At 40.7% G+C, this 231,002-nt stretch overlaps 1 protein-coding gene and 5 pseudogenes across 2 annotated transcripts; 3 read left to right on the forward strand and 3 right to left on the reverse strand.

The window, feature by feature from the left end:
• Positions 1–3,319: 3,319 nt before the first annotated feature.
• On the forward strand, positions 3,320–220,840 carry FGD4 (FYVE, RhoGEF and PH domain containing 4). 2 transcript variants are annotated; one of them, XM_053661567.1, is made up of 18 exons: positions 3,320–3,878; positions 23,764–23,886; positions 156,425–156,577; positions 166,582–166,765; positions 170,525–171,032; positions 186,401–186,490; positions 190,336–190,481; positions 190,921–191,077; positions 193,434–193,572; positions 195,811–195,869; positions 196,206–196,352; positions 201,995–202,167; positions 209,004–209,034; positions 209,247–209,339; positions 209,669–209,794; positions 212,981–213,121; positions 215,578–215,718; positions 217,127–220,840. In XM_053661567.1, the coding sequence occupies exons 1-18, from the start codon at positions 3,545–3,547 to the stop codon at positions 217,367–217,369; spliced, it is 2,988 nt and encodes a 995-aa protein (XP_053517542.1). In that variant the 5' UTR covers positions 3,320–3,544; the 3' UTR covers positions 217,370–220,840. The 2 variants fall into 2 exon arrangements, with proteins under 2 accessions (XP_053517542.1, XP_053517543.1); XM_053661568.1 differs by lacking the exon at positions 23,764–23,886 and having other exon boundaries at positions 3,321–3,878.
• On the reverse strand, positions 34,027–35,036 carry LOC119045129 (proteasome maturation protein-like; annotated as a pseudogene).
• LOC119045127 (dnaJ homolog subfamily C member 2-like) lies at positions 73,075–80,117 on the forward strand (annotated as a pseudogene).
• Positions 80,195–82,789, forward strand: LOC128626850 (60S ribosomal protein L31-like; annotated as a pseudogene).
• LOC119045126 (leucine-rich repeat-containing protein 34-like) lies at positions 87,392–88,219 on the reverse strand (annotated as a pseudogene).
• LOC119045115 (60S ribosomal protein L35a-like) lies at positions 145,241–145,827 on the reverse strand (annotated as a pseudogene).
• Positions 220,841–231,002: the final 10,162 nt, after the last annotated feature.

Genomic DNA, 231,002 nt, shown 5'->3' on the forward strand with positions numbered 1-231,002 from the left:
CTTCACCTCTCTCTAGAAAATAAGTACAAATAGAGTCTTTTAAAAAACCTGTAACATCTTCAGTTAGGTCTACATGAAATTATCTTCTGTATGCCAGCCCCCTAGTGCCACTAAATAAAGTCAGCGTCATTCATGCCTTTCAGTGACCTCTTCTTCCTAGTGACATTTATATGGATTCCTACCTAGTGATAGCATTGGAGTAAGTAATTAATACATTTATAATTTATTTACTGAGGAAGTAACACAATTTATTGTTAAAGTGAAAGAAGTTTTTCATCTTTCCCTAGTGAGATTAAAGTAAGAGTGAATTTGTTGTAAAATGTTAATTTCTATTAAATTCTAGTTTGGGAAGTGATGTTCTCCTACCAGTAGTCGAAGTAGCTTATTCATTCACTATTTTTTAAATTGCTTTTTTAGAGAGAGAGAGGGAAGCATCTATTCGTTTTTCCACCCATTTATGCACTCACTGGTTGACTCTCGTCTGTGCCCTGACTAGGGACTGACCCTGCATCCTTGATGTACTAGGATGATGCTCTAAACAACTCACCTACCCAGCCAAGGCTTAATTCATTATTTTTATTCTCAGTATTTATTTTACTTTATTTTGTTTATTAGGGACTAGATCAATCTGAGACAGGTTATGTTGGTAAAATTAAATAAAAGGTATACAACATTTTGATTAGAATTAAAAGGCATCATTATACATATCATTTTTGCTACACTGGAAAATATTAAAATAAAATTTAAGGAACATGAACCAGCTCATAGTGTCCCTGTTATGTTAGTTCTTAGGAAAGGGGTGATTCTGGGCTGCCTGCTCCTCTGTGTACAGTGGACCTGCCACTGCCCAGGGCTCCAGGTTCCTCCCCAGGCCCCTGTGCACTCCAGCTGGCACTTGGAGAAAAATAGTAGACAGTTTAGGGGCCAGGGTGCAGAACCCAAGTCTGGAGGTGGTACGTATCACCTCTGCTCACCTAACCACCAGGGAAGGTTTAAATGGGTCTCCTTGTGTGCCCAAGGAAAACGATGCAGGATTTGGTCAGCACTCAGCATTGTACTGGCCACAGAGACCTGGAGCAGAAACACTAGTGTGCTGTGTGCATCTCTGTGTTGTAGCACAGTTCCCATTTAATATAAGTTAATGAGTTGGTGGCAAACTTCCTGTGGGCTATATAAACAAATAAGATAGTGTTTTAAGATTATCTGTACAAAATTATATTCAATGCTTCGTTCTACTCTAAGATAACTTGAGATCAAATAATGTTCTGTCGACCCATTTATTGAGTGCTGCAAGTCATCATGGAATGCAAAGTCCCTTACAAATTGTTTCTATCAGGAAGTAATAAATGGCAGTAACATTGATAGGGGTAATGTCAGGTGATGTACATGTTATAAAAAAATTCCATCTGAAAATACAGCCATCTACTGATGTGAACTAATATATTATTAAGTGAATGCAAACAACTTGAACCAAGAAAGAAATAGAAATGTGTATAATGTAAGCAAAATATCCAAGTAAGGAAATAATAAACTGCTGCCCCAAATACTTGTGGTAAAATACACTTTGCCTTACAGAGTTGTGTTTACAGCAGTTCTCTGCAGAAAGCGAACACCTACTGGAAGAGTACTTGGGGAACAGGGAGGAGGGTTACTTTTAAGCCTCATGAGTAACCAGTTCTCTAAAAGAGAAGATCGCCAGCATCTCTTCTGAGAAAAATAGGTTACTGTAAGCTAGGTTGTTAGTTCAGTATTATTGATTGCAACAGCTCCCTTTTATTGAAGCAAATAAATTATATTAAAATTTTGTATTTAAATTATAATAGTTATATATATATGAGATTAAACCCCTTTCAATATTAAGTTATATTTGAAACTACTTTTTAAATCATTTCCATGTATACGGCAAAGTAGATAACAACACAGTTACACAGAAAGAGAAACTATAATTAGATGCAATGCCGTGATACAGGGACAATAAATCTGAAGGGAGTAAAAGCTCCTTTTAACTCAGTTTGACACTTTGGGTTAAATATTGGGGTGTTAGTTTCATCTCCTCAGGGGTTTATTTATTGGCCAAGGAGACTGACATTGTTGAACTGCCCTCTAAGAAGTTTCTTGAGGAGGATTGGCTTATGGGCTACCCACTTCAGGGAGCTGAAGGAGATGTCACCTGGGTAAATGACCATTTGAAGAAAGGTGGGGTAGCTTCCAAGGTGGATGTGATGTCTGGGAAACTCTTTCTGCTTGAGCTCAGGTACTTTGTGTGGACGGATGCTCTGTCCCCTCCTAGTACTGTGTTCCGGAACAAGCACAGCCTCTTCGTCACTGGAAAGAGTCATAAATTTTTAAAATGCAGGTCAGCAAAACAATGTAAAATGTATTTTCTTCCAGTTGGTATTTCACTGATATTAAAAAACATTACTTGACAAATTAGAAGAACTCCAGCTCTGGCCGGTGGCTCAGTTGGTTGGGGCGTTGCCTGGTACATCAGAGGGCTGCAGGTTTGACTCTTGTCAGGCACATACATACCTAGGTTGTGGGTTCGATTTCGATCAGGGTGCGCACGGGAGGCGACCTATCAATCCTTCTGTCTTCCTCTCTCTCTGATATCAACAGGCATATCCTCAGGCAAGGATTGAAAGAAATTAAAACGACAACAAAGGACTGTGAAGTGCATAACTAATATAGTCCTGAAAGTGCATGGTGATGGAGGGTCGGTCACTTTTCTGGAACCTGTGGGTTATTAACTGCACCTCTTCTCTTTTACTTCCACACACACGCATATTTTCAGCGCTCTCTGTCCTGGTGTTCTTGGCGAGATGATTTGATTCGTTAAGACAGGGACTGACCTTGGCGCAGAGACTGGGTAAGCATTCTAGCTCATCTGCAACGCTATGTGACCTGTTGTCGCTTCTGCATTTTGGTTGCCTTATCTGAAATGTTACCGGTACTTAACTCATTTTTTAGCTTTACAGCAGAAGTAAGATTCTTATCAAGGGCTCAGTTCACCGCTTGAGACCCAAGGTAGTAGACCTTTGATAGGTGGGTCTGTGAGGATAAGCGAGCCACTGGGGCAGAGTCTCAAGAACCTGTAATTATCTTATTACCCCCTAATCCAGTGACATTCCTAGCACTCCAGGTGTGCGGCTGCAGGTGAGCGCCGCGCGTTCCTCTCAGCCAATGAGCGAGCGCAGAGCGCCGGGGCGGGGCGGGGCGGGGCCGCCAGCGGCCAATCGGCTGCCGGGCCGCGCCCCGGGTGCCCCACTAGGCACAGCCAGTCCTTGGCACCTCTCCCGCGCGAGGAGTAGGCAGCGGCCGCGGCTGCTGGAGCCCGGACTCTCCCGGTCCCGCCCCCGGGGCCGTTTGACTCGGGGAAGGAGGGTGTGGACGCAGTCCCGGGCCGGTTGCTGCAGTAGCTGCGTCAGGTGAGTCTGGGAGCCGCAGACACCGGGTGCCCAACTGCACGGCCGGGAAGGCGGGGACGAGGAAGCACTGGCCAAGGAGCCGCCGGAGTCACCCCTCTCGAGTCGCGCCTAGCGTGGGCATGCAGGCGAGAACCCCGCGGGTCGGGCTGCCACTGAGGACCCCGCCGAGCGCTCACTCGCGTCCGGCCCAGGGCGGGAGAGAGCGCGGAGCCGCGAGCGAACCCGGCACCGTAAGCAGCAAGAGTGGCTACGACTTCAGGGCCGCAAGCGAACCCGGCACCATGAGCTGCAAGGGTGGCCACGACTTCAGGCGGGTGGCGATCCGGCGGAAGTCCAACCCCTCCTACCTGCTGCCTGGGACCCCCAGGCCCTGGAGTCGGCCGTCCTCGCACCTGCACCTGGGACGGGCCGAAACGGACACCTTCAGGATCCAGCCATCCGCGGACGCTCCAGGTAAGTGCTTTGGGAGGGAAGGGGCGAACAGAGGGTTGGCTCAAGGGAGGGACGCGCGGGGTGCCCCGTGGGTGCGACATCTCTGTAGGTGGGTCTGCGCGCAGCAAAGGGAGCAGCCGGCGAGGTTTTCCCGGAAGACTGCGCCGGGCCACCTACCCTCTTACCAGTTTTGTCCCTTCCCCCAGAGGACCTTGCTTGGGTAGGAACACGCCTAGGGCTGAGCTTACCCTGCAGGTCAGTTATTAGAGAATTCCGGAAGTAAAGACGTCACTTTAAAAATAAAAGTTTGGATGTAATACCCATTTTCTAGTTACTGTAGTTTAAGTTTCTTCGCTAAATTCTTGCTTTTCGCAAGTCCTCGTTAAGGACTAGTGAGTGGGGGAGATTGATGTTCATCCTGGTGGCAGCCTAGCTCTTGAGTGACCTAGGACTAGCAATCCTGAGTGATCGGGTTTTCCCTTTTGAAAAAAAAAAAAGCCCTTGACTCCCGCCCTGCGAAAAGATGCAAGTCACTAATAGGGAAAAATGTTCCTAATATCAAGAAATGTAATTCTTATTGGTGTTTTTGTATTGACAAATTCAGATTTTAGTAATACAGTACTTTGAGTTCTGAATTCTCAGTGAATCTTAGTATTGGAAGAAATCCTCAAGATGATTCATTCAAGCCCACATCTCCTTAGCTCTTCAAAGGCATTCCTTTCTCCCAAGGTGAACTTGAAACTGTGTAGAACACACTGGAGATATTTTTCTTGATTTGTAAAACTTTACAATCCCCTTGCTTTTTTGTGCTCCTATCATGCCATAACCAGAGATGTCTTGATGTAGATCAGTTATGAGGTAAACCTTTATTTAAACAGCAGAAATACTAATACTACTACTACTAATAAAAACCCTTTAATTCACTTTCACTCATTTTGTTCTGAGTTAGTAAAGCTGTTGTGATGGTTTGAAAGTGATCAGTAGTGGAAGTTTTAAATGTTTCTGTCTAGTCCTTGTCTGAAGCTGTAATAGTCATAGGGCAGAAAAATATGGTGATGACTTACAATTATGATGAATATATAGCCAAATAGGTAAGGCCAGAAATAGTGATGTGAGAAAAATGTAAACAAGTAACTGAATTACGGTGCTTCAGGTCTCAGTTTCCTCATCTGCAAAATGAAGACACCAGTGAAAGACTCTGAAATCTCTTCCAGATTTAGGTGATTCATTCTAAAGTAAGAGGAAGAATGTTTTCTTTCTTTGAAAGTGAAAATGCATTGCTTTGTGTTGAAGTTATTTCTGAGTTAAATTTTCAATTGTTTGAGGTACCCAATGTCTTAATCATCTTGAAGAGAAATGGAATCCATGTTTTTTACATCTTTTTACTTAAAATCACTTGCTTAGTTTTGTTAGCAGAAGATAAAAGTGCCCTCCTGGAAAATGGAGTGACTAGAGTTGTGGCAGTCTACAAATCATTTCCCCAGGGCAGATGTGTTTATAAAAGAGAGTGTACTCTATTTTTATTCAGAACATTTTTTTAATGAAATGGAGAACCTAGCAATAACTTTTCTTGGTCTGTTACATTGTCTTACTATTGTTTACAAAAACTCCCAAGTTCTTTGCTGCTAGTATTTTCAGGGTTGAAAAATATACTGTAACTTCCTGGGTACAGTTGTTTCTTTTTACCATGATATTGTATAATCTGTAGTATCTGTTGGAGAATAATCAGGTGTTTTGACAGGGAGTCTTAAACTGTTGAATGACCAAAGCTCCATTCAATTTGATGGGGTAAGAACATTTTAGAAAGTGCATCCTCCTTTGACTCAAATCTGCCACTCCAATAAGTCTCACCCAGCTATCTACCATTATATAAATAGAATCCTCTCCACATCAAAAAGTAAACAAGGTTTAAATTCCTAAGAAGTTTCAATTTATAATACCTAGGAAAGTGTTTACATATGAAAATCATGACATTCAGGGGTGTCCAGCCTTCTGGCATCTCTGAGCCACACTGGAAGAAGAAGAGTTGTCTTGGACACACAGTTAATACACTGTGATATGTAATCACAAAAAAATCTCATAATGTTTTAAGTGAATTTTACAATTTTGTGATGGGCTGGGCTGCATGTGGCCAGAGGTTGGACACCCCCGGTAGGCCCATTGCATACTCATCAAATTGTTATTTGCCCTCTTAAAGAAGGAACAAGAACTGAGAGGTTGAGAACTTAGCAGAGAATTCAGTTTAATGGTGTTGTGTTATATTCTATGATTGTGAAACCTGCTATTTTTAGAGTTCTCTGCTTTTTACTCAAAAGAAAAAAAGAAGAAAGTCCACCAACTGCATCCTCCATATGCGGTTGGATGTGAGTCTTCTCATCTAGAGGAAAGAGAGGAGTGAGGTTAAATAGCGCACAAGTTCTGGTCCCATTTTCATTACTATTGTGGGAATGGGACCAGGACTCTTAACGAATTTCTTAGTTGCCTCATCTGGACAATGGAAATAACAATACTTTATAAGACTGTTGTAACAACAAAACAAACAAGTAAGCAAAATATAACCAAATACACTGAAATAGAGAGCAGGCTGACAGTAACCAAAGCGGAGACGGGAGGGAATTTCAGGGGAAAAGGGGAAAGGTTTACAAGAACAAATATAAAGGACACATGGGCAAAAATTAAGAGTGGTGGAAATGGGAGGGAGGTGGGGAGCACTGGGGGGGGTGGGCTGGGATGGGAGTAAAAGACAGAAAACTGTACTTGAACAACAACTAAATAAATTTTAAAAATAAAATTAAAAAAATAATCAAAATAATAAAATATAAATCAAGAACTTAAAAAAAAGGATTATTGGGAGGAGTAAGTACAATTATGTAGGTAACTGTTTGGTACCAAACAAGTGTGCCAGATAGTATACTAACAAGGAATCATTTTGCATCTCTGTGTCCCATTTTCCATCTCATTTGTCCCGCTGGCACATGAGAGATGCTTTATAAATGTTCACAATAGCTACTATTATTAAGTGCATTTTGTACTATACTAAGAACTCTGTTATGTGATATACACTTGAATACATATGTATATGAATTTATTTCACAACAATCTTAATAGGTAGGTAGTATAGTATTATGCCAATTTTTCATTTGATGAAATTGAGGCACAGAAATTTTTACTAACTTGTTTGGAATCATACACTGGTACTTGATTACTCAGGATTCAAATTCTAGTGTGCCTGGCATCAAAGGCAATGCTTTTTACTGCACATCATATAAAGTACATAATTCCATTAGGGAAAAAGAAATTCAGAAGGATATTACATAGTATAGGATATTATATACTATATCCTTTAGATAGTATATAGTACAGGATTGAAATTTTCTTAGCTTGTGCTTTTTTTTTAGTTCAACTTGTTCTGTGCCTTCCTCTTTTCCTTTTCTATGGTATGAATATCTGGAGCTCTTGGGGGTAGAGGAAAACCCATTGAATATTTTTTCCTGCTATTATTCAAGGTAGTGTGTTTTCTTCATCACTCCTTAATGTTATGAGAATCCAGAAGGGTTGTATACTGAAGATGCCTTTCTGTTGAAAATACTTCATTTGTTTCTACCTCCAAAGACTCTTTTAATAACCAGGCATTTTCCTGATTTGAAGATGTTGTAAATGTGAGTTCAGGCTTGCTCAGGGAAGGTCAGTGTCATGATCTTCATGAATTACTTTAGGCTTGCTGTTGGTCTGCAGATTTACTCATCAGTTTGATTTTATGGAATGCAGGTTTTTTTTCCTAGGTTGCCATTTAATCGAGGTGTAGCTCCGTCAGAGTGGAACATTGGGGTCTTGTTTCAAGTTCAGTCCTTTCCCATTCCAAAAGCTTAAGGTCAGATCTCCCTTTCCCTTTCTAGACCCCCAGGTTGCTGGGAGGGAGTGGGCTCACAAATTAGTTTGCCAGTAGGGTTTAGATTTATAGTTTTTAATTTTTTCTTATTCTTTGGATATTTCTTTATCTTATGATTTGGGCAGAACACTCAACAGTATACCTCTTGTTACTTATTGAGCATATGGGCACTTTGTGATGGAGGACTCTTCACATTATCATGACATGCAAGCTTTTCATGAGTAGAATTTTTTTTTTTTTACAGATCTCAGGATGGCTGGATTACTCGGGTTTTCAACACATACTCCAATATCTTGAGCACTTTTAGAGCACTCATTTCACCTTTGTTGGGAGGGGGTTGAGATGGAGATTTGGATAAAAGCAATAAGAGTAATTAGCATCCATTGAATGCTGGTCCTGAATCAGGACTAGATGTGTTTTACTTACAATTCTTATTCTTATCACAACCCAGCAACATAGGTGGTATTATCATCACCACTTAGAGAAGAGTTCAGAAACTCTTATCTATAACATAGAACAATTAGCCTACATTTCAGAGGCAGGATTTGAACCAGGTCTCTCTGGCTTAAGTTCTTGTAACAATGGTTTCTAAGATGTCCCAGAGCTTTGAAAGGCAAAGTGCAATGCAATAACAATGTTAGGACCGATGTTATTTGTAACATGAATGAATACATATTATATTTCGAACAGTGATCTAAACAAGTAATTTATTAAAAATGTATTAATAAAATGGTGATGACATCGACATTGTCATTGTTTGTTAGAAGCTGCTTAAAAATGGACTTTGATATGGGAAAGTGCTTTAGAGGAACAAGAACCAGGAAGAATTCTTTTTTTAATTTGGATTTCCTTCCAAAAGCAGTTTAAAGAGTAGTTGGTTGTCTTTCAATGAATAGCCATTCATTAGGGCTCTGCCCAAGGTCACTTACTCTAGACTTCCAGGTTACTTTGATCCAGTCCTGTGGGGGCTGGTACTGGAGTTCTTTTTCACATGCACTCTGCAAAGTTGATTGAAAAAGGACTCAGACATGATGCATTTAATTTTATTGACGTGAGTGCAGTGAGATTCATTCACTAGGTTTGGACCGGAGGTCATGAATCTGTATTTTTTTAAAGTGTACCAGATAATTCTGATGACTTGCTTGGTTTCCAAATGCCATCCTACTGGCTGCTTCAGAACTATTTGGACTGCTAATTCCCAGCCACACCCAAGATATGAGTCAGAAACTCCAGGAGTAGCATTAGAGAAGCTGTATTTTTAACAGGTGTCCCAGATGATTCTGAGTGCAGCCCAGTTTTTAAACCACTGTGCATTCCCAAACATGGGTAAACTTCATCTTTGGTCCCGAGGACAGGTACCCAAGATTTGCAGGTGCAAGGCAAAGAATGACATAGGTCACCCCTCAGCTAACATATCATCTGGGCCCTCTGTACATTTTTGGCACACTTTTTGCCCGTTTCTGGTTGATTCTTAATTGCATTTTTTACATGTCTTTTCTACTTGTTCTTGTTTCTCAACCCCACCCCGTCCTTCTTGAAGTAGACGCTAATTCGTTCTGCTACACTATTTATATCCAACAGGAGTATCTGATGTGAGCTCGGTTGACCCCCTTTTACTTCCTCCTCCCTTTCTCTTCCCTTCAAATGAGTTTAAACTTTGATATTCTGGGGAGCTACTGCCCAGCAGCTTTCTTCCTTAAACCACTGGATGTACTTTCCTTGCTGTTCCTACTGCTTTATCCTTCTCTCTGCTGATTTCTGGGCTGCTTTCTGTTCCCATCACTGGATCAGTACTGTATTACTTACATAATAGCTTGTTTCCAGCCCTTATTCTTAATTTATCAGCGGCATTTGCTTCTTTTTTTAAGCTTTTTTTTTTCGGGGGGCGGGTGTCTGGATTACCTGAGCTCGCCTGATATTTCTAGTTCACTGGATCTCCAAGTTTCTTCCTCCGGCTAGCCCATTTTTCTCCTCTCTTCTCTCCAGCCTCTATTATTCCCTGCCACCTATATTCTTTAGTGGTCTCATCCACTCTCTGGGCTTCAGTAGGTCATCTATACTGTTCTGCTATTTTCAAGGACCTGTGTAAGACATGTAAATGTCAGAAGGGCACCAAAGCGAAACTTCTTTTTCTGATGCAATCAAGCCCTTAGTCCTGACATTCCTTGGAGGTATTACCAACCTTGGAGGTATTTTTAAGTTTATGCTAATTAGTACACTTAAGACGTGAAAAGTCAGTATGCAAAACCAAATAAATTGTAAGATGTCCCACCTGAGGAATACTGAGGGGTTATTGCTTATAGTTTCAAATGTAATACGGTATAAGGTATAGGAAGTTTTCAAATTATACTTAAATTTGGTTAAAAGTAATTACTGAAAACGCTCTAGAAAAAAATAAAATTTTTAAACAAAGTGATTTTCATTTCCTCTGCAGAAAGTTGATTAACATGTAACTTTTTTTCCTCCTAAAATATGCTACTTTAATGCTATTATACTGGTAACTTAACATGAAGATTGGTATTGGGAATCTAAGATGAATAATACAACAGCCATGACCTTCAGTATTTTCACTCTATGAGGAAGAATGTGATATTAATAAATCAGTGTGATTATATGTCACAAGCCCTGTGACATATAAGGCAGTGCTGGGCATGACAGCAGTGACCAGAGTGGTTGCAGTTCAAAGGATGGCACGCTTTGCTGGACTACATCCCATTTTGGGGAAGGTTGTACAGCTGATTTGGACCTTCAAGGTCACTGGTGAGTTCATGTCCGCTGGCTTATGCATCTGGTTGGAGCAGTATCCTGCTGACACAATCTGAAAATCTATACCAGGTTGAAAAATGTTCTCCCCCAAGGTCCGTTCAGAACCCTAAACCAATTAATGCCTCCTATGATCCCAGTAGAGCTACGGGTCCTTCATCCCTTCACTAAGTATTTGAAAGTTTACTGTGAACTAGGCAGTGTTAGGCCCTAGAGATCAAGGTGAAAAGAATACACTGTGATGACTTACAGTGTGGGCTCTGGAGTTGGACTGGCTGGGGTTGAATCCTTCTGCAGTCATTATCTGTGTGATTTGGGTTTCTTTTTACTCAGTTTCCTCATCTATAAAACAGAAATGTAAATATTACCCACATTGTGGGGTTGTTAGAAGAATAAAAAATTAATACTCTTTTTTAAGTGGTCATTTAAAAATTATTTATTGATTTGAATGGGGGAGGGAGATGAGGAGAAGGAGGAGGAAGAGGAGGAGGGGAGAGCCAGACAGACAGAGACAGACAGAGAGAGAGGGAAACATCAATTTGTTGCCCCACTTATTTATGCATTCCTTTGTTGATTCTTGAATGTGCTCTGACCAGGGATAGAACCCACAACCTTGATGTATTGCACCAACACTCTAATCAACTGAGCTACCCAACCAGGGCTGCTCCGGCCCTTGGAGCAATCAACTGGGGCTCGACCACCTACCTAGAACAAATGAGTTGGGGGGACAAGAGGCGCGAAGAATGGCAGCAAGACAAAAGATTCTGATCAAGCTGCAAACTTTATTTTTCCGAACTGGGTATATATATGGGGGGGAGGGAGAGGAAGGAGATTAGGTTGCTTGCTATTGGCTAGCTTGAGACAAAGAAGGGCCCACTTATTGATTACTTGGGTGCAACTGGTACTCGTGGACGCCTCATGTACCTGTAGCCGATTGGCTTTGTGGAGCGCACAGGTTCCTGTAATCAATGCAATGTTTTTAGCTAGAAGCCAGGTGTAAGGTTCCCAACACAGGGCCAAAAAATTAACATTCTTAAAAGGCTTAGAATGGTGCTTGGGAAGTTTTCAAATAATAACAAGTTTTCAGGACTTTCGTTAGGATGACCAGGACTGTCTTCACAGTCTGGATTTCTTTTGGCATTTTATGTGTATCTCTAATCCAGTGCTATCTTAATGGATTGTGATTGATTGTTTACAGTGGTACCCACTGAGCGCAAGTTGTTGCTCAACGTGCAAGCTGTCCTAGGCACCTGTCTTCCCATCCCCTTTCATAAATGCCCCCTGCTTAGCCCTCCCCCACTCCCCTCACCCCCTGCCAAAAGTGCCTTTCACCACTGGCCTCCTCAGTCTTTCCTCCTGTGCTGAGCTGCACCCACTTTGATGTCAACCTGCCCTAAAGCCTGAGTTATCACCACTCTCTTCCTCTCTTCCCAACACTGGTTCCCTGTTGACTCAAGTGGCACCTGATTATTTCCCATGACCCACAGAGCTCCTGGTCAGGACCTGGCTTTCCTATTTGTCTTCCACCCCTACAGAAAAAAATCCTTCTGCCACCTCAATTTCTTTCTTTCTTTTTAAATAGGCCACTTTTATCTCTTTTTCCAAAATCCTCATCTGAGGACATTTTTTTCATTGCTTTTTAGAGGGAGAGGAAAAGAGAGAGAGAAACATCAATGTGAGTGAGAAACATCAGTTCGTTGCCTCCCATATGCACACAGACCTGGGATCAAACCCCCAACTTAGGTGTATGCCCTGATTGGGAATCCAACCTGCATCCTTTCAGTTGCAGGACAATGCTCTAGCCAAATGAGCCACACCAGCCAGGGCCAGCCACCTTAATTTCTTCACTGATGTTCTTTCCTGTTTTTCTATTCTACCTGCCCCCCCCCCCCCAGTCCCTAACTCAACTCACCCTTTCCTCAAGGTTTACTCAGGGACTCAATAAATATTGAGTAAACAGAAGAACCCCAAAGCAGCGTGGCACATCTTGCTGCAACGTGAGAATTCTCATGTAACACTGTCAGCAAACGCAGTTGGGTTCCTTCAGTGGTCCTGAGTTTCTAATAAGTGAGAACACTCAGAGAGAGGCTAAATGACTTACTAGCTGTGCTGTACAACAGAGGGAATGTCAGGTGTAACCCTTTCTGATCAGTGGTCCCTGCTTGCAAAGTAAATGCCCCCAAATCGGTGGTTTTCATCTTTCCTTCTGTGCCTGCACCGCTCATATGCCCCTTTCCGGAATATGCAGCAATTTTGTGTGGGGGCGTGTTAGGAAGGCGTAGGAATAGTGTACTTTGTTCTGTTGGAGAATTCATGGAGTAGATGTCGCTTTTAGTTCAACTGTTTATATTATTCTGGCATTCTTTCTGATGCCCTGAAGTTTTAACTTGAGAGGTATTGGGGTTTGTAGGGTCTGGGTTGCTCCCCCACTGACAGACCCCAAGATGCTTTCTTGTATCGTTGGGAGCTGCATTATCTTACAGCTCTATCACTTTCCATTTCTGCTGTCTACGTTGTCTTTCACAGCTTTTTTTTTTTTGCCTGTTGTTTCTCACTGTTAGGACTTGGTCTTCAAGGACAAAAGCCCTAATGAAAGTCCTCCTTTCTTTTTCCTTCTGTCATCTCTAGTGGGCATGTCTTCAAACACAATCTGAGAGGCAGAAATTAGGGATGATCAGAAGCTAGATCAGAAGCTAGCTCCCAGCTCTTAGAGAAAAAGATGAGACTGTGGAATATTTGATACCTGAAATATCACTGTATTGTTTTTCATCTTTTAATGTATTTCCTCTAAATCTGAAAGGTACCCTATTTCATAATTCTCAAAAAGATGCTTCTTTCAGTTGATGGTGTTCTGAAAATTGTGAGGGGTTGAAATGTAGATTTGCCTAAATTTTAAAATATAATTGCACAATATTTACTGCCTCTGAATAATAGTAAAGTTTATGAAATACATTCCTGGATTATATAACTGAAAACATTGATGAAGAACTTCCCTGCTTCTCTATCCCAACACACACTATATGTGGCTGTCCCTTCTGTGTCTTTGGTTATTGCTTCAGCCCTCTTAATCATAATTACAATCATGAAAGTCATAATAATAATAAATAGCTGTTATGTATTGAGTACTTCTTTTGTTGGTCAGGCAGGGACCTAAGTGCTTGATGTGTATAAACTCAATTATCACAGGACTCATTATTCCCATTGTTCAGAATAAGAGTCAGAAGCCAGGACAGGATTAAATAAGTCCAAGTTCACAGGGCTGGTGGGGTGGGGGTGGGGGGGTGTCATAGGACTTAAACCAATGCTCTTAACCCCTGTACTTTTATCTCCCATAACTTTGTTATTCTTATTACCAGTTTTTATCATCTCTGAACGTAAAGATACTCATTATTGATCTATATTAATGGAGAAATATTTTCCTTTTATATTTTTATCCAGAATATTAAATACAAAAGCAACTTTATAATCTACTGTAGGTAGTGAGGAAGGGAAAGAAAAACACTTTCAAGAAGGAAGAGAAACATATTCTTAGAAAAGATTCTGGAAATGGAAACAAGTATAGCTTCCTGATCTTTGTTGGGTGACAGAATTTCTGGGGAACACCTCCTTCAAGCCCTCTGCTGCTTTCTAGGAACTCGTTTGACTACATTGTTTCATATCTCATTAGCTTGGTGATAGTCGCCCACTAAACTTTGAAGTTCTATAAAAAAAAAAAAGATCATCAAAAGGAAAATTTTACTTAAAAAAAAACCACCTAAAACAATGTTTATTTTAAAAAGAACCACTTTAATATTTCTAACTAAGAGAATTAGCTATAGCCTATTTTTATTCTTAAAAACTTAGCATAATAAAAAATTGGGTTTGAGTAGTTATATTCAAAGATGCTGTCCACTGTGCAAGAACGAGGGAACTGACTAGGGTGCTAATTAGGGCCCCTCTACAGTCCTTTTATAGAAAGTGGTAAACTCAGGCCACTGGTTATGAAAACAGTGAAAAGAAGGGAAGAGGAGGGTTCAGGAGGAAGCCAGGGGGCAGCTGCCAATGATGGCAACCTTTGTTCCCAAGTCCCTGTGGTGCCCAGTTTAAGCTCCTTTTCATTGAGAACTGATGTCCATTTCCAAATTTAGGAACTGAATGGCCAACTTGTATGTTTTTGTTAACCTGGGAGATTTGCTTTAACCATATTGTGGGCATCGGGAAGGTTAAAAAAAAAAAGAAATAGAAAATTAAGAGATACTCGCATAACCCCCACTTTGAGTGGGCAGCTGTCATAACGTCTGAAAGTGATGAGCTGGCAGGGGTGGGTGAGGTGGTTCTGTTACTTTTGACCTTGACGGTGACTCACTTCTGCAAACTTAAGGGAAATTGTGTTGGCAATGGCACGTATCGCTGATGCACTAAAAGCCCTTCTTTGAGAATATTTGTTCCCACGGATCTTTTGTTAGTTGTCCATTTCTGACCCAAGATTCCTGGGTCCCATTACAATTTATACTTTTTCATCTGGAAAAGGATTTTTATTTTTATTCCTTGTGTTGGGTCTCAAAGCCAGTTCTTTACAATGAGTTCCTACAAATGTTATAACGACTCATTCAGAAAACAGGCTTTGTTATGGACTTTTGGAAAAGTTTAATAGTTTACATTTGCTTATTTTCTTTTGTCCAAAAATATCCCCCCAAGAATAGATGAAGAAAGTAATTTCCCTTTATTATTTTTTTCTTCTAATATCTTCTCTTTGCTCATGTGTCATGTGATACCACTTTTTATTGTATACCCAAAGGGCATGACTAATAGGAAATTTCAGTCACTTGAAACCTTACTTTCATCCCTGACTGGTGTAGCTCAGTGGATTGAGTACTGGCCTATGAACAAGAGGGTTGCTGGTTCGATTCCTAGTCAGGACACATGCCTGGGTTGCTGACCAGGTCCCCAGATGAGTACGCACAAGAGACAACCACACATTTATGTTTCTCTTTCTCTTTCTCTTTCCCTTCCCCCTCTCTAAAAGTAAATAAATGAAATATTTTAAAAAAGAAACTTACTTTCAGTGTTTAAAAACTATTGAATTCATCTATTTTATGTCTTTATTTAAATGTACCTTCTCACTGAGGCCTTTCCCTGGCTACCTTATGTAAAAAAGGAAGCCCCGTTCCTATACTCCTTACCTTGTTTTATTTTTTACTGTAACACTGACCACCCTCTAACTCTGTGCTTTTAATACTATTTCCAGTCCCCCACCCAGTACACACGCTAAACCCCATGAGGGCAGGGGCTGTGCCTGCTGCATTCTGTCCTGCAAAGGAAGGGCGCAGTCAGGACTCCTAGAGTGCAGACTGCCAAGCTGAGGCTGCAGGACGCTACGCAGCTGGTCTCTGAGCCAGGAAGACGGTGACTGGGGCCAGGGGACGTGGTGCAAGTGAGCGTTGCACAGACCTCAGAAGAAGGGTGGCAGGTCTGGGACACAGCGTCTGGGACACGTGGGCTGCTGTCTTGACAAGAACAGGTGGAGGCAGAGCGTGGGATCAAGCTTATTTAAGACTAGGGAAAGGAGTTGGCACGAGGCCTTCAGTTCACCAGGTTGAAAGTTGTATATACAGAGAATCTTTCTTCATCATCTCTTGTCGTAACTTGTTGAGTCACTTTAACATGTTTAACAGGAAGATGAACCTTCATGTTAGTTAGCATCAGGAGAGCAGGGACTATACCCGTCTAGTTCCCTGCTATTTCTCCAATACCTAGAAGAGTTTCTGGCTCATTTGAGGCGTTTGTGAAATTCTAAATGCCTCATTGAGTGAATGAAATCCTAAGTTGACTGCCACATTTTCAAAGTGCATATTTTATGAAGGTCCAATGCCTAATTTGAATATACTTAAGTAAACCAGTGGTTCTCAGCCTGGGCAATTTTGACTCTCAAGGAATATTTGGCAATATCTGGAGCTACTGGGATCCAGGGAGGAGAGGTTCAGGTGCTGCTAAACCTCCTGCAGTGCGAGGGGCTGCCTGCCACAAAGTTAGCAGGCCCAGAGTGTCAACCGTGCCAGCTTGAGAAATCCCACACTAACCAAATATCTTGTTGGTGGTCATCTTAACCATCATAATTAGTGTTAAAGAAAATCTTTTGCTTTCCAACTGCTTTCATTTTAGAGAACTTTAAGACCCTTTAAGATCCATTAGTAGATGTTTGATATTTATTATTTATTTTTTAGAGAGTGGGGGGAAAGGAGGGAGAATAGGAGGGAGAGAAACATTGATATGAAAAACATCAATCAATTGGTTGCCTCTCACACATCCCCAGCTGGCGACCTGGCCCGCAACCCAGGCATGTGCCCTGACCAGGAACTGGGACAAAAGTTATCTTTCTAAAAGTTTTGCTGTATTAGTTTTTTCAGATACCTTCAAAAGGTCCCAGGGCCAACTCTAATTACCAATTAAAATACATACCCCTATGACCTTTCTGTCCACAGGTTGGCCCGCAATCCACTGAGCCACACCAACCAGGTCTGTTTCTTTTGATTTCACAATGGCAGAGATAGTCCAATGGAAATCACAGGAGAAAAAAGAAACCTGGTATAATTTAATGGCCAGAATGCCACTTCTAGTATGTTACATTATATCCTTCATCTGGTACACGAAATTAAAATTGCAAAATCCTTCAGTTGAAATATCTAAGAAATTATATACTATCTTGCTGTGTACAGTGCTGAATATTAAAACCTTTTTAAAATTATTTTTAATTGATTTTAGAGAGAGAGGGAGGGAGAAAGAGAGAGAAACATTGATTTGTTGTTCCACTTCTTTCTGCATTCACTGGTTGATTTGTATGTGCCCTGACCAGGGATAGAACCTGCAACCTTAGAGTATAGGGATAACGCTCTAACCAACTGAGCTACGGGCCAGGGCATTGAAACAATTTTTTATGACATGGATAAAGTGTAAATATTCATTACTGAAATATTGGATGGTATTGTAATTTTTTTCTACTTGTCATGTCAAAATGTTAGACAGTTCCTGTAATACCCAAAACTGACACACTCATGTAGACAGTTCTCTCCAGAGCTGCTCTTGCTTCTCCCCTAATCTGTAGCTTTTTATCTGCTGTGAGCAATGGAAACACTAAAAGCAAGAGTAAAGAATTGACTGAGTGAAGCTAACATGAGTAAAGTACAGCGTTTTCAACATCATGACCAGAGTACATGCTTTTTTCTTTTTCAACTCGGGCTGATGTTCTAATGGTTACTACCGTCATCCCAAACCCATCTTATGTACCAGAAAGTGCCGTGTTAGTAGATGTTCAGTATTTCCAAGTCATTTCTGTAAAGCAAGTGAGAATGTAATGTTTTCCAAGATGAGAAGAGATGTCCGAAGGAACATTACTGCATATTCCTACCTGCATCACTGGAGAGCAGTAACATTCTGAAAAAATAATTTCCACAATGAAAAGGAACATATACATGATATGCAGGGATGATACAGTGAAATGATGTGCAATAGTAGGATTGTGTGTCTAGAAAAGATATTTCACTTTTGATGAAAATGAAAAGACACCGGTGAAATGCAAAACATCCAAAAGAGTAAAAAGATACTTCATTTTCTTTTGAAAAAGATACAAAAGAAAAAGATATTTTGTTTTCACTGGATGTTAATGTAAGATCACTTTGCCATAGATTGACCTGGAGGGTATTATGCTAAGTAAAATAACTTAGTCAGAAAAAGACAACTGCCATATGATTTCACTAATATGTGGAATTTAAAGAACAATATAAACAAACAAACAAAAGAGAAACAGACTCATAAATACAGAGAACAGAATCGATGTTCGCCAGAGGGAAGGCGGTTGGGGGACTGGGTGAAAAAGGTGACGGGATTGAGAAGTACAGATGGGTGGTTATAAAATAGGCCTGGGGGCGTGTGGCGGACCCTGGCCAGCAGAGTCTGCCTGTTGTGGTTGATGGCGAGAATGCACAGGCAACAACAATCCTGTGGGTTTTTCCCCACAGGGAACAGCACAGCTGCTCTCTCAAGGGGAGAGAGTCTATGGATGCCTCGGTCACTCCCTCAAGAGGGAAGCACCCTGACCCTTGCCTAGACAGGCTTTTGTTGTTTTCCTTGGGTCTTGCATCAGAGAAAAATTTTTTTTACCTATTATATAAAATATTATTGTCTACATTTTAGGTACAATCAAGGAAATGAAAATAACATGCAGAGGGGAATAGTGATAAGCCGATTAGCTCTGTCCTTGGGAGAACTCATACAGGCTTTGGAAATTACCTTGAAAATAGACAATACACATTTGTTGTTTTAGACCAGGGTGATAGAGTTTTAGCAAGAGCAAACTATAACAATCTGTATGCATTTTCTAGGCTTGATTCCCATGGGAAAAATCAGTTTGAAGGTCAGGCTCCTGCCCACCACTTCTCTTCTGCAGGTTTTTTCCATACAGAGCTGAGTCACATTTGCCAGGCCAAAACAAACCAGTCCCCCACAGGGATGTAAAGTGCAGCATAGAAAATACAATCAATAATATTGTAATGATTGTGTATGGTGCCAGGTGGGTACTGGAAATATCAGGGGGTTCACTTTGTAAAGTATACGATTGCCTAACCACTATGTTGTACACCTAAAACTAATACAAACATTTTTTTTAAGTTCATTTTGCACCCTGGCCAGGTGGCTCAGTTGGTTACAACATAGTCCATACCCCAAAATGTTGCAGGTTCAATCCCTGGTCCGGACATGTACTGGAGGAAACTGATCGATGTTTTTCTCTCACATTGATCTCTCTCCCTCCTTCTCTCTCTCCTTTCCTCTCTAAAGTCAATACACATATTCTCTTGTTCATTTTTAAAAAGTTCATTTTGCAAGATTTTAGGAGCAAATGCAAACATTTAGAATATGAGATCTGCTGGTTCTATTCAAGTCAATACCACAGGTATCTGTCTAAAAGTTTTGCTGTATTAGTTTTTTCAGATATCTTCAAAAGGCCCCAGGGCCAACTCCAATTACCAATTAAAATACACACCCCATACGCCACATTTGCCCTGCAAGATGTGCACGCGTGTTTTTGTGCACATTACACACGGGATTGTTGTGCCCATGGTATGCAATCATGATACTCATGTGTAATGCACATCCTTATTTTTCCCTCAGAAATTTGGGCAAAAAATTACACATGGCACAATATGGGTATGTATGTACTGGTGTATCAAATTTGTAGCTAGCATTACTGAGTACTGAATATGTAGATGTACTTATGTACTTAGGTACTGAATATGTAAATGTACATTACTTAAGTAATGCTTTAAACTCATTACTTAATTTAACCCTTCATAATCTTACCAAATGAATACTTTCATTATCCCAATTTTATAAAGAAACTGCCTCAGGGAGGTCGTGCAGCTCACCCAGAGCTGTAAGGAATAGAGGCAGGATTTTCGCCCAGGCCAGACCGATGACAGAGCCAGCTCTCTGAACCGGTTTTAACACACTTTCAAGACATAAAGTTTCTCCTTGCAGAACAAAAATTTTCTATCATTCATTATTATATTTGGTATTTTTTATTCACTACTCTATGACTTATATTTGGTACACAGAAAAAATTCAGTCGAAACACCATTTGGTGCCTCATCACATTGTGCACATTGTGTAGATTTTTGATTTAGAATAAATTCGAACCTTGTTCACAAGTTCATCACATTCTAAATGTCACTTATCTTCAACAGTTTCAAGTAGTTCCCATTTTCCTAGCATAAAGCGCTGAGAAGGCAATTAAGGTAATTACACTCATAAAGAAACCAGAGTGGGCTCAGCTGCAGGAAAATACTAATTTACATGAACCAAGTGACCTTCCTGAGGAAGACAGTGTGATTAAAGCTTTCTTCTTTGAGAAGGCCAGAGTATTTCAAAGTAGCTAAGAAATGAATTTGGCCTAAGAATTAAAATTCTTTTTATGTGCATGAAATTTACTGGGAAGGGGGAGAACTATTTTAAATATTCTAGCTGTAAAGAGAGAGTTATTTGTATTCAAATTCTTACTGCTCACCTGAGCCTGACTTGTTAGTTACAGGATAACCACCTTTTCTGTGGCAAGGGAAGAACTAATGCAAGTTCACAGAGTCAGAACAAATTACCGAGCTTTTAAGAGTCTCCTCCATTTTAAAAATGCAGACAGGAGGTTTTAGAATGTAGTAGTAATGAAAAGAGCCAGGAAGGGATGGAGTGTATAAGGAACCCTAGAAAACGCAGAGAAAAGGCTCAGCTCATGATCCAGGTCAGATTAAATGTATTATCAGAGAGCTGATCCCTTAGTTTGACCAAAGGTTGGTTTGTTTTTTTCCTTGCACCCCACCCATGATAGAGATTTTCACAGATGAAGCTTTGTCTCCTCCTTCCCCCAAATTAACTGATGCGAATAACTTCAATAGCTACAGTCAAAGGATACTTGGTTACGAAACACAGGTACATTTTTTAAAGTTGTAGTTGAAAGCGCTTTAAAATTGAATTGTCTCTCACAAGTACCAAGGAAACTTATTTTTAAAAAATTCTATTTTAGGAAAAAAAAAGAGAAAGAAACAGAGTCATGCAAAAATGAAAGGAGGCATCTGGGTTAGCTGTAGGATGTTTAGCAGCACCCTGACCTCTCCTTCCCAGATACCAAGAGCTCTAGACGGTGCCAAGTATTCCTTGAGAGTCAAAATAGAGAGCCCTCTGCCTGCCCTGTGTGAGAGCTCTTGTTTCTAGCGGAACACACTCTCATCCTTCAGTCCTTCATTGCTTCATTCCCTTGTTCCGTGCACGTGGCTTCGTGGTTTTGGTTAGTAGCTTGTTAGTCTAGGTAGACTTTTTTTTTAGGTAAATATTTCTGATAATAGAGTGGAGATTACATGCACTTGAAACTGTCGCTTTTTGGCAAGGGCGAGGTAATGTATGAATCACCCAGCACCCAGACATATCTTGAACTGTGTGGTTCCTGCCTACTGCCATCTGCCTAAATCAAACTTCTGAATCAGTTCTTTTCTAGAGAAATTACTAGGTGATCCAAATTTATGAGTGCTTGGCTAGTAGCCGCCTGGTTTTATGGTATGTTTTACGATCAGTAAACTCCCCCGTCCCTCCCCAGTTGAGCGGAGTTCATTGAACAGTGAGCTCTGCGATCTGGCCACAGTGGCTCCCTTCAAGCAAGAGCTTTCTCCTCAGAGCTCACGTTCCTCAAAGTGTTAGCTTGTTATGACTGAGAAAGGTCTGTGAAAAACAGGTGATCAGGTGGGGAAAGTCTTATTCTGGGAAAACACTACTGGTAGTCACCAAAAAGCCGAATGAAAATTAATGATACAGCTTTCAAGTTCAGGTTTTTCGTATTGAATTGGGATAACAGTTTTGAAAAAGAAATGCTATTTAAAAGGGCTTAACACCAAACTAAAGTAATAAACTGTGTTTAAAACAGGCCAACTTAAAAAAAAAAACAGTTTTACTGAAATGTACCATATTTTGCCGTGTGTAATGTGCACCCACATTTTTGACCCAAAGTTTCAGGAAAAAAATCTTTTGTTTTAATTTCTCAATTCTATTTATTTATTTATCTATTTATTTATATTTAAAAACAAAACTGATGATCATATCCCAAGGAATTATTTTGTATATGGATATTGTTATTTTCTAGAGTTACACATTTAACGAATAAGCATAAATAAAAGAATTAAAAACATTTATATAGACACAGAATTAGTGCCACCGATGTACAATGCACATCCTTATTGTTTTTTTCTTTTTAAAAAATATTTTTTTAATTCAATTTAATTTTTTTATTGATTATGCAATTCCAGTTGTTCTATTCCCCCCTTCATTCCCCTTCACCCTACCCCCATCCCCACCATTACCTCCCCTTTAGTTTATGACCAATGTCTCAAATTCTTTAGATTCTATATTTCCACTACTATTCTTGCCCTCCCATCTATTTTCTATCTACTGTCTATGCTACTTATTTTCTGTACCTTCTCTCCCCTTCTCCTCCTCCCACTCCCCTGTTGCTAACCCTCCTTGAGATCTTCATTTCTATGTTTCCACTCCTGATCTAGCTGTCCTTTTAGTTTGCTTTCGTTTTAGGTGTGGTTGTTAATAACTGTGAGTTTGCTGTCCTTTCACTGTTCATGTTTTTTTAACTTCTTTTTCCTAGATAAGTCCCTTTAACATTTCATATAATAAGGGCTTGGTGATGATGAACTCCTTGAATTTGGTCTTATCTGAGAAGCACTTTATCTGTCCTATTCTAATTGAAAACTTTGCTGGATAGAGTAATCTTGGTTGTAGGTCTTTGGTTTTTAATGACTTGGAATACCTCTTTCCAGCCCCTTCTTGCCTGTAAGGTCTCTTTTGAGAAATCCACTGACAGTCTGAAGGGAACTCCTTTGTAGGTGACTGTCCCCTTAGCTCTTGCTGCTTCTAGGATTCTCTCCTTCATTTTAATCTTGGCTAATGTAATGATGATGTGCCTTGGTGTGTTCCTTCTTGGGTCCAACTTCTTGGGGACTCTCTGAGCTTCCTGGATTTCCTGGAAGTCTATTTCCTTTGCCAGATTGGGGAACTTCTTTATTATTTGTTCAAATACGTTTTCCACTGGTGGCTGTGCCTTTCCCCCTTCTGGTGCCCCTATAATTCGGATGTTGGAGCGTTTAAAGATGTCCTGGAGGTTCCTAAGACTCTTCTCATTTCTTTGAATTCTTGCTTCTTGACTCTTTTCTGTTTGGCCATTATTTGCTTTCTTCTGGTCCACTCCATTGATTTGAGTCCCAATTTCCTTTTCATCGCTATTGGTTTCCTGTGCAATTCCATTCATTTCAATTAGTTTCACCTTCATATGTTTGTCTAATTTGTGGCTATAATCAACCAGATCTGTGAGCATCCTGATCACCAGTGTTTTAAACTGTGCGTCTGAGAGTTTTGCTCTTTCTTCATCGCTTAGATTTATAGGCTCTGGGGCTTTGAGATCTTCTTGAGCCATTTTTGGTCTGTTCGCACCTGTTAAGTGTGAGGAGCGGAGCCTTGGACTCCAAGGTCGCTGGGTCGTGACGCTATATGTGGGGGCGTGGTCAGAGCGGGAAAATGGCGGTGCCCTTGCTGCTGCTCGCCGCTGGGGCCTGCGGGGTCCCGTCTAACCACCCACTCCCTCCCTGGTCTATCAGCGCACGAATGTGCAACCACAGTCAAATCTCAGCCCTGCTCCCTCGCTGGTTCCCCATGGTCACTCACTGGGTCGTTCCCTAGGTCCACAGGTTGCAACCCCACACCTGGGTTCTGCGCACCTGAGTCCTGCGTACCTGAGTCCGTCTGACCGAGTTTTCCTGTGGAACCCCGCTCCGCCAGCTGCTGGTTTTGCTCCGCTTACAGGTCAGGCTAAAGAATTTGTTGTTATCAGACTTCCGAAAAGTTCAATTTTCTGTGTTCTGGCTGTGTTTTCTGTTGCTAATATTTAGTTGACTCTAAACTTGGTTGTGTGAGAAAGCAAGGTATCTCCACCTATGCCTCCATCTTGGCGGAAGTCTCTAAAATACATTTTATTGATTATGCCATTACAGTTGTTCTATTTCCCCCTTCACTCCCCTCCACCCTGCACACCCCTCCCCCAGCATTCCCCCCTTCAGTTGATGTCCATGTGTCACAAGTTCTTTAGATTCTATATTTCCCATACTATTCTTGCCCTCCCCCTATGTATTTTCTACTTACTGTCTATGCTACTTATTTTCTGCACCTGCTCCCCCATTCTCCTCCCACTCCCCTGTTGCTAACCCTCCATGTGATCATTTCTATAGTTCTGCTCCTGATCTAGCTGTCCTCTTAGTTTGCTTTTGTTTTAGGTGTGGTTCTTAATAACTGTGAGTTTGCTGTCCTTTCACTGTTCATCTTTTTTATCTTCTTTTTCTTAGGTAAGGCCCTTTAACATTTCATATAATAAGGGCTTGGTGATGATGAACTCCTTAAATTTGGTCTTATCTGAGAAGCACTTTATCTGTCCTTCCATTCTAAATGAAAGCTTTGCTGGATAGAGCAATCTTGGATGTAGGTCTTTGGATTTCCTTACTTGGAATACTTCTTTCCAGCCCCTTCTTGCCTGTAAGGTCTCTTTTGAGAAATCTGCTGACAGTCTGATGGGAACTCCTTTGTAGGTGACTGTTCCCTTATCTTTCGGTGCTCTAGAATTCTCTCCTTCGTTTTAATCTTGGTTAATGTAATGATGATGTGCCTTGGTGTGTTCCTTCTTGGGTCCAACTTCTTTGGGACTCTCTGTGCCTCCTGGATTTCCTGGAAGTCTATTTCCTTTGCCAGTTTGGGGAAATTCTCCTTTATTATTTGTTCAAATAAGTTTTCCACTCGTGGCTGTTCTCTTCCCCTTCTGGTACTCCTATAATTCAGATATTGGAACGTTTAAAGATGTCCTGAAGGTTCCTAAGCCTGTCCTCATTTTTTTGAATTCTTGTTTCTTCATCCTTTTCTGTTTGGTCATTTTTTTCCTCTTCCTGGTCCACTCCTTTGATTTGAGTCCCAGTTTCCTTTCCATTACTATTGGTTTCCTGTGCATTTCCATTTATTTCAGTTAGTTTAACCTTCATATGTTTCTCTAATTTGTGACTAAAATCAACCAGTTCTTTGAGCATCCTGATCACCAGTGTTTTGAACTGTGCATCTGAAAGTTTGGCTATTTCTTCATCACTTAGATTTATCGGCTCTGGGGCTCTGAATTGTTCTTGAGCCATGTTTTGATCTCTTTGTGCCTGTTAGATATGAGGAGCAGAGCCTTAGATATTCACCAGTGGGGGGGCCACCCAGGTCACTGGTTTGTGACGCTGTATGTGGGGACAATGGCAGTTCCCTCTGCTGCTTCCTGCCACTGGGGCCTGCACAGTCTGTCTCACCACTCGCTCCTTCACTGGTTTATCTGTGCGCAAACGTGTGACCGTGGTCAGCCCTCATTGGGTCCACCCGTTACTCCACACCTGGGATCTGCCCACAGCTGCTGGTGCACCTGGGTCGCAAGCCTGGGTTGTTCCGGTGGATCTTTCCTGCCCGACCCTGCTCTGCTGCTGGCTCTGCCCTCTTACCGGTTTGGCTGAAGAGTTCATTGTTGTCAGACTTCCGTTAGTTCAATTTTCTGTGTTTTGGCTCTGTTTTTGTTGCTAAAACTTTGTTGTTTTTAAACTTGGTTGTGCGAGAGGGCACAGTGCTTCCACCTACGCCTCCATCTTGGCAGAAGTCCAATATCCACATCCTTATTTTTCTCTCAAGAATTTGGGCAAAAAGTGCATATTACGCATGGCAAAATACAGTCATTCAGATAACATAATTTACCTTTTTAGAGTGGTCAGGTTGATTTCTGAGATGGAAAAACTTTGTATTATTTCTCAAAGTTTTTTTATTGATTGATTTGAGAGAGAGAGAGATCCGTTTGTTGTTCCACTTATTTATGCATCCCTTGGTTGATTCTTGAATGTGCTCTGACTGGGGTTCGGACCATGACGCTGTAACCAGCTGAGCTACCTGGCCAGGGTTGGACTGTTTCTGTCCAGTTCCATAGAATTCCAAGTTAGGCAAAGACTTTTGTCAGAGGAATTTTCTCTCTTCAGAAGTATTTAATTTTAGCTGGGTAAGACCTGAGGCGAGGAACAGAAAATTGGTCACATTTCTTCCAAATTCAGCGTCAATTTTTTGTCAACTTTTAAGAAGATACTCTGTCTTAAATTTGTAACCATTTAAATGCTTGCTCCCAAATTGCATACCATGTATTTGAAATAGTGATTGATACTATAAATAGACATGGTTGACTTACGGGAATATCTTTCACAGAAGCTCATTAGCAAACTGAGGTAGAAGAGAAGGGTCATTAGGAGTAGGTTCTGGAGCAGACCCAACATTTGCCAGCTGAAGAGGTCTCTGTGTGTTTGGAGACTGGCCTTGAAAACACGCGAGGCTTATGAAGTATGAAAACAGTCCAAAGGTCCTTCAAAAGGTAGGAAAGCCTGCACTTGCCATACTGAGATTTGTTACAGAAAAGAAGTTGGTGTCTTGCAAAGTCTTTAGTCAAATCTGTCTGTTCAGTCCTTACAAGGAAAAAAAAAACACCTTTAAAAGCATATGCAATGTTCATCACATAGCTCTTTCAAAGTAAGTTTGTACCTGCGTAGTATTTGTAAAGCCTATATCAAGATATTTTGGCTTTATTTTGCTATTTCTGTGGTGTAAAATAGGAATTTAGGAAATTTGACTTGGGCCGTCATCATTCCCACCCTTTGACCATTGCTGAGGAATGACTAGGTTGCACACTGGTTTGCTGCGAGCACAATGGCTTTTTATGTGGGTCGGGCTGAAGGAAGCGAGTCATGACAGGATTGTTGAATCGAATCTGTTGTTCTGGACTCACAGACCCAGAGAACAGACTGGCGGTTGCCAGAGGGAAGAGGCACTGGGGGGCTGGGTGAAAGAGGTGGAGGGATTAAGAAGTACGAATTCGCAGTTACACAGAAGTTGCAGGGATGTCAAGTGCAGCACGGGGAATACATCACTGATACTGCAATAACTGTGCGTGGTGCCAGACTTATGGGGAGGGGGAGGTACTTCGTAAGTTACATAAATGTCTAACCACTATGCTATACCCCTGAAACTAATATAATATTGCATGTCAACTGTAGTTGAAAAAAAAATGTTTCTGTGGGTACTGAAAATGGCAGTTAGAAAATATAGTTGTTACATTTCATCAATAGGTCCTAATGCATTGATTATGTGGGACTGAATTTACACATCTGATATAAGCAATCATTATGAAAATGAGCCATAAGTTGGCACTGGGAGTTGGGCTACGTACTATGAGTAGTGACTCAGACACGTGTTACTTCCGAGTGTCTAAAACTTCTTGGTTAAACACAGACTCAAAATAGCTCTTGTAAGGACCTCTTTTCTATGGAACTTCCAGCTTTTTTAGAGAAGCTTAAAGACTGGAATTTAATGTAAAATGTCTCAATGGTTGCAGCTAACAAAAAAATGTGACTTTGTTTTGTGGACCAAACCAACCATGCCTATGGCTGTTCATGTGCACCCTCTGGCCTGGCCAGTGTGACACATGCTTCCACCCTCAGTGGAGATGCATCAGTACCTGTTACACTGTTACAGTACAGGGGACCTGGCTCTGAGCCAGTCTGCCTAGGGCCATCCGGTAGTGTGTGGGCTCTTGACTTCCTGCAGGAAAGATTTCGCCACATGTGTCCAGGTGACTGTGATGATACATTTATTAAAGCTGGGGACAGTGAAACAAGGAAGGGCTTCACACAAAAGCTACAGGAGGGCCTAGGCAGGGCTGCCTTAGCTCACTGGGAAGAGAAAGGGGACCTTGGGGACAGGTTTAGGGGGTTAGCCCAGGACCAGCTGCTGCTGCCCATTGCTTCCCTGGTTGAAAGTCTCATGAGACACCCTTAGAAGGTAGGAAATGCCTGTCTTTGGGGGAAGAAGCAGGGGGAAGGGAAAAGCACAGTGTGCTCCCCAGAGGGAAAGCACACACAGTGGGCCCTTTGTCTTGAGGGTTTTGTCTCTCTGGCAGGCTGGAATCTTAAAGGAGACCCCAGGGGGGGTGTTTCTGTGGAATAGTCCTCTGTTTTCCAGGTGCGCTCTTTCAGGGTCGTGGTCTCTACTGATTGGTCAGCGCCAGGGCAGGGAGTCATTAGTCACTGCAGCTGGTCCTGGCGTCACCCACCTGGTTTTGCTGCTTTTCTGGGCCTGGAGCTGGAATACATCTAAGGCCTAGATAGTATCTCTAGGAGGGTGACCTTCTGTGTCTGGCTGTAAATTGCTCAGCAAGTTTGTTCAGCTGTCTGTCTCAGTTTCCCTGTTCCATTTGCCTAGGGATTTTCGTAGCTTCTCGCTCTCCTGCCTCAATACAAACTGGGAAATGATCATTCCTGAGGGTCTAGAGTGCCAAAGACCTTCAGGGGGAAGGAGGAAGAGTCTATGGAAGAAAAGGCACCGATTGGGGCCCCGAAGGTGGGATTTAGAGGTGGGTTGTGATGGACGGTTATCCTGCCCAGAGAGAGAAGTACAGGCTGATACCCGTGAGGAGTAATTTATTTAGTGGGCTGCCAACCTTGGTCTGTGGAGATATTCTGAGTAAAGGGTTATGGGATAGCCAAGGCCTTTCCATAATCTGGGTGAGCCTCCCACCCACCCCCAAACCTCCCCGTGTGAATTGTGCAATGTAGATGAAAAGAGAATATGAAAATTTGAAAATAAAAAAAATCAACCTTAAGATAAGTCCCTTTGCCCAACCAGATTATTGATCCTTTACAACTCTTTTGTACAGTGAAATTGCTACTTTCCTATAAGTAGTCACCCATTTTTTCATCTGGGGAAGCCACTGGGTTGAAAAGAAAATCCTCGTACATCTTTTTTTTAAAAAAAATATTTTACTTATTTATTTCTCGAGAGAGGGGAAGGGAAGGAGAAAGAGTGGGAGAGAAATATCAGTGTATGGTTGCCTCGTGTGCGTCCCCTGCTGGGAGCTGGCCTGCAGCCCAGGCATGTGCCCTGACTGGGAATTGAACCTCGATACTCTGGTTCACAGGCCCGTGCTCAATCCACTGAGCTACGCCAGCCAGGGCCCTCGTACATCTTTTAAGTGCCTAAGGTGTTGACTGAGTAGAGGAAGAACTTGGTCTCTTAAACTGTGGTTCTCCTTCACTAAACTTCCATATTTTAGAATTACCATTTATATTTCTCAATGAATAGTTTCTGGGTGTGGTTGAATGATTCACATAAAGGCTATTAAAGTTATTCTTTCACCTGCCCAGGGTTAAAGTTCATTGTTCTTCCCTTATATAAGTATTAGATTTGAGATATAAGGAAACACCATTATGGTATTGACACTGTTGTGTTATATATTCAAGGAGATTGTCCATTTGAGATATGGGGGATCATCTGACATATACTAAGAGTTAAATGTGTAGTTAAAAGGCAAGTCATCCACTAACTTGCTCAGTGATAAAAGGCAAATCACTTACCCTGAATGATGTGCTTTGTTTTTTACCCGTTACGTGGAGAAGTGTGACCTGGTCAAATACTTGATAGGCAAGGCCTGGAACACACAAGCAAAGATGCTGTCCCTCCCCCTCGTCCACTGTGTCTGATTTGTTCACCCTGGAAGGTTAGTGTGGTGCCTCATGCCTAGCCAGTGATCAGATATTTGTTGGTTGGTTGAAATCCCTGTAGAAGAGAAATTTATTTTTTTCCCCCCTGTGGTGGTAGGAACAGCAGAAGGTATGTATTTTCAGGGTTTGTTTTTATGAGAGTGTGTGTTAAAAAACCAAAAGCCAACAACTGACCACTCTTTAAGAGGGAAAGAACACAGCTAAAGACAATGAACAGTTCAGCACATTTGGAGGTGAATGCCTGCCTGACCTGTCCCCACAGTTTCAGATAATCTTGGTCCCTTTTGTGCCATCAGTTGCTTATTCTTTTTGGTTAATTCATTCACTCAGAACTCATTTATTGAGCTCCTGCTGGGTGCCAGGCTCTGATTTAAGTACGAGGGTGGCTAAGATGAATTCAGGTTCGTACCATCAAGGTCATCATCAGAAGAGGTATGAATAGAAGCAGATCATCGTGCTTGCTATATGATGTTAGAGGTATTATGATGAAGGCGAGTGGAAGGGACAATGGGAATATAAGTAAGGGAGCCCACCATTCTGAGCAGAGAAGAGTCTTATGGGCTCAAAATTTAAACACAGGGTGTTTGAAGTTGAATGTGGTTTGAGTAAGGGGAAAGGAAAGGAAGTAAATGAAGGAACAGAACGGAAGGGCAGGGAGGGGTGGGATGCTGGGGACATGGGAGCAGCCTCCCACTTCCTATGGGCTGAATTAGGGGAGATGTGTGGAGAGGTGCAGAAGAAAACTGGGGACACCCAAAGCCAGAGGACGTCTCCTGAGGCACAATACTTCTAAAATAGGGGTGGAAATTAATATCTTTTGTATTAAATAGAGTTTCTTTCAGTAAGTATACTAAGCACTGTATTTATATGCAATTAAATCTTCATAATACTCTTGGGAAGCAGGCTGAGAAACAGAGGTACAGAAATCCAAGTCAGGTAATTGCTTGGGGTGACTACACTGTGTATACGTTTCTATACCTTTTTAATTAAAAAAAAATCAAGCCCACAAAAAATTTGCAAATATAGTACATACAATCTTTTTCCCCTGCTTGAGTTGATAGTAAGTTGACTACCTGATGCACCATCTTTCTGACTATTTAGTGCTTTAAAAAAAAATAACGTATGTGTTGAGATGTATTATGCGCCAGCCCACGATTTATTTGGAAGACACCTCTACAGCTGTGCTGTCTCCTGCAGAGCCCCAGTGCATGCATTGCCACCTGCAGGTGCCGCACGGCTAGGTACAGCCCCACACTGTGCATGTCGAGTGGATGAACCAGGGTAGGAAGGACACCATTAACACCCGATGCATGAACAGTCACTTTCACAGGAGTGCAATGCTGACAGGTGTGTCCTATGAGTGCGGAGCACTGTGTGAACATCATGGGCGGACACCCGGAAACAGACTATTTCTAGAGGACAGACAAGGGCAGTGACAGTGCGAGGGCAGCCCAAGCATGTTTGTCTGTGAAGTTGTCATAAGCGTACGTTCATGAGACAGTTTTTCCTCCAAGTCAGCCGGGCAACTCTTCGGCTTGATGAGCAGCCCAGCACCAAAGAATAGACAAGAGTCACACACAGCAACTATGCTGTTGACTCAGGTTTTATCGAATGCAGGTTCACTCAAAGTAGAACATCAACATACGTTAATATCCTACTCACACTCTCACAATCTAAGAGTTATAACACTGACACGGCAGTCAATGTGGGATAATGAACCCGAGTCCCAGGGTCTCAGTCTGCAGGTCTGGGAGACGGCATCGCAAGGAAGCACCTCTGGAGCTAGGTGGGCAGCAGCGCAGGTGAAGTCCTCAGTCCAGCAGAGCAGAGGCTTGGGTGGCAAGGAAGATCAGCGGGGCATGGAGTAGCACTGCGGTACGTGGAGCTCGGCTGTCTCCACAGTGGTCTGCAACCTGCCTCAGTTATACCTTGCAAGTGGTGTACTCTACCCTTTTGGGTCTTTTGATAAATATTTTGGCATCCCTGATGGCAAGTGTGGGATTTCCCCAGGAGCCTGTCTGTGGGTGGTCCCACGCTGCAGACATGGTTGCTCTGACCATATGTGCAGATATCTTAAGTATGTCTCTGCCACACATGTCTGCTCTGACCACATGGACAGATCAGTCTCTTTGCAGATGTGTCTGTTCTGACTTAGTTAGTTACCGTCTTGAACCAACGCGTCATTTTGGTTGATTTGAGTGAGTCCACTTTGTTTCATATACTTGATGCTACCTTGATTAGACCAAAGCCATTTTATTGGTCCTGCTCTCCACAGAAGCTCTCAGAGGAGAGTGTCACTGCCTGCCAGGCAGAGTGAACATTCACAGGCTTTTGGAAGAACAAGTGTTCACATCTGGGTGTGACTTCCTTCACTCCTTTGTGTTTTCCATCAATAAGCTCACACTGCTTCTGAGACAGAACTTTAACTGCTTTCTTCAGATCAGGAAGACTGTTCTTCTAACACTGCAATGTGGGGTCTAGTCTGGAAGTGACAGGACAGCTCGAGTGACAGACACATGCCTCCTCCACATTGGGTTTCTCTGTTGCACAGTTGAGCCCAGACCGTGTGCCCTGTGTGGAGGAGGACAGGCTCACCCATCGGAAACAGCACCTGCCTCCAGTGGGTGGTGGGTGAAACAGTCCCATGCTCGGCAGCCGCTATGGCTCATCCTCCCCCTCCAGGTTCTGAATGCAGACACAGAACCAGGCATAAATCTATGCAGAGTGCCGGCTTTTCTGACGTCGAAGCACATTTTACCTTTCATTGTGTTCAGATCAGCGATCTGCACTGTTCTTGGGTCTGGCTATAATACAATGCGCAGTTCAGAGACAGTCTTCTGGTTTCAAATGTGATTCTACTTGGGCTTCAAAGAAAAATCCTTAATTGCTAAAGGTTTGAGAGCGCTGAGGTTGAACTCACTGGCGTTGTCCTAGAAGAGAGCCTTGCCCTGGGCGTACAGAATGGACTCCATCCTGAACTCAGAACTACCCTGCAGTCCCAGTGGGGCCTCGCATACATGACCCGATCCCTGCTCTACCCTTTAAAGTCCTGGACAGTTGCCGCTTGCCTGACACATGGCAACATCCTGGGCACACAAAGCATCTAGACCCAGCATTGCTCTTAGTCGTTCTACTTACGTAGTATCCCACAGTCTGGAACAGATCCTAGCCTTTCCTTGACATCCCTGACCTGGACTCTTCTAAAGATGAAAGGCCAGCTGTTGTAGAAAGCCCTTCATTTGGTTGGTCTGAGGTTTCCTCAATGACGAGGTTTAGGATAGGCATCTTTGGCAGCGACATCACAAAACAGATGCTGTGTTCTTCTGATTGGATTTTATCAATTCTGAGGTGACTCATGACTTGTCTTTGTCCCAGTGCTGATACCGTTCATGTCAATCACTTGGCTCAGGTGGTTTCTACCATGCTTGTTCTACTGTAAAATTTCTTTCTTTGGCCCTGACTGGTATGGCTCAGTTGGTTGGGCGTTGTCACCCAAAGCAAAAGGTCACTGGTTCGATTTCTGGTCTGGGCACGTGTCTGGGTTGCAGCACCTTCTGGTCGGGGTTCCGTGCAATGTTTCTCTCACAAGTCGATGTTTCTCTCCCTCTCTTTCTCACTCCCTTCTTCTCTCTCTACAACTAAATACATATTTTTTCTTTTTTTGTAGTTAAGTAGTATTTTGTGAGGAAGTGCATCTCATTTCTCATTAAACTTTATCATTTATAGCAGTGTGTAGTCATCATTTACTAACAAATTATAATCTGTTACTTTCCGTTCAAGTTGGCTTCTGTTATCTTCTGACAAGTTCCCATAATTCTTTCTTTTTGTAGTTGACATCTGCTGGTTGCTTTATTTATGTTTTCACTTTAAAGACAAGACTAAAATTAAAAGCTCTGAACTTAAACACTTCAACGTGAAAGAATCTAAGAATAGCTGTACTTTCAGAGTATCTTCAGTAAAATAAATATTATTCTCATGAGTACTAATGGCTCACACTGAAACAAGGTGAAATATAAATATCTGATTTTGTACTTAATTTGAAGTGTTGCCACTGAAATCAATTGCAGATGTTTCCTCTGAAAGAGGCTCCTATGAAGACTGCAGACTCAAATACCGGAAATTGCTATTAAAAATTCAATTTATGGAATACTTAGAAAGTAGATTGAATTGAAAACCTGTTGTCAGTTTTATAATATTCATTAGCAACATTTAAAAAACATAAAAGGCTATCGTTTAAATATAAACCAGGAGTTTTCAAGTCATCTTCAGCCCTTTCAGCTGTCACATGGCCATAAACCAAAGACCCACAAACTTCAAATGACCAGACCTTTTTAGGCAACGATTTTCACGCATCAGTTCTTTCAGGTTGCGCGCATACAGCCATAGTAAACAGACAACTGTAAACAAGATGCAGGCCCTCCATGTCCATGAACAGCACATGGTATCCCAGTAAACCAAGTTTATATTTCACCATCAAACATGGTTTTTCATTAGTTCACTGTGTGACAGGTCATTAAGAATATCTTCAGCCCTGGCAGGTGTGTAGCTCAGGGGACTGAGCACGGGCTGTGAACCAAAGGGTCGCCAGCTTGATTCCCGAACCAAAGGGCACATGCCTGGGTTGCAGGCTAGGCCCCTAATAGGGGCGCGCAAGAGGCAACCATACATTGGTATTTCTCTCCCTCTCCCTCTCTTTCCCGTTGCCTCTCTCTAAAAATAAATAAATAAAACCTTAAAAAAATAAAGCTGACATCCCATCTTTAAAAAAAAACTCTTCAAATCCAGTAGTCTCATCATTACCCCTCAAATATCCAATGCGAAGTCTGAGCTTTGCAGAAATGAAAGGCGCTCACCCTGTTGCACTGCCTAGACTTCCATCTGCAATTAGTGGAGCAAACAGATTCTGGATGTTTCTCAATGTGAAAAAACTCATTTCATCTTGGTTGAGGTGGCTTTGTTTTAACCTCATCTGGTGACATGCTTATTGATTTTAGAGGAGAAAGAAAGGAGAAATAGAGGGAGAGAAACGTTGATGTGAGAAACATCAGTAGGTTGCCTCTTGCATGCTTCCCAGACCAGGGACCAAACCCACAACCTAGTCCTGTGTCTGACCGGGGATAGAACTGTGACCTTTTAGTTTATAGGATGGTGCTACGACCAACTGAGCTGCACCAGCCAGGTCAAGCTGGAGATTTTTTCTTTCTGATAAGTCAAGAGAATGACTGAGCAAAAGTTTATTTTTTGCACAAAAAAAGCTTTTCGAGGAAGATCATGACATTCAAAAGGCCCACTTGCTGAAAGTTCAGTCGCTGGAATACTGCCCTTCGGCTGAGATCTCCGTCCTCTGGAATTCATCTTCATCTCCCTCCGCAACAGCCTCTTGGCCTGTTACCGTCAGCTAGCGCGTGACCTCTAACTTTGTCTCCCCCCATAATTCTTTGAGCACTTCTGACTGGCACCACATGTTCTAAGGGCAGGGGTGTCAAACTCATTTTCACTGGGGGCCACATCAGCCTTGCAGTTGCCTTCAAAGGGCTGAAATAATTTTAGGACTGTACAAATGTAACTACTTCCTAACTGTTAAGTGGGAGCTCGGTGCTGCTGCCAGGTAGAAACAAGGTCCTGGGCCGGATAAAATAAGGTGGAGCCCTGGGTTCAGCCCAGGTCTTTGTGTTTGCCACCTGTGCTCTAGGGTCACCTTGTTCTTTCCTGCTCCAGTCCTGAATCAGCCATTTCTCCACGGAACCCAGAGAATGGTACTTAGAAACTAAGACCTGGGTGCTAGATATTACGATGGCTATTGTGGTGTTACTGTTCCCACGTCTTCTCAGCTAGGGAATACATGCACTTACATACATACATATGTACATACACACATTTACACTTGTCTGTCTACCTAAAAGTCGTGAGTTGGCCATAGCCAATCCTAATGTGATACCACCACATTCATTCCGGTTTTTGCCTTTGCCATATCGGCAGCTTCCTTTCCTAAAAGCAAGAAACCTGGCTCCTATTATCCTTAATATATTCATTACTTGGTCAGTCCTGCTGTGCATAACTAATTTCCCACTGCTGCCGCCATCACTCCCTCCATGCAGATGTCCTCACGCTGCTTGGGCTGCGATACCGGCAGTGCCAGGCTGACCCGCATGTGGACATCCTCAGACTCAGGGCGAGCGTGGTTCTAGGTTTAAACCGTGGTGGGTATGAGAGGACTAGTTTAATTTTCTTATACTGTGGGTAAAGCTTTGTGAAGGGAGAACTGATATCTTTTCTGTACTCCCTTAATCTTAAATTACTTTTTTTTTTGTTAGACTTTCCACCCCCCCATCTAATTATGTATGTTTTTTTCTGTTTTGTCCTCATCTACACAGTAGCATTTTGATTCTTGTGTCAATATTTATATTCATTATTACTGGACAGCTTGTGATGTTATTATATAAATGTTATATATGATGATATATTTTAGGCATAAACAGGTAGTGAAGCTGTTTGTATAGTAGCATAAAATGCAAAGATGTTAGAACTGGCTTAAAAATCCTACATATCTACCCATAATTCTCATTACCATGGATTACAGTGTAAATTAGAATATCACACAAATTTGTGATTCTCTGATTTTAAAATTCTATAAAGACATTACCACTGGTGTTTTAGTTTCTTTCTGGTATCTGTGTTATTGCTTAGAAAGACGTCTGGTCTTGTGTTTTTCTGGCGGCTAAGCACGAGGAACCAGTCATTGTTTACGTCGTGCTGATACAGAGATAACAGTAACCGGGTTTCTCATCTCCCCCGAACAACATTCCTTCTTCGCAAACAAGCCAGTTTGCTGCAAAATTGAGTTTCCTGAACATTCTTTCTTTTGTGCGCTTATGTATTTTGGAGGAAGCTGTGTAAATGTGGGCACTCTGAATGCCTGTTGAATGGTCCCCAAAGTTCTAATTGATTGAAAATCACATTAACTTTAATGTTCTGATAATTATTTCTTCTTCACATTTTCTATTTTTAAGTCTGTCCTGACATAACACTTCTGGGAAGTCACTGTATTCGCTACTTTTTTTTTTTTAGTGATTTGGGTAGCAGTTTCATAGGAAAGGGGTTTATATCTGTGCCTGGTGCATGGAGCTTCTTGTGGAATTCTGAGTCTTAATACGTGTCAGACACTGTTCACACCTCTTTTTGTTCTGAATCTGGAGACTGCTGTTGCACAAGTTGGGTGGGCTGATAACGTCCAAAAGCAAGTAAATACATTCAGTTGTCTAAGAATGGAATTTGGAGAATCAACAGTGGGAAGCTGCTGAGGAAGTTACTAATATGAGAGTAGGTGTATCCGTTTGTGAGGTGCAGCCACACTGCAAAACAGTACAGCTGGCTGGACTGGGTAGATTTACTGTTCTTTGGTGATTGGGATCCTGAAGCAAAAAGTAGAGTGCTTCAACCATGCACACGGTTGGTGAATCAGTTCATTGTAGTCCATTGTTGTCCTACGAAACTGTGTGACTCTTAACAGCCAAAAGCGATTTAACGCTTTATGGTAGAGTACACTAAATAGCCTGGCTGGTGTAGCTTTGTAGACTGAGCACAGGTCTGCGAACCAAAGGGTCGCTGGTTCCTTCTGCAGTTGGGGCACACGCCCAGGTTGTGGGCCAGGTCTCTGGTAGGGGTTGTGCAGGAGGCAACTGATGGATGATTCTCTCTGGCAAATCAGTGTTTCTCTCCCTCTCTTTCTCCCTCCCTTCCCCTATCTCTAAAAATAAATAAATAAATAAAAACAGAACAAATTTAGCTGTCTAAAGTGATTTGACCTTTGTGGAATAAACAAATTTAAGTATGTGTTTCAGGCTTCTTTTCTTCTGTGGCAGGTTTCTTGTCTGCAGGATTGGTCTCAGCTGCTGGGTTCTTGGAAGCTATGGCCTTTTTTCCCCCACCATGGGCTGCTTCTGCTTTGTAAGGCCAACAGCCTTCTTTCCTTCCTCCTCTGCCACAGGCTTCTTGACTGGAACCCCCTTCTCATCTGATTTGGTTTCTAGAGCTGCTGCTGCTTTACCCACCCAGAGCCAGTGGTTCTCCGTCTGGTGAGGAACAGTGTCCCGACACGTGGTCTTTGAATACGGGTGTAGCTTCAACACGGTTCTCAGGTCTTTTGGCGAATTCTTCTTCAGGACTTTTCAGTGGGTCTTCCTGTGTGGTGCTCCAGGGCTCTTTGGATCTCAGGGCTTTTCAAGATTCTGCAAGGTCTGTATGGAGCATCTTGTACGTGGAAGGATGTATAATATTACTTGTCAGCAGGGGCAGCCATACACCAAGTACCATACAAACCACATGCTAGGTTGATCAAAAAGTTTGTTACATTTTTACATTGTTATTACTAGAACCATACGATGGTTCCAGTAGTGCTTAGTTTTCTTTAACTTCATTCAAAACAATCTTGTTAGACTGTATTGTGACAGCTGTCATATCAGGGTATATGTAAAAAAACCATAAAATTGGTGACTTTTTGCAGCCACTTTAATATTGAACATGGATGAAGACAAGCAACATTTAGATAAGCAATGCTTTGTTATTTCAAGAAAGGTACAGAAGCAGATGAAATGCAAAAAAAGATTTGTGCAGTATATGGGGAAGGTGGCTATACTGATTGAATGTTTTTTGGCAAAAGTTTTTGGCCAAGTTTCATGGTGCTATTGACATGTTGGCCAAATAATTCTGTGGGGCTGTCTTACACATTGGAAGATGTTTAGCAGCACCCCTGGCCTCTACCCACTGGAAGCCAATAGTGGGAGATAGCCGACATACTAAAAATATCCAAGTCATTAAAGTTATTGGTGAAAATAAAAAATGTGTCTTTTATTTTAAGGAAAAAGACGTAACAGACTTTTTAGCCAACCCAGTACTTTAGGAAAGCACTTTCAGTGCAAATGTAGAAACAAGTGCCTACCAGGAGAAGTTTAAAATGTTCAGTTTGTTTACGTTAAGCAGAGTAATTCCAGGGATGTCTCTGAAAACTTTGTTGATACCAATGTCCTCATTATAGATGATGCATGGCCCCTTACGGTGGACAGACGATGGTTTCTCATTTTGTCCTTGCCAGCTCTCATTCACCGAGAGGCGTAGATCCCAGTGACTTTTAAAATTTTTCCCAGTGACTTTTTTTTTCCCAGTGACTTTTAAAATTTTATTTTATTTTACTTACTTATTTTTAGAGAGGAAGGGAAGGAGAGAAGGAGAGACATATCAATGTATGGTTGCCTCTCATGCGTCCCCTGCTAAGCACTGGCCTGCAACCCAGGCATGTGCCCTGACTGGGAATTGAACTGCGATACTCTGGTTCACAGGCCCTCACTCAATCCACTGAGCTACACCAGCCAGGGCTTGGCATAGATCTTTTTGCTATCACTCTAGGCCTTAAGTTTCTGAAGAAGCAAAACAGCCTCCTTGGTCTCCTGGTGGCCTTCAACTTTATCTTCAACCACCAAAGTAGGTTCTGGAACTTTGTCAATACGATAACGTTTAGACGTGAAGAGGGCTGACAAGCCCAAGGCAGCCAGGGCACAGTAGATGGCATATTGCTTCTGTGCTGTGTTCACTCTGCTGTGCCGACACCACCAGGTTCTGGTTAGTGCATACATACGGCCCTCAACCAGAAGCACCCTGGCTGGGGCCGTGAGTCCCACCACCTCCAGCTCTGGGGATTTGAGCCACAGCTCTGCAGGGCCCCACGACTCAGCGCTGGTTTGATGGCTGCTAATTCACTCAGAGCGTAGGGTTGTCTGTTGTTTTCACACAAGTTGGGGTGAACAAAGTGCACAATATCTGGTTGCATGGGAGCCTTGAGCCAAACAACAACAGACTGTTGTTTTTGCCAGGAATCCCTCTTTTCCAAGGACACTGATATCAGTAAATGTCAATGAGTCCTGGTGGGAAGAGGAGAAGGCCACGCCCCTCTCAACCCCGTGCCGACCACAGGGAAGGCGGGAGTTCTGTTTTTAATTTTTTGAGAAACCACCATACTGTTTTTTATAGTGACTGTACCACTTCACAATCACATTAAAATACACAAGGGTTCCAATTTCGCCAGACTCTCACTGGCATTTGTTTTTTGTCTTTGATAGTAACCGTTTTAATGGTTTTGAAGTAGAATCTCCTCAAAGTTTTTATTTACATTTTCTTGATCATCAGTGATATCGAGCACCTTTGCGTGTGCTCATTGGCCATTCTTATATTTTCTTGGAGGAATCTCTATTCAAGTCCTTTGCTTGTTTTTGAATTAGATGATTTGTTTTGTTGTGGTGGTGGTGGTCTTAGGATTTCTCTCTATAGCCTGGATATTACTTCCTTATCAGATTGGCAAATATTTTCTTCCTTTATGTGGGTTGCCTTTTTATTCTTTTAACAGTGTCTTTTGAGGTACAAAATTTAAAATTTTTCACACAATTTAATTTGTCTGGTTTTCGTTTGTTACCTGTGCCTTTTGTGTCTTCTCCAAGAAATCGTTCCCAAATGCGTTGTTGGGAGTCATTTGTGCCATGTTTGCTTCCAAGAGTGTTATTGTTCTAGGCCTTTCATTTAGGTTCTTGATCTATTTTGAATTAATTTATCTTTTTAAAGATTTTATTTATTTATTTTTAGAGAGAGGGGAAGGGAGTGAGAAAGAGAGGAAGAGAAACATTGGTGTGCAAGAGGCACATCAGTCAGTTGCCTCTCGCACATTCCCAAATGGGGACCGGGCCTACAAGGCAGGCTAGTGCCCTGACTGGGAATCAAACCAATGACCTTTCAGTTCGTAAGCTGGCACTCAATCTACTGAGCCACACCAGCCAGGGCAACCTTGAATTAATTTCTGTATATGGTATTAGGTAAAGGCTCAACTTCATTCTTTTGCATCTGAGTATCCAGTTTTCCCAGTACCATTCATTGAAAAGACTGTTCTTCTCCCACGGAGCCCTCTTGGCACCCTTGTCAAACATCATTTGGTCATGTACCTAAAAGTTAATTTCTGAGCTCTATAGTCTGTTCCATTGGTCTTTATGCCAATAGCATATTGTTATGATCACTGTAGCATTACAGTAATTTTTGAAATTAGTAAGTGTGAATTGGCCAGTTTTATTCTTTTTGAAGAAAAGATATCCAAAGTGGAAAGGAAGAAGTAAAATTATCTCTGTTTGCAGATGATACAAATTTCTCTGTAGAAAACCCTAAAGATTCCACACACACATATACGCACAAAACTGCTAGAACTAATGAATGAATTCAGCAAGGTAGGATACAAAGTCCACACACAAAACTCAGTTGCATTTTATATATAAACAGTGAATACACTGAAAAGGAAATTATGAAAATAATTTTATTTACAATAATGTCAAAAAGGATAAAATACTTAGGAATTAGCTTAACCAAGATAGGGAAAGACTTGCACAATGAAAGCTATCAAAGCATTGCTGAAGGATGTTTAAAAAGACATAAATAAATGGAAACACACCCATTTTCTTGGATTGGAAGAACTAAAATGTTAAAATGCCAATACTTCCCAAAGTATTGTACAGATTCAATGCAATTCCCATCAAAAGTCCAATGACTTCTTTTTGCCCAAATAGGAGAACCCCTCCTAAAAGTCATACAGAATCTCAAATAGCTGAAACAATCTGGAAAAAGAACAAAACAGATCAACTCACACTTCCAGACTCCTGTGATGTGTATTTTGGTCCACTTGATGATGTGTCTGTCCCACAGGTCCTTCGACTCTGCTGCTCTTCAGTTTTTTCCTTTCTATTTCTCAGAGTTGACAATTTCCATTATTCTGTCTTCAACTTTGGTCATTATTTCTTCTGCCTGCTCAAATCTGTTTTTGAGTCTCTCTAGTGAAATTTTCATTTTAGTTATTGAACTTGTCAGCTTCAGAATTTCTTTTTGCTATCTTTTTAAGTTTTTTATCTCTTTATTGATATTTCCATTCCGTCACATTTTATTGACTATCTCCACATATTCCTTTGGTTTTTGAACATCTTTATGAGATTTGTTTTAAAGTCTTTGTCTAGTATATCTGCCATTAGGTATGTTTTCAGAATAATTTATTTGTTTGAATGGGTTATTCTTTTCTGTTTATTTGTATATCTGTGATTTTGTTATTGAACATTGGACATTTCAATGTAATAATGTATTAACTCAGGAAATAAGATTTTACACTTTCTGAGAATTTCTGGTGTTTTATCATTTTTTTTTAGTTTTTTTCTTATTGTTGTAGGCTGTCTCCATGCTGAGGATGAGCCTGGGGTGCAAAGTTAAGGTTTCCTCAGGTTTTTTTCTGAGGCTTTTTGTGGGCATTGAATGATCACTTTCTAATTCTCCTGTATGTTCAGGAGTTATTGGATGTCCTGATCTTTAATGTCTGCCTCCTGAAATGGGAAAAAGTGAAAAATGAAGCGAGAAAGGAGGGCTCTTCACTCTTTAAATCCCCCGTAAGTCACTTCAGCTGGTGGGGGAGGATAACATGGAAGGTATAACAACAATGGCTGCCCACCTTTTTTCTGTCCCTCTGTGATCAAAAGCGGCAGTCAGCGATGAAAGCATAGCTCCTCATTATTTGGAGGACAAGGCCCTTTTTTGCCTGCCCAGTTCTCATAAGCTGTGTGCAGCTGCCCCAGGAATGTATGCACAGCTGCCTAGCAAGTGTCTGGGGTGGGGGTGGGTTATTGCTGCTGGGCTAAGAGCTGAATTTGGCCTTTTAACCAGACTCTAGAGTTTCAAAATGGTTGTTTCAGACAGATTCGGCCAGTGTAGTTGTGTAAGTGGAGATGCAGGCACCTGGTGCTTCCTACTCTGCCATTTTTCCAGAATCTTCTCCATAAACAGCCTTTTGAAGAGCACAACGTCTTCCCACTATGGCACAGACTGGGTATGGGGTACAAGGACTCATTCCTATTTGTCTCGGTTTAAAATTTGTTTTTCTTTCTCCCTCTCTGGTCAGATTATTCCAGAGTCTGGTTTTTCAGATCATATTCCTTTTTTGCCAATTGTCTGTTAGGTTTGGATGGTCACAGATGACCTCATGAAATGAATATCCCTAAATGGTATTTGAGCTTAATTTTGAAGGATTGGTAACATTTAGAATGGCAATGGTGGGATGACGGTTGTGAAGGATATATTCCAGATTTCTGGAACCTATAGAACTATATCCAATTATAATAAAATAGAAGTCTTCTTCTACAACAAACCCTTTGTTAGATATTTTAAATGGATGACCAACCCTTTGGTGTCTCTGGGCCAGAGTGGAAGAAGAAGAGTTGTCTTGGGCTACACACTAAATACACAAACCCTAGTGAAAACTGATGAGCAAAAAAACCATTTTAAGTAAATTTATGATTTTGTGCTCACCTGTATTTATAGCCATCCTGGGCTGCATGTGACCTATGGGCTGTGGGTTGGACACTCTCGTTTGCTTACAATTCAGCAGTAACTATGAGAGTTAGATGTTGTAATCTCCATTTTCTGTATAATACTGGTCTCCCTGGGACTCCCCTGTTTTTTTTTTTTTTGTTTTTTTTTTATGCCAAGGTCTAGGGTTTTTTTTTTTATGCCGGCTGGGAAATTTTCCCAACCTTGTGGCAGGCCAGAGAGACTGAGTAACAGAGAAGGTCATGCGAGAAAGAACAGTCCTTGAAATGACACAGAGAGGCCAAAAGTCAAGATGCCAGTCACACACACTGGCATCTTGACTTTTTTAGCATGGTCTTGGTTAAGTGTCTCAGTTTGACTGATAATTATACTTTCATCCTACAGACGAGCAAAATGGTGTTTAGATTTATTAACAAACTTGCCCGACTGGTTTGGAAAGGGCCTGATTTGAGGTCTTATATTTCTAATTAAAACAAATGATATTTTCTAAAAGCTGTCTTGGGTAAGAATACTTGGGATAGTTTTACAGTAATAGTGGGGAGGAATTAGCCCTAGACCGAGAAATGCCTTGGACTTGTTTAACAGACTCTAAAAGCAAGACCTGAAAGGCACAAACTGTTCCAAGTAATTTCTAACTGCATCTTGGAACAGAACTCAAGAATATTTATAGGAATACAAAAATATCCCACATCCAGCCCAGTGAAATTAAAAATGTTTGACCTCCTGCGAATGATTACTAGGCATGCAAGGAAACAGGAAAACACAGCCCTTAATGAGAAAAATTATCACTTGAAACCAACCCAGAACTAATGCAGATGTTAGAAGTATCAGAGAAGGTCATTAAACAGGCTGTAACTGTATTACATATTTAAAAAGTGTTAAATGTGGATACGGGAGATGTTTAGAAAAGGCCCAAATAGAACTAAAGACGGAAACTTACAATGTCAGATGAAAAGTGCTCCAGATGGGATAAATGGCTCATTGGAATTGCAGAAGAAAAGATTACTGAACTTTCGGGCATAATGGAAATGATCTAAAACAAATCCCTAGGGAAGTGGGAAAGTGAGAGAAAAAAATAAAAAGGGGATTCGTGAGCTGTGGACATTAAGCTGCCTGATACGGTGCACTCGTAATCCCTGAAGGATAGAAGAAAGGGGCCAGGTCAGGGGAGAAATTGAACAGCTGAAGTATTTCCAAATTGATGCAAACAGCAAATCCACCTTCCCAGGAAGCTCAGTAAACCCCTAGCATGAGAAACACTAAGAAAGTTACACAGGAGCACATCATAATCAGATTATTGAAACCCAGTGATAAAGAGAAAACCTTAAAGTCAGCCAGGGAAAACAAGATTCAATACATATAGAGGAATAAGGGTCTTTGACAGCCAGTTTTTTCTAGGAAACAATGCAAACGAGAAAACAAAGGAAGAATATCTTTATAGTGCTCAAAGAAAGACACTACAAACCTAGAATTTATAGTCACTGAAAATATCTTTCAAAAATAAAAGTAAAATGAGGAGGATGTTGGGAGATGGGAATAAAAAGCACAGACTTTCGTTTATAAAATAAGTCACAGATATGTAATGTACAGCATAGAAAATAGAATTAATAATGTTATAATAACTCTGCATGGTAACAAATGGTTACTAAATATGGTAATCACTCTATAATGTATGTGTTGAATTGCTATGTCATACACCTGAAACCAATGTAATATTGTATGTCAACCGTAATTAAAAATTTAAAGGTGAAATTAAGACATTTGAGACATTGTCAGACATATATAAGCCAACAGAATTCATCACAAAAAAAAAGTCTGGTATCAGAATTCGTTTCAGGTACCATTTCATTGGGCATAGATGATTTCATAGGCAGACCTTAGCTGGGCCAATCAGAGTATCAAACCGTGAAAATTGTATTAATATGCGAACTTGGGACCAGTATATGTAAAGGAAAGACTATTCCATGATGTGACTGCTGCCCAAGCATTTCTGGACCTGCCTCCTAGATCCAGTGTAGACCAGATTGCTTCCCCTAAATTCCCTCAGAAACCGGCTGATCCGCCCCTGCCCCCACCGTCCTCCAGCCCGGTTTGCGTTGGTTCCTGGAACAGGCTGTAGTTCTGCCCGAGGCAAGCATGACGAACATTTCTCCCGTATCTGGAGCGGGTCACGTCCCTCTACCCCTATGCGTCCTGCACAGCCCTATATAACGCCTTAGCACCTGCCGCGCAGTGGGGAGGAACATCCGTGGATGGATTCCCACTGCTGCCCAGTCCGGGCGCCTCGTCGGTAAGTCTAAGTTTCCTTTATGTACTCTTAAACATATGAGAGTTGTCAGCCTCTTCCTCAGGCCCCTCTGCTGGGAAATTTTCCCAACCTTGTGGCAGGCCAGAGCCTGAGTAACAGAGAAGGTCGTGCGAGAAAGAACAGTCCTTGAAATGACACGGAGAGGCCAGAAGCAGACGCTCCCTGGATTTCTGCTGGGCTTCCAGTTTCCTGAGACTGAGTTGCAGCCCTGCCTTCGGATTCCGTGAGATATCTTTAGCATAAACGTTCCTCTTTTTAAGCTAGCCCTACATATTTTCGGATACTTGTCACACACACACACACACACAAAATCTGTTTCAGGTTTTCATTTTCTTATTTATTTTAGCGGAAATAATAATACTGAGGTTATATCTAAACATAAGAACAGAAGTAGCAACCGTAAACCATGAAGATTCAGCATGTCTAAGCCCATCATGTTTCCTTGGTGACCATGAAGGCCTTGGATTTCTGTTGAGTCCTGGAGGGAACAGATACTATGACTTTTAAAGTCCGTTTGCTTCGTCATCATCTAATGTGCTGAGGCCGCCAGAAATTGTTGAGGAAATGGGGAAAATAGTGCCTCTCAATGGCTGCAGTTGGAGTCCAGGAAAAATTCGGGTTTTACATACATGTATTTGCTTTTCAAGTGTTCTCCACAAGATAGTCATATGTTCTGGTTGTTAGTAGATATGTTAAACAAAATTTTAGTAAATATGTTAAATAAAAATTGAGTAAAATTTTCTACTAACCAAAATGTTAGTAGAAAATTTTAAACAAAATATGTACTTCTCACAGTTGAAAGTCTTTTCAAAGAAAGGTTTATTGGGCCATCGCTGGCAAGAAAACAAAGAGCAGGACCTGGAGCGTGAGGTCTGAACCACCATCAGCAAGACCCTGCGTCCAGGCATTGGTAACCGGCTGCACACACGAAGTACAGGGGAGAAAAGTGTGCATTGTTCTGAAAGATGCACACTGGCTGTGGTTGAAGGCGGTGGGAGAAGCTGAAGTGGGGCTAGTTCTCGGTAGAGTATGGACTCTACCGAGTCCATCCCAGAACACGGAAGAAGTGTTGCTCCTTCGGACTGGTTGCCGGCACAGTTTGGAAAGTTCATGCATAAATGCGCAGCAGAGGCTCCTGAGGTTGGTTGGTGCCTGGCTGTGCTTTCTTTTAAAGAATAGTGGAGATAGCCACCTAGAAGTTAGTTCAAAGTTCCAAGGTACCCTCAGGAATGTGACCAGTCTTGATAGCTGGCCCCTAGCTACTAACAAGCTCACTGTCCTGTCTCCTCTTCTCACTCTCCAGCCCACTGTAGTTTAATCTAGAATATCTCAAAAAAACTTTTTGGTCAGGTAGCGTATTTGATTTTGCCTTTTTATCAATCACTAGTTTTTTTTATAAACTTTTAAAACATCTGTTTCTTTTTTTAAAAAAGATTTTATTTATTTATTTATTTATTTATTTATTTATTTATTTGAAGAGAAGGGAGGGAGATAAACATCAGTGTGTGGTTGCCTCTCACACATGCCCCAATGAGGACCCGGCCTACAGCCCAGGCATGTGCCCTGACTGGGAATTGAACCAGCCACATTTCTGGTGGCAGGCTGGCGCTCAGTCCACTGAGCCACACCAGCCAGGGCTAAATCTGTTTCTTTTTATCACTAATGTTTTAAAAACAGAAATAATATGATAGATTGCAGCTTCTGAGTCCATACCGAATGACGGCTTTAAAAAGGTTTCGATTTCTACTCGCCTATCTTTCTAATCTAGTAGTTTTATTTTACTTTCTTTTAATTCAACAGGATCATAAGTATGCTTTTGATTAAGTACTTTGCTGGTAAATAAATTGACTAGACTCCAGTTAAGAATCTCAGAAAATTCTTTTAATAGTTTCCCCTTTTAAGTCCACCATGTCCTTGTTTCTAACAATGTATCTTGTGATTCTCTGTACTTTTCTTCCTTTCTGGGTGAAGTGACAGAGCATTCAAGTCTTTTATGAAAAGTTTTGGTGATCTAAATACTGTTTGGAGAGCTTTGACCTACTTAGAATGATTCTTTGTGCTGGAGTCCCCAGGGTAACTGCAGCAGAATTGCCCCCTGTGAATGCATTGAAACTTCCCACTTGTCAGATCTTTTATTACACCAACACAATGAGGCAGCACACAGCCAAAAAAAGAAGTGAGGAAGGTTGCATTGTACTTGACTTCCTTGAATTAAGTTTTATTCATCTCAGCGTTTTCTACAGATTCTTTAACAATAATATTGTGAACAAGGATTTCCCAGCAATGGTTGCGGGCCATGTGTGTTCATTCTCAATATGTTTGCTGTGTTGAGAAACACATCTTTATCCACTTTGTTTTTAATAGGACATTATACTTAGAGATAAAATTTTACTTTGTTACTTAGAGGTTTTTTAAAGTCATATAGCTCTAAACTATCAGGATAACTATTTAAGCTTAACAGTATATAATTTTAAATGTTTACATTTATTAATATTCTGCTTCTGTGGTTGACAGTCAGTTACCTATGTCATTCTCTCTTCAGGGTCGAATCATTTACAGTGGACTTTTCCCTTAACCATTTTAGCTTTTTCTTTAATGTAAGTAGATATCTATCTATAAATTAGAAAAGGATCACTTAAAATAAGAAAATAAGCAGGGCATATTTTATTTGGTCATTGTCAAGAAGAATTTGAGGATATGTGATGTTCCTTAAAAGTAGACACTGTGATGGGTATAGAGGTGTTTAATGTGCCTTTGGCCTCTAGGAGGCAGCATAATCTAGTTCAAATTTCTGGATTCTGAATAAGGAAACTTGGTCCTTTCTCATCTTACCAGACTTGGCCTGCATGAAAATATTTGTCCTCTGAATCATAATGTTATGCTGGAAATGAATAAAATAACAGCTGAGAGTCACAGAACCCTACAGAATACGATTTTGTGATTGTGTTATTTCCTTTGTATTTAAAAACAGTAGTTATTGTGATCGCCACACCAGTAGTCTAATGATTGAGAAAGTAAAAGGAGTTAATTATTTTAATGGGTAGGTATTTGTCCATTTGCCAACCACAGTTCTTTTGTGCAAACACTCCACCACCATTACTGTCCTGAACGGTGAGTTTAGGTCTCTTATTTCTAGCTGGTGCCGTTGATAAATACTATGTTAAATTTGTTTAAATATAATTTGAATGAAATCATTAGCAGTGCTACAGCTCTCCTAAAGCTTTTATTAAAAACAATCTAAAATGGGTTGAAATTCAGGAAATACATTATGCCAGTTTTTTTTTTCCACTGTAATTGGATACTTTTGGATGTGGTCAAAATGTGCTCATGACGTGACAATTGCTGGCTTCAGGAGAATAGGGATGTGAAGTTTTAAGAGGAGAGTGGGGAGTTTTGAGGGGACGGCCAGTGAACAGTCATCCTGTCGTCTATTTTTCTCCCTGTTCTCCTGGCATCTGAATAATTGCTATCTGGTGACTTGGAGAGAGTGTTATAGTAAAAGAACGATGCTCCTTGATTCTTCTGGAATTGCCACTTTTAAGAGAATTTATTCTGCTCAAATCTCAAAGGTCAGTTCACAAGGCAAAGGAACTGTAGGAGGATTTATTTATAACCTTATTTATAAGATTGACATTATTGTTATTGTCATTAGTTTAACTTTGGATCTGTTTCAACCGAAACCTCTTAAAGTTCAGGTCATGTTATTTTATCCTTGAATATTCTTAATCCAGAGACATAATTATGTATCAGAGACATAATCCAGAGACACAATCAAAGTACATAATCAAAAGTTAATCTGAAAGAACTGATGGACATTAAGAAAAATTAGTGCTGCCTTGTATTCTAGAGAAGTCCAGTGGTTTTTTTTTTTTTTCTCATAAAGGGATGCAGTTCTTTAAAATGGAAATCCCTGTGAACGAATAATCTGCCATTTTTTGTATGCCTCGCCTGAGACTTCTGCCTCCCCTTTTGTTTGTGAGACACAACGGTCTTCAGGCAGCTAATGAGCTGGGCCCTGCTGGGCCCTCCCCCTCTTCCTGCTTCTTCCTCCCCCTTCCGCTCGTCTTCCTCCTCTCCACCTGCTCCTCTTCCTCCTCCTTCTCTTTCTTCCTCTTTTTAAAAGAAATATTTGTTCAAACACTTGTTGTTTTTGAATCAACAGGATGATATTTGGGACAAAATGGAAATGAGAGAACATGAACTGGTATAACCTGTTCTGAGCTCCATAATGGGCAGGCGTGTAACTGGATGAAAGAATTAAATTATTTGGAAAACTTTAGGGTTTTTTTTTAAAATATTTTATTATTTATTTATCTTTAGAGGGGAAGGGAGGGAAGGAGAGAGGGAGAGAAACATCAATGTATGGTTGCCTTTCATGCATCCCCTGCTGGGAACTGGCCTGCAGGGAACCGGCCTGCAACCCAGGCATGTGCCCTGACTGGGAATCGAACCGCGATCATGTGGTTCGCAGGCCTGTGTTCAATCCACTGAGCTACACCAGCCAGGGCTCGGAAACTTTAGGTTTTAAGAAGCAAAATAGGACTTCTATTCTCTACTTTTCATGTGTTCTATATTATATCATTAGAAAGTTACTTGTTGGTAAACATATCATTTCAACCAAGAAAAACAGGGTCATCTTCAAAAGTATTCTGTTTAGTCTTGGTTACTGTTTTTATTTTAAACTAGAAATCAGTGGTAATGAAGGAGAATCACTGTGAGACATTTTATATTTTAGCCAATGTGTCTATAGAGTCATCTTTGCCCATTAACTTAATTGGAGACTGCTACGCCTAAAATAATAATGCCTACAGATGTCATGGTCCTCTTAAGATGGGAAACTGTAGGAACTAGATTACTTCCCTTGTTACCACCATTGTCCTCATTTCGGAAAAGCCAAAAGAGTCCACCGTGAACACACTGCAGCATCTGTAGCATGTGGGGGAAATTTCCAATATCTAATTGCTGGGGTCTTTGTAAGAAAAGACAGCCTGCGCTTGTCTGGTCAAATTGATATGTATTCTTACAGCATTCCATGAACTTCAAGGCTTTCTTCAATGGACCCCGCCCTCGAAAGTTGTGACTTTTGGTGTGTTTATGTGTGAGTGCATGCATATGTGGGCTGGGTTATTTCATTACAAATGGTCATGGGTGGAAGAGATATAAGCATTGAGAAGTAGACATAGGCAGTTACAAAATAGTCACAGGGTGTAAAGTACTGCATCATAAATATAGTCAGTAATACTGTAATAACTATACGAGTAGGATGCCAGGTAGGTTCTAGACTCAGGATGATCACTTCATAAGTTATGTAAATATATGATCACTATGCCCTACACCTGAAACTAATATATTGAATGTAAACTGTAATTGAAAATACATAACAATTTTTTTTAAATGGTCAGCTTATTAGGTACCATTAAAATATTACATTGTTATTTGTGCTGAGAACAGTAAGTATGCTAATCAAATGCAAATTTCAGTAAAAATCAGAGTCCTGGGGCTGAAAGGGACCATGAAGGGTATATCTGGTACTTCTCCAGCTCTGGTCCAAAGAACAAATACTGTATATAAGCAATACCTAAGCCTCCCTTCTGGGAGGCAGAGCTTTGAATATGAATCCCTTTTCCATCACTTACTATAAGTAAAAAAAAAGTACCTTGAGACAACCACATCTCATTTTTCAATAGAGCACTGCAAGCTGGAAAACCCTTGAGTTTGGTAACAATAGATTAAGAAGGTGACCAAAAAAATAAAGTCGGAATTATCATGAAGATTCTTTTCTAAAAAAATAATTCTATTTACTTTAAAAAAAATTTTATTTATTCATCTTTAGAAGGGAAGGGAAGGAGAGAGGGAGAGAAATATCAATCTATGGTTGCCTCTCATGCATCCCCTGCTGGGAACTTGGTCTGCAACCCAGGCATGTGCCCCGATGGGGGATTGAACGGCAATCTTTTGCTTCGCAGACCCCTGCTCAATCCACTGAGCTACACCAGCACAGCTATCATGAAGATTCTTTTTTTTTTTTTTAAGATTTTATTTATGTATCTTGAGGGGAAGGGAAAGAGAGAGGTAGAGAAACATCAATGTATGGTTGCCTTTCGTGTGTCCCCTGCTGGGAACTGGCCTGCAGGGAACCAGCGTGCAACCCAGGCATATGCCCTGACTGGGAATCGAACCGCAATTGTCTGGTTCGCAGACCTGCGCTCAATCCACTGAGCTACACCAGCCAGGGCATGAAGATTCTTTAACATCTGAATTGCCATCCACTGTTATCAAGTATGCCTTGAGATCACTATATTTCATCTTATTAAAGTTCTATTTTGTATGTTTTGTAATATATTAGTACAGTGGTACATACACAGAATTGATAAATGTTAATATTCTGGCGTGCAGAGTCAAAAAGTTTTTATGGGTTACATAACTCAAAATTGGAGATGACTGGTTTAGAAAAAAGATGCTGTAAAACTAAGGCAAAGGGGCCTGCGTTGTTTGAGGATCTGTCTGGTTTCCACTAAATACTTAGTCTGTGGTTTACTTTTTAGTATATGCTGTGTGGCGTGACAATACCAGCAAAGCTGTGAAGTAGATGTTGCCATTTACAGACCGCGATCACAGTCACTGTGCTGCAGATTCAGTATTCTAGCTGAAGTCTCTTCAAAACCCAAGTCGATATTGTTCCTATCGAATAATTGGGCATTAGAAAATCTGAGATAAACAACAGAAGTAACTTTCTTTTTCCAGCTTCGTACTAGTGAAATTTTTATGAAGTTGTATTTATAGTAACCTTACCCGAGATGTCTTAATCCATACGTGACATGTATTCCTTGTTTCTGTGTCTGGGGCCCACGACTTCCTTGGCATGCTCAGAGTTAATATCGATTCTTCTAAGTTTGTGTTTGACAACTGACTATTCAGTTAAGAAACACCATTTTCTCTTGGGAAATGATTATCTCAAATTTGGAGAATGTGGGAAAAAGCAACAAAGCTATTTAAGCAATGAAAACTGGTGTCAATACAACATTTACTGACTTTTGCTGCTGTTGTTGCCCTTTTCAGATAAAGGTTATCGTGGCTCCTTCTGATTCATGTTTCTCCAGCTGGTAACAGAAGTTTCCAGTGATTTCCACAGTCGTAGGAGCTAACAAGGGGAAGAAAAATGCCACCGTGCTTAAGAGGTTTCTGCTGATGAGCTTAGCAGTAATGCTCCCATCTTACTCATCTGTTTCTCTGATTATTGTGGTGGTTTCTTGCCAGGTGGTTTATTTGTCTGCTGTGAGTTTATACGACTCACCGAGTGGAATCTGAATCCACATATTTGCACAGAGCACTGACTGGGAGATGCTATAAAACAAACAGAAACCCTCCTGGGGAAATTTCAAGAATGTCGTGCATTGCTAAAATAGAAGTAACTGCGTCTGTTGTTCCTGGGTTATGCTCTTTCCCCTGTGACTATTATCCTTCGTTTTGGCTTCTTAAAGGTCATCACTGTGACCTTTTTAGTTTGGAATTTGGCTTGTTTTTTCCTGCAGAATACCAGGTGGTTAATGATAAGTAAACACTACATCTGTGGCACAGGAAAATTGGCAGAAAAATTGCTTTTCCATTCTTTTATGGGGCAGCCTCAACAGCCGCCCCCTCATGGACGCCTTCACAGCTTGTTCACGGTTTGCCTTTTCTAGTGAGGGTCAAATGCAGTGACATATGTAAGACTCCTAAGTATTCAATAATTAATTGCTATTATTATATTATTTTCTCCTATATTTGACTCTCCCTATTGTGGTTCAAGGCCATTAACTTTTACTTATATCTTCTCTCCAAGGTTTGCTCACCTTTTAAATCAGTGCTGCTGAAACCCTGCCATGCACTAGCATTTGCTTTCTGCCTATATCTTTTTTTATCTGTGAGGAAGCCACTATATACTTTTATTTAAAACAAAACATAATTTCTATCCAAATAGGTTTCTAAAGATTTCTAAGAATAGACAAAGGGCTGGCAGCACTTTGTAAGTGTAGAAATGCTTGGGGCTATACTTAGTTGCCCCAGGGGCAACCCCTCTTCTCCATTGTTTCAAGAGAGTAGAACCTGGATGATAATAAGGGAGACCATGTGACTGCCACAGGCCAGGCGCAGCGCTTAGCTGTTTAGGAATCTTTATAGACTGTATTATCCCCATTTTACACTGGAGTCTTGTGGCTCCTGCCTGTGGCTGAGAAAGAACTTGGTTGGCTCAGGGAATGGCCCCGACTTTTCTGTCTCTTGAACACAAGGAGTTAACATGACTCTAGTCATGCGAATTCTGAGGCCACTAGGTGGCAAGACAGAGGCAAGAATTGTAGGCAGGCCTACAAAATTAGGAAGCCTGGTCAGTCCATACCAGCAGGGGAGGAGTTAGGGAGAGACCAGTCAGGGTGCCCCGGGGAAAGAATTGTGCCCTCGAGTGGATTTCTCTGTTACTTATTTTAATTCGACCTCTGGTGATGAAGTTTCTGGTGGTGGAATTTATTACTTAGCATGTGTCATCGTAAAGGCACGAATCATAAAATCTTAGCGGTCAAAAACTTTGCAAAGCTCTGCCATCAGAGAGGTAAGGCACACTCATTTTGACTGTGTAGATGCACAAATGAAAGTTCATAGATGCTGGCTTTTGCAAGATCACACAGCAAGTCACTGGCTGGTGGTGCTGTTGGATTCCAGTTCTGTGCCAATTAAGGTATTGTTTTGAGCGTAGTCCATTTATGGAAAAAAATTATAATCTGGAAGATGTTCTCAATTCTGCCTTCTGGCTATTCCTAATTCTGAATATGGGAACTGTTCAGCCACAACCAGACAACAGGTGGTAATGACCAAACTTGCCAGTCCTATTACTACAAGAAAATAATCTTTACTTCGGTCATCGCCTAACATACAAAACTCAAAAGTCATAGTGGCTTCCACACTGCGACCGTTGCAGGATTGTGAGGATGAAAGGAGAAAGCCTGTCTGTTTGCCTGGCAGATACCCTAGTACTGTACCTGGAATTAATAAACTGTTTTTCTCTCTGCACCTGCCGCCTCCCTGGTAAATGTTTTCATATCTTTGTCCCCTGTCTTGAAAACGTATTAGTTTTCTGGGCATACTAATGATCAGTTGGAATCAGAGTGCTGAGAAGTTCATCATTTTAAACCATCTTCTGTTCCTTTCATATCAATAGACTTTTAAAAAGTAATGTTACCATGGAAACGGAATACATCAATACTTTTTCACTTATTTTCAGGAGAGCAGTCAGTAACTGTGTTCAAATAAAGGCTTTCAAAATTCTGGCCTACAACTCAGTACAGTACTGGGTGTGCATGTGTCTGTGGTGCGAGGGTGTGTTTGTGCTCACGTCTGAAAGGAAACTCATCCTATGTGCTGATAGGCTGCACTATTGTCTATTGGACCCATTACATGGGATGGGATCACAGTTTGAAAAATCTTCTGCCTCAGAGAGAAAGATAATAAGAAAACATTCTTTTCACTTGATTTTCTATCTTAACTGCAGACTTTCCAGGTTGGCAACATCCAGGGCCAAACTCAAAACTAGAAGGTTATACCCCTCGAGAGGTATCGGGTTGGGTCCCAGGGAGGCACTGGCATTTTCGTCAGCTCACACCACACTTACTGGTGTCCTAGTGATGGTCAAAGGCGGTGAGAACAGAAAGAAAATGCAGCATAAGTTCTGTGAATCACAGTGGACATTTTTGCGGAAACTTTCACTCACCCCGTATGTCTTCTGTGGGTGAATTTTAACCTCATTTCTGGATTTCTTGCAGTTCTTGGGTCAGTGGGCTTGTGTTAAGTCACATCGCCTAGTGAGCCCATGTGAGGCCACTGGAGCAATTCAGGTGTGAACTGTTGGAGGCAACACACTGCTGCTCTGGCTGCTGATGGACTAGGGTAGCGATGCTGACCGGTGCCTTCTTGCTCACAACTTGGTGTGTGTGATCTCATTTGTGCTTCATTCAAAACCCCTCCACCACCAAAACCCAAACAAGCAAACAAAACCCAAGGATTCAAGAGGTTAGCTGGCTTGCTAACCTACTATGTAGCTAGTAAGTAAAAGTAAAGCCTGCACCCAGCTCTGCCTTATTACTAAAAATCTTGATTTCCAAAGTTCTTTGTAGTATGTAATGAAAAATGTCAATAGAGAGAGCACCTTTGTTGTGGATTAATTCCTAAATAGGACTTCTTTGGGAGACAAATTAGTTTAAAGAGTACAGCACAAGAAATAAATCATTGTTTAAACGACTCATTCATCTTGACTTTATACTTCGGATAGTCAAGAAGTCTCCATTGAAGGAACATTGATACAGTGTCCACAAATATGTTTTTGCTTTGTCTGTTTGTCTGTTGGTTTTGGTCTGTGCAGCACACCTGGGACCTGTGAAGTAAGGGGGCAGGTGGTACCGCCGTGGGCAGCACGGAGGTCCGACGAGGCTGTGTGAGAGTTTGAATGAGAACTCAGGCCTCTGACCGCTGCCTGTGTCTCTGCAGAAGCCTCGCTCCATGTGGGCAGTGTAATTGAATGTTTTGAGTAAAGGCCCAATGTCAAAAAATGGCAAAGGAAGAGGACCACACATTGTATTTGCTTCTAGGGTTTGGAATGTAGCCACTTTGGGACTGTTTTGTCAATGTTCTATCAAGTGATCCCATAATGGAACAGTTAGGTGAAGCTCTGCACTTTCTGGGTATTTCACAAAGCCAGTAAGTAGTCAACTCAACAAGTAGAAATGTCCTTTAAGTTGTGATTTTCCTTTCTGTCCCCAGTTTCTGTTAAAGTTTTGCTAAACACTTAATTTGCATGCCACCCAATGAAGCATGCTGTGTACGTAAACACTGGGTTAGACATAGTTTCTGAATGTGTTTCACCTCATCCAGCTGAAATTTTTGATCCTACAAAATATTAAAGAAAAAGGAGAGGGATGAGTAGTACATTTACAGTAAATAACTATTGACAGGCTGATTAACTCAGAAGAAAAAGAATGGATAAAGTTTGTTGATGGCTTCCTTTGTTCCATGTGGTATTTAAAGTGGCTTACGCATCTTATCTGAAATCTCAAAATCCCAGTGAAGATAGATACGATTACTATTATAATTTTTACAGATGAGAAAACTAAGCCACTAACAGGTTAGCTTAATATTGAGGGTCGTATTTTGATAAGTGGTAGAACAAGTATAATCTGACTTGAGATCCTGTTCTTTGAATAATAGTTATATTGGCTCCCCTTGAAACTAAGAGTTAATAGAAAATGAGTCCTAATTGTAGCTTTATCAGTAATTTATAGTCTGAATTTGTACAAGTTGCTTCATCACTTTTTGCCCCTTCCTCACCTCTAAATTGCATATAGTAATAGTTCTTCTATTTACAGCTTCCTTTTGTGAGAGGGCTTAAAGCTAGAGAGGCATAGTGGCCGCCAGGCAGGACACATTGTGGAAATGGGAGGCAAAGGGGAGAAAGTGAACACAATTGAAAATGGTAGAAAGTATATTCTTAAAATGTTTATACACAAGAACTACTTTAAACCATTGGTTTGGTAAGAAAAAGGAATAATATAATTTTGGGGGTTGGCTACAAGCACCATCTTCGTGGGAAGATATGTGTCGGGGCCAGAAGTAGAGTCTTAAGAAGGAGGCGGTCAGTGATGGGGAGGTGGAGGTAAAGGGTTACCTCGTGGGTGCTGCTGCATGGGAGGCGGGCCGGATTAGATAGCAGCAAGGATGGGATACCCTGATGTGATGTGGGAAGTTAGGATGAAACGTAACTGCAAGGCGGCACATTTGCAGATGGTCATTTGCTTAGCCAAGCATGTATTGGTGACAGGGATGAGAACTGGATGGAGAAGTTCCGTCACTGTGTAGGTTGACGTCTGTTAACATTGAGGTCTTTGGGGCAGGCATGAATGAGGCAGTCATTTGTGATGGAGAATAATGTGTGTGAAGCACTGAGTCTGGGGTCATTGTGCTTTCTGCTGTTGTCATGTTGTTTCCTCTCATTTCCACAATGACCTCATGTTGCTCAGGCTTGTCTATCTAATTATCAGAATTTATATTTGTGTGTTTAAGCTTTGAGCAGAGTATGCATTGCTTTCAGAAGTCATTTCTCTTCTTAGGAATCTAATAAGTAAGGGATAATGAGATATGCATAGCTATATCCACTTCAGGTATATTCTCCCCCCCCCCCCCCCACACACACACACAATATGTTTTGCTGGAAGCATCATGGTAGAAAGAAAGGTTAGGCACAGGACTTCAGTCAAGATGGAAATGTAGGTAAACACAGCTCGCCTCCTCACACAACCACAGCAAAAATTACATTTAGACTACAAAACAGATATCACCCAGAACTGTCAGAAAATTGAGCTGTGTGGAAGTCTGACATCCAAGGAATTTACGAAGCCACATTCATCCAGGTGAGTAGGAGAGGCAGAGATGTGGAGAGGCATGGAGACGTGGAACAGGCAATCCCATACCCATGTGTGGTGGATAAAAATTGGGAGGGATACCTTGGGAGCAAGGGATTCCAACCCTACACCAGACCACCCCGCCCAGGGTTCCAGCACCAGGAATCTAAGCCCCCATAACTTCTGGCTGTAAAAACCAGTGGTCGTTGGGATGGCAGAAGAAACTGCAGGATTCTCAGGTGTCTCTCCTGAAAGGGCCCACAATGGACTTGAGACTTACACAGACTCACTCCCTCTGGGCTTCAGCACCAGGGCAACAGCTGGAAGGGCACCAGTCACAGAAGGGGAGAAATGGAGGTGTCTGGTATCAGGGCGAGTGCCAGGGCACACCTTCCTCCTGGACAAAACTCCAGAGGGCAGGCAGTGTCATGGTCCCCTCTTGGAGCCCTCCCCCACATGGAGCCAGAGTAGCGACTCGAGTAGCCCCACCCTGATGATTACTTAAGGCTCCACCCCATCCAACTTACCAGTGTGTTTTTCTACAATAGGTCATGTTACTAAGACAGGGAGTCAAAGCAGCTCTACTACCTAATACACAGAAACAAACACAGGGAGGCTGCCAAAATGAGAAGACAAAGAAATATGGCCCAAATGAAAGAACAGAACAAAATTCTAGAAAAAGAATTAAACAAAATGGAGATAAGCAGTCTGTCAGATGCAGAGTTTAAAACATTGGTTATTACTCATTGGTTACTTCAATAGCATAAAAAAGACCCAGGCAGCTATGAAGTTTACACTAAATAAAATCAAGAAAAATTTACAGGGCAGCAACAGTGGAGTGGTTGAAGCAGAGAATCAAATCAATGATTTGGAACATGAGGAAGAAAAAAAACCATTTAATCAGAACAGCAAGAAGAAAAAAGAATTTTTAAAAGTGAGGATAGGCTAAGGAACCTCTGCAACATCTTTAAATGTACTAACATTCTAATCATAGGCGTGCCAGAAGAAGAAGTGTAAGAAATTGAAAACTTATTTGAAAAAATAATGAAACAAAACTCATTTAATTTGGTGAAGGAAATAGACATACAAGTCCAGGAAGCACAGAGAGTCCTAAACAAAGAGGACCACAGCAAGACACATCATAATTAAAATGTCAAAGGTGACAGATAAAGAGAGAATCTTATAAGCAGCGAGAGAAAAGCAGAGTTACTTACAAAGGAGTGCCCATAAGATAATCAGCTGATTTCTCAAATGAAACCTTGCAGACAAGAAGGGGCTGGAAAGAAGTATTCAAAGTGATGAAAAGGAAGGACCTGCAACCTAGATTACTCTATCCAGCAAAGCTATTATTTATAATGGAAGGGCAGATAAAGTGCTTCCCAGATAAGGTAAAGCTAAAGGAGTTCAATCATCAAGCCCTTATTATATGAAATGTTAAAGGGATTTATTTAAGAAAAAGAAGATCAAAGCTATAAACTCTAAAATGGAAATGAATTCACAACTATCAACAATTAAATAAAAAAACCAAGCAAACAAGCAGAACAGACACAGAATCATAGGTATGGAGACCATCTGGAGGGTTATCAGTTGGGAGGGGAAGAATGGGGAAAAAGGTACAGAGACTAAGAGGTACGAATTGGTAGGTACAGAATAGACTGGGGGAGGTTAAGAAGAGTATAGGAAATGGAGTAGCCAAAAAACATATATACATGACCCATGGACGTCAACTAAGGGTACAATTTCTGGAGGGAATGGCGGGTACCAGGGGGGAGTGGGGCAGAGGAGTAAAATTGGGACAACTGTATATAATAGCATAATCAATAAAATATATTTACATTTTTAAAAAAGGTTAGGCATACCCTAGTCACAGGAGGCCATTTGAACCTCATTGAATGACTCTTCCTGTGTGGATATTAAACTGCTGGTAGCCAGGTTATGACTTAAGGGACTACCTGTATTAGTTAGGATTCTCCAGAAAAACAGAACCAATAGGGTGTCTGCATGTGTGCACACACACAAGCATTTTATAAGGAATTGGCTCGTGTTTATGGAGCCTGGCAAGCCCAAATCTGCAGTGTGTGCCAGCAGGTTCAATACCCAGGAAAGACGATGGTGCAAATTGAATTCCAAAGGCAGCTTGCTGGAGAATTTTCTCTTGCTCAGGCAGGCTCACCTTTGTTTTATTCAGTCTCAACTGATTACGGAGGGCAATTTGCTTACTCAGAATTCATGGACTTAAATATATTTTAATCTCATCCAAAAACATCCTCTAGTTGGTGCATACAATTAACCATCACAGCGCCACGGAGGGCGGGGCTACAGGTGTAAAACCTCCTTCAAGGGTATCATCCTTCACCACCCTATGGGGGACATACATTGAACCCACCCCAACTTCAGAATTTTTCTCAAATGCCAGAATTTTTAGTTAAACGTATTAGGTAGAAGTTGTATAACCTGTTTGAGTCAAATTAATGGACAAGAAAACACTTTAAAAATCATGAAGCAGTTCACACATGCAAAGAATTTAGGGAAGTGGTGAGTGAAGAGGTTGTGAAGTGGAGTTTAGTACAATTGGGTGGATTGCCCTCTGTCAGGAGGGTTATAACGTGGCAAGAGAACAATAAACCTTTTTATGTGATTGGACCGCACATTGCCTTACATGGGGTAGTGGGGACCTTCTTAGAACTTTCCCCTAGATGTACAGGAAAATCCCATCTCCATTCTATGGGGTGGGACCCCATGCCATGGGGAACGGCTTGGGGTGGGACCTTTGGAACTCAGGCCTTGCCATGCAGCCGCTGAGTTCCCATCTACTCCGACTGGGGCCGGCCCTGCAGAGGACTGTGGTGCTGCGCAACCCATGGGTTGAAGAATGGGAGAGATGAGAGAAGAAATGTGATCCATTTTTTACAGCAGCTATCTTTTGAGCCATATTATCTCATATCAACTTTGGGACAATCTCATAGAGTAGAGGGGGTGATTGTGTTGCTACTTACACTTTCGGATAGAGCAACAACAATTTCAACTCTTCTAGTAAGTGTAGAACAGTTTTTTTTTTTTTGCACAAAATTGCTTCATAAATATTTGCTGTAAAAGAAATCTTATTTTACCTCTGTATTCTTCTCTTCCATCTCTCTTACCTCTGATTTTCCCACAGCTCACATCTGAGTGCCTTCTACGCGAAGAATGTTGTATTCTTTTTTTTTAGGTGATATTAAGCAAATAAAATTTAGATCTCCTTGAGTTTTTAATGAGACGAATTTATCTCAATATCACAGTAGAAATATAGTGCTTAACATTAAAGGCCACATATCATCAAATGCTACCTAAAATAGAGTACTTTTTTAAACTTAAACCCTTCGTTGTGTTTTAGAGAGCGTTTCTGTAGTTTAACGTACAGAAGTGGTGGTGTTTTTATTTTCCAGTGAACTCTTACAACAAAGTGTTCATTAATTAAAAATAGCTGCCCGATACAGGAAACAGCTCATATAGCAGCTTCCGACACTGTTCTAAAAACAGAACTGAGCTGTGGGGGTGCTAAGAGAGAGCACTGAAAACTGTGTGACGAGTTCAGGTAAAAAGCATGCTGTGTTTTCAGGGTTTCTGTTGCCTTTACACTAACGTTTTTCTGATTGTAAGAGCTATCTGTACTTACGATTTCTTAAAAAATTACGGCAATATATTATTTAGAAAGTGAAATTCCTACCCAGATTGTGATGGCTGTTTAGCCTGGTGGTAAACACCAGATTTTTTCTATGCGTATGTAAACAGTATATAATTATTTAAAAAATGGAATTATATGTTTCTTCAATTTAGTTTTTCATTTTTTTATGTTTTCCATATAAAAAATTTTAAATGCTCTTTCTTTATTTGCTTATATCTTTTAAGGCAGCATAATATTTCAATGTATAGCTGTACTACAATTTGTTTAAGCCAGTTCCCTATTAAGTAGACTTGCGATTTGATATTCTTTTTTTTAAAGATTTTTATTTATTTATTTTTAGAGAGAGGGGAAGGGAAGGAGAAAGAAAAGAAGAGAAACATCATTGTGTGGTTGCCTCTCATGTACCCCAAACGAAGGACTCAGCCTGCAACCAAGGCATGTGCCCTTACTGGGAATTGAACTAGCGACCCTTTGGTTCGCAGGCCCGAACTCAATCCACTGAGCTACACCAGCCAGGGCTTGATATTCTTATATTTAATTTTTTTTCTTAAAAGTCATTTTCAGGGCAGATACATTTATAATTTCACAAATATATATTGATAGTGTACTACAGAGCATTTACTGTGTGTCTGGGACTTTTAAAAGCACTAGTCCGTGAATATTAGAAGAAGACCACCTTATGAGGGACTTGCTATGATTGCCCCCATTCTTGAGATGCAGAAAGCCCCCACATTCCCTGTGTGCCATCGTGGCCATCCACCGATGGACCAAAAGACGTGGTGACTGAATCAGACACACCAGGTCCCTTTAAGTCCAAAGCAGCTAAACAGGAGGACAGCAGCTGCATCAGCATAAGAGAAAGCAGAGCTTACAAATTTTTATTGGATTTACTGATGTGAAAAAGAATCTTTGCTGGTTGCCATAACAACAGGCTTCTGAAGTCCTGGCATCTTAACCCCGTAACTGTGCCTCAAGAATTCCTGGCTACTATCACAGATTGCTGCTGTATATCTCCTGCTGACTTTCAAATTCCCACGGTGAATTTACGTGATACACAGGGCCTTTCCTTGGATTCATCTGTATCCCTGGTGCCTTGCTGAACACCAGGAGATGTCAATCAATCCTGTGCCAGGATTGTGCAATCCTCTCCCATCCTGGGCCAGTCTTCCCTGATGTCTTGTGTAGCTGCTCATTGCTCTCTACTGAAAATGAAAACTCTTAAGTTTTGTCATTTTTTACTCGAAGACCATTTTCTAAGATAGACTCTAAGAAAAGTTCCCTAAGATTTAGAAAGTATATTTCATTTGCTTAAATGCTTATTAAATTGGTCCTAGTTATAATGCATTACATTTTTGGCAGAAAAAAAAGTTTATTCCACATTACATTTCTTCATAAGTAACTAGCTAGTCAGGAGTAGAGGGAGTTGAAATTCAAAATATACCAAAAAGGGCCTGTGTTTTGGTTATTTATTGCAGTTTAATAAAGCAACCCAAAGTTTAATGGCTTAAAACAGAAATTTATAACCTCAGGATTCAATGGGTTGACCAGGCAGTTCTGCTTCAGGTGGAATGGCTGTTGTCCTCTGAGGTTTGGATAGGACCTTGCCCGGGACCCAGTGGCTGCTTGGGTTGCTTTGTGGTGTCTGGGTTCCAAAAGGAAAGAAGTGGATGCTGCCCAGCCGATTAGCGGCTAAGCCCAGAATTTGTGCACATCGTTTCTGCCATATTTTAATAGTCTAATCAGTAAAAGGCTCATCCCAGAGTCGTGTGAGAAGGGACCATACAAGGACATGAATACCCAGAAGTGTAGTTCACTGGAGGTGATCACCAAAATGACAGTTTACCAGGACGTGCTCTCTGGCCCTTCACACATGCAAAGTATGCCGATCCACACGCAAGACCTTCACAGTCTTGCTCCATTACCACATCAGCTTGAGTTCAGGATCTCATCATCTAAATCAGGTCAAAGATGAGGCTCTTTGAGTACAGCTACTCTCAAAGTGAATAGCTGTGAACTAAAGGAGCAAATGATTTGCTCCTTCCCACCCAACGTAGTAAGGTATGGACAGGAAAATTGCAACAAACAGTGAAACAGACACCTATCTTCAAAAAGGTATCAGATGCTGTGAAGCAATCAGCATCCTGAAACATGCTGGTGGGAATGTAGAAAGATGCAGCCACTATAGAAAGTTTGTCAGTTTCACAAAAGGTTAAAACATAGAGTTGCCATAGGACCCAGCAATTCCATACCTAAGCATATACCCAAGAGAACGGAGAACATGTCCATAGAAAACTTGTATGTGAATGTTCACAGTGACATTATAATAGCCAAAAGGCGGAAACAGCCCAAAAATCCATCAACTGAAAAAATTGATTAATAAAATTTAGGATTTCTATACAATGGAATGAAGTACTAATGTACACTTACAGCATGGTCGAACCTTCTGAATATGTTAAGTGAAAGAAGCCAGTCATGAAAGGCCACATTTTGTATGATTCCATTGATCTACAGAGACAGAAAGTACATTAGTGATTTCTTAGGGTTGGTGGGGATGATGAATGGAGGGGGGTGGGGGATAACTAAACTGTACAGATTTCCTTTCGAGGTGGTAAAAATGTTCTAAAATTTAGTATAGCTTTGAATATACTAGAAATCTTTGAATTGCAGACTTGGGGTGAATTGTATGGTATGTGAATTTTACAAAAGGCAGAAGGGGGGACTTGGAGACACATAGCAGTCCCTGAGCCACAGCAGTTCTAAAATCCAGCTAGGTGTATGTCAGTGGGTCCTTGTTTAGGGACCAGTTTATAACTTGGGTGGTTCTGTAAGGCTCTTGTCTACATCCTTTACGTTCTTGGCTGAATTTTATGAATCTTCTTACTTTTCCAAAAGAAATGGTTTATGTTTACAGACTCTATTTGAATAGGCCTTGATATATATATATTTATTTTGAACTGTTTCGCTCTTTTGAGTCCAGACTGATAATGCTTCTATTGATATATTTCTAAAATCTTTGTGGTTTTTCCCATGTATCTCTTTGGGGTTCACAGCATTAGATTAGAACCATTTCCAAAAATCTCTTTGGGCCAGGGCCCTCTCTACCTTGGACTGCCTTTAAGATTCTCAGAAACTCTAGCGTTTTGTAGAGATAGTCATTAAGATGCACCCTAAAAGTTCTTTAAAGCTTTTTGTTCTACCTCTGTGTCTTGCAAAGTGGTGTCTGTATCAGCAACATAAGCATCACCTGGGAATTGACTACAGAGGTCAGACCTTATTTTATATCTGCTGAATCAAAATTGTCAGGATCCAGCAATCCAGGTTTTAACAATACCCACACCCTAACACCAAGCTACCCTCGACACAGACACACACACAGTTTTAGAACCACTGGTCTAAATGGAAAGAGTCTATGAGGAACCACCTAAAATCTTTATGAGATTCAACAAAGGGTTGTATAAACACATCCTTGAGGCCACATGTTCCTGGCAGCACAGGATTTGATCTTTGCTGTACGCTATTTCTTACTTCGCGGGTCTTTTACTCGCTAAGGTGCTGAAATGAGGAGTAGTTTTATTTTTGAACCCATCAAGTCTGACTCCTTTATATTTATTTCCTCTAAATTCTGCTTGGAAACAAAGCAAACGGTTTTGTTTTTATTTTAGCTCATCTCACTACCCCTGTATTTTATCACAGGCAGCTAAAAAACAGCCAGTTGGTACTTTCAACATTCTTCCTGGAATTCTCTTTAGTCAGATCCATGAGTTATTGTGTAACCCTTCCACCCTCCACATTACTGCATGCAGTGTGTTTGCTAATTATTCTGCCAGTATGTAATGACGTCGGTTCCCTTTCTTCAACCACCAAAAACACTTCTCCACTTTTTAAAATCTTTATTAACAGTCCCCTCTAGGCTCTTCTTCCATTTTCTGCTCACCACCTGGACCCAAACCATCACATAGTGTAGGATTTTCTGACAGTGGGGCCTCACCTCTGGTAACCAATTTTGTCTCAGTTAGCTATTACTGCCTAACGAGTCACCTCCAAATTTTAGGGCTGAAAAAAACATTTATCTTCTCACTCACAATTTTGGAATTGGGGCAGGGTGTGATAAGGATGGCTTATCTTGGTCTGTGTGTTGTCAGTTGGGACAACTTGATTAGGGCTGTAGGATTTCTTTCCAAGATAGCTCACTCAGAGGCCTGCAAGTTGATTCTGACTGTCAGCTGGGGCCTTGATTCTCCTCCATGTAGGCCTATTTCATGCATGTAGCTGCTCGAACCTTCTCACGCTTTAGCACCTGGATGCCAAAGTTGAGGAAGCAGAAGTTGGCAGGCCCCTGAAGATTCAGCCCAGAACTAGAGCAATGTCATTTCTGTCCTTTGCTGTTGGACAGTCATAGGCCCAGCCCAGATTCAAAGAGGTGGAGAAATAGACCCCACCTCTTGGGAGTAGTGACAAAGAATTTGTGGCTATTGTTAACCCTCCCTAGGTAAGGTTTGTTGTTGTTGTTTTTAATATTGAAAAGATACTCTTGGCTAAAGTTATGAGTTGGTAAAAAACCGTTTGTTCATCATTTGAAGAAAGGTTCAACTTCTGAAAGGAGGGTTAAAAGAAAATATTTACATATACAGAGCCTCTCATATCTGTGGGAATTTCAAATGTTATATTTCATTTGTGGCTAGAAATTATTTCTCTTTCTTTGGTAGAATTAAATTTTAAAATTCCTCATCAACAGAATAATACTCAGAATAATACTTTGGCATATTTGGTTGTGTGAAGATTTGCATGCTATGGGGACATTCGAATACACGTATGTATCTCATTTGGCCTTAACACTTAGCTGTTTATTTTCAGTAAAGGTTCCCTTATACTGTATATTACCAAATGCAGAAAAGTAGTCTCCTTTCATAGACTCCCCTTCTGAGATTCAGACTAAATGCTGTTTAAGAGTTGTGAACAATGCAGGGCAGACTCAGGTGCATTGTCGAAATGATTGTGGTAAAGACAGAGGGTGATATCGGGATGAAAGAATCCCAAGGTTTTCTGCCATCTGGAGCTTCTGGGTGCAGCTGCTTGGACATCGGCAGGAGACCACCAGACGGATGACAGCAGGAGCCGCTCCTCCCTTTGCTTGTCCACCCCAGTCGTCTACTAGCTTAGCTCATACAGGCTAGTAAATGGCTTCCTGAATTTGTCAGGCACTGACATTAGTAAATCTTTCCCTATCCAATATGATACTTTAAAAAAAAATCAAGTTTTAATGCTTTATTACAATAGTGATTCAGTGGAGTTTAAATATATCTTGTAACCTGAAGATTAATAGACTCTGAGGGATATTAAATCTTTGACCTCTAACTTTAATTTAGTTCCTGTTTTTAGCTTTGGTTTCATGCTTTTGGGTTTGGGTATATGTATCATGTGGCACTGATAAGTTGTTCGGTATTGAGACAATTTGAATATTTTCATTCATTTGATTGTAAAAATATTTTGGGGGCAACACTAGTTTGTCTTGCTTTTAGTTTTATTCTCTCACATCTGAAGTTTTCAAGTGTGACTAATAATGCACTTCCTTCTTTTCTTTCTCTCCTCAGTTAAGTTTTTCTTCATTTTTTTCCTTAATAATTTATTTTTTACTGTATTTTTTCCATTACCATTTATCCCTGTTACACCCTCTTCCAGTTCCACCCACTGTCCTCCCCTCCCCTGCAATCACCACACTGTTGCCCATAAGTCCTTTTTCTTTTTCGCTCCATCACTGTACCCCTCCCCCCACCCTCAGAGCCGTCAGCCTGCTCTCTATGAGTATGTCACTATTTTGCTTGTTAGTTCAGTTTGTTTATTAGATGCCACATATGAGTGAAATCGTATTGTATTTGTCTTTCTCTGACTAGCTTATTTCACTTAGCATAATGTTCTCTAGGTCCATCTATGCTGTTGTAAAGGATAAATTTTCTTCTTTTTTATGGACAAGTAGTATTCCATTGTATACATAGTCCATGGTTCTTTAATCTACCCATCTACTGATGGACACTTTGGCTGCTTCCAAATTTAGGCTATTGTAAATAATGCTGCAGTGAACAAAGAATACGTAGCATGTATTCTTTCAAATTAGCATATCGGATTTCTTCAGATAAATTCCCAGAAGTAGAATCGCTAGGTCCGAGACAGTTCCATTTTTACTTTTTTGAGGTAACTCCATACTGCTTTCCACAGTGGCTGCACCAACCTGCATTCCCAATAACAGTTCAGAAGGGTTCCCCCTTTTCCACATCCTTGCCAGCACTTGCTGTTTGTTGATTTATAGATGATGGCCATTCTGACCCATGCGAGGTGATGTCTCATTGAGGTTTTAATTTGCATCTCTCTGATGATTAGTGACATTTAGCATCTTTTCATATGTCTATTTGGCACTTGTATGTCATCTTTGGAGGAATGTATTCAGGTCCTTTGCTCATTTTTTTAGTCAGATTGTTTGGGGGCTTTTTGGTGTTGAGTTTTATAAGTTCTTTATATTTTTGAAATTAACCCCTTATCAGCTGTATTGGTGAATATGGTCTGTCATTCAGTGGGTTGTCTTTTTATTTTGTTGATGGTTTTCTTGGCTGTGCAAAAACTTTTTAGTTTGATGTAGTCCCATGTGTTTATTTTTTCTTTGTTTCCCTTGCCTGAAGAGTTATATTAGAAAAAAAATATTGCTATGAGAAATGTCCAGGATTTTACTGTCCACGTTTTCTTGTAGGAGTTTTGTGGTTTTGAGTTTAACATTTAAGTCTTTAATCTATTTTGAATTTATTCTTGTCTGTGCCTTAAGAAGGTGCTCTTGTTTCATTTTTCTGCACATATCTGTTCAATTTTCCCAATACCATTTATTGAATAAATGATCTTTAGCTCATTGTATGTGCTTGCCTCCTCTATCCAATATGAATTGACTGTAAAGGCATGGGTTTATTTCTGAACTCCGTATTCTGTTGCATTGATCTGTGTGTTTGTTTTTATGCCAGGACCATGCTATTTATATTATTATGGCCCCATAATATACTTTGATATCAGGTAGTGTGATTCCTTCAACCTTCAATTTTGTTCTTCTTTCTCAAGATTGCTGTTGCTATTCAGTTTGTGTGTGTGTGTGTGGTTCCATATAAATTTTTGGAATATTTGTTCTTTTTCTGTGAAATGTATCATTGCTATCTTGATAGGAATTGTGTTGAATCTATAGATTGATTTGGGTAGTATGACATTTTAATGGTGTAAATTCTTCCTATCCATGAACATGTAAATGCTTCCACTTATTTGTACCTTGTTCAGTTTCTTTCTTCAGTGTCTTATAATTCTCTGAATATAGATCTTTTACATTCTTGGTTAAATTTATTCCAGGGTAGTTTATTGTTTTGAAGCAATTGTGAACAGGATTGTTTTCTTATTTCCCTTTCTGGTAATTCATTATTGGCATATAAATATGCAACTGGTTTCTGGATATTAATTTTGTATCCTGCTACTTTAATGAATTCACTTATCAGTCCTAATAGTTTCTTGGTGGGATCTTTAGGGCTCTCTATGTACAATATCATGTCATCTGCATATAATGACCATTTTATTTCTTCCTTTCCTATGTGGATGCCTTTTATTTCTTCTTCCGGTCTGATTGCTGTGGGTAGAACTCCTATATTCAGTAGGAGAGGTGAAAGTGAACATCCCTGTCTTATTCTCAATTTTAAGGGGAGTCCTTGTAGGTTTTGCCCATTGAGTAGGAGGATGCTGGCAGTGGGTTTGTCACACATGGCCTTTACTGCATTTAGGTATTTTCTTTCTATTCCCACTTTGCTGAGGGTTTTGATCATAAATGGGGACTGGATTTTATAACCGAGTGATTTTCCTATGTTTATTGACATGATCATGTGGTTTTTATCCTTCATTATGTTTATGTGGTGTATACCATTTATTGATTTGCAAATATTGTATCAATCTTGCATACTCGGAATAAATCCCACTTGATCATAGTGTATGATCTTTTTATGTATTGCTGTGTTTGCCTCACTAATATTTCGTTGAGGATTTTGGCATTGATGTTCATCAAGGATATCGGCCTTAATTTTCTTTCTTTGTAGCATTGTTATCTGGTTTTGGAATTAGGATAATGCTGACCTCATAAAATGGGCTTGGGAGTCTTCCCTCCTTTCGAATATTTTGGATTAGTTTGAGAGGGAGCGGCATTAGTTCTTCTCTGAATGTTTGGTAAAATTCACCTTTGAAGCCATCTGATCCAGGGCTTTTGTTTTTTGGGAGTCTTTTGATTACTGCTTCAATTTCACTAGCTGCGATCTGTCTGTTCAGGTCTCTGAATCTTCCTGATTTAGTTTTGCAAGATTGTTTGTTTCTAGGAATTTATCCATTACATCCAGGTTGTCCAATTTGTAGGCATGTAGTGGTTAATATATTTTTTAAAGGTTTTATTTATTTATCTTTAGAGGGGAAGAGAAGGAGAGAGGGAGAGAAATATCAATGTATGGCTGCCTCTTGTGCGTCCCCTGCTGGGAACTGGCCTGCAACCCAGGCATGTGCCCTGACTGGGAATCAAACGGCGATCATCTGGTTCGCAGGCCCGCGCTCAATCCACTGTGCTACACCAGCCAGGGCCATAATATTTTCTTACAATCCTTTTTATTTATTTGCTGTTAGTTATAACCTCTCCTCTTTCATTACTGATTTTACTTATTTGGGTCTTTTCTCTTTTTTTCTTGATGAGACTGGTTAAGGGTTTGTTAATCTTGTTTATCCTCTCAAAGTACCAGATCTCAAAGTCATCGATCTTTTGTCTTATTTTTTGGTGACTATTTTGATGATTTCGAATCTGAACTTTATTATTTCCTTTCTTCTGTTTACTTTGGGCTTTTTTTTGTGTGTGTGCGTGGTTCTTTTTCAGTTTCCTTTAAGTGTAAAGTTAGATTGAGTTTTTCTTGTTTCTTCAGATAGGCCTGTAATGCTATGGATTTTTCTCTTAGGACTGCTTTCCCTGTGTCCCACAGATTTTGGGTAGTTGTGTTCTCAATTTCATTTGTTTCAAGGTATCTTTTGATTTCTTCCTTGATCTCATTATTAACCCATTTGTTGTTTAGTAACATGTTTTTAGCTTTCATTTCTTTGTGTATTTTTTCACTTTTCTTCTTGTGATTGATTTCTAGTTTCATAACATTATGGCCAGAGAAGTGCTTGACATAATTTCAGTCCTCTCAAAATTATCAGGACTATTTTTGTGTCCTAACATGTGGTCTATTTTTAAAAACATGCCATGGCCCTGGCTGGTGTAGCTCAGGGAATGAGCGAGGGCCTGCAAACCACACCATCGTGGTTCGATTCCCAGTCAGGGCACATGCCTGGGTTGCAGGCCAGTACCCAGCAGGGGACTTATGAGAGGCAACCATACAATGATGTTTCTCTCCCACTCTTTCTCCTTCCCTTCCTCTCTAAAGATAAATAAATAAAATCTTAAAAAAATAAAATAAAAAAAATAAAAATGTGCCATGCACACTTGAAAAGTATGTATATTCTGCTGCTTTGGGTTGAAATGTTCCGAAGATATCAATTAAATCTATTTGATCTAGTGTGTTATTTAAGGTCACCATCTTATTGATTTTCTGTCTGGAAGATCTAGCCATTGAAGTCAATGGGGTGTTAAAATCCCGACTATGACTGTATTCTGTCATTCTCTCCCTTATGTCTATCAAGATTTCCTTTACATATGTAGGTGCTCCTATGTTGAGTGCGAACATGTTTACTAAAGATATGTCCTCTTGCTGGCTCGTTCCCTTTATTTTTGTGTGGTCTCCTACTTTGTCTCTTTACTGTAGCCTTGGATTTGAAGTCTATTTTGTTGGCTATAAGTATTGCTACCCAAGCTTTTTTTTCCCTTTCTATTTGCATTAAATATCTTTTTTCCATCCCTGTCCTTTTAGTCTGTGTGTATCTTTTCTGAGGTGGGTGTCTTGGAGGCAGAATATATATGGATCTTGTTTTCTTATCTATTCAGCTACTCTGTGTCTTTGAATTAGATCATTTATGCCATTTACACTTAAAGTGATTATTGATACGTATGTATTTTTACTGTTTTATTATTTCCACTATTTTCCTGAAGACTTTATTTATATTTTAGAAAGAGGGGAAGGAATGGAAAAAGAGAGGGAGAGACACATCGATGTGAGAGTGAAACATTGATTGGTTGCCTCTCTTACATACCCAACCAAGGACTACCCCCTGCAACCCAGGCATGTGCCGTTTTTTGAATCGGCAACTTTTGATTTGCAGAATGGCGCCCAACCAACTGATCCACACTGGTCAGGCCTTGTCTGTTTTTGCCTTTTTTTTTAAACCAGTCCCCTAAATTTGTTGCAACACTTGTTTGGTGATAACAAACTCCTTTAGGTTTGTGGGGTTTTTTTTTTTTTTGTCTGGGAAGCTCTTTATTTATTTATTTTTTAAATTTTAAATGATAGCCTTGCTGGATAAAGTAGCCTTGGTTGTAGATTGTTGCTTTCCATCAGTTTGAGTATTGCAGGCCAGTTCCTGAAATGTTTCTGTTGAGAAATCAGATGACAGTCTTATGGAATCTCCCATTTAGCTAACTAACTGCTTTGCTCTCACAAATTTTGTTATTCTCTCCTTGTCTTTAAGCTTTCCATTTTAATTTTAATGTATCTTGATGTGGGCTTCTTTGGGTCCATCTTGTTTGGGACTCCCTGTACTTCTTGGACTTGTGTGTCTTTTTCCTTCACCAGGTTAGGGGAACTTTGGTCGTTGTTTCTTCAAATAGATTATACCACTTGTTCTCTCTCTTCTCCTTCTGATATCTCCATGCTGTGGGTGCTGTTATGCTTCATGTTGTCCAAGAGGTCCCTTACACTATCTTCATTTTTAAATTCTTTTTTTTTTCTGCTCTCATTAGATGTTTTCTACTTTGTCTTCCAAATTGCTTATTTGATCCTCTGTTTCATCTGGCCTGTGTATTCCTTCCAGTGTATTATTATTTCAGCATTATTATTGCATTCTTTATTTCTCACTATTCCTATTTTATGGTTACTATGCCTTTTTAATGCCATTGAGCATCCTTATAATCATTACTCTAAACTTCGTATCTGTCAAATTGCCTGCTGCATTTCATTTTGCTCTTCTTTTGGAAAATTCTCTTTTCTTCATTTGGAGCCTGTTTCTTTGCCTCACCAGTTTGACTGCCTCTTTGTGTTTGTTTCTATGTATTAGGTAGGTCTGCAAAGACTCTAATTCCTGGCTACATCAGACACTGCCTGTGACTGGCCCTGGGCAACCTGTTTGGATCTATTAGCAATCCACATCTTGTGGCTCCCTGTGCTAGGCCAGGGTGCATGCAAAAAGAGCCAAACTGCATGCTAAGGCCCGCTTTTACCAGCACAAGGCCCAGGGCTGTGTCAGCTAAAGTCTCAAAACTCCTAGATATTTTGTCTCTGCCTGCTGGCTGTCTTTTAGGCTTATTACTGAAACAGTCTCCATTATACTCCTCAGCAGGGCTTAAGCTCAACAGGGTGGGGGTAAGAGGGATTCCTGCAGGTGGGGCAATTGCTTCCACCAGGCTGATGTTGCATGGAGAGGATTGCTGTGTCTGAGAAAGATGGCTTCTGCGGTATGGTGATTCACTGATCACAGGAATCCTGGTGGCTGACCCTTCAGCGTTCTCCCCTGAGCCACCAACCCCAGACTCTCCTCACATAGCTCTCTTCTGCTCTGTGCTCCCTTTGACAAAGCCCAAAGTAAGTGGCTGCAAATGAAATTTTTGTGTTGGCCATTTAAGAGACTGTCTGTGTCTCTAGCCATCTCTCCCTGGCAGAGAGAAACCCTGCTGCTTCTCACAGCCAGATGTTACATAGGTGCCTTTCCCAGGATGGGGAGCCTGGTTGGGTTTAGTCCCCACACTTCTCAGGAGAGACCCCACTGGCTGCTGAAATATCCTTCTGCAATGTCAGCTGCTGATCGTGGAATCCAGCCAGATTTCTCATGCCTCCACACTTCCTATCGGTCTTGATGTGGTGATGAGGTTTCTTCTGTAAGTCCTTAGTTATAAAGCTTCTCTCCAGCTGGTCTAAGTTGGTTACTCTGGATGATTTTTCTATACTTTAGTTGTAATTCCAGTTTGGTCCTGGGGGGAGGTTAGTGTAGCTTCAACCTACTTCACTGTCATCTTGGATCTCCCATGTTTTTCTTCTTTATTCTACTCATAACCTACCAAGTCTTTTGGTGAGATATATTTAGGAATGAGATTATGGGTAGTTGGACTGAGATGATTATGATACATGTGTTTCATTCTGTATGAGAAATCCTTCTAGCTTCTTCTTAATTCTCTCCATCCACTGTCAAACTTCCCTGGAATGATATCAATTTTCACTCTCTTGGTTTTCAGAAATTATCTTCTTTTCTCTTTCCACAGCTTGTAATTCTGTCTATTTTGGCATATCCTAGGTTCATGCTCATCAACCTACTAAGGAATTACTGTGCATGAACCAATTAAGCATTCTGGGGGACACAGAGTTGAACAGAAAGTGGTCACTGTTACTTGGACCTCAGTCTCTAGTCTTCATATTCTTCTTTTTCAGTCAGTTTTGAAAGCTGGACATAGTTTTCTGAAGGCTTGGATTATACACGTATAGAATGTTGGGAGGATCTGTGAGTTATTTTGGTTTTCTCAGGCCTTCACAATACTTTACTAATCACTAATAGGACCTTCCTTATTTCAGCGTTTGTATAATCCTCTGCATTCTCACTATTTTGAGCTCCAATTGTTAAAAAATGTATTCTTGGATATATTTAGAATTTGTCCTTTATTTCCCTTGGTAGGTGCATAACCTCCTGAGTACCTTCTGGGTATTTTCACAGAGTTCTCATTTCTGTACTGAATAGTTTTAATCCCTTGGATTTTCTCATATCCCACTTTCCTCCACAGCTTTAGTAAATTGTCCAAGTAGTTAATACCTTTACTATTCAGCAGAATTATTTTTCCACTTGATCTTATTTCTATAGATATCTAAACAGCAAAATTCATAGCACATTTTTCTACCACTTACTCCTTAAAAATATCATTTATAAAGGAATGTAATGTAGGACTTGTAAGAAACCTTTGAAACTACAGAATTTAGAGCCCTCCTCTTGCACTGTTATTACACATATGATGCAGTTTTGATACATGGAATAAAAGTAATAATCCAAAGAAGAGTAGAAAACATTACTGCATATAATTGAAAGATACTTGCTCTATTCTCATTTACACTTCCAATGTGTTCGGTTTACTATTTTAATTGCAAAATTACCTGTGGAGCCCTTTCATTTCTTTGTAGATTATGTAAAGCCCACCTTTGTGAAAACTCCACCTGTTTGACCCAAAAGGACATATTTGGGTTTGAGTTACTCTTGATTTTTAACTTCAGTTAATTTAGATAACTTTGACTTTCAAAAGTTGTTTGGACTATCATTTTTTATTTTTGTAGTATTTGTAAGCTATTTCTAGTTTATTATTTGGATTGCTTTTAAAATGCATACTCATGAAAACTATAAATTAATGATGAAAGTCATTAGAAATCTAAATAAATGGAGAGGTATACTTACTGTGTTCACGAGTTAGAAGACTGTCAATATAATAAAAACAGCAGTTCTCCCAAACTGATAAATAGACTTAACACAATTCCTATCAAAATTCTAGCAAGAGTTTTATAGAAATAGTTAAGATTATGCTAAAAATTACATGGAAAGGCAAAATAACTAGAATAGCTACAACAGTTCTGAGAAAGAAGAATAATGTGGGGAGAATCACACTACCCAATTTTAAGACATTATGAGGCTACAGTAATTAAGACTATGGTATTGCCAGGGGGGTATATGAATAGATGCATGAGACAGAACAGAGAACAGACAAGTAGCTCTGTGCAGGTGCAGCCAGCTGATCCCTGACAGAGGTGCAACAGTAATGCAGTTTGTCTTTTCAATAAGTGGTGCTACAGTGATCAAACAACTATAGACAAACTGAAATGAGCCTCAGCTTAAACCTTAAATTACACAAAATACATAAAGTAACTCAGAATGGGCCATCAGTTTAAGTGTGAACCACAAAACTGTAAAACTTTCAAAAGAAAACAGAGAAATCTTGAGGACCTAATGCTTAGCTAAAAGTTCTTAGCCATGACACCAAAAGCACGAACCATTAGAGAAAAAAAATGATACATAGCAATTTATCAAAAGTTAAAACTTTTGCTTTGTGAGAGTGTTAAAAGGTGAAAAGACAAGCTATAAACTGAAACAAATATGGGGAACCTTATATTTGACAAATTACTCTATTTAGAATATATGAAGAACTCTCAAAATTAAGCTATTAAAAATGCAAACAACCTAATTAGAAAGTGAACAAATGACATGAAGACACATTTGACCAAAAATGATATTCTGATGACAAGTGAAAATAAACACATGTGGACACTCATCACACAGTGTACCACTTGCTCTTCTGAGCCTTTATCCCAGAGGAATAAATCCACACTAAAACTTGTGCAAGAATGGTTATGGGAGTATTATTTGTAAAAACAAAAAACTAGAGACAAGCTAATGTTCTTTAACATAATGACTAAACTTTTGTGGTACACCCACACTATGGAATCCCACATAGCTACAAAAAGAAACCAGCCTATTGATGCATGCAAGTGGAAAAAAGCCGATCTGAAAAAGTCACATACTTTGTGATTCCACTTCTATGGCATTCTGTAGATGACAACATGACAGAATAGATTAGAGGCTGCCAGAGGCTAGGATGGTGGGGAGAAGGCTGTTTGGTATGACCACAAAGGGCTAGCACAAGGGGGTTTTCGTGCTGATGGAATTGTTGAGAATCTTGATTGTGGTAGTTGTACACAGATCTGTACAAGCGATAAAAAAGGCATAAACATAAACACTTCTACCTGGGTCAATTTCCTGGTTTTGATATTGTACTATAGTTACATAGTATGACAAAATCAGGGGAAACTGGACCTCTCTACTATTTTTGCAACTTCCTGTAAGTTCATTTTTATTTACATATTTTAATTTTAAAAATGTATTTATTGATATTAGAAAGGAAGGGAGAGAGAGAAGCATTGATGTGAGAGAGAAGCATCTATCAGGTGCCTCCCATATGTTCCCCATCCAGGATGCACCCATAACCCTTTGGTGTATGAAATGACAAACAACTGAGCCACATCAGCAAGGGCCTATGAGTCTGTTTTAAAATAAAAAGGTTTTATTTTTTGTATTTTTTAAAAAGGTTATATTGATTTATTTTTAGAGAGAGGGGAAGGGAAGGAGAAAGGGAGAGAAACATCAATATGTGGTTGCCTCTTCCATGCCCACACTGAGGACCTGGCCTGCAACCAAGGCATGTGCCCTGACTGGGAAATGAACCCGCAACCCTTTGGTTCACAGGCTGGCACTCAGTCCACTCAACCACACCAGGCAGGGCTAAAATAAAAACATTTTTAAAATAAAAGATATACCCAGGCCTTAGGTCTGTGCTGTCCACTAGCCATAGGTTGTTTTTAAATTTAACCAAAACATTAATTTCTGTAACTGGGTCACACAAGCCATGTCTCAAGTGGTCATGTGTCTACCTTGTTATATAATATAAATATAGAGCATTTCCATCACTGTGGAAGGGTAGTTGGCAGAACCACTAGACCTGAAGGGAACATTAAGTGCCCTTCCTGAACACAAACCACTGTGCCCATGCGCTGGCCCCTGGTCCTCATGCTGTGCCTGCCACGTGCGGCGGACACCCAGTGCACCACTATCTCCCCCATTCTGGCCTCTGATTTACTCCATGCAGTGCAGTGAAGTCCCTTAACTCTTTCAACCACAGCCTCAATATTCTGTCAAGTTGAACCTGTGGGAAGAGAGTTTGAAGGTTTTGTTCGGAAGAGAAACAAATGCTGCTGCTTCTTTTCAGGAACTGGAGGATAAGATAGAGTTATCAGAGGAATCAGAAGATGAAGCATTGTAGCTGGAAGAATTTTCCTTGTTAAAAACACTTGACCCCAGGACTGGAAGAACCAAGATCATTACTCAGTACTTAGATTTGGCCATGTAAAGTACCAAGCTGCACAGAGACAGATAACTCAGTTCCTGCTAAAAGTTCCTATGCTTAAAGGATAGTTTCTTTGAAGTATTTATCCCCATGTCAGAAATGCATTCCAGATGGTCAAATTTTTTAAATGTTCCAGACTTGATAACATGAATAGCTCATTTGAAGATATAGATACATTTTACTCTTTCTGGTATAATTTTGATTCTTGAAAAGAATTGATTTTTTTATAATTATACAATTTATTGATTATGCTATTACACTTGTCCTGATTTTTCCCCCTTTGCCCCCCCGCAGCACCCCCACTCCCTTAGGCAATCTTCCTACCATTGTTCATGTCCATAGGTCATGTGTATAGGTTCTTTGGCTACTCCGTTTCCTATGCTGTACTCTACATTCCCATGGCTATTCTGTGACCACCGTTTTGTATGTCTTAAATCCCCTCACCCCTTCACCCATTCCCCTATACTCTCCCCATCTGGCAATCATCAAAATTCTCTCCATATCCATGATTTTGTGTCTGTTTCTCTTGTTTGCTTAGTTTGTTTTTAGATTCAATTGTTGATAGATATGTATTTTTTGCCATTTTATTGTTTGTAATTTTGATCTTCTTTTTCTTAAATAAGTCCCTTTAGCATTTCATATAATAATGTTTAGGTGATGATGAACTCCTTTAGTTTTTTCTTGTCTGGGAAGCTCTTTATCTGCTCTTTGATTCTAAATGATAGCTTCACTGGGTAGAACAGTCTTGCCTGTAGATCTCTGCTTTTCATCCCTTCTAGCCTGCAAAGTTTCGTTTGCAAAATCAGGTGAGAGTCTTATGAGAACTCCCCTGTAACTAACTAACTGCTTTTCTCTTGCTGCTTTTAAGATTCTGTCTTTATCTTTAACCTTTGGCATTTTAATTATGATGAGTCTTGGAGTGGATCACTTTGTATCCATTTTGTTTGGGACACTTTGTTCTTCCTGGACTTGCATGTCTATTTTCTTCACCAAATTAGGGCAGCTTTCTTTCATTATTTTTTTCAAGGAAAAAATTTTGTCATTTAGATGAAGAAGGAAAAGAAAAGGCAGAGTGTGGTGATGAGAGGAGAAAGATTGAAAAGCAGAACACATGAACATGGAAAATAGTGTGGTGATTGCTGAGGGTTTGGGGGTATAAGGAGACTGAATGGTAAAAGAAAAAATACAACGAAGATTAACTTTTTAAAAAAAGATAAGAAGAGCAAAACAGCAACAAGGGCACAAAGGAAAAAGAAGAAATAAACAGTATAAGAACATTATGTACCCCAGCTGGCATAGCTCAGTGGATTGAGGGCGGGCTGTGAACTAAAGGGTTGCAGGTTCGATTCCTAGTCACGGCACATGCCTGGGTTGTGGGCCAGGTCCCCAGTGGGGGCCACATGAGAGGCAACCACACATTGATGTTTCTCTCTCTCTTTCTCCTTCCCTTCCCCTCTCTAAAAATAAATAAATAAAAATCTTTAAAAAAGAAAGAACATTATGTGACAATACATTTAGCTGTGATGCCCCCCCCCCCTCAAAAATCTGAGGAACAAGAAAAGGCCAAGAAAGGAGCGGAAAAGAAAGCCAAAGCAGAAGCACAGTGGAAGGAGCAAAAGCTAAAGAAAATGAAGACAAGCTCAATTAGAAGCTGCTCCATTAGCTAAAGAGAAAGAAGAGGAAGTTAGACAACAAGAATTATTGGCAAAGAAGAAAAAAGATATCCAGAAAAAAAGCCACTAGAAGGGAAAGGCAAAAACTTCAAAACTCATGCAAAATTTGGAGTCACTTTTCTGACAATGAGGCAGAGTGGGTTAAAATGATAACAGTGGAAAAACTTTGTGATCACCTTGAACTAGCAAGTTCACAGTGTTTGAATGAAGCACATCATTTACAAGAAAAGTAGGAAGAAATGCTCTGGAAAAATAGAAAGATGTGAAAGTTAGAAAAGTGAAAGAGGAAGCTGAGACACACATCTGACAAGCATCTAAGAAATCAGCTGGTGGAGATGGCAATTGCTCACAATACGATCTGCAGTTATTAGTTAAGTTGTGAACCTCTTCCCTGCTGCAACAAATTTAAGATGGGAAGTTATTGCTCATTGCATGCATGTACATTCTTAGAAGTGCCAAAGGTGTTATCAGCAGAGCAAAGAGTCTTCAAACACTCGACCCTCTTTGAGAACATGATGTAAACAAAAAGGCTTTTGATACATTTTTGAAAGAATAGGGAGTGGTGCCTCAAGCAGACAATTCAGCACCTTCAGAATGACGTGAATGTCCATGAACATATATTTCTCACCCCTTGGAGAAGAGAAGAACAGAAGCTTTTAGAACAGGCTTTGAAAATGTACCAGTAAGTACACCTGAAAGATGGGGGGAAACTCACAGAAGCGCTTTACACTGGCAGGACAAAGAAGGACTGCAGGAAATGATAATGAACTTGTCAAGATGGTAATAGCAAAGAATGCTGCTCAAGAGCAAGTACCGAATGCAAGTAGAGCCGAGAAATGACTTATGACAATCTTTGTTGTGTGTGCATGTTTGTAATAAAACTGAAAATACTGTCTTAAAAAATCGGCAGAACTGCTTTAGACAAAATCCCTCCATCATGTCAAATGCCATGTGTGCAGGTACCTATACATTTCTCAGTGAAATGCCTTAAATTTATAAATCCAATGATAGTATACCAATAAAATTTAAATAGAAGAAAGGGGTTTAAAAGGACAATTTTAAAAAAGGATTTTAATTTTTGAGGCTGTATCCCATATTTAATTTATGTATTTAGAGGGGAAGGGAGGAAGAAAAGGAGAGAAACATTGATGTGAGAGAAACATTGATCACATCCTGTCCCCAGGATTAAACTTGCAACCTAGCCATGTGCCCTGATGGGAATTGAACCGGCGACCTTTTGCTTAGTGGGACAGTGCCCAACCAGTGGAGACACACCAGTCAGGGTGAGGCTGTATCCCATGTTTTAATTAGAAAAGAAAATGAAACATTTCTTTCATGCTTGAAATAGGAATAAAGTTGTTTCCCCCCCTTATCTGCCAAGGCTACTGCAGTGTCTTCCCATCACTGCAGTGTAGAACCCACAAAAGAGGAAATGGCAAAATAGACCAATGGACAATATGGCAAAGAGAAAGCAGCAGGAACAATATTTTAAATATCCTGTACTTTTTCTACTTATTTTCTGTTTCTTAGTGACCAGCTTACCAATGGTAGCTTACCATCACAGAGGAAATGTGGTTTAGCAACCAAACCTTAAACCAGAACTCTATTTCTGGCTCAAAGTGACCTTGAGGAAGTGACAAATTTACTCTTCACATTCTCATAACCAATAAGCAAATTAAGATAAACCAACTATTGCTCAGATGATTCTACTTTTTAGGTTGTATGTAAAACTATTTGCTTACAAGTAGATTAAATACAAAGTTTTGAGTAATTTAGTTATGAAAAGAGTCATATGTTGTAGAAAGAGGAAGTTTACCAGTTTTAAAAAGCTTTGAATTAGAGGGTTAAAAACAAGAAAACAGATATAGGGTAAATGTTTTTCTTATTCCATCCCAGGTTAATAATTCTGAGAAAACTTTGGGAGCATAAGCAGGCATTTTCCATTTTAAAAGTCCAGTTTTGAAGTTAAACAGCTCAGGGTTCGAATTGCAACTCTGCCATTTACTCTGGGAAAATTATTTAACTATAGTTCTCGGTTTCATCATCTATTTAAATGGAGCTAATTACACCATTTGTTCGGGTTGCTATGAGAAGGGTGCACCATAAGGATACAGCTGTAATTACAAGTAATAATACTAATTTTAGTGAGGCAGGAAATAAAGCGATGGTAGTGTAGGGAACAGAATAAAAGTTTCATTTACTCTCTTTATGAAGGTTTATTTTTAGCCACATACTTTTTGGGGGGGGCGGCACTAATTTTAGCAAATTGGTTGATATCACAGTTCCTAAAGCTATTCTCAAATTTAACTAAACATGTGTATGTGAGTAAATTGATCAAAATTGCTTGATTTAAAGCCAAGACAAATAAGTCCATTTTTATAAAGCTAGCAAACTGAAATATAAGAAGCAAACTAAAAGAAAGCATATGTTTACAAGGGAAATTTTATTTTAGTGCAATCCTTACAGCATGTTTCTACAGCTATATCCTCATGATATCCGAATGAACAGTGAAAAGGTTTGTTTACTTGTAGACATATATACATAAATCTACAAGGTGCAGTGTCAGATGATCAGAAACTATTCCACATGGGTTTTCATTTTCTTTGCCTACTCAACTGCTAAAACCCTGACAAAAGAGCCACCACCAGCATACTCAGGAGGACCCCGCCGGCCCTGGTGCACTGCAGCGGAGCGGGGCAGTTTTAGTTTTAGGGAATAGCTCACTGGCATGTGGTCAGTTCGAAGTTTCCTGCTGCACTCCTCTGAGATAGAGAGAGGGAACCAAAAGTGCTGACATCCTCATCTGACTTCATCACTCATGCCTGAGTGCATACACCAACACTTCCTGTTGAAAACCAACTCTGACTCTGCAGAGGACAACCCCAGTCCTCAGCTGATCTGGTCTGGGCTGGTGGCTTGGATTAGTGAAATCTGGGAAGCATTGGCCCTCAGTTGGATACCACCACGGTATAGGAACATGTTTTCTTACTACACTTTTCACTTCATAGAGATCAGCTTTCAAAGCTTACAATAACATTCATTGATAGCAAGTGATTATTGCAGGGAGGTTAGTTGTTCTCAGAATCACCACCCCATGAATGTATGCTGGATGACAGCCTATTTTAAAAAGAGCTAATTTAGAAATATGATGCCCTTTCTTTCCAACTTGCACCTGGCATAATAGCTCCCACAAAAAAGGGTGGCAAGAAGAAGGGCCACTCTGCCATCAATGAGGGTGTGACCAGGGATACACCATCGACATTCACAAGCACATCCATGGAGTGGGTTTCAAGAAGCGTGCCCCTCGGGCACTCGGAGAGATCTGGAAATCTGCCATGAAGGAGATGAGAACTCCAGGTATATGCACTGACACCAGGCTCAACAAAGCCGTCTGGGCCGAAGGAATAAGGAACGTCCCAGACCGTATCCAGGTGTGCTTGTCCAGAACGGTGATGAGGATAAAGATCCAGCAAACAAGCTCTATACATTGGTCACCTACGTACCTGTCACCACTTCCAAAAAATCTAGTTAAGGCAGGTAAAAACTAAGTGCCGATTATTGAATAAAGTTATAAAACTGCAAAAGTAAAAAGAAGAAAGAAAGAAAGAAAGAAAGAAAGAAAGAAAGAAAGAAAGAAAGAAAGAAAGAAAGAAAAGAAAGAAATGTAATACCATGGAAATAGTATTGAAAAAAATCTGTCAGATGATCTGAGATGCATATAGCTAGTCTCATTAATATCAATATAGCAATATCTATCTTACCTTAATACTCTCGGACTCAGTTTTCTTACAATGGGAGGATTTCTAAATTTCTAAGACTTTGTGATTTAAGTGTGTATTTCCCCAAGTAGTTTCTTCTTTGCTTCCACTTGTTGGCTCATAAGCTACATTAAATATTTTTTTAAATTTTACCCATCAAAATTTCCTGAAAGATATTGAAAGGTAGAATATTTTCAGCCTGTTATTCTTTTAGAAACTCAGTGATTGGATGAAGTAATATTGCTAAGTTGAACTGAGTCCAGGTATTATAATTTGATTTTTGATAACTGTACGTATCACATAAAAGGGAAATGAGAATTTGAATTATTCTGTAAACATTCATTCCATTCATATAATGATAAACCATTAGGTGTTTTGAGAAATCTATGTTATGTGATATATTAGTTAAAACATTGTCTTTAACCAGTTATTTTTATCTTATAAACATAATGAGAATGAAAAATTTGCTCATTGGTGCCTTTTCTCCTTAAAAATCCTGATATGTTTTTATGGAGAAGTTATTTGGAATGGCTAGAGAACCTGGGAATGAAGTGAAAGACCATTTGCTTTGGGAGAGATTGAGAGCTTAAACAGTTTCATTATTATTTCTTTTTTTAAATTTTATTTTTAAGTATATTTTATTGAATATGCTATTATAGTTGTCCCAATTTTTCTCCTGCAGCTCCCACTGCTTGGTACCCTGCTTCCCTCCTGCAATACCCCCTTAGTTCATGTCCATGCATCATGCATATAAGTTCTTTGGCTACTCCATTTCCTATACTGTTCTTAACATCCCTCTGTCTACTTTGTACCTACCAATTATGCTTCTTAATCCCTGCACCCTTCCCCTCATTCACTTCCTTCCCCCTCCCACCTGATAACCTTCCAAATGCTGTCCATACCTATGATTCCGTTCTTGTTCTGGTCGTTTGCTTAGTTTCTTTCTTTTCTTTTTTCTTTTAGATTCAATTGTTGATAGTTGTGAATTCATTGCCTGTTTAATGTTCATAGTTTTAATCTTCTTTTCCTTATATATAAGTCCCTTCAACATTTCATGTAAAAATGACTTGGTGATGATGAACTTCTTTAGCTTTACCTTGTCTGGGAAGCACTTTATCCTTCTACTCTAAATGGTAGCTTTGCTGGATAGAGTAATCTAGGTTGCAGGTCCTTGCTTTCTATCATTTTGAATACTTTTCTACTAGTGTCTTCTTGCCTGCAAGGTTCATTTTGAGAAATCGGCTGACAGTCTTATGGGAACTCCTTTGTTGGTCTTTGTTAGTAACTCTCTACTTTTGTCTTGCTACTTTTAAGATTCTCTCTTTATCTTTAACCTTTGGCATTTTAATTATGTGTCTTTGGGACTCTCTGTGCTTCTTGGACTTGTATGTCTATTTCCTTCACCGAGTTAGGGAAGTTTTGTTTCATTGTTTTTTCAAATAAATTTTCAATTTTGTCCTCTCCCTCCTCTCCTTCTGGCATCCCTGTGATTCAGATGTTGGCACATTTGGAGTTGTCCTAGAGTCCTTGTCTTTTTTGAATTCTTATTTCTTCTTTTTCTTCTGGTTGAATGTTTATTTCTTCTTATGCTCCAAATTGTTGATTTGTACCCCAGCTTCCTTCCCTTCACTGTTGGTTCCCTGTAGAGTTTTATTTACTTTACTTAGTGTAACCTTCATTTCTCCCTTCATGTTTTTACATGCTCAATGAGTTTTTTGAGCATTCTGATCACCAGTGTTTTGAACTCTGCATCTGATCCATTTCATTTAGTTCTTTTTCTTGGGTTTTGTTCTGTTCTTTCATTTGGGCCGTATTACTTTGTCTCCTCGATTTGGCAGCCTCCCTGTGTTTGTTTCTGTGTGTTAGGTAGAGCTGCTTTGACTCCCTGTCTTAGTAGTGTGGCCTATTGTAGAAAAGGCACCTGTAAATTGTGTGGGGTGGAACTTAGCTAACCACCAGGGTGGTGCAACCTGCTTCACTGCTTTTTGGCTCTGTGTGGGGAAGGGTTTGGGCAGGGGCTGTGCCACTGCATGGCTTTTGGAGGTTTGCCTGGTACTTGCCCCATTTCCAGTCACTTCATCTACTCCCAGTATGGGACTGGCACTCTTCAAGCTATAGCCCTGGGGCTGAGTCCCAGAGTGCTGGGTTTGTATACATTATAAGACACTGTAGGACCTTTAAGTGGAATTTCCTGAAAATCCAGCAGTTTCTTCTGTTGCCCCAACATCTACTGGTTTTTACAGCCAGAAGTTATGGGGATTCATCTTCCTGGTGCTGGAACCCTGGGTTGTATGGTATTTTCTGGGGTTTGGATCCCTCGCTCCCGAGGTGTTGTCCTGATTTTTACCTACCACACCCGAATGGATGACCGCCCTTGCCTGTTGCGCCCCACTGCTGACTCTGCCTATCTCCAGGTGTCCACTCCTCCTACACATCTGGATGAATGTGGCCTCTTTAAATCCTTAGTACTGGAATCCCATACAATTCGATTTTCTGATGGTTCTGGGTGTTATTATTATTATTATTTGAGATTTAGTTGTAATTCTTTTTGTGGTTGAGTGAGGAGGAGAAGTGTTTCTGCCTACACCTCTGTCTTGACCAGAAGTCCATTATTCAGTATTTCTTATGCTTATCTATTCACCATGAGAAAAAAACCCTAGCGTCCTTTAACAGTGAGTTTTGAAAGCAATCTGTCACACATCTGAAGGCTGCACCCACCATGCAGTCACACGCCGTTGGCTTCACGCTTCCCCGTCCCAACACACCATTCCCACTGCTCTCTCGCTGCATTTTGAAATACCTTCAAGGGATTTTGAAATGCATTGTTTGCGTAGTTCTCTGAGGCCCCATCACTGCTAGAAATAAAGTTATGAAACTTAGCTGTGCACTTCCTATTAGTTAGTTCTTGGCTGTGTCTAACAGACGTCGTGTGTGTGTGTCTGACATCTAAATAGAAAATGCCTGTAGATTTTACTCACAAGTCATATATCCAGATAATTCCTCCACAAGCAGGAAATAATGATTAATCCGAAGAGTGAAAGGCACTGCTGGATGTTGTTTGAAAGGAATCCTCTATGGGGGCCTGTGAGTACTGTTATTTTTGCCATGGCCGTTTCTTCAATCTCTCAGGTTAAAAACACTTGAAACTTTTGCGGATACGAAGTATGTGATGAATAGATGAAGTAACTGGGGTTTGCCTCTTTGTTTATTACTAAATGATAAGCAATTTGTTTTATTACAAAGCTATGATGGCTGTTGTTTAGAATGGTTTCAGGCTGTGATTTTAGTACGAAGCTGTACTTTTTCTTGGTCTCATGGTTCACGTTTGGCCACTTGAGGTGGTGGCACTGCTCCCTGACAGTGGGGAAAGCGGGCTGTGCTTGGAGTACCATCGCTCTTGACCTTTCTTGTGTGAGACTTGTTATCACAGCCTCTCTCCCCTTATTTCTAATTTCTGTTTTCCTTTCTTCTGTTTCTAATATATGAGCCAAACTCCAGTCCATTTCTTAGAACTTATTTGTGCACTAAATATTCTCTCAATCACCAATTATTCGGGAATAACATCTCAGAAAGGTACATTGATAATGCAGAATGATTTCTTGAAGTTACATGTGATTTATTAGAACATGAAGTCTAGATGAGTAGATTCTTTTATCATTGTGCCTTTAATGTTTTGTGGTGTTTTAAATTTAACTGAAAAACCATTTTAGATGAATGTCTTTGTTCAGAAAAACATTTTGAATCAAATTTTTGTTGAGTAGTAAAGAGAAAGAAGCTAAACATGCAGATATGACTACTGGCAACGTTTTGATGTGTTTTTCTCTTTGTATCTGTTGATCTGAAAAGTTGTGGTTATAATGTATATGAATTGTTTAAAAAAACATGCTTTCCTTCTCCTACATAACGTTAAATTATTTCATGTTACTAAAAATTTAATAGATGTATGATATTCTGTTAGAAAGCAGTGCTTAATTTTAGTGAACATATCCTCTATTGTTAGATATTTAAAATTTCAAGATTTTGGATGATAAATAACTAAGAATACTACCATTTTATTTTATTCATTTTTAATGGATAGTTATACAAAGTTTAATATAATCATATCTTTTACACATGGACAAAACTAACTTGTTCTAATTTGTGAAAGAAATTTAACAGGCAATGAAATATCCATCTCTGTGAACATAGTAAGACCGATGTGTGGAAATTATTTTAGCACTTGTTTTTCAGAGGCGTTGACCTACTTACTGGTCTTCTTATGGCCATTGGAGGCTCTGCAAGATACATACGTCCGTGCACTACAGATGCCTCCACACCTGCCCCGTGTGGCTTTAGACGGCCCGCTGGAATGAAGTCTGAATATGCTGCAATGTGGCCTAATCAAACTTGTTTCCCCAAACGCAGATAGTAGATAGCGTGGGGTTTGTTTTCATTGACCTAGTAAGGGCAACAAGTCTTTCTCCCTCTGTGTTGTTACTGACTGCGAACAATGCTTCGAGACTCCTATTGTGTGAAGCAAGAGTTTCACTGAGATTCTTTGCTCTTGCATATTTTCTCCTCTTTAAAGACAGATCTGTTACTTCCAGGGTAGTAGTGCTTTTCAGGACATCATTCCATCACAACTTATTTTATTTCAGTTGACATCAAGCTAGTCAAGTTTTTGTTCAGATACAGTGCTTCGTGTAACTGTTTTAGACTGCAGTTTCTTATACTGTGCTTGCTCATGTGTAGTTCAACAAGGCAGTGATTTCCTTTTCACGTGTGGCCTAGATAAACTGCGGACTGACTCTTCCTGTTCATCACACAGTGTAGGCTGGTTCAGGTTTATTCCTGTAGATGATTAGGTTTGAGTTAGGACTGTAGCAAATGCTATCACACTTTGCATTCCCAGGTCACAGTCACCCAGATTCGTCTCTAAGGATGGATCAACCTGTAGCGTGGCCGCAAAAAATTTCCACCTTTATTTTCAACCTTGTTTTCAGTCATTCTTAGGTATTTCAGAGTTGCATTCTTAAGCAGTACCCAGTCTTATTAAACAGAAGGCTTAAGTTGGTGGTGCTGTATCGTTTCTGAAGCAGTATTACAGCATAGTGTGCACCAGCATCACTTATGAGGTGGTCTCTGACACCCAAACCACTAACATATGGATTTTTCTCAAAAATTCTGGGAAGAGCCATAGCCAGGTTGCTCAGTGGTTGGAGCATTGTCCCATTTTTAACAAACCTATCTCTCAAGGTGCCTTGGAGGTAAAATCCTGTTGTACTTTATTTCTGATTTAAGAGATTAATAGCCTGATCTTAGAATTTTAAGAACAAATATTGAATTAGAATTTTAAACAAACCTGTCAGGTGCCATGTTTGTCTAAACTCATGTATCTCGCCACCTGCCCCCACTGCTGCCTTTTTTAACTTCTGTGTGGCAGACAGCCTATGTACTAGCTTTTAAAAATGCCAATTACACGATTTCCTTCATAGAGACAAACTGGCGTGGGATCCATAGAACTTTTGTAAATAGAGATCACTGAGGAAAATTGCGAGAGGACTTCCCTAACCAGGGAAGGTCCTTCCTTCTAGGGCAAAAGCCTCATGTGAGCAGAAGACGGGACCCATGCGTACAAGGTAAATCCAGCGTGGCCTATGAAGATAGTGGTGCCTGAGAAAGACATTCAGAAGGCTTCGGCCAAAGTATTCCTTTGTTTCACTGGGTTAGAAATGGCCTGAGACTCTCCCAGTAATTCAGTCACGGAAGAAAGATAAAGCTTGTTGTTCCTCATTCCATTGTATGGAGGGAGGGCCTGTGTTACAGACTTGCACCAGGCTGGAGTACTGACCTTGCTGGTGGAATGAACGGAACTGAGTTTAGGAGTACTTTGAGTTACATCTACTATTTAAAGGCATGAGGATAAACTTTAATGGAAGAGAAATAACGAGGGTAATCAAAATACAGAAGTTTGGAGCCTTATTCTTCAGTAACTATTTGGGTCATAAATTTCAATTTCAAGATGCCAGGGGATTTATTTTTTCTTTGCCGTGCCTCTGTCTTCCCCTAGTATACATGGTAACACAGTCAATATCCTGAATTTTCTTCGTAAATGAGTAAAATCTTATTGAAAATCTGTTACACTTAAAAATAATCTTTTCTCCTAATTTTTTAAATTAAGTTGATTATGCTATTACAGTTATCCCATTTTTGGCCCCTTTGCCCCCCTCTGCCGAGCATACCCTTCCCCCCAGCAATTCCTCCCATTAGTTCATGTGTTGTACCTATGTGTTCTCTGGTTTTTCCACTTGCCATACTATTCGTAACACCCTCTGTCTGTTCTGTACTGACCGACTATGCTTTTATTCCCATTAACTTTCCCCCATTCTGCCCCCTCCCCCGACCCGCTGATAACACTCCATGTGATCTTCATCCCTATGACTCTGCTCCTGTTTCAGTTGTTTGCCCAATTTGTTTTATTTTATTTCATTTTTAAATATTTTATTTTATTTATTTTTAGAGAGAAGAGAATGGAGGGATAAATGGAGAGAAATATCAATGGGTGGTTGTCTCTCATGTGGCCCCCACTAGGGACCTGGCCTGCAACCCAGGTGTGTACCCTGACTGGGAATCGAACTGGCAACCCTTTGTTTCACAGCCTGCGTTCAATCCACTGAGTTACAGCAGCCAGGGCTGGGGTTTTTTGTTTGTTTATTTTTTCAAGATTCTGTTGTTGGTAATTGTGAATTTGTTGTCATTTTACAGTTCATAGTTTTGATCTTCTTTTTCCTTAGATAAGCCCTTCAACATTTCATATAACAAGGGCTTGGTGATGATGAACTCCTTGAACTTGACCTTATCTGGGAAGCACTGTATCTGCCCTTCCATTCCAAATGAAAGCTTTGCTGGAGAGATCAATCTTGGGTGGAGGTCCTTGCCTTTCATGATTTGGAATACTTTCCAGCCCCTTCTTGCCTGCAAGGCATTTTTTGAGATAATCAGCTGACAGTCTGATGGGAAGTCCTTTGTAGGTAACTTTTCTCTTGCTGCTTTTAAGATCCTCTCTTTATCTTTAACCTTTGGCATTTTAATTATGATGTGTCTTGGTGTGGTCCTCTTTGCTTCCATTTTGTTTGGGACTCTCTGTGCTTCCTGAACTTTTATGTCTACTTCTTTCACCAAATTAATGAAGTTTCCTTTCATTATTCTGGCACCCCTGATTCGGATGATGATATGTTTAAAGTGTCCCAGAGCTTCCTAAGCCTCTCCTTGTTTTATTTTATTTTTATTTAATTCTTGTTTATTTTTTTCTGTTTTGGTCGACTGTTTATTTCATCCTTTTTTTTTTTGAGGAAACATTTTAATTTTTAAAATATATTAGTGTTGGAAATTAGAGTTTTGTCTTCACAAAAAGATATATATGTCACTGGTGTAACTATTATAGAGTGTATCCTTCTCATTTGTGGGATTTATTTACTTTCCTTGTTTTCACATTTTTTTATTGTTGTTCAAGTACAGTTGTCCAAATCATTGATTTTAATCACAACTTCCTTCCCATCACTGTTGGTTCCCTTTATGTTTTTATTTCACTTTGCATAGCCTGCTCTTCTTCCTTTATTTAGTGGCTGCACTCATCACTTCTCTGAGCATCCTGACCACCAGCGCCTTGAACTCTGCATTGATAGGCTGACTGTCCCTCTGTTGCTTAGTTCTTTTTCTGGAGTTTTGATCCTTTTTCATTTAAGCCTCATCTTCCTGTTTCTTCGTTTTAGCAGCCTCCCTGTGTTTCTGTGTATCGGGTAGAGCTGCTTTGATTCCCACGCTTGGCATACCTTTTCGTTGTAAGGGGCAGAGCCTTAGGTATTCACCAGGGCAGGGCAGCCCATTTTGCCACTGTGTGGTGCTGTATGTGGGGAAGAGGTCAGAGAGGGAAGATGTCACTTGTCTGGCTCTTGCTGAGTTCCCAGTCACTTTCCCCACTTCCCCTAAGTGTCTGGCACCCTTCCAGTTGCTGCCCTGGTGCTGATTCCCAGACTGGGTGTGTTTGCTGGTGTTCTAGGACCCTGTAGGCCCTTTAAACGTTCTCTCCTGAGAGACCAGCAGTTTCTTCTGCAGCACCAACCCCCACTGCTTTACAGACGGAAGTTTTGAGGCTTTCTTCTCCCATTGCTGGAACCCCGGGCTGTGCCTCTGGCCTGGGCTGGGATCACCTGCTCCCCAGTTGTCCCTGCTGATTTTTGTCTGCTGCACCTCGACTTCTGTGCCTTCCCTGGCCATCTGGATGGATGTTTCTTCTGTAAATGTTTGGTTATCCAACTTCCATACAGTGTGATTTTCCAGCAGTTCTGGTTGTTTTTTTGTTTTTAGATTGGTTGTTACCCTTCTTTTGGTTGTGGGAGGAGGCAAAGTGAGTCTACCTGCACCTCGATCTTGGCTGAAAGTCCTGCTTCCACAGTTCTGACCTTCCTTCTCATCTTCAGGGGGGTGTCTTATCTCTCTCCTTTCCTTGGTGAGTCTCTTTTCTCCTAATTTGTATTGTAACTTTAAAATTTATGATCTGGTTGATATTCAATATGTATATTTACATTAAGAAGTAGTTGAAGTGGGTGCTGGCTGGTGTGGCTGAGTGGATTGAACGCTGGCCTGTGAACCAAAGGGTTGCCAGCTCGATTCCAGTCAGAGCACATGCCCGGGTTCCCGGCCAGGTCCCCAGTTGGGGGCACGTGAGAAGCAACCACACATTAATGTTTCTCTTTCTCTGTTTCTTCTCCTCTGTACTAAAAATAGAATAAATAAAATCTTTAAAAAAAGAAGTCGAAGTGGGATTTATTATAGAACCTGTATGTTTTATTCTCTAATGACAAATAAGAATACATATAATACTAAAGGAGATGCAGAAGGGGGCTGAAAACTGCATTCGTACCAGGGTTTTGTGCCCCTCTTTTTTTTCTTTTGTATTTCAGGCACCCGAGCTGCATATGCTGCTCTTCAGAATGGTACACAGTGCACACAGTGTTCTGAGGACCGCTCTGTAACTGAACCGATGAGACTCCCCTCCAGCAGTTACTCACATTTTGGCATCTCTCCTGTCCATTTGTTTAATCTTTTCAATTCATTTGATCTTCTTGGCACGAGAGCTGACAGCTGCAATTGCATATGGGGTTCATAAAGTAGCTGAAGAATAAAAGGCCACGACCCAGCTCTTGTATAATTTCACTGATGACTGAGTTGGCAACTCAGAAATACCACAGATTTATTTGGCAGGTCAGGTGGAACATTATCTTTATTTTACAGGAGGGGAATTTATGTATGAAAGGGATTGATAATTGATCCTGAGTAATGTAAGTTGTATTTCCTAAATTCTAATCTTACTACTTACCGAGTACCTATCAGTCACAGTACTTTGTATACACATTATATCTAATCCTTAGAATAATATTGTAACAGGTAATATGACCCTATTTTTCAGATACAAAAAGACTAAATAAGGTTACTCATATCTACATATGTAGTGTTACATGGTAAATAGTAGGACCAAAATTCAAGTTCAAGATCATTTGTCTCAAAGCTTGTGGACTGCCCATTACACACTATAGCAGTAACATTTTTTTTGTGAATAGTATTTTATTTCCATTTTACTGTTGATGAACATTGACCATTATGATGCAAGGTGCTATGAACATTATTGTACCTGTCTTTGGTGGAATTATTGGGTCACAGAGTATACGTGTGTTCAGATGTCACCAAAAGTTTTCCATAATGTTTCTGGTGTGTGCATATTCTAGTTGTTCCACTTCCTTGCTAATACTTTCTGTTGTTTTTTAAAACTTTTAGCCATGTGGCAGGTGTCTAGTGGTACCAATTTGTAATTTTGATGTGCACATCTCTGGTGGTTAATGGCTTTATACGCTTATCAGAGATCTTCTTTTGTGAGTGCCCTGTTAAGACTTTTGCCCATTATAAGAAAACTGGATTGTCTTCTTGTTTGAGTTCTTTATACATTCTGGGTCCCAGTCCTTTGTCTAAATTTTGAGTTACAACTATGTTTTTCCCTGTAAGTTTTCCTTTTTTACACAGAGTGGTGTCCTTTGAATACTTTTGTCCAATTTCAGCTTTTTTCCTTTAAAGTTAGGCCTTGTGCTCTTTTTAAAACACCTTTGCCTGTCTGAAGGTCATAAAGATGCTTTTTTGTAGAAGGTTTATTGTTCTACCTTTTAGGTCTACGGTTCATCTGAAATTGATTTTCATGCAAGATGTGAGGTAGGGGTCAAGATTCATGTTTGTCTCATGTGGATATCAAGTCGATTAAGCACCATGTCTGAAAAGACAAGGACTGTGTTTCCTGTTTTACCTCATCTCACCTAGAATAGTGCTCTGTGAATGTTATAGGAAACAGTAGGGAATTTGCCGGTCATGGAAAGGTTTTTATGATGCGTAGGCAGCAGTTGGAGAAAAGTTGTCTATTTAAAACAGAGTTCTTTAGCTGTACTCTCTGATGTGTTCTATATGTGTGCAAGAGATCCGCACATAGTCTACCACAGTGGGGACCTCTCTCCCCCCTCATTTGCTTTCATTTATTCTTCTCAATAGCCAATTTGATTTTTAAGTAAACTCTAAGAAAGGATTCCATGAAAGACTTTTGGTTCTGGCCATAATGAAATAATGTATACTGGAGTACCCTCCTGCCATTAAAAAAAAACACTGTAAAATGGGAAAAAGATATATAGCTGCTGTTCAGAGACATATAAACCTTATATGCTTGAAAGACAAACTGAAGAAAACAAAAACCCTGAAGAAATAGAAATTTGATGAGATCTGCGAAAGAAGTTGAATTTGCCGTTAAAAATCCCCTACCCAGGAAGGGCAGGCTGCTGCTGGCCCAGAGCAGCTCTGAGGTCCATGCGCACAGGGAGCGACTCCCGCAGCTCTTTTTATGATCTGCATGTGACATAACAGGGTTGGTCAGTGTTAAGTAGAATTAAGTCAATTGAATGGCGTGGAACTAAGTAGAGAATTTCCCTTCCATTGAGAAAGTGAACACTTTTTTACCTTCTGTCTTTGGTAGGGAACCTTTGATCATCGCTCTTATTCATTTCTGAGAACGTATAGATCCTATGGAAATGAGACTGCTTTAATTTCTTGTGTATGTGAAACAATACATGATTAGGAATACCTCAGGGTTCCCTTTGTGAGCATCTAAGTCATGGTGGGCACACGTGTGGGCTGTATGTTCCCAGGCATGCTGCGGTAACCTAAAGCCACAAGTGCTGGTGTCTTGCGTGAGTTAGACCCGAAGTAACATCGGTCCTCTTTCTAGCCATGGTAATTTGATTTTTGTTTTTTGGAGGAGAGGGTACTGTATGTGTGTTTCCTGGCACCATCATTTTGTTGAACACCGCAATGCTCATTTTAGTAGAAAGAACCAAATTATAGCATCCCAATGATTCCTTAAAATTCACGAGTTTCATCCAGCATCCAGCTAACAGTTGAAAACCCTGTAAAGTGAACAATATTTAGTGGGCTATGGGGAGCCTTGTTAGAAGTTAGACAGTGACTCTGAACAATGAGTAGCTCAACCTGCAGCAGAAAACTGTACCTCAGCAGAAAATAAAAAAGTATCCTTTGAAGCCAATGGCAAGTTTTGGGAAGGGCAGAAATTTTGTTTACTTACAGAAATCTGAAATAAGTGTACTGCTATTTTTTGGGCCATTATAGAGATTATGTTCCTGATGAGTGCCAACTCCTGCAAAATTAGGTAAGTAGCTTAATTATACATCAAAGTCTTCTAAACTCCAACTATCCTGACATGATTGAGGAAAAAATGAAGCAAACTCTTCTTTTGAAATGTTTTCATAAAATCTCTCACAGAATCTAATGTTGAGAAAAAACCCAATCCTGATGTCTGTTATGCAAAAGCTTTTTAAGAAAATACATAAAAAATGTTGATCATTTTTAGGTGGTGGTTTTATAGGTTATTTTAATTTTTTCTTTCTGTGATTTCTAAATTTGTAAATATGTTACTTTTTTAGTCATTTAGTTATTTTTATTGTGTAATGGAAAAATGTGTGAGAGTTAACTAGAATAAAGTAGAGATTTCCTCAGAGTATGCATAGCAGTTAAAATTAGTTACATGTCATATTTTAAATATACTTACAAATGTGTTCAACAGAGTATCTATCTAAAGTTGCTATAGTTTTTAGTAAAAAAAAACAAAGCAGGATGCATAATATATTACTTTCATACAAATAATATAGTGAAACATCCATGTTTATAGGATATGAATGTGCAGAAAAACATCTGGAACAAGTGCCCCACATGTTAATAGGGGTTATCTCTGGGTGATAGGGGTAAGCTGAATTAATTATCTTTTTGCTTATTCTCTTAAAATGTGTCTGCAGTAAACATGCATTGCTAGTTTATCATTTTTAAAAGCAAACACGGGAGTCGACACTTCTGCCAGCCTTGGGAAAGGTGGAACTCGGGTGCCGCCCGGCCGTGGGCAGCCCAGAGGCAGGCAGTGCAGGCCGAGAGGCCGTGCACAGAGTGCCGTTCGGTGCTGATGGACTGGCTGGCCAGGAGAGAGGCCCAGGGCTGCCGACTCTGCTTCTGTTTCAAGAGGAAAACCCCATGTGAGTTCACTGGAATAATGCTGAGATTTAGAGAACAACCAGGTTTAGGTCTTGAGTAATGTCTGGGTCACAGACAGGGAAAGAGATGATCTATGTCAGTGTTGCCAGGCAGTCACTGTCCAACCACCCGGGTGAGGGAGGAAAAACGGAACTGCAAAGAGAAGGTAAAAAAGCTTTTTGTTTAACTTACAGTCTTGCTAAGGTGTACTTCCCTTTTTTAGTGTGCCCCAGAAAGCTTCCAGAACGTCACAGCCTCTGCAGGGTGCCTCATTATTTCCTGGGCTGCCAGGCATCTTCCCCTTGAGCACCCCTCTCCCATCCTGGGGGAATTGTGGTATCTTGACAAGTAATGTTGGTTAGTCCTGGGACGTAGTTTCCTGCCTGCTGGTTCCTCGAGACTAGAGACCACACTTCCCACTTATTTCAGAACTTGTCACCCACTCCCACTTCCTCGTATGTGCGTATGACCTGGCTCCATGGCCACTTCCTTAGTACTAAGCCTTGTCTTCTTCATTCATTCCCTGACACTCTTTATTATTTTCACTTGCTCTTTCAACCAGGATGCAATGAGCACCTAATTTGTGCAGGACCCTGGGCATTCCTTGGCAAAGCAAACGAACCCTCTATCCTCAGGGAATTTATCTTCTAGAGCCAGAAAATAAAATGAGAGAAAAAGAAACATTTAATGTAATGCTGAGCAGTGAGAAGTGCTAGTAAATAACAACAGAGATCAATGTGTTTTCTTTTGCTCATAGGGTACTCTGTGTCTTGCAAAAACAGTTTTCGTTCGAAATCATCTTTTTAAAACTAATTTCAAAAGTATAAAAACCCCATCAAGTTAGAATAAAAACTTACATAAAACTTTAAATAAAAATACAAAATTCATGGTAACACACTTTAAAAATCCAGAGAAATGTCACCTCTTTACAGATGTACGATATTTGTGTTTCAGTGTCTGTGACTGGTTAGCTCTCTTGTTCACTCTGGTGCCTTTTAGGCTTACACGGTCAATGTGACCTCCGGTTAGGAGAGGGAATTTGGGTCTATGTCACAGGCTCTATACTGTGACACTGTCCAGTCACTTCGTAATATAAACCACTTGTCAAGAAGGAGTTTCAACAAGAGGAGAAAGAGAGCATGGCAAGAGCAGGGCGGGCAGCCCTGTTACTCTGCGTGTACCCTGAACAAAGTGATCTTTGTGCAGGTGAGACGGCCGTCTCACCTGTACTTCAGTAACACCTCCTGCTCGAATCTTCGGGGTTGTACCGCACCTCAGGGTTGTACCCAGAGCTTTTTAGTTTGCCCTTTCCTTCTGGAAATCAATATTTGTTCTTGTCCTTGCTGTCCTCTCCCTTTCCTCTGAAACCAGTAAGAATGAGCTCCTTCCTCTAACATTCATTCTTATTGTTTTAGAACAGAAGAGATCTTTGGAGACGGTCTAACCTAGCCCCTTATTCTGTGACTGAAGTGCAGGACTGCAGAGGGTAAATGGCCTGTGTGTGTCATCCGGGTGGCCCAGCAGGGACTAGTCTAGGTTTCTGCGTTTCTCATTAGGGAGCCTTTTTATCACTGGGCTTCACAAAAGCTAAGGGCTTAAAAACATCACCCCCAAAATACGTGCCTAGGTGCTCTGGGACACCGCTGCCAGCTCACAGGGGTGCCAGCGGCAGAATATTTTAAAATTTCAAAGGAAATGGACAGCTGTTGAATACTATGGAAACTATTAGCTCCAAGCAGTTTAAGTGTTAGTATTAGATTGCACTGTATTTCTTTCGATGATACCTTAGTTTTGCAGAGCTGGGAGTTTGGCGGGTTACTGTGATAACAGGCAAGAATCCAGTGAAAATGAATGTGGAAAAAGAAATGAGGATCCTGTGGTGAGAGAGGCTGTGCAGGGCCCTACAGGCTCCCAAATCTTACTAGTAAGTGGTGGCAGTGATTTAAGAATGAAATAAAAACACTAATTTTTCTCGCACTTGCTTTTTTATTATATTTTCCAATGTTGCTAAGTTGCTAGGTCAACATAGCTATTAAAGTGTTTATACCAAATTACTCAATATGGGGAACTCTTAGGCATTTCTCTTGGCTTGGGGTGCCATGAAGAAGTTACTCAGGTGCTAAGGGCTGACTTAGTGTATCTTCCTGAGTAAAGCTTTTTCCCGAGGAAAGGCTGAGTAAGGGGGAAGGAACCGGATCTGTTCAATAGCGAGGGGAGGTAGAACAACACCCCCAAGGTCATTGTGATCACTGCTGGCTGGCACAATGGCTGCTGCAGCAGATTCTAGACAGAGCTGCTGCCTGGCCAGTATTTGAAGAAGATAAATTATCGGGCTTCCCTGCTTTCTCGATACCTTTTTATCTTGAGGACCTTTATGGGGCTTATAGGCTCCTTGTCACGAGCCCTACAGATTACATTCGGGGGCCCAGTTATGAGGTTCTGGGCAGGGTGGCTTGAAGTACCATTGTGGAGACAATTGTCAGAGCACCCAGAGGTGAACTTGGAGAGGAAGAGAACACTTACTTGTCTTTCTTACATCTAACATTGTTTTCCTTTCTGAGTAATTCCCACAGAATCCATTTTCTAGGGATGGCGAGCCAGCTTCGTTTTAGGTTTATTATTTTTTTTTATTGCATCCTGCTAGTTAGTAGCTCCACCTAAGAATGCAGTGAACACTGAAAAATATGTGTAGGAGGAATAAAAATATTTTTAGAAAATTATTATTTATGACAATAACTAAGGGGAGTGGAAATGGGAGGGAGGTGGGGAGCATGGGGTGGAGGAAGCTGGGATGGGAGAAATAGAAAACTGTACTTTAAAAATAATTAAATTTTTAAAAAATCAAAAAAAGGCAAAAAAGAAAATTATTATTTATGACATTAAAATTTTTGGGAAATAGGAAAGAAAAATATCACCAATATTTCTTTCTCAAAACTGTTTTTAAAATTCTGAGGTAGGTGATCCTAGGCTTTTGTTCCGAAGAGTCTTTTTCTTTTTTTTTTTTAATCCTCACCCAAGGGTATGTTTGTCGGGGTTTTTTTAGAGAGGAACAGGTAGAGGGTGAGGGAGAGGGAGATGTAGCAGAGAGAGGCAGAGAGAGAAACAGTAATGTGAGCGAGACATTGATCGGTTGTCTGCCGTACGCCCCGCAACTAAGGATTGAACTTGCAACCTAGGTGTGTACCCTCACCAGGAATTGAGTCCACGGTCTTTTGGTGACTGGATGGTGCTCCAACCAACTGAGCTACCCCACAAGGGCAAGAATCTTTTCCTTTTTTTTGTAGTTGCTCATAGCAAGTTATTCAGTTGTGTATCCTTTTGCCTCCACTTCTAGAAGGTCGTGTAGCATAATGACTTAGAACTAAGCTTTGGTCTCACGTGAGCTTCTAGTCTCAGTGGTGAGTTGTAGGGCAGAGTTTAGTTTCTGTATCTCGGTTTCCACAACTAAAAAATGAGAATACTAATACCTACGTCACAGACCCCCTGCAGTTTTAATAAAATACTTATAAAGTGCTGATTATAGTGCCTAGCACATACTAGGAACTCGGTGAATAGTACACTGTTATTAATATACCATCAACATTTCCCTTTTTGCCATATTGTCTTTGTGGCCATATCCGAAATAACTGCATGATATCCCATCAAGTTGGATGCATTCTTATTTGTGGAACTCTTCATCTATTATTACATTCTTAGTTTGCCTCTAAATTGACACTAGAATAAAAGCATTCTGCAGCAAACCGTTACTCAGTCCCCAGACTCCGTAAGTGGCCCTTTGCTTGGCATTGGGAGCACAGACTTCAGAGTGGCACAGTCCTGGCCTCAAGGGGCTCTCAGGCTGGGAACAGAGATGTGTACAAGTCACTCTTGTCTTGTGGTAAATGACATCACTGTCCAAGCTACTGAGAAAGTGCAGAGGAGAGAACAAAATGTCTGGCTCTGCCCGGAGAGCTTACGGAAGGTGGGAGAAGGTGTAGATCAGGGGTGTCAAACCCATTTTCACCGGGGGCCACTTCAGCCTCATGGTTGCCTTCAAAGGGCCAAATGTAATTTCAACTCCTTAACAGTTAAGGAGTAGTTACAATCATACAGTCTTAAAGTTATTTCAGGAAAGTTGGTTTTGAGAAGAGAAATGGCATTATCTCCTTAGGTTTAAAGACTGTAGGGGCAAGGTGGAAGCAGAGAGTTTAATGAAGAAGTTACTCAGGAATGCAGGTGAGACACGGTGCGGTCCAGACCAGGTGGAGCGGTGGAGGCGGGAAGAAGAGGAAGAAGAACGCATGCACAGTGGGAGCTGTCAGGTTGCATGCGAGGTGCCTGAGGAGGAGAGGAGTGGGGGTGGGCTCCTAGACGGCCCAGTGACCGGAAGGGCGGAGTTGCCACTTCCAGGAAGAAGAAGGGGCATGGGAAGAGCGGGTTTGGGGAGGAAATCAGGAGCTGAGTTTGGGAATGTGCCGTGTTTGAGATATTTATTAAACAGCCAGGTAGAGATGTTCAATAGGTAGTTAGATGTAGGAGTCTAGTTTGTAATGGAGTTATAAATTTGGGATGTGTCAATACATTTGTGGCATTCATAACATGTTTTTAAAATTTGGTTAGTTATTTTAGCCATTATTCCCCTTATATAGAATTTTGTTTGGGATCTTCATCTATCTATTTATTTATTTAAATATTTTATGTATTTTATTTTTAATACAGAGGAGAAGGGAGGGAGAAAGAGAGAGAGATATCAATGTGTGGTTGCCTCTCATGTGCTCCCTACTAGGGACCTGGCCTGCAACCCAGGCATGTGCCTTGACTGGGAATCGAACCGGTGACCATTTGGTTTGCAGACCTGCACTCAATCTCCGAGCTACACCAGCCAGAGATTTCTTTGAGGGTTTTTTTTTTTAATCCAAATTAACTTCAGAGTTACTTTGTAAAAAATTTTTTACACAATGGGGCAAAAGTTGGTTTACTGTTTATATAGAAAATAATACAATAATTACAATAATAAACTGTCTTTTGGGTATTCACAACTGTAAATGCACTTTTGCCCATATATATGAAATATATGTGTGTATTTACTAGAAAACTAGAAGTCTTTTGGGAAGACTCAGCATCTTTAAAATGGATCTTTGAGTCCAGTATCACATTAAGTCTCCCCATTTAGTTTTCCCCTTTTTCTCTTAATAAAGGTCCATTCTTTTTCCCCATATCACATGTATCACACACACTTCTTGATCAGATAATGTGCAGGTGTTATATACTTTTTGTTAGCATTGTTAGTAATTCCTTTTTTCATTGGTATTTTGATATGGTTTGCTCTTATAACCTATCAAAAATTACTATATACATTGATATGTTTGGCTAATTACCAAACTTCTGGAACTATAGATAATATCCTACTTGGTTTCTTTGTGTTGTTTTTTTTTTTTCCTGCTGGGAGTAGACTCATATCATCTGAAAATAATAAGCTGTCTTTTTCCCTTCAATATTTGAGTCTGGTTTCCATGCCTGCTGAGGAAGGAAATGGCGAATGTAAGATGGGGAAAAGTAAGGAGGCAATAACACCTAAAAGTCTGACCGATCGCAGCTCACCATTTTCGTTGTTTTTGCTTTAGGCTTGTCCTAATTATTCCTTTCCTTGCCCTTTTAAAAAGTCACTTTTGATGGATTTTTTGAGTACCCAGAGCTTATCTGTTTTAGACTTGTGAGCATCCCTAATGGTTTTGGTGTATTTGGTCTCTAGCCGTTTTGCTCTTTCATGGACTTACTGTGATTGCTGGACCGTTACGGATGGAGCAAAGCTCTTTTCCTGCTGAATCGGTACTTAACTTTCATGGATACAGAAAAAAAAAAATTAAACCCACCAGAGAGCACATAACCAAGAGATTTCAATCCAATAATTGGATAGGGCTCTAAGGAAAATGTAAAATTGAATAGCCTACTCCCCAGCCACCAGCACAGTAACAATGACTTTATACTACAAGTATTTAAAAAGAATTATTATATGAGTTATGAAACAGTTGCTTTTGAAAACTTTTATTTTCAAACTAATTTTGCAAATTTGAAAATTATTTTTGTTTGCGAAGTCTTTCTAAATGCAAACCTGTTTCACTTCTGCTGTGAATTGCAAGACAGAAAATGACTTGCTAATGCACTATAGATTTCTATAATGCTTTGCCATAAATTTTCAAGTTAACTTTCAAGTTCTGTTGTTTCTATTTGTCAAGTTAAGCTTCTGATGACTTTTGTCCCTAAAGTAGCTGCGGACACCCTCTGAAACGCTAGGACTTTGTACCACCAATGATAGATTGATTCACTTGAAAGCTTTTAATTGGCCTGCATCGCCTTGTTTAAATAGCCAAACACCTGCTAGGCAAGCCCTGCGCATGTGAGTGGGGCTATATGTTCCTTTCTTTAGTATTTGCAAGGCTGGAGCACAAAGACAGCGATTGTTACCCAATAAGCGGTAGTCACACACTTCTACCAATCGCCTTAGGAGGGCTGGTTACCATGGAATCCACCATCTGTTCACTCCCCGCCGGAATGTGATTATCCTTGCTGGGCTGTGAAGTGGGGGAGGCAGGGGAGCACGTGCCGTGCGGAATTATCTGCAATGGACTGGGTGAATGGGAGGCTAGGTCTGGCTCGCTGGAAGAACAAGTGAAGGGAGTCTTGCGTCTACCATTTGTGACTTCTAACCAAGAGGAATAAATCCAGCTTTTATAAGGTGAGTAACCGTGGCACTGTGTATCCAGAGCGTACTATATTTGGTGTGGGGCATTATCTCCATGTGGTCCGAGGAAAGGGAGCTATCAGCTGTTCTGGAAGAAATCTCTAGTGTTACACACTTCTGTTTTGTTAATCTTAAACTGCTTATATGCCTGTACAAGTACATGTTAATGTTGGAAAAAATGAAAGAATTATTCTTTTTCATCTTTTATAAATTTTTGTACCCGTGAAATTGCTTTATGTCCTCTGAAAGTGGCAAAAAGACAGTCATTTTTAATGGTTTCTCAGAGTGAATTATACTGATAATTCTTTCTGAAATACGCCCATGGCCACGTGTTCAATGTCTGTTCTTCAAATAAGAAAATGTCTTAGGTCAGGTCAGGGACATTTGTAGGTTATGGTTTTTAATGAATGATTATTGTGGCCCGTATGACTGACCTACCATCCCTGGGCCCTGTTTTGAAATGTGTGTTCGTGCAGTTGTATTTTGCAAGGCTTTTGCACAAGTTTCAAGGGCCTGAGCATGTGGAAACAATGTGGCAGGGCTGTAGAGGCGGTGGGCCGGCAGGCAGGCTCACTAATAAAGGCAGGGGCAAAGCTAGGAAGATCTGCTTCTGTTTCAAGGGCTGCCTTTGTTTTTCTGTTTCAACAGCCCCTTAAAATGTGTGATGCATATTGTAAGCAGTAGAAGGAAATTTTGGAGCTAACAAATGGATGACTGACATTTTTCTGTGTGGTTAAGAGGTTGGTAGCTTGAACAAGGGACTTCTATGTCCTTTGTAAGGCAGCATTGTGTCCCCTTCCTCAAAACAGTGTCCTAAAATATAAGAGTAAAAAACAAAAACAGTGCTGTCTATACTCTGGACAGTTCTTTTGTGTAAGTTTTCCTGTCATGCAAACCACAGTGCCAGGGCTCCGCGAGTCTAGCGGTCTGCCATTTTTATTTGCTGTAGGAATGGTTGCAAGGACAGGCTTTGCTCGTGCAGCCTGAGTCCTGACTGTGCTGCTCAGCTGTCATCTTGGACATTCATGTCAGCGGCTGCTCAGAGGGCTGGAAAAGGACGTTGTGAACAGACTCCACTCGTTTTTCTTTTTTAAACGGTATTATTAAATTAGATAACCTGGTGTTGGTCAAGGACTCATGTTCTTACTTCAAGAACAGATTTTGAGAACTGTCCATTGTGGGTTTTTGGTATACATTGTAGGTGACTGTAAAATTCTTATTTTTTGTGCTTACTGGCCTATATACATTATTATTATTACTATTATTATTATTATTATTATTACTATTTTAAGTTTTTTTAAACTTAGATTGGGTATATACTAGCTCTAAAAAGCATATTTTCCAATGACAGACATTCTGTCTTGCTGAAAATTTCCTTGGCAGCATATGAAAAAAATTTTTTAAGCTAAACTTGTATTATTGGGATGAAATCATCACCCATAAATGTCAATCGTTCATAAGCAATATAAGTTTTGGAGGGAAATGAGATACATAATGTGTAAAAAAAAAAGCAAACATGCAAAAGCCGGTGAGTGAATGGGTGTGAAGTGCATGAGCATTCGTGTGCCTGGGTTGTGGTTACTTTAGTGGTTAAGTTGGGCTGGGTAAATGCATACACTTCGCAAGTTCTCTGGCATTTGTGAATTTCCTTACTAGTTTTATCGTCACCGAGTTAAAGTTTCATTGTGTATTTTTAAGTGGATGTTTGCCACTTTACCCCAGTGTTTTATGGATATCTTCAGGAACTGTCATTTATTTTCACTTTTAAGCACATTGCTTAATATACTCTTTGGGTTTTCTGAATAACAAAATACTAATGCCATAAAATGTTCAAAATCTTTTGAAAACACGTTGGTCTGTAGCCACTGACAACAAACTTAGGGTTACACTTTCTCGAATCGGTGAAGAGGTGTGGGCAGCAGGGACAGCCCCTGGAGCACCTGTGACCCTGGCCAGTTGCTCTGGAGGTGAGGAGTGCACGCCATGTGAGTCGTTCACCAGAAGGGATGTGGCTTTCGGAGCTGCTGCTTCTCACTGCCCATGGTGAGCGGTTTACTTCCATCCACAAGCACTGTCAGCGTAAGACCCACCGCTGCATGTCTACAGCCTCGTGGTAACAAGTTTAGAATATGAGTTCTTGGTCTGCTGAGGACGAGCTGCTTTCTGATTCTCACCATCTTGGTCTGTCACAGTGGGGAAAGGTGCTGGGTTTCAGTGAGCTCCGAGATTTCTCCCAGCTTTTCAAACTCTTTGATGGCTTGATGCTTTTCAGCCTGTCTGTACAACTTTAAGATTTACTAAATGACAAGTTTATATTTGTGTTTGTAAATATGTAAAGCTACCCTTATTCAGAGCTGTTTCTTATAAAAGCATTACGTATATAGATAACCAATCAGAAACTCCGAAGTACTTGGAGTGATTCAAATTCCTAACAGTGTGAGTAGGCAGCAAATCGACCCACCTCCAGTTCAGTGCAGATAGTCAGTTTCTGTCTCCTCCTCTGACACATGACGCTGGAATGCTGCCTGACCTGACTTAGTTCGAACACGTGGACTACAGAGCTAACAACCAGCTGTTAAATCTCACATTTTTCTTCCTGTGTGTGTTATTGCCACATTATTTCTAACCTCTAAACTGAGTCTTTCTGTTTGCTTTTGGAATGCAGATTTGTAGCCCATTTTTTTGAACTTAAGTGTATTTGGTCACTGTGGTCCATTTGGCCCATGAGGTGTCTGCACTGGTAGGATCATCTTATTTTTAACTCCCTCATTTTACAGAGAGGAATCTGAGGCCCATAATGATTAAGTAAGTTGTCCAGGTTCACAAAACTTGAATTGCAGAAACAGCTAACGTTGGGTATTGCATGTCGAATGCCAAGATGTGGGGTAAGGTCAACTGACTTCCTGCATCGTTGCCCTCATAAGGTGCAGAGCTGTGGGTGCCACCCCAAGTCTCACAGACAGGCTTTCAGGGATTCGATGTGAAGGAGGCGCTGAGGATGCTGTCTTGCTGGTGCTGCCACGTCCACCTGTCTGTGGGGTTGAAGCTGTTCACATTCTGCGTGACTCTTAAAAGTAGACTTACTGAAAATTGCCCTCTCCCACAATTCCTTATTGCCACGGTTCCAAGAAATGCTTAGAATGAGTTGATTTTGAGGGTTAGTAACATTTTGCCTTGCTGTGTTAAGTATAGAACTACAGGATGTGAAGCCTACAAAGTGTGCATGTGGACGATGTCCTCGCCCAAAAGTGATATACAGGAATTCTCGCTATAGGAATAGCCATATATTTGATGGTCAGAGGCTGTTTCTTCCGAGATGCGTCCTCTTCTATTTGTATAATTGCTCCCATGCCTTCCTGTACGTTGAAAAGGCAGACTTTCTATAAGCTGGCAGCGAACGCGTCCGTGTAGGCAGCGGCAGATCTTTGGAACAGATTGGTGTAAAGTACTTAATTCTTTCTCACTCCATTTAAGCCCAGGAATGGCTTATGAGGGTGTCTGGCAATACCTTATTCTGAGAAAAGTTCCATATTTTACGAATAACCCCCACTCCCGTGGGGCTAATTGTTCTGTGGTAACAAACGTTTTGAGTTACTAACTTCCCCTATAAAGTGTTTCCTTCTTTTCTTCCTTCTTGTCTGCTTAAATCCTGTGTTCTTTACCTTTTTTTTTTTTAACCGATTTCCAGGTTCTGAACTCATGTTAATGAAGTTATGTGACAAGATATGTTCCCATAAGGCAAACAGATAGAATCTCTTGGGTTTTTTAGATCCCCATTATACATTGCTGGATGTTTATTTTCGTATAATTTGAAGATCTGTAAGGATCATCTCATTTTTAACTCAGAGGAAAATCTGAGGCCCATAAAGATTAAGCAACTTGTTCAGGGTCATAAAACTTGAATTGCGGGGACAGTTAAAGCTGAGTATTGCAGGTTGAATGTAAAGCTACGGGGTAACGTCATCCGACTTCCTACGTTGTTACTCTTGGGAGGAGCAGAACACTGGGGTGTCACCCTGAAGTCCCGCAGATGTGATTTTCAGTTTGTCTCGAGGGAGAGCAGCTAAGAAAGATGATTCTCTCAATGACCAAAGTTGTAAGAAAAACATTTATAATGAGATCTGTTTCTCATTATAAATGCCTGTACCTTAAAAACTTTGATCGCCAAACAACTAGATGTTTGTGTTTTTCAGTTTTCATGTTCTCTCTCTTACACTCCTATCTATAGGGGAAGTAAAATGACGGTGAGAATATTGCTTGGTGCTTGTGGAGCCCAGAGCAGGTGCGGGTGGGGCGCTAAGGAAGGTCAGCCCGAAGAAGGAATATAGTTCCGCTCTAGGGCACACATGTCACCTGCATAGCCCATTCCTCTCGTGGGTTAATGCACCCGCTCCTGTGGACAGTGCTGGATGGACGTACAACCTGTGCTTGCCCACCTGGCCTCCCTTTCCTCTGCGCCCCTCACCCCACCGGCCTGCTCTAATTTGGGAGCACCTTGGACCACCCCACCCGCTATGGAGACATTTTTTCTTTGGTTGTTACTATCATCAGTGTTCACCTTGCATTCATTCATCAAATATTTATTCACCATTTTACTCTGCTGGGCCGCGTGACCAGTGTTGGAGGACAGGGCACAGCACACAGTGCGCAAGGTCTTCGGTGAAACTAATAAAGGGCAGAGACATAATACACAAATGAGGGAACCGTGTGGTTTCAGATAGTGACAAGTATGTGAAGACACAACACGACATGTAAGAGGGATTTGGGGGCAGCAAACTGCAGAGCGAGGCATCAGAAAACGCTGTTCTGGGAGGTCTCATATGAGCTGAGACACAAATACTAAGAATCCTGGAGTGGGAGTGTGTCGTTCTCTCCACTTTACTCCAGTGGACAGTGAGGAAAGCCTGTCGGTGGGATCATTTGTGTTCAGTTGGTGCTGCAAAACTGTACCACATGTCGCCTCTTCTTTCAGGACTTAATACTGAATGTGCTCCTTCTCACAATTAGAGTTTAATGGGCTGGCATGGGGAAGGCATTTCAGTACAGTGGTGAAGAGCACAGGCAGACCTCAAGTTAGTCCCACCTCACGTCCTGGCTACCTGGAGAGTCTACGCAAGTTACAAGACTTAATCTCTCTACACCTGTTTTCCCAACTGTTACTGATATCAAAGGAGGTGATATTCCCAAACCCATTTGGTGCTAAAGATGATGGTGATACTTGTGATGTTCTGTAAGAGGCATCAGTAATAATCCCATAAATGTTAAACTCTTTGCTACTGTTGGCAGTGAAAGCCTAGATAGTACAATAATAGTAAATAATAGTAAATAGTAAAGCCTACTATTATTTGCCTTCTCTATAGGATAAAGTTTTTCCTCTGATCTCTCCCATTTATGCTCTCCTCACTACCATTAATTCACTCACCCCCACATTAATCTATTTAACTAACTACAAAAAATCACTGAGGTATGACTGACATGCAAAAAGCTGTGCATATTTGATGCTTGCAATTTGAGTTTTGAACATAAGTATACACTTGCAAAGCCACCCCCACAGTCTATGCCATAAACATACTCGTCACCTCCTAAAGGACTTTTATGGCCATCCGCCCTTGCTACATTCTAGATGAAGAACATGATTAGACGTAACCTGTGCTCACGGTGCTCAGGTAACAACCTGTTGACCTATCAGGTGCATTCCTCTGGTTGTCGTCCCAGTGGGGGAGGGTGCAGAGGACGGAGGAGCAGGTAACTGACTGCAGGTGAGGTGGGCTGAGCATTCTAGTCTGAGGCAGTAAAAGCAGGGGGGTGAGATGGGCCTGGGAAGTGCTAGTATCTGGGTGCAGAATTTGAGGTAAGGTGGGGCAGGATTTGAGGGGGGAGATTTTGGCTTGCATTTACTGTATCCTGTAGAGAATGAAAGATCTTTGAATAGTTTTAAACATTCAAGAAATAGAACTTCAATTTTGTGGCCTAAAAAAATAACTGGCAGTTTAAATGATGCAAACATCAGACAGAACAGTATCCGAGGCAGGCCAAATTCTTCTTCTTTACCATCTTCATCTTCATCTTCATCCACAGCAGGAAGAATTTTTCTTCTGTTATCACCACCACAACAGCTAGGTCATCTTATTCTCTTTTTAATTTTTTAAAAAATATTATTTATTTATTTATCTTTAGAAGGGAAGGGAAGGGAAGGAGAGAGGGAGAGAGAAATATCAATGTATGGTGGCTTCTCATGTGTCCCCTGCTGGGAACTGGCCTGCAACCCAGGCATGTGCTCTGACTGAGAATCGAACCACAATCCTTTGGTTCACAGGCCCGTGCTCAATCTACTGAGCTACACCAGTCAGGGCTCTCTTTTTAATTTTTACAAAAGTTTTAATTAATTAATTTATTTATAGAGATATGGAAATGGAGGGAGAAAGAGAGGGAGAGAAGTGTTGCCCCCAACGTTGTGGACCTGGCCCAAAACTCAGACATGTGCACTGACTGGGAATCAAACCGTTGACCTTTTGTTTCACAGGCTGGTGCTCAATCTAGCCACACCAACCAGGGCTTATTCTTGATATTAAGGTTCTAAAATCAGAGCATCAAGTAAAACTTGCGTAGTCACAAAAGTCCTTGAGAAATCCCTTAGAAAGGCATAGTTTTAGACATCAACTCTCTAAGTCCCACCCAAGGTCCATTTTCTTCCAGAGTTGGAAGGGGTTGCTGCTTCTGTGCTTGGGCATGAGATGAAATAATCACTTTGTTTTCATTTGGTGTCACGCTGTCTGAAATATAAAGGAGCAGCAGGTTCATGGTCTCTGTTGCATTCCTACTACAGGGCACATGAGCACTGGGCTCAAGTTGCCTGAACGACTTAAACTATTGCACCTGTGTTTGTGAGCTGTTCTCTATGTCTGCAGAGCACATTACAGTTCAATTTGAGCAAGTTTAAATGCATTTCTAGTATAACTCTATAATTGCCATGAACAGTTTTAGTGTTTTCTATGTGTCAGACAATGCAAAGTACATTGGTCATCTCATTAATCTTTAACATTTGAATTTATTCTTATTGAACACATAAAACTCTTGCTGTGAGATATTCAAGTCATAGTATGTTCAAGTTCACTAATAATTAAATGTTGAGCTGAAATAAAAACCATGATCCATTTTGGCTTCAACCCTATATTTAGCAGTTATGCAAATTTTTCTTTAATTAGGAAGCCATTGCATTAACCTAGGCAAAAATATAATATGAAACTTAAATATTGCAGTAGCAGAAGTAGAGAAATGATAAAATTCCAAAGAGATGAAGAGGGAGAGTTGAGTTACTACCTTAAGAAGTTCTTAGCAATCGTCAAAGAGCAGGAACATGACATTTCACAAAGGAAGAAACACAAATGACTAATAAACGGGGAAAAGTTTTATATAACTGGCAATCAAATACAACATAAATATAGCTTTATTATTGCCAAAAATTTCTTGAATGCTTATATTTTGGGTTGGCATCCTTTTATACTTCTGATGACAATGTAAATTGATATAACTTTTTGGAAAACAATTTGACAATATGTATCGGGCTGGCCAAAAAGTTCTTTTGGTTTTTTTTCCTTAAGACGGCTCTAGTGGTACTTAGTTGTCTTTAATTTCATTTGAAACAATTTTGTTAGATTGTATTGAGGCAGCTGTCATATCAGTGTGAATTTTGAAAAACCCTACAAAAATTGGTGAATTTTTGTGTAGCCATTTTAATATTGAAGATAGCAGAAAATAAGCAGCTTTTTTTTGGCAAATTATTCTTTATCATCTTAAGAAAAGTAAAAACTCAACTGGAATGCAAAAAAAGATTTATGCAGTGTATGAAGAAGGTGCTGTGACTGATCGAGCATGTCAAAAGTGGTTTGTGAAGTCTCATGATGGAGATTTCTCACTGGACATGCTCCTTGGTCGGGTAAGCCAGTTGAAGTTGATAGTGATCAAATTGAGACATTAATTGAGAACGAGCAACATTATGCCCTGGGGGAGATAGCCGATATGCTCAAATTATCCAAATCAATAAAGTTATTTGTGAAAATGAAAAATATCTTTTATAGAAAAAACAATATGAACTTTTTGGTCAACCCAATATTATCTTAGTATTTTGTTCTAATGACTAAAGGAACCCCACTAACAGAGAAAAGAGAAATGCATAGAAACAATAAAAAGGTAATCTTCTAGAGCCAAGGGGCCAGTCAGCTCATCTGGCCTCGCTGGAGCCTGAGCCGGCATTGGCATCCTCTCCTCAAACTGGCTGCTTCTGCATCTCCGTGTGATGGCAGAGATCATGCCCACCCCACATCTCAATTACCACAAACCAAGGACCTTTTATTTTACTGGTGTGTGTGTGTATTGTTTTCTTGCCTGAGTAATACTAAAAGTAATTCTTTCTGTTCATTAGAAAAAGGCATAGCTCCTTCAAGAGTAAGCTGATCTCAAAGTTAAAACGTAGTTTAGTATTTTCTGTGAAGCTAATTTTCCTTTAAAAAAATTGGAATAGGCCTAAAAATACTGCTGTAAAAGTGATGGATAATATAGCTCTTCCTTGATTTATTTTTCTGTTTTCTGATCACTGTGTACATGGAATCTCTTCTGTGATGAACAACTTCTAGACTAAGTTTGATGAGCACATCGTAACCTCAAGGGCCTGGGCACCCTGAGGATTCTGAGTGGAGTGTTCACGACTTCACACTCTCTTAGCCTTAGCCTTTAGGTGTCTGTTGCTTCTATAGCATCTAGGACTCCTTGGCCTCTATTAAAGTTTGTCTTCTTGTCATAGAAAATTGTCAGAGTAGTAGTTTGTTGCAGTAGTAGTTTGTCAAGGCCCTAGGAGCTGAAAAGGGTAATGAATGTGGCTGAAGGGAAATGAGCTACGGGTAAGGCAGTCAGGACTTGCTAAAAAATTCCCAGGTGCCTAGCCATGTGCCATATACACCATATTGAGTACCAAGCAGGGGCTCAATAATTCTTTGTAAATAAACGGGTAAAGCAATTTAGAAGAGGGATCTCAAGTTGCTAGTTTTCTTTGACCTATCCAATGCTTTTGAGTTTTAAAATTTAAATAAAAAAAGAAATCATTCTCCAGTTTGCCACCAGTAACTCTTAATTGACCCATTTGTGTGATCGGCCTGGATACGAAACACATTAGCCTTTGCTGCCCTGTGTAGAGGGTGAAGATGCCCTGTGCTCCACCGACAGTGAGCTGTTTACTAATATAAGACTGTTTATCTTGATTTCTGCTAGTGACTACCGTGTAACCTAAAGTTTTAAAAGGCTATATGGATATTTTATAATTCTCAGTGTAATATTGAAAACCTGTCTTGTTCCATCATTTTTGGCAAAGTTCACAATATATTGATTGCTAGAATAATAATTAGAAAATTTCAAGCAAACCAGTTTATAATTTATCAAGTACCCATTATCAGTTAAGGCCCCTGGGTAGAAATGGGATTAAAAAAATTAGTTCCTTTTTAATCCTTATCTTATCTCCTACCAGAAAGGCAGTAACTGAGATAAAATTGTCTAAAAGTATACTGAAATCTGGATCCACTGTGGATTTCTTCCTTTGGAACTTTATTCCAGGAACATAGTTTTGAGATTGATCCAAAAAGGGAAGTCCATGATGAAGTGTGCAGACATCTGTGGGACAAAAGGCAAGAAGTAGGTACAGTGGCTGATTGGCAAAGAGGATGATGGCGTTGGTTGTATTTAGGGTATCTTTTCTTTCCACATTTGGAGTTTGTCCTTGAAGAATATCTGGGCCCACACCAAAGGCCTAAGCAGCTGTTGGGACTCCAGTAAGCTGTGTGTGCATTAGGGTTGGGGGGGCGGAGGGGCTAGAAGGAAGGCAGGCAGGCAGGCATTAAAAGCAATCTGCATGAAGCAGCTGATGAGAGAGAAGTTTCTTTTTCCTCTCAAGTTAGTAGCAAACTTGGATGTGCCTTACCCTTTGTCTGACCTGGCAAGGGCACAGCCTAAGCTTTATTTTCCTAAAGCCTCAGAGGAGCCTTTTCTGGAAGCTACATGATTATTTCAAAGTTGGAAAAAATAATAGTTAGGTTCCTGTGGAAACTTATGAAAAGAAAACATTTTTCTTGACTTCTCAAAACCAGTGATTGATAGAGGGAACATAGTTGGGAACACACTTTGAAAGCCAAGTGGCAAGAGATGAGGCTGGAAAGGTAAGTAGGGGACAGAGCATTCAGGCCTCACATGGAGTTCGGACTTCACTCTAAGGGCAGCAAGTGGCCACTGAGGATACCAGCTGGTGAGGGAGGAACATTTCTGCTGACCATAATGAGGTTTGCACATCTGCCTCAGGTTTCCTCACTGCAGACCTGAAATAAGATTCCCCCCATCTTTAGCTGCTTAATGAAATTTCACTTATTCTTCAAGGTAAAGTTCAGACTTCCCTTCTTGACTAAAGGAGATAGCTTCCGGACATATGGAAGTGAGAACATGAAGCTGAAAACAGAGATTGGTACTGAAAATAGATGTTTCAGAATCCACCTGCATGGTGGAGGGGTTCAGCCCCGGAGTGAGTCAGTGGTCCAGCATAGTAGATACTGAAGGAAGAGGAGAATGCAAATCAGCAGCAGTACAGGCACTCGGGGGTCTCTGACAGGGAGTTCATGAGCACGGGCAAACAGATTGGGGCACAGCAGAGGCAGCATGGCTGGGCCGCATAAATCAATGGCAGAAAATGTTCCAGCTGCAGTCATTTTTATTGTGGTAAAGAAATTTACCATTGTAGCCATTTGTTAGGTCTACAGTTCTGTGACATTAGTACCTTCCCTTGTTCTATCCCCATCACCACCATTCATCTCTGAAACCCTTCCATCTTCCTTTACTGAAAAGTCCTTGCCCATTAAAATGTTGTTGTCTTTTTTTAAAATTTATTTAATTATTTTTCAAGTACAGTTTTCTGTTTTTTACTCCCATCCCAGCCCACCCCCCCAGTGCTCCCCACCTGCCTCCCATTTCTATCCCACTTAGTTGTTGTCCATGTGTCCTTTATACTAGTTCCTGTAAATCCTTCCCCTTTTTCCCCTGAAATTCCCTCCCCTCTCCCCTCTGGTCATAGACTCCCTGTTTTCTATTTCAGTGTCTTTGTTTTTATTTTGCTTGCTTGCTTGTTTTGTTGTTTAGCTTCCTGTTAAAGGTGAAATCATATGGTATTTGATTCAACACCTGGCTTATTTCACTTAGCATAATACTTTCCAGTTCCATCCATGCTGTTGCAAAGGGTAGGAGCTCCTTCTTTCTTTCTGCATAGAATTCCATTGTATATATGTACCATAATTTTTTGATCCATTCATTTACTGACGAGCACCTAGGTTGCTTCCAGCCCTTGGCTATTGTAAGTTGTGCTGCTATGAACATTGGGGTGCATAGGTTCTTTTGGATTGGTGTTTTAGGTTTCTTAAGATATAATCCTAGCAGTGGAATTGCTGGATCAAAAGGCAGGTCAATTTTTATTTTTCTGAGAAAATTCCATACTGTTTTCCATAATGGTTGTACCAGTCTGCAATCCCACCAACAGTGAACTAAGGTCCCCTTTTACCCACACCCTCTCCAACACTTGTTGTTTGTTGCTTTGTTTATGATGGCCATTCTGACTGGTGTAAAGTGGTATCTCATTGTGGTTTTAATTTGCATCTCTCTGATAGCTAGTGATATTGAGCATCTTTTCATGTGTCCCTGGATCTTCTGTATGTCCTCCTTGGAGAAATGTCTATTTAAGTCCTTTTCCCATTTTTTAATTGGGTTGCTTGTCTTCTTAGAGTGGAGTCGTGTAAGTTCTTTGTATATTTGGAGATTAAACCCTTGTCTGAGGTATCATTGGCAAATATGTTTTCCCATACAGTTGGATCTCTTTTTACTTTAATACTGTTTTCTTTAGCCATGCAAAAGCTTTTAATTTTTATGAGATCCCATTTGTTTATTCTTTCCTTTATGTCCTTTTCTCTGGGGGACATATCAGTAAAAAAGTTGCTGTGTGAAATAACTGAGATTTTCTTGCCAATGTTCTCCTCTAGGACTTTAATGGTGTCATGGCTTATATATAAGTCTTTTATCCACCTTGAATTAATTTTGGTGTATGGTGTAAGTTGGTGCTCGAGTTTCATTTTTTTTTTTTTTTTTTGCACATAGCTGTCCAGTTCTCCCAACACCATTTGTTGAAAAGGCTATTATTAGTCCATTTTATGTTGCTGCCCCCTTTATCGAATATTAATTGGCCAAAATGTTGCTGTCTTAATTGGCTCACAATACATGGCCACCTCACACTACATCCCTATATGTGGACATTGTCATGATAGGGATAGATGAAAGAGAGGCAGCTGAAGGCCACTAAATTGCTGGAGAAAGCATCTGTAAAGAGTGACCCTGCTGTGAGGTGGGAGAAGCAGAGTGACTGACAGGAGGGGAGTGAGCAGAGAAATGAACATCTGTCATTTGCCCAGCATAATGTTAAGTGCTCTGTATATGCTCTTTAATGAAGCTCTTATGAAAGCTAAGAATGGGTTCACTTAAGAGTTTTGAGCAGGACAGTGATAAATCTAGGTGGTAGCAAGATGAAAATTGTATTTTAAATCTCTGAATTAACTACTCAGTGATGTGAATGTGATTTACTTACAGGAAATACATGGGTCTTTCAGTGTAGGGTAGTTATTTGACATTCATCATGTAGAATCCAAAGAAGTTCCCTAAAAATAATAATGGTCATAATGAAAGAAGAAACAAATACCATATTTATCCATCAATTTTGTTTTTGCTTCGAATTTATGTAATGTCAGTTACCCTGGGTTAGTATAAAAACAAAATTAGATAAAAGGCACACCAGACCTAGAGAAAAGTGGACCATGATGAGGGGGAATGCCAAAACGGAAGGAATATCTCCAACTAAAACTGTGTTTGCCCCTGAACTGTGTACGTAAACAAATGAAATGAGTGGTGTGGTTCAGGGTGTCGTACAGATACGGTCGGGCACCCTATAAATCAGGGCATGGGAGTCAGTTCCATCCCTGAGGTTAGGAAAGAGTCATTTTATTTTCTGGGATTATATACTCTTTATGAGAAGAGAATCATTGAAGTCAGATAACATGTGGGATACAAGGTTTCTTCTCCTACATCATGTATACAAACTATTCCTAGTCACATGTCATAGAAAGATGTGTAGCTTTCCATGGGCTTCTGAAGTAATAATGGAGTAATGGAATTGACCTAGAACCCAGAATGGGCAGCAGTTTAAGACTGTGTTGTTTTCCCTCTAGAGTCACTATGTACTTTAACTGTACTATGTGGTTAGGACTTTGACTGAACATCTTACTAAAAAATTAATATAACAATTTACATGCTTAAATTTAAATGTAAGTACATTTAAATTTAAGAATAGAGATTCAGGAATAATAGATTTGCTTTGAAGATCTGTATAAAAATAGTTTGGTTCAAAAATATTCAAGCAACAGGATTTACCTGGCATGTATTCAAGAATTTCCAGGCCTCACTTCATAAGGCTTGCAGACATGCAAAATGAAAATTATGCATCAGTTGGTTGTCTTTTTTAAAAAAAGTTAAACTGTGTTCTTTAAGCCAATAGGGAATTTTAATACCAAATCGCTTTTTAATTTGATTAGGTTGTTATTAGAAGATAAAAGAGTGCGAAATAGGTTGCGAGTCAGATGAGTTTCGTTCTATGAAAGTGGAGAGTGCCTTTCAGTCAAACAGCATTGGAGCATCCGTCTGAGGGCTTTGCTCAGAAGCACCTCAATTATTTTTCCTGCTTCTTGCTCTATCTGCACCAAGTAAAATATTAACATTCACTGGGTATAATCATCCCATTACTACCAAACGGTATATTAGTAAATAATGATCAAAGCCAGCTTTGCCATTTGTATGTGGAAGTTTTCAATGACGTGACAAACGGAGTGCCAGGTCGCTTGAGATACAAACTGTGGCGCAGAGAACTAAGTCCCCTCCCTTCATGCCACCTGTTTAAAACATTGTAGATTAACACAGTTTAATTCAGGAAGCACAAGTGGCAAATTTTTCTTTTAGAATATTTCCATCGGAACTGGTATAAACTATTGAAAATAGTACAGATAGCCTTTAATAAAAAGTAAACTAAGTTCAGTATAGTGGAAAAACAAGTGGACATGATATAGCATGTGAATGTTTGGCGGGACTTTCTAAATTCTTTATTCGACAGAATTTGTGTAACTAGCAATCAGGTCTTTTAACTACTTTCACCTCGTTCGCCCAGTCCCCTAATCTCCTCCCCTCCTTTCTGTGGGTTACGTGAACCCTCCTGTTGTAATCGAGTCTCGGCTGCTGTTGACCTGGCCATGTGTGGGGTCAGCTGTCAGACTGGCTGACTGCGAGGATTACCCCAACCACAGCATAAAAGCTTCTGTGCAGGTACTAACCACACACAGCAGAGTTTGCCTCAACAAAGTCTGGTGTGTGCTGGGATCTCCCTTTGGATGTGTTGCTTGTGAAGCTGATTGTATGCTGCTCTGATGTCGTTGTAAGCTCGTCACTGGGTGTTTTGGTTCTGGGGCCTCTTGGGAGGGAGTCTCGTGCAGAGCAGTGTCATAAGCTGCCTGTGACTGGCCCTGGGTAACCTGTGTGGAGATACAAAGCAGTCTGCAATTTGTGGTTGCCTCTGTTGGGCCTGGGTGTGCCTGGGAAGGATCAAGCTGCCACCAAGGCTGGTTTCCATTAGCACCAAACACCAAAGCAGGTCAGCAAAAGGCCCAAGGCACCCTGAGATCCATCTCCATCTGCCTCTGCCTGTTGGCTGTTAGGTGAGACTCACTGAAAGAGCCTCTGGTAGTAAGCAGATGGTATGAGGTAGGTTCTCAGTGACTCACCAGTAGGCAGCAAATGGTGTTTGCCACACTGATACAGATTCAAACTTGGTGTCTGTGCTGGGTCTGAGGCCGCTCAGCCAAAGTCCCAGGGTTCACCAGGGCTGGCTTCCTCTTGCTGGGTGCCCACAGACCATTGTGGTGCACAAAGCAGGGAGTCATCATGGGGAGGCCAGCAGAGATTCTCAGGCCCAAACAGACCAAGATTTGGCTGTGTGCAGGAGGTCTCTGCTGCACCAGCCAGGCAAGTGAGAGAAAAATGGCCCCTGTCCTTGAGTCACACCACTCAATCTCCCCCAGATTCTGCCCAGACCTTCTGCCTTCTGGAGAGTCCAAGCTGGGCATGGTAGGGCTGCCAGGAGTTGGGAGGGTGGGGCTAATGGAGCTCCTTGAGGATGTGGCTCTAGTCAGGCTCTTGGGAAGATGAGGAGGCAATGGCCCTTGCCCCAGGTCACTGCGAACATCTAAGTCTTCCTGAACTTCTACACCAGGGCCCAGGCAGCTGATTCCTCTGAAGGACCAAGAAAGATGATGTCTGCAGTGTGGGAGAGGAACTCAGCACAGTGACTCCGGTATCTATACCTGTTTCTCTGAGCTACCCTCCCCAACCAAGGGTGAGTGTCGGAGAATGAGACTTTGTGTGCTGGCCCTTTAAGAGGGTATCTGGGTTTCTAGCAGTCTCTTCTCTCTCCCCGGCCAGCAGCATCCCTGCAGATTTGCGCAATCAGATGTTCTATTAGCTTCTACACCTAGCTCTGGTGCTCTGGGCTCAGGAACTGGTGTGGGGTTGAGATGCTGCACTCCACAGAGGAGTCTTCATGTCTCAGGTGGACCTAGCTAATGAGGTTCTTGGTGATCGTGGACAAAGAATTGAACCGAACACCCAGAGAGTTTATAGTAGAAAGAGGGAGGGCAGATTTATTAAGTGATAGTACACTCTACAAAAAATGGGAGTGGGCCAACTCTGAGCAGAGATTGACTTCAGGGGCTGGAGGGATTCTATTCTTATGGGGCGGATCTTTCCTCTCTAGTTTTTATTGCACATGTACAAGTAATTATACTACTTTTGTAAAAATTTTATTTATTTTTTAGAGAGGAAGGGAGGGAGAAAGAGAAGGAGAGAAACATCAATGTGTGGTTGCCTCTCATGAGGCCTTTACTGGGGGACTTGGCCTGCAACCTAGGCATGTGCTCTGACTGGGAATTGAACTGGCGACCCTTTGGTTCGCAGCCCACACTCAGTCCTCTGAGCTACGCCAGCCAGGGTGTAATTATACTACTTTAAAGCCACTGTGCATGTGGTCTCCCATGATTTTCCTTGATTGGCCACTGGATAAGAGGGTCACAAAATGTTAATTTATTATAATGCCATTATAATGAAGCAGGGGTCATGTAGCATCTTTTTCGAAGGTACATTGACGAGTCACCATGATTCAGTGCTTTTCCAGAAAGCAGGAACAACTGGTCTTAGAACAGGGTCTCTGTCCTGTATCTCGATGTCCTTTATCTTAGCCTTGGGGCATCTCCAGAGTTTCCTCCTTCCTGACCATCTCCTGCCTCATTTGTAGCTGAGATATTTCTCTGGATTCTCAGCCATGGCACATGGGGCAGGTCAGCCCTTTTCGCATCTCTGCCCTTCTTACTGATCTCCATGCGGCTTCTGTAAATCCTTGGTTATAAGACTTCTAATCAGCTACTCTTCTGTTGGTTATTCAGGTCAATTGGTTTATATATAGTTGTGATTCCAGTTTGTTCTTGAGATGAAGTGAGAGTAACTTTACTTGGCCACTATCTTGGATCTCTTTCCTTCTTACTTTTCAATAATAGTTAACAGTCATGATGTAGCTTCTTCTTTATATCCTAGGTTATAGGAATTTCTTTTTTTTAATTTAATAATATATTTTATTGATTATGCCATCACAGTTTTCCCATTTCCCCCTCTTCATTCCCCTCCACCCTGCCCTCCCATCCACATTCCCCCCCCTTAGTTCACGTCCATGTGTCATAAGTTCTTTAGCTTCTACATTTCCCACACTACCCTTGCCCTCCCCCTGTCTATTTTCTCCCCACCATCTATGCTACTTATTTTCTGTACCTTCTCCCCCCTTCTCCTACTCCCCTGTTGCTAACCCTCCATGTGATCTCTCCATTTCTGTGGTTCCGCTCCTGATCTAGCTGTCCTCTTAGTGTGCTTTTGTTTTAGGTGTGGTTGTTAATAACTGTGAGTTTGCTGTCCTTTCACTGTTCCTATATTTTATCTTCTTTTCCTTAGATAAGTCCCTTTAACATTTTATATAATAAGGGCTTGGTGATGATGAACTCCTTGAACTTGACCTTATCTGAAAAACACTTTATCTGCCCTTCCATCTTAAATGAAAGCTTTGCTGGATAGAGCAATCTTGGGTGGAGGTCCTTGCATTTCATGACTTGGATTTCCAGCCCCTTTTTGCCTGTAAGGTGTCTTTTGAGGAATCAGCTGACAGTTTGATGGGAACTCCTTTGTAGGTGACTGTCCCCTTAGCTCTTGCTGCTTCTAGAATTCTCTCCTTCATTTTAATATTGGGTAAGTAATGATGATGTGCCTTGGTATGTTCCTTCTTGGGTCCACCTTCTTTGGGACTCTCTGAGCTTCCTGGATTTCCTGGGAGTCTATTTCCTTTGCCAGATTGGGGAAGTTCTCCTTTATTATTTGGTCAAATAAGTTTTCCACTTATTGCTCTTCCTCTTCCCCTTCTGGTACCCTGTAGTATACCACTCTGCCTAGTTTTAGGAATTGTATGTCTACCCCTTGTGGCTAAGGGTGAGGGACGACCTTTGGAATGCCAGCCACAGGAGACAAAGCCTGTCTCTGGTAGCAAACGCTGCCTCAGTTCCTCTCCCTGCCCCCAAAGCTTGGTCGGAAGTCAATGACGGGTAAGACCCCTCACAGCGGGGGGCAACCTAAGCCAGCCTCCATCACTTGGGAGGCCTTCATGGAAGGACTCAGGGGGCTGCAACAAAGAGCAATGGACTCTCGCCCCTCGGCTTTGTCAAAGCCCGAGTCCCCATGTTCTCTGGGAGAAGCGCTTCCTGGCTCTAATCCCCTTAAGCCTGAATACCTGTTGAGGAAGGGTTCAGCTCCTTGCCTTGCTAGAGCCTGTCCTGGGGGAAAATCTGTCATCACAAAGACTTGCTGGTTAACCTGTGAAATCTGCTCTGCTAAGAGTGCTTTCATTCATATGATAAGGGTCCCAGAGGAAATGAGTTTGTCTCTCAAAGTTTCTGCAACTCTCTTCCTGACAGACACTGACTCAGATCTCTTTGTAATGTTATCTACTGTTTGGTCCTTCTCACCCTGTATTCCTGTGTATTACAACCCGATAAAAGGCTATGGAGGAGGGCGCTCGGGGCCTTTTTCTCCTCAGAGAAACTGGCCACTGCTGGCCTCTTTCTCCCCAGAGAAACTGGCCACAGCCCACTCCTCCTCCCCTAAACAGATCTCATCTTCTCTTGGCTATATTTACTCATTTACGTGTGTCTGTGGCACTGGGGGGACTCGCGGAGAGGTTGCCCCCACAGTACCCCTATAATTCGGATGTTGGAATATTGAAAGATGTCCTGGAGGTTCCTAAGCCTCTCCTCATTTTTTTGAATTCTGATTTCTCCATTCTTTTCTGTTTGATTATTTCTTACTTCCTTCTGGTCCACTCCATTGATTTGAGTCCCAGTTTTCTTCCCATCACTATTGGACCCCTGTGCATTTTCCTTCATTTCACTTAGTGTAGCCTTCATTTGTTCATCTAATTTGTGACCAAAATCAACCAGTTCTGTGAGCATCCTGATCACCAGTGTTTTGAACTGTGCATCTGATAGGTTGTCTGTCTCTTGGTTGCTTAAGAGTATTGGCTCTGGGGCTTTGATTTGTTCTTCTGTTTGAGCCATAATTTTTTGGACAGGTTGTGCCTGTAATGTAGTGAGGGGCAGAGCCCTAGGTGTTCACCATGGCAGGGCGACCCAGTTGCTGGGTTGTGATGCTGCATGTGGGGGTGGGGTCAGAGAGGGAACAATGGCACTTGTTCCACTTTCTCTTGGATTTCAGTCTCTTCTGCGGCTTCCCACAAGCAAATTGGGCCCTTCTGGGGCTTGTTCCAGGGGGGGTGGGCTTGTGTACATTCTAGGACCCTGTGGGTCTCTCCAACAAACTCTCCTGTGAGGCTGGGCATCTCTCCCAGCACCTTTTCAATTGGTGCTTTTATGCTTTATTTTCCGGTGCTGGGGCTTTGGGTTGTGCAGTCTGTCTCACTGCCCGTTTTTGCCTGGTTTTGCCTGGTTTATCTGTGTGCGAATGTGTGACTGTGGTCAGCCAGCCACCTTGTGTGCCTCACTGGGTCTGCTTGTTTCCTCCCCACACCCGGCATCTGCTGGCCCCATGCCGCCTGCATTCCTGGGTCTGCCAACCGAAGCCTTTTCCTGCCACAGCCCCTGTCCCCTGGCCACTGACTCTGTCCTTCTTATGGGTCTGATAACAGTCTTCTGTACAGTTCAATTTTCTGTCTGTTCTGTTAGTGTGTTTGTTTCTAAATCTTTGTTGTCCTTAAGTTTGGTTGTTCAAAGAGGCACAGTGTTTCCATGTACACGTCCATCTTGGCCAGAAGTCAGGTTATAGGAACTTCGTTCCACTCATTTTCATATGGTTCTTCAGTGTGATTATTCTATGATTTAGTTGTAATTTGGATGAGATCATGGGAGGAGGCGAGCATAATGTTTACCTATTCTGACATTTTGACTGGAAGTCTGTCATCATTTTTTTAAATCACAGGAATCAGATATAGTGAACTAGTGATTATCTGTACTATTGATGAGAAAGGCAATCGATATACCAGAAATTATTTAGTTTTGAATTTATACTACCCAAGGCAAACCATTCATTTAGTAGCGTCTTGATTTTTTTAAAGAGTAAATTACTTTTATTTGCTGCTCATTTTTTTAAATTTAAGAGGTAATTCATATACTGTAAAATTCACCCTCTTTAGGATATAGTTTTGATTTTTTGAGAAATGCATACAGTCATGTAACCACCACCACAATGAAGAGACAGAGCAGTCCATTAGCTTTACAAATTCCAACGTGCACTTTTGTGAGCAATCGGTCCCTTCCCATACCCCCAGCAACCTCAGGTCTGTTTCATTCCTCTACAGGCTTACCTTTTCAGAATGTAACATGGAATCATATCTGTGTACCCTTTTAAGTTGGCTTCTTTCTAACACACATGAGTGCCCTTAACTCATTGTTTGTTACTGCTGAGTGCTATGCCTATGTATAGATTTAACATATCCATTTGCTAGTTGAAGGACAATTGGGTATTTCCAGGTTTTCGTGATTGTGCATAAAGCATCTGTAAACATTCACATACAGGCTTTTTGTGTGAATGGTGGTGTTCATTTCATCTGGGTAAGTACCTGGGAGTGTCATTGCTGGGTCATAAGGACATGCACGTTTAAGTTTATGAGAAACGGCCATGGCTACTTGTGAGGAGCCTAGATTTTTTGTAGTCATGAGTTGGTGGTAGATGCTGAATACAATTGCAGATCATCTACTTGTGGACAGTGAGGGTCAATGGTAATAGTGATAGTTTATCTTAATTAAAACTTTCTAGCTGTAAAGCATGTTTTGTTTTTTTCTAGTTTTATCCATAAAGATTCAAAAGTGGATTCTATCTTAATTTATTGTGTAAAAGTGAATTAAATTTCTCAGAAGTTATTTTACTAGTGTAATTGGCAAAGATTTTTAACCTCTGAAACTTAGTAGTCCCTTCTGCAAAAGGCTAATAAATGATTGTTCCTTGCCTTACCTACCTGTGTCATTCCTCTTACAGAGAGGGGTTCTCTGCTGTAAAATAGTGACGAGTTATTATTACCTTGCAGTGGGGATTTAATGAAATGCTTCATGAAAAGTGCTTAACGTGGCACCTGGCACAAAGTAAGCATTAGCTATAAAAAAAACAAATGGGATCTGTGTGAAAACCAAACCCGAGATTATAATTTAAACATTGCTATCAAAGCCCAGGAAGTACAGGAGTTCGGCCATTTTTACGACAGGGAAGCGTTCTGCTTTTTACATTACTGAAATTTGCCAAGGTTAAGTGGCCTTGGAATCAAATGTAAACAGTTTTTCTGCAAGAGTGAAAAATTTTTTTAATCCCCACCTGAGAATACATTTATTTTATATTGATTTGAGACAGAGAGACAGAGGGACAGAGAGACATTGATCAGCTGTCTCCTGTATGTGGCCCAACTGTGATTAAACCTGCGACTTAGTTATGTGCCGAGAATTGAACCCACAGCCTTTTGGTGTATGGGATGATGCTTCAACCAACTGAGCCACCCAGCCAGGGTCTGCCTCAGTAAAATTGAAACACATGGGTAGAGTTTGCTAAGGGAATAAAAGACATTCAGTTTTCTTCTTTTTCTTTGACTCCTTTTCTCTGAAGTCTGTTTTTCAGATTAGTTTTAAAACCTATTCATGTCTAATATGCAAACAAATTTATTAAGAATTATGAAGTCGATGATGAACCAGCAATTCCACTTCGGGGTATCTATCAGAAGAAACCACAAACACTAATTCAGAAAGATACATGCAGTGCACTCCTGTGCCCACTGCAGCCAGCATTAGCCTTATTTACAGCAGCTAAGATATGGACGCCATGCAAGTGCCCATCACTACACAAGTGGACAAAAAGTGTGGTACATTTACACAGGGAGTACTACTGTGCTGTAAAAAAAAAGGCAATCTTACCTTTCGTAAAAGCATGGATGGATCTAAAGGGTATTATGCTAAGTAAAATAAGTCAGAGAAAGACAAATGACATAATTTTAATTTATATGTGGAATCTAATGAATAAAGTAAACAAACAGTAGAAGCAGACTCATAGATACAGAGAACAAACTAATGGTTGCCAGGGGTGCTGGGGGGCTGGGTAAAATAGGTGAAGGGATTAAGAAGTACAACTTTGTGGTTACAGTACAGTTATAGGGATGTAAGCTACAGCACAGGAAATGCAGCCAATAATATTGTAACAACTATGAGTGGTGCCAGGTGGGTACTGGAAACGTGGAGGGAATCACTTTGTAAAGTATATGATTGTCTAACCACTATGCTATATACCTGAAATTAATATAAAATAATGTTGCATGTATACTGTAATTGAAAAATAAAATTAAAAAAAAGTATTGTCAAGTGGATAACCCCATTTCCTGGTGAGCCGGTAGAAGCTACAGTGCATCCTCTTTGAATTTATGCATAAGCCTCCCTCATACCTCATGCTGAGCCTTGTCCTTAGCAGCTCCAGTTCCTAAGCAGGTGCAAATGACCCAGAGCTTTAGGCCATCAGTGAGTGGGTGCAGACTTTAAACAAGCAAGCCTCTTCCTGGTGCTTCTTCTGGTGTGGTCCCTGAAATACAGTCCAGACCAGCAGTGTCAGTGACCGCTGGGACCTTGTGAGAAATATAAATTCCGCAGGAGATGGGACCAGACAGTGTGTGTTAAATGCCATACAAGTGACCTGAGTGACATCATTTTGATTTTATAAATATTTAAATTGACATTTTCTCACTTTTCAGGGCTATGAGAAAATTATCAAGTACTGATTAAGTGATATAAGTTTTCTAAGATAAGATATACAGAAAGGAGTAATAAATATTTTATGAGTTAAACAACCTTCTGAAGTAACATACAGATCTTAGTTTCTTAAGGAACTTTCATGAGTAGTATTTACTTTGCACTATTGATTCACCAAGGTCAATGACAATGGCTAAAATGGAAAGTGTTAGGCGGCAAAACAACACTTGAGATCACTTAAAAGGACATTGTAACATTTAAGCCTGTGAATCCTGATTCTGTAACCTCTGTACCCAGTTAAAGTGGAAACAAACTTTTCATGTAGGCTTTTTTAGACCGTTACTTATGGTTAAGGAATTAGTCTATAAACCATCGTATTCCCAAATGTATTTTTAGTGCATTTAGTTCCATGCGCATCCACTGTTGTTTATTTTACTGTAATATATAGCAGTCTCTCCATCCTCATACACTTGGTCTCTTGAAAGCGCAGCAACAGCCCTGCCTCTGGGAGGTGTGGCATATTATGCATGAGGCCGTCTGAGCAGGGAGGTCTAAGAATGCCTTGAAGGACAAAGCTCCGCTCAGAGCTCCTGGCTGATGTGTGTGATCGCCAGTCTACCAGAGGCTTTACAGCCAGGAGTGCGATTTTATCACATGAAGTTTAAAAGAGTGAGGCCAAGTATTTTCCTATCAAACCAGAGTGGACTAATTATCAGTATATGTGAAATCATGTCCACAGATCAAGGTAAGTAGTTTCATTTTTCTAGTGTATCTTTCTCCTCTGTTTTTTCCCCTCTTTTTCCCAGATGTGCAGGTCAGTTTATAACAGAGCACACTGAGGGACAGGGAAGTGGCAGTTTGGTTTTGTTTTAAAGTTCAGAATCAGGTTCACATTATTTTTCTGCTTTAATATTAAAAGTAGGTCCTGTGTTCATAAGGTCTGGTTTTTCTAGAAGGCTTCTTCTGGGATTGTGAAATGCAAATTTGTTTCATAGTTCTGTCCCTCTGACTCATTTTTAGTAACATTTAGAAAAGTTTGAAAGTTCAGCCACCGAAGGGAGGAAAGCAGAAAGAAAGCAAGTTTTCATTTTTCCTTCTGCTTCTGGTGTTGAACAAATCCCAGAAATGTTCACCACTGATCCTTTTCTAGTGCTGGTGCTCACTGTTCTGTTCAAACAAACACAAATGTCCCAATCTTGGCTTACCAAAGTTCAGGGAGTGGGTGTGATTTGTTTTTCCATGGAAGATAACATTGTGGAGACAGGCATGGATTTGGATTTGTTATTTTAAGTCCTTAGTAGTGTGAAGTCACTCTTTTTTCCCCTCCAATATTCTACAGTGTATTAATGAAAAATTAATTCTTTCAAAGAGGAATGAAATGCTACCATGCAGTAAAAATGCAATCATGTGACAGGAAATTTCTGCTAAAAATATTTTTAAAAACTGAAATGGGTTCCTTTTGTGTAGCTATTTTCCCATCATTTCTGCATTTTCTGAAGGATGTCCACACTGCTGAATGGGACTGCCCCTGAGAACAGGCAGTCGTCGGGGTTACCCAGACTCTCTCCCTTGTGGCGTCACTCTCTCCCTTTTTTGGCCTCTGCCGGGCGTATTTGTGTGCGAGCCCAAGGGTGGGGTTGGCTGCGGTGCTGCTGCCCACGGCTGCGTGGCCTGGGCTGGCTCTCCGTCCAGGTTCTCGCCTCTGCTGAGATTGAGTAGCCCACACCACGCCTGCTCTGGCTGCCTCCCTCGTCCGGGCAGGAGCCCCGATTCCTCTGTAGGGTCCCACCATTCTTGCATGAAGTTCAAGTTTTACGTGACTTCTCCATTGTCTACCATTGCACTCTAAATAGGAACATCTTTAATGTGGCAAAAGGGAAGTATTTCCTTTCCCTATCAGTGAGGTTCTCTCTTTCCCTGAAGCAGTGTCTGTCCCTTAATCATTCCATCTTCAACCAGTTAAGGGTGATTAGAGAATCAGTGTTTCCTCCTGGAAGGCAGCTTTGAAATGAAGGGAGAACTACTACTACTACTAGAGGTTTCTGCAATAATGTACAACTCCCTGTAGTGAGCGAGTGACCACTGCTGCAAAGATGTGGCTTTAGAAGTTCCTTTTAAGGTTTTTAAACTGAGAGGACAGTGATGTAGTGGGCACCTCCTGCCCACACTACTGGGTTAGTTTATTGCCTTTGACAAATTTTAAATATACATTTAATATATATGCTATTTGTAAAGGTTTTATCTTTTTCTGATGGCATGAAGTAACTGTCCTTATGAAAACCTATGCTCGTAGGCAAACACATGAAAATTGAACAGTGAAAAGTAGTTGGTGCTGAATGACTCAATAGGAAGTATTATTGTTCCTTCTTTGCAGGGTGATGATGTTGTCTTTCATATTTATCCAAACTGCATGTAACTTAAATTGCAATCCAAAATTAAGATTTAAAATTGGTCAACTATGCTTCAACATTAGGACATTCATTCCCCCCCTAAAAGGCCCTTCCCTTGGCACTTGTAGACTTATCCATCCCTCCCTGCCCCCACCCGCTCTGATCGATCACCTTTAGCTCTGATCGATCACCTTTACTCTGTGCTCTTCCTTCTTTATAAAACAGGGAGCTAACTTTTATTGGTCTGAAATATATTTTTAAAGGTCGTCACTGTGATTTAAATGGTTTCTGACTGGTCCCCTACCATAATACCTGTCAAGCCCTGCTTCAATCAGATTTGTCTGAAGTGGTTTTTCCTCTCATTGACTCAGGGTCTGTGCTTGGTAGCTCATAGGCTGAAGCAGGCAGAAGCAAAGCGCCTTAGACAAGATAATAGTGTTAGTCATGGAAGGTGGCCATTCTACATGGTGATTTCTAAAACCTGGCCTAGGGAAAATGACTGTTTCTTCCTCTTAAAGAATGAATGTACACAAGACTTTTTAAAAATTTAAACAAAAAATAAAAACATTCCGTCATTGTGAACTGTTTTCTTCATGTCATTATATAACTTTTTAAAAAATGTTTACGCCAAATACCTTGGTCTTTCTTGAATCTTTTTTCTTATATACATTCAATCCGTGGACAGGTCCTCCTGTAAGAGATAGTGAACTGACCCCAGCTCAGTGCCTGGTTTAAGTCGCACACAACTCTTCCTTGGATTATTTCAGCAGCTTCCTATCTACCCTTGACCTCCTGAAGTCTCCTCTCTACCCAGCAGCCTGAGGGCCCCTTTAAAAATGGAAAACAGAGCATTGTCTAGCCTCTGCGCAGGCTGGATTCCATCTCTGTCAGCGGAAAAGCCTCTGTCATCTCAGTGGTACGAGAGGCCCTACCTGTCCGGTCCTTTTAACTCTGACCTCAATGCCAGATATGCTTGTCCGTGTTTCTTCTCATCTATCCGTGCTGTTTTCCGTATTTCCCTTTGAGCACGTTGCCTGTGCTCCTGTTAGGGCTTCTGCAATTGTATCCTTTGCTAGGAATGCTAACTCCCCAAATATTTGTGTGCCTCATTCCATGTCTCTACTCCACTGCCCTCTGTTCGGGGAAGCTGTCCTTGAACTTCTTATAAATAATAGCAGCCAGTCACCCAACAGCACTCTCTATCTCCTTTCCTCAGCTTTGTTTTCTTCATAGCACTTTATAACATCTAGCATGTTATATAAATGCTATTTTGTTGTTGTGCAGTTCACTGCTGTATCTCTAGGGTTTATCCTGGGTGCTGATGTATACTGGGTACTTCATCAATATTTGCTGAATGAACACATTTCTAATATTTGGGCCTTTTTTGTTTGTAAATTTAAAGATAGAAGAGCAGGAATATAAGAAGTTAATTATAAATATTGTAGTGTTCTCCGGTTCTTCCCCTGTGTTCTCTTTTATTTATTTTATTTTTTTTGTTTCTTTTAAATATTTTATTTATTTATATTTAGACAGGGGAAGAGAGGAAAACAGACAGGGAGGGAACCATCGATGTGAGAGAGAAACAGAGAGGTTGCCTTTTTTATGTGCCCTACTGGGGACCGAACCCACAACCCAGGCATGTGCCCTGACTGGGAACTAGCAACTCTTTGCCTTGCAGGACAAGGCTCAACCAGCTGAGTCACACCAGTCAGGGCTGAATTCTTTTTTGAAGAGTAAATATTCTCCATACCTTTCTATCCTCTCTTGTTGAGCAGAGTGCGAGTAATGAGTTTCTTCTGATCACCCTGAGAAGCGAAGCTGATCACAATAATAAAGAGCTGAGCCTAGGGAGGGTGGGTAGTGAGACTGGCGGAGTACATTTACTGACCGGCTCGAGAAATGGTTTGGGCTGTGAATCACAGGGCTCTGTTGAGAGAGAAGGAAACAGATGGAAGAAGTTTTGGAGTTTGAGACAAGAAATTTGGGGAACATTTGTCTGCTTGGAGAAGATTGTAGCAAGATGAAGAAAAACTAGTTTAAGCTGTTTTGCTATGTATTAAGGGTGTGTGTTATTTTTCTCCTCCATTTAAGGCATTTAACTCTTTGAAACTCTTCTGGAGAGGTAAGCAAAGAAAGAAGCTAGAATAAAATGTAACAGTTTAGAAAGGTTTCCTTTTAATAGTTTTTATAAAGCTTGATTTGAAGGGGTAGAAAACAGGTGAATTAAAGTGTGAGAATTGTTTGTTTATTTATACTCATGCAATATTGTTAACTACTATTTGCTATATGATAATAACCTTGATCTGAATAATAATATTATTAGATCACATGACTTCTTAGAAATAGGAAATGTATTTTGAGCCTATAGTAAAAGGAAATACACAAAGTTTGAAAATGACTATTTTTGTGATTTTTATCATTATAAGCCCCCTCCTGATTATTGAAGGTGGAGTTGCCAATTGCTATGGAGTATCATCAGTTTTTCTCTTTTAACATTGTCCAACAAATTTTTTTTTCCTTGATTGACTTTTGTAAGAGTTGTTTAGAGTGTAAATTAGCAAATTGTGAATAGGAGGAATATTGAGCAAAGAAGATATTTTTGTATACCTCTCTACTCCAACATAGGCTCAGTTGTTACACACAGGACAACACTAATGAGACGTGCTCAGAGACAGAGAACATACCTGTGTTCACTATAGTCACTCCTAAAACATCCACTCTTCCTGCCTTGAAGGAAGTTTAAGTTGGTCTCTACCATAGACATCTAAAAGCAGTGACCGTGTCTGGCAAATGTCATAGAGGAGGTACCAAGTATATGTTTGGAAAATAAAAATGGGGGAGCACCTGGCCCTTTATATGATTCAAGAAAATGTCCTCCAAAAAGGTGACATTGGAACTGAACTGTGTTTAAAGCAAAACTGTCACACTAAGGGAGCCTATATATGCAAAAACACACAGAGACACACAGAAAAGAGCACAGCATGTTCCAGAAACAGAGAACTGGCCTGTGGCTAGAGCCATGGGGGTGCACGACTATGACCAGATGTGCGTGAGGGTGTATTGGCATTTTATGGCGAAGGATACTCTGTGGAAATTAGAGTAGCTTTCCTTTGGATCTTGCTGTCCCATTTAAAGGATTTTAAGGAAGCTCTGAGTAATGAGATTGGCTTTACCAGTCTTATGAACAAGATTGAATGAATAAAATAGTTAAATTTTTTCTTTGTAGGAGCCATCATATCAGACCTAAGCAAATACATATGACTTTATGTAATGCAATTTTAAAATTCAGAACTAGAAAAGTAGTTATTGGTGAACTGGCTTATTTTTCTTCCTAACTCACTTCCTCCGTCAGCCAGGGGGAAAAAATATAGGGAATAATACATAAGCTAGATGCAGTATTTGTTTTTAAGTTTGTATGACTGAAACAATCCTGTACACTGTTAGAAGCTGAACACAATACAATGGTGTTGTGCTCCTAGTCTAGAATCTAGCTGGAGGGAAAGTGTGAGGCCTGCTGGCCTGATCACACAGCAGGGAGTAAGGAAAGCAAATATCTAACGTTGGAAGATGTTAAATATTAAAATTTTAGTAAAATGGGATGTATATCATTTGTTGTGAAGGGGAGACAAAGCGAAAAGGAGGGCTGGAATATATTGAGTAGAGGATGTCACCAACAAGCCCTTTTTAGAAAGCCACCTATTTGTCACAAGTAATTTTAAAAATTGCCACGTCAAGTAGGAGCATTTTAAGGTCTACAGTCGGGTGTCCAGCCTTTTGGCATCTTTGGGCCACATGAAGAAGAGTTGTCTTGGGCCACACATGAAATACACAAACATTAACAAAAACTGATGAGCAAAAAGAAAGGTTTTAAGTGAATGTACAATTTTGTGTTGGGCCACATTCATCATGGGTTGGACACCCTGGTACTTACCTGTCACCTTTACCTAAGCAATGGCACTAGAGCAGTAAACGTTTCTCTAAGTTATAAGGAAGTTACATAACTTTCTCACATTCCAAAGTAAATAAATGCTCAGGTCAAAATTTTGGCCTTGCAACCATAATTTTACCAATGCACCCTGTTTTCTCCCAGGAGGATTAAAAAGCACTTTGCAATCGACAGAGCCTTGCTTCTCATAGCTGGGTGGGCTGATCCTGACCACACACTACAGTGACAGCACTGATGCACTTAAAATAAGTAGCGAAGGACAGGCTGGCCCCCAGGAGCTTTCTGTACCTGTTCATCTTCTCCATTATTGCCATGAAGCTAAATCCAGCCTTGAAAAGAATGGATAATGTCAGCAACTGCACAACACAGTGTTGGGGCGCAGTGAGCTGAGAAGGGTGTGTCGGCCTGTCATTGGAAGCAGGCAACGTGAAGTGCTCAGAAGCTCCCAGAAATTAATTTACAGAGAATGTTAGGCTGGGGTGTTTGGGGATCAGGTTTAGAGAAATCAAGTTTGGAAAAAGAAGCCAGAAAAGTAGTTACAAAATTCATGAAAATCAGCAAGGTCAGGAAGGATTTGCTTAGGAAAAACATGTACGTTCTTTTTCGTGGAGAGAAACAGTAGCCCGTTCTTGGTTTGTGATTAAGATAATTAAAAACAATTCTGCTTGGTTTTAGCAACATCCTCTTCCAGCCTTATGAAACATTGGCCAGTTTGAATTTCTTCTTTTTGGATCTGCAAATAAATTTATTGTGAGACAAATAGTTTGGCAGTGGGCAGGAGGAAGAAGAAAAGCCAAGATTCTGTTAATTTATAAACCAGACATCTTGAGTAACTCTGTGGCCTGTAGCTCTTTAAAAAAACCCAAACTATCTTTGCCCTTCAAGTTGTTTTCTTACATCTGCTTTTCTTTTCTTTTTTTAAAAAATGAAAACTCCTTCCTATTTAGGATGATTTAGATGTCAGGTATAGCAAGTAGGCTTCTCGAGTTTCAACTCACGTCAAGTGGTTGTGGCAGGGAAAACCTCCTAGGATCACACCTGTCAGTGAGAAAAAAAATATATATATATATATACACATATATATGTGTGTGTATATAAATAAATATAAAATGGAATAGAAAAGTAAATTGAATATAACAGGTATTTTCCATCCTTGAGTCAGATAGCATTTTGAAAATCATTTTCTTTTTTTTTCCATTATAATTTATGCCCCTTATTTCCCACTTCCTCCCCCTCAGTCACCAAACTGTTATCTGTGTCCTTGAGTCCTTTTTCCTTCTTGCTCAACCCCTCCACTCCCTACGCCCCCGACCCCCAGAGCTGTCATCTGCTCTCCAACTATGAGTCTGTCTCTCTTTTGTTTGTTAGTTCAGTTTGTTCATTAGATTTCACATATTAATGAAATCATATGATATTTGTCTTTCTCTGACTGGCTTATTTCACTTAACGTAATGTTCTTCAGGTCCATTCATGCTATAGCAAATGGTATAATTTTCTTTTCTACGGCCTAGTACTACCGTGTTATGTATATGTCCCATGGTTGTTTTATCCACTCATTTACTGATGGACACTTGGGTTGCTTCCATATCTGACAGTGAACATAGGGGTGTTATGATGTTCTTTCAAATCAGTGTTTTATATTTCTTTAAATATATCCTGAGAAGTGACATTGCTGGGTCAAAAAGGAGATTGATTTTTAATTTTTTGAAGTAACTCCATACTGCTTCCCACAGTGGCTGTACCAATCTGCATTTTTGCTAGTGGTGCAAAAGTGTTCCCTTTCCTCCACATCCTCGTCAGCACTTGTTGTTTGTTGATTTATTGATGATGACCATTCTGGCTGGTGTGAGGTGATATCTCATTGTGTTTTAATTTTCGTTTTTCTGATGATTAGTGACATTGACCATCTTTTCATATGTCTGTTGGCCCTTTGTGTGTCCTCTTTGGAGAAATGTCTATTCAGGTCCATTGCCCATTTTTTAATGGATTGTTTTTTTGGTGTTAAATTATATAAAATCTTTATAAATTTTGGATAGTAGCCCTTTATCAGATGTATCAGTGAAGATATTCTCCAATTCTGTACATTGTCTTTTTATGTTGTTGATGGTTTCCTTTGCTGCGTAAAAATTTTGTAGTTTGATGTAGTCCCATTTATTTTTTTTCTTTTGTTTCCCTTTCCTGAGCAGATATATCAGAAAAAACACTGATAGAAGCAATATCTAAGATTTTACTGCCTAGGTTTTCTTTTAGAACTTTTATGGTTTCTGGTCAGACATTTAAGTCTTTAATTCATTTGAGTTCATTGTGGTTTGTGGTATAAGAAGGTGGTCTAGTTTCATTTTTGTGCATGTCTGTCTAATTTTCCCAATACTATTTATTGAATAAGCAATCTTTAGTACATTGTGTATGCTTGCTTCCTCTGTGAAATATTAATAGACTATAAAAGTGTGGGTTTACTTCTGGGCTCTCTATTCTGTTCCAATGATCTGTGTGTCTGTCTGTTTTTATGCCAGTACCATGCTGTTTTGATTACTCTGGCTTTATAGTATAGTTTGATATTAGGTAGTGTGATTCCTCCAGCTTTGATTTTCTTTCTCAGCATTGGCTGTTGCTATGCAGGGCTTTTTGTGGTTCCATATAAATTTTTGAAATATTTGTTCTAGGTCTGTGAAATATTTTATTGGAATCTTGATAGGAATTGCATTGAATCTATAGATTGTTTAGGGTAGCAGGGAGATTTTAATAATGGTAATTCTTCCTATCCATGAACATGTATGTGCTTCGACTTACTTGTATCTTGTTCAGATTCTTTCTTCAGTGTATTATAAAAGACCTGAGAACAGGTCTTTTAGACTGTTAGACTTGGTTAGACTTACTCCTAGGTATTTTATTCTTTATGAAGCAATTGTGAATGGGATAGCTTTCTTAATTTCCCTTTCTGATAGTTCATTATTGGCATTTAAAAATGCACCTGATTTCTGGATATTGATTTTGTATTCTGCTACTTTGCTGAATTCATTGATCAGTGCCAGTAGTTTCCCAGTGGGATCTTTAGGGTTCTCTCTGTACAGTATCAGGTCATCTGCAAATAAAGACAGTTTTACTTCTTCCTTTCCAATTTGGACGCTTTTATTTCTTCTTCTTGTCTGAGTGCTGTGGCTAGGACTCCTAGTACTATATTGAATAATGAATAAGAGAGGTAAAAGCAGATATCCTTGACTTGTTCCCAGTCTTAAGCATAACACTTGTAGTTTTTGTCCTCTGAGTATGATGCTAGCAGTGAGTTTGTCATATATGGCCTTTACTACGTCTAGGTAATTTTACCTCTATTTCTACTTTGTTGAGAGTTTTTATCATAAACGGGTACTGAATTTTATCAAAAGTCTTTTCTGCATTTATTGATATGATCTTGTAGTTTATATACATAATTTTCTTTATGTGATATATCATGTTTACTGGTTTACAAATATTGTACAAACCTTGAATCCCTGGAATAAATCCCACTTGATCGTGGTGTATTATCTTTTTGATGTATTACTGTATTCAGTTTGCCAGTATTTTGTAGACAGTTTTAGCATCTATCTTCATCAAGGATATTGGCAGCATTTTCTTCCTTTGTAGCATCTTTATCTGGTTTTGGAATTAGGAGAATGATGGCCTTGTAAAATGGCTCTGGGAGTTGTCCCATCTCTTGAATGTTTTGGATTAGTTTAAGGAGAGGTGTTAGTTCTCAGAATGTTTGGTACAATTCACCTGTGAAATCATCCAGTCCAGGACTTCTGTATTTTGGGAGTTTTTTGATTACTGCTTCAATTTCACTTGGTATAATGTCTATTCAGATTCTCTGATTATTCCTGATTTATTTTGGTGGGTTGTATTAATATTTTTTTGGGAATTTATTGGTTACATCCAGTACATACAGGTTGTCCAATTTGTAGGCATATAGCTGTTTGTAGTGTTTTCTTAAAATTCTTTGTATTTATTTGGTGTCATTTGTTACTTCTCTTTCATTTCTGATTTTATTTATTTGGGTCCTTTCTTTTTTTTTTTTTTTAATCTTAATGAGTCGGGTTAAAGATTTGTCCATCTTGTTTATCTCGTCAAAGAACCAGCTCATGGACCATTGATCTTTTGTATTATTTTTTAAGACTATTTTGTTTACTTCTTCTCTTATCTTTTTTATTTCCTTCCTTCTCACTTTAAGCTTTGTTTGTTGTTCTAGTTCAAGTTCCTTTAAGTGGGAAGTTAGAGTGTTTATTTGAGTTTTTCTTGTTTCTTGTTATAGGCCTGTAATGCTATGAATTCCCCTTTTAGGACTGCTTTCCCTGTGTCCCACAGACTTTGGATTGTTGTGTTCTCATTTCTGTTTGTTTCCAGGTTTGTTCTTATTTCTTCTTGATCTCATTATTAACTCACTCATTGTTTAGTCACATGTCATTTAGCTTCCATTTCTTTGTGTATTTTTCAGTTTTCTTGTGACTAATTTCTAGTTTCATTGTATTATCGTTAGAGAAGATGCTTGATATAATTTCAGTCTTCTTGAATTTATCAACACTTGTTTTGTGTCCTGACATGTGGTCTATCCTAGAAAAGGATCCACATACAGTTGAAAAGAATGTATATTCTGCTGCTTTCGGGTGAGATGCCCTGATGATATTATTTAAATCCATTTGATCTAGTGTGTCAATTAAAGCCGCTGTCTTCTTGTTGATTTTCAGTCTGGAAGATTTATCCATTGAAGTCAATGAGGTGTTAAAATCCCTGACTATGACTGTATTTCTGTTGATCTCTCCCTTTATGTCCATTGGGATTTCCTTTACATATATGTGTGTGTGTGTATATATATATATATATATATGGGTGCTCCTTTGTTGGATGTATAAATGTTTACTCTTGTTGGATTGTTCCCTTTATTGTTGTGTGGTCTCCTTCTTTATCTGTTACTATAGCCTCGATTATGAAATCACATTTGTCAGATTATAAGTATAGCTACCCAAGTCTTTTTTCCCTTTTTATTTGCATGAAATATATTTTTCCATTCCTTTACTTTCAGTCTGTGTGTATCTTTCATTCTTAGGTGGGTCTCTCGAACAGCATAAATGGGTCTTGTTTTCTTTTTATTTTATTTTTATTTTTTTTAAATTGGTTATTTATTTGTTTGTACATTTGTTTCTGTTTCAAATTTTTTGAAATATTTTATTGACTATGCCATTACAGTTGTCCCATTTTCCCCTTTGTTCCCCTTCACCCTGCACACCCCCTCCCACCCACATTCCCCCCTCTTGAGTTTATGCCCATGTGTCATAAGTTCTATAGCTTCTACATTTCCCAAACTATTCTTGTCCTCCCCCTGTCTATTATCTCCCCACTGTCTATGCTACTTATTCTCTGTACCTTCTCCCCCACTCTCCTCCTCCCACTCCCCTCTTGGTCACCCTCCATGTGATCTCCATTTCTGTGGCTTTGCTGTTTAGCTGTCCACATAGTTTGCTTTTGTTTTAGGTGTGGCTGTTAATAACCGTGGATTTGCTGTCCTTTTACTGTTCATCTTTTTTATTTTCTTAGATAAATCCTTTTAACATTTTATATAATAGGGGCTTGGTGATGATGAACTCCTTGAACTTGACCTTATCTGAGAAGCACTTTATCTGCCCTTCCATTTTAAATGAAAGCTTTGCTGGATAGAGTAATCTTGGATATAGGTCCTTGCCTTTCATGACTTGGAATCCTTCTCTCCAGCCCCTTCTTGCCTGTAAGGTGTCTTTTGAGAAATCAGCTGACAATCTGATGGGAAGTTCTTTGTAGGTGACTGTCCCCTTATCTCTTGCTGCTTCTAGAATTCTCTCCTTCATTTTAACCTTGGGTAATGTAATTATGATGTGCCTTGCTGTGTTCCTCTGTGGGTCCACCTTCTTAGGGACTCTGAGCTTCCTGGACTTCCTGGAAGTCTATTGCCTTTGCCAGATTGGGGAGGTTCTCCTTCATTATTTGTTGAAATAAGTTCTCCACTTGTTGCTCTTCTTCTTCCCCTTCTGGTACCCCTATAATTCATATGTTGGAATGTTTAAAGATGTCCTAAGCCTCTCCTCATTTCTTTGCATTCTTGTTTCTTCATTCTTTTCTGTTTGATTATTTCTCTCTTCCTTCTGGTCCACTCCATTGATTTGAGTCCCAGTTTTCTCTCCATCACTATTGGTTCCCTGTGCATTTTCCTTCATTTCACTTAGTGTAGCCTTCATTTTTTCATCTAATCTGTGACCAAAATCAACCAGTTCTGTGAGCCTCCTGATCATCAGTGTTTTGAACTGTTCATTTGATAGGTTGGCTATCTCTTGGTTGCTTAAAAGTATTGGCTCTGGGGCTTTGATTTGTTCTTCTGTTTGAGCCATATTTTTTTTGTCAGGTCATGCCTGTTATGTATGAGGGGCAGAGCGTTAGGTGTTCACCAGGACAGGGCAACCCAGTATCTGGGTTGTGATACTGTATGTGGGGGCAGGGTCAGAGAGGGAACAATGGCGCTTGCTCTGCTCTCTCTCAGATTTCAGTCCACTCTGCTTCTTCCCACAAGCAAATTGGGCCCTTCTGGTGCTTGTTCCTTGGTGGGTAGGCTTGTGTATGTTGTGTGGGTCTCTCCGATAAACTCTTTTGTGAGGCTGGGAGTCTCTCCTGGCACCTTTTTAAGTGGTGCTTTTAGGCTTTATTTCCTGGTGCTGGGGCTCTGGGTTGTGTGGTCTGTCTCACTGCCTGTTTTTGCCTAGTTTATCTGCGTGCAAATGTGTGACCATGGAAAGCCAACCACCTTGCACTCTCTGTTCATTTCCTCCCTGCACCTGGGATCTGCTAGCCTCGTGCTTGCCTGTGCTCCTGGGTCTGGCATCCACCACCTTTTCCTGCTGCAATCCTTCTCAGCTGGCCACCAACTCCGCCCCTTCTACTGGTCTGGTTGAATGGTTGTCGGACTTCCGTACAGTTCATTTTTCTGTCTGTTCTGGTTGTGTTTTTGTTTCTAAATCTTTGTTGTCCTTAATTTTGGTTGTGTGAGGAGGTACAGTGTTCCCACTTATGCCTCCATCTTTGCCTCCATCTTGGCCAGAAGCGGGTCTTGTTTTCGTATCCATTTACTGACCCTATGTCTTTAATTAGAGCTTTTTGCCATTTACATTTAAAGTGATTATTAATAGATATTGCCATTTTATTTTTATTTTTTAAAATTTATTATTATTTTTAAAGATTTTATTTATTAATTTATCTTTAGAGGGGAAGGGAAGGAGAGAGGGAGAGAAATATCAATGTATGGTTGCCTCTGGTGTATCCTCTGCTGGGAACTGACCTGCAACCCAGTCATGTGCCCTCACTGGGAATCGAACTGCAATCCTCTGGTTTGCAGGCCCACACTTAGTCTACTGAGCTACACCAGCCAGGGCTGTTTAGAGTTATTTCAACTCTTTTCCTCTTTTTTTCTCACGATTTTATTTATTTATTTTCTAGAGAGAGGTGAAGGGAGGGGGATCATCAGGCAGAGAAACGTTAATGTGAGAGGGAAGCATTGATTGGCTGTCTCTTGTACACACACCAACGGGGGACCAGATCCGCCACCCAGGCCTGTGTCCTGACTGAGAACTGAACTGGCCGCCTTTGGTTTGCAGAATGACGCAAAACAGAGCTACACTGGTCAGGGTTTTTCTGGTTTTTTTCTTCTTCTTCTTCTATTTCTTAAAGTAAACCCTCTAACATTTACTGCAGTACTGGTTTGTGGTAACAACCTACTTTAGCTTTTTTTTTGTCTGGGAAGCTCTTTATTTCAGTTTTAATTTAATTTTATTTAAAAATTTAAAAAAAATTTTATTTATTTATTTTTGGAGAGGGAAAGGGAGGGAGAAATAGAGAGTGAAAAACATCAATGTGTGGTTGCCTCTCACATGGCCCGCACTGGGGACCTGGCCTGCAACCCAGGCATTTGCCCTGACTTGGAATTGAACTTGCGACCCTTTAATTCAGAGCCCAGGCTCAATCCACTGAGCTACGCCAGCCAGAGCTTCAGTTTTAATTTTTAATGATAGTCTTGTTGGGTAATGTAGGCTTGTTTATAGGTTCTTGCTTTTCAGCAACTTGAATATTTCACACCACTCCCTTATGTTCTGAAATGTTTCTGTTGAGAAATCAGATGACAGTCTTATTGGTGCTCCCTTATGTATAACTATCTGCTTTTCTCTGGGCTTTTAGGAGTCTCTCCTTGTCTTTAAGTCTTCTCATTTTAATTATGATGTGTCTTGTTGTGGGCCTCTTTGGGTCCAACTTGCTTGGGACTCTTGGAACTTTCTGGGTTTTGTGTGTCTGTTTTCATCAGCAGATTTTGGGAAGTTTTTGGTCATTATTTCTCCAGTAGGTTCTTGATACCCTGCTCACTCTCTTGTCCCTCTGGTATTCCCATTATGCAGATGTTGTTGCACTTCATATTGTCCAAGGGTTTCTTAAGCTCTCTTCATTAAAAAAAATTTTTTTTACCTGTTTTGCTCTGTTAGGTGTTTTTTTCCTACCTAGTCTTCCAAATCACTTATTTGATCCTCTGCTTCATCTAATTTCCTACTCCTGATTCCTTCCAGTGTGTTATTTCATTCTTTATTTTTGACTGGTCCTTTTTATGGTTTCTATGTTATTTTTCAAGCTGTTGAGTATTCTTATAATTATTACTCTAAACTCTATATCTGTTAAATTGCTTGCCTAATTTTCATTTGGTTCTTCTTTGGAAAATTCTTCGTTTCTTTCATTTGTGGTCTGTTTTTGTCATTGTTGTTGTTTTCTTCCCATTTTGGCTGCTTCTTTGTATTTGGTTCTATTTGTTATGTAGATCTGTAAGTACTCTGGTGCAGTCCAAGTCAGTTGTTGCCTGTGACTGGCCCTGAGAAACCTGTTTGGAGCTATCAGCAATCCACAGCTTGTGGCTTCCTCTGCTGGAGTTGGGTGCATGCAGAAAGAACCAAACTGAGCACCCACAGCAGCTTTTACTAGCACTGGGCTCAGGGGAGGGTCAGCTTAAGTCTCAGAGTCCCAGAGATCTGCCCTTGCTGTTAGGCTTAATGATTGGAATAGCCTTCACCTGTACTCAGCAGCGTGACTTAAGTCCCACTGTGCATCTCTCCCTTTATATTCATCAAGATTTTCTTTTCCTTTTTTTAAAGGCTTTATTTATTTATTTTTAGAGAGAGGGGAAGGGAGGGAGGAAGAGAGAGAGAGAAACATGAATGTGTGTGTGCCTCTCATGTGGCCCCCACTGGGGACCTGGCCCAACTGAGGCATATGCCCTGACTGGGAATTGAAATGGCAACCCCTTGGTTCACAGCCTGTTCTCAATCCACTAAGCTACACCAGCCAGGGCAAGATTTTCTTTGTATATTTAGATGCTTCTGTGTTGAGTGCATAAATGTTTACAAGGGCTATATCATCTTCTTGGATTGATTCCTTTGTCATTATGGAGTGTCCTTCTTTGTTTGTAATTATAGCCTTTATTTTGAAGTCTGTTTTGTCTGTTATTAGTATTGCTACCCCAGCTTTTTAAAAATTTATCTTTGCATGAACTATCTTTTTCTATCCCTTTACTTTAGTCTGTGTGTGTCTTGTTCTGAGGTGGGTCTCTTGTAGACAGCATATATATAGGAATGTATTTTTACTGATTTTTCTATTTTAGAATGAGAGGAGGGGAGCGAGAGAGGGAAAGAAACATTGATGTGAGAGAGAAACATTCATTGGTTGCCTCTCATTTGTGCCCTGATCAGGGATCAAACCTGCAATCTAGGTATGTGCCTTGACTAGATATTGAACCTGTAGCCTCTTTTGGTGCATGGACAATGTTCCAACCAACTGAGCCAGGGGGTTCTTGTTTTCCTATCCATTCACCTACCCTATGTCTTTTGATTGGGGCTTTTAAGCCATTTACATTTAAAATGGTTATTGATAGGTACATAAATCATTGCCTTTAAAAAAATAATAACTGTGTTCCTTTTTTTTCCTTCTTCATAAAGAAGACACTTAACCTTTTCTTGTTCTTCTGGTTTTGTGGCAGTGAACTCCTTTAGCTTTTTGAAAGTCTTTATTTCTCCTCCAAATTTAAGTGATATCTTGGCTGGATTGCTTTTCACTGTTTTGAGTATCTCATGCTAATTGCTTTAGCCTGAAATATTTCTGTTGAGAAATAAGCTTGTCAGTCTTATGGGCACTCCCTGTAGGTAACTGTCTTTCTTTCTGCTGTTCAGATTCTCTTTTTGTCTTTAACTTTTGCCAGTTTAGTTACGATGTGTCTTAGTATAGGCCTTTTTGGGGCTCATCTTGTTAAGGACTGACTCTATTCTCCTTGGACTATGTGTCTTTTTTGTTTGTTTGTTTGTTTGTTTGTTTTGTTTTACCAGGTCAGAGTTTTCAGTTGTTATTTCTTCAAATAACATTCTCAATCCCTGGCTCTTTCTTCTCTCTTTCTGGTCCCCCTGTTATGTGGATGTTATTACTCTTCATTGTGTCCCAGTGGTCTCTTAATAACTACCCATATTTTTTTTTATCTTTTTTCTTTTTGCTGCTCAGGTTGGGTGTTTTCTGCTATCTTGTCTCTCAAATCACTGATTTCATCTTCTATTGTTTATTTTTTCTTATCTTTTCTTCATTTCAGATAATATATTCTTCCTTTTGACCATTTTTTTTCCCTATGAATTCTGTCCTTTTCATGCTGTTGAAATTCTCACTAATTTCCTTGAGTGTACTTATAACCATTGTTTTGAACTCCATATCTGGTAGGTGGCTTGCCTCAGTTTCATTTATTTATTGTTCTGGACACTTCTTCTGTTCTCTCATTTGGGACACTTCTTTGTCTCCCCATTTTGGCTGCTACTCTGTTTTTATGATCAGGTGTCTTGTGGGACCCCGTGGTACACTCTCCGGAATCACCTGACCTGGGTGCTCCAGGAATGCCTTTTGTGTTGTAATTGAGTCTTGATTGCTGTTGACCTATTGGTGCATGGGGTCGACCCTCAGGCCGGCTGACTGTGAGGATCAACCCGGACCCCAGTGTCTGAGCTGCTGTGCAGAAACTGATCACACAAAGCAGAATTTGCTTCAGTGGGGTCTGGTGCCTGCCGAGATCTCCCTTTGGATGTGCTGCTTGTGGAGCTAATTGTATCTGGCTCTGGTGTTGTCTGAGGCCAGCCACTGGGTGTGTTATTTCTGGGGCCTCTTTCGAAGGACTGGTGCAGTCAATGTCAGATGCTGCTTGCGACTAGCCCTGGGCAACCTGTTTGGAGCTACCCACAATTTGTGCAACCCACAATTTGTGACAGTGTCTGCTGGGCCTGGGTGTCCACCAGTAGGGCCAGTCTGTCTTTTACCAGTACTCCAAGGCCAGGGGCAGGTCAGCAAAAGGCCCCACAGCATCCTGACTTTCCTCTGCCTTCTGGCTTCCTGTTAGGCTCAGTCACTGAAAGAGCTTCTGGTGCTGTCTGAGTTGCATGAGGTAGGTAGGTTCCCAGTGAATCAATAGGTAGGCATGTGTGTTTTTCACTAGATTGATACAGATTCAAACTTGGAGCCTGCTGGGTCTGAGGCCACTCAGCAAAATCCCAGAGTTCCCCAGGGATAGCTTCCGCTTGCCATTGCCCTCAGGCTTTTGTGTTGGCTTCTCAGGGAGTTGTCAGGGGAGGCCAGCAGAATTTATCAGGCCCAAACAGACTGAGATTTGGCTGTGTGAAGGGATGGTTCTGTGCTGCCTGGGAGTGTGAGGGAAAAATGGCCCCTGGCCCGGAGCAACACAAGTCAGTTTGTTTTGGGTTTTGGCCATACCTCCTGGAGATCCTGAGCTTGGCAGGGCAGTGCTGCCAGGGGTGGGTAGTGGATCTTCCATGAGGGGGTGGCGCAGGTTGGTCTGCTGGGTAGGTGGAGGGACTGGCCCTCGCCCCAGAGCCACACAACCTAACCTCTGACACCCCCAAGACCACCAGGACCTCTACAGCCCAGGGCAGGTAGCAAGGAGTCGAGAGGGTGGGCTATTGCGTTACTCCAGGTTAAGGTACTGGGGAGGGAATTGCTTCCCCCAAGAAAGATGGCTTCTGTGTCTGCAGTTTCAGAGAGGTACTCAGCACAGGGACCCTGGCAGCTATCCCTTCAGCTCTCACTGATAGCCACAGATCCCAGTCTCTCTTCATAGGACTCTGTTCTGCTCTGAGCTGCCCTTCCTTCTCTGGAGCCAAGGTGCGTGACTACAACTGAGATTTTGTGTGTTGTCCTTTTAAGGGGGTGTCTAGGTTTCTAGCCAACTTCTGTCTCCCAGGCAGACAGCACTGTTGCTGATCTTCACAGCCAGATGTTATGTGGGCGCCTCTTCCTGGCTCTGGTGCTCTGGGCTGGAGAGCCTGGCGTGAGGAGGCCTCGGCTCCTCCGGGGGAGCCTTTGCAGCTCAGCTCTCCCTGCTGCTTCTCCGCTGCTTCCGGTGGGAGTGGGCGGCCCTTTTTGCATCTCAGTCCTTCCTACCAGTCAGTTTCCATATGGCTTTTTCTGTAAATCCTTGGTGGTTAGACTTCTGCTCAGCTTGTCTTTAGTTGGTTATTTAGGTTGATTGTTTTATATTTTAGTGGTCCTGGGAGGAGATGAGTGTAGCTTTCACCTACTCTGCCGCCATCTTGGATCTCTTATATTTCTTAAATTGGATTTTTAAACATTTCCTTTTGTTTTGAAGCTCCTAGCTGCACAATATTGACTTCAATAGAGGCACAGAGTCAGGGCAAATAGCTGTAATATAACAGAGATGTAATTTTTGATTACCTGTGGAGTGAGAGGCAAAGGAGTATGAGCTCCCTGTCCAGAGGTACTTACAAACTCTATGTAAATGTGGCATCTAATGTCAGCCTTGTCACTTAACACCACCTTGGTTTATTTACCTTTAAATGGACATAAAGATGGCAGCCTTAATTTATCTCAGAAGCTTCTTGAGAGGAGCGAATGAAAGAATGCATGCAAAGTACATCATGTACTGCCTACATGGCACAGAATAAATCATATCGTTAGATTTTATTATTACCATTATTGCTGATAGTGGTAAGAACCATAGTATTTGCAAGCAAGTTTGTTGTAAACGGTGCAAGGTTTTTAAAGCACTATGAACTCCCAAGCTATGATTGCTAATGTCTTTGAGAAGTTCAGGATAAATGTTTTTATGTCTGTCGCTGAAGGACATGTCTCTTAGCATCAGTATCCCAGCCTGAAGTTTTGCATCACAGTGCATTTATACAAACTCCTCTTGGTGTCTAGAGAACAAACCAGTTGAAAAAAGTCCATTTTGAAAACTAGTTCGTTTTCTCAGGGGGTCTAGCCTGTTCCAATACTCCATTAATATATGGATTATAAGCCTTCAGAAAGAAGTTAAGCTTCTTATCCAATGAAGTGTTTTGACTGATCTTGGTGTTTAAACCCACAGGGAGGTCACAGAGCAAAGCAACAGTTGTGTCTGTTTTGACTACAGAATGAAAGCCCAGTGATGTGCTTTTCCATTCGGAGTATGTTTAGTTTCTAAAAACAATATTTCAGTTCATGTGGATTTAAGATCACTGTAATGCTTGTATGTGGAGTCTTTGATAAAATGGAGCAAATACATACAAGCTTATGGTACTTGTTTCAATGACATAAAACTGCCGGAGTACTATATATGACTAATCTCTGCATTTCTAAGTATTATAATACTTTACATTCTATTTCGTGACCACTTTAAGCAAAAGTCCCTTTGTGGGTTTTCCTGTGTCTAAGTTGCAAGCCTCCAGGTGCTCTAGGCTCTGGGTGTTTCGGCTGAGAGGAGGAGCAGGGCAAAGAGGATGGAGAGAAAGTGGACTGGCGGAATTACAGAATGACATTTCAGCTCATGTTTTTTTCTAATTTACTCTTTAAAATAGATTTTATTTACTTATTTGAGAGGGGAGAAGGAGAAAAAGATGAGAACCATAGACATGGGAGTGAAACATTCATTAGGTGGCTCCCCTTTGCATCTTGACCAGGGACTGAACCTGCAACCCAGCCATGTCCCCCAACCTGGAATCCTTTGATTTGCCAGAGGGCCCCCAACCGAGCCACACAGTCAGGGTTATTATTTATCAGTAAGTTTAAATCCTGGAGGGGTACAGCATTACATGGATTCTGTGTCCAATGGCCTCAGCAGGAAGGTTGCGTTGGAATTTAGCGTGAACCACGCCACTGTTTCCATGAGCACGAGTTACCGTTCCCCAGATTACTCTGGTTTTATTTGGTTTACCACCAGGAGTCACTGTGTTGTTCATCGCTTTGTACACATAAGCACATCTCTTTCCTAGACAGAATTCCGTTTCATCTCGAGCATAAATACCTTTGATTTTAAGAAGAGCTGTGTGTGCTCCCTCTGGTTCCACAGACCCCGTTTATAGCCAGCAAACATGGCCTTGGACCACAGCCTTCCAGATATATTTGTTGTTGCAGAAGTTCTGTTCCTGGCAGGCAGCACAGGGTTCAAGATGGTGAAAAAGCTCAGCTCATTTTTTTAAGCTGAGGGCTCCTCCAGCTTTAGCCTCCATGAGCAGAGTTGAAGCGCCTACCCCAGTGGGTTTTTATGGTCAGCTCCCCGTAGGATTGTATGGCCTTGAAGCTGGGGGCAGCTGGCTCCCATTCAGCAGCCGAGGGCAGGTTAGAGTTTGGGTTCTTAATTTCAGAGTTGGGGTCATGAGGGAGGCCAAGATGATTATTGGGAAGTCAGGAGCAGGTGCCAGTAATGAACATGGGAAAGTGTGGGAAATCACCAAGGCCATGGCTGACAGGAAGCGGGAAGAGGTCTCTGGGGGCAACTTTTCCCCAAATGTGTTTCAAGACGCACTAGCTCCACGGGATGTTTACTTGTACATAAAATATGATGGAAAGGTGTCCTGGAACACACTGCATTCGAAGTTAAGCGAGTTTTTCTACTTAGGGCTTTTTAAAGCCTCTACTGTGCCCATTGGCGTCCTGGACACAGAGGGTCAGGCTGTAAATTTGGCAGGTCACAAAGATGTCGTATAGAATTGTGGCTGGTGGGGGTGGGGGTGGGGGAGGCAGGCGGGACAGATGAAGGATCCTGTTGCTAGAGTGGTGTTTCACGGCACACGGTTTGGGGAAAAAGCCCTAGGGCACGTGGCATGGGCGTTTTGGTGACCTGCTCCAGATCCTGCGTGGTCCTGAAAGAACCATCAGGCACCCCAGAAGTGTTCTCCAGGCCCTTTTTCTCCCTCTAGCCTAAGCACTTAGCTGATATTTGTTACTGCTGTTAATAAAGTGAAGGATATTAGTCCTTATAGAATGGACAAGTGATTTAACATGTAATTCCTGAGCCCCCAAATAAACTAAAAGACTGGGTCAGAGCCTCTGTACCATGGGCCCTTCCTCAGACAAATAGGCTTTTTCTCCCCTCCCTTGAAATGGGATTGAAAAATGAGGCAATGGAGTGTTTATGGGTGGTGGAGCCTGGTGAATGTGAGGGAAGACTGTTCATTCTGACAGTCTCATGGGCTCCTGAAACTTAAAGCACAGAAATCTGTGCTTGTATTCTTACTTAAAGTGACAGGCACTTGTTTCCATGTCACATTAGGCAGCAGCCAAAACAAGGATCATCCATTCTTCCTGTAAGTTCCTCCTTCCTCAGCCATCCCTCTTCCTATTGTCTGTCTCCTCAGGGCGTCCCACAGCCATTCCTCCTCTCCACCCTCACCCCTGGCCATGGTGCAGGGTCTTACCCTACTCATGGGCTGGTGCAGCTGTTTCCTAACCATGGTTAGCAAGGGGCGGGGGCAGCAGGGGTTCCAGATATCTGTGGAATTGCGCGGCTCTTTCCCCCTTTAAACTGTGAATTACATGAGGGTGAGGCTTATGTCTTATTTGTCCTCCTGTCCTCAGTAATTAGCAGAGCACGTGGCACTTCTAATTAGGGAGCTATCAGTCAATACATTTAAGTAGGAACAAAAAGAAGAAACAAAGAGTGGAATAAATTAGACATTTGGTAGGTTTTATTACTCTCCACAGTTGATTTGCTAGATATTCTCAGTGCCCACAGAACAGTTTGTACTTTGGAGGCATAAAGACAAGAGCTATTAAAACTAAACACTGAGTTTGTGTAAGTGGTCATAAACATATTTAATTGTGCTTTTCAGAAAATGATTCGTTGTCCAAACAGCAGTTGTGATTAATATCAACTAAATGTCAAATGAAGAAAAAATGCAGAAAACATTTATGGGTTCAGGACACACAGTTACAATCATGGTACAGAGTAAACGATGTGATGAAATCATCTGGGGTTAAAATTATCTTCAGTAAATTCTCCAAATATCAGACATCATTTCATCATTACTAACAGTGTTGTTATCTTTAGTGAGTAAGAGAGCTATCATTGCCGTACCAGGCCATACACTTGTAAGTAATTAATTATGGTATTAATTTGCAAAAGAGTCATTATTTGCTCAAAATTTACCCAAAATGATCTATTGGGAATCCCTGAAAGTGGAGGGATTGGGTGGTAGACAAAATGTCAGGTACTGAGAAAGTAAGGCAGGTAGTCAATCCAAATTTAGATACTAGTGGGGAAAATATATAAGCAGACAGGAGGCAAAGAGTAATGGACCTCGGGAGTCTGGAAGGAAGACAGACTAGGTATCTGGTCCCCTGACCCACTGTACTGCTGTTGTCATACAAATAACAATGGTAGCAAATTGTTCTGTAGCATCTGCCTTGGGCCTGCTGCTACAGTAGTGCTCTCACTGGCATCAGTTCAATCATAATCTTCACAACACCCTTATGTGGGAGGGTACTGTTATGAATCCTATGGATGCTTATTTATAGATGAGGAAGTTGAAGTGTAGTCAAAGTAAGTCAACGCCCAGCTAGTAAATGGAGAAGCCAGGATTTATATGATAGATATATGACTGAGGCACCCTGAAAAATGTTTGAAGTGCAGTAAGGGTATATTTGGGGCTTCATAGTAGACAATAACTTGTGCAGTTGGCATGGAAACAGCCGGGGCGCATGCTTCTGGGATCCAGGAAAGCTGTGTAGGTGTGCATGGGCATAAAGCACCTGAGCTGCCCTTTGATCCAGATGATCCTATGGGGAAATCGAACATTAGTTATCAGGTCCATCTACACAGTAAGGTACTTAGAGATCTTTGTGGTTATTCATGACTATCAAATCTTAAAACTGTAGTGAATCTTAGGCTCTGACAAAAAGTGTGATAGCTTCAAACTTGGCAGTCACTTGATTGTCTAGATGGGCAGTTTCTGAAGGACCTTTCTCATGACCAGCATGGTAGTAACTTGGGTGTTTGGATAAACCCAGAAATGGATGTTATAAATTAGAAAGAATGTATCAGATGAAGCACAGCAGGCTATGAACCTTCTGCAACTCAAGAAGTTGTCAACCAGAACCACCCTTTGCGAGGAAGCAAAAAGGAGCACATGTCATTGATTGTGGTTTTTCTTTGCACTGCCCCCCCTTCCGCTCTAGTCATGGCTGCAGTTACAGAGTAATTTTTGTGCTTTAAATAGCAAGAGCTTTCTGTGATCTTGACCAACATTCTTAGTTGATTATAGCCAAAACGGGAACCTGCGTCCATGCATGGTTGGGGATGGGCTAGCTACCTCCACCTCCTTTCCGAACACAGAGATTCTGAAGGGACTTTCATCTCTAAAGTGACACCAAACCATCACCCAGCAGACCATACCACCCAAGCCATGCCCAGCAGCAACCCAATGTCATTATGGAGTGTGCACTTTCAACACTTCCTGTGCAGGAACTCGTGGTACCTAACAAGGGGTGACCCTGAAAGTGAGGAGCAGGGATTCAGACCCCTGAGTCTACATTCCTAGTGTCGTCTCCAACATGACAGGCTCTCTGGCCACCTGTGAGCGCCAACTCAAAACTCGACTTTTGACAAGCTTCATGAAAGGCGTTTCAGTTCAGTTTACCTAATGGAATTCTTTTGTCCTTTGTTTTTAATTTTTTGTTGTTGTTCAGTTACAGTTGTCCCCGGGTTTCCCACATTGCTCTCCCCTGCCTTGCCCACCCTCCCCCACAGTCAGTCCTCCCCCGCCCCCTGCCCCCTGTTGTCTGAACCACAAACAATAGCATTTTTTCTTTATTACATCTTCACGCAAGGGTATGTTTCATTGATTTTCGAGAGAGGGGAAGGGAGGGAGAGAGACAGAGAAACATTATGTGAGAGACAGCGATCAGCTGCCCTCTGTTGGCACCCTAGCCGAGGATCAAAGCTGGGGATCAAGCGAACAACCTGTCGACGCACAGGATGCTGCTCCAGCCAGCTGAACCACCTGGCCAGGGCTCTTGGTGTTTGGGGTTTTGTTTTGTTTTTAACTTATTGATTTTAGAGAGAGAGAGGAAGGGAGAGAGAAGGCAGAGAAAGAGAGAGAGAGAAACATCAGTTTGTCGTTCCACTTATTTATGCATTCATCGGTTGCTTCTTACCTGTGTTCTGACTGAGACCAAACCCTCAACCTTGGCATATTGGGACAGTACTCTAACTAACCGAGCTACCTGGCCAGGGCTAAATATTTCTAGCTTTAAGACAAAACTTATTTTTGTGTATTTGGAGCCTGTACATTTGTTTTATCTCCTTTTATACATACATTGCTACATTTGCTTAAGAACAGTATAATAATTGCCTTTTTACACATTTTTTTGCTGTCATACAGCTGTGGAACTTTAAAAATATTGAATATTCATACTTGTCTGCCTTTAAGACTTATTTTGAATTCACATTGCTTTTGAACTTTAAGGCCTTCCAGCAACCAGCTTTTCTTGCCAGTATAACATTCTATAATTTTAGGTAGCCTCAAGTAATGCATCTAAAACATTGGCAGCCTTTATTTAGTGCTTTTCAGTTAGTAATGCTAGTAACTGTAAAGACAATTATGGATTATAACAAACAGAAACATTTTAGTCAGTTGCAGAAATTTTTGGCTGCTGCCATTTTTATCAGGAGAAACATGGATTCACAACTCCCAAGGTTTAGGAATCTGGTTTATAAGGAAGATCACTTGAATACAACTTTTTTTCCTAGATATTTATAGTTTGTACAGAAATAACGTTGAATGTTTTGAAATTCAGATTAGAATGGAAATGTTTTAAATTTGTGTACTAAAATAGTTACACATTTCCTTATTGTTGGACTTTGGAAAATATCTCTCATGAGATGGAAGCTAAGAAAGTGGGTGAAGGGGAACTTGCCTAAGGCCTCTAGAATTCATTTGTTCAACAATTATTTATTGAGCATCTACTTTGTGATAAGTGATGCCCCTGAGGTACATCAGAAAACAAAGATCATTGTTTTCCCAGAGCTTACATTGTAACGAGAGGAGACAGTCAATAAACAACAAACAAAATATCATGTAGTTTGTTAGGAGGTGACATGTGCTTGGGAAAAAATAAACCATAAAACACACTGTAGTTGTCGGGCTAGCTCATATTGACAACAGCTAGAACAAAGGCCCTAATGCACTTGGCCTGTTTGAGGAAGAGCAAGGAAACCAGTGGGACCGCGTGGAGTGAGCAAAGGGGTGCAGTGCCAGCTCGGAGGTCTGTGGTGTGGGGACTAGGACCAGATAGTACGGAGCCTGTACCATATCATACTCAGAGATTTCACTCTGAGTATAACATGGAGCCATTGGAGAATTTTATAAAAAGGATTTCTCCAGTCCAGTTGAAAATACAGACAGTAGTGGAGACAGGAGCAGGAGCAGGGAGACCAGGTGGAGGGTCTGGGTGAAATCTACTTAAGGATTATGGTTATTTAAATGAAAATCGTAGCAATGAAGGTGGTGGTGGTAGATTGTAGAGTCAACAGAATTTCTTTTTTTAAAAAATTGATTTGAGAGAGAAACATCAATTTACTGTTCCACTTATTTATGTATTCATGGGTTGATTCTTATATGTGCCCTTACTGGGGAGTGAATCTGCAACCTTGTCATTTCAGGACACTGTCTAACCAGTTAAGCTACCCAGCTTGGGCTTACACAAAAAACCTTGACAAATAGGATATGGAGGGTGAGAGAAAAGGAGAGGACTGGAGGATGCTCCCAGTCTCATTGCCCTAAGCCCAGAGGAAGTTGCCATTGACTTGATGGAGGAGACCATAAAGGCTGTTAGTTCTTGAGTGAGAGTTGGCAGATGAGAGAGTCACATGTAGGTATGTTGACTGTGAGCTCATACACATACTAGTAAAGATGCTAAGTAGACAATTGAACGTAGTAATATTTCTTGACTTTTTTTCATTAAGCAAGAGATATTGTTATAATTATAGATGTCTTTAAATTATATTAAAATGCATAGTAAAAATTACTATCTTGACTGTTTTAAGTGTATAGTTCATTGGCATTGAGTGCATTTGCATTGTTGGGGTACCATGACCACCATCACCCCATCTTACAGTTGAAACTCTTGCGGAGGTGAAACTCGGCCCGTTAAACAATGACTTCCCATTCTCACGGCCCCTCAGTCCCTGGCAGCCACCATTTTGCTTTCTGTCTCTGACTTTGACTACTCTGTGTTCTTCATATAAGTGGAATTATACAGTATTTGTGTTCTTTAATTGGTTTCTTTCATTTAGCATAATAGTCTAGAGGTCAACTATGTTGTAGTATTCATCAGAAAATCACTCCTTTTTGAGGCTGAATGATATTCCATTGTTTGTACGTGCCTCTTGAGAGGGAGACTGTGCAAAGCGCCCGACCTTCAGAAGCGCCGAAGTCATGCAAGAGCGGCAAAGACTGAGTAACTGACAGATTGTAGTGCAGCAAGAGACAAAATGAAAACTAAATGCAACATGATATCTTGGATAGGATCCTGAAACAGAAAAAAGGATGATTATGGAAAAGTTGGTGAAATCCAAATGAAATCTGTGGTTTAGTGCTGTACCAATATTACATACTTAGTATTGATAAATGTGCCATGGCTTCGTAAGATGCTAAGATTAGGAACTGGGTGTAACTCTTCTGTAAATCTAAAATTATTTCAAAATACAGTTGTTTTGTTTTTTAAGGTCTCTCTTTACTGCTGGACAATGTACTCTGGAAAAGATTGTCTCCCCTAAAAAAGTACTTCTGCCCTCTTAAATCCAAGAGATCCTTTTGCCCAGAGGGGTAGAGCCCATTGAGATCTTTTGAACCAGAGACTTGGTGCAGTTGGGAGACAGATGCTATGGATGGATGAGGCAGTATAGACCTGGCCATGGCAAGGCCATAAAAGATGTGATCTGAGGTCTTGGGTACCAATGGCAAGAGATTAGACCTGAAGAATCAGAGAACTGAGTGGACCTTGCTTTGGAATGGATGGCCCAAAAGTAAGTCCAACCTTAAAATGTAAAAGAGCCATTCAAGGATGATTTGGCAAAACACAACAGCCCAACACAAAGTGTTGGAGACAAAGTCACCTTAAAGCCATCAGAGGTATTATCTGCCACTCATAAGCATCCTCCAAAAGAAGACATAAATGAAAGACCATGGGAACAATGTCTTCTGTTGGAATAGGAAGCCTTATACAGTCGAAGATGATTCTGGATGAATTGAGAATATCTGAGAAGCCCCTGAAGTTATCATATGTCTAGATATTCCTTATAGGAAATAAGATTCAGAAGGCTTAAGTGAGTATCCTGAAGACAGAGGGGTTCAAAATGGTTAGGGCTAGTGTATAAAAAAGCTTACTAATCATTCAGAGAGAACAAAGAGTATTCAAATCAGATCCCTCCTGCATGCTAATATAATGTGACTAGTTATATCTGTGCCCTAGATAACAGTTTAATCATTCCTTCTGGTTCTCTTTGGTAAATTGGAACCCAAAAGTGTCTATAGTTAATAAAAATTTTCTTGAATGGATGGACCATCTGGTTACAATTTCTGTTTCAATTATCTGTTATGCAACTGGCATCCAAATAAGGACCTTCTCCAAATATGAGTAGGCTGAGTCAGTTATAAACAAGCAAAAAGGAGTTTTACTTTTTATTGCTAGTATCCAAGATGTTAGAAGATAAAGTATTTAATGAAATGGTGCTGCTGTTAGGTAAACTTCATTATCTTGTGTGGGCAGGTGACTTTCTTGTCAAGAAAATGGCAAGATAGGAAATATTTTTGGTCTTTCTTGTATAGGACAAGATAGGAAATATTTTTGGCTTTGCAGCCACATGTGGTCTCTGTTGCATATTCGTCATTGTTTTAAATTTTTTTTTAAAGACTGTGTTTTCTAGAGCCATCCTGTTGAGGGCCACGTTGCAAATAAACATCCTGCTCACCAGTCAGTACACCAGGGGTTGGAAAAACCACGCTAGGCAAACAACTTGCATCAAGGTCAGAACTGAAATATGTTAGTGTAGATGATTTAGCCCAAGAAGGGCAGATGGATGATGGTTATGATGAAGAGTATGGCTGTCCCATTTTTAGATGAAGATAAGAGTAGTGGATGAGTTAGAAAACTAAATGACTGAAGGTGGAATTCTTGTGGATTAACACAGTTGTGATTTCTTCCATGAACTCTGGTGTCATGTAGCTTTTGTGCTGAAAGCAGATAACAGCATTATACAAAAGACTTGAAACAAAGGGTTTATAATGAGAAGAAACTAAAAGGTGATGTTCAGTGTGAAACTTTTCAAGTTCTTTTTGAAGAAGCATGAGCATTCTGCAAGGGAGATACAGTGAGTGCATCAGCTGCCCAGCAACAAACCAGATCTCTAGGGGGACAACATCAATCAGATATGTAAGTGGCTTGAGCAGTGGATCGAAGATCATAGCTCTTGACTTGCAAAACTGGCCTCTTTATAATCAATCATTCTTACTGTTTCTCTTCCAACATCAGATAGATTGTCCAATTATCAGTAAAACTTTTCTTTTTTACTAAAATTGTGCTGCAGAACTAATAGGTAAATAGTATAATAATTTATGTTTGGATTTTTTTCCCATTAGAAAGCTAAATAATCTCAAGTATAATGAATATAATATTATTAACGATTGAGAATAGAAAATGTCATTATTTAATACTTCAACAGCTAGAGAATAAATAATCTGACCAAATGGGTAGAAGGATAGCTTTTGATTTTTTTACAGAAGAAAATGAACATGATCTCTTAAAATAAAACTAAAGTCTAAAATTTTAAAAAATAACATGTTTTCTGTCTTTTACCATATTTTCACACCTTGTGATAGTTTGGAGACCGATGTTAAATAGTAATCTCCTTAAGTTTCTGGCTATGGATTTATTGTATGAGCAAAAGATTTCATATTTATGAGTTTAATGGATTTATAAGAAAATGGAATTTATAGTTCATCTCTTACTGCAGGCTTTTCAGCACATTCATGTGAGATAGTCTCCAACAAATATGACACTTACAAAACTCATTGTTACCTCAAAATTTGTTAACTACAAATTAAGTACCTACTTTTCAATTTAAATGATTTAACACGTTTTGTTTCTAAATAGGCTAATTTTAGAGTACTTTCATCTTTTAACACTAAAAGTGACTATCTGGTTTTTGAGATTCAATTTAATTTGTTTTCTTATTTAACCCATTAGCTGCTTACTTTTCACATCGTTTCGTTGCTATAAATTGTCTCTAAAGCTACATTCTCAGTTTCACAGAGTCTCACTTTTCTTTTTTCCGCCACATTACTGTTTCTGCCTCTGCTTTCCAGTTGGGCCGTGGTTTTTCCCTGTCTCTGCGCCAGGCCAGCCTTCACGAGACCCCAGCAGGTGGCCTGCGGGGTTACCACCACATTCTTGGGATCACTGTGGAACACACATCCTCCAGCCCCTCAAAGGCTAACTAAACTAACCAGCTGGATGATATGCTGCTGATTTCAGGGATATATTTTGCCTACTTCACATAGTTTTTCTGAGAAGGTAGATAAAACACACATTTAAGCATTTGAGCTTTTATTTCTTTTGTTCACAATTTTAGTAATATGCTGTGAAATGAGTTCCCCCAAATTGCTCATTCAAGGCCTTTGTCACATTTGGCTAAAGAACGCTTAATCCAGCTGGCAGCCTGCTTCAGTGGGACGTCTGATGGAAACTTAGTGTGTGTGTTTCAGGCTTGGGTTTCTCGGAACTTCTCCAACAATGCTTGGATCTCCTAATATCTTCTAAAATCTGTTTTACCAAGATAAATTTCAAAGGAAGCAGAAACAAGAAAGCAGTAGTGAGGTTTTTAATCAATACTATTTAACAATCAATTGAAATAAAAAGGTTTTTTTCTTGTTCAATAGAGAGTTCATTGGGTTTTATTAGCTTTTCTTGTTTCGATTAATAATGCTTTTTATCCCTAATAGTTTTCTTTTTGTAGATACTTGGATTCTGTAAAAATGAAACTCTGTTTCATAACCAATCACAGTTTCTTAAATGGCATACTTTTATTTAGTGATGGTCAGTTCCCCGGTAGAAATTTATTCTCTCCTAAGCAGTGTCCAATAATATGACCATGTCAACTAGAAGAAAGGGAAATTTAATATGACTATAAAGATAAAACATTGCCATATGATTTCTTTACAAGTCTCTTTAAGTTCAGTATTTAACTTCTAAAAACATATCTATTTTTATGCATTCTCATGATGTATTTCAGTGTTTTAAAGTATATTTGGGAGTTTTGAGTTGTAAATACGAGACAGTATCATCTATATAATCTCACCATCCCTTTTTGGAGGAGAAAACATGGGTATTTATGCTATATGCTAATTTGGAGTCTGAGTAAGCTGGTGAGTCAGAGGGGTGTGTGTTGAGTAAGCTGTCGGTTTCTAATGGAGCCATTCTCACTGTTCTCCTCATAGATCAGCTGTCAGGTTGGTGCTTTTCTGCTCTGTTCTTTTGAGTCGGACTGGACTCTGGAAAGGAATGCTTTCACCAGATTAGTGCTGGGGCCCTCTGGTCCTCCTCTTAGTCTGCTTCGTCTGCATCATGGCAGCTGCATTATGCCCTTCTCGTGGCCCTGCAAGGGAAGGGGGGGGTGCGCACACGTGTGCACAGCAGTCTCTGTCAGTATGCATTATGAGGTTTCTCAAGCACCTGGAATGAGATCTTTCTCCGGAAAACTCGAATTTTTCAAGGCCAGCACACATGGGAAAAGTGTTTCTATGCTTAGTCTTATAACTGGGATTGTTTTTGTCGTATGGGGTCAGAAGAAATTTAAGCCATGAGACATAGTTATGATCTGCCTCTGCATTTACCTGCCCTTGCTTTTTGAACTCTTTCAGGCAGCAGTACCTGTCCAAAGATCACCATAGTTCCACTCTCTGTGAAAAGCAGCACAAGCACGCTCATTGATCAGAATGTATCTGATGAAGAGGCTCAGGGAATAAATGGAAAAACTCCAGCAAAACACTCAGCTGCAAGTCCAAAGCCACAAGGTATGCTGATCAGGGTTCTTTGAACAGGTTGGGTACTTTGTTCATTAGTGAAGGCGACCCAGAAGAATGATGACCACTAAGGAAGAGTTTTAACTTATAAATGGGAGGCGCTGGGTGCACTTATTTTTTCAGGCGAAAAGTCATTCCGTGAGCCTTCTCACACAGTTGGGTATTTGCTGTGGGCCTAAAACACTTTATACATTTGTCTGTCATGGTTCTTTGCATGCTTCAGGAATTGTGTACATGTCCCCTTCACGGGCCTGTGGTCTGTTCATGCATTATGCCCGACTTAGTGCAGGGCCTAACTTACCATTTGCATAATAAGTGAGTAGCAGAGGAATGTGTTTAGAAGTGCTGTCAACAGTCGTTACAATTTGCTAGATGTCAGAGGATCTGTGGAACAGACCCTTCTGAAACAGTACTTAACGCGCTTAGTGAGAAGGTGATTTTACAATGTTAAGGAACCTGGGCTTGAAAAGCCTTCTTGGTAAAGTCATCCATAGAAATGAAATATAAATAGTTCAAGAATGGAGTAGCTGACAAGTGGTAAAACAGTTACAATGGTGAACTTGTTCAGTGACCATTTCTGTTTATAAATAAATTTCTACTGAACTGGGTATTGATTTTGAGAAGCACAAAATTATAACTTTGATGATGTAATATAAAGGTAAATTCCACTGTGGTCTAATGTATAATTTCTTTCTAATAGATTTTTATTTACACTGAACGATCAACATTCAGCCAAGAAACAAACTGGGCATTTGTAAAATTACTATTCTTTGGAAAAATCTATTTCTATGTGGTTTATTTTGTATTTACTTTGGTCTCTTTCATGTTCTTGCAAAGAAAAAAAGTGTTACAGAGAATGCATTGTGAAAGAGCTGATGGTATTCTTTAAAGTTCTTATGTTTTAAGGACTTCTGAAAGAGGCCCTTAAGTAGGATTTAAAATAGAGTCTCCCAAATTATGGAATATGTTTCTTTTGTTTTCACTACTCTTCCTATTGGTGGTGGTATGCAGTATGGCTATAAAGCAAGTTAAAAAATTGGTGATTCAAATGAATAGCCTGCTTATAACCATTTCTTTTGGCTATACTCATCCTTGCAACATTGACATGAATATGAACATAAAATTTTTTTTTAAGATTTTATTTATTTATCTTTAGAGGGGAAGGGGAGAAGGAAAGAGGGAGAGAAACATCAATGTATGGTTGCCTTTTGTGCATCCCCTGCTGGGGACTGGCCTGCAGGGAACCGGCCTGCAACCCAAGCACGTGCCCTGACTGGGAATCGAACCGCGATCGTGTGGTTCGCAGGCCTGTGCTCAATCCACTGAGCTACACCAGCCAGGTTGAACATAAAAATTTTTGACCATGATTTAATTAAACCATTTATTTGCAAAGTATAAAATTCCATCTTGCTTACTGAACCTGAGCTGACAAAGATTAAATGGGGTAAGAATATAAAAAGTGACTATAATTTAATTTTATATAATTGCCCAGATCAAAGCAAAAATTTCATTATTTATAAAGCCTTTTTTGGAAGCATCGTTGCATTACTTCATTGTTTTTCATGGTTCACTGAGATAAATTATAGCAGTGTCCTTCCTGAGCTACTGTGTGCTGAAATAGTCATATCCTTTAGGGAGACAACATTTAACCTTGTTTTTGCTATTTGTAGTTATATGAAAGTCAAGGTGTTACTACTTAAATACATATACTATATGATCTCACCTGTAAGTGGAATCTAATCAACAAAACAAACAAGCAAGCAAAATACAACCAGAGGCACTGAAATAAAGAACAAACTGACAATAGCCAGAAGGGAGGTAAGGGGAGAGAAGAGAAAGGATTGTCAAGGAACAGTATAAAGGACGTACAAAGGACCCATGGACAAAGCCGAAGGGGGGAGGGTTGAGGGTGGGGTGGAAGAAAGTGGTGGCAGGAAAATGGAAGCAATTGTACCTGAATAACAATTTAAAAAAAAGAAACAATAAAATGTATGTAAGCAAGACAGAAGATTGAGACGATTAAAAAAATACATATATACATACATACATACATACATATTTACTTCCTACCTCAAATGAGTGTTAATATATACAATGTTATCTAACTCCAGATACAGTCATGTGCTGCGTAAGATGTGGATACATTCTGAGAAATGCATCATTAGGTGATGTCATTGTTTTGCACACATTATAGAACATTACACAAACCTAGACGGTCTAGCCCACTGCACACCCAGGCCTATTGCTTCTAGGCTGAGGCCTGTACAGCAAGCATGTTACTGTACAAAGCAGCACAAGAGTAAATCAGGCACAAGGGAAAATGATAGTGAAGAGACATGGCAAACAGGAGCCTGCAGCATAACATGACACACTGGTCTTTTCTTCTGCTGTTGTTGTTCTATGGCATACTGTTTTACAGCAATCTTTTTATGAGTAAGAAGAGTGTAACTCAACATAATGATAAAAAGTATCATAAGTATATAAACCAGTAACAGTTGTTATATTATTAACAGTGGTTTATATTACCTTACATTATAATAAAGTTATTTATTGTAATACCAAGCATTATGTACTATACATAATTGCATGTGCTGTGCTTCATACAACCCACAGTGCAGGTTTGTTTACACCAAGCATCACCTAGGATGGCTACAGTCACTAGACAATGTGAATTTTTCAGCTCCATTATCATCTTTTTTAAACAAAGATTTTGTTTATTTTTTAGAGAAAGGGAAAGGAAGACAGAAGGAGAGAGAGGGAAACATCAATATGCAAGAGAAACATCAGTTGGTTGCCTCTTGCATATGCCACCACCAGGAATCAAACTGGCAGCCTCTGAGTTTGCGGGGTGATGGCCCCACCCACTGGGCCACACCAGTCAGGGCACCATTATAATCTTAAAAGGAACCACAGTCGTATATTTGGTCCTTCATTGACCAAAATGTTGTTACACTGTTAATGACTGTACTCAGTAAACTACATAAAGTCTTTATACTTCTTTTTAAAAATATTCTCACTTTCTTTGGCTGTTCCCAGCACACGCCCCCACCACCAAGTTAAAATTTTAACCCCACCCTCAACTCTGACATTTCGTGTTTCCCCATCCCTACTTTTCCCCCTCATTCATTACAATCTGACCTGCTCCAGAGGTGCAGGAGTTTACTCCGTGGGAGTTTACTCATGCACGGTGAATGTTCCCCTGCCTTTTGCAGTATTGCGTGCTCGTGCCTAAGACACTGCACAGTAGGTCTTCAGCAGTGATGCTTGCTGAATGGATGCCTGCCTCATCACGTTTCTTCCACTTTCTCTGCTTCTGCTGTTTTTTGTTTACAGCCTAGAATGTGTGTCAGATAGAGACCAACATCCCTGAAGCGAGGATGTATCTTAGTATTGTGAGACCAGCTGCCAGCTAGACTGGGCACTGCTTATTGACTTACTGATCAGTAATCAGTGTTCTCCACCCTTTCCATTTCTCCAAATCCTTTAGGACATCTGGGTGACCAAGGCTCAGAAAAGAAAGGGATGCTAATGAGCACTTCTGTGCAGATGAAAGGATTATCACATTTGTTACCAAGCCGGGTGTGATCCAGCTGCCTGCTGCCAAACACAAGCATAAAACAGATTGGTGGGGAAGGAAAAAGGTCTTCATTAAAATGTAGCCCAATTTGGAGAAGCGGGCAACTCCATGACTCTCTAGGCCAGTCTCTTCCACAACACACAGAAAGAACCCCCAGCCACCCCCAGAACCAGAGCCCGTGTCCAGAAACCCGCTCCATCTTTATCCGTCTTTCTGGGGCCCAAGGTTTTAGGCAAATGCACTCCAGCTTCAGGCTTCTTTCTGGGAGTGTGCGCTTATGGGGCCACCATTGCCTCACTGCAGTTTCTTTCCTCTCCTGCAGCTGGTGCCACTGCCAGGCCACTGCAGCAGGCTGTGGATGGAGCCCTGTGCCCAAGGCTGCTTGTGCCCCTGGGGCTGGTGAGCTTTCTGGACCAAGTGTCTGTGCGCTGATCTCAGAATGAGACAGGGCACAGTCCGGAACCTGTGCCAATGTCCTGCGGGCCACCATCAGGGCACAAGGCCCAGTATGGGACTCACCTTTGGTATGAGCCAAACCCTGACTGGGCAAGTGAGGGGCAGCAGAAGGGGCTAAAAAAAAAAACCCACCCCATCTCTGCCCTTCCTCCGTTGAAATCTTTGGCCCCCAAAGTTCCATGAGTTCCCGGAGCTTTCGCTTCCCAGCCAATCCAGGCTTGGCTGGCAGGTCTGCACCTCCCCCTGACCTCTGAGCAGGGCTTTCACCTTCACCCATCAGCCTGCGATTATGGTTTGTTTTACTCTCTACCTGTGGTTTTGTTTCTTGCAATCCCTCCTTCGGAGGATCCAAGGCTTGCAGCCCAGGCTGCAGGGATCCCTTCTGTCTCCCCAGCGATCTGGCCGGATCCTTTGTGTCACACTGACACCTGTGGTTTCACTATGTTGCAAATCCCTTACAAGTTATGAATGATGATGAGGCTGCTGAGGCTTCCAGATCCATTATGCCAATTTAACTTAATTAAAGACTCTTAGTATAGATCAGAGGTTCTCACTTGGGGACAATCCCCCCATTGGTATTGTCTGGAGACTTTTTTGTTTGATACCGCTTGTGGGAGTTGCTGCTGGCCTCTACTAAACAGGCTGGCTGCTGCTCAGGGGGCTACAAGGCACACCAGTCCCCACACTTCTGCCCCATAGAATTATTCAACTTGAAATGTCAATAGTTTGTGAAACTCTCATCCAGATCCTAAAAACAGCTCGAAATTAAGTCTTGCTTGTTTGTTTCTCCTGTGGAATGCTAATAAGATCATAGCTATAATTTATTTTGGTGATTTTCAAAAGTAGAAACAATATTGAATAGCTTTATTGCTGGTGTCTGCAGTCTATGTAGCAGTGTGTCTGGAACAACATCAGGTTTATGTTTATTAATTACCAATAAGCAAATGTTTTTAAAGAATTGCAGTTTTTAAAAGGATAAAAGGCAAAATTTTACATTTGAGATTAGATAAGCTTGCATTTGAATCTAATCTGGAGCCTGTAGATTTAAAAATGGACTCTGCCAATAGTGAGGGCTTGTTTTCCCCCAGCCTTGGAAAACACCCTAAGGCCTTGGAAAACAATGGTTTATTCAATTCATACCGATCCTACCAGTCAAGCAAATAAATTACAGAATAACTTCAAATGTAAGTCTTTCCTCTGGCTCACCACTTTCAACATTGGCCTATTTCCTGCTGTGTTAGACATGACTCAAAAAAACTCTTAGAAATTAAAGCTCATAGTTCATTTTCTCTTAAGAATTTTGATCCACAATATTCTCCATACTTAATTATTTTTATAAAACCCATATATTGTCACTTCCCCATCATTAAACCTAAATGTTCGAGAATATTTCATGACCTTAGAAAGCCACATTATTGTTTGAAATATTTAAGTACATGTAAAGTATTCAAACCTATTTCATTTGCTTCTAAAGTAAAACATTCTTTGTAGAATGTTTACTTTTTAAGGTATAATGTTATAAATTTATAGTGCCTTAATATAAAGACACTAGTCTTTATATTGTTTAGTTATAAACTAAAGATACTTAGTTATTGTTTTTCATAGTAAAATTGAAATAATCAAAATGTTGTGGGCATCCCCAAAGTTAAACTGCAATTCGTGTCTTTCATTTGTAGTAATTACTTTGCACAGCTGGAAATATTTTAATAATTAAGTTGTTTTGTTCTATTACTGTCTGTAAACTTGGCTGTCATAGATTCCATTTTATTTATAGTTGTCTGGATATTTCAAACTTAGTATGCCCAAAACTGTGTTATTGATTCTTCTTCCAAGAATTGCTGTACTTTGCCCTGGCCCAGTGGCTCAGTTGGTTGGAGCTTCATCCCATGCACCAAAGGGCTGTGGGTTTGATCCTTGGTCAGGGCACATACCCGGGTTATGAGTTCAATCCCCAGTCAGGGTGGGGTGTGTACAGAAGGCAACCAATCCATGTTTCTCTCTCACATTGATGTTCCTCTCTCTCTCTCTCCTCCGCCCTCCCACCTCCACCTCTCCCCCCTCCCCTTCCTCTTTATCTAAAGTCAATAAAAATATTCTCTACTTATGTGCCAGTTGACAAGTTCATCCTTCCCGTTTTTCAAGCCAAAGGTCTCACAGTCATTCTGAGAGTCATCCTTGACCCCTTGCTTTTTCTCTCATACCTTACATTCAATCTATAAGGAAACCAACTTTTGGAATATAACAGATCCAACTCTTTCTGACTGTCTCCTCCTAAGCACCATTATCTCTTGCCTGAACCTTTACAGTTGCCTCCCATCTCTTCTCCCCGCCTCCCCCGCAGTCTCAACGCAGCAGCCAGAGGGACGCCATTGGAAGTTGTCATATGTCACTTCTGTGGTCAGAGCTCTGCAGTGACTTCTTGTTTCACTCATTTCAAAGTCTGTGCAGGGTTGTGCAGTATCAGGCCCTCCCTCTGACCCCAATACCTGCTCTCATGCGCTTGCTCCTTTGGGGCCCGTCACATCGGCCCCACGGGTCTCCAGCTTTTGCTTTACGCAGTGGAATGCCCTTCCTCAAGTAACTCCCTCGACTTCATCAAGTCTTAGGCGATTTCTCAGAGGGGCCCACTGTGCGGGCCCTCCTTGGTACTGCAGTGTAACTCCCACCTCTACACTCCAGATCCCTGCTCTCTTATCCTTTTAAGCCCGCCCCCTTTTTTCTCTTATTGCTTATCACCTTCTGGCATATCCTTTACTCACCATGGTTTTTGGTTCTTGTTTTTTCTTTCTCTCATGGATAGGATCAAGTGCATGGAGCTTAATAGGTGTTCAATAAATATTTTTTTAGTTAATGGTAAAGTAAACATTAATAAAAACCTGTACAGTAAAGATGTAAGATTTCTCTAAGATAGGTATTTTGGGACTGTTGAGTTCTTTTTTTTTTTTTTTATTAATTTATTTATCTATCTTTAGAGGAGAAGGAGAGAGGGAGAGAAACACCAATGTATGGTTGCCCCTCATGCATCCCCCGCTGGGAACTGGCCTGCAGGGAACTGGCCTGCAACCCAGACACGTGCCCTGACCAGGAACCGAACCGCGATCCTCTGGTTCGCAGGCCTGTGCTCAATCCACTGAACTACACCAGCCAGGGCCGGGACTATTGAGTTCTTAATGATTGTATTAATTTATATTTTCTTTCGAAGTGTATGAGACTTCACATTGCTTCATAGCCTCACTGACACCTGGTATTGTCAGATTAAAAATTTTCAGTTACTAGTCTGATGGGCCTGAAGTGGTATCATGTTGTGGGTTTAATGAGCATTTCCGTGATTATTAATGAGGTGGAACACTATTTTTCCTGCTCGCATCCTTTGGCTACCAAAGGAAGAAGGAAGTTAGGTTTAAGTCATAAGGAACTGGAGGTGCAGATGGCACACCTGGGAGAGGTTCAGAAAATATTTCAAATGTTTACACCCTTCGGCCTGTAAAAAAGATCAGAAATGGTGTGAGAGAGGGAGAGAGAAATTATTTTCACTTTTTGTATCTTTTGTAAATGCATTATTCTCCTCTAAAATGGTGTTTCTGACAATTTAGACATTCATGTGCCATCCTGAGATTTTTGTAGCATTCGTGCTCTTTTATTTAAAATGTGTGTATTTATGCCCTAACCTGTGTGGCTGACTTGGTTGGGGGTTGTCCGGCAAAGTGAAAGGTTGCCGGTTTGATTCCCAGTCAGGGCACATGCCTGGGTTGCAGTTTCGGTGCCTGGTGGGGACATGTACGTGTGGCAACCAATGTTTCTCTCTGATGTTGATGTTTCTTTCCCACCCCTCTCCTCTGTCTAAAATAAATAAATAAATATATTAATTAATTAAATGTATATATTCAGCACGTTTGAATCTCCCCGTTGCTAATATAGACGCCTCCTCTGTACCTTCTAAAATAACTGTGCTCCCAACGCCCACCTTCATCCACATCATTAGACTGTCGCTGCCTGGGACCGCGAGCTCCTCCATGACACAGATGTGCCACAAGCACTGCGCACACGGTCACTGTGAGTGCAGTCGTGATCGAAACGGACGCGCTCCCGCCCTTACAGGGCTGCAGCCCTGAGGAGGAGAAAGCTCTGAGTCTGTAATGTGTTTCGTATTTTACTGCTGGTCCGTCATTTCATATTACTTCCTACTAATTAGTAATCATATAACAATGACAAGCGCTTTGGGCGAAAGGACACTTTGTTAGGAAGCAGTTTAAGAGACAGGCACAATGGAGATGGGAAAGGTGGGGTCATCTCTGAGAACCTGACTGGCTGGAACTGTATTGGAAAATTTCAGGCATCTGCAGTGTCTGGCATATAATAAAGAAATATTTAGGATGAGTTATTTTATAACAACTTTTGCAAATTTAAAGAATTTAGAGGACATATTTACTTTCTTCTTTTTGAATATTCTAGTTATGAATGTTGAAATTACTCCAAATGTTAAAACTATTGTTTTTTGTTGGTGGGATTTTGTCCTGGTTTGCTGTGTTGGTACATATTTGTCTTATACAGGAAATTGTTGCTTAAGATGAACAAGTATCACACTTATAGAACCTACTGGGAAGCCCCCTCCTTCTTCATAGGTGCTATAGTAACCCTCCCCAAGCATATTTTGGAAAATAATATTGTTTTCATAAATAGAAGCATGTCATTTTTCCATTGGGATTTTCTTCCCATTTGTCTTGAAGGGAATGAGATGAATTGTTATACCTGTAGCTTACTGTGATATACATTTTTTTCTTTCTCTGTAACAATTGGCAACTGGCACAGAAATGATGAGATCTAGGCCAGTGAGCATCAGGCAACCAGCTGTAAACTGAGCTTATACAAGAGAAAAGATGAGTGAAAAGCAGGGTAGACAGCTTAGGGGGAAATGGGGCATGTGATTAGGAGGAGACATGAAGTTAGGAGACAGTTTTTTTGTTTTTTTTTTTTAAAGGATAGGCTTCTATTTATGTGTTAAAAACTAGTTATAGAAAAACATACATGTTACAATCTTTTATCCAGAATGTACATTTAGCTCTTATGGTTTAGTATATTTTCTTATCTACAGTTTCTCATCTGTTAGGGGAATATCCGTAGATATTAGCATTGCAGGAAATGATCTCTTCCTTTTCTATTAATTGAGTGAAGGGATTATTGTAAGCAGATGATCTGTGCTAAGTTGATGCAGTCCAACTATTAATGTAGCAGGCAGTAATAACAGAACTTCTCTGGCCCCCTTGGCTGGGTTTATGATGACGAGCAATGCTGATAATGGAAGGAGCCAGAGTCTGGACACTGGCTGGTGTCCAGATTGGCCTCATTGCCTGAGACCTATCACTTAACCTCTCTCAGCCTTCGTGAATTCAGAGATGAGTAGTGGTAGGTCCCTCAGAGGACTGGAAAGTAAAAAAATTATCTAAGATCAGATGTGATAAGGTTATTTTGTTAAATGGGAAGATGCTATAGTCATTGCAACATTACTGTTATTTGTTGTTTTGTCAGCATTTATGTTTAACTTACTAGGTCTGGATTCTGGTATATCTGTTATCACTCTGTTGTTAAAAATGTGCTTTGCAGCAAGCAGTGTGTCTCTAGGAATCAGTTTCAAATTTAGCACTTTATTTTTCTCTGATTAGATAAGCAACTACTACGTGATGTCTAATGATGTGGGAATGCCGTGCCCTATGTCGGCCCCTAGGTGTTTAATAATTACCATGTTCAAAGTGATTTAAAATTAAAGGACCACCTGAACCTTGGAGATAAAATTTCCACAGGACACAAAGCAAGTGTCCAATGTAGATGTAGGTCCCTCGGTGAAGGCTCATTACAAAGTTGACACACTTCATTACAAAAGTTTGATAATGCTGAAGATTTGTATCACCAGGACACCAGAATTTTTGTTGTTGTTAAGGAGATACTATTAATTCTTTTTCCACAGTGCCTCCAAAGCCATTACACCTGCAGAATCCATCTCTGTCCAGTATACACCAGGCCCCCAGGCAGAAAGCTTTGTCTAGCGCAGCACCCAGGATGGAGGAAGTTAAACCTGCCTCTGCTGCTTGTGTCTCAAAAGAAAAATCCAGTAAGATATCAGATCTCATCAGTCGCTTTGAAGGAGGCAGGTAAGAGCTAATTCACAATGGGAGAAGGTAGAGGGGAGATGAAAGCCGGGTCTTGGAAAAGATGCTAGAGTCCTAAGTTTTCTAAATCAAGCATACATGTTCCAATCAGTTTAGGCTTTAGAAAGAGTGAATTTTGAAAGTATTTTCTCTTCCCTAATATAAATCGTTGTTTGCTGTTCATTATCCGTGTGTAGTGCTTATGCCACCAGCTCCTTCTGCACATGGCGTCCTGTGTAGATCTGTAGATACGCTCTGTCGTTTGCTCTGTACCTGTGTGTGTCCTGGGGGCCACACCGTGCTGGCCCCTGGAGACCTAGGCTGGAAAAGCAGGAGGTTGTCTCTGTCCCTGTTTCTCACTTTGTGTGTTTGTGAATGTGACTCTCGTGGGCCTGTCCCATCTCCGTGGGCTTCTTTCTGACCCACTTAATTTAAGGCGGGTCTTCTATATCCGTCCAGTGTCTGTTTTCTCTCTCCCCACTCCCTAACACTGTATGCTAGGAGTGGTGAAGAGATACTGACAATAGCAAAATTCATGTTAAATTTCAGTCTTACATTTATTTGGTACAGTTTTTTATTTCTTTAGTCCTAATGTTTCCAAAAAGGTAGGTGAGATACTGTGTATTTCTCACTTAAAGATAAAAAAAAAACTCATATAAGTTGCTTTTCTATTTGTATGATCCTCAGTTGTTTTTTTCTTAGAATTCCCATCACTGACAAATAGAATTTTTGAAAAATTTTATTAGAAGCATTTTATTATTTTTATGTCACCAAATGTCTGTATATAATTTAACAGCCTATATATAAATTTATTCTGATCCTTGTAGCTAACTATTTCCATTAATTCCAGTGTAATATTTGGGAATGGTTTCCCATTAGGTAGTTTCATTATTTGCAGGATTTATTGTTATGTATGTAATGAGTCAAAGCTTGAAAATGCTCTCAAAATTTTCTGGAAATTGTGACCAAGTACAGAACTGCAGTGTCCCTCATTTAAAGTGAGACTATATTTAGTAACAAGTTCTGGAGCGAATTAGTTCAGAAGCTTGTCTTTAATTTTCATTTCCAATCAATTGTGGGAACTTGAGTCATGAATATTTAAACTTCAACACCTCCCCCTCTGAAGTAGGATTTTAAATAGCTTTGCCATCTTAAATGATAGCAGTCTTTACTAGACTGATTTAATGACACCTAAAATTGTTTTGTTGCTCAGGACAAGTGGATTTAATCTCACATTGAGCGACCCCGCACTTTTGCAGGTTTCCAGGGCCCTGCCCAGTGACTGGGTAACATGAGGGGCACGGGAGCCCTGGCCTCTGCTTCCAGTGCATGCCCGACCTGAATTCCTTCAAAGGCCAAGTCCTCTAGACCTCACACATATGCTAACCCTCTCTTTGCAGTCCTCCCTGTACACAAAGGTGTGCAGTGTTCCAACTTAACAATAGCAGTTTGGTTTTTTTTTTTACTTTTTCAGGCTTCACAGATTCAAAGTCATATTTTGATGTAAAGCTGTTGGATCTAAGGAGACATATGCTATAATTTATGACATTTTAAGAAAACTTGTTCTGCTCTGGCTGGTGTGGCTCAGTGGATTGAGTGCTGGTCTGCAAACCAAACCAAGGGATCTCTGGTTTGATTCCCAGTCAGGGCCAGGCCCTCAGCAGGGGATGCATGAGACACAACCACACACTGATGTTTCTCTTCCTCTATTTCTCCCTTCCCTCCCCTCAGTCTGAAAAATAAATAAATAAGAATTTTAAGAAAAAAAAAAGCCCATTCTAAGTGAAGATAGGATGTTATGTGAACATTTTGGCAAACCTGGTGAAGGGCTGTTACTTGCGGCTGCATCCACTGCCAATATAAAAAATAATCACATGTTCGTAGTGAGGTGTTCTCAGTAGAAACTGACCCTAAAGATATATGAAGGGTTAGTGCTGGGTTGGGTCTATAGGGCTGGAATGGGAAGTTTGTGCTTCCTGATGAGTGATGTCCATGTGCCTACAGTGTAGCTCTCAGGTTATAGCCCACTTGTTGTAGCTTAAACTAGCTGTGTGTGGGATGGATGGGGATTCACAGGCTGTGAGTTACCACATAGGATGACAAGAAAAACCCGGAGTGAGGGGAGACAGTGACACACACCCCAGCATTGCCCTGGACCCTTGCGGCTGTGCCTCTCGCCACCTCCCTCCACCCTGCGCCCTCTTCCTGTGCAGGGGAGGATGGGAGCCCTCGGTTGCCTTCCCGCGTTTGTGTGCAGTTGCTCTCCTGCTCCTCACTCCCTCCTTCATGTTCCCGTGTGTGTAGTAAACTGTGGGGTTCAGACCACGGGATTTAGCGTCAGACTTCACAGCTTGAACTCTGGCTTTCTCATTTGTTAGCTGTGTGACATTGCCACGTTGTATAAGATTCAAGCATGGACCTATGGGGTCTCTATTTTGGAAATATAATGAGGGTGAAACAGGATAATCATTGTGAAGGGCTGGGGTGGTTCTGGCACTTAACAAATGTTAGCTGCTGGCATTGAATTAGTGCCACGCTCATTGTCACAGTCGTAGCCACTTGTTACTCATCGGGTAGGTGTCGGGCGCTTTCCGTATGGCAAGTGCTGTGCTGGGAAGTGGGGATAGAGCAGAGAACAAGGCGGGCACATTCTGCCCCTTCACAGGGTATTTCCCTAAATATGTCTTTGTTTCTCATTAGGTCATAGGGACCTCTCCAAGATTGCAGCCCAGGGGTTTATTCCTCTGGGGTAAACCTCCTTGGAAAAATCCTCTCGGGTTTTCCTCCTCGGAATCCGAGACTCAAATGCTTTACAAATATTTCCATAGGCACACTGTAATATGCTGGCAGTTGGGTTCCATCACACTATTGTGGTTCTATAGAACGCCGAGTAAAAACAAGAGCTTTAAAGACAATGAAAATAAAATGGTAGTTAGTGGTGGAGTGTGTTGTAATCGATAGAGCCATCCAGGAGGTGACACCTGAGCGGCCACCTGAGTGATGGCGGGAGGAAGCCACACCAGTGTCTTGGGGAGCTTTGTCCTGGGCAGAAAGAACAATGGCTCCAAGATGCTTAGATGTGTGTGTTTGCTCATTGGGAGTGGGGGGCAGCGAGGAGACAGGCGCGACGAGAGCACTGTGAGTGAGGAGAGATGGAATCTAACGAGGCCGGGACTGGCAGAGTATACAGACTGCCAGAGGCCGTGGTCAGGGTGCCAGGCTCACTGTGCAGCGTGCGGGGAGCCCTCACAGAGTCTGGTCTCCGTGGCCGACTTGCAGGGACTGGACCGGAGGGATGGCGCGGGGAAGCGGGCAGGTCAGTCAGGAGGCTGTGGCAGTCTGTGCCGCTTCCAGACAAAAATAACTTTCGGTTTCTGACCTCTTCATAAATTGAAGGCTCGCTATAATTGTCTTTAGAAAGGTAAGAATTAAAGATCTTGGGAAAAGATGGTTTTGTTACATATCAGTATTTCTCCTATTTAAGTCTTTACTAACTAGCCGTATTGATAAGCAGCTCAAGGAAATGTTTCAGGCCTTACAGATAAAGCTCGGGCCTGCCATCTCTATTTAAATGTGTGAGTGTGGGTAGCATTACGAGAGACTGGAAACAACACTGGAATATTCCTGTCTGTGTTTCTAAAACCATTGGGGGGCGGGGAATGTCTTTCCTAAATATCCCCTTTCAGCTGGAATAAACTTCTTTCTATTCTAGAGCTTATCCATGCTAATGTTTTCACACTTCCTTTTTCTTTTATCTTTTAGCACATTATCAAGTTATAGCGATTTGAAGAAAACGTCTGCTATGAACCCAAATGCTCCTAGAACCCCTGGAAGGCTTGGGTTGACAACCACACCTCAGCACAAACTCCTCTCCCAGCACCCGCCACAGAAGCAGGGAGATGATCCAGGTCCAGCTCAGGGTGTACAGACTTGTGTGGCTAACGGTGTGGCGGAGGCTCAAAACCAGGTGGAATGTGAGGAGGATAAAGCGGCCGCCACTGGCCCGGACATGCCTATTCAGACTTCCGAGCCCTTGCTTGGTGTGAGCTTAGTGAATGGAGAAAGGGACGAGAGCACCACAGGCCCAGCCTCACCCACAACAAATGACTGTGATGCAGAGGCTTCCGACAGTAGCTGCAGGACTCCAAGTGCAGACCCAGCCCTGCCCCTGGAAGAAGGAAAGGCAGACACTGAAGCCAAGGCGCAGGAGAGGGAGGATGGGGACAGCCCGCTGGAACCGGAACGGCTGGATCAGCCCCAGGAGACGAAGGTAAAGCGTGAGACCAGCTCACATGCAGGAGGGAGCCCTGATCATTCTCCGACTTTTCTAAAACCGTTTCATGGCACCTGTGAAATGGATGAGTCAGACCACCCTCGCCACCAGTTAAACAGTTTTCAGGCTCTAGTTGCTACTGAGTGTTTCACCTGCTCTTTTGAGGGGATAGGCCATCTTTTCTTCTCTGTGGGTTCTGGTGATCTGTTGTGATTTCAAGAGTCAGAACAGTGTAAGACTTTGATATGGGAAAACCACAAACATTGGTTTTGTTTACATAGGAAGAAAATGTTCTTTGCTGCTCTAGGTGTTAGGGCCCCAACCCTAATATTATGGGCTAAGCAAGAGAAAAGTATGCAATCTTTGCTTTTCAGACATTTCTAATCTAGTAAAATAAATAGACTTGGAAGATTAACTTAAACACTAGTAAATGTTTCTTGTAAGGATGTGAATGTGGAAGTACAAATTATTCAGCAGATATCTATCACTTTTTCTTGGATACTAGTTTTTTAAAAAAAGTTCTAGTTAATACACAATATGATAATTACAAGGCTCTTTAAAAATCGGTTAAGTTCAGCAATTCATTTACAAAAGCAGAAAGAGTCCCAGAAAGCTGAAGTGATTTTCCAAGATTACAATAGTAATAGCCCAGACCCCTTGTGCCCCCATTCCTGGGCCGCTGTTGTATCCCTGATGCAAGAAGTCACAAACGTAAACGCCACAATATTGGAATGTCGTGAATGCAGCAGCCATGGTCACATGCCAGGGGCGGTGAGTCTGTGGCACACTGGAGGTCGGCATCCTGTCCGAAGAGGGCAGTGGTTCAGTGAACCGCCTGAGTGGCACTGCTGCCCGCATGTGAACAGAGTTCATCAGCATAGTTCACCTGTGCCACAGCAAAAGGTTGGGTGCAGTTCCAGTGATAAGACAATTGCATTTGTATTCTTTATTCATGTCAGTATAATGCTTTGGCTATATTGACAAATAATGGCTTTTCCAAAGTACTTGGAATTTCTTGGATCAAAGGTGCATATAGAAAGTTGTTGACATCTCTGATGAGAAGCTAAAGTTTCCATTGCTTAGCCTCTCTTCTCGATTTAAAGTAATAGTCTGTGTAGGGAAGTTGAGAATTGAAAATGGGATAATTAAAGGAAATTCTGTAAGAGAAATCCAAGTCCTAGATCTAATGTACTTTGTTGTTTTATGGTGCTGTATCTTAACATGGGCAGAAAATCAGAAGGACTGATACTAAAATATTAGAGTAGTATTAATGTATTTAGAACTTTAAAGCAAAATCCACCTTGTGGTACAATTTCCACTGCTCCTATACAAAAATCCAAAACAGAGCCAATGGCTCTGTTTTCTTGAGGTTAGAAAATTAATTTTGAATGCTGACTTTCAAGCAGAGAAAGTTCAAAGAAGGAAGTGGGTGGGAGAAAGTGACTCATGCTTGGTAACATCTGAAATTAAAGAAACAGGACGTTGCAAAGTGAATCTCTTAACATCTTGATAGAGCATAAGGTTTAGCGTCTCTCTGCTTGAGCGATGGTGGACGGAAGAGAAGGTTAGGACCAAGAGCCTCAGAACTCAGACATCTGTCCTTTTACTGTTGGAATGATGCCACCAGCAAGCGTTTATAAAACAGTAAGAGCTATTCTTATTAAGGGAAGTATTTTCATTGGTAATTATGCCTGTGGTTGCTGGGTACTACTCTTTTTCCTGCTATCTCTTATTGTATATACATTTTTAGAAATGTCTTCCTTGGGTTCAGGAGAGACTTACTAGGGCTTCCTTATTAAACTGGTGCAATGTAGAATAGTACAGCTGGCCCTTCTGCTACATGAGAATTTAAGTGATGGAGGGTACATGCTGTATGTGGGAAAGAAAAGGTTTTTTAAAATTTTTTCCTCTGTGGAACTGTTGATCCAACAACGCCACACATGTCTCCCATCTGACAAGGAATATTGGGATGTAATTTCTCATGGTCCTTTTCAGATGGGAGGCACATGGCAGCGGGGTCTCCTGCACAGCCCTGATGCTTGTTGCATTGGCCATCCTTGTTCCAAGGTGCAAACAGAAATGCTAGCAGTGTTAAGAAGGTACATTTTATACTATGTAAATTTTACCACAATTAAAATAAAAACATTTAAGCAAAACATTTAATAGTATATAGTGAACCAAATGATTATTAGAACCAGGAAACCCTGATGCTGCTTCTGGCTTGTTCATTAGCTAGCAGCATGAACTTCAGCCAGTCAGTTCATTGTGCCTTTAATTAAAGGGTACACATCAAGTATCACTGCCAGGCCCTTATCCGTGGCGATATCATCATTCTGTGCTGTTTGTTATATCTAGATACGTTCCTCGGTGGGCATGGCCTTCCAGATTGTCAGCTGCTTCTTAAACTGCCCAATGTGTGGGACTTTAAGGCATAATGGAATTATTTGAATCTCACTGTGCAGACAACCAAAAAAAAAATTTGTTCAGTCTTTATATAATTCAGTTAAGAGATTTACATCAGAATAGTCTTAAGGAAGTTTCACTTACACCAGAATTAAATTTAATGGACACCTACTAAGTGCCCACCAGGGGCGTGAGAATGAGGGTTTGAGGGCTGGAAGATAGGAATAGAATAGAAGCATGGAGAGGGTTTGTGAAATGCCTCTTGAACAATCAATCATTATCATTATTAATAATTGAGAGTGGATTTTAAAATACTCTCACTTTATGTAACTGCTTCATTATCTAATGTATTTTGATCAAGAATCACCTTCAGTGGTGAAGAGAGGATACTATTATTTTTACCACATAAAAGATAAAGACTGCCTGCTCGTCTGAAATTGTTGACTCTACCATAAACAGATGTTTTTAAAAACCTCAGAAGCAAGGGAAAATTGTTAGCACCTTGTGGCACCTTTCTCTCTCACCCACAAGGTGTTACAGTATCTTTAAATTAAGGTTAACCGTGTGTTACAGCAGATTAAAAGGTTGAAGGGGAGATGTCATTGTAAGGCAACATTAATGCCCGTAAGTTCCAGGGGAGGTACTGGAATACCACGCGTGTGCGTGTGCTGTCCGCTGCGTGCTTGAGGAGGCTGAGATGGGGTGGGGGATGTAATAGTATTAGAATCTCTGTTCAGTGTGACAGATTGGGGTCATAACTAGCTTAAATTATATTAGGAGACTCAGGTAAATGGATCAGTACATTTTAGAATGAATTTTATTCAAAATGGTCACCTTTTCTGAGGTTTGTAGGCTTTGGTGGGTAAATTTTAGTACAAATGCGCTACTATGAAATGCTGCATTCATAGATTATGCTGTACACATGGAAACTTCTCTGTAGCCTTTTAATATCCAGTATATACTTTAACGTGTTTTATTGGTAGACTTTTCTGAGATTTGTCGTATTCCTCTGTATTTCGTACAATAAACCGAATATAAATGTGTGTGGTTATACGCTTTTTAAGACTAAAGTTTAAGTATGTAACAAATCTCTGTTACTGGCAACATAAGCCCAAAGTAGCAATGTATTAAATCTCTAATAATAGCAGTTTTTATTAAGACCGTAACAAAAACAGTTTTTTTAAAAAAGAAATCAGAGTAGTATTTTTACATAGAGTTAAAATATCCACTGGGATGATTTCCCACCTAAAAAAATATAATGCTGTAATAGGTTAGATATTTTCCTCAATATTAGTACAGTTCCCCAGTCCTCTCTCATTTCTTGCCTCTTCTTCTTCCTCCACACCACCCCCAAGAAGGTGTGGAAATAAATTAACTGTGTATCAGCAACATCACCCTTTTTAAAATCCCAGTCCCTGGACCAAAACCCCTTTAAAATATAGGTTGCCCTAGGATTGTTGGCTTTTCCATCCATATCAAAGACTTCTTCCCAGCCTGCATCAGTAGTCATGCTGAGTGCACTGCATGGTCTTCAGTTCATCACCTACAGGGAAGGGAGGATTCAGTCCTATCGTCCGGCTTTGACTTCGTGACTGGAGGTGATCTGGTACCAGGTCAGATCCTGGACTGCACCCGTGGGCAGCATTATTGCACTGACCACAGTCTCCTCCTCCTCCTCCCCCTCCTCCATCAAGCTGGGGTTGGTGGGGGGCAATCGGCACCGAATGTGGTGGCCGATGAAACCAGAGGCGAGTTGAAAGCTAGTTTCAGTAGTGCCATGCCCCGCTTCTGATGGCGTCTGTCTTGTTCTCCGTGGTGTGGGGGGTGCTGCAGCCTCGGCCCCAGGCGCTAGGATTCTCCCAGAGGTTTCTTGTTCGTGAGCAGATGTTAGTTCTTGTGGGGAGAGTGGAGTCAAGAACGACCTATGTCACCATGGTGGTTACATCATTCCTTAGAAATCAAATCTTAAAAAGTTAATCTGTTTATTTCCTGGCTGTTTCTGGTTTCTTCATTATTATCACTTTATTTTTATTTATTATGTTATTACATGAACCTGGGGGGTTTATGACTTTTGAACATACTCAAATAAAAATTAAGAAAATAATTCTAGAGAAAAGAATGACAGAGAATCAAACTCAGAAGTAAATCGTGAATAGAAAACCGGTGCTGTAATTCACATAAGTCACTTTTCTTCTTCTTTCTGTTAGTTTCTCCCCACGGAGTTTAATAGTAATTCTTAAAGTTGTTGATTAATTTTATAGGATATAATGTGAGGTATCAGTTTTCTGGGAGTTAAAACAATGCTTATATTAGTTATCCATTTCTTATGAAGGGCAACAAGTTTTTTGTTTTTGTTTTGTTTTGGTAAAGCTTTAAATTTCTTTCACTTCTTCAAAAATAAGGACGGCAACTGTTGCGGTCTTATTAGATTTGAAGAGAAAGTCAGTCACCCCTTAGCTATTTCTTCTTCTTGACAAGCCCGCTCTAATTCCAAGCAAGCGAAAGCGCTGCAGAGAAATGATCCAGCGTGGCCGGCCGGGCTTCTGTTGCTGCCGTGATGGCGATGGGCGCTCCAGCTGAAGCTGAGGGCGTTTTCAGACAATGTGGAGCGTAATGGAAAGGTTGCACTAACCGTGTGGGTAGTTCATAGCAGTCTGAGGATGGCCTTTCTCTATTCACCTAAAACTGAGTGGTGAACTCAGAAACGTCTACATTCCTTTTTGTGGTGACTTTGTTTAGTATTTTGGGAAAGGTGTCAGAAAGAAATGTGAAGACATGGACTAAGAGAGCCTGTACCCGGGAAACCCCCTGTAGTTCAGTTGTAAAATTCAGTGAGCCGATGGGCTGTCCAGGTGCTGGCACAAATGAACCAGGTAGGCCCTGCCCACAGAGCAAGGAGAAACAGGAGCAAATCACCCCAACAGAGTGACTGTGTGCTTCCAACACCGATGAAGAAAGGAGGGATGCTTGGAGGAGGCTGGATGCGGCGGCTGCAGAGAAGCAGTTGGACGAGCTTGAAGGAAGAGTTGGGAGGTTCCTGGGTGGTCCAGAGTAGGTGCAGAAGAAAAGCGGGAGGAGTGAGCAGAGGCAGGACAGTAGATCCCATGTTTGGGATATTTCTGGCCTCATAACAAGTGGCCAGAGGGCTAGAGAAATGAGGGTAGGGGTAGAGGAAGAGGCTTAAAAAGAAAATGTAAACTGAGGACAAATTGCAGCAGGTTTGCATTGCCCAAGTTATATTCCCCATCCCCAAAGAACAATGGAGACTTTTTAAAAAGATTTTTGAAAGTCTAAATAAAAATTAATAATGCTCATAGAAAATCAAGAAAATTCAGTGATACATAAAGAATATAAAAACATCCTTAGTTCCACTGCTTTGATATCGAACATTCCAGTTTGTTTTTCTGAGCAGATTTTTAAACACATACACTCACTAGCATAATGTATGGTCATTCTGCATCCTGTTTTGTTCCATTAAGCATAGGTTTCTTTCCCTGTGTTATTTCTATGTTATTTTAAACTTTCTGTAAGCTTCGTTCTGTCTGGCCCCAGAGGCACTTAATTAAAGCGTGGAAGTGACATGATGTACATCTGTGGGTTTTAGAAAAAATGAGTCAGACAAAAGGGAAAACAGATGGAGCAGGGTACACAATAAGCAAGTTCAGTGGCCCAGGTGTGGGAGGATGAGGTCCTTGCTGCAGCAGAGGGTCAGGGCAACGAAGACAGATTTCTGAGTGTCTGGTGACTGGATGTGGGGAGTGAGTCACGATCAACTCCTAGCTCGGATGAGTGGCAGATGGTGTACCATTATTGAACTATAAGGGAATAAAAGGAACGGCATATTTGAGGGGCAAAACCTACATTGGACTTAGATATTTCTGAAGTTGAGGAACAGCTGAAGATGTCTAAAACAAAAGTGGAATATTCTGGGGACGTTATAGTTTATTGGTTAAGGATGAGAGCTTTTGATTAAAAAGAAGAGTTCAAATCCCAGCTCCATCGCTTACCAGCTAGGGGACCTTGGACATGGCACCTTACCATCACTCTCCAGGCCTTGGTTTCCTAACATGTTAATGAAGTACTTAAGTGGCAGGCAGGAAGTAAAGTAGCAGTGTTTGAGGGGAGCGAGTAGAGCTGCTAATTAGGTTAGTTTTGTACTAGTGCATCTGTGGTACCCAAAGACAGCCATTGGAGATACTAACTAAGCAAGTGGACACATGCATCTGGAACTCTGGAAATAGGATAAGGATACAAGAGGGTGTGCATAAGGGCGTGATTAATATTGCCAGAATTAAGTATGTAGGAACAGAAAAAAGGCCAAGGACTGAGCCCTAGAAGCTCAAGCATAATCAAAGGAGGAACATAGCAAATTATCTGAGAAGAAAAAGAAGGAGAGAGAGTGGTGTTGTGAGAACCAGTGGGCTTGAGAGGGTATCGGCGAGCCTATGAGGACGGTCAGCATTTAGAATATGAAACTCCGTTCACCTGCAGACCGAGGCCTTCCTGGGACAGTGCAGCTACTAGCTCAGTGAGCCTGGGGAATCCCATTAAATTGAGTGAATTTATATGGAGGACAAAGCACCGCATGGAATCCAATGAGGAAATTAACAGTTGAGAAGGCAGATTAAGATGAATGAATGACCATTATTTAAGATATTATGAGGTGAAGTGGAAAGAAGAATTCGAAGATGGTTGAGAGGATGAATTCCCTGTTGTGAGCAAAACAGAAGTGAAGCAGAGAGTCTGGAACCCGGTGAGTGAGGCAGGAAGGGACCACAGCATAGAGGTGACTGAGGCTTGGTGCTTGGGAAGTGCCCACAGAGGCCAGTGCGATGTCCTCAAGGAATGGGACTTGGAGCTTGAGGACAGTGGAGAAGGTTAGCTCTTGTGATAACTTGTGACTATATCGCTGAGGGTCCAGGTCAACTATGGTGGGACCAGTCAGCGTCTTTCCAGAACTGCTTGGTGGCCTGGCACCCAGGAAAGAAGAGAAGCAAACTACAGTGGGAGTGAGCCAGAATCAGTGAGCCAGCAGTGCTAAAAGGACAAGGGCCTAATAGAATCAAGGATGGCTTTACATGATGTTGGCGTGACCAGGAGGTTTGAGAAAGCCAGGTGCACAGAGGTCACCATGCACACGGAGATCCAGCGTGGTGTGGCTGGGAGAGGAATGAAAAGGTCACATCTTGCAAATATAGTTGTATGTGGCTTACAAAAACCAAAAGAAAACAATGCATCATAACCTGGTGGTCACCAAGGCAGGCTCAAGAGCCAGACACTGTAGGTGTGAGTCCCAGCTCAGCCACTTACCAGCTGTGTGACCCTGAGCATGTCATTTAAACTCCTCTGTACCCAGTTTCCTCATCCATAAAATGGAGATAATAATCCCTACCTCATAACATTGTTACGAGGTGTAGATCATTGAATGGTTGTAAAGGACTTAGAACAGTGCCTTGAAACATAGTATGAGCTGTGTGTTTGTAAAATAAACATAAAATAAAATTTCTTCATGTGTAAGTCAAAATGAATAGACCCGTGAATGGAGATGTCCCTCAATAAACCCAGAATTCAACACATCCTGCCTGCTGAATATCCCGGGACTTTCTACCATTTCCGTTTTAAACTGAGGTTCTCTTTATGAGGTGCACAAAGAAAGTTTGGGTGCCTCTTCCTTTTTAACTTAATTTCCTATATTCTGCTTTTCTTGCTTCAGAACCATAGGTTACTACCACACAGGTTATTTCTTGTACTCACTTCTATGTGCAAGGTTTTAACTCCAGGGAATTATCATCAGAAATATTTATAAGTGGCCTAATTTCTTTGATGTTCTGCCTAGACTTGGGATAAGCTAATTCAGTTCTTGATTATGAGTATTTATTAAATTCTTCTTGGTGTCTGATCTTTCATTTCTGCAAAAACCCAAAGGACAGTTTAGTCTAATGTAATACGGGGTCTGAGAAGAGCAGAGTTCTCTCTTTGCTATCACTTACTTCCTGTCTGATCTTGTGAAAGGACCCACGTTGCCCTTGTCGATGGAAGCTGTATTTCCCCCTCCTCCCCAGTTCATCTCAAAGGGATGTAATTAAAACCTTCAGACTGAAAGCTCTCTCACACGCCCATTCTCCTGTTTTGAACTGAGTAAATAGTGTAGAGGACATGAGGTGGAGAAAGCATCAGTGCTGGGTCAAACGCAGGCTTAGACTTTGCTCTGAAAGCAAACCTGGTAATAAATTTCTTGCTGGTCACAAATCTTCCCTGAGAACATGTGACCTTATTTAGGGCATTATTCCATGATCTTCATTGCACACAAAGTCTGTGCTTTATTCCCTTACTTCCCATTTTCGTGTTTCTCACTTCCCGCAGAAGTTTTCTTAGTTAAAAGGCTGTATGTAACAGAGCAAGAACTTTGTTTTCACAGACCTGGATTTGAATCTGGGCTCAAGCACACACTTTAGCTGTATGACTTTTGAGCCTCGTTGAAGACTTTGATGTCTGGAAATGCATCAAAAATGGCATCAGAATTCTGATGCATTTCATGGATTGTGGTATGAAATCAAGGGTTTATTCCCTGAGTTGACTCATCTTGTTAGGAGAGAGCGGGCTTCAGGGGATGCAGAGATGCGGGCACCTATGCACAGCCGCAGCGAACTTCTCTACGGGTGAATGTAATTAACTGACAGCAGATTGGGGCAGGTCTTCAGGACCAAGGACCATTCAGTCTGGTCCTATAAAAAGCTGACAATTTATATACACATTGTTTTTTAACGTAAGTTCTCATAAAATATGTGGAAAAGGCTGTGATAACTTTTAGTAGATTTCATGCAATTCTTTTAGAAAAAATGCTTCCTGCTTCAAGTGAAATCATATGAGAACATGTATTGAAGAGTTGTATAGCCTAATTGAAAGAGATATAAAGCACAATACCAATATCAGGTCTATTTAAAAATAATGGAAGATTTTGTCCCTGAAGCATCTTTTGGGAAACCGTAATGGTTCATTACCATTTATAAAATTCTTTCTAAAACATCTGCTCCCCCACTTGATGATTTTGAGGCACGTGGCAGGGTGTATGGCACCACGCTTCTGAAGAACGCCTCACTGGCTCCCCAGACGCCCGTCCAGCTAATGAGGTCTGTGAGCTGCAGTGGGCGGGAGCTCTTCGTCCTGGCTCCTGCCATATGGAAGAGTGTGTCAAAGGTCTGAAGAGAGCTGCAGGTGCCGGTGACGTCTGCAAATAAGGAGGCAGAACTGACACTGCAGCACATTCATGAGCCAGCAGGTACGGTGACTGATAGTGAGACTGGACCCAGACTGAGTGACGATGGAGCAGGTCTCCACGAAAGGTTGCTGGGGGCGTGGAAGTCCACAGTGGTAGCCTGGTAGTCAGTAAGCAGGGGAAAGTCAGAGGGAGGCCGAGAAGAGTACATTGGGTCATCTATTACTGCAAGAGGAATGCATCTTGCTTTTTTGATTCTGGTACTTCAGGTATACTCTAATATATTTTTGTTTGAGGCAATAACACTCTGAGAATCAGCTTTCGATATACAAGTATATATTTGCAGGTGAAAAAGCCCAATCCTTCTATCAGTTAGAGGGATATCAAAAGTAAGATGCTTTTAGAGTAAGATTATGTATCATTGACTTGAAGAGTCAAGCCTGTGTATTAGCTCCCAATAGAATCAAATAGAATTATTTATTAAATCAATATTGTATAACCATATTTTCTTCCAAAGAATCACAAGAATAAATCACAAGATTTCTTAGTAAAGTGCTAAACATAAATAGGCATTATATACTTTTGAAATGGCAAATAGTAAGAACCAGTACTATATAACTTTATCCAACTTTCTATATTTAAAAAAATCAGGCTATAGCCACAATGTATCAACTACATATTTTAAGACTGCTTTGTCCATTATTTAAGCTAAAGTCTGAAAGAGTAATAAAAGACCCATGCATGCCGCAGGATCATATATGTCTCCCTAAATATACTTGTAGATGAATTTTAGTAACTAAACTAATGCTTCAAGTAACTAAAATTTTTAAAGTTGTAAGCTGTAGTATTATCACATCAAATATGACTGAATTTTTATACCTGATAATTATTGTTAAAGTGCTGAGCGGTCTGCTTTAAGTAGAATTTTTGGTTGAAAAAATAATTACTGTATAAATTAAAATGTATAGTAGGTAACACATTCCATTTTTAAATGAATAGTTGGTATTTTGTTAGTCTGTTCACTTGTAGGCACAACGCAATCTAGCAGTCTACGACTAGACTAAATGCAGTCTTGTTTTTTTGTTGCAAAGAAGGGTTAGAGTGGGAGCCAACTGTTAGTGAGTAGATACTTAAAATCAGGTATGGCCGGTAAGAATCTGATTCAGTTACCTTCTAACTGTGTGACCTTGGACAATTTTCCAGGCCCCTTTGAGCCTGGGGATTTTGTTTCATTGTGCATGTGTGCTGCCTGTAAAATAAGAATAGTAACAGTGCCCTGACCACTGTGGCTCAGTTGGTTGGACATTGTCCTGCAAAGCGAACAGTCACTAGTTCGACTCCTGGGCGGGCACATGCCTGGGCTGTGGGTTCAGTCCCTGGGGGTTCAGGGCACGTGCGAGAAACTACCAATCAAAGTTTCTCTCTCCCATCAATGTTTCTCTCCCTCTCTTTCTCCTTCCCTTCTATCTAAACGTAGATAAAAATAAAATCTTTTAAAAAAGAATAATAATGGTACCTGTTTTATAAAGGTATTGTAAGGATTAGACCATTTATGTGAAATACTTGTGATAGTGTCTGGCACCCAGCAGTCAGTGCATGAGTGTTAGTTGTTCCCGTTACAGCGAGACTATTATTGCTGTTAGGGTCCACTTAAAAGAAGCCTCCTGAGCCTGTGATTTTCTGGCCTCAGCCGCAAAATCCTTGGGAACTTTTCACAGACCTCCAAGTGAGTGATTAAACTGTGTCAGCAAACTTACTTTTGCTTATCTTCGTGTTGGTTTTGGCAAGGTCAGGGACCTCACGTTAGAAGACCATCTGTGTGGAAGGAATATAGCTTTTGCTAATAACTGCTGGCATCCCCTTTGACTTTTGCAAAATATGTCCAGGATACCCACAATTTGCCACGTTCAGCTAAAATATGACTTGCAGTCAGCAAAAGATTGTTTCTTACAAGCATCCTAAGATCCGCCGTAGGATGTGGAAGACCTCAGGGGTGACTTCACGGCATGGCAACAATAGACAGTATGACTTTTGGGTTAATGAATTCTGACTCATACAAGAGACATTACTGTATTCTAGCACAAATTCTGCAGGGTCGTTTTCTTTAAAGATATTTGTCAGAACTAGAATCAAAACACATGAAAGTGTATGAATCAAAAAGATACATCGGTAGTAGTATTAAAATGAAACTGGGAGCTTGAAAAAGAACAGACTACTACCAAGAACACGGATGTATCTCAGGATGCATTTCGATAAATGAAAGAAGCGAGACTCTGAAGGCACGTGCTGTGTGGTCCCATTCACACCGCCTCTGGCCCAGGCCCAGGCAGCAGCTTCCCGGGCCGGTCTGCCGAGAGGAGCGGCACTGACTTCCGAGAGCCCTGGGAGGAGCTCGGTGGGAGCGCACATGGTACCTGGGTCGTGGTGGCGGTGACGTGGTCATGAGCCTTTGGCAAAGCTAAAACTTGACACCAAAAGGGCGAGTTTTTCTATTATTTGTACATTTCATCTCAATAAATCTGGCTTGAAAACACAAAATCAACATAAATAATTCATAGCATTGATTAGGTCAGTATATCCTGTATGTAGAATAACATATTACTTCATCTTCCCCTGAAATGTTGATAGATTTCTTATGTATTTACTGTGTATTTGTGTCCACTTATTAACAGTTTCAGTCCCGTTTTTAGTTCAGTAATCATTTTACTTTCTAGAGAGAAGTAAATAATATAAGTAATAATTGTTTAAAAATTACTTGAAAGTTTTTTAAAGTTCATGGGATATATATGCTGCTTCTGTTTCACAGTGTTTGTTTTTTGCATTAATCCGGATGCTACAAGATAACATCGATAACACTCGACCTCACTTAAACAATATGACTTCTGTTGGCTGCACCTCTGTGGTTATGGAACCACCGCTCATAGCACTGAAGCCGGCATAGGTCCCCTCACTCACATGGAGCAGCAGAGAGAGAGGCTCTTTTTCTGTGGTTCTTCCTTTAAAAACAGGGAGCCTGTTTTTCTTTCCTTTTTTTTAATAAAAAAGATCTATCTATTTATTTATTTATTTATTTATTTATTTATTTATTTATAGACAGAGGAGAAGGGAGGGAGAAAGAGAGGGGGAGAAATATCAGTGTGTGGTTGCTTCTTGCATGCCCCCTACTGGGGACCTGGCCTGCAACCCAGGCATGTGCCCTGACTGGGAATCAAACCAGCGATGCTTTGATTCACAGGCCAGCACTCAATCCACTGAGCTACACCAGGCAGGGCAAGCCTCCTTTTCCAAAGCTGCCAGTGCATACTTCCTCATGTCCCCTTGGCTCCTGAACCAATTGCTCTGTACCCATCATTGTTACACCACTCAGGGTCTCCCTTTTGATTTGGGAATGAGGTTAGTTTCCCTAAAGGAAAGGCTACATAGTAGCGGGATAATACACTAACCAAATCTGGATACCATTAAGAAATGGGGGGAGCCGTGGCTGGGTGGCTCAGTTGGTTACAATGTCATCCTGTACACCAAAAGGTCACAGGTTTGATCCCAGTTAGGACACAGATCTAATTTGCAGTTTTGATCCCTGGTTGGGGCACATAAGGGAGACAACCACAACCTATCAATGTTTCTCTCTTTCTCTCTCTCCCTTCTTCTTTCTCTAAAATTGATAAACACATCCTCAGGTGGGGATTTAAAAAAAATATCTTTAATAAAGAAATGGTGGGGCAGCAGGGGGAGGGCACCAGGCAGGTAATAATACTAGTGCTTTACCCTGAATCCATTAAGTTAAACTAAAACCTTGACTAATTGGGGAATTTGCTGACTGCATAGTTGTTGTGTCAGTATTTCTGAGACCACCAATTATTTAAACAATATTAGGTTACTGTACCTGCTCATCTCAGCTGGAAGAAGTGACTTGGTCATTTTCTGCAGCAGAACGGATGCTGCGTGTAAAGCATAAAGAGGCTGACATATGTGTTGAGTACAGGGAAACATTCTTTTTATAGTTGAAAATGTAACAGTTACACAGATGAGACCCTGGTTTGAAATATACTTTGGCACTAGGGTTATTACTAAACCCTTATTATACTTTTATACTCTCCTAGAGTGAAAAAGGATATTTCAGCAAAGTAAGTAGGTAGAAATTTCTAAGCAAAAAGATGCCTTGGCATAAAATATAAAATGCACCTTAATAGGACCAAGCCCAAGGGCTTTAGATAGTTAAAGAAGGCTCCATAGGCAAGGGATGGAAATGCATCAGGCTGTTGAAAGAAAAGTAAGTCTTAAACTCCTAGAGAGATACAGCAAGAGCACGTGCCAGGCAGTGAGGACAAAAAAAAAAAAAAAAAAAAAAAAAAAAAAAGGCTTGAAATGGCAGGGATGTGTTTGGATAAAGGGGGATAGAACAGTGTTTCTGGAGGAAAGGGTCTCAAGAGGAGACAGTGAGAAAGAAGTTTGAGGAAGTGATGAGGCTTGAACAACCCAGAATGGTATACGGAATCTAGATTTTATCCCGTCTTTGAGGGGAATACTGTGGAAGGCTTCTCTTTCTATGGAAAGCAGGATTATCTGGGCAAAGCAGAGTTTTAGAAAGATTCCTCACACAGCAGTAGACAAGGTGGGTTAGAGCCAAAAAAAAAAAAAAAGTGAAATCAGAGCATTTGGCAACTATTAATTGGCCTGGGCTTGAGGTACGGTAGGAGCAAAACAGGGCAGCGGTGATGAGAACCTAAAGGATGGACGCTAAAGATGTAAAACTGTCATGAGAGGGGTGGGTCGCTGAGTGGATTTAGTGAGGGAACTAAGTTTAAAGTAATTCAGGGTGCCAAAGACATAACTGGAAAGAGATGGGACCATTGCCAGGATGATAAAGTTTGGGGTGGTGGCAGGGTAGACATTTTCCAGAAATAGTGAGTTTCATTTTATGTTGATACCATGTCAAAGTGGTAACAGATGTCCCATAGTAGTTAGTTGGGTGAAACTGTTAAAATTTCATTGTGTGCCCATGTGTCATTGAAGCATTTTAGTAGATACAAGAGACAGGACAGTTAACCAAGAAAAATTGTTCCTATCCTCGTGGAACTAGGAAGGTTCTACAAATATATTTAAGTGTTAAGTAAACATATACTGAAGAAATAATGAAGTGTGGATTTAATTTTAAAATATGGGTAGAAGGAGGTTGGGGGGCATAGATGAAACGAGATGAACAATGAGTTGACAATGGTTGAATCTCAGCATTGGACACATGGAGGTTCATTTTACTTTTTTTTTTTCCTACTTTTATGTATGATTGAAATTTTCCACAATAAAATGTTGTGGGGTTTTTGGGCAAAGGCAAAAGTTTTGCCCATAGAGCTGATAATTAGAGATGATGTTTGAGAGAGTGATGGAATCCTGTCCAAAAGAGTAGCCCAAGAGAGGTAGGGGAAAAAGAGAAAAGTATAGTCTCTGAGAACTGGAAAAGATTAAAGATGTTTCAAGGAAAAGATGGATGAGCATTATTACTGACTGCTACAAAGGTCAAAGAAGAAGTTACAACTTAAAGAAGCTGTTACAGATTATATCCAGCAAATCACTTACTTCTAATTTTGTTCCTTTCTGGTTGGATGTTCCTTGATGGCTAAAAGGAATTAGGTACCTTGAGGAGCTTGAGAAAACAGTTTTAATCAATCCATTTGATGAGGTGTTTACTATTTGAGAAGTATCATCCAAGCTTTATTTCCTAATAAGTGAATATCTATTCTATTTGTAGGAGACAAATGAGCAAAAACTTCACAACATAGCCAATGAACTCTTGCTTACGGAAAGAGCTTACGTCAACCGACTTGACCTCTTAGATCAGGTAATGTTTTCCTTTTCAAAATTGCTTTAACTTTTAGCACTATACATTACTTCAACTTCATAATTAAGGTCTTTTGAAACTATAAAGAAGGCCCTGTCCGCTTCGGACCAGTGACAGGAGAAGTGTAACATTTTCAACTTTGCCAGTGAATTCACCAGGTATACAGGGTGTATACTTAATATGGAACAGGCTAAGGGACTCTCGGTACAAGTCACAAGTGCCTTTGTCTGTGTATCTCAGCCCTAAACCATTCATTGTGGTTCTGTACGCCACGTTACTATTACAATCTAAATAAGAGTTTGGCGATTCTGGTGTGACACTAATGTGAATACATTGCCTACCCTGTCTGGCCCATTTGCTCTCAGCCCTGTGTGCATCGTGTGGGTTGCTGCAGGGCCAGAAGGGGTTGGAGAGTTCCCTTGCTCAGGCTTCTGTGAAACGTCTTTTATGGTGCTTGGTGTTGCACAGTCCATATTTGTTGATTATATGAGTCTACTTCATCGCATTTTGTACTTTTATCATGGGAGAGCCTTCGGTATCATTTCAAAAGCACATTAGCAAAGAAAGGGTTTTTTCCAATAGTTCTCTTTTTTAAATTTTTTAAAATAGAATTTATTGGGGTGACATTGGTTAATAAAATTATATAGGTTTCAGGTATATACTTCTATAATATGTCATCTGCATATTGCATTGTGTGTTCACCACCCCAAGTCCAGTCTCCTTCCATCTCCATTTATCCCGCTGTATCCACTTCTACCTACCCCCACCCCCCGTCACTGTGGTAATCACCATACTGTTGTCAGTGTCTATGTGGTGGGTTTTTTTCCTTAATCCCTTCACCTTTTTCACCCAGTCCCCAAGCCCCCACCCCTTTGACACCTGTCAGTCTGTTCTCCATATCTATGAGTCTGAGTCCATGTCTGTTTTGTTCACTCGTTAGATTCAGCATATAAGTGAAATCATATAGTACTTGTCTTTCTCTGACTGGCTTATCTCATTTAACATAATACTCTTCAGGTCCACCCCAGCTGTCACAAAGGGTAAGATACTAACCGCCCCCCCCCCATTTTTTATGGCAGAGTAGTGTTCCATTGTGTAAATGTACTACTGATTTTTTATCCACTCATCTGTTGATGCTTCCTTATCTTGGCTATGACAAATAATGCTCCAATAAACACATGGGTGCATATATTCTTTTGAATCAGTGTTTTGGATTTCTTTGCATGTATTCTCAGAAGTGGAATTGCTCAGTCATAAGACAGTTCCTTTTTTATTTTTTTGAGGTGTCTCCATGCTGTTTTCCACAGTGACTGCCCCAGTCTGCATTCCCACCAACAGTGCACGAGGGCTCCCTTTTCTCCACTTCCTCGTCAGCATTTGTTGTCTGTTGATTTACTGGTGGTGGCCATTCTGACAGGTGTGAGGTGGTACCTCATGGTGGTTTTCATTCGCGCCTCTCTGATGACCAGTGTCATTGAGCGTCTTTTCTGTGTCTGTTGGCCATTGGTTCATCTTCTTTTCCCATTTTTTAATTGGATAGTTTATTTTTTTGGTGTTGAATCTTGTAAGTTTTTAAATAACTGTTGGGTATTAACACTTGTCAGATGTATCATTAGCAGATAGGTTCTCCCATTCGGTGTGTTGACTTTTCATTTTGTTGATGATTTCCTTGGCTATGCAAAAACTTTTTATAGTTTAATATGGTACCATTTTTTTATTTTTCTTGTGTTTCTCTTGCCTGAGGAGATATATCAGAAAAAAATATTGCTATAAGAAATGTTTAAAATTTTACTGTCTATGTTTTTAGGATTTTTAAGGTTTTGAGTCTAACAGTTAAGTCTTTTATCCATTTTGACCTTATTTTTTCATATGTTATTAGAAGGTGGTCTAGTTTCACTCTTCGTACTCATATTTGTCCAATTTCCCCAACACCATTTATTAAATAGACTGTCTTTACCCCATTGTATGTTCTTGACTCTTTTGTCAGTATTGACCATAAAGATGTAGGTTTATTTCTGGGCTCTCTATTCTCTTCCATTGGTTTATATATGCCAGTACCATGCTGTTTTGATTACTATGGTCTTACAGTATAGTTTGATATCAGGTAGTGTGATTCCTCCAACTTTGTTCTTCATTCACAAAGTTGCTGTGGCCATTCAAAGTTTTTTGTGGATTGATATAAATGTTTGGAATATTTGTTCTAGTTCTGTGAAAATGTTTCTAAATATATCATTAGAGCAACTAAGGTCCCTTAATCCTGTTTCAGTGATAAAAAAATACGATAGCTGGTAGATAGCCTGCTAAAACAGGCTTCTTTATAAGAGAGAGTTGCCATGTTTGAGTGTTAGTTGTAAGAATTGTCCCACTTCTGTCATTGGAACACTACAAGAGCGGTTGTCCTAGGCACACTCCCTGTCATTAATTCCTAGAGTAAGCTGTGTCCCTGTTATGGTGAGCCTTAAGGGACCGAATTAAAGCTGTGTTTTTTGAAATAATGAGTTTGTCACTCAAATATTCATTTTCCAAAGAATTCCTCCGTAAGTCAATCAATTTCTGTTGAGTTTGTGTCTTTGAAACAACTTTCTCCTCATGGGGATCACAGAGCTGAAACATTTAGGTCTTACCGTGGTGGAGAAGTGTCTGTTCTTCTGTTGAACTGTGTCCCTCCACCTGCCTCACCTTTTTCAGCCACATTAGTTTATTCAGCTATTGTTGCTGACCTTAGAGAACTTTAGAGTCTTAATACTTTAATGTCCTATCTACTGAAGTCTCTAAGGATATAATTTTTTGTTCTTTTGGTCTCCCAAGAAAATGCGGTGGAGGTGGATTTAGAAAATTAACAACCATCTAGACATTATGAAGGAACAGACTTCCTTCTGCCTACATGTAGTAGAATGCAAGAGGTATAGTAGCCCTAGTGGAGAACAGCTAAGACTGCAAATTCTTTTTTATCATCTTTAAGATACCAGTTAGTGCCCTGGCTGGTGTGGCTCAGTGGATTGGGTGCCAGCCTGCAAACCAAAGGGTTGCCAGTTCAATTCTCAGTCCGGGCATGTGCCTGGATTGCAGACTGAGTGCCTGGTGGGGTCCCACAAGAGGCAACCACACATTGGTGTTTCTCTACCTTTCCCTCTCCCTCCCTTCCCCCTCTCTAAAAATAAATGAATAAGATCTTTTTTTTTTTAAAGATACCAGTTACTATGTGCAGGATAGGAGAAGATCTTTTTATACTCATACCAGTGTTTTAACTTAGGTATTATTTTTTACTAACGAGCAGGAACACATTGGAGAACTGAAATATTCTTTTGTTCACCCACTGACCAGCTCTTTATCAAGCACTTTTTCTACTGTGGAAACTAAATCATGATGCGCTCCCTCCCCAAGGAGTATACAGTTTTAATAGAAAAAAAGTAGGTTTGTTCCAACAAATGACAGTAATGACACGATGTAGTAAATGACATATCCGTCATTCAAAACATAAACAGAAGTGGGGCCGTACCACAATTATTTTGTGCATGCAAACTTTTAAAATCTAACTCCACCTGTGGATTGGAAAGATGAGTCCTGTTGACCTCAGCTGGAAATTCTCCAGCTCAGAAAAGGTTAACATGCCACAGAAAGAGGCGTAGCCTTGGTTAGGGTCAAAGTTTCCTAATCCAAATCCCTGGTTCTTCTTAATCAAAGCACACGCTCACTCTTATAGTTCAAAAATGACTGTTTCTTGAACCATGAATGTTTTCATTTATTCAACAAGATCGCATTAAAGATCCCACTATGTGCCTAGCACAATGCCAGGTGGTAAGCCAATAGACTTGAAGTAATGTTTGCTTTATTCTCTTATTCAGGTATTTTATTGCAAACTGTTAGAAGAGGCAAATCGAGGCTCATTTCCAGCAGAGATGGTGAATAAAATCTTTTCTAATATTTCATCAATAAATGCCTTCCATAGTAAATTCCTATTGCCAGAGCTGGAGAAAAGAATGCAAGAATGGTAAGAGGAAGAGAGAGCAAATGATACCTGACAGTCATATAGATGCTGTGCTATTCAGCTTTTAAGTTGAAATACTAATGTCACACAGAGCTGTAGGCAAACATTTGTGGTAAATTTTTATGTGATAGACCAATAATAGAAGTTGCATGTTTTTAATTTCAATTGAAAATAATTTCATCTCTGCTGTTCAAACTATTTTGACTAGTGAAGATGAGATGTTATGGGTGATGTGGAGCTTCAAGATTTTCTCAGCTCCCTCTTTACTGTATCATTCCTAACCTTCATTTGTCTGCCTGCCTTCATTCTCTACCAATCTCACAGCAGGGTTGATCCAGTAAAGCACAGAGTGTGTGTAGAAAAGTGACGACTTCATCTGAAGTTCTGTTAATTCCCTCATTCTATAAGAAATCTTCATGGCTTGTTTCTATATTTTATACAGGGAAACTACCCCTAGAATTGGTGATATCCTTCAGAAATTGGCACCATTCCTGAAGATGTATGGAGAATATGTGAAGGGGTTTGATAACGCAATGGAATTAGTTAAAAACATGACAGAGCGTATTCCCCAGTTCAAATCAGTAGTTGAAGAAATTCAGGTAATATGACTCTTTTATTCAAGGCCCTGCACCGATTTTTTCTACAAATCATAGTCTTCTAGATTTAAAATGTAGATTGCAATAGCTGTCCAAGACACCTAGCCAAATTCCATTCCACTCTGAATGGTGCAGAAGTCATCTCTGCAGAACTAAAATATGTATTGAGCATATGCCATGTGTTGAATGGTGAAATCTCCATTTGCTTTGGAGATCAGAAAAGGGTTTTTGACAACGCAGGGTGCACATATGTTACAGAGTGGATTCCCCTTCAGTCCTGTGCCTCTCCTGCTTTCTTTCAGAGGTTGAGATGTCGGAATGAATATAGAGCATGAGTGCTGTAGATCCTGGCATCTCGGAGACCAACATCATTATGTTGGATTTTTTTGTTGCTCTATTTCTATGTTCTGATTTTTTAAATTTTTATTATACATGGATAATAGTACCATAGTAATTTCTATTTGATTCTCTAATAAAAATTGTTAATAACTATTCTTGGCTAAAATTTAAGTATTTGAAAAGAGTTCTTTAGATCACATAAGGTTCTGGGGGGATTCTCTAGCTCGGCTGCCCTGGTTCGTCGGTCTTCCTTCTCTGTTTTTGCCCACGAGATAATACATTTGAGGAGCTTCACGTGGAGCTTGTTGCACAATAAGTGCTCACTACACAATGGCGATGATGGTGGTCATCATTTTACCAAATCTGAAATCCGTCTCCACAATGTCTGTCTCCTCCACATCATGTGGAAGGGATGGGGCTCTGAAGGGAGCGATGGACCGAGAATCCACTAAGTTAGTTTAGAATCCTGGTCTGCCACTTGACAGTCATTTGACCTTAGAAAACTCTCCCAACTCTTCTCAGCCATGGTTTCTTTATGTACAAATTTTGGGATCACTAATACTTTCCTGGATGTAGGTATGTTAGAGAAAATTAAATGAGATAACCAAACTTATTAATATTTATTAAGCAAAGCCATTAATTAGCCCTCAGCTTCCATGCTAATTTCAGGCTTCTTTTCCTTTCTTTGGTCTACAATAATAACTTCCAAACTAGTTTCCCCACACTTCCTAAAGCCGTATTACAGTAGGTTGATTTTAATAGATCTCTAATGATATTACTCCTGTGCGTGAAAATATGCATTAGGTGAAACAGTAATGAACACAGTCGGCATTATCACCCCAGACTCCACTGTTTCTTCTTCACCCTTCTTCCTTACAAATGCGTTACTTGCCAACAAAACTCAATTGTTCTCTTTTACTGAACACGTTTCATGCCCCACTGTCTTGGGCCTGGTCTCCAAGGTCACTTAGTCTTCACTCACTTTCCTTCCCACCCAAAGCCTGCCCTCATTCAAGTTTATGTTAAATGCTCCTTTATCTGTGAAGCCTTTGGATTCTTGTTCACTTGAAATGCAAACATCATGTCTTAATACAGCCTTTATACCCTGCAGTGTCTTAATCATGATATGAGTTTAATAAACATGTTACAATTCATGCTTTAATATGAACAAAGACATTTTGTAAGTCATGTTTTCCCTCTATTATGTTAACAGTTTATTGAAAACAAATGCTATAGACTCAGTTTCTCTGGGGTGAGGGTAGGGGTAGGATCTATTTAGGGACTTTTGTTTCTAGTGGAAAAGAATGCCATGACCTAATGAAAAATTAAAATTTTCTGACAGATGAGAAAAAGAATGATCACATCTTGTCATTCTTTTTTAAGTTCAAAGGAAATGACATTTGTGGTTGATTTATTATGAAATAGTTTTTGCTAAGTCTAAAGTCATTTAATAAAGTTGTTCTTAGTGAAGCTCATCAAATATAAAGTGGGGGGCAAAGTAGGTTTACAACTGTGAGCAGAAGAAACAGTTTATTCTTGTATTGATATTATTATTCATTTATTGTATTATTTTCCACACAAACAACTGCAAGCCCACTTTTGGCATAGCCTGTCAGTGCTTCTTGTGAAAATCTGTGATGATTTAACAGTGTGACCTCACACTCCCTTGGAGTGGCTAATTGAAGTGGCTGCCAGCAATCTGGGATGTTCTTGCTTATAATTCTTGATTTCCCCTTCTGTTCTTGTACTAGGTTGTTAGTCCTCAAGCTGAAATGGAAGAATCTGGGATGTTTTTAAATGCCCATGCCCAGTCCCTAACTTCAAAGACTGTAGTTTCATAGATGGGGATGGGGTTCAAAATTTGTATTATTACTCGCACTCTAGATACATCTAATGCAGACATGATACACAGACCATACTTTGTAGGGAGATTCTGCCCTTGATGAGAGCTCTGTACAATGGTGGGCTTTTAGATTAGCTACCCTAATTCTCAAATCTTTCTTTGTAAACTCAATTACAGAAACAGAAGATCTGTGGGAACTTGACTTTGCAGCATCACATGCTGGAACCTGTTCAGCGGATTCCCCGATATGAGATGCTCCTTAAGGATTACCTGCGGAAGTTGCCCCCTGATTCTCCCGACTGGAATGATGCTAAAAGTAAATGCTTTCCCTGCTCTTTTCCCTGGTGGGGTAATTTGGTGGCCAGGCTGCCTTGTGATAACAAAGCAAGATAGGTCTCATAGCCACTTCAGTAAAATACCGGTGACAGAGAAGAACCTCCCTGGAAATTGTTATCAGCACCTCAATTAGGCAAGCACTTCAGAGCAACAGAAATCACTTTTCTCATGCTGGTTGCATGTTAACTGTTAAGTCTGAAACATAAAACTATAGTCTTAGAAACATCGGACTAGCAGTGCACAGTGACCTCACAGGGAGAATCTGCCCTTCGGAATGACCAGTGCTGCTGGGTGCCTAGACGGGTTGATGCACGCACACCAAGAAAGTTCAGACAGGGCTATGGGAAAATCCCCTGCGCAGAGTTGGCTTTGAAGAGAAAATGAAGTCGTTTAGTGCCAGTTATCGTTTCCCCTGGGAAAACTTTATTCTGCTCGTTGTCTTTTATTTTACAGACTTACCATTTATATCTTTTAGATGATAAAGACTCTTTTTTAAGACTCGAGAGTCTCAATACTAATTGTACTTTCTCATGTACTTTTAACAAAATTATTAGCTGTGAAAAGAATGAAAGTTAAGAAATAGAAATGGGTTAGTATTCAGTAAGTAGTAAAAATACTGGTGTGCAGTCTTAAAGCATCACTGCTTCCCCTAATAATGTCTTGTCTTCTGCTATAAGCGAACCTTGATCAGAGATGAGGAACACAAAACACCTTCGGTCCTGGGGCCCGGGTAGCGTTTCGAACACGGGCCATCTCTGACTTGGTTTGCCCACCGTCCAAGTGAGTCAGTGACCACGGGAACATCTCTTCTCCCCCTTTCCCCCCTTCAACTTTCCTGACTTGATTTCTTCCACTTTTTATTCCAGCTCCACTGGCCACTCATTGGCCTGAGTGCTTGGTGTTAGTGGCAGAAGTAGTGGTTGGGTCAGAGGTGGGACCCCCACTGGGCTCCTCCCACAAGGCCCTGCGCAGCGTCCCGGCCTGTCCTGTTTTGTTTCCCTGAACCGCGAACCCTGTAGAGAACACACAGAAGTGCCCGAGTCGGCATAGTGCTCCAAAATGTGCGTCCGAGTCTTTGAATATAGAAGAAACTGAATTTTTATTTACAGTTTAGAGAACTAGTTTCTTCTATATTCAAAGACTTTGACTTTCTCTAAGGTGCTAATGTCAAAAATAACAAAGTTGGCAACATGCTAGTGTACTTTATCACTTTTTTAATTTCCTATTGCCACTTACACTAAAATTCTAAGGTCATAGAGGGACACCTAAAAGTAGGTAAAGTGACAGAAGTACATTTTGTTCAGCAGTGGAACAAAGAACAGACAAAAATTGGTGCAGAGGTGATAAGGTGGCTGTAACAGAATTAACCCGACCGGCACTCATAAGATAGAAAAAAAAGTAAGAGAGGGGGGCTTCATTTAGGGGTGAGAGCGTTCCCTGGGTCCAGCCGGCAGGAGGCCTCAGCTTTCACAGCTTCGCCAGTGGTCCAGGAGCCCCTACCTCCCTCATTCCAGGAGTTACCTTTCCTGTGTCTTGCCGCCACCCACCCAGTAACAAATCCCTCCATCTGCATTGGTGTCAGAAGATTCTCTTTCATCTGGCTGAGGCTGGAGCCGTGGCTGTTTTTCCCAAAGAAAGGTGGTTAAGCTTGGTGGTTACATTGCTCATAAAAATGAATAAAATAATGCTACTGACATGCTATAGGAATTTGGGCCAGAAGTCTTAGGTTCACATGTGACCCTTTCGTCTCCTACTTGTGTGACCGTATACAAGGCACATCACTCTCCAGTTCTTTCGTCTGACAAATGGAGCTAATATACTTCCCATTCTGGGTTGTAGAAGAAATAATTGACCTAATATCTATGAAAGCACTGAGCTGAGCGCCTTGTCCCAAGCTAGTATACATGGTGTTTGTCAATTTTGAAAGTTTCATTATGGATTAAATATGCCTGCAAGCCTAATCATTGTATTTGATTTTTTATGAGGAAATGCCCTCCAAGTTCCAAGTATTGATGTGGTTACAAGTGTACTTTTGAAAGTATGAAGTTTATGAGTAGACATTGCCCCTGCTTTTATTGTGTATCTCTGGTCTCAGATTTCTGCCACTTTTTCTCTCTTCTCAATTTCTTCTTATTGTAATGAGAAGTGTGTTATTCAGCTATCTAGCAGCATAGTAAGGACAACATATATTTATTTTCTTTTCTTTTCCCCCATTTAGAATCACTTGAAATTATATCTACAGCAGCAAGCCATTCTAATAGTGCAATAAGAAAAATGGTAAGTATGTTTCAGAGAAGATAGTAATATTCTAGTTAGATAATTGTCAATAATATAGCCTAATATTATCTACAGGTTTGGATCAAAATGAATTGATACAGATAGACAAAAAAAATGTTTGCAACCTATTTGGTGTTTTCTGTAATAATCTTCTCTTCTCCCAGGTTTTAATTTCCTCATAACTGGCATTGTATGCCAGAGTTTAGGCTTAGTTACAGTCACTTCTGAGTTCTTCATATTTTAGCCAACCAAGGTTGAAGGTTGCTGTGTCATTAAAGCCACCAAGGTGAAACCTCCTCATATGTGATCTTGCTGTGTTTTGTTTTAATTTCCCAGGAGAACCTAAAGAAACTCTTAGAGATTTATGAAATGTTGGGAGAAGAAGAAGACATTGTAAACCCTTCAAACGAACTAATAAAAGAAGGACAGATCCTTAAACTAGCTGCTCGGAACACCTCAGCACAAGAACGCTACCTTTTCTTAGTGAGTATTGCAGTGTGAGCAAGTCACACAAGAGTAATTTATGAGCATTGTTAGGTGTGTCCTGGGTAAGTAGGGTGCTCTCCGTGTGGCTAACTGGGTGCAGTCCCCACGGCCAGCATTCCACAAAAAGAACAGATGTCCTTAGTAACTATCTCATGTTCTTTCAAGACACAAATCTTTCTTTGAAGTATTTTTCTATGTATTTGCCATGTGTAATTGACTTCAGTAACACATGCAGAAGACAGTTTAACCTTTCCCCGAAGATGTTAGCTGTCAGTGTGTGTGCAGGCTATGATGTGCTTTCTGGAATCCTCCTTTTCTTATTGCAGATTTTCTCTTTCATGCTTACAGGCTGAAAGGTACCATTCCCTGGGTATTAATTGGGTCAACACACTATTCCTTAACGACAGTTCTCTCCTTAATCATCTCTCACCACTATGTCTGATCTTTTTAGTATGAAGTACAGAAGCAACGTTGGAAAACTTGTGCTTAGAATAACAATGTGTAAAGCACATAAGTTTGCTACATAGGTCCCTTTCACTGCAGTCAGTCCCTGTCCCTTCCTTCACTTCTTAGAAATGACAATTAGTCTAAGGTTTTTATCTCAAATGCAAGAGTTCTTCCTGGGGTGTCCAGGCTATTTATTTTTAGTCACTGGTAATTCCAGTCTCTTTTCTTATCCAATGATATAATGAAAATCATACTAATAGCTAACATTGAGTAACAATAAGCCAACACTGAGTAATAGCTCAGTAAATATTAGCCATTATTAGGATTATTGATTATAGACAAAGAAACAGAGAAACATTGGAAAAGAGGCTGCCCAGTAACTGGCACACAATTCCAGCCTCGGGGTGTTGCTCACATCTGACTTGACTGCTGCAAAGCAGTCACCTCACCACTCTAATATGAGTTGTCATCAGGGGCTTAGAAGTTTCTGTTGTGTGGTTACAGCTTCCCTTAAAAGGGGGATTTGTAGAAACTAATTGTCACGCAGAGGAGTGTCCTCATTTTTGAAAAAGAACATATGGTCACCATATGACCCAGCATTTCTACTGCAAGTTAGTATAACTCAAGAAAATTGGAAACATGTATCTACTCAAAACTTGTATGTGAATGTTCATAGCAAAATTATGCATGCCAGCCAAAAAGCGGAAACAACCTGAATGTTCATGAGTTTATGACTGGCAATCAAGTTGTGGTATGCCCATGCAGGGCACTATGATGTGCCAGTAAAAAGGAATAAACTACGCTCCCTGCCCGGTGGCTCAGGTGGTTGGAGTGTGCTCTCCTGAACCAAAATTGTTGCAGGCTCGATCCCCCGTCAGAGGCACATACCTAGGTGGCAGGTTCCATCCTCGATCAGGGCATGTACGGGAGGTAACCAGTCAGCGTCTCTCTCTCTCTCTCTTTCTCTCTCTCTCTCATCAGTAAGCATATCCTTGGGTGAGGTGGTTGAGGTGTGTGGGCTCTGCACAGGTAGGTTTCAAATGAAAGGTGTGCTGGCAGGTGAGTCATTTACTGTCTCTGGGAATTGGGTGACCCTGAGAGGGGCCATTCATCCAGTGTCAGCAAGGTCCCAAAAAGTCAAAAACACAGATTAAGAAGACATACAGCCCTGGCTGATGTGGCTCAGTAGATTGAGTGCTGGCCTGTGAACCAAACAATCACTGGTTCAATTCCCAGTCAGGGCACATGCCTGGGTTGCAGGCCAGGTCCCCAGTAAGGGGTGTGTGAGAGGCAACCACACACTGATGTTTCTCTCCCTCTCTTTCTCCTTTCCCCTCTTTCCAAAAATAAGTAAAATCTAAAAAAAAGACATACATAATACATTCTTTGGGGGGAAATGCCTAAGTCCATGTCTTCCCATTGTTGTTGCCCTGCCTTTAGGTGCTTAGGTCATTTTCTGCCCCCTCTTCCGCATTAGTGTTATAGTTTCTACAGGTGAACTTTTAACCAATTTAATCAACCAGTTTAATTTCCACACTGGAGAATCGTTCTGGAAGTAGTTTCAGGTTGCACACCTTGATGGAGACCCAAAGGAAGCAGCCAGTAGGAGGATAGGTGGCAAGAGCCTTGGGGGGAAATACAGCAGCAGTAACTTGGGGGCAAGGACCCATCTCGTTCCAGTCGTCAGAAGCTCTCAAACATCTCACGATGCCGTTGCCTGCCGGGAGAATAAAGTCACAGAGCAGGAATTTTAGGAAAGCCACATTCATTTTTGGCAGACCATCTCAGAAGCATTTCCTGTAGTGTTCACTCTGCTAACTACCCCCCTCTAATGCTGTGCTCGTCTCAGACTCTCTCCTCCGACCGGCACATTTTATCCCCATAGAGCATCTTCGTTTTTTCATCCGCAGAAACTTCAGAAGTACCATTTTTATTTCCCTTTCTCTCTAGATAGAACATGAGGGCTAGTTTTCTGTTTCCTAGTCTGGGGATATTACATTTGTCTGAAAATCCAAATTATGTTTAGAATCCACTTTTGGCTTTCAAGTCTTCATGTGTTTGCAAATTTGCTTGCCTCCACACCATTTTTTAAAAATATGTCGGTAGCAGGGTGTTCTGTTAAGTGAATAAGCATGCTGGACATCTGAAAGTTAGAAAACCCCCAGCAGATTACCCTGTAGAATGGCCCAAAGGTGTTTTATGCTTGACCCTTTGGAGATCTATTTCTTACTTCCTTGTAGCTTGACAGGTTTAGATTTTTTTTTCCTTTGAATACAGACCTGGCTCTGGCAATTGCTCCGACAATGGACTTTTACCTTCAAAAACAAACTCCAGTGAGACACCAAATTGAATTATTTCATTCAAATAAATATATTTTAAGAAACCTCAAATCCATCATGGAGGAACACTAGAGATCAAGAGCGACAGACTTCCCTGCACTTTGAAGGAAGCTGAGAGTTGCCTCTAGGTTTTGGCACAGCCCAGCACTTCCAGAGCTTGTCTCGCCAGCCCAGGGTTGCTTTGTCAGCATCTACTTCCGAGCTCTGCGCGTGGAGTAAATGGAACCTCCTACACCGAAAAGGAAAATGGATCTACTAGGAGTTACAGTTGCTCTAACTTCCTTTTTTAGTACCAGAGGAAACCCAGCGAGGCGACCGTGGCTTTCGCCACAAGAACAAGGTTCACAGAGGGAGCAGGACTAGCTACCTAATTCCTTTATGCATATGCCATCTACTTCTGTGTACGCAGTATTTTATGTCCTTCAAGAGCTCTCACCTTTGCCAACAGGAAGAAGAAAAGGGGTACTTATTACTAGCATTAGATTCTGACCTATACATTAAAAAGTGAATATATAGTTAATGACAGTTTGGAACGTGAAGTTCCACTTAGGAAGAAGATGACAGGGGAAATGTAACCCTGAAAGCATGAAAGGGAAAGAGAAATGTATCATTTATTATAAGATTGTCTCTCACCTTGTATGAGCATAACTACAAAAAGTGAGTGCTGCCCTAGCCAGTGTGGCTTGGTTGGAACACAGCCCCTTAAGCAAGTTTACCAGTTTGATTACTGGTTAGGACATGTGCCTAGGTTGTGTGTTCAGTCCTTGGTCTGGGAGCATACAAGAGGCAACCAATCTATGTTTCTCTGTTACATTGGTGTTTGTCTCTCTCTTTCTCTCCCTCTTCCCACCCTACCTTCCCTCTCTGAAAGCAATGAAAAAATGTTCTTGGGTGAAGATTAAAAAAACAAACAAACAACAAATGCTGAGAACTTCCATATTCACTTGTGTTTCCATAAAATAACAAGACTTTGCTGACCTTTATAAAATGAACTTGAGTACAAATATCAGATAACTCAGAAATTTTATGCCAGAACATCTCATTTGTCACTCAGTTTGCAGGAAAAATTGGTGGTTATTGCACTCTTTAGAGTGTGAGGCCTGTCCCCTTGGGTGGTAGTGTGGCAGCTGGTCCTGAACCACCCACAGCCTTGACCGAAGGCCCACACAAGAGGGCCGTGATAAACAAGAGAAAGCGATGTTAACACGGACAGGTAGCAGGCAAGCTGTTGCCTTAATCAGCACGCGATGGTGCTGAGAACCTTTCAGTGCACTTTCAAATCTCTAAGTCCTAACTACTACAATTTTGAGGCTCTGATTGCTGTAGTTCAAATACTGCAGACATGTTAGTGTTCATTTCTAGAAAGGTAAATGTGAAATGTGCTGTTGAGATACATCTGATAGAATGTACTTGTGTCCTTTTGTTTCTACATTATCCACTTGTGGAAATGAAATTTCTGACACTGGTTACAGGAAGTTGCAAAATAAGGTATGAGGAACAGCTGGTGAGAAGTTTGCTTTCAGAATGAGTGCAGTACACGATATCCTGAAAACCTGTTGAAATGTCTTTAAATATCCATCACCATTTCTTGTCTTTCTGGCCCTGCGGAGCCAAACAGAGGACCTGGCAGAACAAGACATTTCTCCTCATTTAATTCTGTCAACAGCCTGTAACTGTTACAGATAAAGATCCTGAGTCGTGCGAGGTTACATTGTGAATAGGAGCTAAGTCCCCAGTTGCTCTGGTCTTTGAAAAACATATGTGACCCTGGAAACAATAAATATGAAGGAGGAATGTAAGTGTGGACCTTATTTAGGAGTCTGCCTATGAATTAACCCAAATATTTAGACCCTTTCATCCCTTTTGCATGTTTTATTACATTCAAAAGGATTAAATGCCCTCCCCAAATCATTGCTTGGGTCTGATAAGCTGGAGCTGCTAATTGTTGCCTAGGAATGAGGCATTACACAAAATTTGATTCAGGTTCAAGATAAAGTTTTTCATTTTGAAGGTAAATCTTATAAAGCTCTGGCTGAGTAGCTAATTTGGTTGGAGCATTGTCCTTATGTGCCAAGGTTATGGGTTCAGTTCCTGGTCAGGGTACATACAAGAATCAACCAAAGAATTATATAGTAAATGGGGCAACAATTCAGTGTTTCTCTCTTCCTTTCTCTCTCCCTCTAAAACCAATAAGTAAAAATTTTAAAGGAGATTTTATAAAGACTATTTTAAAGACATTTTGCTAAAATAGATGACTTTTCTGTTCTTTTACACAGGACAAATCCTTAAGTGTGATATGGGTCAGTATAAAACAATGGCTTAGTTTTTTTACAGAGTTAATATGCTAACCCCACATGTTTGAATAAAATTTAAACTAATAATTTTGGCTATATACTAATTTAATATTAAACACACTGATAAAAATAATTGCTAAATACTACTCTTTCCTTCTACAGCTGTGACAGAGTTGCTGTCTCTGAGACACAGTTAGAAATTTTGTTGGTTAAGTGCTTCAGTTTTATGAGTCGAGGACTTCAGTTGCTGGCATATGGAAGGTTCCTAATAAATTATTGCTGAATTTAATTGAATTAATTTCTTTAATAATACAAAATGAGGATTGGTTTATTTAAATACCAGTAAAGTACTTATGAACCATCAAAGAGAAGTGTATGCTATGAATTTTAATATGATAATTTTGGTACAAGCATAAAATCTCAATGTAGTCTTTAAATAATTTTGCTCATATGGAAAGTATGATACTCCTTGGGAAGTCCTTGGAATACTGTCTAAGGCTCCTTTGGTCACTTTCTTCTTTGTTTTCCTATTATTGATATGTGTTCTGCCTCCTTGCAGTTCAACAACATGTTGCTGTACTGTGTGCCAAGATTCAGCTTGGTGGGCTCTAAATTCACAGTTCGAACCAGGGTTGGCATAGATGGAATGCAGATTGTAGAGACTCACAATGAGGAATACCCACACACTTTCCAGGTGTCTGGGAAAGAGAGGACACTGGAATTGCAAGCCAGGTAAGAGAATCATTTCTGTCACATAGCTTTCAAAAGCAGCAGACTCAACTGTAGAGTAGAATAATTCTGAGGATCTTTGGCAAGTGAATGAATGCTGCAGACCTCTACAGCTCTGCTTGGACATAGCGGAGAGATGGAAGCTCTTAAAAAGCAGGAATGTTGTCCTCCCTTCTGATTCCTCTACAGTGCCTAGTATAGTTGTTTTCAGAAGTAAGCATTCAGTAAACTATATTTACTCTTTAGATGTATATACAAGGTGCTCAGAGAATGAAGTTGCATTGAAGCCAAGTTTTGAGTCTTTGTAGGAAAAGGTTCTCCTCTAACCCTTTTTCCCTCTATCCTTCCTTTGGTCCACAAAGGTTTATTGATGCTTATCATTCCATGCTAAATGATGAAGTTTAACACTCAGTCTGTCAGAGGCTCTGCATTGATGGGACTTAATGACACTTTGATGGGGGGAGTGTTTGGAGGAGGCAGGGTGGAAAAGGTGATGATCTTCTTGCTGCCATTGGAGGGTACACCAAGGAGGCCGTTTGGGCCTCTAGCAAGTAGGACTTCTTACATGCTTCACTGAATGGGGGAGAAAGGGCTGGAGTTCCAGCACCGCGCCCCCCCCACCCCACCCCCAGCATAACCATGTCTGGAAAAGCAAAAAACATGACAGCCGCTGTAGTGGATCACAGCTACCTCTTGTATGAACTACACTGAAGGACAGATTGCTGTCGGGCTTCGAAATACCTGCTTTAGTAAGACTGTTCTTCATTTATCCTATGAAGGCCTGGCATGGTGAGAATGGGGATACTCCAGAAAGTCACAGGTCAGAGTGTTAAGTGCCAGTCCCAGGCCTCATGGTTCTGATACCCTAGAATCTGTGGCGAGTCAGAGGGCTCTTTTCTGTTGCTTTGTGCCAATAGCTTGTGGTTCTAGCAGGTGAATTTATCCTGGATATTAGCACTTAGAAATTGCATAAGACCTTCAGGCTCTCAAAAGAGAATAAACCGTTTTAGCAGGAAGCAGTGCCCTGGCAGTCAGGAACTGGCGAAATCCCAGTTGCGAGAGATGTAACAGGCTGCAGAGAGACTGCTCTAAGGATTCCAAGGTGGCGTCTCAAGCCTGAGTTAAAACGCTGGAGGGCTTGGCTTTGAGTATCATGGTTTTTCTACCATGTCATGTGGGGTTTGGGCCCCAGCCATCAAACCCAAGAGAAAAATGTATTTCATTGACTCACTGAGTGATTGGACCTGGCAACAAGGAAGACTATGCTATAGTTCTCATCATTAGAGGTCTTTTTTTTTAAACTTTTTATTCTTCATTATTCTACTACAGTTGTCCCAGTATTTCTTCTCCCTTTGCCCTCCTCCACCCAGCCCACCCCCTCTCCTGTAGTCCATCCCCACACTGTTGTCCATGTCCGTGGGTCATTCATACATGTTCTTCGACTAAACCTTTCCCCTTCTTACCACCCTTCCCCCTCCCCTTCCCCTCTGGCAGCGGTCAGTCTGTTCCCTGTTTCCATGTCTCTGGTTCTGTTTTGTTTATTTGATTCCTCTCATAAGTGAGATCATATGGTATTCATCTTTCACTACCTGGCCTATTTCACTTAGCATAATAGTCTACAGTTCTATTCATGCTATCGCAAAACATAGGAATTCCTACTTCTTTCTTTCTGCTGCATTGTGTAAATCTGCCCCCGTTTTTAATCAGTTCATCTACTGATGGACACGTAGACTGTTTCTAGCACTTGATTGTTGTTGGTAGCGCCGCTATGAACACAGAGGCGTGTAAGTTGTTTTGATTAGGTGTTTCAGGATTCTTAGGGTATATTCTCTGCAATGGAATTGCTGGGTCCAAAGGTAGTTTCATTTTTAATTTTTTGAGGAAATTCCATACCGTTTTCCACAGTGGCTGCACCGGTCTGCATTCTCACCAACAGTGTATTAGGGTTCCCTTTTCTCCACATCCTCGCAGCACTTGTTGTTTGTTGATTTATTAATGATGGCCAATCTGACAGGTGTGAGGTGGTATCTCATTGTGGTTTTAATATGCATCTCCCTGATGACGAGTGATGCTGAGCATCTTTTCATATGTTTCTGGGCCCTCTGTATGTCCTTCTTGAAGAAGGGTCTTTTCAGGCAGGTCTTCTGCTCATTTTTTAACTGGGTTGTTTGTCCTCCTGGAGTGGAGTCATGTGAGCTCTTACATATTTTGGAGATGAAACCGTTGTCCATTGTGTCATCGGCCAATCTGTTCTCCCACGTGATTCCCTTTCCATTTCGGTCATTGTTTCTTTAGCCACGCAGAAGCTTTTTAATTTGACGTAGTCCCATTTGTTTATTTTTCCTTTATTTCCTTTGTCCTCTAAGATATATTGCAAAAATATTGCTACATGGGATATTTGAAATTTTTGTTGTTGTTATTGCTATAGTAACAGGATTTTTTTCTTAACTTCTCTTTCTGGTACTTCCTGGCTGGTGCACAAAAATGCCATTGATTCTGAATATTGACTTTGTATTTCACTACTTTGCTGAAATCACCTATTAGGTCGGGTAGTTTTTTTGGTGGAGTCTGTAGGGTTTTCTATGTGCACTATCATGTCATCTGCAAATAATGACAGTTTTACTTCCTCCTTTACATTTTGGATGCCTTTTTCTTCCTTGCATCTGGTTACTGTGGCTGGGATGTCCAGTACTATGTTGAATAAGAGTGGTGAAAGTAGACGCTCTTGTCTCGTTCCTGGTCTTCAGGGAAACGCTTTTATTTTTTGTCCATTGAGTATGACATTGGCAGTAGGTTTCTCGTATGTGGCCTTTATTGTATTGAGCTGTGCTCCCTCTATTCCCACTTTGCTAAATGTTTTTATCATAAGTAGGTGCTGAATTTTATCAAAAGCTCTTTCAGGATCTATTGATATGATCATGTGATTTTTGTCTTTCATTTGATTTGTGCAATGTTACCACATTTATTGATTTGCAAATATTTTATCATCCTTGCATCCCTGGAATAAATCCCATGTGATCATGGTATATGATTTTTTAATGTATTGTTGGAGCCAGTGTGCTAGTATTTTGTTGAGCATTATAGCATCTACGTTCATCAGAAACATTGGCCCGTAACTTGCCTTCATTGTTGTGTCTTTACCTGGTTTGGGGATTAGGATAATACTGGCCTTGTAAAAGAGTTTGGCAGCCTTTCCTCTACTTGCACTTTTTGGAATAGGTTGAGATGGATAGGTGTTAATGTTTCTTTGAATATTTGGTAAAAATTCACCTGTGAAGCCATCTGGTCCGGGGCTTTTGTGTGCCAGTAGTTTTTTGATTACTGCCTTGGTTTTGCTAGTTGTTATCGGTCCATTCAGGTTTTCTGCTTCCTCTTGATTGAATTTTGGAAGACTATACGTTTCTGGAAATGTATCCATGTCACCCACATTGCCCAGTCTCTTGACATATAGTTGTTCATAGTAATTTCCTTTTTATTTCAAGATTTATTTATTCATTTATTTTTAGAGAGAGGAGAAGGGAAGGAGAAAGAGAGGGAGAGAAATATTATGTGCCAGAGAAACATCTCAGTCAGCAGTCTCTCACGTGACCTTAAGTGGGGACCTGGCCCACAACCCAGGCATGTACCCGGACTGGGAATTGAACCAGCGACCTTTCAGTTCACAGGCTGGTACTCAATTCACTGAGCCAAACCAGTTAGGACATTTCTTATAATCCTTTGTATTTGTGGTATCAGTTGTTACTTCTCCTCTTTCATTTCTGATTTTATTTATTTGGGTCCTCTTTCTTTTTTCCTTGGGGAAGTCTGGTTCACAGTTTGTCCATTTTGTTTATCTTTTCGAAGAATCAGCTCCTGGATTCACTGACCTTTTGAATTGTTATTTTAGTCTCTGTCATTTAATTCTGCTCTGATCTTGATTATTTCCTTCCTTCTGCTTGCTCTGGGCTTTGTTTGGTGTCACCCCTCTGGTCCCTTTAGATGTAGGGTTAGGTTGTTTATTTGAGATTTCTCTGCAATCATTGGGGAAGGCTCCATCGCAGAATTTGCAGAGCTGCTGGCCCTGAAATACCAGCTTTTGAATCCGCACACCCGGGATGAGCGTCTGAAGAGCAGAAGATTCTTGGGGTTTCTTGGGTTGTCCAAGCGGGGACTCCAGCCCCCCTATATACCAGGTTGGGCTGTTTTCTCTTTAGGGTGGGGCTGATTCATGAAGAATTTTCTGAAGTACAAGTAGTCATCACTTTGTAGAGTTCCAATACGCAGCTTTGGGTATATTCTAATTAATATGGAAGCATGGTCACTTTCCTTAATTTTTTATTCCCCTGATTTCATTGCTCTAGTTATATATATGATAATATGGTAAACTGAAGATCGAAATTAAGTGGTTACCCCCTCACCCCAGCCCACCTGCGGGTCCATGGAGGAGGGCCCGAGGGGATATCAGTGCTGGAGGCCAGGTGTCCCATGGTTTAAGTACTGGACCCTTCTCCAGTGCAGCCCATGTCACTAAGTCTCCCACAGAGGCTCAGGGCACAACCTCGGTGTCCCTACAGGGAACACAGGTGCAAGGGCAGTAGAGGGGGCAAGGGGCGGGGCCCTCAGTGGGAGCAGGAGGCCAGCAGAGCAGCCTGTGGGCTGTGGGTCCCCAGCGGCCTGTTCACCCAGGGAGCTGTTCAGGGGGTGAGAGGCCAGCGCACTCACGGCTGCCATAGGGCCCTCCGGGCCCGGCCCAGTGGGAACTGCGGACAGATGGTGGGGCGGGACTGGAGTGTACGAGGACTCTCAAGAACGGAGACATTCAGAGTGTTGGAATGTTAGTGGGATAGCATGAAAACCAAAATTGGGTATGTGTTTGGAGATATTTCAAGATAATTCACTTCTGAAGCCACCTGAGAAAAAAGAGTTCTGCTTTTTTTGCTCAATGAGTCAGCCTCAAGACTGACCTCTTATACTCTGTGCATTCTTCCATGTTCAAAAGAATATAAAGCCCTGGCTGATGTGGCTCAATTGATTGAGAGCCAGACTACAAAGCAAAAAGTCGCTGGTTCCATTCCCAGTCAGGGCACATGCCTGGGTTGCAGGCCAAGTCCCCATTTGGGGGCATGTGAGAGGCAACCACACATTAATATTTCTTTCCCTCTCTCTCTCCTTTCCCCCCTCTCTAAAAATAAATAAAATATTTTTAAAGAATATAAAGCATTCCTGTTTTCTGTAGTTTTTATTCAGTGGCTTTTGATTGCTATAAGAATATAAAAATATAGTGATAAGTAGATTCAACGAAAGAGTAAGTCAAAAACATTAAAGACTTCAGGTTTCTTCGGCTTTTGAAGGGCAGTCAGCCATAAGTCCGCTTTCAGGGCAGTAGAGCTGATTTTGTGGGGGCAGGGCATGGCAACAGGGAGAAATCTTTCTTGAGAGAAGAGATGGAAGCCCGCCACCCTGCTCCAATTGTCTGCAGGTCAACAACAAGCAGAATTGTTCATCTGACAGGCACAGATTCCAGCAGTACTCCCGGCCCATTGCAGTGCTCAATACTTGGGGAGATGGACAATGTCACCAGATTGAACCTCCCGCCAGACTGATACATACACGATCCCTGTGGGGCCAAGGCACATGACGTACAGCCTGGAATTCAAACATCGCCTCAGCCTATCAGGCCCATGCAGACAGTCTTCAAAATCCCTCAATTTTGAGATCTTAGTCCAAAATCTGCTAAAGGGGATTTTTCTCATATAGTATATGGATGAGCTACAGAAGCTACATATCAGGGAGATGAAATATAGAAAATTTGCCTCCACAGGCAAACAGGGGACTTGACTATAGTCAAGAGAATTTTTTCCAACAGAAAAACTATTAAATACTGGGGTCCATTAATCTGTGAAACTTCCTACAGGCATTTAAAACTTTTGTTTTGTGCCCTGGTGGGTGTGGTTCAGTGTATTGAGTGCTGGCCTGTGAATCAAAGGGTCACTCACTGGTTTGATTCCCAGTCAGGTTTCATACCTGGGTTGTGGGCCAGGTCTCCAGTAGGTGACGCTCAAAAGGCAACCACAACTTGATGTTCCTCTTTCTCCCTTCCCCTCTGTCTAAAAATAAATAAATAAAATAATTTAAACAATCTTTTCTTTTGTTTAATCATTTAGGTTTGGTATTGCCTGAAGCCTTGTAGCAAGATAAAACTAAATTGTTTATCAAAGGAAATGTTACAATGTCTCTGCAAAGCCATATAAAGATGTATTATGTTCTCGAGACTAATTATAATCTTTATTAAGATGAGCTGTGACTAATAGCCTATAAAAGCCTCATCTGTTTTTACAAAGGTCAATTGGCAGACTAGTTGCACATATATCCAGTAGAATGCTAGATCTACAGAGTTGCTTAGTGTCTATGAATAGATGATGGTTGTTAAATTTAATGTCAGGGTAGTGTATTATAAAAGCTAAACTTATATCTCCCCATCAAAAATTACGTGCGCTGCTGTAAGTGGATGGTCTAAAACTCTGTTCAAGAAATTATTCGTTCAATTGCCAGAGTTTCTGTGTAATTTTGATGGTTACTTCTTGGACATCCCTGAATTTTCCAGAAAGTTGGAACAACATTAAAACATAGTTTTTCAGGAACAACTATAAAGGACACATGGACAAAACCGGGGGTGGGGGGCAGTGTGGGGGGGGGTGGCTGGAAGCAGGGGCGGGAGGTGGGGATGATGGGTGGGGGGTAAATGCAGACAACTGTACTTGAACAACAATAAAATGGTTAAAAATAATAATAAAACATAGTTTTAGTCACCAGGTGTAATTAATGGTCTCTGCATTCAGTTTAATTTTGTTTTGTTTTAGTTCTGAACAAGATAAAGAAGAGTGGATCAAGGTAAACCTTACTTCTTTTTTTATCTTCCTTTTTTTGTAACCTCTGTCTTTGTACACAAATGTGCAGATGTTGTGTTGTGCACATATAATCATTGGGTCAAGGTCATTTAATTGTTAAGGTGATTCCCATCATAGATATCTGTTTAATAAAGTTTTTTCATTAATATGCATGTGATACTTTAATGTGTGCTTTGAATTTTACTGACATTTTAGGCCCTTCAAGAGACTATTGATGCTTTCCATCAGAGGCATGAAACCTTCAGAAATGCGATTGCAAAGGACAATGACAGTCAGTCCGAGGTTTCTGTAAGTTGAAGTAAATTCTTAACTTTAAGGTCTTTGCTATTTGCATTTACCGAAGGATCTTCCTGCTCATTTTGTTCGCCAGCCTCTTTCATTCTCGATGCCCAAACTGGCCATTTAGACAGACTCTCATTCCTTCTTAGACGAATATAATAGTGAGTGTCTTTTTTATACTGCTGAAACTTCTTTGAACCTTTTACTTTGCTCAGCCAGAACATGGTGTGAGCAATGTTGTTAAGAGCTTTTTAGGAAGAAAGGAAGAGGGGGAGGAAAGGAAGAAGGAAGGGAGGGAGAAAGGAAGGGTTAAAATTGAGTCTCTTTCTCCTTTTCAGACTGCCGAGCTAGGGAAAAGAGCCCCAAGATGGATCCGAGATAATGAAGTAACGATGTGTATGAAATGTAAAGAGTCCTTCAATGCACTGACAAGGAGAAGGCACCATTGTAGAGCGTGTGGACATGTAAGTGAGGTTTCTTGGTCATTAAGATTGCCAGTACCTCTTACAGGTACTGTGAAGTCATCAAGTCGGAAAAAATCCAAACACTCATTCAGTAAAGCACTTCATTGACAAACTTATTTTAGTGACAAGTATGTACTAAGCACTGTGCTTGGGCCTGGAGAAAAAAAATGGTGTGTGCCCAGCTTCATGTAGCTCACGTTCTAGCGGAGAAGGTAGACCAAAGTCAGGTCCTTGGACAGATAAGCATTTCGAATTACTATAAATGCAGCAAGGAGGCAATCGGGCAGTTCAAAATGGAGAATAAAGGTTAGGAAGGAGGATTTGGAACAGCTTTCAGTTAGAAAAATGTAGACCTATCTGAGGGGTCGATATTTCAGCAGACGCCCAGACAGTGACAGGGAGCCAGCCCCGAGAAGGGAGGTGGGGCGTGCGTCCGGGCGGTGAGAGGCGGTGGGACCCAGGCCTTAGGGTAGGCAAGAGCGTAGTCTTTTCCTGAGACTGCCAAAAGGTCGTGTGCAGCAAGGTGAAGTATAGCAGAAAAAAATAGAGAGATGGTAACCAAAGTAGTGGATGGCTTTGAGAAAATAGGACCTGTTAGCATAAGCAGAAGTTCGGGCTTTTGGTGAAGAGAGGGAAACCTCCCTCCGTTGTAATAGAAAGGGAAAACGCGGGTGGCCGCAGTTGCGGGCGTGTGCGATCTGGTGGTGGGCGTGTGCGAGGGAACGCAGGCCCGGGGACAGGTGTTTGTCTGTGGAGTACGGGGAATATGTCGTCAGCTGACCGTGCAGGGGAGGGGAGAAAGGTGGGGGAGATTTGAGAAAGAGGCCTAAGTATCCAATAGTTGTCTCTGGGCGGGGACAAATGAGCCTGTCAGAGGAACACGGGAGGAGCGCTGGGTGCCTGGTAGAGGTTATGGTTGTGAATATAGAAGGATACGCTAGTCCGTTTGATGGCAGTGCTGTTTCTCTAAGAAAACTCATCCACTGAAGCCAGAGAAGGCACATTAACAGGTTTTCGGCCTTGGAGTTGTTTCATACGGAAAGAACGATGAGGGACAAAGTGTGAAGGGAAGCCGGGGAGAGGTAGCAGCAGGATTTGGAGGGCCTTGTGGACCCAGTTGTAGATTCTATACTTTCTTCTAAGAAACAACAAATAAACAGAGAAGGGTGTGCATTGCAGTGTAATGATGTAATATATTATTAGTGTGCTTCGGTGCAAGAGTTCTTTTTTTAAAGACTTTATTTATTTTTGGAGAGGGGGAAGGGAGGGAGAGATAGAGGGAGAGAAACATGGATGTGAGAGAGAGACATTGATTGGTTGCCTCTTGCACACTCTCAGCTGGGGACCTGGCCCGAAACCCAGGCATGTGCCCTGACCGGGAATCAAACCCGCGGCCTTTCAGTTTGCTGGACGATGCCCAATCCACTGAGCCAACGCTGGTCAGGGCAACAGTTCCTACTGATAGCTCTTTTAGCTTATTGTCATGCTATAGATTTATTCTTCCTCTTTTCCTAAGTTGCTACTCAGCAAGACAGATTTGTAGTCAAATTTAAATTGATAGCAGACATCACCCCCTGCCCAAGGTAAGACTTTTTAAAATCTATCATTGAGTTTACTTGAGGTGATTCTAGGTATTGACATACTTGGTTCGACAAACAAAAATGTGTTTGAATGTGGATCATCAAAATACTATGATATGATTTAAAAATAAGATATTAGTTAATTGGAATTTATAGTTATAGACATGTCTTATTCTAAATCCTACTAATTTCATTGTAATTATGAGAAAACCATGAATATTTATTATGAAACTTTATACACTGTGAACCTAAATCAAAAGTTTTACAAATATTTAAGTAAATAAAGTTCATTTACTATGTATGAGTTGGGAAAAAAATTGCTTCTAGAAGCAACAAGGTAATTTTTTCAAGTGGAAGGTTTTTTTAAAAATAAAAATTACCCTATCATAATTAGGAATAAATATTATTCACTAAGAAATAATGTGTATTTTCATTATCGTTATTTACTTTTTGGCATTCTATAAATGCTTCTTGTGTGCTGGTGAGCAAAATGTACAAGGACAGTCTCATAAAGCTTACAGCCTAGTCAGGGCAACAAACATGAATCCAATAATCCCACGGGTGTGTGTCATTATGACCTGTGATCAGTACATGAGAAAGCACAGGGAACTTCAGTAGCACGGTGATGAGAGACATGCTCTACTCTGGAAGTCGGAAGAGTCTTCCTTAAAGAAATAAAATGTTGACTCAGTCTCTGAAGGACGAACAACAGTTGACTCACGGAGCAGAGATGAGAAGGGAGGGAGCATAGCACTTGAGGGGCTAGAAGCCAGTGCCACCAAGGATACCGAGGGTGAGATGGGCAGATCATGCAGGACTGTGGGCCATGGTTAAGAATGTGTTCATCATCCAACAACAAAGGGAAGACACAGGGTTTTAAATAGAGGAGAAACAGATCAGATTAGGATTTTAAGAGATTATCTGGTGTTATTTGAAAAATAGCTCAGAGGGATGTAGGAGTAGAGGCCTAGAGGCCAGGCAGTCATATTGCTACGAGGAAGTTATAATCGTCCAAACTAGGACACTGATAACTTTTGAACTTGGGTCATTGCAAAGGAGATGCAGAAAAATAAACAGATGGAAAAACTGTCTAGGAGGTAACAACCAGTTGCACTTTGCGATGTGATGACTATAGGGTGAGCTATAGCGAGGAGTTGGGAGTGACCCTGGGTTTATGACCTGCCGGGACTGGTTAGATGGCTGTGCCATCTCCTGCTATGGGGAGCACAGGGAGGAGGGACAGATTGGGAAGTGGGGTGGAGAGGGAGCGCTCTGAGGGCAGGGGAGGTCACGAGTTCATTTTGGGAAGACACATGAATGAGACCTCCAGAGGTGGGCAGAGGAAAGGTCTGGGTCACGCCTTTGAAGATGTCCTGCCTTTAGCGCGGTCAGAAAGAAGAGGGTAAGCAAGCATAGCCCATCACAAACAGCATGGTAGTGCTATGGCAAATAGTCCTCATGTTCACGGGGATATTCTTAGTGTCATAAAAATTTGCTTTTTATATAGAACTCTTTCTCATTTATGATCATTATAAATGTTTATGGCTTAAATCTTACTATTCTTTCAATGTGATTTTTCATGCTTCCTTACCTTTTCTTTTTTGAGGTGGTTTGTTGGAAGTGTTCTGATTACAAAGCTCAGCTGGAGTATGATGGCGGGAAATTGAGCAAAGTTTGTAAAGACTGTTACCAAATAATAAGTGGATTCACAGACAATGAAGAAAAGAAAAGAAAAGGAATTTTAGAGGTATGAAATAGTAAATGCTGGATGTCTTTTTTAAATTTTTATCTGAGAAACATAGATGTCTTTCAACCCTGAAGAATAAAAATAACACATTTGTTGTTTCTCTTAGTATTTAAGAATTTGGAGAATGATGAGCAAGTCATACTTTTGTTCTATATTGCTGAATTTTCAGATCATGTTCAGTTTTGAAGAAAGAAGAGGCGCAGTGTTCTGCATTTGAGAGTGAATATATTGATTTAGTTAAAGTAGCATTAAATATTGGAGTATTAATTGTTATCTTTTCTATTGCCCACATTATTATTATATATTTGTAATAGGCATTTTTTTCTGTCAATTTTATCATACTAGCTTTGAAAAGCCACTGCATGAAATTATTAAAATTTTAGATCAAAGTATTACTTTATTATCTGAAGACTCTTTCAACTCATGGCAGTAAAAGCATCATTTAATAGACATGACGGTAATCTTATAACTGCATTGAAATATCTCACAAGTAAATTTGACTCATGTTTTAGAATCCATTCAGACCCCCGAGCTTGGGAACTATATAACACACTTGTATCTGAAATGAGGTTCACATCCAAAGATATAATAAAGCCTTTGTGGCAAAAGTTTAAGGTAGCCCGGAAAGTCTAGAAGGAATAGGCTCAAGATTAAAAGTCCTAGACATGCTCGATCTATTAGCATTTCTATGGTTTATTAAGAATCAACGAGTATTTATCAAGCATTTACACTGTATACGTAAGTATACAAAGGTCTTTTTGGGTAACAGGCAAAAAATCATGAACTTCAGGGTTCATTTATGGTCACTGTGGAGGTCTGCAAACTAAAAGTGTCACTCCAGATCTAGGGTATGGCTGTCGCTTGGGTGGCAGACGGAAATGGGGCTTTCTCAGGTAGGGCGGGAGGAAATGCCCCCCCACCCCACCCCCCACCCCCGCCCCGCGCTGCCAAGAACACAGGCCCAGTACTCAACAGCAGCAGCTGCCGCAACCGAGTTAGTATTATGACTTGTTGTAGTGGGGGAGTTTCAGGCTGCATCTGTGAACTGAAAATCTCCAGGTAGTTTGCTGGAAAAATCTGTGCTTGTGGGGGGGGGGGGAATCAGTTACTTAACTAGGTAAACGCATCTGCACATACACATGCAATTTTTGAACCTTGCTTTCTGCCAACCAGTATTGTGTGTGCTAAAGCAAGAGTCAGCAAACGTTTTCTGTAAAGGGCCAGAGAAAAACTATGTTAGTTTTTGCAAAATGAGAGGTAACACTGAGAATATTACTTCTATAAGAAGAGAGAAAACTAATCTTCAGACATTTTTATTGACAAAATGTAAAATATAATAATTTAGTATAATTTTTAAATATGGTAATAAAAATGAAATTCTTTAGAGGGGGAAGGGAAGTTATCATGTCTCTTCACTGAAGTCCAAAATTAGTGTTCCTTATTATGAAGTTGATTTTAAATGTTGGTCTGTAGGAGCCTTTCTCTCACAGACAGTATGTGCTCCCAGCCTGGACAGCGCCTGGGGGGCTGGCGGGCCGCAGTCTGCCAGCCAGTGCTTGCTGAGCTCTCTGTGACGAAGGTCCGTTTTATTTCCACGCCATCGCAGCTCAGTCTTTTTGGAAAATACGCAATCGTGTACTTGAGTATCATCACAAAGTAACTTGCTATGAAAGTTTGTCAGCGTTTACTCTTACTTTCTGTGTTTATCTCGAACCAGTAACAAAACAGTTTGTAAACCAGCACCGTCAAATGGATGACACTGAGGATTTGATGCTTTCCCTACTATGTGAAATAAATACCTTTATTTGGTCAAATGGTTTTGTTTGCCTTTTAGCCGTGATTATACATTTGGAAGCAAAGCAGAAAATTGTAGGTGGCTCTACAAACAGTGAATGCAATTTTTAAAACTTGGGTTATCTCAGGTTCCAGAACAAAGATTGGTCAGTATGTGTGCGTTTTTGTTACCGCGTTCTGACATGGTTGAAGTTGGTCTGTGTTGCCGTTAAAAGTTTAGGCTCCAGATTCAGACTCAAATCCCAGCATGCCAATTCGTAAATGGGTGATATTGGGAAAGCTGCTTCACCTCTGAACTTCAGATAATGAAAGTCCTAACTTCTTAGTGTTGGTGTGAGAATTTAATGAGAATATATTTCTTAGTGAGCTAAGAAAAGTGCCTGCATAGTAAGCAGTTAGTATATGTTTAACTTACTTAAATTCAAGGTCTGGTAATACAGAGAGTTAAAATTGACTTATATATTTTTCCATGCTAATAATAGGTCTAGATGAGCGTTTCAATAATAATTGCAGATGAGCCTCTTGGGTGTTCCCAGGAGACATTTTATGTGGACACTATTTAATGAATATTGCCTTAAGTTGAATTACTCCTCTGTCTGGTCCATTTCGTGTTTGTTCTCACTCCCTGACTCTTGCTCTTTCCTTCCATTATATTTTTCTAGATTGAAGCAGCAGAAGTATCTGGAAACAGCGTGGTGTGCAGCTTTCTTCAGTATATGGAGAAGTCCAAGCCCTGGCAGAAAGCTTGGTGTGTGATCCCCAAACAAGACCCACTCGTGCTGTACATGTACGGTGCCCCCCAGGTGTGTAAACTGCGTCCCTCTGCAAGCAGAGGCCATAGGGACGGAGGGAGGCGAGTGGACACTGAACCCCAAATTCTCTTATCACTCCTTGATAGAACAAGAGGGCTCAGTTACACTGTTTCATTGTAACGGGGAAAAGAATAAGTAACTAAAATTAAAGTTGACTGAAACTGCTGGATTCCTTTTACAGCCAACAATTTCTTCACCCTGTGGGTCAGTTCTCTCCTTCTCTTGTTCCTGTTCAGCGGGTTTATGAGAAAGTGAGCTGATTAGGAAGAGGCGTCGGGGAGAAGGGGGTGAAGCAGAGGGAGGAGCAGGAAGAAGAAGGAGCCTTTTTGATGATAGAAAATAACTTTCTGTGCCTCCCCTCCAAATGGAGGGATAGCGGAAGGAAAGAAATTTAGAGGAAGGGGAATTTAAGCGAACTTTAGATTAACGGTATCCAGTAACAGCTGTTTGAGAGCCGGGTGTGCAGAGGTCTGAGATAAATCTGTGGGAACGACAAACATGCAGGTTTAGCTTCTAACCGGAGCAGCACCAGGAACTATGGATTGTGTAATGCTTAAAAAACAATAGTAATTAAACCAATTATCCACTTACCCAGAAATAAATAAAATTTTAAATGTACCTGTTGTTGTTTAGCTTATATCTACATAAAGAGATAGTAAAACGTTTTTTAGAAACAGACTTAAGCTCTGGCCGCTGTGGCTTGATTGGAGTGTTGTTCCAGAACCAGAAGGTTGAGGGTTCAATTCCCGGTCAGGCCACATGCCTAGGTTGTGGGTTTGATCCCGGATCCAGGTGCCTGTGGGAGGCAACCAGCCGAAGCTTCTCTTTTGCATTGATGTTTCTGTTTTCCCTTCCTCTGTCTCTAAAAGCACTGAAAAAATCACCTCAAGTGAGGATAAAAGTTTTTTTTTTAAAGAAATAGACTTAAAATGCCAAGATATATATTTTATTCTATGTCATGGTTTTTCCTACGACCTTTTCCTGTCTTTAAGTAAATTGATGCAGGAATGAATGAAACACCAAATAAAACTGGTAGTGAAAGAATCATTAATAATTGCTGGCTTTATATAGTAAGGTGACTATTGTTTTCTTCCCTTTTTCACTGAGTGAAGAAGAGCTGAGTAGGCTCCTTCACAGAGAGGCAATTCTGGGTCAGTGAATCTTAGCTGATTTGGGGGTCAGCTCACATTCTCTAATTCATTCAGTCCATTATGAGTGGCGTCATGTGCAGGCACCGTGCTGTTGCTGGATCACAGCTTTGACCGTGGAGAGTCACAGTGCAAGTCTGTGTGCAGCGCTGGTAGGAAAAGTGGTTTATTTCGTAGGTGCCAGACCACAAAGGAACATGGAGAGCACGCTGATACATCTCACGCCCTGGTGTACTATGTCGTTTCTGTAGGATGTCAGAGCGCAGGCCACCATTCCACTCCTGGGCTACATTGTGGACGATATGCCGCGGAGTGCAGACCTGCCACACAGTTTCAAACTGACCCAGTCCAAGTCTGTGCACAGCTTCGCTGCGGACAGTGAGGAACTGAAGCAGAAGTGGCTGAAAATCATCTTTCTAGCTGTCACAGGTGAGACGCCAGAGGCTCCTAACGAGCATTCAGCTACCTTGGACGATCACCCCGAACCTAAGTAAAAATCACAACGCTGAACTCCAGTACCAGCCTGTGTGGGGGTCTCAAGATTCACAGCTCGACATTCCCAGCTCTCCTTACTCATCTCTTAGCACTTTATGTTGAAAAATAGAGGCTCATACAGGTATCTGTTAGGACTATTTTCCTATGTTTATGTACTCTTGGTGAAATTAATGTGTAGAGCCATTCTACCGATAAAAGTTGGAAATAATGTGAAAATGGAGCATTTTTTTAAATGAGCTATTTCTTGAATATGTACTTTTGTCTTGGAGAAAATAGTATTAAGTGATTAATCACTATCAGGTTAGAATAGGCTACTGTCGTTTAAGAAATCTTTTAATGTCTTCTCTTTCACAAGCAGGACTTGTAACAATTTGAAAGATATACCTCCATGTTGCCAAAATAGATCCATAGTTTAAAAAGTTACAAGTAAAGTTTAGGCTATTGTATTAACTTATTTAATTTAGTTTATAAAACTCAAGCTGCATAAATAACATATGTCCTTTTAAAGCAAAAGAAAAAGGGCAGATTGTCGGGGTTCAAACTTTTGACTTATTAAGAAAAGGTAATACTTGTTTTTGTAGAAATACTCTGAAGAATAAAATATCTTAAGTATAAAGCAATTATGTATATATAGCATTAAATATAAATATATATACTATACATGCTTTTCAGATTTAGGTTCATATTTGTCTCTAATTTATTTTTAAAATATAAAGCATGTTTTATCTTGGAATTGGACAATGTTCTAAAATTAAATGTTTTTTTGTGATTTATGTTTAACTGATTGACATCTAAGGGTATTGGTATTTTTATAATAAGATACAGCAGTAATTTATGTGGCATGGGATATATTAGTGAATTCCAACCATATTTTTAAACTATTATTATTTTTTGTTCTGTGCCTATTTAAAACAGTGCCTCTCCTTGAAGGTGCTAATAATTTCTATTTAAATATAAGGTGAGGGTTTAATTAATGCTTCGGTATTGCTTATTCTGAGAAGAAGTGCATTTCAGTGGGATAGTCAAAGTCATACAGGTTATGATACCTTTTGTAACGCTCTAATTGTTACAACAGTTACCATCAGCATGCACAGACAGTTTCTCAAAACCCTGAGTTGTACAAGATACCCGACCTTCCACAGAACTGGGACATCTGGGAACTACACTTACTGTACTGTTTTTCGTTTCCGTAAGACTGTTAAGCGTGGTTAAATGAGGACTGCATGTAACTAATACTTAAGATAACTGTGTATGCCTGTCCCTTTGTGAGATGTGAAACAAAATTCACGTGTGATAATCTATGCTTGAGGGGCTGGATAAATATTAAAGGAAGTTTGTGCTCAACTCTTTAAACCTCACCAAAGAAGAGCAGGGGAAACACAGTGTTGAAAAGCGATGCTTTATGGGAGGTCTTGGGGAGGTCCGAGATCATTGAAGAGAGTCTGAGCATTCTTTTCTCGTTTATCCTTCTGGGGTATCTTAATAGACAAATGTAATTCCTTGTGACGAAGGCTGCTCTTCACTATATTGTAGTTATGATGAAAGTCTCACATTAAGTTGGCTATTTAACTTAATCCTTTTCTCAAATTAGATCTGGTTGTTGTTGTTTTTTCCATTTACCCTGTTAAGCCCCAAATATTATCACTTGGAATGCATCAGTCTAGAAATCCACAAGACTGACCTCACTGTCCTCCGCCTTTGAGGATTACACCTTAAATGTAGTATCGCTCCACTCAGAATTTGAGGTTCTCACTCATTTACTTAAGTCCTCTAAAGCAAATTTGAAATCGCTCCTGTTTCCCTCCCCACCCCAAAGGAACAGATGAACTGCTTATGGCCGGCATGGTTAGGTTGCCTTCCTCTGTAAAAGCAATAGCAGCTGTGATCATTTCCATTAAACCAAATACTTGGAGCCAAAAAGAGGTAAAGGTAACTTCTTCCTGTTAAATCAGGGACAGACTTATAAATACTTTACGTTGCTTCTCTTTTCTAGTTGCCTGCCGTGTGTGTGTGTGTACAGAACATTGTGTTCATGGGTGGTTACTGAGAAGGTTAACTGTAGCTGTAAATGATGCTTTGGTTTTCTTACTCTCAAGAAGAGAGAAGCAATAAAAATGTAGAAGGATTATCAGGGGAAGATGACTTTTTATAAATGTGGATAGAACAGTGGAAATGTCAGGGCCAATTAGAAGATTTATGGGCCAGATACTTTCTGAAGACTGTACTTTCCTGATCAGTAAGCTCCTGTCCTGCAATGGAAGTAACACAGACAGTGTGGGCTCAGTAAATATCTGTTATTTAACTTAATTATTGAGAGAACACCCATGAAGAGAGTATTTATTATTATGCTCTTAATATTATCTCTAATTTGATTTAAAAAAATTATCTCTAGTTCAATCAATTCTATTATAAAGGAATTTCTGGTTCTCCAGGTACCATCTTCATACCCCACGCATGTTCTTAGCCAAGCACAGAGAGGAGCAGTGAAGCAGCCTTACCTGTGTTTTTTGTTAGAGGCACTAATGCTTTTACTTGGAGAAAGGCAAAGAAATCCTCTCAGTCAGCCGGCCAATTAGTAAGCACGCTGCTTAACCCGAACCCTCAAAGCATGACTGATCACAAGAATAATCTATGTCTTTTGTTTCTTGAGACACCTGAGCAGTCGTGATAGACTGAACCTGAAAAAGTAATTGGTTGCTTTCCTATTAAAACCAACATTCCATATGGGTCTTATTATTTATTTTCTCTAATTTGGTGCTTTCTAAGTCGTCTTTTCTTTAAAGTGCCCTTCCTCCAAATTAAAAAATATACACATTTTTGCTAAAAACTGTTGTTCATGATACAACATTCCAGTTTTTGTAAATGTAAATTTTGCTTTACTGAACATCTACCACTTGGGATATTAAGTAGGAAATGCGGTGCACACCGATCTCCAGGCTTTAATACTGAAAACGCCAGCAGCTACTTTTGTGGCAACCACATCTACAGTGCTGTCGTGTGTGCAAGCAATAAAACTCCTCAGGGTGTGTTTTTATACTGCAGTTTTCATGTGAGCGCCCCCAGCGCAGGACATAGGGCATGAAGTGTGACTCACTGCTCAGTGTGGGGAAGAGAAGGTGCGTGTGAGGAGTGGGCACGATTCCTCGGATTCAAATAACCACCAGAATCATTTTACTTTTGCAAAGGGTGAGGATGGCGAGAAGCGTGAAAGCACATCACTGCTTCGTCAGCAGCCTTTCATTTTACACGGAGTTGAATAGCATCCAGGTTGGTGCAGTTACCTTCACTGTGTAACCTACCCCCATTTTTTAATACCCCCATTTTTAAAAATTACTGAACTTTTTAAAGAACTAGCCTTTTAAATGTGCCCCATCCCCATCTATAAATATACACCGATTTTTTAAAAAGGAATACTTGCTATAGTCCTAAAAGAAAAAAAAAAACAAAACGAAACTACAAACTTCATAGCACTGCAGGGTTGTTAAGGATTCAGTGATGCCTTCTAAAAATCTTCGGTCAAAAATACTTCTGCGAGGTCATGATAACGTCTTCCTATTCTTGTCTACTTTGTGGAACAGGGTGTTTTATTCTCTTTAAATTTTAGATCTCATCTCTCTCTATTCAAAGCCTTAAGTTCTTGTTCTGAGCATGTTGTCTGTGATGACTCTGACGATGACCTCTCTGGGCTGGATCCACCCTGAGGAAAAGGCACCAACAGGAGAAAATCAGCTTCCAGGGAACAGGGCTCTCGTTTTTTGCAGTTATCTTTGCTATAATGCAGAACAGAAGATTATAATGAAAATTTCCTGCATCACGTGTTTGCATGAGCAGGTCCAAGGTTAAGCACATGGTATATATAATATAAGCTAAAATTAATTCAAAGGGCAAGAATGTCTTAATGTTTTCATTCTTAACTTTTGTAGTCTTCAAGAATGTATCACTATAAAAACTGTGGCATACCCGGTCTTATTCTTAGGGCTGCGTTGACGTCTGTAGGTGGACTATATTTCTTTATTCTCATCCAGTTTTAATTGTATCCAACTGCTTTTTATTTTCATATTACTATCTACTAGAGATTCTCCAGATATAAAAAATATGCATATGATATATAAAGACCACTAAATCTGCTTTTAAAACCCTCTCTGTGAATTTCTGAGTACATGTATATATGTAAAAATACTGTTGAATTCCAATTCTGTTTTTTTCATTGAAATGAAATTTCTGCAGAAACTCTTTTCAGTTTAAATATTTTAGCATAAATTATTCACATGGATTTGTAGTGTAATTCATCCTTATTTATGCCCATAATCGTGTCCTGAGATGATAGCGTTGCTTTCGTTACTGATAGGGTGGAGAGGAGTTAAATGAGGGACCAGAACACGCAGGGAGGAACAGAGAGGTGGTTGGAAGGAGGCCGCTGGTCTCCAGATCAGAGCACTGTGTGTGGAGAGAAGAGTAAAATACTAAACCGCAGAAGGGATATAAACTGTAAGATAGAAATCTATATAATTGTGTATTGGTGGGATTTATTGCACCCGGGCCTTTCACCTTGGCTTCTAAATGATATCATTAGCATTTTGTCATTATTTCCTTTTTCCTTTAGGCTTAAAAAAATAACTTCATTCTATTGGGTCATTTTTGGCACCGTTAACTGAGGTAAAAAAAAAAATCCCTGTAAAGTCCATCGTGGTGTTTGACTTTCTGCGCTGAGTACGTGGCGGAGTGTAGTGTAGTTTGTGTTTTGAGATGAAAGAGCACATGACTTCTACAAGATCGTTTTGAACTTGTGGGGTCCCTGAGTTACATGATGGTCATGCTTTTCTAAAATGCATTATAGATTGAATTAGTGAGATTAGGTAGAATTAGTGACAAATTAAATCCAGAAATCTCATTGTAGTGTATTTTAATAAGTGAGTACCAAATACATAGAGTGATATATATGTAGGTTTGGGGAGAAACATAATATTCTGTAGGGACCATTATGATGACAGAAATGCATCATATATTACACATTATATGGATGTTGGAATGTATCACTTGGGGGGGTCTCCCTTCATTAGCAATCATACCTGTATATAAAACTGTTTTTTGTTTTTGTTTTCCAAACTAGCATTTCATTTTGTGAGTGACAGTTGACTGATATTTTTGAATAAGTGTTATCTGGGTTTCGAATTGTTAACTGATCAGTTCGAAAAGGTATGTAAGAATTTTAGAGTTAATTCAAATGTGAAAAAGTGTACACAAAGGTAATTTTCCTTTTCTAGGTATATGAATGTAACATACTTGCAGATAGTGTACATACTGTGTAACATATGTATATTTGGTCATAAAAGCAAAAAAATCAGAAATGTAAAATTAAGCACTTTAATTCCTATTAAATATTAAACATTTGTATCTTGTAAATAAATACATCCTTAAATGAACTCTAACAACTTGGATGTTGTTTCATTCAGGATTATATATGTTCAGTTCACAAATTTTGGCTGGCCCACTGGTTGGCTCACCCACTTTCCCACAGTCAAATATGAAGCCAGGGCATCTGTTCAAACAGAAGTCAGATCATGTTGCTTCTCTACCCCAGTCCCTCTAAGGGGCTCCCATTTCACTCAGAATCAAAGCCACAGTTTTTGGTGTGGCTTCACAATATATTTCCCCCACCGCCCCCTGTACATGTCTTCTTGCTTTTCCTTAACCAAGCCATCTGCCCCCCAGCCTTATAACACAACAGTGCTGTCTTTTCCCTCTTCTTGCAGCACTCCTTCCCCGGAGGTCTGCATGATGAACACCTCTGCCAATTTAGTCTTTGCTCAAATCTCAGCAAAGACCATGGTCTCATTTGACCATGCGTAGTATCTTGGATTCCAACTGCCTCCACTTCCACTCATCCATATCATAACATAACATAACATAACACTCCATAACATAACACTCCTACTCATCCTTAATCTGATTTCTTTTTTCCTCGTAGCACTTAAAATCTTGTAACAAACTAAATAATTAGCTATTTCTATGTTTGTTTTATTGTTTGTCTACATCTATTGGAACATAAGCTCCATGAAGGTAAGGATTTTTATGTTTTGATCACTGATGTCCCCAGGTCTCAGCGTAGTGCAGGCACATTGCAGGAGTTCAATAAACACTGACTATAGAAGCCGCGTTATATAAAGGGAAAAAAATAAACAGAACCTTTCTTTCAAAGCGTCATATTATTAGAGGTACGGGCTTTGAAATAGTGGCTAAGAGGAAAATAAAACAATATCGTATATAGCTAAATTGTTTTGATAACAAAGCCAGATTTCTAATTGAGGGTTTAAAAACATAGTTGAGGATTTAAAAGTCTTAATCTTTGCATGATGGATTCCTGCTGTTAAACAATCAATCTTAACCCACTATCACCACCGTCACCAGAGCACCTGGACAGTGAGGAAATGAGAGGCAGCTGGTCACTGTCACAGAAAGAGCCAGAAGCACTGAGAGACACGTCCTGAGGAAGTGGGCTGGCAGCGTGGACCTGGCCTGAGGTTTGGATAATGAGCACTTAGTTTGCAGTTCACTGTCTTACAGAGGAAGTGATTCATGCATTGTTTTGGTCCTGCACTTAAGTAAAAACACAGCCATGTTGCTTTGTCTCAGTAAAGGAAACGCTCTGTTTCTCTACAGTGAAGATGTCACCCCTGAAGTCCATTATGTGGTATCTGCACAAGAAACAGTATTTTTAGATGATCATTTAAACACATCACTATTATCCACTGAACAAAGCTCTGAGTCGCTGATTCTGGGAGCTGACTGGTCTAGGTCAAGTCCAAGTCTGTGGGTAAAATCCCAGGATGCCACTTCTTGAGGCTTTGGGTTGACTTCAGGGTTTGAGTTCACCTCCCACCAAAGAGTGTGGCTGGGGCTCAGGCAGGGATGTAAGATAATTGTAAAAGCCTGATTAGTAACTTACAACATTTTAATTCTGCTAAAAGTCACATTAAAATGTATGAGGGTTTTTGTTTTAATCCAGGGACACAAATTACTCCTAAATCAGGGAGCTTCTAAACCCATCTCTCCAGTAAACCAGTAAGTGGGGCAGTGAACCTGGGCACATCATTTTACCTCTCTGAGCCCTGGTTTCCTTACTTGTAAAACAGCGTTGGACTAAAATTTAAAATGATGAAAATTGCTAATGTCCTTTCAAGCTCCAGGTATGTAAGATTCTTATTGTTTATATTTGTGTTATTCATTGCTCTCCTGATTCTTCTTGCTTTTTTGAAAACATGTATTTGGAATCATAAAGAAGTATAATTTAATTATATATGTACAAATATGCATAGTCACTTCTCTTTTTCTAAATGCACTCCAAGTGCTTCCTTAATATCGCACTGTGTGGAGTCTTCGCTCCTTGCCATTCATCCACAGGCTTTTTATCTCTCAGCCCAAGCCCATGGTTACCAGTGGATGCTGTGAGTACAAATAAGGTAGTTAGTGGGCTCAGCATTAGGCTGTTACACATGAACAAGCCCCTCCTTAAGAGTCTAGTTTTTCTTCAGGCAAAGCGGCTGGGCTGGTCGTTGGATAAGCCATTCTAAATGCTGCACTTAGGCACCGAGAAGGCATCTGTAGAGGCCATCCCTGCCCTGGCTGCATTCCAAGGCTTGGAGTCTTATTCCTACCCTCCAGCACTCTTAAAGGTACCATCTACCTGTAAGAAGGCCAGACTTGGCCCTGTAACTTTAATTCTACATGATTAGCAAAGTGAACAAAATTGGAAGACAAAAATGCATAAAGCTCTTGCAAATGAATATTTAAAAATAACGTGATGGGAAAAATAGGCCAAGAATATGAATAGGTAATTCACAGAAAAAGAACTACAAATGACTAATATATTTTTAAAAATTCACTCATGCTTATTTTTTTAACCTATTAAATAGAAAAACTAAAAATATCGGTACTGTCTTAGGGTGGGAGTGGGGAAATGAGTACTCCACTATACTTCTGCTAGAACTATGAACTGTCACACCTGTAACTATTTAGATTTTAAGGATGCATACTCTTTGACTTAGCAGTTCCACTTCTGAGACTCTACCACACTGAATTACCAAGGAAAATATAAATATATACATATATAAGAATATTTTCTGCAACATTGCCTGTAATAAGTTCAAAGTGAGGTATCGTATAATCTTTATAAGAGAATACTATGCAGCTGTGAAAGAATATAAAATATTTGGGGATTTTTATGTATTGATACAGAAGATATACAGCAATGAGTGAATAAAATCTATAATGAAAGGGAGCTTTTTCATGATCTAATTTATATTACATGTTTGTGTCAGAACAGTGAAAAGTATGAACAGAAAGAAGCTACTAACGGCGCTTCCATTCTGGAGAGTATGATCAAAGGTGAGGGGCATTTCATATTTTCTATTACTTACGTCATGATATTGTTAGGGATGGAATTGGGTCCCCCCTGCATTTATATGTTGAAGTCCTAACACCCAGCGGAACTGTCTTTTGGGACAGGGCGTGTAAAGAGGTAACTCACGTTACACGGTCCTACAGGCGGGCCCTAATCTGACAGGACTGGTGTTCTGTGGGAAGAGGAAGGGGCAGTGGGGGGCTGTCCCCCTGCATGTGCTCAGAGCAAAGGCAGTGGGAGGACATGAGCAGAAGACAGGCACGTGCAAGCCAGGAAGAAAGATCTTAACAGGAACCAACCTCGCTGGCTCCTTGATCTTGGATTTCCACCCCTAGACCTGTGAGAAAATAATGTCGGTTGCTTAGCCACCCAGTCTGTGGCATCTTGTCATAACAGCATATGTAGCCTATTACAGATATGTAGAGGTTTTCATACTCTGATTTTTGGATCAGCTTTGTTTGGAGAGACAACGCTCGCTTCCTTTTTTCCTTTTCTTTTTTTTTTTTAGCAGATGCTTTAAAAAGCCCACTTCAGGAACAAGCTGAACCCACAGGACAGCTTTCCCAACAATGTTAGTCTGCTGTACTAATGAGGATACTGAGCACCAACTGCTGCAACAGGCCTCTAAATGTTAATGTCTCTACACCACAAAGATTTATTTTTTGCTCATTTTATATTTTAACATGTTTGGCAGAGAACTCTATTCTGTGTAGAAACTCAGGAGCCCAAGCTAAGGGTGGACCATCTTGCTACCTTACTCAACATGTGGCTTCAGAGGTTGCCGAGCTAGAGGAAGGGAGGCAGAAGGTTCAGCAAGGCTTTGCGCTGACCCAGTGCATAAGGAATACGTGGCACCTCTGCTCACAGGTCTGGCGGAACTAGTCATGGCCTCAGCTCAACTGCGAAGGAGGCTGGGAAATAACCATGTGATTATCTAGTGAATAGCAAATATTTCTGTCACAGTCCTTATCATGGATTGAACTGTCTCTTCCCCTAAAGAAAATGTTCAAGTCCTAACCCCCAGTGCAGCAGAATATGATCTCATTTGGAAATAAGGTCTTACAGAACTAATTAAGTTACATTTCTTTTGAATTAAAATCCTTCTGTCTCCTTTTAACATGAAATCATTACAATGAACCCTCATCCACTCTGACTGGTGTCTTTATAAAAGGGGAGGACATTTGGACTCAGACAGACATGCACAGGAGGAGGAGGATGTGGATATGGGCAGGGAGCAGGGTGGAGTTTTGCTGCCACAAGCTAAGAAACACCTGGGGCCGACGGGCGCCAGGAGAGAGGTCCTTCGGCGCCCTCAGAAGGAACCAGTCTTGCTGACATCTTGATTTAGGACGTCTAGTTTCTAGAACTGCGGGACAATAAATTTCAATTGTTTTAAACCAACCAGTCCGTGGTACTACGCTGCTGGAGTCCTAGGAAATGAATATACTCCTTCATGAAGTTTATGCAGAGAGAAATTTAGTGTACTGAATTGGATGCTTACGAATCTGTCAGAATGACTAGAACAACAGGCTCACAGCTCAGGATCTCTTTGGGTCAGCCAGTCTGAGAATCAGGAGGGCGTCGTCGGAACCGTGAACTTCAGAACTTCATCGTGCTCCTCCTGGCCTGCACTAGCGGAGTGGATGCCTGTGTAACTCTTCATCCTCTCACAGTTTAGCTCAGAACTGAAGCCCTGTGTGAATGTGCTTGTTTCACAGAATTAAAATTCTCTCTGAAACACTTAGTTGCAAAGATATTTGAAATGCAGTTTTTAGCTTCTGAAACAAAAGAACCAAACAAAAGTAGCCCACGAAATACATTTTGAACAAGCCATTCTGTTTTATTTTTCCTTTTCTCTTTTTGGTCATTATTATATGGTTCTTGAACATCCTTCTAATTGTCTCCTCTTAAATGTTCCAATTGCCCATTCTGCCCTTGGCTATTTTTTTCTTTACATTCTCTGGACAAGTGCATCATTTCCCAGGCGTCTCCATCATTAGCACCTAGTGTACATTACCATCGGTTCTGACTTGAATTACCGCAACACTCCCTATCTGGTTTCCCATTCTCCCTTACCTCATCCAATCCGGTGGGATGACAGGTAGGGTGACCTTCATAAAATTCATAAGCTCATGTGCCTCTGCTCTCTGTTCTGGTGTTCTCCATGACCATTTCTGCTTCCTCACTGTGCTGCACTTCCAGCTCCTCCCCTCCGTGACTGCACTGCTGAGCAGCTGTAAGCTTTGCCACTCACCATGCCCTCACCAACCTTCCTACCTATTGTGTAGCCAACACCAAACTATGTAAAAGCACCCAGAATGTATCATGTTCATTGCCTACTCTTCACTGTCTCACAAGCTGCTGCTCTCTGCCTGGTTTGGAGGTTCTTTCTCTTCCTCTTTCTCTGGTCAGTTCCTATTCATGCTCTAATCCAGGAAGCCCAGGCTGGATGCCTTTCCGGTGTGCTGACTTCCGTTTTATTAATTCTGGTTCCTTGTGCATTTTCTTCTTAAGATGAAGGAATGAGAAGGAAGGAGATTTGAGGAGTTCAGAGCAACGCCACTAAATTGTTTTGTTCCCCTTTGTATCTTTAGTGCTTAATAAAATATTTAATGCCCATTCTGTTTTCGTTTTTATTTTTACTACTCCTGTGAATGGTGGCACACATTTAAGACTGCTGTCTGGAGTTTTGGGTGCATCATTTTCCACATTAGCATTAAGGTACTAATGTTGCTAATGCTTTTTAAAAGCTCGCTTTTCTTTTGATTGTAGGTCACATCCTCGGGAATACTATTCCTATTTCACAGCTCAGGAGTTGGGAGGAAGATCATGGCTTTGTAAAGAGGATGATTCAGAACTTTTTCTGTCATCCTGTACTAGTTCTAGAGGAATATCTCGTTAGTCCCTGACTAGCCTGGTAAAGTGTATTTACTCTACTTTGCCGTGTATAGTGCACACTTTTGCCCAAATTTTTGAGGGAAAAATAAAGATGTGCATTATACATAGGTGGTATTAATTCTGTATCTATATAAATGTTTTCAATTCTTTTATTTATGTTTATGCATTAAAAGTATAACTAAAAAACAATAATAGCACTTATATACAAAAATAATACTATGGATTATGAGCATCGGTTTTATATATAAATAATAAATTGAATTGAAAAATTAAAATAAAAGATTTTTTCCTGAGTGTTTGGGGCAGAAATGTGGGTGCACATTACACACGGTAAAATACGGTAACATGAAAAACATTTGTTTGTCCATCCATCTATGTAGTCTAACATTCAGTACCTGAAGAGGAACTAGAACAAATAAAAGCCGTCAGAAACAAAATGTCAACCACTGGCTGGACCTTTAGACATACTACATATGCTGTGCTTAGGACTTTGTGCTATGCTGCCTTATTCGCTAACTTGACTGTCTTTACTACGCTGTCACTGATGTATGTCATCATCTGTCATGACTGTATGGAATTGCTAGACAAATGGCTCTGTTTAGATTAGAAAGTAAAGATGAGGAGTTGGAAAGATGTTCAAAGTCTGTGCTGGACCTGGCCGCTAAAGGGAGAAATACAAGGCCGATGTCCCAGTCGTCTGCCCCAGTGTGTTAGTGGGCTTTCGGTGCACGGAGGTGGCCCACCGATGGCTGAGAAGCTCTGTTTCTCTTCAGCATCAAGTGTGGGCTGACGGAGCCGGTGTCGGGAAGACAAAGAGGAAGCCTGAAAAGCAGAGGAGAAAGGAGATTTGAGAAGCGTCCAAGAACGCCAGACGGCATTTATGGAACCTACCGCGCAGTTGTAAAGAAAAGGCCAATGAGAAACTCCCAGACACGGGGCAAAGTGGTTTAAGAATGGAAATTTTCAGCTTGGGGCATTACTGTGAGGTAAAAACACTCAAACAGTTCAACTTGTCACATGTTTTGAGGGTGGGAGGATTAAAAGAAAGGCGAAGTTCAACTGGTGTATGGGAGTGGAACAAAAAAGAAGAAAAATACCGCATTTTTGTTTTTATATACTTTCAATTTTATTTTGTATTGGTTTTAGGTGTACAGCTTAGTGGTTAGACAATCATATACTTAAAGCGCTCCCCTTGATATTTCCAGTACCCATCTGACACCACTCATAGTTCTCAATGATGCTGGCTATGTATGTCCCCTAAGCTGTGCGTACATCCCCGTGACTGTTTTGTATTTGCCAATCTGGACTTCTCAGCCCTTCACCTCTTTCACCCATTCCGAAACCCCATCCCCTATGGCAACCACCAGTTGGCCCTCGGTGTCTGAGGACTCGACTGCTCTTAATGTGTTGTCACACTGCCCTCTAATGGGCTGCCTGTCTGTAGCTCAGCAGATTCAACAGCTGGCTTTTGCCCCACCTGACCCCGCTGCCTCTGCAGGGAATTTCCTGCACCTGCTGAGAGTGCCTGAGTTAAAGCCTGCGGCTGTGGGGACAGTGCAAGTTGGTTAAAGCTGTTTATCATCTTTGCAAAATCCCGGCAGTTTCCAAGCCATGATGAAGAGGTTTCCCCATCAGAGTTGTGGATTTTACATTAATGGTAGATCTGTACATTCCATTATAGTTTCAAGACATGGATAAGGGTGGCTCAGATACGACTGATGATCCAAAGGTTGGCATAAAATTAATTTGGGTACTTAGGTCATAAAAAAATGGTCTGAATGATCTTTTTCAAGAATTACTAAGCCCTGTCAACGCGCCCACCTTCCAGGGGCAACCCACCGTTATGTTTCTCTCCCACTCTTTCTCCTTCCCTTCCCCTCTCTCGAAAAATGAATAAAGAAAATATTTTAAAAAAAAAAAAGAATTACTAAAACTTTCCCAGTTATTAATTTTATTTAAAATAAAGTTTCTCTTATTAGAGATTTTAATTCAGAACAAAGCCAGCATACTCCCTAGCAAAGTAACAGCAGCTGTTCTGACGAGGAGTCCTATGCCAGGCTAGCTCAATATGTTTTCTATGGGTTTGATTGTAAATCCTAGCTGCAAATTGTACCAATTGCTTAAATCTTTTTTTTTTTTTCAGACTTTCCAGTAAAATAAAAAGCCCAACCCCAAGTTTAGTAGAGTGGTGTTATGCAACAAGCACCACACAAAATAGTGGACATGACCAGCTAAATAAGACACCACTTCTGCCTTCAATAAGCTCACCGTTGGCTAAGTGGGAAGGGCATGTTACTGTCATGTCCACAGTGCCTTCTTCCCTTAGCAAATAC

This window comes from Artibeus jamaicensis, unplaced genomic scaffold (genome assembly GCF_021234435.1).
Source record: "Artibeus jamaicensis isolate MK-2021 breed Jamaican fruit bat unplaced genomic scaffold, CSHL_Jam_final contig_233, whole genome shotgun sequence".
Taxonomy (NCBI): domain Eukaryota; kingdom Metazoa; phylum Chordata; class Mammalia; order Chiroptera; family Phyllostomidae; genus Artibeus; species Artibeus jamaicensis.

Excerpts from the sequence above, each read along its gene's own strand:
- FGD4 (XM_053661567.1), top strand. The coding sequence starts at position 3,545 with ATGCAGGCGAGAACCCCGCGGGTCGGGCTGCCACTGAGGACCCCGCCG. Across the intron at positions 190,482-190,920 it reads GAGAAAAGAATGCAAGAATG|GGAAACTACCCCTAGAATTG; the intron begins GTAAGAGGAAGA and ends TATTTTATACAG. Across the intron at positions 209,795-212,980 it reads ATTGTAGAGCGTGTGGACAT|GTGGTTTGTTGGAAGTGTTC; the intron begins GTAAGTGAGGTT and ends TTCTTTTTTGAG.